The following is a 288,358-nucleotide window of genomic DNA, read 5'->3' as shown; positions in this document are numbered from 1 at the left end:
TGAGATTGTTAGTATATATATGCTTTTGGATGGTCGCGATGTGATTGTGTCTTTATCTGTTCATATCATATCATATATGCAATCATACATGATAATGTTTTATCTATATTCGGATTCGCATGGATTCAGAATCACGTGTGCCAAATAGATGATAAAGATTATTGCCCTTTACGGTCCATTAAAGTGAGGAAGAAGTGTGTGACCTAAAACCACATAAAAACTAGATTTACCAATTGACCTTTGGGTAAACTACTTTCCAACCGATTTATTCAAAATATCAGTTGCTGTGATTTATATTGTGAAAAAGAACTGAGTTTTCTCTTTCAGCGACGGTTCTGTGTCTGTCGGTGGGCATAATGTTTGAACATCATGCACTTATCCACCCTGGGTCAAACAATTTATGTTTTTCTACATTCTATGAATGGTTCGTTTTACTGAAATTGAAAGCGTAGTGAAGTGTAGCAGATGTTGGTACTTTTTATGGTTATTTGATCGGTTTTAAAAAAAATTGCACCTGACACAGTGTAATGTTATCAAGCAAGACACCTGCATTGAATATCTTTTTAACGGCACGTGCTTAATTATTTTGATTAAAACATGTAAAAACTGTAGTAGTTGTTGAGATATGGAATCCATAGGCTGTAACAATTTACACCCCGGACAATATTGCATAACAGATTTTGGAGTATTTATCGTCTACTAATCAAACACCACGTAAACTATTTGTATGGGAATATTGATCCATTTATATGATCTTAGCTTTTGTATGACGATACAATGTTATGACGTCATATATTTTTTACATCGCCATGAATCGTAGAAGGTTGGCTTTTTAAGAATTTCACAGAGATGATAATATTCTTATACCTACACGCACGAGTGAATATGATATTTCAAGAGTGGACCAAGGAGTGGAATGTGCGTCCTTACGGTAAGGCCTACCACTTAAATTCTGGCAAGCATACGACATTTTCCTTTCGCTTCGCTCTGAGAAAGTGATACCGGTAGAAATTCTAATTGCTGAAGTGGCGGGAACGGAGTAGAGTCAAATAAAAAATATTAACTTGGTCATATTGCCTTTTCGAAAACTTGCTAAATTAAAACATTTATCAAATGTTCATGCTAAAACTATACTTAAAGAAATACATCAGATTTTACCATTTGAGGAACACGCACTTGCCAATCATTTTCGTTCGGGGTGGGTATGGGGTGTTTACCCCATAATTCAGTTATATGTACTAGTAGACTCCAAGATTACAACCGTGAGGGCTAAGGTTTTGGCTGAAGTGATTTTATTTTTTTCTGAAATGATTATTTAGGATAATTTTGTTTTCGGTTAACAAGCTCAATAACACTTTCTCAAAATGAAAATTGATTATGTGCTCTTTTTTCAAATCATAAAATATGATAAAGTTACGTGCACAAATCCGTAATTATAAAATATTTACGAATATTATATCTTTCCATGCATATGACGTCAACGTTTGCTTAGTAGAACCGTATGTTCTAGTACTAATTTCTACTCTGACGTATTTACTGCTGTGATTTCATATGTAACTATTTTAGGAATAATTTTGCAAAATACACTCGGAATGGATAAAGAAAGCTTTGTAATAACAAATATGGCATAAAAGCTAGATCTTAATAGTGTATGTTAAAGGATCAATCCTTCAGTATTTTAGTTTTATTAATATAAATGCTACTGGAAAAGTAATTGTATAGGTACTAAAAACCATTAACCAAAAAGTATTGAACGTTTATAAAAATGCGACAAAATTCTCATTAAGTGCTCTAAACTATTTAGACATATATACCGCTGGATTCGCCTTTGAAAGAGGTATCTTTACATTTGTAATTCCAGTTGTTAACCCCTGCCCACTCCCCCTCCCCCGTATTGCTCTATAGCTAGAATTGCTTACTATTTAAGGGAGCTATATCCTCCTTAGTCAGTCATACTGCACAATTCAGCTATTGTGGCCCATTCTTTTTGCTACTTGATTTCCCGCAGCCAACGATATTCCAGTTTGAACGCAAGGTAAATTTCTATAATCCGAACAACGTTTGTAACCGTTAGAAGTCAATATGTTTATCCAAAGTTGACATGTGCTATAATGGTACTGATGATAAACCCGGACAGAAAATGAGATTCTTTACCTGTAACTTTTTTATTTCTGCAAATTGTAATCAATGGTCGGTATCAGAATATAGCTTAACATTTGCTGAAAACTTTACATAATTCTAATTTATATTTAGTAAGCGAATTCACACGAAGTGAGGCCCTCAAAGGGGTTTGTAAAATGGGAAATGTACGAACGTTGACTGATGATGAATTCGACCACTTTGTCATTTACAAAATTGTCTCTATAGTACTGTATTGAAACTATCCCCAAAAAGCTGTAACAGTCATTCCTGATCAAGTAGTGAAAAGTGACCCAATGCCTGGCCTTCATGTGTCGACAGTGAGCATGCGCAAAAAAACACCCTCTTCCCCAGATTTTGGATAAATATTTTTTATACAGATAAATGTAAGTCATTTATTTATACAGAATATTTAGAAATAATCAATTTTGTAAACAACCCATAAGCGAATTCACACGAAGTGAGGCCCTCAAAGGGGTTTGTAAAACGGGGAATGTACGAACGTTGACTGATGATAAATTCGACCATTTTGTGATTTCATATGTAACTATTTTATTAATATTAATCTCAAACCCCATTGAGGGCCTCACTTCGTGTGAATTCGCTTACTAAATATAAATTAGAATTATGTAAAGTTTTCAGCAAATGTTAAGCTATATTCTGATACTAAATATAAATTAGAATTATGTAAAGTTTTCAGCAAATGTTAAGCTATATTCTGATACCGACCATTGATTACAATTTGCAGAAATAAAAAAGTTACAGGTAAAGAATCTCATTTTCTGTCCGGGTTTATCATCAGTACCAGTTTAGTACATGTCAACTTTGGATAAACATATTGACTTCTAACGGTTACAAACGTTGTTCGGATTATTTCTAAATATTCTGTATAAATAAATGACGGAATATTTACCAGTTTTGTTTTTGTTTACACCAGTTGTTGTTGTAAGTGGAAACTATTAGATGGTGTGTTTAATTTTATAAATAACGGATTGCAATAAAATATTTCCAAGGTGGACGACTTTATAATCTGTCCCGGTTTATCATCAATATTTGTATTTTTTACTTCCGTTGTTATGAAACAGCTAAAAAGTATGGGTTGTTTACAAAATTGTTTGTTTGCAGAAACCAAACCAAGAAGTTTAGCACTTGGTAGGTAGGTAGACTGACCTTTGTCGGAGTTTCCGTCAGACGATATCTTTTAAGTCACAACATACAAGTCGTATTGCATAGATGTTCCGCCTATGGCTTTTTAACTGAAGCTGTAACTCGATATTTACCCTGACTCCTTGATGTTCAGCGTTTTAATGCTGTCATATATAACTGTACTCCTCGACAACAAAGTGGTAAGGGGGTATACTGGTTTCAGGTTGTCTGTCTGTCTGTCTGTCCGTCTGTCCGTAGACACAATCTTGTGCGCACCATCTCTCCTCATCCCCTTGACACAATTTAATGAAACTTCACACAAGTGATCAGTAACAACAGTAGTTGTGCATGGGGCATGTTAGGTTCTTTCAGAAAAGTTTTTTGCAGAGTTGCGGGACTTTGTTTTTTGTTACTATACTATGTACATAGACACAGTCTTTTGCGCATCATCTCTCCTCATCCTCTTGACATAATTTAATGAAACTTCACACAAGTGATCAGTAAAAACAGTAGTTGTGCATGGGGCATGTTAGGTTCTTTCAGCAACAAAAATTGCAGAGTTATGGGACTTTGTTTCTTGTAAACATACTATGTACATACAGTCTGCATATGCAATCTTGTGCGAGCCTTAACTTCCGAACCCTTGCACACCATTTAATGAAACTTCACACAAGTGCTCAGTACCAACCCTAGTTGTGCATGGTGCATGTTACGTTCTCTTAGATAAATATTCTGCATAGTTATGGGACTTTGTTTTTTGTTACTATACTGTATACATACAGTCTATATACATACAGTCCATATAATTATGTAATCTTGTGTGCGACAAATTGCAATGTACTGTGTCAGTGCTTGCGGGGGGTACATTCATCACCTTTAGTGATAGCTCTAGTTTTCAGCTACCATATAGATATAGGTATAACCACGATACCTTGGCTGTTCTCCACCAGTAATGCTGAACTTTGTCTGTTAGCTGAAACACTTCTTAGACTTTGTCTCTTTTTATCAGCCTATATATACTATCGTATTGTCTATAGCATTCGACAACCATAAAGGTATAACGTCTATACGTTGGCCGTGAAGCTCAGAACCTAGTTACATTACTGAAACTCGTCATTAGTCCATGAAAGTTCTTCGTGTACATTTATTTTTGTAACTATAATTATGAATGGGATTTACTGGTACACTGGTAACGAGTAAAGATGTAAACTATGGACGTTATGTCTAGGAATCAATGGAATGAGTTAATGACGATCTTAGTCATGATACTGGTTGACTACGAATACTAATGAGAGGTATTAAGTTTGTAATTGTAATTTCCTACTGACTGAAATCCTCTCCAAACTTGTAAAAGTATTGCTAAAATTTGGACAAAGTTTGTCGTTTGCCTGCTGTTGAAAGAGAGAATAAAATATTCAGTGTAAGTTGTACTTCTCTGGTACTGCCAGTAAGTAAGCTTATACTCTAAAACACGTCAGAGAAATTTGGGCAGTCTTGAACGATTTGAAAACATTATTTTTTCTTTTCACGAAAATTTACTTTGGCTAATAAAGTCAATACAAAAACCCTGTATTCCGAATATTGTTACAAAATTATTCCAATTCGCGTAGTATTGTTGAGTAAAGAATAAGGTTGCACTTACACTGCCTAACTATAGATCCTGCTGTCCTAGCGTGGACGTGTGACAGGTCCTGGGTTTAGTCCCGATCAGAGGTTAAATTCTGCATTCTGTTGCAGCATATATTTTAAAATGATCGGACTGTTTTATGTTGTTGTTGCTGTTGCTTCTGCTACTGCTGCTGCTGCTGTCATAGCGTGGACGTGTGAGAGGTCCTGGGTTGAGTCCCGATCAGAGGTTAAATAGTTGCATCCTGTTACATATATTTTTAAAAATGATCGGACTGTTCTATTTTTAGCGAGAAGTATAATGGATCATAATGTAGCAATCAATATCACCGTTGATTTAAATGAAAAACACCCAAATAGAAAATATTCAATATTGTATGCCCGTTTGGTGTTAGAGCTATACAGGCCTTAGCTTGATCACAAAGTTTTCTTTCATGTAAAATGCTCACAACTATGCACTTTTGGTTATAATATTATAAATATATGAGCCGTGTCATGAGAAAACCAACATAGTGGCTTTGCGACCAGCATGGATCCAGACCAGCCTGCGCATCCGCGCAGTCTGGTCAGGATCCATGCTGTTCGCTAACAGTTTCTCCAATTCCAATAGGCTTTAAAAGCGGACAGCATGGAGCCTGACCAGACTGCGCGGATGCGCAGGCTGGTCTGGATCCATGCTGGTCGCAAACCCACTATGTTGGTTTTCTCATGGCACGGCTCATATCTATTTTTGAGAGATATATGGACATTTGGAGCTATTTCGAAGTTTTTTAACTTCACACCAATGTTTTGAAAAACGTTAGGTACTAATTACATGTGAATACTTAAAAAAAGGCTGTGCAATGTTTTAAAAGCTTAAAGGCAGCAAGCATTTGGTAAATAATGTTTCACCAGGAAACGGTAAAGTGTATTTTGTGTATTTTAATGATAAAAAACGTTTTTCATAGAATGTATTACTTCGGACCATCCTCACCCATCAGTATAAAACTCATGTGCTCGAATTAGGGAAAACACCATTAAAGATCCGATGAAACAGGACAGATGAAAATATCAAGTCGGCGTTTATGAACTGCCTATCATGGATTCGTAAGATATAATCAAGAAGGAAGGGGTATTATCAAATTGTTAAAACAGAAAACTTGTGGTGTATCTTAAAACAATCAAATACTATTAACTTCTTTAAAAAAAAAAACAAAAAAAAAACAAATACAACTGGAACATTGCAAAGACCCAAAACCTCTCGAAGTTTGTAAAAAAAAACATCCCAGAAGAAATCAGGTTTTGATATACCTTATCACAGCAGAATTTGTTTCGTAAAAGTAAAGTAGTGTCAACAGAAACTTTATCAAACCGCTGTTTCCAAGATTGAATTTCAAAATACGTACTGCGGAGTGGAATAAAGTCTAAGCAGTCAGTTAAAATATGCTTGATATAATCCACTGTCCATCCCGCCCCCTACTCCCAGAAGATTCGGCTCTATAGAGTAAGTCTTGAGTAATAATGAAAAGTACAACACCCCTCTCAAATCCCTTTCAACCAGCTTAATTAAGCAGAGACTCACGATCCAAAATGACTAGAAATAACAAGAACAATACGTTTACAAATATAAATGTAATGAAAGACAATCCCAGGTATATAAAAGAGTCATGCTTCAAGAGGTGGCTGTAAGTTTTCTATTAGTGTGTATTTGACATGTGTTTCAAAAGCTTTGCGTGTTTTAGACAAGTTTGTCAACAAACGGGAATGTAAACATATCTTAACAGACTGCTTAAGAAACTGTTTTAGTATGGCAAAAATAGCTATACTGTGAATAGTAACAGAATTCAACCATCCTATCATATACTTTTCATTTACCATTTTCATCACTACAACAATCCCCAGTCTCCTCGGCTTTTACTGATATAATCTTTGACTTTTAAATTAAGCATATTCTGTTTCCATCTGTATATTACTGATATAAAAATGTCCACGAAAAACTGATATAAAAATGTCCACGAATCTTTCGAGTACCACCGTATATACTACCACAATAAGAAACATGACCGTTACAAGAATTTGAACTTGTCGAACCCTTATTTACTTCACTTATTCATTCTCTTTTGGAAATACGAAAGCAGTAGATTTCAGCTTTATACTGTATTCCATTAGTTTTTAAGTAAATGCAAAATTATTGCAGTAGGTACTTGTAGTTTATTTCATCATTATATGATGCTAATGAATGCAGCAGTTGTGCAGTGTATACTGCAATTGAAGCAGGATTATTCATGACGCTGGAACTACTGCAATAGTGTTCTATACAAAGAATCTGGCAGTTTACAATGCAATGGCTCGTGCAATCATTTTACTGTTAACTGATGTATGTTCGCGATAACCATAAACAGACATTCAACAAAAAATAACTAACGCCCATTGAGCTACACAAGTTCTTATGTGATTTACAGACATCGGCTGCAGTTTCCATGTGTATGTATGCTTGATCTTTGAATATCTAATCCAATGGAAAGTACATGTATGTTAATGAGTGCGTCAGTTTTACCTGCAATGTCATTTTGCTGAACTGTAATAAATTAACTAAAGAAATCTACTGCTGCCATTTCGTCATCCGTGCTTAATTTATAATGTCCTTTGTACCAAACATATTGTCCAGAAGACTCATGGCTTGTTAATGGCGTTACCAAACATATGTTAAACGTAGAATTACTATAAAAAGGATTTGGCCGACTGTAAAACATTCTTCGTCTACATTGGAATAGTTAAAAACTGATAGTGAAAAGGTTTCCTATTCTATATGTGGGATCTATATTCTAAAGACAGAAGTTAGACGCAAACCTCGGTTTTCATGTGGTACAGTATCAGTTCTGTTGTATGAAACTATATAGGTGTGGTTCACAGCCTATCATAGCTCTAAAAAGAAATATGAGCCGTGCCATGTGAAAACCAACATAGTGGGTATGCGACCAGCAAGGATCCAGACCAGCCTGCGCATCCGCGCAGTCTGGTCAGGATCCATGCTGTTCGCTTTTAAAGCCTACTGTAATTAGAGAAACCATTAGCGAACAGCATGGATCCTGACCAGACTGCGCGGATGCGCAGGCTGGTCTGGATCCATGCTGGTCGCAAACCCACTATGTTGATTTTCTCATGACACGGCTCATATGTAATTGAATGGACTGACAGCTTTAATGATATATATATAGGCATGTGTCACGCACAGGGTACACAGTTTCTTCGTCGGCAGTGAAAACAACTCATTCTACAAACGGGATTGTTATTGTTCATGCTATTTTTGACTTCGTATTTTAGAGAATCGCAGCCTTTGAGACATCTTGTGAGTGCAGGTTTTTGTAGACATATTATGTTTTAAGGCAATGACTGTGTGTCTCAATGCTACGCTTGAAAAGCTGGAGCGAAGTACAGATTACCTGAATTTATATATTATACGTGTAAACAGTACAAAATACAATTTTGTAAAAAACATATTAGAGGACAAATTCTATCTCAAGAACAAAACAAAATAGCTTCACGGTGAAATATCAACTTTAAGATTATGAATATCACACTTACAAATTGTGCTAGAAATAATTTTCTTCAATCTATTCTTTTTTAAGAGTGTATCTGCAATCAAACACCAATCGATTAAAATGTTAGAATAACCTGCTTCTAATAAAAGGGAAAATGTACCTTGAATCTAAAATGAACTGTGTGACCTCACATGGATCAAAAATTTACGTTATATAAAGGGCAAACTGGAATGCAGTTATGTAACCATGGGCTGGGATAGAATTTACATAAAGTATATCTACAACTCTGGTAGCGGGTGATCCCACCCGCGATCCCCAAAATTAAAATTAAAAAGAAAGAAGATAGCCTTTATGGCCCAATATCGCTCACAAAGGTCTTTCAGCTCAAAAAGATATTTCAAGAAAGATTTCAGAGGAGATAGATTCTCAAGGTTATCTATTGAGTCATACTGGGAAAACTAGACCCAAACCCTGCATCCATGTTTTGTCTGTGACTAATTATTATAGGTCACCTTTTGCTAGTTTAAGGAACATTTCTGTGAAACTATTTCAAAATTAGACTTTCACCTGGCGGGGATAACTTTCATTTACACTGTCCTGTGACTTTGGAACATGGTGGGGGTAAGAATGAGGTTAGATGCACCATAAACAGTGGTGGTTTTGCCACTGACCGTTCCAAGGCAGTGCCCCACCGTGTTCCTTTATTTGTTTGTTTTGTCCTTGTGTGTTTACTTTGTGTGTGTGTGGTGTACGTGTGCGTTGGTCGTGTGCGCGTCCGCGTCCTGGGTTTGCGCTTGGGGAGGCTACGTTTTTAGAACGGGGCTTTCCCTTTTGGATATTCATCCTTGTTTTTGTCGTGTCCTCGTGTTGTGACGTGCCGCTTCTGTCAGCACGTTGGCACAACAAAATAGGACGTAAACAAAGCAAAATAGGACAACTAGATAGAAGAATCTATTGTTCAGTTGCCTTTCTGTCGTGTTGTCAGCCTACTTTTGTCAGTCTATTGTCACCCTACTTGTGTCGTTATGTCGCTCTGGTGGTTCGCCACCAACACAGCTCGGCAAAAGTATTTATCGTACTGGCGGGAGCGCCAACATGACCGAACGACATTGCAAAAAAGAGCCGTCAAACATGAAAAGTATACGCACTAAAATAGACTAGTATGTTCCTTGTTGAATCCTATTTGTGAGAACACATAACCAAAAACCTTCTTACCGAATGTCAATAGATATAACCTCATCTATTCTTTTCATAGTTAGTTTCATGCTTGTAGGCAGTGTTCCTTGGTAACTAATTTGCAGAAAAAACTGTTGGTGCAGAAAAAAGAGCTTATGAAAACCAAAACAGCATCAAATGACCAGATAATTTTATATATGACGTCAGTGATTATCACAAATAAGAACCATGTGTTTTATTGTTGTTTTTGTTTTGCTATGACGTACGTATGCAAGTCTTTGTTGAACTTTTTCAGAACTACCTTTTACAGACTGTTTCAAACTGTTTTATTTCAAGATGATCTGTTAAATGTAAACTACGCCATACTGTATTTATCAAATTTTTTGAAGGGTTCATATAGTTAAAAAGATGTTGTCATCCAACCTCAGTTTCTTTAATTTAAGTTCTAACTATATATACCAAATTATTCAAAGCAAGAAGGGGACCATTTTAAATGGCAGCTGTGTTCTTTGAATGTGGCTGGCTCCATAACCTCAGATCCCCTTTCGAAAGTTCTGCCCATTGATTTTTTTCGTTTAGGGCAAACCCATTATTTTAACTGGGAACCATACGCCGTTTTCATGGAATTACACGCTAGTGTATCACTGAAGGTTCCATGTGCACCGCTACGGAAGTCTCAGTTGTTTTTTTTTGTACTTGTAGCATGTGTAAATGTTGAGTTCTGCTCAACCCGGGGCTCGAGAGCGTGGACGGTAACATCCATTTTCACTACCGTCCATGAACAGGCTCAATCAAACCGAGCCTGCAACATTTTTGTTTTTGTCGTGTTGAGCGACCTGTGCAGTTTCCACTTTTTCTATTCTCCTGTTGGACTTTTTTCCTTGTTTTTAAGATCTGTCTTTGTAAGATAAATACAAATCTTGCCGTCTATAACTGATTATGAAACATGACTTTGACTGCCCGCAGATACAGAACGCTTATTTGTAGATATTTTTCACGGAGTTGGCTATACTAGTTTTTCTAACATACTTATAAACGAAAGGCCAGCTCAGAAAAATAGTAACGTTTATCTTGATTACACATAGGTTTTATATATGTTACAGGTATTTTACTACTTTCACTTTTGCACTGGTTTTATCTTAAACTGTGCAAGTCTTAGAAACGTACATATTTATTATTATTTTAATTTCATATCATTAAAGAAATATATTACAGGATGAAACAAAACACGTATTTGGCAACACAAAAATCTTTGCAGAAGTTATCGTCTACGTGTTATGAACATTTACATATAAACTGTAATCTTTGAAGTTGAAAATGTATTGAAGTGGGTGGGGGGAGGGGGTAAATACTTTCCTTGTAGTTGAATGAGTGTATTTTCCAAGTTATAATGGCAACGAGTTATAATGACTTATAATGACAATGAGGAATTTCATTCTACGAGTTTCTTCTGTTACAGGTAAAATAAAAGCGTTAAGTAAGAGAAGAATTTGACAATTTGTACCAGTGTAGATAACTATTACATTTCTAACATGTTTTCTCTTAATTCCCTTCCCTTATTTCTAGATCATTAAACAAATGAATAAAAATGAATAAGCCTTAACTAATTAGAATAGGAAAATGAAATTATTAACCATTGACTGTTATTTCTCTATTTCTGTAACCAAATATTCAGTTTCAGACATCGCGAAACATTCCATTAAGTCTTGCCCTAGCATGTTTTGACAAAAAGTTGTATTGCAGACATTGTGACAAAACAAATGTGCTTGGAAAGGAATGGAAAAATTCTGTCTCTCTCTCTGGAAATGGTTATCTCACTTTTTCCTTGTATGCATTGTATTGTATTCATTGAATCACCATAATATGCCTGTATACATTTCTTCCAATACATCACTGTTAAAGGGCCATAATGCCTTGATTAAAATGTGGATTCCACATTTTTTGTTATGAACATAAAATATATGAATTTCTTGTTAAATCAAATGTTTGATAATTGTTTTCTCATGTATTTGTCATAGATTTGATTAACATGATAGAATGCGCTGTTTTGATTATCTCCCTTTATGGCCTTGACTTCTAATTTCATGTGCAATATTGAAAGTAGCATTTTTCTAACTATTCGCTTATGTGTAGTATCTATTTGAACAGCAGCATTATGTGTTTTTAACATAAAATTAAGAGCCTTATGGGACTTTAACGATACTGTATTGCGAACATCAGTTGGTCATTTCCATATTTTAACTTTGACCGCAACTTTTAATTGTTCGCGGGCAACTTGGTTTTTACTCTTTTTTTCAACTAAAGTTTGTTTCTTGTGAAACTCCATTTCCTTCTTGAGTTATTTCATGTAGTTTCCATCAAACACATCGTATATATTAAGCTCAACAAAGTTTTAAAAAGAAAGATCTACAGATATCCATTTTTGGTATACAAGACAAACTAAGCAAGATATTTTAATTTTCTATAATTTTCCCTTGCAATAATATTTTAAACCAAACATATCTATATTGGCATTTACTGTTACTCGGTTGATACATGTATTGGCGTTTTACTGTGGTCTGTGTATGTTTATATATATAATGTTCTGCTTTACCGCCCTTTATATCCGTGCCGACTTTGACTGGTAGGTACTTTTTTATTTGAAACTACATTTATTGCCAAAAACAGTCAACGTTCAAACAATAGTGTTCAGCTAAACATTCTAATATGCAAAGTGTACACAATATGAAAATGATTGTGACCTTAAAAATGGCAACAAGTTTATATTTTCAGTACTTAACTTCTGTTTCTGTAAGTCAATCAGTATGATGTACTGTTTAGCTCACCAGAGTTCAAGGTACTCAAGGTGAGCTTCTGTGATCACACACGGTCAGTTCGTCCATCCGTCCGTTCACACATTTTTTTACAACATCTCTTAAACCATTTGGTGGAAGTTGTTAATAAAACTTGACCCGGATGTTTCTTGGATGATCATCTACAAAAGTGTTTAAAACGGTTATGCATGGTTGCACATGTGGACCGCCAGAGTTAAGTATGTAAATAGTGGACCCTTAAATGGTCTTTTTTTTAAATACGTTTTCACCAATGATCCCTGAAGGATTTTCTTCTAAGATTTATCAAATTATTTTGATTTGTTAACAGAATGGCATACTGAGAGCTTTTTCACTTATCCCAATATGTATGTGTACCAGAGGAGTTGTCCTCTCTTTCCTTATGTTAATAATATATCTTCTAAAGATCTCGCCAGACACCGTTGGTACACGTTTGTGATAATTTCACATAAAATTAATGTTTCTTGGGTGACCCTTTACCTAGACTGTCCATGGTTTTCATATTTGCCAAGGCCATAGAAAATCGTCAATCAACATCTCCGACTAAACTTTCGATCAGATTATGATTTGATTGTTACAGATATGATCTCGCAACGTTGTTTTGTAACAAGCCATTGCCGCTCGCTAGGTTGCATGGTATATTTTCCTTTTATGTATATATTGAGACATTTACAAATCTTGTCGTCTGAATCTGTTTGACGAGTTTCTTGGTAATCTCACTTTTCAGAGACCCTCTTAATAGATTATTGAACTTGTTCTGAGTTTAAAACTGTTAAAAGAACATTGCCTTTAGTTGCTCTTTTTAGTTGGAACTTATTGTAATCATCTCCTACATGGGATCTGAGATTAGACGACAATGGTTCAATTCGGAAACCTTTTCCCTAGCAAATCAGAGTTTTGAAAGTGACTATAGAAGTCTACATTTAGCCTTAAAATCTATATTTAGCTGGAATACCAGGAATGCATTTTTATTTTTTGTAAAAATTAAGGATGAAAATAAAACATTCAAAGAACAGAATCACCCGTGAATTAGATATAATGGATATTTATACACACACACATTTAGTAGTTTTTAGTAGATAATTATGAATGAAATATTAAAAGACTATGATGTTATAAACAGAAACAAACGCACTTGAAGAAGTGAGTTTTCAAGATCCAATAGTTTCTTTAGCAGTTGTAAACAGTTATTACAGCTACTGAAAGGACTCAGTTTCTTTCAAGTACTGTCATGTTAACGAAGGCGCTGAGACCTGGCTGTAAGAGTGTGGTTTGAAATTAAAAAAAAGCGATATTGGAAACTCGTTTTTTCAAGAAAGAGAACTTGAAGTTTTGCTCAATACTTCAGTCAGACATCAATAGTTCAATTGATTTTGAAATAACTTCACAGACATCGCAAGCCTTCAGATGTAAATTCGTATGAATGTATTATTGTTCTTATTACTATATATGGTTCAAGTATTTGGGGAAATGATTTAGCAAAAAGCCGATAGAGATTTTTTATACACAAAGACAAATAAATACCAAATGTTGTTGCTTAGCGACCTGTGTGGTACATTTATGGTCAAGGTTGGTAAATAAGGCAAACGATATTCTGAATAACGGGATTTTATTTTGGGAAAGAAGTTGAAAAAAGAATCTTATAGAGTTTAAGTTAATATGCATACATTATATTTTAGTAAACATGCTATATGACAAACACTTATGCAAAAACGTTTTGGTCAGCTTGTAACCTCTTAGAGAATTAATAGGAAAAATGTACGTTCCGTTAGTAGTAGAATTAATTTTTAAAACACATGATATTTAAAACAATACTGTAAAACTTCTAATAAATTACGAAGAGCGTGTAGCTGCTAAGTCCCGCAGCGGCACATCATCAAATAGTGCTCGGAAAAATAATGGTTCAATCGAAGAAAAAAGGTTTATGTTATAATAATATTGAAATTAATGTGACTGGAGAGGAATTTCTACAAGACTCTTTGGTTTACTTTTTTAAATGTAAGAAACACACTTAATTATAAAAGTTACAGAACTAAATTCCTAAAACATATCTGTTTTAGAGAAATGTGGTATAAATGTCACGGTATAGGACTTATAAGAAAAGGGGAGAAAATGTGTAGCTCGGCAGAAAACGGTATTCCGTGGCCCCGGGTTCGAGTCCCTGTCTGACTGCATATTTTTTTCACCCTGGCGCCCAACTTGAGACCGTGACGGCATTACACTGGTTCATCTCCGGCGCCTTTAATTGTTTATATATAAAGTACCCGCTGAAATTCGAGGACGAATTAAATGATGGGGAAATATGTCACGGTATAGGGCCTATGATAAAAAGGCGGTCGGATAGGCCAGTCGGTAGAGCATCGGAACGGTATTCCGTGGCCCTGGGTTCGAGTACCGGTCTGGCTGCACATTTTTCTCACCCTGTGACATAAAGAATCCATTCTACCAAATAGTTCTAAGCTTATGTTTTCACATTCAGGTTTCGTCAATATTCACATTCCTTTCGCACTTAGCTTTTCGGTTTAGACACAAGTCATGTGCAAAACTGACAGGTTATTTTCTTTCCCTCGGGTTATTCATTCTTCTGCTATGTATATATAAATCAGTATGTTTCAATCAGTAATCGTTTTGATAAGCCAGGCACGTAGTGTTGTTTACTAAAATTAAATTGATCACATGATAATTAAAACCACACAGTATTTTGATCAGGCCGCGTAAACAATACGTCAATGCTAAAAAAATATCTCCTAAAATGCCTGATATTTTTATGTACTTGAGTATCACTTTGGGGTATCGTTAGTATCGCACTTACACTCACAGAAGGTGTTAGGATACTCGCATAATTATATTATTAATTTATGACATGGGCAATTTGTGTTAAAGAATAGAGAATGTGTTAGAGAATTGTAAATACAGACACTGAAACTAAATATAATATTGTAGAACCTAGTAACAATATCAAACAGTAGTTTATTGAAGAGAGCTGTTGTTGTTGCTGTAGTTACGTTACGTGAAAACCTCGTTACACCACATTAGCTAAAACTCCTTACAGAGAAGAACATTGTATAGGTAATAATTATATTCTCACCAATCCGTTTTAACTTATTGCTATATATCTTCGAGTTAAAATAAATACGAAAATAACAAAAACTTTCTCCCTGAGATTCTCAGACGACACCTGTACGCATAGGCATTATTCATTATATATTTAATAACTTTACAGAAATAAAGTACAATATAGTTCTTATTAGGCCAATAAATTTCACGAATAAGTATGAGCGTCGGGATTTAACATGTCCTCTCAAAAGTAATTGAAAATTTGTAATGTTTTATTTGAACACTATGGATATAGTTTATGACAGAGTAGGTCAATTTTGAGAGGTTTTGTACAACTGTTGTTCTCGAATAACGGTCATGTTTTATTCAGAATAGTTTTCGCCGCAGTGAAAAGGCATATAAAAATGTACATGTGCAATTTACGTAATTCCTACTTAGACATGTATAGGTAGTGTATTTATAGTTAACAGAAGCTTGTGGAAACTACCTTGCACAAAAATTAATAATGGCTATTATTATTATTGCAAATCAGACTGCTTGATAATGCATTATAGATAATTTATCAAAATGAAAGATCTATGCTGCAACACTCTGCCTGATTGGACGACGGTGTCTTCTTTTCCCACTCTGCTGATTGTGCAACGTTGACTGACGAAGCGTTTGTCCATAATGACGCTGTTTATAGTTTATAAAGCTACGTTTCGCTCAGTATATTTAGAAGAATATTGATATATCTAAAAAATGATAAGTGAGTTTAATAAATATAATTGAAAAAACCCTGTTCAAATACCAACACATATCAATTTACAGAAAAGGCTGAATACGGTCTGCGTATCACATTGATAAGGGTGTGATTAGCAGATCGATTAAGGTCTTCTAAGTAGAGAAAGGCCTTCCAGACCACTGGTGTAATTATTCGTCGTGTGATAAACGAAACAAAATTGTACCCCTACGTAACCATTGTGTACACTACGGTAGCGCTTTCATGCTGTCGCACTGTCAGACGGAATGAGTGACGTCACGCTCTATGTATAGAATGCTACGTAACCTTTGTGAAAAATTAAAAGAGAACCATTTAAATTTTTAAGTATGGAGTTTAGTTTTGCTATTTGAAAATTAAAATGTTAGATAGATGGTAGAATAACACAAATGATATGAAAACTTCATAACCTTGTCTCATTACAATTCCCCGACCATCTTTTTTAAAGATTTTTCCCCATGTCTATAACACTCGAAAGAGGAGTTGACATTATTAGATAGATAGATAGATAGATAGATATTTCTTGTTTGGTCTATGCTGACATCTGTATTTAATAAAAAATACCTTGTGGATTTAAGTAGAACACATTCAATACATTGATTTCACAATAAATGTGTTCTATCACTAAAACTAGAAGTTTTTAACAGGCTATTGTTTCTGTATTGCATTTATTCACATAAATATAACTCTGCATACATAATTAATATTTACGTTTAGTTAATTTGAAACTACATTTGACGAGGAATTTCTATATTGGAAGTCAATATCTAAAGATGAAATATATAAATGAATTCAATACATTCTATATCTTTTAAATCATACACGTAATAGTATTCACGTATACCTTTAATTCAACGGATGTCAATAGTTTAAGTTATAATATTTTTTGGCATAATTCGTTTGCCTGTTTTTATTTAAATGTTACGTGTGCGTGCATGTGTATATGCAACAAATATAATTTCATTCAATGGACACTACTTCCGATACCATGTTATTTAGGATGCTTGACGTCATCATTTTTATTTTCAATCTTTATCAGTGAATTAGAAGAATTAATTCAGTCAAGAGGGATCAGAGGAGTTCAAATATTTTCTGATGTCACTGAAATACTCGTTTCAATGTTTTCAGACGGGGTAGCACAGATCTAAGGTACTGTTAAATATCTACTGCCAGAAATAGGAAAACTCTGCCAGGGTTGTGGTTTATCGGGGAACAGTCAGAAAACTTAAGTCACTTTTTTAAGCGAGGAGGTAGATTATCAAAGCACGGAAAATGGCATTTTATGAAATTGTTTGAATGTGTATCAAATATACTTACGATGCTGTGTAAAGTTAGTACCTAAATTAATAGATTTAAGGTGTGTAAAGTGTTTGTTTATTATCGTGTCACCCCTACTGAAAGGGCCAGCCAAGCTGGCTTATGAGACACCAGCATATATTGAACAGCATTACTTCCCGATTCTTATTTTAGGCACCAGGCAGGTAGGCAATCGGAAACCATTATTTAACGGTCTCTCTTCAGTAACAAGTAACACCCGCCTCTGACAGGGCTCGAACCTTGTGGATGGCTATTGCTACATATACAAATAGCTCACGAGTGATAATTTATTGCTTGATACCTTTACATGTGCTATTTAATGCAGAAAATCTCAGAAAAGAAATGAACGGGTTTGGCTACATGTAGGAACTCCAGATTGTTCTGAACGAAATGCTATCTCTTAAGTTCAAGTTCTTTGTATAAGATTAATTAACCTTAAGCCTACTGTCGGCAAGTGATTCTGCCTTTGCGACCAGCGCAGATCAAGATCAGCCTGCACGGATCATGATCAGGACTGTTGGCTATTCAGACAGAAAATTCTCATAAAACACAACTACGAATAATAATGATGAACCAGTCCATTTTAGATATTTTGCAGGGTAAAGGTTAAAATATGAATTCTTGGAAGGAGAAGGAGACAAACGTACACCGACGTACGAAAGATCAGTGGCGACTTCACTTGTAGTAATTCATAAATTCAATATCTTTACGGCAACCCAAAACGAGTCGCTCAATAGAATTATATTTATCTTGCAGTTAAAATTATTGACTGAAATCCACTGGACATGTATTCTTCTGAATTAAGTCATACTGATTTACAATGTACAGCTAAGACAAATAGAACTAAGATGGAAACTATACAACGTTTTATTTGCACTGACCACAATAAAATCTGTAAAAAGATCCTTTTTGTTTGTCAAGTTTTGTTTGTTTGTTTTTCGGTATAACGCCATTTTTCAACAGTATTTCAGTCATGTAACGGCGGGCAGTTAACCTAACCAGTGTTTCTGGATTCTGTACCAGTACAGATCTGGTCTCCGCAAGTAACTGCCAACTTCCCCACATGAATCAAAGGTTGAGGACGAATGATTTCAGACACAAAGTGTTTTATCAAATCGTCACGGAGAACATACGCCCCGCCCGGGGATCGAACTCACAACCCCGAAATCTGTAGACCAACGCTGTCCCTGCTGAGTTAAGCGGGCGGGCTTCTGATCACAAGTAGTGAATAATAACCGTAATAAAGTATTTGCCTTTATCGTCACAATCTAATTTCACACGCTACTAACTGAGACATGCTTTTATTACATGTTGACATGCTTTAAGAACTCGATACATTCTGTAATCTGATATCACGGAAATGTCTTGAAGATGTTTAACTAAGCAAATCTTTATTATCACGTTATCATTATTATATGTGTAAAATACGTATATCTTCATATGAACTGTTGTGATAAGTAGTAGCAAGGTAAAGTAAAGAACAGTATTAAGTAAAATAAAATAGCCTGACTGAATTAAAAATAATTTCTCCTGGCGGAGATAACGTTTATTTACACTGTCCTGTGACTTTGGTGTGGGTAAGAGTAAGGTTAGGCCCACCATAAACTGGTTAAAGCTCCCCAGTGGTGGTTTTGCCACTGACCGTTCCAAAGCGGTGCCCCACTGTGATCCTTAATTTGTTCGTTTTGTCCTTGTCTGTTTTCTTCCTATGGGTGTGTGTTGGTCGTGTGCGCGTCCGCGTGCTGGGTTAACGTTTTGAGAGGCTGCGTTTTTGGAGCGTGGCTTTCCCTGTTGATATTCATCCTTGTTTTAATGTTTGATAACCACACGTCTAAATGGATTTGTAATTTACATTAATTTCATTTTATAAGGAATATGTGAAGTCTAATGTTTGGGTAAAAAACTATTAAACATTGTGGCAGATATTTATATTTTTTTCAAACAACGGTTGCTGTAAAGGTTTTCATATGCAAATAAATATTACGCACCATAATCAATAAAATAAATGTTTTACTGCAAGCAGTTTCTTGCAGGTTATGAGTAAGCTATATATGCGGGTACTAGTCCACAGCGAAAACGTACGACTTCCTTGCTATTGTTTCCTTGTCATTCGTCTAAGTTATGCTATATGGCATTCAATTTGTTATACGAAGTTTTATTCTGGGGTAACTGCCATTGAGATGCTTTAAAACGCAATACGGAAGTGATAACCACTGTAACCCTGTTTGACATTGAATGCAATACGAGGTAAAATGCAATACTGTGGGAGACAAAGCGTCATGAATAAGACACACATCAAAAAAAGAATTGTAAATCAGTCTATCGGGAAGAGAACCAAAAGAAATTATTTTACTGGTCAAGAACGTAAGCACACTTCAAAGCTAAGAATGTCTACAGAAAAAAAGCGAGTGTGTGTGTGTGTGTGTGTGTGTTCCGGTTTAACGTCTTTTTCAACAATTTTTCAGTCATATAAACGACGGTGTCTACTTGTAGTAGTGAGCACAATGCCCAACTTTATAGTGCTGCCATACTGGAATATCACGCCGTAGACACGTGACATGATACCCCACTTAGCCACATTATACTACCCTCTTAATGCTGAACGCCAAGTGAGGAAGCTACTAATACCATTTATACGTATTTGGTATGACGCGGCCAGGGATCGAACCCACGACCTCCCGCACTCGAAGCGGACGCTGTACCACTAGGCTACCGAGGCGGTGACTAAAATAGTCACTTATAACAGTAAAAGTTGGAAAACTCACTTTACTATTTACAGTGAGATTGAACATAATATAAACTATAAATATGCATTTTTCTCCATTAATTTCAAACCACTTCGAAGGAAAATACGACTTACATAACTAATGTATATATTTGCCTATGACAAAGACTGAAACATTTTTCACCTGTAAAATATTTAAATGTTAACACTTTCTTAAATTAATTGGGAAGATTATTCTGCAAAATAATTATTTAACAGTGTAGTCCATGTTAAGACAGTACATTTGTACATGGTTTGTTTTGAGATTATAGTAATTCAAAATGACAAGAATTGAAGCATATATTGAAATGTCTAATTGAATTCTCACAAGTACAAAAAGATCAGAGAAACCAGATTTATACATTACTTTGATCATTTCAAAGAGATATAATGAGTGTTTTAATCAATGGTAGTACCTGTTACATTTTTATAAGGTTAAGTTTTGTTCAATTACTTTAGATTACGTTTATAAACCCCAAGTCCTACCTATACAGCATATCACAATCACAATCCCTGTGGTGAATTGAAGTGACACATGCTTTGTTGCCCGCATACTATTTGTCGTTACATTTCTACATTTCACATGAAATGTTTACTCCACCAAGAAGTAAGTGTACATTGGTAATACGATAAGGATTATCAGCTAGACATCAGACATATATTTTCCTTGACATATCTTTTGAACGGCAATGCAGAGAAAGAACAAATTATCTCAGTTTTTATGGACGTTGATTTTGAATCTGAGCAATATACAGGATTTATATTAATATCAGTATAAACGAATGGTTATCAAATTGGTATTCTGTGCATAAAATGTCTGTAATGAAAAAAAACACAATGCTATTTATATAGAAAAATAACATCAAACATTACAAAATTAATAAATAATATAAATCTATTCCTATGTTTTGCCTAGTAATGAAGTGCTTTGTCTTTTAATTAAATTTTCAAAATACGGAATAAAGTTTTTCTGAAATATTGTAAAACGTAATTCATAAAGTACATCTATATATCATGTGGTATATGATAGTACCGTTATCATGATGCAGTTTATTTTCCAAGCAGGTGGATATATAGTGAATTCATTTGAAACTTGCACTTTGATCACGACCGTAAATGTTAACAAATGCAGTGAGAAATATAAAGTCTTTTAACATTTACATTCCCTTTCTATAACAATGCAAATATAATGCATGATTTTTATATTATTACATCAACAGAATTGTTGGTGGCCTAGCACGCTAGTGCAATGGCACAAACGTATGCCGATGGAATCTGTAACTGGAAACAAATTTACGCGTTAACGCTATTCTAGTATAAAATGTGTTAAAAGCTAAAATAAACGAATATAATGTCAATAAGTTTTTTTTCTCTAAACCTTGTTCCATTTATGCGTTAAGACCGCAAAACGTTTGTTTTTATCTCGCTAGGAACGTAAATAGGAAAAAACGTACCATCACGTGGTCTCCTGCTCCGCAAATATTCACTCTTTCATTATATGCACATAGATACCGGCAAAACAACACCTTTTAGCTAGAATAAAAGCAAGTTTACAAACAGGCCATGTTCTTCCAGACGGCATTAAGCCGTAGGATCTATAACCAGTAGGCTCATATATACTACAATGGAAATGCAAGACACACAAAAATCGTTTGTCTCACGAGATATGCTGTTTTAGTAAACTTAATGGCGTTATAACGTGACACGCTCATACCGAACCTGAAAAAAAACTATTACAGAAATAGAATACACAGCTTGTTGCCTAAGTCAAATATTAGTAGTAGAATACATGTTATGTTATTTCTTTGAGATAAAGGCAGTTGCTTTATTGTATCAGGCATGACCGTCGATATATTTCAAAGTAGTTTCACTACAAAAGTAATAGGTCAATATCGTACACATGACTAACAAATTTAGCTATTTAACTAAATATTTTTGTGAAACTATCGGAAATATAGGAGCACAAAAATCACGATTGTGCCAACTCCTGCATCCGATAATAAATAAATGAATAAGATATATTTTGCAAAACCATATTTGTTTCCGTGAAAAATGAATTATCTTGAAAAAGATGTTGCTTTTTCTGCATACGATAATCTTGAAAATATCATGAAAATCTTAGAAACTTTCAAGAAAAAAAGAATATCGCTTAAATTTTAAAAGCTTTCATGAAAGATTGACTATTTTCACCAATACTGTAAGACTTTACGCGAAAATTATTCATCTGCTTAAGTGTACGCAAAATATGGCAACAAAACGTTTGTTTTCACGAAAATAAAAGGTTTTCGCGAAACTTTCTTTTTTCATGAAAACAGGAGTTGTCTTTATAGAGTTATCTTTATGCAGTACTGGGCACTATTTTGACATATACATGTAGTCTCGATAACCAGATAACATTTTCACGAAAACGTTCTCCTGAATTCATGAAAGTTTATTCAATTTTTCGCGAAAAATGTTTTTTTCTCGGACGTTCATAAATTTTTCATGAAAATGTTATGATAATCGTATGCAGAAATGTGGCATCATATCGGTGACATTTGGTCACCTCTTATATATATAGTGTTGCGCGCAGCGCTCTGATTTCGTTAAAAAGTAAATAAAATATGATTTTGACCAGGAGATTGTTTGTCATGATTTTTATGTTAAACCTTCGGTATATACTTATTAATGGAAAAGGAAGTAAGTGAAATAATGTCCCTCCTTTGTTGGCCGCCATTTTGAACATTAATCGAGTTCTGGTTATGACGTCCTTGCAAATCAAAACAAAAACAAACGCCGATATACTACAAATGTCAAATGCCTTTCAATTTAAGAAATCATTTTTTCTATAATAAGTAACATAATTTCTTTGATCAATTGCTCATTTTCAATTGGTTTACATCTGGGGATGCCTCTAATTATGTTATGGTATTTTAAACATGTGTAAATGCTGAGTTCTGCTCACCCTGGGGCTAGAGGGTGTGACGGTAGCTTGCATTTCCACTACCGTGCATGAACATGCACAATCAAACCGAACCTGCAACATTTTCGTTTATGTCGTATTGGGCGACCTGTAGTTTTCCACTTCTTCTATTTCCATTTGGGATTAACTACGAGTATGCACAGCATATATGGAGTTCAGCTGGAAAATATAACACATTATTTTATCTAAAAAAAGCAACAAATTGCTTTATGTAGTTTTGTGAAGTCAGGCTTACTTACAATGTGTGAACTAAAGTATTCGCAAAGCATGTACCTGTATCTTATGTATAAACTGAAACTGAAACTGATTAATTTAATCAAAGCCTATTTCTATACAATGACATATTCAATGGTGTTGGGCATAATAATAATGATGATGATAATAATAATAATAATAATATTATTATTATTATTATTAATATTATTATTATCATCATTAATGATGACGATGATAATATTTTTTTTTAAAACAAAGAGCCATGGGCTGGCTGCATGTAGAGGTTCAAACCCCCTAGTTAATGGTGCCATCACGTATTATTTAAAAAAAGAAACACTACACACTACCCTACCCATAGAGCCTGTACCAGCAAGTACATTCAATTTAACAAACCTTGAAAATATAAATGTTGAAATGTAAAAACTTTTACAAAAATTTAAAAACTATCACCTGCTGTAATCGCATATAAAACAATTATCAAAATATATATAACAATACCATAAAGTCTCTGAAATACAGTGTCTTAAGATTTTTTAATGTATAGAATGATCTATTTTTGCGTAGTTCTAACGACAGTTTCTTCCAAAGTTTTGGACCATAGTACAGAAACTTCTATCAAAAATGTTTTGCACTTGTTGTATGGAACAACACTACGACATTCAGATTTTTTGACGAACTCAAACCTTGTCTACTAGGAACATACTCTGTGAGCAATTCTGTTAAATACATAGGTGCTCTGTCAATGTGACAGCTATGCATGCAAGAAAGTATCTTAAACTCCTTGCTTTCACTGGCAACCAATGTATAAAGCATATATAAGGTTTTCAGCATTACTACATATCTAGACATAATACATTTACACAGATGTTCAAAACAAACTCATTTTGATGCATCGGCTACAAAATCAACATCACATTTCGAGCTATTTTGTGGGTTTCTGTTGAATAAAATCTAGAATTATCATACTTGGTACATTTTTCTATCATGTTTCATACATAAAACATGTAAATTTGGAACTCACTTTTGATAAAGGGCCTTCATAACAAGAAAAAATGCATTAATCAAACACTTTCCATTCTTGTATGTCAGATAGTAGTAAGTTTATATGTTACATAATACCTAAAAGCAAAGACTGCTTGAAGCCCTAACAATTAATTGGTTTTATTTCTACATCAGATTGAATTCCAGACGATCAGAAATACAATATATACATTTGTATTTTAAAACAATTGTTTGTCCTAGGAGATATGCCGTTTTAATTAATTTAATGACGTTATAACGTGATACGAAAAAAAACATTACAGAAACAGAATACATAGTTTGTTCCCTGTGAAGCACGGTATTCAAGCAATAGCTTTTGAATCTACGGTAGAGCTATTGCTGTGAGATTACTTCAATTCAAAATATTGCTTCATTGAATCGTATATGGCAGCTGGTATAGTTAAGGCAATTGCATCAATTATATTAATTGATCTGACTGGCAATTATATTTGATACCCTATTATTGTAGAATGTTGTTTATCCAGTGGAGGAAATCACAATGATATAAAACAACATACACGGTCAATGTCGATGACGTGACATTGTAAGGTCAATTCTAAATTTGTCTTCTAACAATAACATGAATGATATTTATATAAAGTCCCATTAGAAGTTAAAAGAACGCGAGCATATATGAGCCGTGCCATGGGAAAACCAACATAGTGGGTATGCGACCAGCATGGATCCAGACCAGCCTGCGCATCCGCGCAGTCTGGTCAGGATCCATGCTGTTCGCTAATAGTTTCTCCAATTCCAATAGGCTTTAAAAGCGAACAGCATGGATCCTGACCAGACTGCGCGGATGCGCAGGCTGGTCTGGATCCATGCTGGTCGCATACCCACTATGTTGGTTTTCTCATGGCACGGCTCATATAGTTACAGAACGGTTTGGTCGGTTCTTATAATACGTAATGAATTGTTCAATAGCTCTCACGCCTTCTTATATTCACTTAAAAGGAAACGTGATATAAATATACGTTGACTGGACTCTACGACCACAAAGGACCAGCAAATATATCATCACTGAACGCTTCTAAATGCAAATCAAGCACTCCTTAACCAGATCAAGTATAATATATTGAAATAAACTTGACATTTTACAGCAGGAAATGGTTTTCCGTATCTACGCATACGTCTGCGATGAGAATAAAATTTACTGAATTACTGGAAGAAATTGAAAGGCTTTATGTGTTAAAAAGATGGTCCTACCTCAACTTAGAGACCTGTATAATAACATAACAACATGAAAATATCTGAGTCTTTATTCATTTATACAATCGGTTATGTATGAGGGGTGTTCTAAATGTTATGATACTAACATCATAATTCTACTAGCAAAATAATAGTAGAACCGGTTCGATTAAGTCTGTTCTTCAGATATAATGAAATAAGTAACACAACTTAGAATGTTTTAGGATTTGATTGCTTTAAGCAAGAGATGGATGCATTACATGGAATATTTCTCAAATAAATGACTTACGAAAACTAAATGTACAGCTTACAAAAATATTGTCCTTTTTTACAGATACAATAGGCCTGTCATACAGATGTTTTTGCTCGAGCTAGAATTAGCTCTAAATTTTACTTAAATGTTTGCTTGAAACGTTGCGCTAATACTGAAATAAAAGGAATTAACATTTTGTTCAACAATTGTCAGCTTACAAAACAATTTGAGTGATATGGGAATGCCAAAGGTTCTACTCAACCACAATTAACTAAATTAGATTCTTAAATACACAATCGTTCTAAAATAGATTTGGTTGTTACAATTCTACAGTTTAGAATATTAACTGCAATCATTTTTACTTATGAATACATATCATGGAAGTTTTAACATAGCGACCTCAAATCCTATTCATTTTTCTTTAAATGTAAACTTAACATATAATATATAATATAATTCATACATCCATGTTCTTTATACATAAAAAGATTTTAGTAACTTACTTAAGTAATGAAAATTACATTATTATTAAAATCATAAATATAATAGAATTCATATAAGGCAAATGATATTCAATAAGTAAGGAATAGCTATTAACCGAATGTTCTCATTCATCAAAAATGCTGTTAAAATTCATTGACAAGCATTTGCCTTGAACGTTTAAAAAAGTTTTATTATATTAACTTGAGTAAGATAAGTCACATAGCTGACCCATTCTAAGGCATTTAGTTGAAAATATGTTACATGGTGCTAAATTTCATTAACAGTGATTAATAACAATCGTTCAGATAATATTGAAATGAAACATCAGGGTGTTATTATTTTGAAATTTAAATTTCGTAACGTAGTAGTGTAAATTAATTACATAAACATATAAATTTAAACCCTAGTATGAACTATTGTGTATTTGGATTACTTGTGATATACTAGATTTAAGCAAATTTATATAACAATTATTCAGTATTAGGATTTTTACTAAGGTAACGTATGTACAATAAGTGTTGTCAGATATGGCAGACTAAAGGACTATCACATGGAAGTGAATGATATCTCATTTAGTTAGTTTTCAATGAGATATTATTATCTAATTACTTTGTTTGTTTGTTTGTTTGGCATACATAATGAATTGTTGACGCAAACTGATATCAGTTTAGTATCGGCATTTTAGGGGTTACGTAATTTGTAACGTTATATTCTAGGAAATACATAGAAATTTAATGAAAATAGCATTATCATTGCTGATAGGTCAGACAATTCAGATATGACAAAATGTGTTATTTATGGCGTATTGCTATAAGAGAATAGAAAGATTCAAAATGGATCCTAACTTGTTTTAAAGATAATGGTCAGTTCATTAACTTGTTTAAGTGTATATCGGTATTATTACTTTAAACACCGTGCTTTTGAGGAGTGGCACGCTTATTTCCTGTTAGAATGATATATCTGACCTTCTCAAATATGAAGTTAATACAGATTCTCCTTGCAACTGTAATCAAATCAGTTGTCTGAGAAACAATATTCTATTGAAGGATAAATTATCCTGACGTCTCTAAGACTAAAGCGAATTATTTAAGGAAACAGGTATATTAATCAAATTTGTCACCCCAAATCAGAATGAATGAACTGTAGAATTATTTATGGACAAACCAATTACGCTTTCGTCTTTTTGTTCAGTGGGCGTTTATCTCTGACATTCTGGGAAATATGAAAAAGTTTACGATCGAGTTATAAGGATTCTTGATTCATGGTAATGAAAAAACATCAGTTTTTTCTACTTTATCGTCACACTGATAATTTCATACGCGGGGTCTATATTTGATATCACAGTTACTTCAAATCATCTTCCGAAACCCTCATTGTTGTTATTATGCTCACAATGTTACATTCTTTTCTGCCGACTGTTACTGTTTCGCCTGAGCATTTTAATTATTCTTTGGCGAATTTTCCGAAAATATAACTTTGTGATTTTTGCTATATACGAAATTGTATATTCTGAAAGTTTAAATACCAACTTTCTGAAAATACATTGGTAAGATTTTTATCATCATTATTTTGGCGCCTCAGAATATGTTACTTTTCATGTTCTTAATGATTTTTTTCTAAAACGTTCTCTGTGCATTTTGTAGTTTATATTAATGCTAGTCTGTTAAAGGTACTGACCTCCAGATTTTCTTTAAAACTGAAATTTGGTCGTATTATGAACATTAGAACATGAGCTTTTGTTTTTAAACTAACATAAAAATGCTTAATCAAGAAAACAAAAACATGCCCGAGTTGGGATCAAAGTCGAGCTACCGCGGCAATGAAAACTTCCAAGCGTTCTTGGCCAATACACCACGAATAAATACATATTAATGTTCGTTAAATATAAGGAAATTTGCCTCCAAACGCTTTTCAGTTTTTAATGGAAAATTAAGTAAAAGCAACTAATTATGTGTTTCCATAACATTTACTCTGTCAGTAACTAAGTTTCAAAGCCTTCTTAAGAAATATTGCAATAATTTTCTGATACTTTAAAAATATTCTTTTTTATTGTTGCCGTACGCTCTTGAGGTCAGTGCCTTTTAAAAAAGTTAAGTGGAACATTTAGTTATATTTTGTGTTTTAAGAGGGAATTATTTGTGCTTAAAAGGAGATAAACCTCTTGTAATTTTACAGATTAAGTACAATTTTCTACTTCTTCAAAACACTGATATGGCATGTAGAAAATAATTCTTTTAAACAAAATATATCCTTTTCTTTTATAAGGCAATATTTACTATTCATTCTATATCTATTTTATCTATCCAATCGTGAACGTTCATTTGCAACACGTGACTGTCCAATATATTGCCTTATTGGACGCACATGCATACAAAAATCCTGTATTTTTCTGTATTTGAATGGTTCAAAAAGTCCCATGTTAAACATACGATAAAGCCCGAAACGCGCGAAAATGTTCCGAATGTAAATCGGGTGAAGTAGGCGCTCTATGTAAAGAGTTAGATTATGCGTCTTGAAATGAGGAAGGTCAGTTAATCATTTTAGTTTAGTTTAGTTAAATAGACATAGAATAAAAAGGTTATTTAACATTGAAATGTACAATACGAAATATATTTGGACTCGTACCCAGCTGTGAAAACCATATTGGACTCGCATAGCGGCTCGTCCAATATGGTTTTATCAGCTGGGTACTCATCCAAATATATCTCCGTATTGTACAGAACAATGTTAAATAACCTAATAGTAAAGCATATAGACAAAGTAAGAAGGGACTAAAATAAGCTTTTGCTTCTTGGCATCAGACCTTGAAAAATATTTAAATATCAGTCATTTTATTGCATGTATGACGTAAAGTAAGTCAATACTTTTAGAAAAGCTGCACTTGTTTAGATTATCTTTAGATAAGTGATGATGATTATAATTCGTTATCATCTCTGATTTATTCTCCATATTCGTGTTTCCTTTCATTGTAACAGGTGTTTCATTGCAACAGGGAATGTTGCTATACCCTGTCAATCATAATTTATAAACTCATCGTCTCTAAATAATTAATACTATGTTTAAGATGATTATCTTAAGCATGTATTTGAATAAACATACTATTTCTTAAAAGTATGATTGCATTTTATCAGAAGAAGTACAACGTAACGCGTGTTGTTCATAGACACACACCATCGTCAATACACATCACCTGCGTAAACCAATGCGCAAATCAAAATTCCGGTTTTCCTTATTTGGTAACCAAAACTGCAATGTACTAATCCGTATACGTGGAACGTAAATGGTTGATGCTAGCTGATGTTAATCGCGGCTATCCTTATTTGGCATTGATTACTACAATGAAATTCTGCTACGAATTTTGAAACTAGCCACAGTTGTTATGAATGGCAAAGTTACACGTTTGTTAAACGTTAATATTGTACTGGTTAATTATAGGATGACTGGCCAAATTTCTGGGCATATTTATTGCAAACATTGATATTATACAGATCAGTGTATTTAACCTGAGCATATGAGCATATACTTCTGCATGTAGAATGGATAGCTGGACTACATGTATAAATCATGTATTACAAGACCATCCTCATCTCTATATATAACAGTCAAACATTATTATGCAGATATGCTTTGATCTTTCAATGTTTAAAATATTATTTATTGTTTGTATATTTCATGTACGGCGAGAAACTGTGTACAGTTTAAGTCAAATAAAACATTCTTCTTCTTCTTCTCTATAAATTATGTATTTCGCGTAAAAATCAATACTAAATATTCACATTATTCATACGAGCTTTTATCATTTAAAAATATGAATTTGTGTGTCTTGGTAAGAAAAACAGGTTTATTTGAAGGTTATATTGAATATATAATGGTATACTTATTGAAAAATGACTTAATGACGATTTAAATTTAAGATGCCCACCATTCTGATAGCCGAAAAAAAATGTTACCAATGTAACTTTTCACAATATAAACACACTCCACATGATTACAGTTTTGCTTAAACTCCGGGGTACAACGGCGTTATAAAAATTCATTTATAAATCTGTAAAAAGATCCTTTTGAAGCAAAGAATGCAACTAAGAAGAAGAATTATAGCAGACTCGGTTTGAATAAGCCTGTTCATGAGAGGTAATAAAATGTACAACACCTCTCATGCCCCCTAGAACCGGCTTAAGCGGAACTCTATTATACATGTTGAGTAGACTCCATGATCGCAAAGGACCAGAAAATATAACAACACTGAATCCAAGTACGGGGATACTTTTACAGCCGCCACACGGCACTTAAAGATTGCTGTTGTGATAGTTAATAAAATCTGTAAAAAGATCCTTTGAAAGCAAAGAATGCAACCAAGAAGAATAATAGCAGACTTGGTTTGATGGAGTCTGTTCATGAGAGGTAATAAAATGTGCAACACCTCTCACGCCCCCTAGCACCGGCTTACGCGGAACTCTATTACACATATTTTGAATACAAATTCAAGCAATATATAAGTCATTAAGGTAAATTGTTCAATTCTATTATTATAATGGTAGAAAATTGCTTAAAGTGTAGACATGTTTTCAGCTGAATTATCAAGCTTTCAACACTTGTAAAAATGTTGCTGTAACAAAGCTGCCACCAGAACAGTCTCTTTGACGATACGACTGACATTTTTCTGTTGGTTTTGCGAGTGAAAAGCATGTATTTCCGCCTTTTCAGCTGCTAAGACTTTCACACATGGGTACTTATTGATGCTATGATTAAAATATATTGTTTCACATAGTCAGTGTTGATGTTTGTATCATTTTTTGCACAGGCTGAATAGCGGACTTTAGAACGTTTATGTGTGTCAAACAATAAAATTCTCATGCAGTCAATGCATTTACCCCTTAATGTGAAAAAAGCAATGAATAATAACTTCAGTCAGGTTTCGGTGTCTTTAAATTTTCCTAATATAATATAGACATAATTCTTGTCCTTTGCCAACCTGCAACATGATACAACATGTAAGACGATCCTTATATTCTTGCTATCATGCAAAGTTCTGTATAATGGAGCATGCAAACGTTTCATGCAAATATTTCATTGTGTTTTCCTTATGCAAAAACATGTCTGCTGGCTCCTGTAAATGGAAACCTAATACTCAGTGCTGAGAGGCCAAAACGCAAATAGCACCGTTACGGCATTAAGATGTAATTATTCATGAAAAAAAGCTAAAAACAAGCAATGTTATTATTTGCTGTTGAACACAGTAACAATAGTGTATATATTACTACCTTTTATGGATCTAACTCGAGAAGTAATTAATGAAGTCGGTGACCATAACAACTGATGCTCGAAATGCTTAAACTATTTTGCCAAAACTATTTTTATTGAAGTGAACACCGGAAGATATATTTTGTCAAGCAACATAACAGAAAAGAGAGAAAATGTATATGAAATCTTGTATCTTTGCATCAGAAAAAAAATCTTTGCAAGTAAAGTTTTAACTTTTACTCGCGCAAAACCATGGTGAAATACTAAGTCCATTTTCACGGTGAGGATGCGTACACCGGATATTGCCATTTACTGATAAGGTATTTTCCGAAAACGTGATAATTTTTCATCAACAAGGTAAGTAAAACCCCGATTTACTACTGTATTATACTACTATAGAGAGAAAAGAGATACTGTTTTCTCTTAATAATTATATTAATTTAAACAACGAAAAGACTTCATCTCAATTGCGTAAATTGAAGTCTAATTCTACTGTAGGAAAGTAGAAACGCTAAAATTTTGTGATAAAGAATTTGGGCAACTCTTTAAATCAACATTTGATAAATGCATGCCGTGAACACATTTCTCCCGATACCATCACCTTTTTGCATTGTGGGGCAAATTCTGAATCGTACGATTTATTTCGTTACATACAAAGAAAATATGTGCAAAACTTCAGCTTTGTAAATGTTCAAATGACGGAGAAATCGGTCATAAATGAGCGTCGATAGTGTACTGTGATTTGAGTTTTCAAAGTAATGTTTGCACTGTGTATTGCAGTTTCGTGTACTGAGTACTGATATTGAAAATCGTGCATATTTTCAGTATTGATGGTCATTAAATAAACAAGGCATGTAATGGCACTGGCCTAAATGATGGGATGTCTTTTTCTGTTTGCAGATGGCATTAGACTTCACAGCGAAAATAACAAGCACCAGTTTGAACACTGAAATTACAACTTACAATTACAGCGACATGCCGTTATTTACTCCGAGAAACTATCTTAAGACTAGCCATTGCCGAGCGCAGGCCCGGTCACAAGTACACCTGTGAAGTTTTATAATAATGTAACACAGGATATGATGACGATAAGTGTGGAAAAGGTTTCCCCTTTTAAAAAGAGCAAAGATAACATAAAAATATGTAATCCTGTTGCCTTTGAACTTCAGAGAGACATAAACCTTGGTCAATATATGACCCCTATTAATTTGATGTCAATAGTTCAAAGGCCAAGGTCGTAGTGGGATTGAACTTTTAATAGTGGTTTCTAATCTCAATTAACTTAGCATTCTAAATTTGACTTGCTAACCTTCGAATTTTCTGCTTTCACTTCCAAAAAAGGCTCAATCAAATAAGTGCAATTTACTATTATTAGACTTGTAAATCATTTTTTGTTTCTGATACAGTTAATCATGCTCACCAACCCTTTTTTGAAGGAATTTGTTTTAATATGGAAACAGGTCTTTGTGTATTTCTTGAAAATCATTAATTTGCAAAGTTATTTTCATGCTTTCTTTCTCTGGAAATCGGTTTCGTATTACTTTTTGGGTTTTCCGTCGTTGGTCATATAGTATTTTTCTTGGTGGTGTTCAACTTTAAACAATTTTAATCAAATTTAAATCTAAAACGATCAAACCTTTATTTATCATTTAGTGTAACTGTTATATGAAATTTATGATAACATTTGTTATTTGTAGTGATTTGGCTGTTTAACGTATTCAAAAACTTTTTCTTTCATGTACTATTCCTTGAAATGACTAAAAAGTACTTTATTACATAGAATCGAAGGGTCATCTACTTTTGACAGGATTTATTTTTAAAAAAAAAGTTATACATTGAATAATTGTTAAACCTCGTAATTTATTGATCTTCAAAAAACTTGTTTAACAATACCAGGGATAATGAACCGTGGATAAAACATCAGCAGCAAGATACAAGAATCATTAATTTAAGAAAACGATTAAGGATTTTTTTCATCCGTCTATTTGTCACATCTATGATCTGTATAAAACTTGTTTATTCCTTTTCAAAACGTTCGTCTGTACATGAATTCACTCTTTTAATCAATGAATATTCTCATGTATTCAGCTATAAATACATCATAGTTACAAATAATATATGCTGGAATGGTTTTACAACTTGAAGATGTTGAGTTCTGCAACCACGTGGATGTTTGCATCATTTCCACTGCCATCCATGAACAGGCTCAATCAAATCAAGCCTGCATCATTTTCATTTATATTGAACGACCTTTGGTATTCATTTTTTTCTGTTTCATCCTCCAGATCTAACAATTTGCCCAAATCAAATTTGTCTTCACAATCTTTTTGAAGGATTTTTTTCTATTGGAAATGGTCCTTTTTGTAAGTGGACTCCTTTTTGAAACATTTATTTTGATATTTTTCTGAGTCAACAGTATTTTTTTTCTGCTTTTTTCTCTGGATATTTCTGGTGTTATCTTGTAATTAACGTTTTTGCGGTTTTGGTCGTTGGCGTACTATATTTATTTTTGGCATTTGGGTGGTGTTCAACAAAATATAGGGAATAGAAGGCTGACATGTTGTAATCAAATCTATAACTATGAAATATGCTAATCACACCTTGTAAATTATAATATCATTTCAGGTGTATACGTTATACCGACGACATTTTGAGAATGACTACAGACATTTATTATTTGTCAGGTTGTATTTTGGCATGTTTATAAAGTAGTTTCAAAAACACATTATTTTCTTTCAGTGGTACGCTATCTCCTTGAAATGACTCCAACAAAAGTAGCTTTATTACATAGAATCTGACAGCCAATTATCTTTTAGAGAAGGATCTATTATTCTTTTTTTGAAAAGAAAACAGTTAACAATTCAAACATATATCCAGTTAAATGTATTGATCCTTCAAAAAAGCAATGTTTAACAAGACCAGTGGAGAACATGAACGTGATACAAAACAGCAGCAAGAACAAGAACATTAATTTAAGAAATACCGTCATTAAGGATTGTTTGTTGCTATTCTTTGCGTCTAAATGTTGTACTACATCTATGTATTTCTGGTTAAAAGATATTTGTCCTTGTTTTTGTCTTTTCAAGATCAGTTCCAGACTTATCTAACTATAACATGAAGTCTCAGCTTTTAAATGCGAATAGAATATTCTCTGACCTGATTCAGCATAAAATATTCAAATATATAGTTACTAGGAAATAAATCACATTATGCAACAGGAATAGGTTTCTCTACAACTACGAAGATGTCTGTCACAGTTTCAATTAGAGATATCTTGCAGAGCGTAGAATCGTTTATACACTAATTTAAAAGTATAGGCATCTTTTGTGCTTTACTTACTCGTGACATGACTCGGCTCGTGTGTTCCATAAGACAGTAAATTAAAACAATGAGCCTTTACAAAATCAGGTGGATTTGATCAAAATGGTCACATATCATTTGACTGAGAAGCCACTACCATAAACAACATTTTTAAAGACATGTTACACACTACTCTTGGCTGAAAAAGTTATTACAATTTTTTCCTCAATGTTTGTTAAGCTACTATCTTTTAACAAAAGCATTCAGTTCTATATACATTTTACCGGGCTGGCTGATAAGTCCAAAAATTAAAGCAAATATTAAGTTAAGATGTCATGCAATAAAACTCTTGAATTTCTTGCCAGTCAATAGTAAAATATATTGACTCTCCTTCCTTTGAACGTCGTACAATAGTTTTGATTTTTTGACTAGCAAATCATTCGACATAATTGTTGAGGTCTGAAAGACCAGGATGTTTTGGCTATTGGCGGGCAGGTCGCTAAGTGACTGCTAAATGACTGTGTATTTTATATACTTTTACCTAATATGAAGTTTCGTTGTGATTAATTAAGAAATGCAAGCTAGTGATATTAGGTGACAATTGGGATGTTAAACTACAGCCATTTTTGTACCGATATCTTTGTTCTGTGGCGGAAAGTAAAAATTATCTGGTCAAGTGCGAGGTAAGACTGGATATAAAAGTTCCGAGGCGTGTACATAAAGTTTAAAATAAAAGATAAGTGGCAAATACGACCAACATTTTGCTTACGGTTTTGTCAATGAAAAGTATTTCCATTTAATTCACACTAAGTTAATAGAGGTTATGGTTTTGACATTATTGTAAAGTATCCATATGCTGGTTTTTGCTAGTTACCTGGCATATGTAAATACATGCTTGCTGCTTTCTATAAATGGAAACCTATCAGTCAGTGATATGGAAACAGAAGAAAAAAATGCAAACAGTGAAATAAACTCTTGAATATTCATAGAAAAAGAACTAAAACACGTTGTGTTGTCTTAATATATTTTACGGAAATGGTAATAAACAATTTTATAAATTAGATCGTCAAACATTATTATATTCCGATTGCCTTTTAAAAAGAAAAATGCATTTTAACAATATGGAAGTTTCATTTCAGTGGTTAAGAAGGTTTCAGTGAATTTGCTGTAACAATCTTACTTTTATTGAATTCTAAAAAAACATATTTAGAGAAGTTAAACATAAATATACAAGATGAACGCACTCATGTTGATGTTCAAAATATAGATAATGTATGTTGAATCATTGTTATTGTGGTATTTTTGGGTTTAAAAGTATGTTTATCCTTAACTATTAAAGTGGTCGATGCCTACGCTTTATTTGCTTGGCATTTTATAAATGTCAAATAGTGCTATGTTTCAGTATACGTCAACCTTAATACAATTTAGAACACCGGATACGTGCAGAATAACAAGTATACGAGGAGTGATCCTGGATCTGCAACTTAATAACATGTTTATCTTTGTTCAATCTGTATTGAAAAGAACAACCAATTTTAACGTTTTAGTACGGTAGAACACGATCTTATCCTGACGTAGGATACTAATCTGCAAGTGTGCATTAATATATTATTAGATTTGTATTGAGAAATATGCAGTTGAAATTTTGTGCTACATCAACCCGCGAAAACTTAAGTGCATATTTCTCGATGCAAAGTTTATCATTATTTTGATCCATATTCATTTTCACTTATAAAACCATACATATTTGGCTTGTTTGTATGGGAAAATTTGAAAATTATTGAGGTAATTTTATTTCTTGATTCCACGCCATCCATTGTTTTGCCATTAGTGACGTCACAAACCTCATATGAAATCAACATGTTGATATTAAAAATATTGACGGATGTTCAATTTCAACTAAACACAGCTGAACCTTCAGTATATACTAATTTGAATTTCATCAAATTCATAGGTTCAAAGTGTACTGGTGTGATTTTGAATTTGATAATTATGTAACTTTTGATCTAACGGTTACCTTATTGTGTTACCCTTACGGTTACATGAGTTTACTTCAGACCCATATCGTTGTTCTGTTCTGTTTTATTATAATAAAATAATCATTAAACATGGTGTATAATTCGATTCAATTCGGTCAAAATTTGGCAGGTGTGAAGTTAAAAAAGTCGTTGAGTATATAGACATAGTGAAATAGTACTCTTTGATCAGAAACGGGGCGGCTATAAAGCACTTGTGAAAAAAACTGAACCCATCTGGACAAATGATCAATAAAATAACAAGAGCTGTCGGATGACAGCTCGCTCGACTATTCGAAGAATTGATTGAAGAATAGGGTCAAAATATTTCTACAGATATTCAGACAAAAGAAAAAAATACATTACTATTAGACAAACAGTGTTCCTGTATTTGTGGATTTCGATAAGTCTTGCACTAAATGGCAATGTGTGAACCAATTTCAAAGTCCAAAAAGGGCCATTATTCAGCCTAAATAGTTGTCAGAGTTATGTTCTCTTGCCTACAGATGCAAATTATGTTGATAAACAAGTGTTTAAAGTTTAAAAGCCATATGTCAAATAGTTTTGACAAAACGTGGACTTGTATGAAATCAGAACCAATTTCCAAGTCCAAAAAGGGCAATAATACAGCCAAAATATAAGACAGAGTTATGTACTCTTTCCTACAGATTGAGACTATTATACTGAACAAGTGATAAAAGTTTCAAAGCCATATGTCAAACACTTTACACAAAATATAAACTGGTACGAAAACCTTAACCAAGATTTCTAAGTCAAAAGGGGCCATAATTCAGCCAACATCCTTGATGAAGTTATGTACTCTTGCCTATAACTAGACATGGTGATGGTAAACAGGTGCTGAAAGGTTCAAAGCTTTATCTTCAAAGACTTTGTCAAAATATGAAATGGTACGAAAAAATTAACCCTGATTTCTAAGTCAAAAGGGGCCATAATTCAGCCAAAATCCTTGATGAAGTTATGTACTCTTGCCTATAACTAGACATGGTGATGGTAAACAGGTGTTGAAAGTTTCAAAGCTTTATCTTCAAAGACTTTGTCAAAATATGAAATGGTACGAAAAAATTAACCCTGATTTCTAAGTCAAAAGGGGCCATAATTCAGCCAAAATCGTTGATGGAGTTATGTACTCTTGCCTATAACTGAACATGGTGATGATAAATAAGTGTTGAAAGTTTCAAAGCTTTAACTCAAAAGACTTTGTCAAAATATGAACTGGTACGAAAAAATAAACCATGATTTCTAAGTTAAAAGGGGCCATAATTCAGCCAAAATCCCCGATGGAGTTATGTGCTCTTGCCTATAACTGGCCATGGTGATGGTAAACAAGTGTTGAAGGTTTCAAAGCTTTATCTCAAAAGACTTTGTCAAGATGTGGACTGGTACGAAAAACTTAACCAAGGTGTGACGCCGACGCCGACGCCGACGCCGACGCCGTGGTGAGTAGGATAGCTCTATTTATTCTTCGAATAGTCGAGCTAAAAACTGTACCCGTTTAAATCTAACTAATCAACTGAGGAAACATTCATCTTCTCCTATTTTCATATCTTAAAGACTTGATTAAAATGGTGAATTGATTAAGAAAGATGAGTTAAAGAGAATTCCTATAGTTTTTTCCTTTCATAGATTTTTTTTAAATTCACATATATGATAGGAAAATTTGTGCTGAAAACAATGAACAAATACAAACAAGGGGTTACCAAGCTTGTTTTTAAGAAAAATTGTTTTGAACACACCCACTGTAGCTGAAACTAGCAAGAGATTTTTCAAAATTTTCATAATTTTCTGCTTTTTTTATAAATACCACTAAAATATACATCAAGACAGCACAATAAAGTTTACTCTTTTTACAGAGTTTATTTATATATACTTATTTGATATCATAGTCATATTTGTAATACTATATCCTTACAAAAATGGGTACAAATGAAAAAAAAAATCTTGTTTCCTATTCATTTTTGTGAACTTTTTTCCGATGAAAAATACCCACAGTGAAGAATATTTTTTTAAATTTTGAAAAAACTGTTTCATAGAATTTTTTCCTGTTTTTCTTGTGTATGAATAATTTTATTGTAAGCATAAAAATGGTTAAAAATGTATGGGTCACCAGGCTAAATTTTATGTTAAGACCGCTTGAATACAACACCTGTTCGGACGAAAAATAGCACAAACCTGACCAAATTGATTACATGTATATCTGCTAGAAGTTAAAAAATGTTAATTCTTTCCATAATTGGATACTAAATAATCTGAAAGGTGATATTGTCTTATCAGTACTAAGTCAATTGTCTTACATTATATGAACGACACTGTCTTTGTACTAAAATGCGATGTGAAAACACAACCACAAAAATGGCAAGATACCTGTCAGGCAGGGTTCTTGTCAATACAACATAAATCAGTATCAACATTTGATTACTGATAAAACTTATCAAAATGTTATTTCATTCAAGATTCCTCATATTTAAGATTGTCTGTCACATGTTTCAACAAATGTTGACTTCACTTCAGTTTTCTATAGAAAGTGTCGGCTGCGCAGAAAGATGCGCATAAAAACTATAGGAATTCCCTTTAATTATTACTTCTAGTGTCATTGGTATAAATGTGAATCAATCTAATTATGACTGATAACGTTATGAACAATTACACTTTTATGTACAACCGCTTATATTTTGACAGAGAAATTAGTTAAGGGCAAACTTTTCTCTCTTGTACTGTTTTGCTATAGGTTAAAAATCGAAACACGTATGATAAATCGTAATGATATCCTGCGAATCATTTAACCCTTAGCCTGCTGGCGGCAATTGATTCTGCCTTTGCGACCAGTGCAGACAAAGATCAGCCTGCACATCCGTGCAGTCTGATCATGGTCTGCACTGTTCGCTATTCATTCAGTAATTTTTCAGTTAACACCCCTTTGAATAATAAGTGGTACTGCCCAAATTGAATGATGGACCAGTCCATTATAGAAATTTAGCATGCTAAAGGTTAAAAGAACATACACTGTCGTTTTGCACTGATGCCAAGTTGTGATGATAGCTACAGTTTTACAGTTTCTGTATTGATGGATAATGCACTATCATACCACCAAGATCATCAGCAGGTTTATGCTTAAGGACGCTCGCTACAGTTTCGTATTTTTTTTCTAAATAATAGATTTTGATGAAATGTTTTGTACTAATAGATCATGTTATGATGTATTGAAAAATGAAATAAAAATACTACGTCACCAGCTTTGTTTCAATTTAATTTGCCCCTAGATATGGTGCTATTTTTAACATTTTTCAAAATTTCTATAATCCTAAAATATATTTCAGTAAAGTACATTAATCAGCATAAATTTGATATCTAAGCATTTTTATAACGGAAAACAATATATCTATTTGAAACATGCTCAGAGAAATCAAAAGAAAATGATTTTGTGAAGAAAGAAATACTTGTTCAGCAGACCCAGGTGCTATTTTTACATATTTTTGTCAATTTTAAGTTGGTACTTCTGCTATTTTATGGAGTTCCACATAATAGAATTTAATCAAACTCTGCACATACCTTTGGTTATGTCTACCTAATCTAAAACCAAAAGAAAATTGATAGGTCACCATATTAGATTTCGCTTAAATCAAATTACAACGAGGTGGGGTGTGGCGGGCATTTATACAACGCAGGTTGGTACGAAATACTCTTTCAGTGTTTGAGCAAATGACTTAGAGATATATCAAATTAAGTTTCCGCCTTTCTCCAAACAAAAACTATAGTTTACGAATACGAATGTACGGTATGGGTACGGTACGGGATTAGAAACAGCTGTGACTCAATGAGGAGTTGGAGCGCCGGTATAAATTACAAACTCCAGTACATGTCGGATTGAAGCAATTTGAACTAAAAGTACTTCAAATGTATATGTTTTGTAACCATGGTGATACTTACCCTAACCTCTAGTCAGTATATTATACATATTGTACATTAAATGCATGCGAACATACAATAATTTGCGAATTTTTGCCGTATGCAACATTGGATAATCACTTCCGGGCATGTGCAGAGGACCGCTCCAACTCTGCAATGAGCTACATCGATTAGAAACACAACCAAATTGGCACGGTGTTGGGGTAAATATCGACCCGTCCGGAAAAAACTGTAGCAAGCGCCTTTAATATGTATTTACTACATGTAAACAACCTAAATGTAAATAGACGAGGCTAAAAAATTTTCAGTTACTGACCAAAAACTTTATTTCAGGCCAAATTTGGATACCTCCTTTCAACGGATACTAACCAATTATGCCTACATCAGCATTTGGAATATCTAAACATTTGAAAAGCTACTATGTGTGAACAAAATGGTGCATACGTTTTATATTCTTTTGCTTGATATTAATATCTTCAAAGTCACATAATTCTTTTACGGGTAACAAACCAGTTCGTTTTAACATGTTTCTATAGTTTGCATTTGATAAACGAATCCTCATGGGATGTGGGTGATGTCTTTGGTTCTCATAATTACATTGCCTTGTACGGAAACGTGTGATACAGACGACATAATAATAGAAAAGTATTGACATATATTTTCTAATTCATCGTGTGTGGAATGCAATTTCTTCATCCTTTGACATTTAAGTAGAGTTCTAGCTACTTTATTGCATGTGTTGAGGCACCAGAAATAGAATCTGTCAGCATATGATGTCTTCCACAAGGGTGTGTTTGACATATCTGACAAAAGCTGAATGCATTCGAGACATGAAGTCCATTGCACTTTCATATTATATTAGAAAAGTATATTTAGAATGAATATGAACAAATAAAAGAAACATTAAATAGAAAAAGGTTACTAAGTCTCCCTGACTTGTACGAATTTCGAAACTCATTTACATTTCATCCATTTTTGTTACCAACTGTTTACATGTTCTCATGGTTGACCACAATCCTTGTTCTGCAAAACATTTCCCAAATGAAATGCTTTATGGTATGACAGATACTTTGAAGCCATGTAGCAAGTCGCTGTCATTTTATTCATAAAGAACACTTATATTATAACTAAATAAATATTAAAATACTCATTGTCTGACCTTAGTCAATTACGCAGACTATATCATTCTTCTTTTTGAGATCTTATTAACATTTGTTTATTTAAACTTTGTTCCAGCCATGAAATTGATGACCATGTACTGAAAATTTACCGTTCAACTTATAATTTTACTTTAAATAACATTCATTTAGACTTTTTTCTGCTTTTAATTCTTTATAAAACTTTTACAACATCCCATTTGCATTATACAGTGAGCATTGTGAACACTGAATAAAATGATAGGAAAATCCTTGATATGAGAAGTATTTTCCAGTGAAATCTTAGCAGCTCTTTTACAGAAATAATGTATTCATTAAACCTTTACCATATTCGTTCGCGGCAGGTTGTGTATAAAAGCATAATTTCTACAAACAGTACCTTGTAACAACCTGCTTAAAGCCTTAGGAACTAACCAATGCTATTTTTGCTTCACTCATTATTTTAAAGGATAGACTGTAAATTATTTGCTAATCCCATGAGATATGTCATGTTCTAATTAACTTATTGGTGTTACAACATGGTACACAAGGATAAAAAAGAACATATAACAGAATACTGTTTGTTGCCAATGATTTTAATAATTCCAATATCAGCCATTGTTTCTATAGTAAATCTTTTTTCTTTTATATTTCACAAACTTAAACGAGTTGTTTTCTTGTATCGGGTTCAGAGAAAGCATCCCTCTCCTCTGTAAAACCATAACCAGTCCAGACATCTGTGCATTTGTATTTATTTGATCTAACTGACAGTCGAGTTCATATCTTATTTAGAATGCGGTAAGAACCAGCTGAGAAAATTAAAATGATACTAAAACAAGAAATGTGCGACTTTGCAAATATCAATTTTCAAATTGTCATATATCATTAACCAGAAATCTCGACATTTCTAAAGGCAAGTAAAATATCCGTTGACTAGTTCTGATGTAATATATTGAAATATATTCACCAGGAAATGAAGACATTGTATAACAGGAAATAGTTTTCTGGAACTTCATAGCTGCCGGTTTATGGGAATGCAATTTACTGTCTTCCCGGGAGATAATAAAATGTTCTATATGCAAAAAGTTGAGATTATGTTAAGTACAGCGTGTGGCTAAATAAAAAACCTTCCATTTATGATATTAATTCTAATGCGATATATTCATTGAATAACAAAAGCCTACCACTACAACAAATAAACAATCAGTGCTGGTATATCATTTCCCAGTGAAATAACCCATGTTACGGAAGACTGTTAATTTGAATAATTACACTGTGCTATCGTATACAGTAACGACAGTGGTGGTGTGAGCCACGTCCGGCGTGCCCCACGCTTTTTATGCTAATCTTTCGTGCAATATTCCCTTAAAGTGTAGTGCAATGGAGTGCTAACCTCAAACGAACAATAAATCTCAGTGAAAGCTTTTAGAGAACTGATGGGGCGGAGAAATTGTTTATGCTATGGTTATGCAGGGAAAATTGTATTAAATTTTACAAAACATTCAACGCGAGTTCTGTGTAAAATTGAATTATGGCGATATTACATGATTTGTGAACAATACTAGTTTTCTAATTGTTTCTTTTTTTTTCTAAAATTAAATTTATTTTGCAGACTTAACGTTGTTCATGACAAACAGCATTTTAAAAGACTGAAATTGCCAGGTTAAACATAGACATACGTTTTAATGGTTTACCAAGAGCATATGATAAGATTTAATTATTTACTCAGAATTGCCAACCATGCATTTGCTGAATTACTCTTGCATGACCACAAAGCTTGCGCTGCTCATGTGAATGAGATAGACACCCTCAGTTTGCTTAACTGAATCCGTAGCTAATGTAATATAGTTTACAGAATTAAATGCAGCAGTGTTCCTTTCTTACCTTTCCGTTTTTTTTACCATCACCATAAACACGATTCGTGCGGGTAACCGAATCGTCAGTTTCCGTTATGGTTATTTTCAGCCCAACAAGTTTAGTATCGCACACGAAGCTATTATTACTGTGCACTTACATGTGTCATCCCGGTATTGAATTACGTCTTGGTCGTTGTATCCTAGGAAGAAGTTCTTTGAAATTTTGAAGTCATCCCTACTTTGACTTGTTAAATTCCAAATGTAATTATTGATATTGTGTACATTTTGTGTCATTTCTGATGTCTTTAACAGTTGTTTTGTCTGTATTTTTCAGGACTACATTTCTGTGCGGAAGGATTAAAAACTACTTCAGATTGGCTGCCATGACCGTTTGAAAATTGGCTGAATACTTTGATGTGTTGTTGATAGTGTTTTTCTATGCTATACTGAGTGGGACAGTGTTAATTATCAGAAATACAGAGCTGTCAATGCTGTAATTTGGTTGTGAAATTCACAATCCATGTCCAAAAGTGCTGGTTTTACTATACAGCAAAGAAGAAGAAATCATATCAGGCCGACACATATTATTAATGAATGCCAATAGTACATTTATCGAATTTATATGTTGCACACTTTGTTAAAAGAGTCTGCTAGATTAACTATGACTGCGTGATAAAGCAAAATAGAATGGTGAAAGAGGCAGAACTACTTTTAGGAACCATATTGTTAAGCTTTTTTACAGTTAAGAACGAAAAATTTTTGGAAGCCGGTAGATTATGTTAGCTATGAGGGAGATACTCCGAGCCAAAGATGTTTCATAAGCGCGACATACCTTCTCAATATGGCTAACATTTGTGTCAAATTATTTTCAAACTCGTTGATAAATGGCAGAGTTATGGACCAGACAAGAAACAGACCATGTTAACCTTTGACTTTCAAGTGTGACCTTGACATTAGAACTAGAAGTCTGGGTCTTGCGCATGACACATCATCTCAATATAGAAAACATTTATGCCAAGCAATTTTTAAATCTCTTAATGGATGGAGTTATGGACCGGACAAGAAACAGGCCATGTTAACTTTTAACCTCTACGTGTGACCTTGGCCCTAGAGCTAGTGGTCTGAATCTTGCGCATGACATGTCTCAATTTGGGGAACATTTATGCCAAGTAATTTCAAAATCCTTTGATGAATGGCAGAGTTACGAACCGTACACGAAACAGACCCTGTTAATCTTTGAGTCTAAGTGTGACCTTGACCTTGGAGCATGACACATCGTCTTATTATGGTAAACATTTATGCCAAGTTATTTCAAAAACGCTCAATGGATGGCAGAGGTACAGCCCGGATTTTACACGGACGCACGGACGGACTGTGCGATTTTAATATGCCCACCTTCGGGGGCGTAAATAAATGTTTTAGTTGATCATATGCTTGCTAATAGAATGGCTTCGCATGATTCTATTTAAGTTATGACTTATAGTCACAAAAGAACAGACAGATGTCTAGACTCCATTATATTTTACTTACTTAACATCGGATAAGGTAGTATTTGAATTTTTATGCATCTTTACATGTGATTTATGACATATTACTCTAACAGTGGATCTTAACTTATTTCAAGATAATTGCCAGAGACAAAGTGCTGCATAGAAAATGTGTTTAAATGTATATGGTTTCTTTTCTATTCAGCAAAATTTGAACATCTTGCTTGTAAGCAGTAATGGATATGTTGTTTCCAGTTTTAGATGGAGATGATTATTTCCAGTTTTTGTTTAAGGAAATTATTTCGGATTCTTCTTTTAGCTATTTATGATTCAAAAATCAATAATGTGAGAAACAATATTCTCTAGAACATAATTACCCCCGCACTTTTTATCTCTAACATTGGATATTTTAGTGATTTATTCAATGAAACTGGTCCATCAATCAATTTAAAGTGAATTCACTACGGATATTATTACAGACAACCCAATTTCGTCTTCTTGCTGAGTAGGCGTGTATCTCATTCTTAGGAAAATATTCAATTGTTTACGCCCGAGTTTATAATGATACAGCATTTTCCTGAAATTATGAAAATGAAAGCCGTCAGTGTCTCTCTGTATATTATATTTAAAGTTTGGTTTAAGACCAATTATAATTGACTAAACAGTATCAAAACTCTGTATCACTAAAGCCCAAGTTTTAATATCTTCATCTGATAACCTCAACTCCCTGACCAATGCAGATTCATCTTATGTCGTTATCGCAGAAACGTTATGGGGCATTATTCTAACAACATTCTCGTCATGTCATTTTTTCTGCGTTTCGACAATTTTGTGACAATGCCAAAGTACTGTAATGTCAGTTATTCACATTTAACATATCTGAAGCGTCGCCCTGCAATAGCTTATTTGTACACGGTAAGAGTATCTTGATGTGTTGGATTGTCTTAGCAAAACATTCTATGACAGCTAGTTTTTATAACCTAGGCATTTATTTACCCTTACACGAGACATACCATTATCATAATGCTAGGACAAAATTTTATGTGTAGTCTTTCTCAGTCCCTTGGCAGTCATAATCCAGATTACGAAGCATGTTAACCAACATCCAAATACTAAAACTAAATTCAGAAAAGTATCTGTTTATTAACTCTATTTCTTTTGTTTTTCTTATCATTCGTATATATCGTTATTAAGTGCTGTGGAAAAAGCGCAAGTACTTTTGGGATAAATATTTGCATTATGCGACCTTGATGATTTGTTTGAAAAATGAATTTACCCCGAATAAACAGATCTGATATTTTATAGCTGTTCTGAACAACAAATGCTCCTGTGAAATTTCTCTGCATATAACACACTGTATATAAAAAAATACCCGACCTGTTTGAATATTGAAACTGATTTGGGTCTGAACTGAGACTATTTCTGTTCCAGTAGTAAGCATATTTCCATGATGAACATTTATTACCTAGGCGCCATCTCAAATATGCCACTAACAGAGTTATAAAATGAGCACACTGAAAAGAAGGTTACGCCTATTTCTAGTTCATGTTTGTTATAAATGGTGCAAAGACGACTGCTCTTTTCAAAGTTAATATGACGACCACTTTCAATGTTTGAATACTGAAACTGATTTTGGTCTGAACTGAGACTATTTCTGTTCCAGTAGTAAGCATATTTCCATGATGAACATTTATTATATATGCAAACTCCTCGACAACTTCCAGATATCACGCATTGCTAAAAGCTTCCTGGATCTATTATGGTAACATAGTCAATTAAATCGTTTTGAAATATATGGTCAAACGCTTTTCATTTCAACGTAATGGTTATGGTCTCCATAAACAAAAGCATTAAACATTCAGCTTATCTGAATTAAAACTGCAGAAAATGTGATTAAATGTTCTGTGATATGAAATGGAGGGAAATTACACTTCTGAAAAAGCTATTGATTCTGGATAGAATTGAGCTGGATTCTAAGCTGGAATCTAGCATTCTAAATGAAAAAAGTAGAACTTTAATGAAATGTGAGAATGTGGGGGAGCTACATAGTTTTATAAAAAGTACGTAAAGAGGAAAATTTAGAAGATAGTGTTTTATTATTTTATTATTACTTTATATATTATATTGTAAAGATGGAGACGATTTAAACTTTATGAAATGTTTAAGTCGTAACTTGTTCATACAGGTTTTAAAGCAGAATCTGTTGGAACTTCTTAATGTGGATTTCACAGTTTCTTGCTAGTAGTGCATTCCATTTACACATTTTGCTGTGGCACCTACTAGTTTGATGATTTACTGCAGTAGACATACACTTGTTAGATGAAAAGTTGTCTCAGATTGTACCCGTCCTTTACAGGACATAACATAACAACAGCTTTTTTTCATTTGATTCCAGGATTCAGCTCATCGTTATAATGACAGTCACAATTTTATAAAACATAATGTATCATATCATACACATTTAAGTCACAATTTCATTTAGACTCCTGGAAAGTATTTAGCACAGCAAACACAGTCAAGGCTGCACATCACAAAATACGAACATCGGACAAGACGAACATCACAAATACATACACAAAATACGACAGAATGGTTAAGTAGACTGCAATGCTTTTTTACCTAGGCGCAATCTCAAATATGCCACTAACAGATTTATAAAATGAGCACACTGAAAAGAAGGTTACGCCTATTTTTAGTTCATGTTTGTTATAAATGGTGCAAAGACGACTGCTCTTTTCAAAGTTAATATGACGACCACTTTCAATGTTCGAAGTGTGCAAGTTCAACCTTAATTTAGGAATAACATTTCTATACTTTTGGGATTTCAAAAATAGTAAATTGTTTAAAACGGTTATAAACTAGTTTTGATGTGTTTGTACAGGACCAAAGGGGTACGTTATTAAATACCTGACGCCATTATATAGATTATTTCTATAAAATATTAAACAATCAACATACACAATGTTTAGTGATTCGGGAGCATCCCACACTTCTGCAAAAACCTTTATTCCGCGATATTTCTCGAACATTTGACGATATACTAAAATTCCTATCATTGTGCAACTGTAATAACTTTCAGACTTAAAGAGAAAGGCAATGTTGTTTTGATGTTATTCCATCTGCTGGGATCTCTTTAAACATTTAAAAAGTGAAAGAATTTTCAAAATCGACTTTAAAATGAGAAAGTTATGAGCATTTAAATATTTGATTAAAAATGGCTGCCATTATGTTTCCATGGTCGCAGAAAACAAAATGGCGGATTTGTTAAATTTCTAGACACATATTTGAATTGTATTAACTAGTTTCTGTAAAACAATTTCTCTACATTTTTTCAGCTATAATGAAAGAAATTACCATGTTTTACATATTACACTCAGGAAACCAACAAAATCAATCTATTTAAAAAGTTATTTGCTAAATTAACAATTCAGCAGAGTGTAAATGAAGTCATAAACACACAAAATGGCTGCCTACATGATCAGCAATTTTCTTCATATCAAACTGCCATATCTTTTTAATAGTAGTCCGATTTTAAAACTTCTTTCCGTGTTATGAAAGACTTGAGGATGACTTTCATATGAAATCAACTTATTGTCAGGCTTTCCTTGTTCTTTAACACCACGTGATTTTTATCTTACATTAACTAAAGTATGTACACGGTCTGCCTTCTCTGCTTAAGAAAACACTGACTTCACAGTCATAATTTTACAAATGACAAAAACATATGCGTCGCATAATAAGTTGTAACTTTATATTACTGGGATATTCGAATATTACGTGATGAGTGTTTTTTGAAAGATATATTCAAAAATACTTTTACTTTATGCAAAGATAACAATGTATAAAACTAAAATCTTATTCAAATGCAGTTTAACAGAATCGAGTCTGTGTGATTTTTGAAATATGGAAATTGGAGTGGGAACGCTTGTTCTGGAACTGTACAAAGACTCGGATGTTTTGGAATCAAACTTTCAAATGGCTGAACGATTGTGATATCCAGATACAACAAAATAAGTTCCCAACATTTTTCACTCAGAAAACAAGGTTACCTGATATATACTCATGCTCTCAAAACACTTTATCTACAAATCTAAAATTAAGAAAATAACTAAAATAACTGACCATTTTCAAACAAAAGATGATAAACAGATTAAAACTAGAAAGATATACAGCGTTCCGTAACGATCGTCTTGACATTTTCAATAACGATTAGAAATGTTTCCTTCCCTTACTTTAAAGGGAAATGCAACGTTGTTCTCAACGTTAATTTCGTCAACTGGGCTTTCTTGAATCATTTAAAGAAGTGAAAGAATTTTCAAATTCAGAGTAAAAATGAGAAAGTTATGAGAATTTAATACTTGATCAATTTGGCGGTCATTTTGTTTCCATGGCAACAAAAAACAAAAAAAAAATGGCGGTTTTATTAATTTTTTATATACACATTTGAACTGTATTTACTTATTTCTGTGAAATAATTTCTCTAATTATCATGTTTTACACCTTACACTTAAGAAACATATGAAAATTAATCTATTTAAAGGTTATTTGCTAAATAAAGAATTCAGTAAATGACGTCATAAACACATTGAAATGGCTGCCTCCACGATCAGCAATTTTCTTAAATTTCAAACTGCCATATCGTTTCAATAGTGGTCCGTTTTTAAAAATTCTTTCAACGTTTTGAAAGGCTTGAGAATGGCTTTTATATAGAAATAACTTATTGTCAGGCTTTTCTTACCATTTAATCAACACATTTTACATACCACGGTAGTCTTCTTACTTCCTATTTCTTTTCCTTCCTTTTAAGTTTTTTTTTTCAGTTTACTAACCTACTGACATATCGTTATTATTTTTTCCTATTCTAATAACTACGTTTTCTCTAAATGGCCAAAACAGCTATATTTGTACATGTTAAAAACAGTAAAACATGTTTGTTGTATATTGAAATGTAATGTAAAAATGTTGTGATAAATAAACGGGCCTTCATCGTGGTTAAAAAGGGCGGCAACTTTCTTTGCTCCAAAATGTAACTGAATAAAAGTTGAATAAGTCCCATTGCTGCATTAGTACTTTTTTTAGAATATTCATATAAAATATGCTTTTTTAAAGTCAGTTCAGACAACATTTCAGTATTACCATTAGAAAGATGTAACACAAACTCTTTGCAACCTTCATTTTCATTGATACAGATGTACGTGCTGTATTTTTAAAGTGATTGTAGTCAGCCTTTCTCAGAGGGATAACTATTTTTCTTTTTCAACATTTTCCAAAAGTATTTATGTGGACTTATACCCCTTTCATTTATTTTCTTGCTCAAAGTTATATTTTATTCATCCTTAAATGCATTTTATCAACTTTCATTGCCCTTTCCTCTGGAACAAATATAAACTTGTTTGAACAGCTCTTTAGCATCGTAATCAAAAATTGCCTCTTTTATATACTTTGCACTTACTCTTTATTTCATCTATTTTTTTCTTCCCTAGGGAAGCATGTCAAAACGTTTCCAATGGGAATGACATATATTTATATTAGTAGTTCACATTTACATTTTACATATGCAGAACTCGCAATAGACACTCAGTTCTGTCTTAAGGGGTATAAATGACTTCATCTAAAAACAGGTGTTAAAGAATTGTATGTCTGTAAGTGTAAATGGTTTTTGGTTTAACATGTACTTTAAGGTCATGTATGTCTATCCCTAGACTGGCTACCGACTAGATAATCTTTTTATTTTCTTTCATGATATCCTATGTTTTGAGAAGAAAAGGGACAGAATTAAACACAGTTTTAACAGTCTCAGGAGGTTTCTCCTGTGAACAAAACATAGTCTAAACACAGACTAGTCTATCACAAATTCAAAGACCGTTGCAAACTTTAAAACGCATTTTTATCTTATTGTGAAAACGACCGCTTGTTTTCTGGTGTGCTTTTGATTATCATTTACATCTGTTTAGTTCTTGTCCAAAATGAGAATGGTACATGATTCGTCAAAGATAAGGTCGGAAAACCATACGTCCTCAAGTAAGTCAATACTCATGTGTGTATATAACATATAAACAGGAGTGCAGATGCTTAGGTTTGCAGCGACCTTTAGTTATGGACCTGAGAAAAATCACTTTGAGGCCCAGTGTACAAGACATTTATCTGTTGAACAACCAGCCTATAGAACATTGGTGATTTTAATGGTGCCTATATTTTCTTCTGAATAACTACAGACAGAGAAAGATTCAATGCATTGACGAAACTATTCATACATTTTCTAAACGTTTCCTTGTAATCTTTATTGTTAAAGGGCAAGGAAAGCCTGACAATAAGTAATTTTATATGAAAGCCATCCTCAAGCATTTCATAACGCTGAAAGAATTTTAAAAATCGGATAACTATTGAAAAAGATATGGCAGTTTGAAATTTAAGAAAATGGCTGTTCATAGAGGCAGCCATTTTAGTGTGTTAATGACGTCATTTAAACACTGCTGAATTCTTTATTAAACAAAATAACCTAATTTCATATGTTTCTTGAGTGTAAAATGTCAAGCATGGTAATTTCTTTCATTAAAGCTTGAAAAGGTAGAAAAAAACATTTTACAGAAATAAGTGTTACGCACTCATGATTTAATTAATACGCATCCAAACTCCTGTCCATATTTTATTAACTGATAAAATATAGGAACAGATTTATTATTTCTTAGCTATTGCAGCAGCCGTCGTAAGTCAAAACGTTTTGTCGTACTATTAAATGTATGCAGAGTTGGATAAAAAAATTAATGTGAAAGAAAAAAAAAACTTATACATTATGTATAAATTATGGTGATTCATACCGAGTTTGTTTGAGCCGAGAACGCAGATTCATGTGCAAAGTAGTCATTAAAAGAACAAATAGAATTTCCTGATTAGTACTTTTTTCAGATGTGTTGTCATTTTTTGAAATTGTAAATAAAAAATATGAAGAGAAATTTAATTATCAAGAAAAAGATTTTAATTCCCAGTGTTCATTGTTTTATATCTGAAATCAGACGTATTGATAAATATTTAATGATGCAACAATGATTTAGAACAATAATGCATGGATTATATTTAAGTACACTGACGCTGATTTGCAAAGAAAACGCCTTTTTTCTCCTATTTCTTTTCTCCTTAAGAATCCCCAAATGAACATTTCACATTTTCTTGCTAATTCAGAAAAAAATTTGATACTGTGCGTGTGATTTGGAAAATAACTTTTGGTGGACATCTTCAGACGTTTTCATTTTATGGCAAGAAAGATGTTTTCACAGGAACATCCCTGTTTAAGGTGGCTTAAACATTAACGCTAGAATTTTTGGTTCGTTGTGTGAAAACTTGACAGTATAGGTGATTTTAGAAACCATACATTTAAATGGCATTATGAATATTTAAAGGAAAAAGAAATCCACACAAGAACTTATGTGTTTACTAAACGTGCTGTTTCTTGGTCGAACTCTTAAGTCATTTTCGTTTCGAAATGTTGAGAGGTCAGAATCCGCTGAGAAAGATTTTAAAAGTGATTTTTCTTGCTTGGTTTGATAACTCTAAATAGTTCATTTTCTCAACCCGTTATCTGGAAATCAATTAAGATATTACACTGCTTTATTAAATATTCTATAATTCTGGAAAAACCGTTTCGATCCTGTTCTGTAATGGGTATTGCTATTTCAATACAAAAAGTTGTTATTTATGTAACAATAACTGGCGTTGACGTATTATTCAAATATAACATATAACGGTCATCCCTATGTATTTATGTCCTCTAAAGATAATGAAAACATAATTCTCTAGGTTACCAATATGGTGAGATGTTGTGCTCATTTGGAAACATTTAGAATTATAGGTTTCATTCACATCTATTCGAAATGTAGTACCGTTATTCGGTTTGTAACGACTATACTCCTGTTTTATATAGGCATAATATATGATCAGTTTTATGCTGCAACACAAGCAAAGTTTATTTACAATAGAAAAAGTGGAAACTCCAAAGGTCGCTCAACACGACAAAACGAAAATGTTGCTGGCTCGGTTCATGGACGGTTACATAGTGGAAATGCATGCTACCGTCCACTCCCTCTAGCCCCGGGTTGAGCAGAACTCAACATTTACACATGCTACAAGTATAAAAATAATTTAGAGATATGGAACCTTCAATGATATACTTGCATGTAATTCCATGAAAAGCAGCGTATGTCCCCTGTTAAAATAATGGATTTGCCCTAAACGAGAAAACAATGAGCATAATTAAACAAACTGGGATTTAGAAAGGGAATCTGAGGTTAAACGCTTGCTATGCGTGACATGCATGGACCTAAGTCTTTTCTAAAAGTTTTTTTTTAATTATTTTAGATGTTTAATATATATCGTCTGTAAAAAGTCATACAAAAAGTCATCAAACCCTCATGTTACAGATGTTTCCATTTTGCGTGTAAGCTAATGGCAGGTTTACATAAAATAATTTCTACAAACAAAATATCGGTGTTTTCCACAAGATTGCATAAAGCCGAGCAACTAATCAGTAGTATTTTTACTTCATTCGAAATATCAAAGGATCAAATATACGATATGAAAATCATATTTTCACTCACAGGATAAACTGTTACAACTAACTTATTTGTATTATAACGTGATAGAATCCTGCCGAACGTTTACAGAAATAGAAAACACTGTTTGTTCCGACCGTTAGCTCCTTCTTCTATGATAAAACTATTTCTTTTGTTATTTATATGTCATTCCCCCTTACGCTTTACTTTATTCATAACTCATTGTATGACCTAGTTTTGAGGCATTATGTCAATGCAAATCAGATATTCTGTGACCAGATCTTTTATAATATATTGAAATACATTCACAGCGAAATAAATGACATTATACAACAGGAAATGATTGCCTGGAACTACACAGATGTCTATGATGGGAATGTAATTTGTTGAATTTCTGGAAAAATGAAAGGTTCTACAAACAGAAACATGTGCCAAAATAAAAAAAGACACAGAGTTAATTCCGCCGTATTTCAGTTATGTAACGGCGGACAGTTAACCTAACCAGTGTTCATGGATTCTGTACCAGTACAACCTGTTCTCTACAAGTAACTGTCAACTCCCCCACATGAATCAGAGTTGGAGGAAGAATAATTTCAGACGCAATGTCTTTCATCAAATCGTCATGGAGAACGTACCAAGGATCGAAATCTCCGTAGATCTGCGCTATCCCCCTTGAGCTAAGTGGGCGGGCTCCTAAAATTAGTAACAGTATTTTCTGTTTGTTTGCTGTTATATAACCTGTATATATACTTATTTTTTCGTATTGTACTCGCACTGAATGTCTAAAGAGTAACATATATTTTTTCATAAAATTTCCGAAATAGGCCGGGCCACGAGGAAATCTACATTCTGTGTTTTTAAGGTCACTCAATTTTTAACTATACAATAACATCTCTGAAAGACGGGGGATAGGAGACTAGTACTGGTCTTTCCCATGTATGATGTTTCGGAAAACTGTCTTTCTGTGAAAATAGCCGAAATATTGTTGAAATCTAAAAGTAATCCAAAAGAACATAATAAAACTAGAAAATTTGTTGCAGCCTATCGTTGATTAATCTGGTGAACATGATAGATTCATCATCGATCTCGTGTAAAATTCCAAATGTAATAGTATTTTAGTGCCTTGTTAAGTTTAATACAGTTAAAATGTAGCTGTAGCTCGGACCAAAAACATAGTCTCACATGTGGTGCGCACTATTCAAGACGACGTATTTTTGTGTAAATTTGCTGTTATATAACCTGTATATTGTGTACATTTTTGTTTTATACTTGCACTGAATAGGGGTGGTCATATTGGCTAAATTTCCGGTCAAACCAACGGGTGGGGTATGTATGTTAATCGATTGAGTGTATTGTTTCTTAATGAGGGCTGTGTTCATAAACCATCTTAAAATATTTTGGTCACTTTTTTCCATAATATTCAAAACTTGTCCCTTTAGTAATTTCAATGAAACATTTCACAGACATTAAAATGATTTGCATTCACTGAAATCTAGAAAATAAAATATTAAGTATTTGTGATTACAGTCTCTCTCAATTGAAAGAAAACAAAGTTTGGAAAACAATTAATTAAAAAACACAAAGATGCTTGACGAGTCTAAACCCAGCAGTGTAGTGCATAAAACTATTTTTTTTAAATGCCTGCATGCTGTAAATCCTATTTTATTTTAGAACACTTAAAACTAGTCTAACATTGTTTTATTACTAAATTAAAGTTTATAGAATGTACAATGTCCTTTCTTTTCTCTTATAACCACGTTTGAAATGAGTTTGCTATAGAAGTGGTTAAGTCAACCTATATAAAGAATAAATATACAAGCCTGCTAGTGAAACCTTTATTACAGAGTACAACTGTACAGTCTTTCCCTTAACCTTCTTTGTGACAATGGTGTCTAGTAATGAAGCCTGTATCTGTCACTTGTGCACCACCTGGAACAATACAAACGTAGGCCTCCTACTGTTCTTTATCTAATTGTTAAATTGAGCTCTAGTGTGACTTTTGGTAAGCATTTAGTACTTGGTTAACGCAAATGTTCATTTTTGCTATGTTTTGTTTGCCACTTTCCAGGACAACCGTCCTTCAGTGATTTCAACGCTTTGATTATACTATGTTTTCGTAACGATTTCTATATCAAATCAATTATCTGAGAAACAATACTCTCTAAGACAAACTTATCCTGACACAATTTCGCTCTAGATAAGATTCGATTACTTCAGTGATTTATGTTAGTAAACTGTTCCATTAATTCGTCACAAATGTCTCCTAAGTAAAAATGAATTCACTTCGGAATAGTTAACAGACAACCAAATCGCATTTTTTCCTTCCGTGGGCGTTTATCTCTGACGTTCTGGGGAAAATGTTGAATACTTTACGACGGCGTTAATTAAACTACAACACTTTCCCGGAATCATTATGACGAAAGTTGCTGGTTTTCTTTTTATGTTTATACACTATTTGGTAAATCTTTAGACAGACTTAACTACAAAACAACAGAATTTGAAATTAGGCATCATTCCAGCAAACTTGTAAAACAATATATAATGGTGTCTCGTTTATATCTCTCATCTCATCATACATAGAAGTAGAGGTGAGAACTTAAAAAAGAAAGTGTTGTGAAACTCAAACAAAATTTCTCATCGTTACTTCTTTGCTTATAAAACCATTTTGTCGGTGTTCGCAGTTATTCTGAAGCTTTCATGCTTACGTCTTTGCTTACATCACTTTCTATTTATCGGTTATACTACTTCGCTCATTAAATAAATTTTCTTCTTCGTCTGGTCTCTCCTACTGTTACTGTTTTGCTTGCAACATTATCATTCTGAAGTCTTACACTTACATACCCTTGCTTATAGCTGTATCACTTTTTCCCATTTGCAGTGACTGTTTCACTCGCAGCACAAAATTCAAAACTTTCAAAAATGTGAAAAATGAGATTATGTAGTATGGCAGTCAATATTCAAAAGAGTTTGCGCATACAGATTTTTGATCTCGGGAAAATAAGTTTAAGTACTGACCGGTAATGCATTTCAGCGTGTAATGTTTTCATCCAGACATTATCTATCTGAATATCCAATCTGTGTACATACAGTTTATAATAAATACAAGATGGCATACAAGCATAAGTAATACCAAAATACTAGCATCTGTCGTGTAAGCGTATTTAGCGTCCGCCTTAATAAGAGGAAGACTTTCACGCAAGCTTCTTAACTGGCAGCATGCCAACTTTATTGTTTGATTCGAATGCATCTTTCGACATGTTTTTGTTTCGAGTGAAATTGATGGCACACCTCCCGTGCAAATAGTACATAATAGAATACTTCTGTGAACCTGCATTAATGACATAGTGTTTATTCAAACAACAATCTGACTGAAGTACATCTCCTATTACGCTACGCATAGGATCTGAGAACGACCTATTCATAGCCTCGTTCTGACGACCCTTTCGCTAGCCAATCAGAGCCTAACTTACAACATCTTGCAAATCTACCTGTAGCCTTGACTTTTGATATTTACAATTCTTATGTCGTAATGTATTAGATAGCCGGCTAGCTCAGTCGGTAGGCCACTTGCTTTGTAAGCGAGTGGTCCCGGGTTCGAGCCCTAGAATAACTGCACATTTTTCTTACTCTTTGACATTCGAACAAGTCGTCTGATTGGATAAAATAAAAATAGCAATACTGGAAATCCAAAATATACAGAAGACGAATGTGAATTGGACGTTCTCAGATCTTCGTTTAGAAGATCAAGTACTTTAGTCAGATTGTTCAAACAATACACATGTGTACATATAGACTGAAAACTTGTCATATACCCGCATTATTACTTTTCAAATTTGGCACACTTTAATCGAGCATGCACGTCTTGCTTTAAATTTCCCAACGGCGATATTTGCAAGTTATTTCCTTATAAAATTGTTTCATTAAATGGACAATTTACTTTAAGCGTTATATGTTCTCGACTATATCAAAAATAACATACCGTGTATCGTAGATGGTTTAAAAAATACTCGTAATACATTGATCATTTTATATTTTAGAACGTGTTTATATTTGGCTGTTTTGTCCTGGTTATTTTCACCTATGGTAATACCACGGAAGTTTGTCAATATAAAAGTTACTTTTCATTTTAAAACCTTGCATTAAATTTTCTATAACATTCTCCTTTGTACGATAAAAACCAGAAATGCTTTTAAATATTCAGAGGAAGTGAAACACTAAATTACCGTACGAAATAAACCCATGGTGAAACATTTCGGAAATTTAAAGGATTTTTTTACCTTATTTTATTTGGCTCAACAACACAACGACTTAATATACTTGGCAGTAAATATAGCCCATTGCTTAATGTCAGTGCACAATAAAATAAGAGATACGTGCAAAGTATCTCGTATTTGGGAGCTGTCTGCACTTGAAGCTTAAAATATCGATACTCTGGTGGCATCCTCTTGAAGATATTGATCTCAAACAAGCAAATTTGTCAAATGTTTACAGCAGCATTAAACACGACTTATCTCTTAATTTAAACTCTGTTTGTACTTGTAATTGTTAAGTCATCCTATTTTTACTTGCATTGGTCCATTTTCAATCAATATTCTTCAGCAGTCCGATATCAACGTAAAAAAATGTGAAGACTTTTGCCCATCGCTGATTGTGTCATTCCTATTTATCTTCTGTTGGAATAATATATTAAACTTACAAAACCAAATGTAAACTGGACCATAATTTTGATAAGCATAAGTTAATTGTCTTCCAAAGAAAACAGATATGTATCACGTCTGGTGCCTTCTGCAGACAGCTTAAAGTTTAAAAAAAAAATACCTGCAACAAACAATGATTAAGATTATTGCGATCTTCATTTAGAAAAATAATGTATGTATTAAACGTTTGCCATTTTTAGCTCACCTGAGCCGAAAGATCATAGTGAGTTATTAGGATCGATGAATGTCCGTCGTCCGTCCATCCGTTTACATTTAGTTTGTTTTCACTCTAGCATCCACAATTTTGAAACAATCTTAATCAAACTTGGTCACAATGTTTTTGGTCACAAGACATCAAATGAGTTTGATTATGGGTTGGTCGGATCAGTCTGTCCAGCGTTGTGTGCCTTTGATTGACAAAATTTGCTACATTTCACATTGTCTACACTATAGCATCTTCATTTCTTCACCAATCCTTATCATATTATTCATATAGAATGTGTATAACTTCAAGATCTCTGAAGAGTTAGATTATTAGTGAAATCGAGCTGGTAGGTCAAGAGTTATGTGCCCTTGATTGACAAAATTTGCTATATTTCACCTTGTTTACCCTTTAGCATCTTCATTTCTTCACTTATCCTTATCATATTTACATAAGATGTGTATGACCTCAAGATCTTGAACGAATTCGATTATGAGCAAAACCGTGCTGGTAGGACCAGAGTTATATGCCCTTGATTTACAATAATTAATATATTTTACGTTGTTTACACTCCAGCACCTTCATTTCTTCACCAATCTAAAACATATTTACATAGTATATGTATTGCCGTAAGGTCGTGGATGAGTTCAATTTTGAAAAAAAAATCATACCAGTAGGACTGGAGTTATGGGCCCTTGATTTTGCAAAAAAGATATTTTACCTTGTTTACACTATAACACCTTCATTCCTTCAGCAATCCAAATCATATCTATATCGAATGTGTATGAGCGTAAGATCTCAAATGAATTTGATTATGAGTGAAATCTGACCATTAGAACTAGAGTTACTCGCCCTTGATTTTACAGAAATTGCTATATTTTCCCCTGTTTACACCCAAGCAACTTCGTTTCTTCACCATTCCAAATAATATTTACACAGAATGTGTATGGATGATTTCCAAGAGCTAAATCAGTTTAGTAGGACCAGAGTTATGTGCCCTTGATTTACAAATCTTGCTTTATTTCACATTGTTTTGCATTTTTCTTTCTTCACCAGTCCTAATTATGTGTATGTGATTGATTTAAAAGTTCAAGTATATGTCTTCAGGTGGTCTCAGATTATTAGTGTTGATAACTCTGGACTGATTATATCAAGTTACCCCCCTTTGTCTTTAATTTAAAAGGAACATACTTTGGTAACTACTTGCATGATTGGTTCCAAATTTAATTTTGTGATCAAGTGGACCCAGACAATCAGGGTAGACAACTCCGGAGTGAATGTTTGACAAATAACCTCCCTTTATTTTAGTTTGAATGGATATTTCTTAGTAACTTCTGACAAGACTGATTTGAAATTTCATCAGTGTCATCAGGGTACTCAGATGATCAAGTTAGAAACGTCTGGACGGATTTATGTCAGATTACCTACCTTTGTTTTTAGCTCACGATGGTTATTGTAAAACCTTGATAACACTATACTCACCATAGTTCACATTTTTTACCTTAAAAATGTTGGTTGAAATTTTGTTTAAAGTCCAATTTTTTGGATACTATCAAAGGTATTGACTTGAAACTTGGAATACTTCGAGATCTTTGACATTGGCACTGAATGCTTCTCTCTTTATTGTGACTGTGCGGTACAGCCCAGAAAAAGACTTAAAATTAACTGTGACACATACTTTTCATCTTGCCAAAATTTATCACACAGTTCTTATGAACAACATAGACACCAAGGGTGGAAAGTAAAAGATAATTTTAACTCGACACCATTGCCACCATATATAATGAGTACAGGGATTTCCCCCACTCTGCAAATGGTAAAAAATGCAGTACAAAGGCATTTTGGCGTAGAAGCAAATGTACACTGACGCCTGTACAACTGGGACATTCTCACAGGGAGGCAGGGTTGAAAACTCTTTGAATGTGCTTAAAATGGGGACAGAGACAGAAAATGGTATGAATGTGGGTACAGTAATTGCAGTAAGAATTGTATGAAGGCAGTCGGGAGAGTTCTGCAGAAAATAGAAAATCAAAGTCAGAAAAAGACAAAGGTGAGAATACGGACTAAGTACGGGGGTAAGCCAAGCACAAATATTACAAAATAGAGGGCAATATTTCAGCAGAGCTATAACAGCTAGATAGCCGATATACAATGTAAGAGATTCATAATCAGACATTAAACCTACACATGATGCAAAAGATCCACATGTCCGGTTCCTTTGGTAAAACTGCTTAAGCAGCTTTGCATGAACTAGGATTTCATCCGCACATTTTTATGTTGTTATTAAGTTCATTATCCCTGGACCTTGACATCACTTTCAATTGTACGCAGAAAGGCATTCTGAAAAGATTTCCATAAGCATTTTCGACATAATTTACAATCATTCTTCATTTTCATTTGTCCTTTCATTACAAATATCCTAAATGCTCCTCTAAGAAATTACATGATACTGTTAATAATCCATTTTATGTGCTCTTCTTCTGTTACGCAAATAAAATCCGATCTGTAATAAGCAGCGTTTTATATTTCATACTGACAGATTATGCGTATAATTTGTAAATACTGTAAATCTGGTAAATTATAATAATTTTGGTGGCGCTTTTATGCACTTATTTTTATATGCGCTTATACTTTAAGCCAAATGTGTGAGCCTATATTTGATATGCGCTTATAGACAAGCCGTGTGCGCCTATTTTTGATATATTTGGAAAATTGACAGTGCTTATACTATATTCTCATTAAAGTTTTTAAGTTATTCAAGAATCAAATTCTGCTATGCAAACGTCGAATTTACATGAAACCCCGTTCTAAACTATTTGTGTTCTCATTTCTGTTTATACATCATTTCTTTATGCTCTAGAAATCAATTGTTTTTTCTATATAGTAATTTTATGCCCCCGAAGTTGGGCATATTAAAATCGCACGTTCCGTCCGTGCGTGCGTCCGTGAAAATTCTTGTCCGGGCTGTAATTCTGCCATCCATGAAGGTTTTTTTAAATAACTTGGCATAAATGTTCACCATAATAAAACGATGTGTCGTGCGCAAAACCCTGACCCCATAGCTCCAAGGTCAAGGTCACACTTAGAGGTCAATGGTTAACAGGGTCTGTTTCGTTCCCTGTCCATAACTCTGCCATCCATGAAGGGATTTTTGAATTACTTAGAATAAATGTTAACCATAATAAGACAATGTGTCATGCGCAAGACTCAGACCACTAGCTCCAAGGTCAAGGTCACACTTAGAAGTCAAATATTTACATGTGTCCGGTTCATAATTCTGCCATTCATCAATGAATTTTAAAATTACTTGACAGAAATGATCCCCATAATAAGACGACGTGTCATTTGCAAGATCCAGACCCCTAGCTCTAAGGTCAATGTCACACTTAGAGGTTAAAATTTAACCTGGTCTGTTTCTTGTGCGGTCCATAACTTTGCCATCGATGAATGGATTTTAAAATTACTTAGCATAAATGTTCCATATAATGAGATGATATTTCATGTGCAAGACCAAGACCCATAGCTCCAAGGTCAAGATCACACTTAGAAGTCAAAGGTTAACATGGTCTTTTTCTTGTCTGATCCATAACACTGCCATTTATCAAAGGATTTGAAAATAATTCAACACAAATGTTAATCATATTGAAAAGGTGTGTCGCACTTATGACCTGGGTCTCTCGGGTCAAGGTCAAGGTCACAAAATACTTCATACCTCTAAACTATTCTGACATATTTTGCGCAGACAACTGTAGCATTCTTGGGCACGCTTTGGGGGCATTTGTCACAAATTGTGGCAGCTCTTGTTAAGTTAAAGATTTCTTTGCTCAATCCATTCGTCACAGACAAAAGTTGGCAGACAGAGCAAATACTGTGTGTGTATCTTTATAAGAAGTAACAATTTACATACCTTTGCTGCATATAAAATCTATATGGCTCTTATTTTTCTTTTGAAATTAGACTTCAACATAAACTTGCCAGATATTCACCTTGCTGTAATCCAATTATAATGCATCAAAAGTAATGCTTGTTGAGACGATTTTCAACATTTAAAAACCTAAAATGCTAATCCTTATATTAAACTTGACAAACTTGATGCATACCAATTTTCGTTAATCTTTTGGCCCTAAAGAAGAACCGTTCGATAGACTGGCTGCTTTACATACCTTACGTTATCATATTCCCATGAAAAACATGCGTTGTAGTGCGTGGGTAGAACGTTTGAATGAAAAAACAAAATCAATACTTTTATAGAGATGGTACCTAAAAAATTCAAATTCATCTTTACAGATTTTTTTCAGAGTGAAATGATAGCTAAGTGCATCAATTTATTAAATATTTTTATGGTTTTCCTCCTCTCCATGTAAAAATAGAAATATTTGATATTTAAAAACTTTCTTTTTCAAAATATCTGGGGCAAAAATGGACAACTCTTGTATTGACCGTTTTTCAATGATTTTAGGATTTCCCCAATTATAGTCTATATCAAAAGTTTCCACAGCTAAATAAATTCAATAGAGTATAGTGTAAGTTTAGTCTACTTTCAACACTTTGAAAGAGCCTATACTGAACTTCTTTTTGTCTTTTAAATAAAGTCCAATTCCAAGACAATCCAAAAGTCTAAAACTCATGAAAAAAATCTGAGTGAAAGAGAATGACATGCTCTTTATTATAAGCTTACAAAAACATACCAAAAATTTACCCGAAAGAAATTATTAAAGATTTTATAATGTAAACAAACACCTACACCATTTTACCATCAGTATTTTCCACTCATGAATGCATTCAATTCAGGTGATAATTGTTGATATAATTGTAAATGAGAGGCCCCAACAATTTTTTTTCAAGTTTTGTAAACAGTTTAAGTTGTAAATTAATGTTGATATCTGAAGTAACCCGCTTACTTTGTTTACAATAATAAATAAAACACCTTATAGTTTGTTTAAGGTAGTTCACCTGTAACGGAAATCATGAAATAAAGTAATCTCCACATGTTTTTCAGCATTTATTCGTTTTCGTGGAAAGCAATGATCGTGATAGTTCCATCCAGAGAATATTGCATTGCTTAAAATACATTGTATAGAGTCATTACCTATCAGCTACCTTAAAATGTTGTAATTACAACCACTACCATTAAACATTGTAATTTTATTTGATGACAAGATCTTTTTGTGTTACATTATTTGCAGCAAAGTACTCTTGAACAGATGCTAAAGCATAAGAAACACTTTCAAAATGATTCATTGAAGTGATGAGTATAAGCAGTCTAGTTACTTTGTTAAACAAACATGATATCAATTTAACTTTTTTTGTTATTTCTCATTGTTGGATATATACATTTTACATTTTAATATATTAATTTTGTGTAAAACAATGTATCATCATTGAGAACAATAAATAACTTTAGCTAAAAGATAAAAACTTAATAACGTTTCTTAATGTCGTAAAATTTCTTTAAAAGAATTTATGCATTATTTCACTTTATCTTCATGCACTACTAAACTTTCTATCAGGGCCTCACTAAAACTTATAAAATAACTGTCAGTGTAAGCCATGAGAAAAGTGTGCATTTTGTATATTGAATACAAAGAGATTTTAACAAATATAGGTCATATTTTGTCTGCCTGATCAGTTGTTGGAAAAAGGACCTATCTGATTTTTCTTTCACTTTTGACAATGTTTTATGTTGGCTTCAGTTTATTGGTCAATTCAGAGTTGTTCCCCTTAGATTTTCTTGGGTAGGTACCATCTCTAACTTATATATTAGTTATAAATTATAGTGATTCATACTGAGTTTGTTCGAGCCGAGAATGCAACATCAAAGTAGTCATTAAAATTAGAAAACAGAATTTCGTATTTAGTTTCTTTTTCCAGATGCGTTGTCATAATTCGAAATTATAAAACGAATATTGAAGAGACATTTGATTTGAATCCCAGTGTTCCTGTACTGAATACCACCCGGGCGTATTGATATAACCATTTAATGAAGCAACAGGGATTTACGACAGTAATGCATGAATTATACTTAAGAACACTGACGCTGATTTGCAAAGAAAACGCATTTTTTCTTGTTTCAGAATCTCCTAATGAACGTTTGTTTTATTTTATTTTGATAAAGCTTTCTTTACTAGCTGCATTATTATGGACCTGTGACGAAGTTTGTATTGAACAACATTTACGTCAGAATTGGAAATGCAGTTTTCAGACAAGTAATTGGTATTCTACCCAGAGAGTTAAATGTTTCAAATGACTTAATTGCATTATAACGTGATAGGCTCCCGCCAAACGTTTACAGAAATAGAACACACTGTATTTCCGATCGTCAGCTCCTGTTTCTATGGTAAAGCTATTTCTTTGAAAAAAAGCGATTTCATGGTGTTGTGTATGACGGGCAATATATTTTAGAGGACAAATCATCGTTTATGCAAAACGATAAACTGTAATGGCGTATGCGCTATAACGTTTACTCATCATATTGACAATTGATTTGATATTGAATTGTTATGCAATCTTGCTTAACCTAGCTGTGATGGCAAAATAGTTAAAGACTGGCGTTCTAAATGCGGAGCGATCTTGAAAATACTCATTTAGCAATTACATGAAGTCTCAACACTTCTAAATGCAAGTCAGATATTCTGTGACCAGATTCTATATATAATATGTTGAAATATATACGCAGCGAAATAAATGACATGATACAACAGGAAATGATTGTCTGGAACTATACAGATGTCTATGATGGAAATACAATGTGTTGAATTTCTGAAAAAATGAAAGATTCTACAAACAGAAATGTTCCGATTCCAGCATGTTCCTTAGTAAAAAGTAAAAACATAACCTTCGTATTCGAGATAATTCCAGTAAGAGATGTTTAGTGAACTTATACAACACACTATCTGCAACAGTCCCATACAAATGCTTACTTGTATTTTCTTAAAGAATGTGTCAATTTACACAATAAAAATGCATTCTGGTTTGACTGAGACACGTTCACAGACGTTGTTATGTAATATAATGAAATGAAATTAGGAGAAATCTATTTGACGTTTCTGCATACTTGTAGAAATACAGACACCGTACATGTATTTATCGAAATTAATGTTTTAAACCATATATAAGAAGATCACGCCTGTGAGTATCGATGGGCTACTTAGTTTCAGTAAGCATTATGAAATCTAAGGTTAATAGAACTTACTATTCTACAATTTTTTCGGAACTATTTATTTGTCAGATCAATTATCTGAGAAACAATACTCTCGGAGACAAACTTATCCTGACACATTTTCGCTCTAAGACTCGATTACTACAGTGAATTATGTTAGGAAACTGTTTCATTAAGTCGTCACAAATGTCTCTTAAGTAAGAAAGAATTCACTCCGGAATAGCTTACAGACAACCCAATCGCATTGTTTCGTTCAGTGGGCGTTTATCTCTGGCATTCTGGGAAAATATTGAATACTTTACGACGGCGTTAATTAAAGTTTAGCACTCTCCTGGAATCATTATAATGAAAGCCTCTGGTTTTCCTCTTAAGTTTATACACTGTTTAGTTACTTCTAAGACAGACTTAACTACAGAACAACAGGTTTTAAAATTAGGCATTATTCCGGCCAACCTTTATAACATTCGCTATTATATAATGGTGTCACGTGTATTACTCTCACCCGCTAGGGTGAATGACGGTCAAGGATGATATCCGTAATGCCTTACTTCGTTTTCACCCAAAATTTTTCACTGTTACCGTTAGTATTGTACCCACAACACTTTCTTTAGTTCCTATCGTTTCTTCTTTGCATATAGCATATTCAGTAATAACCGTTTTTCTCTGAGAGAAACATAAACATTAAAAACAATCAAATATAATTGTTTTAAGTAAAGAAGTAGCAGTGAGAACTATAGATAGAATGTACTTTTAGCAAACTTTCTCTCCGCTACTTCTATGTTTATAACACCTTCATTTTGTTGATATTACAGTAAGTGTTTCGATCGCAGTTATATCATTCTGCAGTTTTCATCTTTAATTCTTTGCATTTATCGTCTATGCTATTTTGCTTCGGAAGCTTCATTGTTACTTAGTTTAAACATACTTTCTCGGTAATTTCATTACAATTATTTTTCATAAATAGAAGAACATATTACAAGTACGAAAAGGATTAAAACGAAAACTTTTAAAATTCTTCTCCCTGTTTAAAAACGGTATATTAATATATATATGGCGGAAGGTTAATACAAGTAGTTTAATATAATTAAAATTGATTTCAGATGCAAAGGAATGATAACATGAGAGTCTAGCTTCTGAACGAGAAACAATGATTTATTCAACAACAAATAACAAAACATATCTGTGATGTATTATTTCTTAAGTCAATTATCAATATTCAAAAGACATCGGGCAAATATTTTGTCGGTCTCAAGAACTGACCGGTAATGTATTCCGGAGAGTAATGTATCCGTCGGTAAGACTGGACATCTAAACTTCTAATTTTTGTGCATAAAGTTTATAATGATTACAAGAAGGTAAAAAGGAATAAGTACCTCCAACATTTGTCGTATGAGCATTTTTAGCGTTCACCTCTTTAAAAAGGAAGACTTTTGCACAAGTTTCGTAACTGAGAGCGTGCAACTTAATTGTTTGAACACAACCAGAGATTCGAATGGCATAGGGATTGTTTATACAATATACATGAACACTGAAGAATTGTCATGTACTCGCGTTGACTACACTCTATAATGGAGTATGCAAACTTCGCTTCAAAATTTCATATGACGATATTTGCAAGTTATTTCCTTATATAAATCTTCCATAAATGGACACTACTCTAAACGCTATCAAAATACAAGGTATCAAATGCAAATAGCGCTGTTGTTTGGTGTATTCATATGAATACTTTATAAAGCAACGAGTAATGAAAGTATTTGTTATCGACCATATAAACAATCAAAACTGCACATTGACCGTTTATCGGAGATAAGTGAAAACAAATACTTATCACACTTTGATCATTCTATATTTTACACCGTCTAAAGTTATTATATTTGCTGGTTTGTCCTGATTATGTTTTAGAAATAGCAATACCGTTGAATTTTATCAATATGGAGGTTACATTTCATTTTAAAACATTTCATTAAACTTGCTATAACATTCTTACTTTATAAATATTTTGAATATTCAGAGGAAGTGAAACACGAATTTACTATACTAAATGTATCTATATTGATGTTCGGAAGATGAAAATCAATCGTTGAAATATTTGGGAAATTTAAAGTTTTACTGGGCTTAACAACACAACATAGAACATAAAGACAAGATATGCTTCGCATTAAATATAACCTAGTGCTTAATGTCAGCACACAATACTATCGAGAGATACATGCGAAATATGACGTTTCTGGAAGCTTTCTGCAGTGGAAACTTAAAATATCGATACTTTGGTGGCATCCGCTTGAAGATATTGATCTCGAAAGAGTAAATTTGTCAAAGGTTTACAACAGAATTAAGCACACAGATCTCTTACTTTATAACACTGTTTGTACTTCTAATCGTTAAGTCATTCTATTGCTTCCTCGTATTGGTCCATGTCCAATCAATATTCTTCAGTTTATTCTCAAGTCGTATAGCGTTTTCTGTTAAATGGTAAGTGTTTTGTTTCTTTGGCAATCCGATGATGAAACAGTTGCAGTATGTAGAGACAAACGAAGAAATCTTAAGATCTTTGCCAACTTATAAATCATCGCAGATTGTGTCATTCACATTTATTTTGTATTAGGTGAAATATATTAAAATCCCAAAACCAAATGCAAACCGGATTGTTTTAATGATAGGCATATGTTAAAGATATCAAATTGATATATATCACACCTGCTACCTCCTAAAACCGTGTAAAGTTTACAAAAACAATACCTGCGACAAATTATCTTTGTGACCTCCATTTTGATAAATAATGTAGTCACCAAAAGTTTTCCTTTTTGTATATCAGCTTATGGTATTAGGTATATATATAGATATATGGTTTCTGCGACCAGAATTTTTTGTGTTAGACTTCTTTATGCCCTGGAAACAGATCAGTTTTGCTTAAGGTAGTTCTGCACGTTTGGATCGAAATTTTTTCTACAATGTAGAATTTGATTAAACCCTGATTTTTCAAAACTTTGGACTTTACTAAGAAAATACAGCAAATAAAAAAGATAGGACCGTGTGCTTGATTTTTTGCTGGACTGATTTGAAAAAAATTGACCTCACGCAGTATTTCATAATCGGAGTCTACCGGAAAATCGCAACTTTTATCACATTTTCGCGAATAGGATTTTTTCTACAATGTAGATTTTGATGAAACTTCTCATAGTCGTAAATAAACATATGGCCTATGATATGGTGAAATAAAATGTATAGGTCCGTGTGCTTATTTTTGAGATATTTGGCCATGGCATGATTAAAGTGTACCGCCTATTTCAAGCTAATGTTAAGACATTATTTTGAATTATTTAACGTGCCAGATGTTTTAATATCATATTTTAACTTTAGAAAGATAGTAACAGTGCTATTTTAATAGATTTACTCACGGGTTGCCATTAATTCATAAACTGATTTTCATTTCCGTACGCCAAATCCAGGCTTTATTCAACGTTTTCCGGATAAATGACGTAACGCCATCACTTCCGGTTATAAAAGGTGCAGAACTACCTTAAGAAATAATAAATATGTTTCCATATTGTATGAGTTAATATAGGCAGGAGTTTGAATGCGTTATAATTAAAGCACGAATCACTAATTATATAACATTATTTTGCACTACATTTTAGCTCAAAACGTCATTCGGGCGATATAAGCTGTTGCAATTTACCTCCCATGATAAGAAAGCGTTGCATTGATAACGGAATTTTCCGATACTTACTCTTTTTGATTAACGTATAAAGCAGCGAATTTCTACTTTGCATTACTCAGCTTATTTTTTCACCATAATGGGGCTTTATGTAGATGTCAAAATTTGCACATTTCTGTACCAAGTAACAGTTATTGCTAAATTTGAGAACCCTTTACGACACAAATGTATTGAAACAAATGCTCTCGAGAATGCAATGACTGGTGTACCCTTTTTACCGGTTTTCTGCTTCAGACAGCTTTGCCGTACTGCTATTTATTGCGTTAATTCCTAAGGGAGAGTTATGCAAACCCGATGCAGGTTTTGGACCCTAAATTGCTTGCTGCTGCCATTGAAATAACCTTTTACACTATGGGTACAACTTTCAAATATACTTCTCGGCGCTTTTAAGTGAGCAGAATTCATCCCCTGTTTAATACGTCTTAGGTTCCATAGCCTTCTCTTGACTGCCCAGTCCGTGGTTTGATTTATCTGCCTCATCGGTAACGCTTTTCTTTTACATCATGATGCTTTTTTAATGTTTACAAACCTTCCCTGTCACGACGTCTGAATTGAGCTATTATTTCATACCTCATGTTGTTCTGCAATGTAGCAGCTTATATACTGAAAACATTCCACTTTCATAAAATTTCATGTGGTCTATCTAAAAAAAAATACGCTCTTTTTGAAATATCGTTACCTTCTCTTTTCATACCCTTGGTCAGTCTTGAGAGAACTTGATTAGATGCCATGAATCCACGATATAAACGTCGAGAATGGTGGTGTTGTGAGGTGGCGGTTGATACCTGCTCCGATACCAGCTAATGCAGATTTGGAGTATTTCCCATCTTTCAAACATAGAATTGTTAAAGAGCAGTGTCCAGTCTTGATGGTTCCGGGTCTTCAAATTGTTCATTCAGAAGTTCATATTTAGACACATAGGCTGAAAACTCAACAAAAACCAGTTATTATTCAGGAAACAATACATATATATGAACATTGTGTTTTTTTTTATTTTGATGGAAATGTGATGGATTAAAAACAGTATTTCATTGAGTGTTACGAACAAATTGATAAATTATTGGCACACCCTGGATTATGCATCCATTGGAATGCCTTACTAGAGGCCGTTCTACGGTAACGCCTACCTTTCGCAACCTTTTAAATGATACTTGTTGAATGTTTAATTTACTTTGTGTAACATAGGTGGGCATTACTTTAAACTTTCGATGTTTTGAAATGGATTCTATGTGTGTTACACATGAGCATTTTAGTTTATTGATATTTAAACCACATTATATCAAAACTTCACCCTTTTATGTATTCCAAGCGTTTTCAAACTTTAAAACAGGTGACACGTGGTTTTTATAGAATTAATATGTTTTGAGAACTTTTTGTGTCCAATTATTAAAAAGCTGAGCTTCAAATATGCGTGTGTGTCTCAAAATAAGCTGGATATAATTTCTCTTAGATACAGATGCTGTTGTAGTAACTACTTACAATATGCATGTTTATATCGGTATCGCTTCTTGAAACATAATGTGAGTAGTTCTTTGATTCTTGTTTCTAATTATACAACTGGACATCATAAGACCTGGCGTTACGACGAATTTCATTTCCTCCCCAGCTTTCTAGTACATATCTGAATTAATTCATTTTTCTGAAAAACAATATTCTCTAGAAGAGCAATATTATTCTGACACTGTTCTTAAATTGCATATCTTCTGTGAATTATCTATAGAAACTATGCCATAAATCTATCACACTTGTCACCTAAGTTAGAATGAATTCACTGGAATTATTTACAGACAAACCGATTACATTTTTTCTTTCAGTGGGCGTTTATCTCTGGTGTTTTGTAGAACTACTGAGCAGTTTTTGGTTGTATGAATAAAACTCCAGCAATTTTTCAAGCTTATTACAAAGCTATGACGAACTGTGGAAGCTGACTTTTTTAAATTAATGCTAAATACAGTTAGCACATTGCCATCTTGTTTAATCATCACTGATGTACACTCTTGTTCTTGAAGGGCCATTTATGCCAACAATAAAATCCTATATCTCCCTCAGCGTTACAGTTCTGGACATTTTATTTCATCATTACAGACATGCACTCACTTTCTTTATGAGAACAACTTCAGTTCCCTTATGTTTACAGTTTCACTGTAATGTCCTGGCGCTCTTAACGTAATAGTTTTTCCCGTAACACCATCATTCTGTAGATAGCCAAACCAATATTCAATGTGTATTTCCATATATGTAAATAGATGTCTGTTGAATTTAAGAGTAAAAGCTTTCAAATGAACGAGATCAAACTGCAAATGGTCCCGTTACGGCGTAAACACATGAACATTTACATAAAAAGCAAGTTTTGAAATTGTTTGTTTTGGAGCATAATAACGAGAACATATAGTGTTTCTGGGACAGAGTTTGAGAATAATTTATGAAATTATTGACCACAGTCCTTTATGTTATAAAATAATTTCACTATCATATTGTGATATAAAGGATGTGTTTTTGAGTTAGTGTAGTATACCAAGAGAACACCACACTATGCAATACTCGGGACTACTAATGGATCGTAGTTCTAAGAGCAGGTAGATATGCCTACAAAGTTCATCCGATATATCCTTACCCATCGATAAATATTGCCATTCATGAAGGCAAGTTTAAGATATTTGTATAAACAAAATGTAAATAGCCGCCTCAATGTTGGGAACTTCCAGTGTATTTTCAAACTACATTAAATAAATAAAATCTGTTAAAAAGATCATTTGGAAGCAAAGACTGCAACCAAGAAGAATAACAGCAGACTCGGTTTGATTGAGTCTGTTCATGAGAGCTAATGAAATGTGCATCACCTCTCACGCCCCTAGCACCGGCTTAAGCGGAACTCTTGTACACGTCTGTTGAATGGACTCCAATATCCCAAAACTTCCAACCGACTTGTGAGTTTAAAGTTAAAAGTGTTTATTTAACAGGATGTACTTTTGAATAAATCATTAGTGATTTTATTCGTTGATGGAGATTGTAAGAAGCGATAAGATAAAAGAACACTATTTTTCTGTTGTTGTTGTTGTTGTTGTTTTTTGTTGTTGTTTTTTTTTCGATAAATGTTCTTAACTATAACCTTCAATCATTATCCTTGCAGGGTGGTTTCTCGGACTGTAAGAAACAAACTCTGCGATACAGCATGCGTATGGTTCCATCCTATCTGATTGTGGTAGTTCATTGTCTTCCGGTGCGCTGTTGGTATGTGACTGCTCCAGTGGCAGATCTAGTCATACGACTGTAGAATGGTGTAGTGGAACCTTCCTACCACGGCTGCACGACCCCATTCCATCCAGTTGCCTCGGATCGGATATTGCCAGGCAAGCGCGACAATTCAGTACTTCTTAAAGTTGTCTTGATTAGATCCAATATAAGTTTCCAATATGCTAACTGACTAACTACAATTTACATCAAACATTTTCCGTTATCTGATTTCCCAAGTGCAAATTATGACTATACTGCTCGATTTGTCATATAGAAGATACGTGAGGAACCACGAGTAACTTTGTATTCGTGAAAAATATTACTTTTCTCGAAATCGCAGTTACGAGTGGGTACTCTGATTTAAACCATTCATGCAATTCTTTTATGTTTCATAAACCAAAACGAGCATAAATAAAACAAAGAAAAATACAGAATTTTAAGACTGAACCGCAAAATCCCGCTCATTTTATATAACACAGTCTATCGAGTTTGGCCATCAGAAAATCCACATGGTATCATTTGATTCGCTGGCAAAACAATCTCAGTTTTCAAGTGTAAAAAGTGAGATATCTATAATTATAGCACGAAGATAAATATTGAACACAGTTTATCATGATAAGACGTAGTTGGTAGTGTCAGAGTCTCAGAGAAGCTACGACAACATGACTGTTGGTTCAAACCTTAAATTGAGCATTTCTTAATTTTACTGATTTTCTTTTTTTTTTCGAAACATTCATTGTTCATCATTGTTTTCTTGTAAAAAATTAGAAAAAAACTCCACAGGCCGCTAAACTCGACAAAATTGAAAATGTTACAAGAAACTTCTTATTTCTAAACAAACAACATTCTTACCAACCCGTGCAGTACTTACCGTGCCATGGATACGTATAATAAAACGTTATCAAAAAGTTTTCTCTTTTGAAAAAATAAAGCCATTTGAAAATAAAACAATTTTAAAATTTCAGATCTGGGACATTATTGCAAATGCATCAAGACGGAGATAGGTAACAGTTCCTTCAAAGTTGTGACTTTTAACGGCTTTAAACTGTCCTGAAGTGTGACCCCGTCATGTAAACCAGAAATTAAGGCATTAATAAGTAAATTGACAATATATACATGTTTTATATGCTGTTTGAATAACTGTTATGTGGCAATTTAAAAACAAAAATCATAAGCAGGTTTCAACAGTGGTTTTGTGAAAATCAACGATGGCTACAACAGAATGACCCATGTGAAATGGTTAAACTTGAGGTGAAGGTTCAATAAACACCTTGAAAGTGTTCTCATTTCTTTATTTCTGGTCCCTTCTTGCTAAATTTTGAAAATATGACGAATAACAGAATACTGAATGCGAATATTTAAATTACAGATTTCAGACCATGCACAGTATTTATTTGTCGTATCCAAGGCAACGTCACTACCTCAAAAGCGGCCCAACGTCATTATGACGCTACAACTCGTCATTGCCTTATATCGCCATTAAATGAATTTTCCCCATTCCAACGAATAGATACTGGGTATATGATATTCCTGTCGAACTGAAGAAATGGGACACTCAACTGTGATGCCGTATCTAGGCGCTCTTTAATTTATAAAACGTGACTGAAAGTTATTTTTCACGTCTGTACCACAACTTGTCAGCAATATTCTCCTGACCACCTTGAAACGTCCTGTCCCACTAATAAGATTTTGTTTTCTTTTTCTTCAGGGCATTTTCGCTCAATCTTTTTCAGCATAGCATTTGTCTCTTTCTTTGACTTTTGATTCAAAACACAAAATGTTATCTCATGTCTCCGTTCAACACTGATTTTCAAGCGATGACCAACACAATATTCCTGACAAATTTTTTATAGATGTATCATTATAATGTGACGTTTTTGGCGTAATGCTCACTTTTTACACCAATATTCACCCTATCTACGCACAGGGAGCTTGAAAAATATGTAAGTGACAAGTATTGTTTTAGCGCATGTAAAATAGAAAAAGACAAAATTGGACAGGATGACGTCACATGACGTTGTCATGGGGACTCGCATCTACTTATTATTTATCCAAATATAATAGAATTTTGACATATCAACTTTTTCGTTTATGTCTTTGTTGGGCGACCTGTGGGTTTCCACGTTATTATTTTGGTATTCCCTGGTCTACATTGCATAGCAATTTCATTTATTTTTATGATGCATGCAAAAAGATTCCAAGCTATCTATTGAACACCCCTCGTATAAGGCTGGGATTGTATACATGTTTGAAGAAAGAATCAATCATGCGTTTACGGAGAAATGTGCCACACTGAAAGTACGTTCGTGTTAACGGTTCTTACACACATAATCAAATGTTTATAATGCATCAGATGTTCGTGTTTTGCAATGACATTTGTACAATTGCTATGAGGCGTTTGTGGATGTGTATAAAAGTTCGATACATTTGTTACCATTGTCAATCTTACCTTTATATAACTTGTCCCTTTTGATGAAATTACCACATGCAAAGGGTTTTTAGGCTACTTAATGTTATAGGAACTCATCACTGTTATTTCAGCTTCATGGATGTAGTATGTCATTTACAAAAGTATCGATTGTTTCAGGAGCTATGATATTTTGATTAACTTAATGGAGTTATAACGTGACACACACAGATCGAAATCGAAAACCAAGCAAATTTACAAAAATAGAATACAGACTTCTTTTTATGGGAAGCAGGTGTTTTAGCTGTTGTATCCATGGTTAGCTACTTATTTTAGCCTACTCTTACTAAAAACAACTGATATGTATAAACGAGTAAATTCTGTTGATGATCCGGCTTCTGCAAAGTTATTGCGTACATAACTTTACAACTCAATGGGTTTTACTTCGTACATCTTTGCATGAGCATAGAATTTATTCATGAGGTCTCTGTTTCGTGTGTGAGGGATTCATCTTGTGATGAAAAGTTTTACATATATTCTGTCTTGTATGTATAAACATGGCAGGGATTAAAGACTAAAGTTTGGCTTAAACAAACTAGGTTTTATCTTTCCAATGCTAGTTTTCCTTTTAACCTGCCCACGGCGGTACCCTGTTATGTTTCTTCTTTATATATGTGTTTGTATGTTTGTTGCGTCTGTGTTTTTATTATTGCATTCATTTCTGTTCATATATACACTGGCTCAGCCACATCCGTATTTACATGATGTTGAGTGCTGTTGGACTTTAGTTATTTTTTCGCTGTAAAGGTATCAGTTGAGACATGTTTACATAATATCATTCAATTAATATAGCTACTGATCACGCAATCCAGATCTAATTAAAACTGTCAATTAACATTGACATTGAGTCTCAAATGTTCTAAATATAAATCATACATTCCATTTTCAGACTAACTAGGTCGAAATTTATTTTATATACAGTATCTCATTAGTCCAGAGCACAATCAGCAAAGCAAAATATCTTTCATAGGTGATGAGTTTTCGGCATTCCTCCATAATATTTTATCGTCTAAACATAGAACCTCACACTCACTAGCACCAAGCTTTGTCATCACAACACTACTTGTACTCGAATCTATACATGAATCATTCTTTGTTATCATTCTTCATCGGCATTATTCCACGTTGGTTGCCATTCTTTGTTATTATGCATTGTCGGTATTTTTCATCGTCTTCGACAGTCTTCGTGTTCGGCATTCTTCGTCGGCATTCATAATTGCCGTCGGCATACTTCATCGGTTTTCTTCATCGTTGTTGGTTATCATTATCGTCGTCGGACTTCTTTGTTATCATTCTTCGTCGTTGGCATTTTTCACCGTCATCATTTCCTTCGTCATAAGCATTCATAGTGGTTGGTATTTTTGGTCGTATTCTTCAGTATCGTCGACATATTTCGTCATCGTCGGGTCGATATTCTTCGTCAGCATACTTTATCACATTTTTCGTCGAGAACTTGTCCTTACTCGTCTCTGGTGGCGTTCTTCGTTGGCATTTTAATCATATTCTTCGATGTCGGTATCTTCGTCGGCTTTCTGTGTCGTCGTCGGCATTCTTTATCATTTTTCGTCATCATCGGCATTTTTTTGTTGTCTTCGTCGGCATTCTTTATCGTCGTTGAGGCACTTTTTCATAGTCCTTATTAATATTACATTTCTTGTCTTTCATATGAAACCTACGAAGAATCATATAATACAGACAGAGATTATAAAATGTCAACGATCAAAACCACAGTACATTGAAACAAGAGCTTTGTCTATTTACATAAGTATGGCTATCTAAAAATATTGACAGATGGTGCAACTAGTGCTTTGGGCACGTGTTAATTGCCTTCCAAAAATAACAAACACGCTTATAAAAACGCTTTTAGAATATTTTATAAAGAGCCAAATATAGTAGAAATTAAAATTACTTTCTATAGGAGAGATCGTGTTTGTATACAAATCCGTTGTATTTTCTATTTGTGGAACTGATAAGACCATGATCGGGTGAGCAGACGCTGAACGTCCATGTTTTTTGTAAACAGTGATCTTTTTCTAACGGCCTAAACTTTCTTAAAACAAAAATTATATCAATAATTTTTATCAATGGAAATGTTATAAAACAAGCAATTTATTAATTGCTTTTAATTATTGTTTCGAAATAAAATGAATTAATAATGAACGCTTTACTTACAGTGTTTGACGGTTATTCATTTAAAAAAGATATTTGAATATGAAAATATGAAAATTGTAAGTCTTTCAAAGCTTTTTGAATTTTGAAAATCCATAAAATGAGCGGAAAAGTTATTAAAAATTAAAAATTCCGATCCCATACACAAACGAAGTAAAACATTTGTTTTGCCCACCACCGGATAAACAGATGTTAATGCGTGTTGTCACGGCGATCTCTCCTATAAAGAAAGTCATTTGAAGTTTAATACGTCATAAGCAAGCCATTGGTCTTTGGAAAATCATAGAAATCCAGAAGAAAAAAAAACATTCATTTTTAAACTGTTTAGCTTAGAGAAATGTTTAAGGCTGTAGCGTGACGGTCGGTTATTACCGAATTCGCCAGATTTTCAGTCTTTCAGGTCTTTAGATTTTCTTAATGGCATGTTCTTTGAAGGCAGAGAACACAGCAAAGCAAACACAGAACAGGTTCAGATTGATTAGTTATTTAATTGGATGATTCAGTTTGATTGTGTATGTACATGAGAAGATGATTCTGTTTGATTGGGTTTGTACATTAGAGGATAATTCAGTTTGATTGGGTATGTACAGAAGACGAGGATTCAGTTTGATTTTGTATGTACAGAAGAGGAGGATTCAGTTTTACTGGGTTTATACATGTGAGGTAGAATTCAGTTTGCATGGGTTTGTACAGGAGAGGAGGATTCAGTTTTATTGGGTTTGTACATGGCAGGATTATTCAGTTGATGAGAGGAGGATTCAGTTTGATTTAGCATGTACTGGAGAGGAGAACTCAGTTTGAATGGGTTTGTACAGGAGAGGAGAATTCAGCTTCATTTGATCTGTACATGAGAGAATGATACAGTTTTATTTGGTATGTACAAGAGAAGAGGTTTCAGTTTGATTGGAGCCCGCGCGCTTAGAGACAGCGCAGATATATGGATCGTGGGGTCGTGAGTTTGATCTCTGGGCAAGGCGTGTGTTCTCCGTGACGATTTGATTACAGAAATTTTGTCAGAAATCATTCGTCTTCACGGTCTTGCACCTCTGGTTTGCAGTTACATGTGGAGAACACGTTTGTACTGGTACATAATCCAGGAACACTAGTTAGGTTAACTGCCCGCCGTTACATAACTGAAATACTGTTGCAAAACGGCTTAAAACCCAAGACAAACAAACAAATCAGTATGATTGGTATGCACAGGAGAGGAGGATTCAGTTTGATTTGGTATGTACAGGAGAGGAGGATTCAGTTTGATTTGGTATGTACAGGAGACGAGGATTCAGTTTGAATAGGTTTGCACAGGAGAGAGAGATTCAGTTCTATTGGGTTTGTACACAAGGGGAGGACTCATTTTGATTGGGTTTGTACATTAGAGGAGGATTCAGATTAAATGGGTTTGTGCATGAGAGGAGGGTTCAGTTTGATTTGGTATAGCTATATTCTACGTTGTGTCAAATTCACTACAAAGTCACTATGTTATATCGTTCAACGAAATCAATTTGAATAGAAATTGTGTTTTATAGTCTCAGTGCCGAGGAGGTCGGATAAATTTAGCAAACATCATTAGCATGTTCAAGGTCAAACGTATATAGTTTATGTAAACAAGATTGAATGCTCGATGATAAAACAGCCTTCAATTATTAACCAGAAACTATTTTTGAGACCAAATTTGATAATCCTATTTACAAGAAAGCTTTGTGGCTAGAATGATGCCCATATCAGTTTTGGAGCATCTAAACATTTAGAAATATTTGATACATAAACAAAATGATACATACGTTAAATGATACATACGTTTTGTTTTCGTTCTCTTGTAATCAATATCATGAGAAACGTCCTTGTGTTCTGAGAAACAAACAAATTTGTTTACATTAAGCATCCATTCGGAACGTTTCAGTTGTTTTCAATTGACAAATGTAGCCTCTAGGCGATGTCTCTGGTTCTCATAAATGCATCTTAAACTTGAATATTATATACGCAGTACTGTAATACTTTGTGATGAAACGCAGTTTTTTCATCCATGCAGAAACCAGTCGACATGCTTTGGACATCATGTTTTGAGTTCAGCCTATTTTAAGCAGCCACCTAAATTAAGCAACAAGATTTTGTTGTTGGACATGTATTGAATATGCAAATGAACAGCAATCTGTCAGTAACAGATGTTTAGAGAGGTTGCCTTCGTGTCTTCTACGAGCCTGTATCTGACATGTCTTTCAAGAACAGTGTGGGATTGGAAAACGCTTTTAGATCTGATTTTGAAAGAAAGTAACATTTTTTAACCCTCAGTGGGAGAGTCGGATAGTCATCCACTTTGCCATGTACACTTTTCATTTCAGTTACATTATACATTTTGTTGTTAACTTTTTGTCGACGTTAGCGTTTGTGTCGCATTCTTTAAATATAAGAAGATTTAATAAAAAAAAACTGGGCGGAATGCTGTCATGCTCCTCAAACGTGTAAGATATCATGCAATAGCCAGACATAGTTTAATTTTAAAGCTTTATCATAGTTATCTCTCATTTTAGCTTAGAAATGTTTAGTACGAAAGATGAATCCTCAGACACGCAGGCCGTTATGTTTCCAAACTCAATACACGTCTTCGGCATTAGACTTATATATAAATTTCATTTCATAGCCGAGTAGTATAATTGATCTATAGACCAACGTCCTGTCCATATTTTGAAGATACTAATAAAGGCTTTATTCAATATTTACCACGCCCTTTCACGTTTAGACAAATTATACAGCATTCATTTTCAAGTATTGAAAATAAGAACAGTTATGTTATTACAGTGACAACGACTGGGTCACATCATCTGTGACAATAAATAAATAACCAATTATTAAACAAACATTTAAATAATGGTTCCAAATTCTCCTCAGCTGAAATGACATCTTGTGACAATAACTACGAGACAAGTTATTGGCACATTTTAACTTAAAATTAATAAGAATAATGGGTCTCAAAATGGCAGCAACGCATTTTGGTAGTCACTACCAAAATTCGGCCGAGTTTTGGTAGCGGCAAAATGTCTTGCAAGGGTACATATGATGTGTTAAGGATCATGGAATGGAACGCATTTTGGTAGTATTTTCTATATCAGGGGTGTGCTCATTTTTACATTACGCACAAAAGGAGAGAGATAAAAGGCGAGATTTACTCCTATAAAAATGGAGTTCCCCTCCAGAGATATAATTTTCGTATAAAACAACAAAAATGTAGATTCCTGAGTGTGAAAGGGGCCTCAAAAGACGCTTCCTGTGTGCAATAACATTGTATTCTTTTGTTGTTTTAATGTGCTAGTGTTGTCGGAAGGATAGTCTTCCGAGGTTTTTAAAGCAAGAAAACGAAGTATAAATGTGAGGATGGCACTTCATCTAGATATTTTTAAAACATCCCACATAAACATAAATGGTGAATTCTGTGCGTGTTATTTGGTCGAGTAATGGACAGACACTTAACAAAATATGCCGCTGAACCTCAGCTTTAAAACAAATGTAACAATTTAGGAGCGTACATTTGTGCATTCAGCCCAACGGCAATCCTTCATCCCGGGGTGAAAATACGAAAAAGTTATGTCCGGTATACAAAAAAAAACGAGTGCCTGATATTTACTCGACCAACCTAGGTAACTCTCAGTGAATAAATTAAGCGGTAACCCTCAGAATTAAATTCACTACCGGATTGGATTATTTGATTTTATTCTATATCTATCTTATTTATCCAGTTGTGAACGTTTATTTGCAACACGTGACCGTACAATATATTACCGTATTTCACCTTATTAAACAACATTGAACTATTCTAAAGATTTTTGGTGGATAAAAGGTTGCATATACCGTTTTGTCGTGAATCTCCTGAATTTTAATCTACCTGTCCCAAGGTCATGTCAACGACGCATCAAATAGTTATGGTGAACAGTTGTGCAAAGTTCCTTAAATATCTCTAGATGTATGTCAAAGTTAGAGTTGCATTGACCTCTTTCACGTGTGTTCCAATGGTCCTGTTTGGCTGAATCTAGGGCCGTTATATTTTCAAGGTCAAAAGGTCAAGGTCGGATGAGCGGCTAAGTTCCATCATGACTTTCTTTGAAAAAATATTGTCCATTCGTCACAAAATATTCTTTTTGTAAATCATGAGATTATCATAAATACCGTTTTGCGTTGGATGTGTACATATCCAATGCATTTTGGTACTACATTTTCATAAACTACCGAATTGTGTTGAGTGTAACGCATTTTGTGACTATCAGTGACTATCAGTGCTGGCAGATGCAACACTGTTTAAAAACAAAGACAAATATCAAACAGGGAATGCCACGTACCAAAATCGCAGCCTCCCCAAAACTAAACCTACAGCACGCAGACGTGCACACCACAAACACACACACACACATACACATACACGCGCACACACACAAAGCCAACACATGAGGACAAAACGAACAAACATAGGAACACAGTGGGGCACCGCCTTGGAACGGTCAGTGGCAAAAACACCACTGGGGAGCTTAAACCGGCTTATGGTGCGCACCCAACCTCACTCTTACCCCCACCATGTTCCAAAGACACGGGACAGTGTAAATAAAAGTAACAGGCCAGAAGACAGATATCAAAACAGTTCAGCCCTGGTAGGATTTAAAAACTGCTTATCATAGAGTCCTCCCCCTCTTCCGTCAGACACAATCAAAGAGGGAAGCGTAGTGTCCAACTGTAAACGGGTTGAACACTAAACATGCGGTATGTCTCAAAACAGTTGGGTCGTAACCTCTTTTAATAAAACGTTTTATAATTTTACCAAATACATTTGGAAAATTACCATGACCCAAGATCTTACGAAGTTTGTAAACCACATCCCCATAAAAAACGGGTTTAGAAATACCTTCTCGCAGAAGTGTCTTTAAATTACTATTGAATTTTAAAACTAAATCAGAATTACGATAGTAAAATTTAGCAAAATATTTACGCAATTTGTAATAACGGTAGCCTTGCTGAAGAAGTTTACTTGTAATATATAGATTACGTTCATCGAAATGCTTGACATGACTACACGCTCTGGCAAACCGAATTAATTGAGAAATATATACCCCATAAGATGTACCCTGAGGTACATCCCCATCCAAATGGGGAAAATTTACAATACTAAAGTTAAAATCATCCCTCTTGTCATAAAATTTGGTATGTATAATATTAAGTCTGTCATTAAAATGTAGAGTAAAACCTGATTCAGGCTAAATACCTTTTATTGTTAATATATTTTTTGTGTTGTATTGTGTGTCCATATCAGTCTGTGATATGTAGTTTGTACAGCGCTTTTGAACGTTTATTTTATAGATGAAAAGAGCGCTATAAAAATCTGGTAAATAATAATAATAATAATTTAGAGTTTAATTTACGTGACATTTTGTTACATTAAGTAGCGGACATCGTCCGACATTCTGTGACAATAAATAAGCAATGAACATTTATGACAAGGAATAAATTAAGAATATGATTAATAGTTGAACTGATTATTGTTACAATAAAAAACTTTTGGACATATACACGTCTAAGACTTAAACACTGCGAACAAGTCCATACAGTAAACAACACTATTCATACTTCTATTTTTTGCAGACTAAGTATTGAATGCGTGCGAAAATACCTTTAATTAGTTATTACGTTGTTAATAGATATCTCTTGTTTTTGTCTCACCCTTCCACATACAAAGCAGTGTATATATATTTTTAGCTCACCTGAGCAATGCAGGTGAGTTTTTGTGATCGCCCGATGTCTGTGGTCTGTCTGTCGTCTGTCAACATTTAGCTTGTGTATGCAATAAAGGCTGTATTTTTCAATTGATCTTCATGAAATTTTGTCAGAATGATTACCTTGATGAAATCTAGGCCAGGTTTGAAAATGGGTCATCTGAGATCAAAACCTAGGTCACTAGGTCAAATCAAAGAAAAACCTTGTGTATGCGATAGAGGCTGTATTTTTCAATTGATCTTCACTTTTATTTTTTGCAGACTAATTATTGAATGCGTGCGAAAATACCTTTAATTAGTTATCACGTTGTTAATAGATATCTCTTGTTTTTTGTCTCACCCTTCCACATACAAAGCAGTGTATATACATCAGGTGAGTTTTTGTGATCGCTCGATGTCCGGCGTCTGTCTGTCGTCTGTCGTCTGTCTGTCGTCTGTCAACATTTAGCTTGTGTATGCGATAGAGGCTGTATTTTTTCAACTGATCTTCATGAAATTTTGTCAGAATGATTACCTTAATGAAATCTAGGCCAAATTTGAAAATGGGTCATCTTGGATCAAAAACTAGGTCACTAGGTCAAATCAAAGAAAAACCTTGTGTATGCAATAGAGGCTGTATTTTTCAATTGATCTTCATGAATTTTGGTCAGAATGATAACCTTGATGAAATCTAGACCAAGTTTAAAAATGGATCATCTGGGTTTAAAAACTAGGTCACTAGGTTAAATTAAAGAAAACCTCGTATATGCGATGGAGGCTGTATTTTTCAATTGATCTTCATGAATTTTGGTCAAAAAGATTGCCTTGATAAAATCTAGGTCAAGTTTGAATATGGGTTATCTTGGATTAAAAACTAGGTCACTAGGTCATATCAAAGAAAAAGCTTGTGTATGCAGTAGGGACTGCATTTTACACCAAATTTTCATGAAATTTGATCAGTATGTTTGTCTGGATGAAATCTAGGTCAAGTTTGAATATGGGTCATCTGGGATCTAAAACTAGGTCACCCGGTCAAATAAAAGAAAAACCTTGTGTAGGCAATAGGGGCTGCATATTACACTGGATATTCATAAAATTTAGGCAGAATGATTGCTTTGGTGAAATCCATGAGGATTTTGAATATGGGTCATCTGGGATCAAAAGCTAGGTCACTAGGTCAAATCAAAGAAAAACTTTGTGTATGCAGTAGGGGCTGTATTTTACACTGGATATTCATAAAATTTAATCAGAATGATTGCCTTGATGAAATCTAGGCCAAGTTTAAATATGGGTCATCTGGAAAACATGTTTACACTGTTATGTTGTGTTTCTCAGGTGAGCGACCTAGGGCCATCTTGGCCCTTTTGTTATATTCCTTATCTGCTTTCTTCTCGTTTAACATTATACGCATAGACTTTTATAATCGGTCACTGTTTTAACTGCGATAACTTGGATAATATTTAAATTACACGACTGAAATTTTCTCGATCACTTTTGTTCCCATATGCTATTTATGCCTGAGGGTGATTTTCCATTAAAATGGCATAAATCAACCATGCGTGGTATACTTAATTGTTTAATTTTCAGCGAAATATATGAAAATCAAAGGTGACGATTATAAATGTCTATGAGTGCATTCCACACTGTATCCTTCTGTCACTTAATGCTAAAATACATGAGCGATTACGTGTAATATTGCTTGCAACGTAGGGGTTCTTAATCGCATACGATCCCTTACTTCGAAAGCTTTTATATGTAACGTATTTCTTCTGTTGTTCTTATTGGTAAAGAGTATTTCTATTAGTTTCTACACGGTATTGTTTGCAACACCTTCCTTTTATGTTTCCCCTCGTAAGGCATTTCTGCTTTTGCGTAAAATGATCCATTTGAAACTAAGAAACTGTTTGAAAGAAATACACTTTTCTCCACACTACTTAATTAAAATGTCTGTCGAGTGTGACACAAAACAAATACGAACTTCTGCATATTTTCTCTTTAAAAGTGATTTTCTAAAAAAGACTAATGAATTCTTGCATCCAAATTTCCGATGTTTTAATCAATATTCACTAGTACCCGTAACCCACGCAGACTCTCGTGTTATATATTACTGCAGTAGATTTGTGTACTAATTGTTTATCTGAATGTAAAAATAGTATAACTTTGATAATAATACATGATATAGTATATTTTTCAATTAGACTTTTTCTTATAAAAAAACACATACTGTTACGCTTCAAATAATACAGTTAGCTCGAACTCAATATTGTTGCTCCCCTTTGAAAAGTCATGACGTCATTTCCGTTTACGTACTCTAATTTTCCACGTTCCCATTCCTTTGTCTATTTATTAATTAGATTTCTGTGTTTATTTCAATCACGGAGAGTTATGGGGTTGAAGAGGATGCCTACTTGGAACGGGACATTTCCTATTGGATATTTATCCTTATTTTCATTGAAGAGGATGCCTACTTGGAACGGGACATTTCCTATTGGATATTTATCCTTATTTTCATTGAAGAGGATGCCTACTTGGAACGGGACATTTCCTATTGGATATTTATCCTTATTTTCATGGACAAAAATGTATTATGTGATGGTGCTAGTCATCCATTCGTCCATCCGTCCGTCTGTTAACCATTTGATTTTAGCTCAATAGCTTAAAAATGTTTTGACCTATGCTCCTCAAACTTGCTATGTACATTTCTCATGCGCAATGAATGACCCTGTTGGTATTAAGCTGAGCTTGTCAATGTCGAGGTCACGGTGACTGTAAGTACAAAATCCGTTTCTGCTCAATATCTTGGGAATGCATTGACCTATGGTTCTTATCTTCATAACTTGTATTGATTATGAGAAATAACAACTAAGGTCACAGTAAATATTAAAACAAAAACAGACTCCGTTCAATATCTTGCAAATGCCTTGACAAACGGTCCTCAAGCTTTACAGGTACATTGATTATACTGTTTATGTGTAGTGGATGACCCTTATTGATTTTAACTTTAGAAGGTCATAAATAATCTTAAGAATCCCTAAATCTACGCTCCTCTTACTTGGCGAGCACATTGCCAATAGGTAGTGCATAACCCTATTGATCTTTAGGGGGTCAAATGTCAACAGTCACAAGGACACATGACAGTTAAAACAAATATCGTTTCCGCTCAGTATCTTCTGAATGCATTGACATACTCACCTCAAACTCAGCGAGCACATTGCCAATGGCCAGTTCATGACCCCTGTTAGTGATGAGATTATGAGATCAGTAGGCCTGAGGTAAAGATCATAGCGGCTTTTAGTACATATATGCTCAATATACTGAAAATCTCTTGAGCTGCGATCCCCTAACTTGTCAAACACAGTAACCGTGGAGAGAGAGAGAGAGAGAGAGAGAGAGAGAGAGAGAGAGACCTAATATTTATTATATAAATGGGCTAATCATCGTCAACAGATACTGTTTATACAAAATTATTCCAATAAATATCTTGAGAACGCCTTCCTCATACTTGGGGAACACATTGCCAGTGGATACTGAATAGCCCTGTTGACCTTTAGGGGTCAAATGTCAAGGTCACAGTGACTGTTAGGACAAAAACCGTTTTCTCTCAATATTTTCTTAATGCATTGACATACTAAACTCAAACTTGGCAAGCACATCGCCAATGGGCAGTACATCACTCCTATTAATTGAAGAGATGATGAGAATAATAAGTCTGAGATAAACAGTGAATGTTTGTACAAATACGCTCAATATACTGAAAATCCTTTGATCTACGATCCTCAAACTTGTCGAGCATTGTCCATGGATAGACAGTGACCTCTTTTGTTTATGAAATAAATGGGCTAATTGTCGTCACAGTGACTGCTTGTTCAAAACAAGTCAGAAAGTCTTCCAAAAACTTGGAAATCATATTGATCATTTGCAAGAAATAAGCCTACTGATTTTGAAGTCAGTTGATAAAAGGTCACAGGCACATTGATTGTTAGTGCAAAACATTTTCCGCTCAATATTTTGAGAATAACGGCTTTGAAGTAATTGGTCAAATGTTAACTTTTCAGCGACCGTTTCTCTAAAAAGAACAGTCACGATTAATCTCTCTTGATTCTGAAGTTTTCCTTGGCCATTGTCATTGTCATGTGCTAAGTGTCCAGGTGGTATGTGATTGTACTTGTTGTCCGTCCATTTTTCTGCAACTTAGTTTCCGCTCATTAACTTCTGAAAAATATGGCCTATGATACTCAAACTTGAGGCAGATTGATTTTGGGTGTGTATTTCGATTTGCACAGCGGTGCTCTTGTTTAGATATAAATAACATAATTTACACAAACAAAATGCCTGATGCCAGACTCCTTGCTGCTCTGGGATCTGTATTATTCAAACTTCACTCGGATGCCATATACAAACTCATTAATTGTTTATCCCAAGGGATTCTATATTTTAATTAACTTAATGGAGTTATAACGAGGAACGCTCCGGTCGCAAGAAATGTATTACAGAAATAGAATACATTGTTTGTTCCCTATGAAGCAGGTAATTCTAGGATAAGCTCCTGTTTCTTTAGTTTTTTCTTTGAGATTACTTCATTTAAAGATTATTTTTGTATCCAGTTGTGTATTGGTCTGCTTGTGATCGATACATAATCGTGTTATTTTTAGAAGTAAGCAAATTTGTTTACATTAAGCATCCATTCAGAACGTTTCCATTGTTTTCAGTTGCTAATGATAATTTACAAAAGGTTAATTTATGACGATATCGCTATATGTGGTCAATGAAAAGGGTAATCTTACGGCGGTACCACTAGCCCTGCTCTGATAATTAAATGAGGTATCGCTGGCTCTGAATATTGCACTGCTTTACACGGAAACAAAGGATACACAACTTAACGTATTCTGCTTGAAGGAGTAGTTTCCCTTGATTTAGAATGGATCATTGTGCTAAACAATAGTACTATACTATGATATAATGCTTTTTATAATGTACTAGCGACAAGTAGTCCAAACAAAGGTTGTATTATGCTAATTGTACAATATAACCTATTTAGTAACCACCTGCTTACAGACTATTTCATATATTCTATGCTATATGCTGTAATCCATTCTTTAGAAATAAAAAAATAATAAAAAGGATACAGAATAACAGCTGAACATAAATAATAGACAAAACAAAAAGAAATCATATTTGTAATACGTCAGTACATGTCATGTTTAAGTCAATTAATTATTACAACGATTGGAAAATTGGTCAAACATTACCGTATGTTCCAAAGATATACGCTCATTTACATTTATAGATCCCATCAACAAATAATGAAAACTTGCGAGTCTACGTTACGAACATGAAGAAATAGATATTGTTCTCAGAATCGTAGAGCTCTACTCGTATATTACAACGGTGCTGCTTCTCATTAAATTTTAATTTTGAAATAAATACGTGCCACTAATACTTGAAATATGAGTTTTATTTCTACAACATTCGACAGCGTGAAACTCTAACACTAATTAGTTTTATTTCACTCCGCTCATAATTACAATGTTCTCATTAGTGTGAGACAAATGAACAATACTTCCAAAGAAATGTTATGGAATGCTCCTAATTGAATAATATTCTTTTACTTGTTGAAATACAGGAGTTGCTTACACATGTATACATCGGTATTCATATTGATGAATTATACCTGTGTGTACATGTTGGCTTTTTATTTTCAGTACGAGACGTCATCAAATAAGTTTAGATTTATAACATATTCCTTTTTGTCTACTTTTAGCTCACGGTACAGCCATTGTGATCACTAACCGTTCCTCGTCCGCCCGTCTGTTCGTCGTCCGTACGTCCACACTTCACGAATTTCCTCTGAAACAATTTGGTGGAAATTGATGAAACGTAGCCTGGATGTTCCTTGGACATCCTAAAGTGTGTTCAAACCATGTCTTTGGAGATAAAACTGACCTAGCGTCACTTTAAGTAAGAAAAAGAAAAACTTTAAAATATTTGGCATGTAGCATTACGGGTAGTTGTCCTCTACCATGTTTGTTCAAATGATTCCGCTTGGGTCAAAAATGTCCCACTCTGGTGACGACTAATATAAGGACTAATATATATGAAAAAAATGTATAAAACCATAAGCCCTGAAACTTAAATATTTGGCTTGTGGCATTTTGTAGCGGTCCTCTGCCAAGATTGCTATCATGTCTCTGGGGTTAAAACTGATCCCGTGCGGGGGTCACTTGTTTATATAGAAAAAACTTTTATAAACTGCTTGTCTGCAAGATCAAGAGCTTGGTATGTGATATGTAGCATCTGATGGTCCTCTACCAGGTCTGTTCACATTATGCCTTTTGGGTCAAGATTGGCTCCGCCCATCATCTGTAAAATGATCCTTTGGAAGCAAAGAATGCAACCAAGCAGAATAAACCAAAATAGATTCTCTTAACGAAAGTTGTTTCCTTTTTGCGCAATTGATCTGTCGTTTACTGGTGGTATTCCAGTATATGTATCTGTATACTTCAGTCGCAGTTATGGTTTTGGCCCATTTAGAAAAAATAAAATCATTTTATTCTGTTCTATTCTACTAGCATATTAATTAACGGGTCGCTGCATAGCATTTACACAAAGCTAACCTTGTAATGAATTTCAAGTATCAAACCGAGATCAAAATAGCAGTTCGTTCGCCAGGCAATACCCAGTATTGCCCAGTGTTTATTGTCAGGACTGATAAGAAAGTACAGACCGGATTCCGGCCCGTCTTTACGAGACCCCATCTTTACGAGACAGTGTTACGATGTGTTTTTGTTGTTGCTTTTTTTGTTTGAACCGATTGTTAAAACATTTTGAAATGTTATGTATTTGCAGTAGCTAAGTACAATGCTTTACATAACAAAATGTCACTTTTAAGTGTTAAGCTACATTAAAACGTCACCTCAATAAAAATTGTATCATGAGATACGACGTGTTTGTTTAGATGCTTTTAACAAAGGAAGCCTATAAATCGATACACCGATAGCTTCTTCTCGAAGAAATTAATCTGAAAGATGTTGATATGTCTAAGTTTAAAAAAGCATTAATCTGTTTGTACTTTCGCAGTTTTATCTGTATGTAGGTTACTGTTAAGCCGTACTGCGTCTATCTGTTACTTAGTAAATATTTATGGTTTCAGTGCGATTATGCAGAGACAACAAATAGCACAAATATTTTTACCAATTTACTAAATCATTATTGGTTTCGTATGATAATCTTTTTCACTACCTTAGTGTATGTATCCTTTAGTTCTTACCATATATGGACCTTTATAGGCCTCGCTTCCAAGTCGCGTCATTCCAAAGATGTGAAAAATGGTACTAGTAGCTTCCTCTCTTGGAGCTCGGTCAGCATTAAGAGGACAGTACAAGGACTGTTCAGCCCTGTGTCAGTATAATGTGACTATGTGGTTATCATGTCTCGTGTCTATAGAGCGATACCCCATAAAGTTGGACATTGTGCTATCTAAGACTGAAACAAATATTGAAAAAGACGCTTAACCCAAACACCCACACTTGATTTATATGGTAGTGGCATGCTGAATATAATATATCAACCATTTAATTTTGGATTGAAAACAAAGAAGATGATAATAACGAAACTGGTACTGAAAATAATATTACTTTCCATGTTTAAGTATTAAACAAACATCCTTAAATAGAATCAAAGAGAAATACAAACACGTCAAGAATCCAGCCATTATCTTGAGAAATTATTAAATGCAAATGTGTTTATTAATTTATTTCTCTCAACAATATTTTGCATCGGGAAACTTTCGTGGCTGCAGCTACACAGTTAAGATGGAATGCTCCTAATTTGCATATATTTTAGATTTATGAGAATATCCTTTGAAAGGATACCAAACAAAGTAGTAGCAAAATCACTCCGATTATATCAGTCCGTGGGCGGTGCTAAAACGTGCAAGTCCCTCGATGCTCTTACACCGCCTTAGAGGGATTTCGCTTTCAAATAACATCGACTGGGCTCCTTGATCCCAAACACGAGAACATTACTGTGACACTTGTGACTGTTTCCTTTCCCAAACACGAGAACATTACTGTGACACTTGTGACTGTTTCCTTTTAGAAAATGAATATTTTTGTTGGGAAATACTTGCATACGAAAAATAGTCATTGAGTTGGAAGTTATGAAGATAAGTAAGTAAGTTATTAAATAAGTAAAGGGCACAACGCATTCAGGTAATCCCAATCTTCCGAGTGAGCCTCTCAAAGCCTGATTCGAATATAGGAAATATTATTTTGTAAAAAATGCAGTAACTTTTCGTTTATACAAAATAACATTGACTATAAATGAGACCATTTTTTCCCCTTAAAACATTTCGTTAATAATATTTTGTTTCCACGAAATAAAAATGTATGTAATATCCAAAAATAATTGTAGAGATTATTTTGAACATATAAAATGTTTATTTGTTTTTTTAAAAAGTACCATCTCGCGAAAAAGAAATAGTATTGCGTGACAATGAAAACATTGTTCGTAAAAAACGAAATGCATTTCGAGAAACTACGATTTCGTTTTTTCGAAATAATTTTTTGATTTAACGAAATGCGAGGATTCTATATTTGCTATGTTGACAATTGATCACACTACAAATTGAATTTCTGTTTTTAGTTTAAAGTTCCTTTTAAGATTTGAGGCGTTTCTATAGTACACTGCTGGAATGCAAATATGATCAGGAACAACGATCATATTTCATTGACGTCATACTTGTGTACACATACGTGAAAAGCAATTACGGTTCGAAGACATGTGGTTGTTACTTTTTGCAAATTGATGACGTCAAAGCAAACGCTGACAATTCCAGAAGGAAAATCCAAAATAATTACCTCAAATAACATTAACTTTTAGTGGGCAACTGCTTTAGCTCACCCGAATACAAAGTGCTGAAAGTGAGCTATTGTGGTCACTATGCCTTGTGCATCTGTTAATGTTTGTGTCCAGTCTTAATGAAACTTTATAAGAATGTTTCCCTCAGTAAACTCTCTGGCCGAAACTGCTTTATTCTGGGTCAAACCCTATATCATCAGGTGCAATGATAGAAAATCTCTCTTAACACTTTAGCAGCCAAATTTTCTACCAGATCTTCATAAAACGTTGTCAAAATATTTGTCTCTATGAAATGTAGATCAAGTTTGAAACTGGGTTACTAGATGTCACTAGAGGTTTTTCGTAAAATCTTTTAAACACTCTAGAGGCCACAATTTCTGCTTGAATTTCATGTGGGTTTTTTTCAGAATGTTTGTCTTTTTGAAGTCTTGGTCAATACGGAGGTCTCTCATTGGCGTTCAGATTTTCAGACTGATGCAGATAAATAATATATGTACTACAATCTGAATATTTTCATTTACCAGACTGCTTAAAGCCCTAGGAAATAATCAGTATTATTTTAACCTCTAATATGTCGTTTGCAAAAATTATAATTGTTTATTCAAGGAGACGTACATATGTATTGTTTTGCAAAATGCTATATTACTTACTCTATTGTATATGACATATATGATCACGAACAAAAAAGGTCATGATTATATCTTTATCATTTGAACACAGTCATGCATGAATGGTTCTATGGCAATTTGTATTATTGTATAAAATATCTTAAAGGTTATAAACTATGTATGCAGGTAGAAAATTGACATTTGACAGTAAGATAAGCAGCTGCAACAGTAAGATTTTATTAGGCCTAATTTAATTGCTTTGTACTTATCCAATATAGGCACGAAACATGCACTCACTCTGTTCTACATTTAAGATAGACATCATTCAAAGGTCTATGTAAAGAAACATGCAAATCATTCTACCAATATCCATATCAATATTCTCTGTTATTTCCATATGTAAATACATGACTTTTCTGTTCTATAAATGGAAACCTAACAGTCAGTATTTTGACAACTAAAGAGACCAACATGCATATATCGCCGTTTCTTCGTAAACATGTCAATTATTTCGATATAAGCTAAAAACAAGTTAAGATAATATTTGTTCTCTGCCATAATAACGATATGATATGTTTCTCGACTATTTATGAGACCTAGATTTAGAGATAATTAATGAAGTTATTGACTAAACAGAGTTCTTGACTTCTATTTGATACTCCGAATTCTTTAACCATTTCGCCAGTGCCATGTAAAACAAATAAATCCTCTTTTATGTCTTTTCTGTTTTTCGATGGTTTAGGTCACAATTCACATTAACTGCGCAACTCCATGTTGCTACCCTACACCTTTTGACTATATAATGTATAACTGCTTGTTAAACGCGTCATATTTTCTACATGGATTCTAATCAAAGAAATTTACCTTATTGTAAAAACGAACTCAAAGAACAGTTCATTCGCTATTGTTCTGTGTTCATTGTGGGGACTGCTATCAGTAGGACTGCTAACAGAGTACAGTCCTGTGATAATGTGTATAAAGTCGAATAATGTTCCGGCATAGGCAAACCTGAAGTTGTTTGAATTGCTCATCATTAGCATGCGCCCAACATGTTATAAGGAGTATGCAATCCTAAAAGCATAAAAAATCGGTGAGCGTAGATATGCAACTACATGAAATTCTACATAAACAAAATGCAAACGAAGGACACAGCGGTAAAAATGTATAAGTACCCTAATTGTTTCAGTCTTAAATGAAATTTTAATATGGTAATTACTGTACCGGGATTCATTGTTTGCATGTCTATGCATTGAATCCTGAATTTTAGTGAAGTTTAAGATGTTTTGTAAGAAAGGTAATAAAGGTATTATAATTATGACAGTAGTACGTTAATAATTATACATTCAGTTAGTAACACTTGCTACGTGCGGGACGTCAAGCATTCGGATGCCATGGAAGCCCTGGAGGAACAATTGATTTCCTTACTTCCCACTTTTGACTTCATACTTCCTAATTCTAACTACCGCACTTCCGACTTCTAACTTTGCACTTCTGACTTCCAACTTCCTGATTTTCGACTTCGAATTTCCAATTTCCACACTTCCAAAGAGGGAAAGTTGGAAGTCAGATGTTTCGATGTTGGAAGTCAGGAAGTCAGGAAGTTAAAAGTCAGAAGTGTAGAAGTTGGAAGCCAGAAGTTTGGAGGTCGAAAGTCAGAGGTTGGAAGTTGGAAGTCAGAAATAAGAAGTCTGAAAGTTAGAAGTTAGAAGTCAGAAATCAGGAAGTTAGAACTTAGAAGTTTGAAGTTGGAAGTTAAAAGAGTGGAAGTTAGAAGTCAGAAGTGGGGAAGTTGGAAGTAAGAAGTGCGGAAGTTGGAAATCAGATGTCAGAAGCCAATAAGTTAGAAGTTAGAAGTGTGGAAACTGTAAGTAAGAAATGAGACGTTCGCAAGTTTTAGTTAGAAGTGAAGAAGTTGGAAGTCTGTAAGTCAGAAGGAAGGAAGCTGGAAGTTAGAAGTGATGAAGTTGGAAGTCACAAGTGCGAACGTTCGAAGCTGGAAGTGAGAAGTCGAGAACTTGCAAGTGGGAAGTTCAGAAGTCAGAAATTAAAAGTAGGAAGTACGGAAGTCAAATGTCCCTCCAGGGCTTAAGTGCTTTGTGGCGGCCGTGAAAAGTCGCCCCGACTTCATCTCAGTGTTGTTATATTTTCTGGCCATTCGGGATCATTGATTTCAACACATTTAGGTTTGAAGATTGAATACTGCTTAAGCCGGTGCTAGGGGACGTGGGCAGTGTAGCATTTTCCATTACTGCTCATGAACAGACTCAATCAAACCGAGTCTGCAATTTGCACTGTTTGCCTTGTTCTCGGTGCTTCCGAGGAATCTACTTTTCAGATTTTATTCCATACTTTTAGCAGCTTTAAACTAGAAATATCATGTTTTAGGATTAGAGGCGTAGAAAGTGACTTTTCTTTAATACAGACAAATATCAAACACATTCAGAATTGATTCCCAGGATATAACAGTTTTGTTTTGTTAAACTGTTTCGGGTCTTAAAACGAAATCCGCTTGTTTGTTAACTAAAGATGACTTAAATTTGTGACTTTGTGGCTTTTTAAAATTTGATATAATAGACAAAACCATAACATGACATTACTCAATTTTGTTATGTTATCACATTTTCGTATGTTTGTAAATGTATGAGAATAATTAATATGGGAGATATTGACAAAGATATCAAAGGAGGCATTAGAAGTTTCGTTAAGTATATCATTATTATTATAGACAACAAACAACATTTAGATCTTTGCCGGTTTACTAAATCAACACTGTTATTACATGCTACTTTAAATACAGCAGGCAACTGGCTATGAATTTTAAAGTAATACGCAAAACAGATAAAATATCAATAGAGCCATATTGATGTCAGACTTTATGACATTCTTCAGTTGAAGGCCCCTACTATTTATTGTAACCCTAAACTACATAAAACGATTCATTGCTAATTCAACGTTATGGACTACAAAAATATTTCTCTTATTTTGATTTCTTGTCTAACTGCAATAAAAGACCACGTGCAGAAATATTGTTCTAATAAAATCTGTAAGAAGATCGTTTGGGAAAGTGCAACACTCCTCACGACCCCTAACACCAAACTGCGCGTTTTAGGTGAGAAATGCGCGATTGAAATGAGGAGTATTTTTCCCGTTCATGACCATAGTTCTTATTGTACACCTAGGGGTAGGATATAGCATGTATAGTGGCTTTTTCTTTCTGGTCTGGTGCCGATGACCTGGATTGGGATGTCCCTCGAGCGACACCATACGCAAGAGCTTGATTGTAGTCATACAAATCGCCACATTATCAAAATATTGTTACAACAAGGTTACCGGTTATAAACCGCAGCGAGTTTTTTCTTAATTTTACTACAGATCGTCCTACCATGTCCTGGCCATCTGCCGTCTCTGGGCGATGCCCCATTGTGTTGTTTTTCTTTCACCTTGTCTGTTTGCTCTGTGTGCGTGCGTGCGTACGTGCGTGCGTGTGTTTGTTTCATGCATCCGTGTTTGCGCTGCTGGGGTTTGCGATGTAAAAAGCGTTTTTGTTTCCTACTTCCCCAAACACACCCAACTCTTTCTCTACCATTTACCCATTTTTGAAGCAAACAGTCTGATATATCTTTTTATTACAGTTTCTTTTTGTTGCGGGCCTACTTTGCGATACATGGCTCTCTGGCTATGTTTGGGGAGCCGTGTACCTCCGGGAAATCTATCCTAACATTTAATAAACTTGTCATTGTCACTGGGGTTTTTTCAGGTGTCTTACAAACGCTTTTTGTGAAAGTTACTGAAATATGTGTGTCTTTATTTTTGTGTATTTGTTTTGAGGTAATGATAGAAATAACTGTGGTAATGTTTGAAAACATTTGCAAAAATCTGAAAATAACACTAAATATGACTTTTTAACCTAATATCTCAAAGAATGAAGAACAACAAAATAGTTGAATAGAATATGAATGTAGGGATAATGCATGATTTTTTCGGGATTGGTTGGTGCCCGAGCCCGAAGGATTCTGAAGATGGTATATCATGAAAGAAACATGCGTCATAAAACGCATAAAAACATTTATATATTTTTTCTCACTTATCGGACAGAAAAATCTTTATTTTTAGAAATGCTGGAAAATCTTATCTCACATGGGTTATCCCACACTCCTGTGACGGACTTCTTCGTGCACTGAATATACATATTATTTATGTAAAATAGTTAAAAATCAGGTACCTTTATCTTTTCTCTCCATTCCTTATATATATTTCTCGATTCAAAATTCATTACTTTATGATAAGAACGTACCGTTACGCTACAAACGATAAAACTAAAGCGGAACTTTGTTATTGTGCGTCACTGAAATGTCACAACGTCACTTCTGCTTATGGACGTCCATTTCCCGCGTTTTAAATAGTTTCATATTTTCATGCTTGTTTTTGTTGTTTCTGTTATGGTAAGTGAGAAATAGAATCCATCATTGGTGTTCGGTGAAAGATCGGAAATCCCAACCCTCGGACGCACCGCTAAAGTCTTAAACTCGTCACAGCCTCGTTTAAGACATGAGCGATGCGCCCTCGGGTTGGGATTTTCTGATCTTAACCGAAGACCAATGACAGATTCTCTATATCCCGCAACGACATTACATTTCTCACTTATCGGACAGAAAAATCTCTATTTTTAGAAGTGCTGGAAAATCTTATCTCACATGGGTTATCCCACACTCCTGTGACGGACTACTTCATGCACTGAATATACATACTATTTATGTGAAATAATTAAAAATCAGGTACCTTTATCTTTTCTCTCCATTCCTTATAGTGTATTTCTCGATTCAAAATTCATTACTTTATGATAAGAACATACCGTTACGTTACAAACGATAAAACTAAAGCGGAACTTTGTTATTGTGCGTCACTGAAATGTCACGACGTCACTTCTGCTTACCGACGTCAATTTCCCGCGTTTAAAATAGTTTCATATCATTTTAATGCTTGTTTTTATTGTTTCTGTTGTGGTAAGTGAGAAATATAATCCATCATTGGTGTTCGGTGAAGATCGAATATCCCAACCCGAGGGCGCACCGCTCAAGTCTTAAACGAGGCTGTGCCTCGTTTAAGACTTGAGCGGTGCGCCCTCGGGTTGGGATTTTCTGATCTTAACCGAACACCAATGACAGATTCTCTATTTCCGTGAAATGCGCGGGAATTTCTGTGTTTTTTTTCACGTTGACGTCATGTCCTTTGAATTATCCGTTTTTGGACCGTAATGAGTTTACGCTTTGCCACGGAACGCGCATTTTAAAAGCACGTGAGCGCGAGAAATTCTGTTAACATACGTTTTAAAACTACCCGAAAAATGGCAAGAACTTAACGTTATTAATACACGGTAAGAGGTAATACGTCCGCGGAATAATTTCACGAGGGTGTAGCCCGAGTGAAGTTTCTGGCGACGTATAACCGATTTTCTTGGTCGCAACTAAAACATTGACGTCATTAGCGTAAGCGTGTTTTAACAGAAACTTACGGTAATAACATAACTTTACGCTACAAACGATACATCCGAAGTGGAACTTTGTTATTGTGCGGCAGTGAAACGTCAATTCTGCATACGGACGTTAATGTCCCGTGCTTTGTGCACAGACTCTACTATAATAAAAGAGTGCTATAAACAAAGTATTTCTATATGCTTTATTTATTCCATTATTTGTAAAACACGGTATGCAAGAAAAATAATCTGTCACTTGTAGATGGGAATATTCGGATCTCTGGTAACAGTTACCCACGAACCGGATATTTCCATCTGGATTTAAAACCAGTGACAGGTTATTATAGTCTAAATAGATCTGCTTAAATATACAAATTAGATATAAAAAACAAACATATATTACATTTGTGAAATAAGTAGGTGCAAAATTTTATACATGTAAAATTGCAAAACAATATTTAATATTTTAAAGCTTGTCCGACGAAGAAATTTCTCTGCTGTCTTTACACCTAACCAGGGAGTTAAGCAAATCCTAAATGTTCGTAAGATCGAGTATAGAAACTGGATTTGTTATGTACCACCATTTTACTTGCAATTCTATTCAATTCAATAGTTTATTTACGTCTCATCATATGTATGTCACAATAAAACAATATAAAATCTTATTAAAATACATATGCCATTCTTAACAGAATTACAAGAGACGGGTAAGCATAGCTTACTTTAATTAATAAATATAGCTGTTATTTACATTATACAGGTAATTTTATTTCTAAAGAAAAAAAAAGAAAAAAGATGTTGTGAACCGATAATTATCTTGACAACTTGAAAAAGGTATTTATAAACTGAGATTCGAGAGGCGTTACCTTGGCTTTGCTTCTATAAGACTGTTAACACACACACAACAACAAAGAAAAAAAACAATTGCTCCTATGGTATTCAAGAAGATATATGTATGTGACGTTAACAGCACTTTGACCAAGAAATTCAAGTATTTTCTAAGTATACATAAAGGGTCATAATTCTGTCGAAATGTATGGGGGAATTATGGTTCTTGGTCTGCTTATTCATTTTGTGATGGTACACTAGCACAAAGTTCCAAAGGCTTATTTTTCAAAATTGATATAAACAAAATTCAGAACAAACGTCAACCGTCTCTCGTAGATTTTCATTTTATTTCCTCCAAAGACCAGACAAGCTAAAACAATTAAAATCATACTTCTAAAATGATTTAAAACAAACTCATCCTTTCCAATCATATTTGATATAAGATGTCAGATTCACAACATCCTTTTATTACAATGTACATATAAAATATGATAGTCCTACTATAAAATATACTTATCATCTACAGTAGACTAAACTTCTTTATGTTTTAAAATGTTAAAGCAGGCTTTGGCTGTAAACTTAGCAATACGATGGTTTGCAGAGTGTATATAGTTTCTCATCATCAGATAAATTATCAAAATTACTAACAATAGTTCTGATAGATGAATACAACTCTTCCCTAGATTGCATATAGAGTGGACAGTGTAACAAGACATATGTTAAAACAGGTTCTTTCTTGTGTAGGTATGTTTTCATACCTCCCAGTTTCTAGTCGAATTGGTACTACACCATACCTAAATAAAGCCATTGCTCTACGATAATGAAATGGTAAACGCTGTTTTACACAATTGTCAGTCTCAAAGACGGACTTAAAGTTTCTATAAGTTCTTAACTTATTTCTACCCTTTCCTGTATCTGAAGATACTCTGTCTAAAGATTGTTTCCATTTCACTTGTGAAGCATCATTACGCTGAAATCAGTTTATATATTGTTTTATTGGTTATCGGAAAAGAAATTTTAACAATTCTCTGTTACTTTGGTTAATTCCCGTCAAGTGTATTTTCATTTCGTTTCATTTTGTCGAGTTTTTTTGTCACACCGACACAATTTTAGGCAACACATTTAAGGTGATTATGTACAACGCCGGATACAGTGCTGTACAAGTTAAATCATTGACCTTGGCAAGTTCTAGTTGGATAGGCATATCAGAATAAAATCTGTCAATATAAGATGTCTCGAGGTGTAATCTATTTGTCTTTTAGGAGTGTGTATTTGACGTATCCTTCTAGAACATAGTGTCTGTTCTAGACACGAATTGTCACTTAAATGTCAAAATGTATGAGTTTATGGTAGAAATAATGTGTCTGTAGGACACAGGTGTGCCTCCGCTGGTACATTTGTCACAAATAAGGGGCAATAATTTAAATGTTTGCAGTCTTAAGGGGGTATAGCCTCCACAAACATTTTATATATAGGATTCACCATTCTAGGCCATATACTTTTTGAGCTATGAGCATCAAACACTAAAATTCCAATATTTTGGCTAATTCAAGAGCTGTAACACTGTAATTACGCTAAAATCTAAAGAATAATGCAAAGTGTGAAATGTTACATCATGATTAAGACTCATGCAAGGTTTCATGAATTTATATCAAATACTTTTTGAGCTAGGCACGTCATTATGTAAAAATCTGCATTTTTGACTATTTCAGGGGTCATAACTTTGGAAATAGGGGGTAAAGCCAGACAAAAAAATAGGAGATGCAGAAGTTTATGTCATGATAAAGACTCGTGCAAGTTTTCATCAATTTATATCAAATTACGTTTTGAGCTAGGCGCGTCGCAAGGTGAAAATGTGCATTTTTGACTATTTCAGGGGCCATAACTCATGAAATAGGGGCGGAGCCAGACGGAAAAATAGGAGGTGCGAAAGTTGATATCATGATAACTACTCATGCAAGGTTTCATCAATTTATATCAAATACTTTTTAGCTAGGCGCGTCACAAGTTGAAAATGTGCATTTAGACTTTTTCAGGGGCCGTAACTCTGGAAATTGGGGGCGGAACCATACAAAAAATAGGAGGTGCGCAAGAGACGTTCCTACATATGGGTATTTATGTGGCTATTCTTTTGTTCTTTCTATTGTTCATTTAGCCGCGTAAAAGAAAAATAGCCACATAAAGGCTGACGGAATGAATGACATCGAAGAAAAATTACAGTTACCTATTGCTCCTATAGCCACCTAAGGTTGCAAATGTAAGCACAGACGGACGGACACACGGACAAGACCAAATCTATATGCCACCACCATTCATAGTTGGGTCACAAAAATGCCTGTCTACTCTCACCCGAAAACCACTCTAAGATGAATACATTTCCAAAGTACCATACTTTTTGTAAGTTATGCTCCCAATCGTACTGCTCAGCATTTACTTGACAGAATGCAATTATCTGCTTTTGTTGATGCCAAGGACCATTCCCAGGCGGTGCCCTACTGTGTTTCTTAACTGTTTTTGTTTTTTCCTTGTATATCTGTTTATTGTGCATATGCCAATCATTTAGATATATATATAGTGTTCTAGGCACGCGGCCTTTCTTCTTGGATCAGTGTTCTTGTTTTGTTTTGATTTTTCTTTGACAACATACTGTGACCTCAAAAACGCTAATCTATATTCACCAAAACAGTGCCCAGAAACCGGGTTAGATGACCTGTTTATCTCTTCTGTTTAAATGTTAAAGGCAGTTAAATATTGGTATTTGGTTTACCTGGCAAAGATTGTTGTTTTGTCAGTTACGTTGCGGTGTCAGTAGTCTATATATATATATATATATATATATATATATATATATATATATATATATATATATATATATATCCACATTTTTCCTTATCTTTCCTTCTGTATTATCTGGAACAACTGATACGTATTAGACCTTCCTGGTAGAATGAGACTATGAAATCTGCATTTTCTGTCTTCAAGTAATTCGTCGCTTTATTGAATGGTGTGTCGAATTTAATCCACCGCCAAAGCCAGTAACAATGCGCTGTAACGAGCAATATGACCCTATCTGTAATTATCAAGGGTTTATATTTCAAAAGATAAATTAGGCAAATGATGATTATAATCTAAGGAAACAAGCCTCTCACAATAATTCAAGAATCAATTCCAATGTATGAACGTCATTGCTGCTTGAACACCTACGTACTGAAACCTCATTCTAGCATTGTTGTGCTGCTCAACACTGGGTTTTTATAATCATCAAAATTACTTGATGCATGCTCTACAAACGATCGAGTTTCTTTTTGTGTAGTAATGTTAACGTAAGAAAGGTTGCGTTACGTTTGATTTAGGTTACCATCCACTCGTGTTTGTCGAAGAAATTAATGTTTCTGGCGTGATTCTTGTATAAAATGTTAAATATCAAATCGAACTGTAGACGTTATGCTGTATATAGTGAAATCATTCAGATTGATTGGCTGCTCAAACAGGTTTTAAAATCATCAAATTTTCCCTTGTATGTCATCTCAAAAATAACGAGTTTATTATTTTATTTAAGTATTATTAGTTACATATTATGGCGGAGTTATTGCCCCTTTTCGAGTTTAGTTTGTCTTGAACGGGTGAATGGATTGAATTCAAGTACACAGTCATGCAATCATAAAACAAAGGCCATTTTTATTTTTAATTTTTGGCAGAATTGTGGCCCTATTCATACTTACAGGATTGCAAAATGTCACTGCCCGATAACTTTTGAATGGATAAATGGATTGTTTTCCGTTTTGGTACGTATGTATATGCCATAACTTAAGACGCAGGCAACGTTCGCTTTCGGTTACAGTCCAGCAATATTTGGCGATTATTCATTTCAAGTATGCAGATACATAAATCATATAAAACAGGCCATGCTCAACTTTGTAAATAGGCCAACTTTATTTACAATCCCTAATATCTTTTGCAGAATTATGATCCACCAATTATGGGCCGAACTGCATAACTCTTTCTGAATTCATTATGATCCCATAAACTCCGTACACAGACAGGTACAAATATTTTATAATTGTATCATGTCTGTTATCTCGCACATGAAGGGGAATTACGGGGGGTAGTATTTAGTCAGGCGGAATGCCGACAGTGCTCCTTTCTAAGGAAGTCACGAAGCTATCTAGATGCCATGCAAGAATTCAGTACACATAATTCAACCAATGTACCCGTCATCCGGTCTCCAGAATTTCGCAGCATTGCCTTAACTGTAGTGTGGCTGAAACCCAAAAAATAAAAGTACATACAAACGAATGTCCAAATAACGTAATGCCGACTGTAATGTACTTTCCCTTTATATTGGAATATGAATTGCAACCATTCCCTTGTGGAATAGTAGTCTAGCAAACCCATTCTCTCCGACAATGTCTCCTATCTGGAAAGTTGAAACCCATAGGAGATGTGAATTTGGTTGATAAAATACTCTTTGATCTAAAATGAAGCATGTATCAATCATTCCTCTTATTCAGGCTGCATATCTCTGTAGCATCTACTTTGATGCTTTTACGCATGTAAAGTAGTTGTTGAAGTTATATGAATATCCAGGAGGGACACAAACTTACATGGATGAAACATATGGTAGAAAAGTCACCATGAAACTGAAATTATAATATTTAATTCTAAACAGAATTATATAGAGGATAATTGTTGGTTTCGGTGTAATATCACGTTATAATTTCACCGAGTGGGCACCAAAAGTGATATTTTCACGAGTGGCGCAGCCACGAGTGAAAATAACAACTTTTGGTGTTCACGAGTGAAATTACCGTGATATTACATCGATACCAACAATTTTTCTGTTTATTTTATGTCTAAAACTCTACTTTTGTTGTGTTTATTTCAATAAAATGTCGAAATTTGCGGGAAATTTTATCAGGAAGCATCGCAAAGATGACGTCATTTTAACGACGTCATCGTCATATTGTTTCCGGCTTTCAGTACGCTCGGTAAACTTTTTGACGTTAATCCGGGTATCAGATTTGATAATTTTCACTGAGTGGCCAGTGAGTTTATCAGGATATAATTCACCGTTATATTTCGATAAACCACAGAAAAACATAAAATAAATATTGTTAAATATCATGAAGTGCCTATTATCACCAGAAGAATTCTTTAGAATAGTCTGCAATACATAAAACATTTAGATGGAGTGTCTGGGTAATAAATCAAATATTTTGGCAAGAGCCCAAGTCTTAATGGACACTAAAGTCGCTAAAAGTACACACGCACTAAGGCGGTATACTTATTTGCTGTTATACATAAAACACAATAACTTGAGTAGATTCCATTCTGTTATATTTCCAGTAACAGGGGGTTGTACCTTTATGATAAAATCAATTTACATTTTTTTAAAAATATTTCACTTAAGGTTAAAGGTAAGACCTCTTTCATTTGTTTGACCTTTGACATTATTTAGATATTGGCGCGCTTATTGTTTTTCAACAAAATCGAACTATCGAGTTTTCACTATAGGGCTTTTGTGTTCAATACAAACAATGAAAGCATCCACACGACATTCATTTATAAAATGAAAAATAATGGAGTTTAAATCAAACGTTGTTTATCAAGACCATCTAGTTTGGATGAGGATTTCATAACGAACTAATAAAGATGCGAAACTAATTTATAAAGCGACATTCTGTGATATAAAATGCCACTTTCAGATCATAATTCATATTCGTTCTATAACAAAATGTTGATCCCGAAATGACTTGTCAATCTGGACGAAGTATCTGTCAAGATTTCAATCGCGTTCATTTCAGTCTACGCGAAGATTTCAATCGCGTTCATTTCAGTCTACGCGTACAAATTTCGGTCCACCCAACATTTCACTCGCGTTCATTTCAATCTACGCCTACGCCTTTCACTCGCGTTGGTTAAATTTTAGTGAAGAAAGTTTGAGATACAAATGAAACTAAAGCAGTTCGTTTGGTTCTTTCACGTGCCCAATGTAAAGCATTGATACACGGGATGAATTTTAAAAAAACAGGCGGTTTGAGGACCAAAAAAGTAGGAAAAGCAGGTTATCAACATAAAATTTGCAATGCTCACCTTAATAGCTGTTAATACATATTACTATACCTACAACAGGCCTGGATCATGAATATTTTGACTTTGGTGTGTGTGGGGGGGGGGGGGGGGGGGGGGGCAACAGTCTAGAATGAACAGCAAGCGCTGGGAGTGGATAGATATTGGAGGGATGCCTTTGACCATGTTGTTAGGAGGGTCAGGGGGTTCTCCCCCTGGAATTTTTTTGAAATACAGGTATGAAATGGTGGCTTCTGGTGCATTTACTGGTGGCTGTACACTCCTCATTTTAGTGGGGTCAGGGGGTCCTCCATCTGGCAATTTTTGAAATACAGACATTAAATGGTGGCCTCTGGTGCATTTTTAGGCCTAAATTTTGAGGTAATGGAGGGGTTACTCGCCTCTTGATGGGGAGGGGTGTCATGGATTTACTGGTGGCTGTACACCTCTCATTCTTGTGGTGTCAGAGGGGCTCTCCTCCTGGTAAATTTTGAAATACAGGTATGAAATGGTGGCCTCTGGTGCGTTTCTGGGTCTAAATATTAGGGTGCATCTTTGATGAGTATAGGTCAGCCAACTGGGCCGGGCCTGTACACTGGCAACCGAATGACGACCCCAGATGTCTAGACTGGCAGTTTCTGTGCTTGAGTCAGTGTGCCCGTATGGTTTGGTAGGATTATAGGTACCTTGATATGAGGCAATGTATTGCAGGAGGCACCAAATGGCTCCAGAAACTGCCAGCAACACATCAAGAGTCCATCATCTGCAAATATAACTACCTTGATATGAGGCAATGTATTGCAGGAGGCACCAAATGGCTCCAGAAACTGCCAGCAACACATCAAGAGTCCATCATCTGCAAATATAACTACTGAAAAGGCTGTTTATTTTTTTCCTTTCTATGTCAATCAAAAAAGTAGGAGAAGTAGGAGGTTTTCATCAAAAAGTAGGAAAAAGTAGGAAAATGTAGGAAAAAGTAGGAATGCCGGAAGGCCTGTATGTAATTAGAACATTGCATTTCTCTGGGATTTTAATTTCATGTAAAACCATGCGTATTGATATTTATTTAATGAAGCAACAATAATTTATGACAATAAGACACGAACTAAACGCATGTACACAGACAGTTATTACTTTAAAACAGTCTTCCTCGGTCTTTTAACTCTGAAAATTCCTTTCAAAATCCATAGGGTATCATCCGATTATATGATTTAGAAAATATTTTTTGTGTACTTGTCTTATGTTTATTTTACAGACATCTCTAGCGGTTTCCATTATATAGCTAAAATAAATATTCTCAGAAAAATCAATGTTTTTTTGTGATTTTCTTTTTCTTTCAAATACCACACATGCTAGAATTATCATGAAATTAATTTATGATTCGTCATGTAAAACAACGATACTGAAATTGATTTCTCAAAATTTCATTTTTACAGCTTCGCTCAATATGATATGTTTTAGAAATTGCACATCTAATGGACATAATTAAACAGACATTAAAATGAAAAGCTGTTGTTTGATAAAATAATGTTCATTTTGTTGAAACTGCTGTTATTTTCATTCCCAACGTAGTTATAGATTTAGAATTATATTTGGTCCAGTAAATCCGTTAAATATGCGGACTTTTGCAATGTCGAGTTTTATATCATTCTAAAGGTTCCCAAGTGCTATACATGGCTTATTAAGATATCATATATCTTTAACGGCAAAAATGTTATTTGTTTCAAATTTGTACATTTATCTTGCATCAGAAAGGTGCTTTAATGCTATCTTGAAGGTCAACATTCCTCAACATTTAAAATAAATGGTTGAAACTTAGAATCGAAAATACTTCAAAATGATCGCTATTTGGTTTTGATGATATATTCAAAATAATCGAGATACTTTTTTAAAAATCCTATGGCAATCCTTGTTGTTCGTTGGGATGAAAACAAATAGATATAATATTCTTTTTCTCATCTTAAACTATTGATTCTTTTATGGCTAAGCTTCTTTGAATCGATAAAGCATATGTGTAAGTGACAGACTGGGGAATGTGTACAAATGAATAATTACTTTAGTATACGATATGTAAAGTACTCCAATTCATTGTTAGGCGGTCCCGTCTGAACTAGCCCAGTCAAAAATTGCATATAAATGTGTCACTAAATGTGCACTATATATAGGTACCGCTTTTGCTCTCCGAGAGAACCGTATCATTTAAGAATATTAAAGATTCCTTATTGTGACATCTATATGAAATAAATATTTTGTAACCGAGCAAATTGTGAACTGTTACTAGTACCAACTGCTCCTATCTGTCTCTGTTACTGACAACTACCTTTACTTGTCTCTCTTCTGACAACTGCTCCTATATGTCTCTCTTGCACACAACAGTTTCAATCTGTCTTTCTTTCTGACAACTGTTTCCTATTGCTGACAACAGTTTCAGTCTATTTCTTATGCTGACAACTGCTCCTATATGTCTCTCTTGCACACAACAGTTTCAATCTGTCTTTCTTTCTGACAACTGTTTCCTATTGCTGTCTTCTGATCTTCAGTACCTGTAGATTTTTTGGGGAAATTGTATCAAGCCAATTTTATTGTTTAAAACGGCAAGCACTTAAGATCATCACCATCAGTTCAAATTGTCGATGATGGAATCTATTATAAAAACTCGTACCTGGTATTGAGATTAACTCGTACTAATATGCCAAATTTCATGTTATTAATTTTCTTATTTTCTATATAGTCTATTGGTGCGTCTCTCACACCAGTTTTCAACGTATTTAGTTTCTGCTGCGTCTTCCCGTTTATGTGCACAAGAGGGTTCAAATGTCAATTCAACGGTGGAGAACTGACCTAAAAGGAATCGTCTTGTAATTGCACACAACTAGTTTCATTCTGTCAATAATCAGTTTCTGCACAATCTTTCCTACTTGCATGAATAAGCACTAGTAATATTACGTAAGCACCGGATTTCTGTAGTTGCTGAAATGTTAATCTAGCAATGACTCGTTTGTGTATGACAATGGTTGCACTCTTCCAAGATTTTATTTGTACGTCATGTATTTTGAAAGTTGCTCTTCAAATTGTTCGGCCCTTAGGGGAGACTGACCTGAAAAATGTAATACATTTAACGACTTTTAATCATTTTCGCTTAATAGATTACTTTTAACTTTGCCTGTACATAATTTTAACATGTATTTCCAAGTTTATTCAATGAGGACACTTGGTCCCGCTAGACTAAATCTAATCATGCAACGCCTGAATGGATCTTAAATAAAATGATAATAAGTTACAATCAAAATCAACGTTTTCAACACAGCACTTAATATTTTTCAAAAAAGCATTATCCAAAACAAAAAGATCTAAAATACCAAAACTCACCAGTTTTTTACAGTTTTTTTTCTAAACATATCTCTTAGATGCATGGTGATCCCAACTATTTTCTTTCCATTTTGAAGCATGTGTGTCGTTAAAGCAGCAGAAATTTCTAAAATCTAAACTGTAGCTTTGTTGTAGATCGTTTATCCATTGAAAACAATTGGTTGATGTAAAACTGATGATTTGTACTAATTATAGTTTCATATTACCTTAGAGGATATATGTGTTTTAAATCTAGTGTGAAGACTAGCCCTTCTTTGTGCTCAACCCCGTCCTATTTATTTTTGGGGAAGAGTGGGATAAGCAATTGTTTGTCCGTACCGCCGACCGACCTTGTGTCGTGCTTATCTCTAAACATTTTTACCAAGTAACAGACTCGCGGTGTATTAGCATGTGAATATGTGCACCAGTATTCTAATTGAAGATCTCATACTGATGACAGGAATTATGGTCCTTGACTTAGTACAAAAATTGCTGAAAAGGGCCTAAAAGTTTGTGTCGTTATATCTCATATTGTACATGATTTAGTCATAAAACATTGAGAGTGTTTCTATAGCTTGTGATTGTAATATGGTGTATCTATTTTGGATTTAATCAGCTATATAAGTTATGGTCCTTGACTTAGTGAAAACAGTCTTATGTTGTATATCTCTTAAATATTCACCTAGAGACTGTTAGGGAAGTCTGCAATGTGAACTGTTACTGTAGAATCTCAACTCCTATAATGACACTACTTACTATGCTTCTTCTGTAACAGTTAATATATGTGCATTGCGACAACAGTTCATATCATGTCTTTATTTACGTGAAATAAAGCACTAGAAATATGACAAAGTCACATTCTTAGTAAACTGCTGGATGTCATAACCTCAACAATTCAACGTCTTGTTATGACATGTTCTATTGGTGTACTCTTCATAGTAGATTTGAATTTGTGATTAAGTCAAGTTTTATTTTAAAAGGATAGCAAAAAGATTAACAAACCATCAGTAAAAGGGCATATTCTGTCATAAAAACAGTTAGCTGGAAGGATCTGTTTACCAATCGTTATTGATAAGATTTCTATTTTTTCTTATCAATATTTTGGTGTATGCTAATCAGCGTATTTTGTACTGGGTCCTATACAAGAGCTAAATCAACAGCAGAGAACCTAACCGGCCAGTGTCAATAGCTCATACTTATATGCTTCTATGACAAGTAAACTTGATCTTAACATACTGCAAGGTAGCACAAATATTACAGTAAGCATTTCGATCCGTTCAGGGCTGGAGGTTAATAGAATACGTTATACATTTCATGATCTTCCAAGATCTAATAGTCTGATTTGAGGTTCTCTCAATTTGTTCGGCCCTTTTAGGGGAGATGAGCTGAAAAAAAGTAATACTTAACGGACTTTATCATTAATCGCTAAAATTTTACTAAACTTGCCTGTATCATAATATACTTGGTATTTCCAAAGTTTTTCAATGAGGACACTTGGCCGCTAGAGCTAAAATCTAATCATGAACGCTTGATGGATCTTAAATAATGATAATAAGCTACAATCAAAATCAACGTTTTCAACACAGCACTTAATATTTTTCAAAAAAGCATTATCCAAAACAAAAAGATCTAAAGTACCAAAACTCACTAGTTTTTTTACAGTTTTCTTTTTCTAAACATATCTCTTAGATGCATGGTGATCCAACTATTTGTCTTCCATATTGAAGCATGTGTTGTCGTTTAAAGCAGCAAAATTTCTAAATCTAACTGTAGCTTTGTTGTAGATCGTATCCAGAAACAATTTGTATAAACTAATAGATTCATAATAACTGTGGGTAATATGTTGGTTTTATAATTCTAGGTCAGAACCTAATGCCCTTTTTGTGCTCAACCCGGTCCCTATTTTTTTGTGAAGTTAGAATTGTTTTATGAGATCTACTCTCGCGGTGAGTTTATTCAGCTGTGATGTTGTGCACCAGGTATTCTAATTGAGATCTCATACAGACAGACCAGAGTTATGGTCCTTGACTTAGTCAAAAATATGCATGAAAAAGGGCCTAAACGTTTGTGTCGTATATATCTCATATTGTACATGACCTTTAGTCATAAAACATTAGAGGAGTGTTATATAGCTTGTGAAGTTGTTAATATGGTGATCTATTTTGGATTTCAATCAGCTATACTAGAGTTATGGTCCTTGACTTAGTGAAAATACACATCTTATGTTGTATAATCTCTTAAAAAATATATCACTAATATGAACTTGTTAGGGATCAGTCAATGGACACTCTTGCTGGTTTTGTCGTTTAATCAAATAACAATAACAATTTAATGTAAACAATGACTGTGTAAAGACAATTCATTGCTATCATTAAATATGATAAAAAAATATTTATGCTATTACAATTGATCTTAAACCAAGTTTGTTATACGTCATGTATGAACAATTACTGTAGAATTGAAAATAAATGTTACAAATTATGAAATAAAAATTATTGAAAAATTAAAAAAGGGAAAACTCGTACACTAATTCAAATCAATCGATTATGGGCAACTTGTAGATCTTTTGGTGTACGCATCTTTGATATATAAATAATATTTTGAGTTATAAGTCAAAAGTTTTAAATAGTAACAGAATATTTGCTATCAAAAATGTATAACAAAAAATTATATATATAAAAAGGGGTCATTAATATCTGTCTAACAAAATATCCAAATCAGAGTCCTGGTTGAATTGTTTTGCTCTGGTGTTAGACCTTTGTATTAGTAAATAACATATTTTAATGTTTCAAGTCATATAGCTTTGGATATAAACAGATGAGTATTTGACTTTTAATACAAAAACTATAAACAACAGGCGACGCCGACAACCGATACCGGGCCGAGTGGGAATTTGTCTTTCTCTTTTCTTCTAAAAGTCGAGCTAAAAAACTCAAGGGTAGAAAAATTCTATCAGACATCTTTTGTCGTTGCTAGGGGTGGGGGGGAGGGTGTTGATGGATGTTATACTTTTCATGATTTCAATCAAATCGAGTCTTCTATGCTTCCAAAGGGTCGTCTTATAGATATTATATGGTACATGTAGCAAAACCATTGATAAGAATAATCAGCCACATCTTGGAGTGCACCTAACATTATTAACAGTATACAATATTGCATTGGATATGCTTAGATAATTGAAGTGGTTTATAAATTATTGTCAGGGTTTCGTTTCAGATTTTCATAAACTTGGTACGTATGAAGTCTACTCAAATCAATAATTTTAATAAACACTAGATCCAAATACTTGTCAAATATGTTCCAGGGTCTGTATCGACAATGAATCTCACGGTCCAGTAACAACTGTCAATTGTCTCATTCCACTAGCTTCTTGAAAGAAGGATTTTCATATATATTCTGTGAAAAGTTTCAGTCAATTTTATTTCATATTAGATCTAGCTTCTTCGTCGTGAATGTTTTGTGAATGTCCGATGGCAAGTGGAGTATGACATATACCATTAAACTGACAGTCATGATGATATATTCAAAATATCACTAGACCTTTTAAAATCAAGCATTTCCTTTTATCAATAGCAGAATTCTTTATAGAATCTAAAAGTCAACAAGACTGCGAATGTTTTAGACAGATGGAGGAATAAAAGTTTCTGGAAAAGTGGATCCGTATGGACGCTTAAGCTGGCACGTACGCACAGATGCCACTCAGCACCTTTTAAAGGATAACTTTTGTTTCCAGTAAAAACAATGAAAGTCTACTGGTAAAAAAATTGATTCTAAATGTGCATTGTTTATAATATAATTGAGACACTTGCTGGATGGCGAATCCAAATATAACATAAATTTTATGTAAACATGCACATAGACTAAAATATTCTATCATCTAAAATATAAAAAACGGTAATATTTATTCTTTATCACAATATTGATCTTGAAACGAATTGTTAGCCTGACGTGCTAAATTGCGTAGAAACGATGTAGTCGCTAAATGAAGAAAGATTGTTCATTAGTGTTATCACTCGCCATATATTGAAACTGAAATGAAGATATTTTTATATGGGAAAATATATGAGCCGTGCCATGAGAAAACCAACATAGTGGGTTTGCGACCAGCATGGATCCAGACCAGCCTGCGCATCCGCGCAGTCTGGTCAGGATCCATGCTGTTCGCTTTCAAAGCCTAATGGAATTAGAGAAACTAATAGCGAACAGCATGGATCCATGCTGGTCGCAAACCCACTATGTTAGTTTTCTCATGGCGCGGCTCATATATTCACGTAAGGAGAATGTGACATGCATTTCTTTGAATTAACACTTTTTATTGAGGCACAGTGATACCATTAAAATTAAAGTAAACAACGATTTTCGGCAATAAAACACTACGCAAAAACTAATGTTCCTTAAATGCAGAACATTGCGTAACTTAAACATGAAAATTCCTAATTTCCTCGTTATATATATTTATATATAGATTATCATGTAATTAGTATCCGGTTTGAAATGTTAAACAAGGACAGTGATGTTTATTTATTTATTTATTTTCTTGCTTTGTAGATTCACAACTATTAGTCTTTCTTGTTTTAGCAAATGTACATCTTCATGAAATTTAGACAAAGAAAGGGTTTACAAAACCAGTCATGCATTGGTACTAGCTTGTTTTTAAAGAAAGCGTTTTGCTGCAAAATGGTTTCGATTAACAGGACGGCTGAAATATTTCAGATTGAATTCCGCTACATCTGGAAATCAAGTAAGATGCGAAATAGTTGAATAAAACATTCAATCGGATATTACACAATTTCTCATCTGTATCAGTCTATTGATCATTCAATGGTTGGCGGTAAGCGTAGGCGCTTATAAGCTGGTGTCTTACAAATGAATAGATATAACTGTCTTGGGAATGTGATACGTAAAGTACTCCATTCAGGATAATTTGTTTCATCGTTAACTAGCCTAACGTGTATTAAATACGTCAAAAGATTAATCCACTACAAAATAAGGCATCTCACAAGCATGTTAAGTTTTTGCTTTTGCCTATTGAGGGATTTCTTCTAATACCATTGATTTATATGAAGTCATTTGTAATGGAGCACATTACCTAAGGGTAAAATTCTCTCTAATGTATTCCGAATAGGTCAGTAACCGCAAATTTCTTGCGCAATCTTCCTCTATAATTCTGTTGACAGGGTAACTTTTAACTTCAGATAGCGAGTTACCAGGACGGTGAAAGAGGAATAACTCCTACGTGTAAATTCATCTTATTGTAGGATATAACAAATTTTCTTAGGACTTAGCTGTATCTTTCGACGTAGTGCAAGATTCTCTCAAGTGACGCCCTCAAATCACATGCATATATTCACCTGCACAAGACTGCCAGTCTTGCTTCATTCTACATGTCATGTAATTGTTTAGGACCTTGTCTCTACAAAGCAGAGAATAATACAGGAGTGTCTTTTAATATTGAATTTATTATACCAGTTGAATAAAATAATAAATTGCAACGCCCCGACTAATGTGAAAATGCCTTGTTTCCTCGTAATATTTAGTAGTTGAAATATTCAAAATTGGAGGCAATAAAGTGCAAAAAATAAGTGTTATATCCACTTCATGTTGATTCTATGTACCAAGTTTCATTCGATTGGATGGAAACTGTGAGAAGCATTCCGAGTACACAAGAAAGTGTGACAGACTGATTGATGAAATGATGAGCGGCCAGTTCAAACACCAATCGTGCAACATCGGGCATTTCCGTATTCTCCGGTAAATACGTCTACTGCGTAGCATAAAGGCCGAGGTGATCAGATTGTTCAAACACTACATGCCTCCCAGGTCTTCAACATCCGAGACGTAATTAAAAAAATGTTAATAATAAGCTTTCATAAATTTATTAATATTTAAATTATTACAGAAATTTCCTAGCACTTTTTATATCCACAGCTATTACATTAAGCATCTGATAATACATATCTAACATGTCTGTGTGACACTGAAATTAACTTAAACACTAACAGAAGCTTTTTACACCCAAAATTTATTTCCGTCATCTGCTACTCTTCATCGGATTGTAAAATTTCATCCTAAAATTAACAACAGACGACTAATAAACACTAAGCCAAGCACTTCACACAGTCAAAATGTCTAGCCTATTTTGAAAATCAAAACTTACAATGTTACAGATTTAAATTCAGAGATCACTGTCTTGTATTTTCCAATATATTCAACATTTCGAAGAGGTACTTTATTATATAAACACAGAACAGGACTGTACAATTATATTTATGGGTCTCTATAATGAAAAAGTCCCTGAAAGCTTCTTGGGAGAGCATTTTTTCTGCATCATTGTTTTATTGGTTATGTTAACACCCAGAAATGCTTATTCAAAGATACTAGCATGTTTAGTAAACAGATCACATGAGCAGTAATTACCTAAAACAAAGGGAACACCTTTATGGGCTTGGAACTTGAAAATTTAACTTACAGCTTTATATTTACAATACTATTAAAGGAAACAAAAATAGAAACAAAATCTGACAGGCCATGAAAAACCTATAACAAAATCAATTCGCAACATTTTTTCGTATATAGAAATTGCTTTTCAAGTGGATACTGTCCTGCATTGTAGACTACAGCTCAGACAATAAAACAAACAAAAAATATTAATGGGAAATACCTTCCTTTTTCCTATCAAACCCATGGGATATTTTTAATGTTTTATTTGCTTTCATTTGTGTGTTTGTGTGTGTGTCTACTCTTAATAGACTGAAGTAATAATTAAACCCTCACAATTATCATATGTCTTTCTTTAAATATTATTTAAGCTGATTTTATTTGATGGACGTATGAAGTGAGACAAGTATGTGCATAAAATAATACTAAAGTTTAGAAAAATGGGAAGATAGAACTGGATAGGAAGCTAAAAATGCCCTTGTACATGTTTAAATTTGAGGAAAATGACCTGTGATGTAATATGACTAATTATTCAGAATGATATGGTCAGTGGCAGCTTATCTGTAGAGGTTATAGAGCAATGATTGACATTCTAATGAAATTTAGTTTACTGGAAGAGATTAGTGAGTAGAGGCAAAACTTAAATTCATTAGCTTGTCAATAAATGATCTCTTAACTCATTTGTAGTAAAAAATACTCTACTCCATTTTACTGACAGGTCAAAGCGACAAAATCTTTGAAGTAAAACAAATCCTGCCCTGCTTACCTTCACATGCATTGGGCTTACTATCTGCACTTGTGCCAAACCAATGTCTACATACAGGACTGTGCTACCAAAGCTGCAAGGTCATTACTAAGGCAAATTGCAAAACTGAAACCAATTAATTATTAGTTGATGAAACTAATGAATGATCATTAACCCACTTACCTAGCAGTTAGAAATACCAAACTGAATGAACAGGATAAAAAAAGAAGCTGGATAAGATTAAACGAGATTAGAAATATAATTTCGAATTGTTGTTCTAATAATATCTAAATCATCGAAACAATTAAAGACTCAAAACAGGTAAATTTTGAATTTGTATAAAAAAGCAAAGGAACATGAAGTTTCATTCATATCTTCTTTTACTAAACTTGTTCCATACATTACATCGAAGCCTTGTTTATTTTCTCAATTGAGTTACCCCTGTATTTTGGCAGTTGTTCCATCTTCTCAACTGTAAATAATGTGTAGAAGATGGAACTACCATTTTCAATTCGTTTTGTACCACTTCATGATATAGCTGATCAATTTTCTCTGTTACCGCAAATTATGAAAATAAGTTGGGCTTTTTTTATTGGAAATCCTTTGCATGTCATTGGAAAGAAGGAATGTTTGAACTAAAAAGGTTAACATACTATCAGTGTAATTATTACTTGCATTTTGCTTTGTTGACAAATTCTATGTTACACTTATGTTATACTGATGCTTTGCCAATGACCTTCTTGACGGTTTTAGTCCTGGACAAAATAAAAATTCTTCTTCTTCTATATTTTACTGAAGAGTAACTATTAAAATTTGCTTTACTTAAATAACACTTAATCTACTGGGTAAATCCAAAGTTTGACAATGCCCCGTAGTGTGGACCTCTTGAGAAAATGCACTACCATACTCAATAACCCAATAATTTGTATAGTTCGGTGAGATTTGTAAATCTCATCTATCTCTTAAATTGGTGGGAATATAGTCTTTGAAGCATCTACATATTTATTTAAGTTTATTGTTGATAAGAACTTTCAATTTTATTTCATACATATTCTTCTGAAATCAAGTGTTGTTCTGTAACAGTTGAACTGTATAAGTAAAGCCTGCTTGTTTGAAGCGGTGAAATCTTCCAAATATTAATGCAAGGTGATGCTTCAATAAATGAGCCACGCTATGAGAAAACCAACATAGTGCATTTGTGACCAGCATGGATCCTGACCAGCCTGCGCATCTGCAGTCTGGTCAGGATCCATGCTGTTCGCTAACAGGTTCTCTAATTGGAATAGGCTTGGATAGCAAACAGCATGGATCCAGACCAGACTGCACAGATGCACAGGCTGGTCTGGATCCATGCTGTTTGCAAATGCACTAGGTTGGTTTTCTCATGGCGCGGCTCAAATACAAATAGCACATTCATGTTCTATATAAGTTATTAAAAACTGTAAGTGAACTCAACATATCTAACACCTGCAACAATGTAAAAAAAATATGAAAACAATAATTCATTAAATTGCATTGAAAAGAATGAAACAGAAATGTAAAACAATTACATGAAAATTATGCTATTTTACACATCTTCATATCATTTATTTTAACTGTTGAAGAAGTATGCAGTGAGACTGAATCCCTGAAGCAATACAATACAAAACAGAATATATGAGCCATGCCATGGGAAAACCAACATAGTGGGTATGCGACCAGCATGGATCCAGACCAGCCTGTGCATCCGCGCAGTCTGGTCAGGATCCATGCTGTTCGCTAACAGTTTCTCTAATTCCAGTAGGCTTTGAAAGCGAACAGCATGGATCCTGACCAGACTGCGCAGATGCGCAGGCTGGTCTGGATCCTTGCTGGTCGCATACCCACTATGTTGGTTTTCTCATGGCACGGCTCATATCATGAAAGGTGCTGTATATCTTCAAAGAACTTCTGTCCACTTTCATTTTTCAAAGGCTGGCTAAATCAGGCTTAGACATGGCTACAAAATTATGTTTAAAATTCTCAAAATTACCAGTCACTTACATTTTTGTTGAATTTAATTTCCTGATAAATCAAATAAATAACATTCCTATCACATGATAATATTTTTGTTTACATATGCTGAATGTTAAAACACTAAACTGCATCTTTTACACTTCTATAGAAAGTACTGAGTTCAAGATAAGCCTGTATTCTGCATGAAAATGTACACAAGTCTTTGATATGTAAAAAAATAGAATAATGTTAAATACATGGTACTGTACAAAAATAGAAAGCAACTTCTAGATTCTGATAATTAACAAACATCTTACAGCCAATTTCTGGTTGAACACAGGAAATTTAATCAAACTGAATAAGACACATAATGTTGTCTTTACCCTCAACAAATCACATGAAATTACTTTTTTTTTTACTCAACAGATACACATGTAACAATAAAATACCTAAACACCATTATTATAACTGATAGGTTCATCCCTTAGCATACATTTTTATACAGTTGTTATTTAATGGTGTGTAAAATAGAGGCCATTTCATAAGCACAAGGACTTACCGGTACTATGTTCAAATTACATTTCATCTGATCCTAACAGTGTAGTTGTAAATGATAAAAAAAGTTCACTTTAGATCCAGTTCATTGGAGTTTCATTGATTGTGCAATTTAAACAGAACTAAGGACATTCAGCACAAAAGACTTTCAGCGAAGGTAAAATAAGCTGGAACATGGTTTATAACTATAAATATTCTGCATGAAACAATAGAGAACAGTCCATCTGTACAAATACATAACTGTTCCATAATTGCACAGGCACAATGACAGACTACATATTATGTATTTATTATGTATGTAGATATGAGGCGCACATATTTTCATGAGTAAAGAATCCACATCCAGTAAGTACAGTCATGCAGTCACTAGTAATGATTAAAATGACATCAAGATTTCTTGCTCGCTGCTTCTTTAGCTGAAATAATAAATATAGGAATGGTTGTTTATGCAAAGTATTGGCTATAATGTTCAAATATACTTGTAAAGCCAAAATTAGAAATTTCAAACTTACTGATTTACCTGTGTGGAGCGAGTCAATTAAATCTATGCTTTTAGTTTTGTACAAAGATACACTTCATTGTTCACATAAACAAACATGTACAACAGTGAAATCTATAATTTTAAACAATATTTTCAACACTAACAGCATTTAGCCACAACTCTCTGTATGCACTGCTGACACAATTCAGATCCATTCCTTTTTATGCAATCTTTACAGATCATGAGATGCAGTATAATTCTTAAATGAACATTGTTAGTCTTGACTGGAATTCTGATAGTTGCATAACCAAACTAAACACGTTTCAAGAACACTTTATGAAATATGTGTAATGCTACAGACATTACTTGCCTTGCCATGCCATAAATAGCTTATTCTTAACCAGTGGATGGCTCATTTTTTCATTTCATATGCCCCTTTATTATGTATATTTTATTGCTACTAGCTTAAAAAAGCATCAATCTTATAGCATAATAACTTTAAATTTTTACCAGACTGGTAGATTTACATAATACTTTTTTTTAAATTTCATACATTTTTTGATAAAAATTACCTAGTCTTTCTTCCTCTCGTTTCTTTGCTGCCTCTTCTCTTTGCTTACGTATAATAGCTAGTCTCGCCATATCACTACGAGCCTCCTCAGTCTTCCCTTCCATGTGCATCTTTTGATACCGCTCCTTGGCCTGTTGTTTCTCCAGTTCCTCTCTGGTAATGATAACAGATATAAAAATTCTTGAAAAAACTTTAAACCCTGCAGAAAATTCATATGCTGCTAAAATTATATGACTTTTTTGAAAATCACCTCGTGACTTAGTAAGACTGCCATTTTTCAAAACTGAACTATTAATTAAGGTGATTTATTTATTCATTTCATTGGGTTTAGAATCACACTGACACAATTTAGGTCATTAGGCTATAGTCCAATTTTTCCATCCAGTTATGTTATTTAAGGAAAATGAAAATCCTAATGCCGCCCATCCATTCATTAATCTGTCCACTTGATGCCAACCTAATAACCAGGTTTTCAACATCGGAAAACCTGGTTAAAAACTAACATTTCTCTCCTACATGTAGGGAGTGGAGAATCAGCATTAGGTGCAATATCTAATATATCACAAGAAAATATACCTTTCTCTCCTACTGAGTTGAGGTCCAGCACTGGGTGCAGTATCTAGAGCATCTATTTTCTTATTTTTCTTCACAGCCCTATTTGGATTCTCTATTGCTATTAAATGTGATACACCTTTATGCCTATCCTAGATGAAATAAAGCAAAACAAAACAAATCAGCATATTGTATTATGTTGAGGGATGAGAGCGGTAGCAACCTTAATGTTATAAACAAATGAGCAATGCCGCTCCTTTTACTTCTCATCCTTCAGTATATTGTTTCATAATTATATATGTCTGCAAGGATATTTATAAATATTCCCAGATATTTCAATGAATATATTAATCTCTGAATCTGGTGCTCATAATTTAAATATACTTGTTAAATTCTTGTTGAACTGGAGGCCACCTGGTACCTGGTTGGCATTACACATAAATTAAATGAATCCAAATATTGGTTGGATTCAAAGTTTTAACTAGCGATTTTTTTTTCTGTCACTAAAGTCTGTTTAGCAGATTATCTCAAAGCAAGCGATTATTAAAGTCTGTGTCAACCCTCTTATTATAAGCATACAATTCATAAGAGATACAAAGAAATAAAGGACAAACCTCCCCACGGCAAAGAAGTGTGTGAAGTTTCATTTAGTTGTCATTTATAGTTCCTGGGATATAACTCAGTGACAATTGCTAATAGAATTTTGTGGGGAAAAAATAGGAGAGTATTAAAAGAGGCACAATTCAAACTAAAATGATAGAACATGTTAAGATACCTTTGTTACTCAATGGCATGTGTGGAATTTCTTTCAGATGTGATGAGAAATAAATGAAATATGAGTTTGCTGATAATCTTTAACAAGATGTCTACATAGACAGAGACGCGAAGGGTACAACAGAAGGGTACTCTTGTGACATTCAATATGGCAAGCTTAACAAGAGCTGTCCATAAGACAGCACATTCCACTATTCAGTGATTTGACAGTAAAATGAATTCATGTCTCAATTAAAAAAAAAAAATTAAGTATGAAAGGGGCATAATTTGGTCAAAATACAAATCAGAGTTATGGGGATTGTTACCACACATGCAGATGATGATAAAGATACATCTTAAGTTTCAAGTCATTATCTTATATAGTACTAAAGTTATATCCAGAAAGCGAAGATTGCCAAAACACTTTAAGTACGAAAGGGGCATAATTCTGTCAAAAATACAATTAGAGTTATGGGGATTGTAACCACACATGCAGATGATGATTATAAAGAATTTTCTTTTAATTTCAAGTCATTATCTTTTAAAGTACCAAAGATATGTCTATAAACGAAGCTTTCGAAAAAATTTAACATGAAAATAATTCCAAGTATAACACCTTGATGACCTTTACCTTGGGTATAATGGGCCCAGCCCCTGCACATACTTTGTTTGTATGCTGGACAATGTTTATGTGAAGTTACAGTAAGATATAAGCAATAGTAACAAAGATATGACAGAAAAACAAAGGTTGCCAAAAAACTTTAACCTTAAAAATAACCTAAGTATTACACCTTGGTGACCTTGACCTTGGGTATAATGGGCCCAGCCCCTGCACATACTTTGTTTGTATGCTGGACAATGTTTATGTGAAGTTACAGTAAGATATATGCAACAGTAACAAAGATATGACAGAACAAGAGCTGTCACTAATGGTGACAAATGCCCCCGCAGTGCCTTGACCTTTGACCTGGTGACCCCAAAGTCAGTAGGGGTTGTGTACTCAATAAGTACTATCAGCATGTGAAGTTTGAAGGTCCTGGATGCAGTGGTTCGCGAGTAAAGTGCCTTCATGCAAAAAGTTAACGTTGTGACAAACGAACTAACGGATGGACAGTTGAAAACTAATATGCCTCCCTTCGGGGGCATAAAAACATAGGTTGCCGTAAAACTTTAACCTTAAAAAATAACCTAAGTATAACACCTTGGTGACCTTGACCTTGGGTATAATGGGCACAGCCCCTGCACATACTTTGTTTGTACGCTGTACAATGTTTATGTGAAGTTACAGTAAGATATAAGCAATAGTAACAAAGATACGAAAGAAAAACAAAGGTTGCCAAAAAACTTTAACCAAGGAAGTGACACGCCGACGCCAGGGTGAGTAGAATAGCACCCCTATTCTCCAATTAGTGGAGCTAAAAAGGACTGTTACTTACAGAGTCAGAATCAGAGCCACTATCAGATTCTGATTCGCTCCCCTCAGCAATACCGCCTTCAGCACCTTCCTTCTTCTCCTCCTCATCATCATCATCACCTCGTTGTTTCTACAGTAAACACACAGAACAAATTAAATACCCTACAAATATTTCATAGGAAGCCTTTATTCTAATTTTTAAATAAAGCCACTAATTATCTCATGCTTGACATCTTTGGAATGAAATAAAGCCATGTCATCTTTCTGGTTTTACACTTGTGTAATAACATTATGCTGACACTGTCTTAAGTATAGAAGATGATGCTTGAATTGCCTTGATCTATGCATAGCCTCTCATTTTCTTCAACTATTTTAATAAAGCCAATATGAACAACATGAAGAGACACTCATGTAAGATCCCGTCTATATTGGTTAAAGCAAAGTGAAATTCTTTAACACTGTGATTTTTGGTCAATAGGAATGTCACTGACTGGAATGATGATAATTTACAGGGGATGGATGGTGGACACACAATCATACTTAACATTGATCTATAAAATATATATGCCTTTGTTTTTTTTTCTTGGATGCAAACTTGCTTGAAAATCTAAATATATCCTGCATGCAGGAAGTATGCCAATACTGGTATATAGGACATCGTATCATATGCCATAAATATGTTCTCTTCTTTTCCATTTATTCCAAGTATGTTTGCACTACTATGCGATAAATTAAGAATACTAATTTTGTACTGCCTGCTTCTGCTTATTTCTACATGTTCTATATGTCCTTGCTGACTGTACCACATATTACGCTGGTTGTTCCTACTGCTGTTTGCTTTTCTCAATTTACTGTGCTTAACTTCCTTGCTGAAAACTTATTTTATGATACATGTACGAGTTGACTGCTTTTATTTGTACTGTTGGATAGTTAACCTACCAACTATTTCTGGATTCTGTGCCAGTACAAACCTGTTCTCTGCTAGTAATTGCCACCTTCCTAACATGAATCAGAGGTGAAGGATGAAATTCAATGATTTCAAACACAATGTCTTTTATCAAAATTGTCATGGAGAACATAAAATAAGTGACATATGCCCCGCCCAAGGATAAAACTGCGCTCTCCCTACTGAGGTAACTTGGTAAGTGGGCAGACTTTTCAAACCAATTTGTAAGGAATAAAGGATGTTATATTTTTACATGTTCTCAAGCAAAATTTGTTACCTGCACCATGTGTGGAGTTACACTTCTTTAGATTTTTTAATATCCCTGTATAGATAATTTTCTCTTCTACTCTACATACCCTCCATTGTTTTTCCCTTCGTTCTTTATCAAGCTGCTCTTTCAAAGTCTCTTCATCTGTGAAATGACGACTTCTGCCTTTATAGTTTTTTTTAGGAGCTCTACCACCACCTAAAAAAGTACAATGTGAGACAAAAACAAACATGTAATGTATGTTAAAGATAATTAAGAAACAAGTCTGTTGCATGAGGCTTCATCAAAACCCTTTCATCATTCATGGGTGCAAAATAGTGTTATTGTCAGTAAATGGCCTATTTTTCATTGTCATCAAAATGTAACACTGTTTTTACATTATTTCCACTTCCTCATCTGTTATCTTTATCTCTTTAAAGAATGTCAGACCAAAGCAATTATCCCAGATGATTTTTCATATACAGAAGCTGACAGCAGCATTTAACAAGAGCACCGCCTTGCGGGTGCTGACGCTCATCTGATTTTTTTTTGTGTAATAGAAATATTGTCCTACCCATGATTTTCTAAGTCTAAAAAGGGCCATCATTCTTGCAAAAAGCAGGATGGAGTTATGTTTCTTGATGTTCAGTGTCCACTTATGATGGTGAAAAACTGTTGCAAGTTTTAAAGCAATAGCTTTGATAGTTTATGAGAAAAGTTGACTTAAACATAATACTCAACCAAGAAAATGATTTTCTAAGTCCAAAAGGGGCAATAATTATTGCAAAAAGCAGGATGGGTTATGTTGCTTGCTGTACAGGGTCAGCTTATGATGGTGAACAAGTGTTGCAAGTTTCAAGCAATAGCTTTGATAGTTTAAGAGAAAAAGTTGACCTAAACATAAAACTTAACCAAGAAATCTGATATTTTCTAAGTCCAAAAGGGCCATAAATCTTGCAAAAAGCAGGATGGAGTTATGTTTCTTGCTGTACAGGGTCAACTTATGATGGTGAACAAGTGTTGCAAGTTTTAAAGCAATAGCTTTGACAGTTTAGGAGAAAAGCTGACCTAAACATAAAACTTAACCAAGAAAACTGATTTTCTAAGTCCAAAAGGGGCAATAATTCTTGCAAAAAGCAAGATGGAGTTATGTTTCTTGATGTACAGGGTCTGCTTATGATGGTGAACAAGTATTCCAAGTTTCAAAGCAATAGCTTTGATAGTTTAGGAGAAAAGTTGACCTAAACATAAAACTTAACCAAGAAATCTGATATTTTCTAAGTACAAAAGGGGCCATAAATCTTGCAAAAATCAAGATGGAGTTATGTTTCTTGCTATACAGGGTCAGCTTATGATGGTGAACAAGTATTCCAAGTTTCAAAGCAATAGCTTTGATAGTTTAGGAGAAAAGCTGACCTAAACATAAAACTTAACCAGGCAACGCCGACGCAGACGCCGACGCCGACAACCGCTCAAGTGATGACAATAACTCATCATTTTTTTTCAAAAAATCAGATGAGCTAAAAAGACCTTAATTTCAAAACTGTTCTTTAGACGGAGGTCTTCCTAATACCCATATTATATGGAGGGATTTTCATCCTGAATCCCCTCCCTCACTGCTGGGGCTTGTTACTTTTCAAAGCCAGGGAATTCAAATACATCATTCAAGAAAATACATAAAATGTTGATGTTTTCATTAGTCTGCATTGGCAACAGCTATTTTTTTTCCTTTCGATTCCTTGTTTGTAAGTTTTGCCATTATATTTTGGAGGCCAATGTGAGCCTAGAAACTAATATTTTATGTATGTAACTGCTGCTCTTATCAAATAATCAATGGGCTGATTTGCCCATGCTATATGATAATCAATATTTTTTCGGAAGTGTCTGAGATGCCTTGACTGCCTTTTAGATGTCCAGTAACCTGACATCCAGCCTGTAGTATAGGGGTTTTCTAGGCATCTGGTAATCAGTTTAGTTCTTCTAATCATACTTCTGATAATAAATTGCTACATCCTACATCTGATCCATATCATGAAGTTATTGCTGTTTAGAAGTGTTCCAATGTTTTTGTTATAATGTGCCGAAAAAAACTTTTGTAGATTATAGCAGAGCTACCGGCGCCGCCTTGCGTCGCATTACGGGTTAGACATGTGAAAAAAAATGAATAAAACTGTGTATAGACATTACTATCGAGTTGAAAATTCGTGGTACGTTTTTGGAATCGGTGTTGTTCGGGTTTCTTCCAGTACGCAATGCTCATAGTAATTAATCAGTAAGACGTCAATAGACGCTTGCTGTTTACAGTTGACAAAAGAGTTTCGCTTACTGCTTTGAACGTTGAATAAAAATGTAAATGAGCGCCTGATAATAAGAATTTAGTGCTAAATACATTTTCTACGAAGAAAGAAAGGTAAAATACAATATTTTCAATGTGAAACGATTTTCGTCACGCTGCCGCAACTAAAATTTATTGTATATATTGTATTGTACATACTATATTGTCATACTTCCACACTGGTGCAGTGGTTAGCGAGGTCGCGTTGAAGGCCAAAGGTCGGGAGTTCGATCCTCACCAGAAGCGTCTTTTTTTTTTCAAATTTCTTTTTTTATTTCAGTTTTTTTATATTTTATTTATTATGGGTTTTGAAAGTATTGTAAAAAAAATAAAGTAATTCATGTGATATTTAATAAGTGTTTTGTTAGTGATGTCAGGTTCCAATGTAGTACTGTCTGCAGCCTAAAGTAGTCAGCAGATAAAACACTTTTTTTTAAAAAAGGTTTTTGGATCAAAATTTACAGGCATTGAACTGTGAAAAGCACAAAATGCTCTTCACCCTGTTAACATTTATTTCATCCACAAGCTTAAAAATCACTGACCAGAGTTTATTACTTGGAAAAAAACTATTGACTATGAATTATCAATAAACATCAAAAAGGCTCCTACTAGTAACCACCATTCCTATTCTGTATCAGTTGTGCTAAAAGATTAACCATAAAAATGTTAACTTCGCAGTTCAGTAAATAAAAAAGAAGTTTTCGAGAATTTCGGCAAAAAAGTGATTTCTCTGGGTAAAATTCTCATCATTTACATGTACAAAGCTAGTCTTTTGGTTTTTAAACAAGCTTTGTACATGTAAATGATTTTCATTCTCCCATACCAGAGGTCTATCACAGCAGTATTTTGCCTTAAAGCTGGACACATTCTTCTTTCTAAAAAGAACTGTAACTTTCTTTAGATTTAATCTTAATGCATTCTAAGACATTCATTCAGAAATCATGAATTATCATTAATTCATGAAAATTTTAACAGATCTTAAAGAACATAAACTTCCTAAAACGGATCCATAATTCCAGGTCATTCCAGCAGCACTCCTTTAATTTTCAAGGGGAACTGGTGATTTTTCAAGGGAGCTCTGCCTTCTAGGTAGCACCTAAGTTCATATTATGTTTCAGAGTAAAGTTTGAAGATTTGGTACACAGAAAATAATCGAGAAATGATAGGAATCCCCTTTAAGCATGTTTCACTTCATATTTTTATAGTATATATTAATTTTATTATTAAAAAATCATGTAATGTGTCTACAAATATTTAATTAACTAGTTACATGTACAAATGTAGTGTGGGCATGTTAAAATATATACATTATTGAACACATCAGAGGGCTTCAGATCTCACTTTTAGACCAGTGTTTTTTCCTTTTTCCTGTGATTTGGGAATGGGGCCTGGGCCTTTACTGTTGGTAAAAACATGCCGTAAAACACCAGAATTGGGAATTATTAAGATAGATTATTAGATTTTACATTTAAGAAACAAGAGCTGTCCGTAAGACAGTATGCTCGATTTTTCTCAGTGCTTGATTCTGAATTAGAGCTTTGCCAGTAAAAACTTTATAAAACTTTCACCAAAAAATTCTAAGTTAAAAAGTGGCATAACTCTGTCAAAATTCAAATCAGACTTATGGGCATTATTTCTCCTGGTGTAGCCTTTGATAGTAAAATAACTATTTTAAGTTTCAAGTCAATAGCTTTGATAGTAACAAAGAGATCTGACTTTATCAAAAACTTCAAACAAAAAAATCTACCGGTAAGTTAAAAAGGGGCATATGATAACTCTGTCAAAATTCAAATCAGAGTTATGGGGATTATTTCTCCTGGTGTAGAATTTGACAGTAAGTCACTATGTTATGTTTAAAGTCAATAGCTTTAATAGTAACAGAGATATTTGACTTTATCAAAAACTTTAACCAATGGCGATGTTGACACTGGGGCGAGAGCAATAGCTCTACTTTTTCTTCGAAAAGTCGAGCTAAAAATGGTCATCAAGGTGTCAATTGAGCATACTGCCTTGTGTTTCGAATGTTTAAAGTGTTTAGAATGTTTAAGGTTTTAAGGAAATGAATAAAATTCAGACTATATCAGCTGTCTAGGCTACTTACTGGCCTAGTCTAAATAATGAGACCTCGGGTAGACCGATTTTACATTTTGATATTTTATGTTGTCTACCTAGAGGTCTCAACCAGAAACAATCAAAACTGTGGTGGAAACTGTGGTCGATTGAAATTACGATTTATCAGTAGTCACGATTTTTTTTAGCCCTAACAGCTTACCTGTTGTTTTAAATCATAAATAGTAAATAAAAAACATAAGAACAGGACATATTTATCAAGAATTTCTGTTGTAAAAAATTTAAACCTCTAACGTTTCAATCATCTTCATGTAATGGCGGTCAGAGGCGTGACCAATGAAAACGCTTCGTGTAGTAATGTGTTTACCTGTATCGGCCATTTTCCAATATGTAGGAAACGCGATTTAAACCTCTGAATTTTTTTAACTGCCATAGTTTGAAAGATTTTTAAGGAATCTAGATAATATATACATCATTGGAAAGGAAACATTACAGGCTTTCTATGTATGTATTTCTTTTTTTGATCTGTCGCTTTATTATAACATATTTCCCGCCCAACAGATTCCGTTGGGTGTTATTTACACAAAGAAGGGGACAGTGCTATTACATTCTTTTCCTTTTCTGGTTTGTACTCGGAGGCGGATATCGACAAGTCAAAAAAATATTAACTATATTCAACTCTCGAGTACAATTATTTGGACTACTTACTGGCCATATGTCACCTGATTGATAACACTAACCGCACTGTCAGCTGTACTGAGTGTAATGGCAGACATGTAAATACAGCGAGGTAGCCAAAATGAAACATATATATAGTGTTTATGCTTTATTATTTAATTTATTATATTAATGTGTTTTATTGTTATGTTTAAACCATAAAGTGATTTCAGTTTTACTTTGTTTTACAATCTCATCGTTTAAGTATATTGTCTGATTGTGTTTTTACCTAAATCTATTTTCACCGCAGAAAAGTTCTTTACTGGTTTTGACGTAAGAGAGGGATTCTGCCCTATTGCTATTACAAAAAATATCTCAGAATCAGATCTGACACCAAATTATTTGGAATTATAGTTTGACCCAGGCAATCATGATAAAATGCCTTGCCCAAGAACACACCGCAATGGGAGTAGCCAGGAATCAAACCTGGGGCCTTAATTGCCATCTTCACCCTCCGTAGGAAAGCATTTTAGTCCTCTCGACCAAATTTATTATGCGTCCACACATCATATCTGACAATGGCTGATTAGTGTGGCTAAAGCAACCTACAAATTATGTTTTTTTTTGTCATGATGAATTTGAAATAAATTGAAGAAATCATCAGGATTTGTCCGACTACTGGTATACAGCATCACTGATGCGGTAAAGGCGTTTTTATTTGTAAACGACATTCTCCAACATTTTTTTCTGATAATTAAAAGTTCAATTAAACAGGTTAAATTTTAAATATAGAGAAGTAACTAACCTCTCGGCATTTTAAACGGTTTTTCTAACACAATATTTCACAAATTGCGTGACTAAGGGACGGTTTATTTATTAATTTTTTGTCCTTCGTAACGCGCATTTGGAAATTATATTATTGAGAGAAATACGGGCTGCTCCCTTTTCGGTGTCGTTAAAATTACTAAACGTGAAAATCACTTAAAAGAAAGAGACGTATATTTTATTTTTTCTGATATTTTTTAGAAAATCAACAAAATGCCCAAAGTTAAAAGAAGTAGAAAACCACCACCGGATGGATGGGAATTGATTGAACCAACCCTTGATGAGCTAGATGCGAAAATGAGGGAAGGTATGAAATGCTAACATAGTGAGCTCTACTGAGTATCTTGATCAAGTAGTCTAAATAATGTGACCTCGGGCAGACCGATTTTACATTTTGATATTTTACGTTGTCTACCTAGAGGTCTCAACCAGAAACAATCAAAACTGTGGTGGAAACTGTGGTCAATTGAAATTACGATTTATCAGTAGTCACGATTTTTCTTTAGCCCTAACTGCTTACCTGTTGTTTTAAATCATAAATAGTAAATAAAAAACATAAGAACAGGACATATTTATCAAGAATTTCTGTTCTACAAAATTTAAACCTCTAACGTTTCAATCGTCTTCATGTAAGGTCGGTCGGAGGCGTGACCAATGAAAACGCTTCGTGTAGTAATGTGTTTTACCGGCGATCGGCCATTTTCCAATATGTAGTACACTCGTGTTAAACCTTGGCAATTTTTTAACTGCCATAGTTTGAATTTTTCTCAAGAAATCTCGGTAATATATACATCATTGAAAAGGAAAAATTACAGGCTTTCTATGTATGTATTTCTTTTTTTTATCAGTTGCATTATTATAACATAATTCCCGCCCAACGGATTCCATTGGGTGTTACTTACGCAAAGAAGAGGACAGTGCTACCACATTCTTTACCTTTTCTGGTTTGTACTCGGATATTCAACTCTCGAGTACAATTATTTGGACTACTTGATCAAGTTGATGACTGTCCTTTGTTTTGAGAATTTTTTCAAGTATTTTGCTTCAACAAGAGTAAAACTTGAAATGCCACGCTGTAGAACAACATTTTACTTGAACCAGATTTCTTTTCGCGGGTTTAAATGAATACACGCTGATTCAGTCCGGCTGATCCGGCCCAGATTTATTTGACATATTTGCACCAAATTGTCTTAAGTAATAGGTTTTCCTGATAGTAATATCATGTGTAAAAATAACACTTGTGAATGTTAATTGTAATATTTGATGCAAAGACTGTGATATCAACCGAAATATAAAGTGTGTATTCAAATTAATCATGGAATGTTGCATAAGCTTGACAAAAACAAACTACTTACCTGTTTGTAAGGTGTATGAATGGTATCCTTACTTAAAGTTAAATCCTTATAATCAACATTTTTTCCCGAACATTAAAAAAATTATATCCATGTAATGCATTATTTCAATATGAAATGAATAATAATATCCACTTTAATTTGAAATTGTATGCTTGTAGTTGCATGAACATCCAAAGGTATACTCAGTGAATTACCACATTAATATTGTTGTTTGTCACACTCGAAATTGACCCTTAATTAATTAGATTTGTTTCTCGCAGCATGTAAAAACACAAGCCAATGATGAGAATGAGTGAAATTCACCAAAAGTGTGTTCCAAATCAGCTAAAATATATTGTCATTTATAATGTATCTATGTATGTGGTCTGATTCAGCTAGAATATATGGTCATTATCTACTCTTAAATCTAAGTTTTTGGTCTGAAATAGCTAAAATATTATGGTCATTAGCTAAAATATAATTATCAGAATATCTTTTCTGAATTCAGAGTATGTGGTCCGAAATAGCTAATTTAAATAGTCATCATTTACTCTTAATTCAGAGTATGTGGTCCGAATCAGCTGAAATAAATGGTCATTATCTACTCTTAATTCAAAGAATGTGGTACGAATTAGCTAGAATATCTGGTTCGAATCAGCCAAAAATTTGGGCCGAATCAGTCTGGTCCGATTCAGCCATGGTCCGAATCAGCCTGTTTCCGCTTAAACCATTATGAATGACCACAACATGTTGTAGATGCCAAAACTGTGATACAGGTATCTTGAAATTACATTATTTAAAAGTTTTGTCTACAATGCAGGGACAACCAGAACCATATTAGGGACAAAAAGAATAAAGGCATTTTTGTTCCATTTCCTCTGAAAGATAATCTGTAAACTACTTTTATCAATATGTCAATTAAATGGAAGCCAGCCTCTTAGGACTTTTGTCTGAAGAATACAATTAGGAAGTGGCTAGGGGTCCGTTAACTGGACCTCTAGACCTGGAGTCTAGAGGTCAGGTTACCGGACCTCTAGACAACCGGTACAGGACAGCAGGGATATAAACTAGCTATTTTTATTTAGGGGCCCAGCCTGTCAAAAATTAATGTTTAACATTAGGTATATGGGCATTTTCTCCAAAACTTTAGGGGCCCAGCCCAAAATCTAGGGGCCACTGGCTACTGGGCCCCTGCTAATTTATATCCTTGTGACAGGCTAGAGGTCCGGTAATCAATATGAAAACTGAGAACGGTATTTACAAAGAGCTTAAAGAGACTATCCTCGGAGTAACATGATTCACAGAGTTAATTTAAATTCTGCGCAAACTCAATAAATAACAGTTGTCTTATGAAAATGTTTACCTACCTGATTAAATACATCTATCTTCCAAGTAAAACAATAAAAGCTTCCAATTACGGTGTACACATTGCTATTAATTATGTCTCCCACCACACAGTGGTGTGGGAGACATATTGATTTACTCCAGTCTGTGTGTGTGTGTCTGTGTGTCTGTCACAAAGCTTGTCCGCACTCTAAGTCGAACATTTCTCATCCGATCTTCACCAAACTTCAACAAAATATGTCTGCCAATAAGTGCTCGGCCAAGTTCGATAACTAGCCAAATCGGCCTAGGCACTTTGGAATTATGGCCCTTGAATTACCGAAAAATGCTCAGATTTTAGGCACATTCCTGGAGCCAAAAGGACCCCTATACTACTCATCAGCAGTGGTGTGGGAGAGATATTGATTTACTCCAGTCTGTGTGTGAGTCTGTGTGTCTGTCACAAAGCTTGTCCGCACTCTAAGTCGAACATTTCTCATCAGATCTTCACCAAACTTCAACAAAATGTGTCTGCCAATAAGTGCTCGGCCAAGTTCGATGACTAGCCAAATCGGCCTAGGCACTTTGGAATTATGGCCCTTGAATTACCGAAAAATGCTCAGATTTTAGGTGCATTCCTGGAGCCAAAAGGACCTCTATACTACTCATGAGTAGTATAGGGGTCCTTTTGGCATGAGTAGTATAGGGGTCCTTTTGGCTGCAGGAATGCGCATGCAGTCTGAGTAGTATAGGAGTCCTTTTGACTTGATGAATGTGCATGCGCTCTAGTAGGGCAAGTTCGATAATGAGCCAAATCGGTCCAGGTACTTTGGAATTATGGCCCTTGAATTACCGAAAATCGGCCTTTTTATTCTCGTCTGCGCTATAAGTCGAACATTTCTCACCCGATCTTCACCAAACTTAAACCAAATGTTTTTTACCATAACTCCTCGACCAGGTTCATTAACTAGCCAAATCGCCCGAGGCACTCCAGAATTATGGCCCTTGAATTACCCAAAATCGGCCTTTTTACTCTTCAAAGGTTTATTTGTAGTGAGTAAACAGTATATAAAGACTGACTTGCTATTTAGATGATTAGGCATTTGTGGGAGACATGCGCTTTTCTCAAAAGCAACTCTAGTTATTTGTCAAATTCATAATTTTAACATGTCAGAAATATTGCGGAATGATACTAATTTCACTTGGGTAATGATTTCATTTCACTCGGACTTTATCATAGAGTCCTTGTGTAAAATCTCAAATTTTAAAGTAAAGTCAAAGTATTAAATCCATATAATATTTCAATAAATCTTTGAAGATTTGTAGTTTGTAGCATCATTTGGGGCATGTGCAGTCAAAAAGTCTATTTGATACCTGAAATATTGTGAAATTTATTTCTAAAGTCACTATATTTTCATTGTAAAAATACTTCATTTTACCCAAGTGGAAACTGGCAGGTATTTGAAAATGCAGCTTTCTGATTGGTCAGTTAGAACCCCTGATGTCTTGATAAAGTTATGAATTTGTGATCGTATTTTACCCGGGATTAAAGAATTATAAATACTTAGAACTGTTTCCTGTGATTTACCATGTATTTAAAACAATGATTAAAATACATGAACAAACTGTTGAAATCATCTCCCATTTTTTAAACATAAGATATAGTCTGTTCCTAAAGTACTCCTTGATGCTTCTCGCTAAGCCAATCTCTATGAGTTTATAAAGTTTATTTTGAAGTTGCTTTTGATTTCAGTTTGATCACTAGCAGACTTTTGAGCTAGTACCTTCAAAAATGTTTTAAATGATTCTGACTTGGACAGACTGTTATACTGCAGTAATTTTATAGCTGTGTAGGTATTGCAATCTGAGATAAGTGATGAAAAAGCTGAACATACATTGTATATCTGTTTCATTTAGTGCCTTTATGAACAATTGATGAGCAATAAGAAAATTGATTTCAAAAGATTTTGTACATGTTTGTTTTCTCAGAACTGAGTTGCATAGAGTTTGCAAGTGTTACTGAAAATTGTGCCGCTAATTATGCAACACCTTTATTATTACTGTTGTTACTTGGTCTTAGCTTTTAAAAGGGTTTAGGAAATTATCAGAAAAATGCTGATTTTTTTACAAACTATATTATGATTTATTGTTTTTTTTTGGGTATATTTATCATTGTTTAGGCTTTTGTTTGCAAACTGTTTGTAGTTTGCAACATATCAATCTCACCATTGTCACAATGTGAAAAAAATGTGCAGCCAGACCGGGACTCGAACCCGGGGCCTCAGAATACCATTCCGATGCTCTACCGACTGAGATAGCCTACACGTTTTCTCCCCATTTTAATATTCAAGTCCTATACCGTGACACCATTAATGTTTCAAATTGTGTTTTATTGTAGCTGAGACAGATCCACATGAAGGGAAAAGAAAGGTGGAGGCTCTCTGGCCAATCTTCAGGCTGCATCACCAAAGATCCAGATACATATATGATCTGTTTTATAGAAGAAAGGCTATCAGTAGAGGTAAGTCTACTCTGACCCTGCTGCTGCATTCTTCAACAGGGGCGTATGATACACGCCTTGGGACCTTGGCAGCCAGCAAGGTGGTCAAGTTTGCTGACTTTCTCATTTCTGATGGTTTGATTTTATACTTTGAAGCTTATTGGAAGTTAATTTATATCAAATTGCATAAAATAAATGTTTGAAATAAAAAATTACCATAACTGTGTGAATTTCTTTCATGCTGTACAAGTGATGGCTCCAGAAAATTTGACATGAAAATGTTAAATAAGTCAGAAATATATTATGTTTTCTTTAGGGCAGTCATTTTCATATGAACATCTGAAAATATAAGCAGACATGAAATAATGTAAGAAGACTTCGAAAAAACACTAACAAAGACTTTGGAATTATTGAAAGAAAAAAATAATAGTTATAATTGTAGACTGATCATGAGAAAAAAAAAACTATTTTTGCAGTTATTGACCTTACTTTTATAACTATATATATCTTATTTTACTATTTTCAAGAGAAATAAATGTCTTGCATTTGCATGCACGAGCTAGAATTTAATGTAGTTTTATATGAAAAGATGTTGATATCTCAATGAAAGTTGATATTATTTTAATTTTTTTTAGGTTGAAAAAATTATAATATCCAAACTACAAATACAATACTAAATAGCAGTTTCTGAGTTGTTACATTTGCAGCAGATACATTACTTTTCATAAAATGAATTCAATACCTCTTCTTTCATTACGGTACCTGTAATTTGTTGAGATATCAAGGCTTTTTTTCCCTATAAAGTTGCCTCCAGTAAAAGGAGGCATTCCCAAAGCAAAAAAGTATGTTTTTCCCCCAATTCTTATTAGTTTTTAGGGACTTTTGCTTTGTTTTGCTACTTTGTAAGCCTTATTGTGTATTGAGATTAAAAAAAACAACAGTTACTGTTGAACAATTATTAAAATGCAATTCCACAAATATCCAAAAATTACCTTTATAGATCTATATAGTTTCTATTTTCCCAATTTAATGACATTTTCCCAATTCAGCCGGAGCTGGTCACAGGCCTAGTGTAGAGATCTATGTATTATTTGAACTACTCTCTTTATGTCTAAATACTGTACAATTTTACATAGTATGTATAATGTAACCTTTCAGAGCTATATGAATACTGCCTAAAGGAGAATATTGCTGACAAAAACTTGATAGCCAAGTGGAAGAAACAGGGATATGAGAACCTATGTTGTTTGCGCTGTATTCAGGCTAGAGATACCAACTTTGGAACAAACTGTATCTGTCGTGTACCTAAAAGTAAACTTGAAGCTGTGAGTAAACTTTGCTGTTTTTATATTCTCCTGTATTGCCCTCACACACTTACTTGATGCGGCAATGAATTCAGTAGAGATAAATACCAAATATTATTTTATCGGACAAGTTCATATTTATTTCTGTAAAACGTATATATGGTACTTTACAATGATTTACAGAACTGAATCAAAAATAAAAATGTATGCATGATTTTATGTCAGACTGTCGAAAATGAATTCAATATAATAGCCGTGCCATGACAAAACCAACATAGTGGGTTTGCGACCAGCATGGATCCAGACCAGCCTGCGCATCCGCGCAGTCTGGTCAGGATCCATGCTGTTCGCTAACAGTTTCTCTAATTGCAATAGGCTTTGAAAGCGAACAGCATGGATCCTGACCAGACTGCACGGATGTGCAGGCTGGTCTGGATCCATGCTGGTCGCAAACCCACTATGTTGGTTTTCTCATGACACGGCTCATATTAATTTCCGTTTATATTGATAAGAGTGACTAGGTAACTGAAAGCAGGTGTAGCACAAGTGCAGCTTTCTACAAGGCATAGTAGTGATGATAAAATCTATAAGAAGATCCTAAGGAAAAATAGAATGTTTTGAAGCAAAATAGTAGAAATCTATGGTAGAGCATGATTTGTAGACCTGAATCCATTTCATTCTAAAACAGACAAAAATTATTGTTTGTTCTTTTTATTCTACTAGCTTGTGAGATGCAGTTTTTTGTCTGATGATATAAGCTCTAACTTTTTAGTAGAGAACATTTAAAACAATAACATTTAATTTGTTTAATAAAGGAAATGCTACTGTATATATTTCAGGGAAAGATTGTGGAATGTATACACTGTGGATGTAGAGGTTGTTCAGGATAGTTAACTGCCACTGACAAACATACATAACATACATTTTGTGATGATGTCCGAGTGAAAACTGCCAGATTTTTTACAATACCGGACATGTCGGGATATTTGATGAATTTATTTTCAACAGACTTTGCTTTATGTTGGAAAATTGATCTAAAAGAAAAATATTTCTTGACCTGTTGTATGGATGAGATGTATAATCCAGTCATTTTACAAGCCTCTTAAGGCAGATTTCCTCCTAACAATGCTTTTGCAGCATGCCTTCATTTTTAAAGATTGTTCATAGTGCAGAAATTCTTGTATTATTTCCTCAAAATATTTATGCTGTTATATAGTCGTATTTAACCAGTATGTCTCCAATTAAACAGCATAAATTATAACACTTTCTTGTAAGCAAGTTGAAAGTTTTATTGCAAATTACAATATACCTTCAAAAGTCTGAGGCACACACTGTAATGATTTTTATCTTGTACATGTAATTCAGGTCAAATCATTGTAACATTTTTCATTGATACATCGTTTCTTGTACAAATATTGTAAATGTGTCTTTCATTGTAATAAAAGATATACATAGTGTATTTTCTGAATGATCTTCTTTCCCCATCTCTTACAGCTAAAATTTCCAATACAGAAGTGGTAACATTTTTACTCCCGGACATTGAGTATGCATAATATAATTATCTGCTACACTTAAGAACTGAAAATACTTCTAAATAGAGATAAAATCAGATATCTTATGTGCAAGTGAGCTCCTAAACTTACGTTTTTGCATGTACTGACAAGGTGCTGCTAGTGTCTTGACGTTATTTTATACCAACACCATTTATACTATACATCTTACTCCAGTTTATGATACAAGAGAGATTAATATCTCGCTTGTTTTACATTACCTCCACAGTTCCAGTTCAAGATACATTTTAGGTTTTTAAGTACATGTAGCAAACATTTGTATCGGACCATGATGCATCATTTTAGAAGCTTTGACTATGTGCATTTAGCCTGCTGGTGGCAAGTGATTTTGCCTTTGTGAGCAGAGCAAAGATGTGCAGGCTGATCATGGTCTGCATTGTTTGCTATTCAGTCAGTAAATTTTCAGTGAACACCCCTTCAATTAAAAAATGTTACTACCCAGTTTGAATGAAGGCCCAGTCCATTTTAGAAATTTAGCAGGCTAAAGGTTAGCTAACACAAAGGTTACATTATCACATTCCTTGTAGCACCTAGAGTTTATATGCAAAATTCAAAGAGCTATAACTTGCAAACCAATGAATTTACCTTGGCATCTTTATAAAACTTTGTCAGAATGTTTGTCTTGATGATCGAAACTGGGTCAAAAACTAGGTCAGTAGGCCAGATCAAAGGAAAAGCTTGTGAACACCCTAGAGGCCACAGTTGTGACTCCATCTTTATGAAACTTGATCATAATGTTTATCTTGATGATCTCTAGGTTAAATTTGAAACTGGGTCATGTGAGGTCAAAAACCAGGTCAGTAGGCCAGATCAAAGGGAAATCTTGTTAACACTAGAGACCACAATTTAAGTTTGAAACTCATGAGAAGTGGTCAGAATGTTTGCCTTGATGACCTCTAAGTCAAGTTCGAATCTGGGTCATGTTGGGTCTTGATGACCTCTGATGATCTTGGTCATGTGGGGTCAAAAACTAGGTCACCCGGTCAAATCAAAGGAAAAGCTTGTGAACACTATAGGCCACAGTTGTGACTCAATCTTCATGAAACTTGGTCAGAATGTTTGCCTTGATGATCTCTAGGTTAAATTTGAAACTGGGTCATGTGAGGTCAAAAACCAGGTCAGTAGGCCAGATCAAAGGGAAATCTTGTTAACACTAGAGACCACAATTTAAGTTTGAAACTCATGAGAAGTGGTCAGAATGTTTGCCTTGATGACCTCTAAGTCAAGTTCGAATCTGGGTCATGTTGGGTCAAAAATTAGGTCACCCGGTCAAATTAAAGGAAAAGCTTCTGAGCACTGTAGAGGCCAAAGTTGTGATTCAATCTTTATGAAACTTGGTCAAAATGTTTGCTTTAATGATATCTAGGTCAGATTGGAAACTGGGTCATGTGGGGTCAAAAACTAGGTCACCAGGTCAAATCAAAGGTAAGTCTTGTTAACACTCTAGAGACCACAATTTAAGTTTGAAACTCGTGAAAACTGGTCAGAATGTTTGTCTTGATGACCTTTAGGTCAGGTTTGAATCTGGGTCATGTTGGGTCAAAAACTAGGTCATCTTGTAAAATCAAAGAAAAAGCTTGATAACACGTTTATGACCATATCTTCATGAAATTTGAGTCAAAAACTAGGTCACCTGTTAAGATAAAAGAAAAAACCTTGTGTATGCAATAGGGGCTGCATTTTTCATTTGAAGTGCATTAAACTTTGTCAGAATGTTTGTCTGCATGAAATCTCGGAGGAATTTTTTCACTATGTCAAATCAAAGGAAAAGCTTGTATACACTCTAAAAGCCACTTTTTTGGTCCAATCTTCCTGGAACTTTGTCAGAATGTCTGTTTTTATGGAATCTTGGACAAGCACGAATCTGGGTCATGTGGGATCAAAAACTAGGTCACTAGGTCAAATCAAAGAAATTACTTGTTTAAGAGGCCATATTTTTGGTCCAATCTTAATGAAAATTGGTCAGAATGTCTCCATGAAATCACTAGGTCAAACAAGTTTACCCTTTTATGGTGTGTTTCTCAGGTGAATCACCTAGGGCCATCTTGGCCCTCTTGTTTCAGGATCTATGTCTAATAAATCATATGTCATATATACAAAACCTCCAGATAATTAACTTGAATAGTAAAAGTTATGAAGTCTGTATCAAAACTTTTTGAACCTTGCTTATGCATAGTTTTGGCAACTCTCAAAACCTTTAGTCTTTACTTTCTTAGAAAGATTAACAATCTGAGCTGGTTCTGTATGCAAAAAAGTATTTTTTAACTAGTACATTGTGCCTACAAACAGTAAACTATAAAAGGTAGCAAGTTGCAACACACTTATTGTGTATGAACTACAACCTTTAAAATTGATTTTATGCAATTTGGTCGAGCGACTGCAGTAACTGACTCGTAATAGGCTCCTCATGGCCATTTTTAAATCTCTCTCGAGTACATTTGTTTCAGGCTGTTGTACCCTGGTGCCCATCAATATTTGGAGGGACATCTTCAGTCCTCTCCCACTAAATAAATTCTGTATGGTTTTCCCTTATGATGTGGCTAATAAATTACCAGAACTGACAAGATTTTTAGTGTAGAAGTAACAGAAGTTTGATTCAGCCATTCAATATATAGAATCTGAAGGTAAATGTTTGTTTAACACTATATTGTTGTAAATTTAGCAGCTAGTCTTATTAAAGTTGATTTATTAATTGATTCTACTGATGTGAAACTTTGGCCTCTGCTACTAGAGATGTCATTCACCAGTTACCCTCATAAATTGCTTGGGACTGGAGTGTGTATCATTTTATCAGGGTATGTTGTCATCATGTACCATCGTAAACATGTCTGATTTGTTAGAGTTAGAGGTTGCTCCATATTTGGGATGGTACCATCAGTCAACGGTTATCCTCATAAATATTAGGGGTAATCTTTGTCTTTCATCACTATGATACACTCCAAATATGGGAGGGTACCTGCTTTTGTATAAGAACTTGGAAGGGGAATTCTTTACTTTTGGCTCGGACTTTGAAAATGACAGATCATAGAAACAAGAAATGAAATACTTTACAGTTATAATCATAAGTGACTTTAGACCAGATGAATGAGAGAATTATAATTTTGACAACATTATTTCCATCATTTAGACTATTTATCCATCACATAATAAACTGATGTAGTAAACTGGATTTTAAGTGTATTTTATCTATGGAGTATAAACACCCTCACCCGAACCTACGTTTTTCAACACTGGTGGCAGCGACGGAAATGGACTTATACACGTGCTTATAAGAAATTTGGACATATATTTCTATTCAAATATTTGTGGTGACAATTAAGTGATAATTATGGGACCTAAAAAGCAACACGAAAAAGATTCTGTCACAACTGAAGACGATGATAGTCATGAACAATTATTAGCTGAAGTTGAACTTTTAAGACAAAAACTTAAATCGGCAGAAGTTGATAACTTGACCTTAAGTGAGAGACTACGCAAAAATGAACAGGAAAGTACTTTACAAAGAGATGAATTAGTACGCAGTTACCAACAACGAATCAATGACATTTCTATGGAAAAAGACAATCAGATAAGAAATTTAGTCAATGAAAGGGACACAGCTTCGAATGAAAACAGCAATACATCAAGGCAGCAAAATCAACAGAGAGGCCGTGATAAATACGAGGTTCCTCTACCAAGGCAAATTATCTTTGATGGCAAATCATCCTGGGAGAGTTTCATTCACCCATTTGAAGCTATGGTTGATGCGTGCAAGTGGGACAATAGTGAACGTTTGTTCCGCCTTAAGAACAGTTTACGCGGTGATGCTGCGGAATACGCTTTCAAGCAGCTGGGAGCTGACGAATTGTCATGTTATGCGAAGATAAAATCATCTATGGCGATGCGATTTCAGGAAAAGCGCTCCACTTCCTCCTATCTGGCTGAGTTAGAAAACCGGAAATACAATAGGGAAAAAGAATCGTTGGCTGAATATGTGGCAGAGGTTAAGAGGTTGGTAATAAAAGGTTACCCCACAGCAAACAACGAGACGAGGGAAACGATAAACCTTCGGCACTTTCTTAAGGGACTTCAGGATTCTCAGGCGGCTTTGTTCATTGGGATGCAGGACCCAAAAACTATCGATCAGGCAAGAGAATTGCTCGACAACTATTCCAGCATCAGAGATGACGTGAGAGGGGCGAGAATTAGGAACATTGACACGGACAGGGAACCTTATGTAACAGAAGCAAGACTGCAAGAATTTGGTAGGGATCTGAAATCCAACATAGGCAAAAAGATTGATCATCTCGCGAACCAGCTGAATGTTAAAAGTAGTAGATCAGCCTCGGATCGTAAAGTAAATCAGCGCCCAAGAAAAGATGTGCAGTGTTTTAGATGCCAGCAGTTTGGTCACTATGCGGACGAGTGTAAGGCAAACCTTCAGGAAGGTAACAAGTCGGAAAACTAGCTTCGACCAAGCCTAACGGCCCAGACTTGGTCAATAACAGTGAAGTTGAATTTAAGACTATTAGGTGTAGGAGTGCTAATACGGATGGTGTTTCCATTATATTGCCTGTAAATATTTTTCAAACTGTGCGCGCGAACTTAGTCATAGATACTGGTGCCTGTACTACAATTTTTTCTACTGCATTATATCATAGAATACCAGAGGATGTGCGACCTGAGTTGTGTAAAGTTGACCCTTAAATACGTCTTGAAGTTGCGGATGATGGTTTATTAGCCATAGATGGACAATGTGAATTTTCATTTAGTGCATCGGGTCAAACTTTTAATTACACTGTATTAATTGCACCTATTCATGAAGATGGACTAATTGGATTAGACTTCTTGTATGAAAATGATTACCAACTTAGTGCTAAAAAGGGATTAAAATTGAATGGGAAAATGTGTAGAACTCTAGTTGAAAAAGTTCCCTTGAGAGCAGTCAGAGTGACCACAAGGTCAAGAGTAACAATTCCAGCGAATTCAGAAACAGTAATACCTGGGGAGGCTATAAATTTCGGTGCAATTAATTCATCATTGGGCATCATTACCCTTCAGAGAATAAACAACCGGCTAACAATGTTTTGATGGGAAGTGTGCTCATTGCTCCAAAGAGAATTCAGGGTGATTCAATTCCCATTAGACTAGTTAACACCTCTAACAGAAAAGTGAAATTATCAAAAGGGTCATTATTGGGATATTTACATGAAACTAAACAAGAGGATTTATTGAGAGAAAATGTCGATTTAAATGACTGTGAAATATTGGACAATAATACCAAAACAAGTGAAAATGACATTAAATATGACATGACTAAATGGAGTAGTGGGTTAAAGGACTTGTACCATAGATCCTCTGAAAATCTCAATGAGTCACAAAAAGAAGCATTGAAGTGTCTATTGGAGAAACATAAAAATGCTTTTTCCAGTTCCTCCACAGATTTAGGGCGTACTTCATTAGTGCGACATACAATAGAGGTGGCAGAAAATGTTCGACCTGTAAAAATACCACCTAGACGGGTGCCAAAAGCGTTCGAAGGCCAAGAAGAAAAAATTATTCAACAACAACTTGAAATGGGAATAATTGAAGAAAGTAAGAGTCCATGGTCTGCACCTTTATGCTTCGTAAGGAAAAAGGACCCGCAGGCAGGAGTGCGTGTCGTTGTGGATTATAGGGGTTTAAATGATCTAAGTAAAAAATGTGCCTATCCATTGCCGAGAATTGACAGTTGTTTAGAAAGTTTGGGAGGAAATAATTATTACAGTTCATTAGATCTTTTGTCAGGATTTTACCAAATAGAACTGGATGAGAGAGATCGTGAAAAGACTGCATTTGGCACCAGCAGGGGCGGTCTGTATCAATACGTTACTATGCCGCAGGGCCTTATAGGGGCTCCACATACATTTCAGCGGTGTATGGAATTAGTGTTTAAGAACTTACAGTGGAGGACAATGATTATTTACATGGATGATATTTGTACTTTTGCTGAAACTTTTGATCAGGCATTGTTTAGGTTAGATGAAATTTTAACCAGATTGGAGAAAAATAACTTGAAATTAAAACCAAGCAAGTGCAATCTACTCCAAAGGCGCATAAATATATTAGGTCACACAATTGACAGTTCTGGAATACGTCCTTCAGAAGAGAAAGTTAAAGCTGTGAAAGAGTGGCCTGTGCCGCGGAATTTAACCGAACTCAGAAGTTTTTTAGGTTTTTGTAGTTATTACAGACGTTTTATCAAGGGATTTAGTGCTAGGGCGTCACCACTTAATCGCTTAACAGAGGCCGGTCGAGCGTTTATCTGGGGACCAGAACAGGATAGTGCTTTTATGGACTTAAAAACTGCATTGACAGGCGGAGAAGTGTTAGCATATCCAAAAGAGGAAGGCTTATTCATAGTGGATACTGATAGTAGCAATTTCTCGTGCGGGGGTTGCTTGTCGCAAATGCAATGGTCAGATACAGCTCAGGATTATGTTGAAAAACCAATTATGTTTGCCAGTAAATCATTTGACAAAACACAACGACGTTATTGTGCCACAAGAAGAGAACTGTTGGGCGTAGTGACATTTATAACCCAGTTTAGACACTTTCTGTTGGGTAGAGAATTTTTATTAAGGACTGACTGTTCCAGTTTAAGGTGGTTAATGTCGTTTAAGTCACCTACTGATCAAATGGCGCGCTGGCTAGAGGTTTTGTCACAGTATAACTTTAAAATCGAACATCGTAGTGGGAAAAGCATATCAATGCTGATAGCCTGTCCAGAATTCCATGTGAACCAGAGGAGTGTCAGTGCTATGATGGGAATACAATACTTGAAAGTTTACCATGTAAGGGGTGTCAGACTTGTTTGAAGAAACACGATTCCTGGTCAGATTTTGCACAATTCAATGACGTTGTTCCATTATTCGATAAAAACTTGAATATTGGGAATCAGAGTAGGCCAGTCATATTACGAGTGAAGGCTCAAAATAGTGGATTTTGGAGCAGTATTTTTGTGTTCATGCAGCTGCAAATCATGAAGTTGATAGGTTGTTTCAATACACTTTTCCATGGATTAAAACAGACTGGGAAGTACTTCCGAAATCGCGTTCAACGACTTCGATTCCATAATAGTCTGGATTTAAATGGTGTACAAAGTGGAAATAGCTTCAACTTTGGTGACGATAACGAGGAGGTGTTGAACGAGGACGTAAATGCTATACTGGATGAACATGTTGCATTATCCGAGGATGCAGCACAAACATCTAACTTAGGTTGTCTCAAACAGTTTAACACAGTTAATTGTTCACCTGTCAAAATGGCCAAATTACAGAGAGCAGACCCAGATTTAGGAATTGTGATACAGTGGCTTGAAGAAAACAGACGACCCCTGAGAGATAAGGTAGCAGGGAATTCACCAAGTGTGCGGAATTATTGGCTAAATTATGACCTGTTAACTCTGATTGATGGAGTGTTATTTAAAAAGTACATTGTCAGTGCAAAGGACCATCGGCTTTTGTTGATAGTGCCTAGAGTACTATATAAGGAACTTTTGATATCTTGTCATGATTCAATTACTGGAGCACATTTAGGAATTTCAAAGACATATTCAAAATTTTATCTCAAATATCACTGGTATAAAATGAAGGAATACGCCCAGTTGCACATCAAAAGTTGTGAAAAGTGTGCATTCCGAAAAAGGCCGAAAAACATACCGAGGGCACCACTAACGGAGTACACAGTTGGCCATCCTATGGATCGTATACAAACGGACATAATGGGGCCACTTAATGAGACAGAATCCGGAAATCGGTATATTATCGTGGTCATTGATGGATTTACCAAGTGGGCTGAGTGTTACGCAACCAGAGATCAGCTAGCAAGTACCGTTGCTCATAAGATTGTATATGAATTTTTGTCCAGATATGGTATGTGTTTGGACATACATTCTGATCAAGGGACAAATTACCAATCCAAGTTGTTCAGTGAAGTCTGTCGGATTTTGGAAATTAATCAAACTAGGACTAGTGGATATAGGCCAATGGCAAATGGTGGACCAGAGAGATTCAATCAAGTTTTGCAAAATATGATATCTACTTATGTAAACTCCAATCAAACAAACTGGGATGAAAATCTTAATTTAATCACCTCCGCATACAGAGGATGTGTCCACCAGGCGACCGGATTCACGCCAAATTATTTAATGATGGGACGTGAAGCTATTATCCCGGTTGACATTTCACTTGGCTGCATTTTAGAGAACAAGATAAGTTCAGTGGACTATGCCATTCAGCTACAAGAAGTTGACAGAGGCGCATCAGATAGCACGAACTAATTTGCAAAAGAATGCTGTCAGACAGAAGCGTGATTATGACACCCGGATTTCAAAAACACATTTTAGTAAAGGACAGTTAGTTTTGTGCTTAGAGAAGTCTAGACATAAAGGAATCAGCAAGAAAATTGACCCTAATATTTGGAAGGGGCCTTATGTTATTACAAGGAAGATCACAGACCTTTTGTATGAGATAAGACTTTCCCCAAATGGCAAATCAAGAATAGTGCATCATGACAGATTGAAACCGTTTCATGGAAATAAAACGACCCATTGGCAATCAAACATGGTGAAGTCTAAGGAAAATAACCATAAATCAAAAATGAAAGGGTTCCAGCAAACTTCCAAACCCTGCCTGGACAGTACCAGTCAACAAGTGAGGAGAAGTTCTAGGAACAGGACCCAATACAGACCATACCAACATGGTGCACAATAGTTATAAATATTAAAAGTGTTAATTGTTTTGGATTAAGTTCATATTCCTTCTGGATTTTAAGTGCTAACTAATATTCATCCTGGATTATACGTGTGTAATTATTAATTTCATTCTTTGTATGGATTTAATTAGTGGCTGCATTGGTAATAATAATCCCATTCAGCCTAAGTGTATACAAATGGATTTATTATTCTTTATATGGATTTAATTAGTGGCTGCATTGGTAATAATAATCCCATTCAGCCTTGGTGTATCGAAATGGATTTATTTGTGGGTTTCATTTTCAGATATGAAAATTTGTGCCATTTATTAAAATCATATGTTGTATAATTAGATGCTCTTGGCACACAGGACTTAAAACTTTGGTAGAGACGACTACCACAGCCATATAAAATCAAACATTGTGCCTATTCCCTTTTTTTTCTAATTAATTTAAATAAATTAAAGGCACCAGGACTTACATTAGTAAATGGTAAAGACGACTACCATATCAATGAAATTAATCAAAATTGTGCCTATTTCTATCATCATACTGTGTTAATATTAAAATAAATAAAGGCACCAGGACTTAGTGTGAGTGAAATAAACATTGTGTGAATGTACTTACAAATATATATTCACCTTATTAGATGAACCGAATTCAACACTGGATTTTATTTTACATGTGTTTTACTAGGACAGTTGGCGATTTTTTTACACTTTTAATGTTTCATACATACATTAGTATAATAGTCATTTTACATGTATACTACTTCGAGAAGTATTTAGTCACATAGTTCTTCCGAACTATAATCATGAGTTTTATTAAAACATAGAGTATATAGCATGTTTGCTACTATACATGACACTTAATCATTTATATTGAGGAGCAATTTCAGTGATATAATAGTTTAGGTATTCATATTCTTATGTATCTTCACATAGTATTTGAGAGTAAGAGTCTGGCTCAGTAGTCACTTATATTTTAATGTTAAAACTTAATTGGGGACAATTAAGAAGCTAAGGGTGGGGGAGTGTTGTAAATTTAGCAGCTAGTCTTATTAAAGTTGATTTATTAATTGATTCTACTGATGTGAAACTTTGGCCTCTGCTACTAGAGATGTCATTCACCAGTTACCCTCATAAATTGCTTGGGACTGGAGTGTGTATCATTTTATCAGGGTATGTTGTCATCATGTACCATCGTAAACATGTCTGATTTGTTAGAGTTAGAGGTTGCTCCATATTTGGGATGGTACCATCAGTCAACGGTTATCCTCATAAATATTAGGGTAATCTTTGTCTTTCATCACTATGATACACTCCAAATATGGGAGGGTACCTGCTTTTGTATATAAGCCTAGGTCAGAACTTGGAAGGGGAATTCTTTACTTTTGGCTCGGACTTTGAAAATGACAGATCATAGAAACAAGAAATGAAATACTTTACAGTTATAATCATAAGTGACTTTAGACCAGATGAATGAGAGAATTATAATTTTGACAACATTATTTCCATCATTTAGACTATTTATCCATCACATAATAAACTGATGTAGTAAACTGGATTTTAAGTGTATTTTATCTATGGAGTATAAACACCCTCACCCGAACCTACGTTTTTCAACAATATTCAACTCCCAAGAGATATGGAAAACTATCCAATGTTGGGACTACTGGTTAAGTTGTGACATTCCATACCTCGGAAGGTTCACTGTTGCAAACAAGTTTCCAACCTTATTTGTCTAAAACTGTAGTCAATTCTGACTAACACTAGATATACTTAAAGTGTCATTAAAGGAATACCTTGATCTGAAATGATGCATATCACACTCTGTGCAAATGTTTTGTGGGAATCTGGACTAGCAAAATCCACTCTAGTTGTATACAACATTGTAGACCAGGGTACTGTTATAATATCCCTATTATATTTTCATTTCAGTCAATTTTCATTCTGTAAACTGTTGAATGTCCGGCTGTATTATCGGACTAGTATAAAAATTTCTCTCTCAGCTTTGACATTCATTGAGCTGTTAAACTGATGGAATGACCTGATAACACTGCTGGTCAGTGATTCATCTACATAAGGGCTGAATCACAAACCAGAATAAATTGATGTTTGAAGAGTTTTATTGAAAGATTTCCTTGAATTCTAAAACTTAGCGCTTGTATTAGATTTCTGTCATTTTATAACCGCTTTCTGAAACTTCTGGGTTTAATATTCAGTTTACACCTAAAACTACACAAGAGCTGTCACAGTGTTGTGATGCAGAGCTCATCACAAGAAGATGAGGCTAGTGCTGGAATGACTCCAATTTAAACGACGATATTGGAGATTACTTTTAAGTCTTGAATCAAATATGTTAAGTAACAACAGAGTGAAAATGTTTCAAAAACATTTACTAAGTATGAAAGGGATACAACTCCTAGAATATTTCTGCAAGGGTAATGTACCATTTGTCTTAACATGTGGGTAATAATATGGAACAATGTTTGAATAAAATCCATTAACCAAGATAGTTTAACACAAGTATAAGTAGAAAGTGTGTGTGTGTGGGGGGGGGGGGGGGGCGGTATATTCGTGAAATAATGGTGAGAGTAACAGACTTGATGAAGGATTCCTGGTTTGCACAAAATAAATTTAATACTTAATAGGAGGATTAAAGCCTTCTCCCAGACCACAGTGTAAATTGTTTTATCGTGAACGATTATTAATACCACAATACAGCTGGATCACCCCTAATGACTGGAGAGACCTAACCCACATGGTAAGTAATAAAATATTTCAGCCTTTAAATAGTCTGGCCAAGGAGCAGATTCACAATTTTCCTTTCCAAGAAAAATTTTGTCTCCTTTATACCCTTTAAAAGACTACTAGTATAACACAGATCTATGGCACCAAACTTTCAGTATAAAGAAACAACAAAGACAATATTCACATTTTACTTCATTTTTTTTCCAATTTTTTTTTATAATCGACAATAAGCAAACTAACATGGATTAAACATGAAGGTAATCACAGCTATACCTGCTTTGAATTTGCTCTACAGTGCAGCATTCAATAAATACAACATTCATTTTCAACAAATATACCACATATCTACTTTTAAGGGCTAATGTACCAGTACTGGAAAACCAATGTGCGGGGCAGATCACCATACTTTTTCCCCGAGGGTATAGACAAGCTTTACATGTGCATCATGACAATGTGAATTTATAAATAAACTACATGTGTGATTTTATGATCCAGAGTATCTTTGAAAATACTGCAATAATCTTACATGTCTGACTATGTCACAGGTGTTTTCCCAATTTGGCAATGTTGATACCTTGCAAATGTCTAAGTCTCTCACTCTAAACTGTCCCAAATATTAGGAAAACCATGTCCTTTACAGACAGGCCTGTTAAATCCTGATATTGTATTCCCATTTTGTTTTACATTTACTCTTAAACAAGGTTGCATTTAGCACCTACTCAGAGGTACTGGTTTGAAATACTTTCTAATAGTTAAAGATATTTAAAAATGCTACACAGATAAAGGAATTCTTACAGAAACTCATTCGTGTTTTTTAGAGAAAAATATTTTTCTCTCAAAAAATCGATAAAATGTTGGTGCAGTGAAAGTGACCAGTGGTACAAACTTACTGACATAGGAATGTTGATGGATACCCTGATAAAATTACCAAATACATTGTGCAGAAGAAGTAAACAACTTAAATGCTTTTGAAATAATGGGTAAAAAATATTCTACTTGATTTTTTACCAATATCTAACACTTTATTTCCACTCACTTTATCCTTTTTCATTCTGTACATGTATATACATTATACGCAAAACTGGGTGGAAATAAACGGGTTGAAAAATTTCACACCAACTGTGAGCCAATAGCTTTAAGTTTTTGTTGGTACATTATAGCACATTCTGTATCAAACCTTAAGGTGTATTACATTTATCTTTTAGATTCTTTAGCATTCCTGTCTTCATTCTGTTCTGCAAAGAAACATGATTTAGCATCACCTGTTCTACGCAAAAAAAACAACCCAAACTGTTTTAGCATCATTCGTCCTGCTCAGTAAGACCAGATTTAGCATAGGAAAACCTGTTTTAGCATCATTCATTCAGCACAGAAACACATGCTTTAGCAACAGCCGTTCTCCTTTAGCAGACACAGTTTTCTGCCTGGAAAGAAACTTTAAACCCTCTAAAGTGAAGCCCTAAATAGTAAATATATGGAACATTAATTTATTTCATTATAAATGAAATCATTTTTTTATGTAGATCAGAGTAGTTTCTAAAGTTGCAACTACTTCATGGATTTGGCTTGCCAAAATCCATCTTTAAAATGTCAGTGGATTATCATGTCAGTGGATGTGACATTATATTATGTCTAAAACTAATACACTGGTACTATTCAATACAGATCATTTCTGTTGTGACATTGCTGCCACATACACAGACTAATTTACTTTCCATCATACATGCATAGATATTCTTAAATCAGCAGAGAAATAATATAATAAGTGTACAGGGACAATCTTCAAGTAAAAAAATGTTTTCTAACCCAGATTACATTAAACTGCCAAGTAAAAAAACAATACAAGAACTGCTTCTAATTTCATACTGTACTGATCATAACAAGTTTGCATGTGAGGATAATAACTACATGTAAATGATATGCTGACTTGTCAAATTTCAAAATCTTTTCTGCCAACATGTACATATATTTCAACAACAACTAAAGTACCAGTGAATTCTGTATAAGGAATGTTTTGTAGAAAGATAAACCAAATATCTAAATTCATATTAAAAACCATATTTTATATCACTATCATACACTCTCAGATTTAACATACATATTTGTTCAAAATGTTGCACAATTAGGAAGGTGCATGTATAAATAGGACACTCAATTTCTATTTCATTCTGAAAACTTTTTCCCCATACCATGCTATAAGAAATTATACACAGTAAATTGTTGTTAAGATTAAAATTCTTTCTGTAAAAAAAAATTTTTTATTCCTCATAACCGAAATTGCCCATACATTTGATATTTTTTAGAAAATGTGACATCTTCTAATAAACCCATTTGGTTCCTTTATGTAATTTTCATTATTCTTTTTAACACTTAACACCACAAAATACTCCTGGAAATGTCATAAAAATGACCAAAAACTATCAGCACATAAAAGGTTCAATTGAAAACCAAATGCAAGTTATTCCTATAATTCCGCAGTAACTGTTATGAAACTTTTCTGTTCTGCCCTATTATGTATACCAATGTCAGTTGTATCTCTTATGTCATCATCTGTCATCTGTTTCACATTCACACCCCTCCCTAAGTCATTCAAATTTACTACTTAAATGCTAATATTTTAAAAACAAAGTTTTGCATTTAGAATCACCTACAATCAAAGCCACTTCGACCTCAAATAACAATGCCCGATCCACAACAATAATTTATAGTTAATATTTCACTGGCTCTTTCAAAAAGTAACTAAGATGTTCATCACAATATTGTTTATAAAATAAAGTACACACTAACAGCATTACAAAAATATAAAAAAAAAAGATTTTAATTTGTGTGAATATACCTTGCAACAAGTGACAATTACAACTTTATTACATTATTTAAATATTGCACAACAGATTATATTGGCAGGCTAGAAATGATATTTACATAATTGGTATATACATGTATAATTAACATGGGTAAAGAAATTTAGGAAGGAAATTTTTAACTACAGGGAACGTGCGTGTAGAAAACTGCTTTAATGTAAAAACAAGATAGATGTCAAAATTGCCTGACACATTACCCTTGAAAATGTATTATAGCAAAAATACTTATAAACAAATTTATCTGTTTTTCTGTAAATTGTTTGGAAACTGTAGGAGTTAAGTACCGTATACAGATGTAGTTGTTAAGCTCTAAGAAGGTTCATAACTCTAACAGAAACAATTACTGACATGAAGATCCCGGCAATATGCGCATGTACACTTCATGTTGACGATGTATACCAAGTTTCATTTGAACTGGACTGTAATTGTAGGGCGAGGTCAGGCCCCATGATCACAAAATATGTTTTGGTCTCAGCTTGAGATTAATAGCAATTTTACTAGAACTACAAAATTAAATTACAACTGAGACTGATCATCAGTACTGAACAGTAACTTGGAAATAGTCACTTACATAACGATTAAACGTGCAATTCAGATTTAAGGGACAAATGAAGTTTCATTATCAAACTCAGTTGTGACTGAAATGTAATTCTAATATTGTGAAGTACAAAATGGACCATAACTGTTAGAGTTGAGTACACAAGTTAGTGGGACTGATGGACAGACAACTCAAACAATACCTGCCCAATCTTCAACACAGCTAACAGGCATTTTACTCACAGTAAATTCTTGGACAAATTGGGCATTATATAGAAAAAACATAGCAGGGTTTTTAACATCCGTAAATTTTGAAGATCACAACTGTAGTTATTAATTTTTACACTAAATCGACATAACTTTTAGATACTTAACTTTGAGCAATATCTAATACAATTAATTCAGACACTGACTTACCCATTTGTGACTAGATTTAATCGAGGATGAATAAATTAACATTTTAAATTACAATTTTTTTTGTTTTAAATTGATCACTGAACATTACACAACAGAGAATTTTTCAAATATTGTACATGTATATACAGAAAAAACATTCATATTGAATGAACACAAATATTTATACTACTGGAATGTTTAGGATTTCAGAGTATAACATATATTTCAGTTTAAATGATCTTGAAGAATGATACAGCATGGACAGTCTTCCATAAATAACACCTACAAAACAATAATACATACTCTTGTCAAACAAAAGGCATTTTTATATAATTTAATATTTAGTTTCCTTGCCGATATTCAACAATTTTTTGACAAGGGTAACAGGAACACAATACCTTTTACAAACATAAATTTTACCTAAACTATGGATTGAAAAGCAAATAAACTTTAACAAGATTGAACAAAAGCAATTGCTCTTAAATAATGACAATATTTGCAAACATATAATAATATAAATTTGACTGGTTTTGCATCATATCCAGTGCAAATTTCACTTCAGAAAACATTTTATTTAACATGTATAAAGCAACATACCAAAAAATAATAAACAAGAGGACCTGTATTGCTCACCTGACACGTGTTGCTCACCTGACCTAGTTCTTACCCCAGCTAACCTAGTATCCAACCTGACCTAGATTTCATTGCAACAAACATTCTGACCAGATTTTATGTAAATCATGTCAAACATTAACCAGTTTTTTATTCTAGCTGACACAGCTTCATACGTAAACTAAATTTCATAAAGACAAACATTCTGATAAAATTTCATAAAGATCTGGTAAGTGGTCTATAGTAAGTAAACAAGCTTTTTAATGAACTGACCTAGTGACCTAGTTTCTTATCTAACCTAGTGACCTGTTCTCTTTTTAACGAAGATACACCAGTTTCAAACTTTACCTAGATTTCATACAGAGACAAATATTCTGACACAACTTTATGAAATCAAGTTGAAAATGTGCCTCTATAGTGCTCTAGTGCAGACAATGTTTTTTTTTTTAACATTTGACCGGGTGACCGAGTTTTGATCTTAGATATCGGTAAGTTGAACTTTACTTATATTTGAGAGAGGCAAATATTCTGACAAAGTTTAATAAATATCAAGTAGAAAATATGACCTTTAGAGTGTAAACAAGGTTTTTCAATGACCTGACCTAGTGACCTCATTTCTGACCCTAAACGACCCAGTTTTGAACTCATCTGAGACGTTTGGAGGTAAACATTCTGACAGATATTCATTGTGACCTCTAGACTGTTAAAAGTACAACTGTTGACAATTACACACAACACACAAGGACGAACAACATACACAAGGTGATGCCAATAGCTAACCATGACCACTTTGTGCTCAGGTTAACTAAACAACAGAGTATCAATTCAAAAGCAGTGCACTGTAGATTATGCATCTGAGTATAACAAGCAGAGGACAGGTTACTTGAAGATATATAAACAACAACCAAAACTCAATAAAGTACCAGTATGTAGTTCTTGAACTACACATGACATGCTTAAAGCTGAACACTCTTAGGCCATTATAAATTTATTTTTACATGTACCTATCAACCAAATGGCGAAAAACGACTTGTTCACTAATCTAGCAGATAAAAAATTCTATACCAGACTTACAATGCAATGGTTTTTAAATACTGTTGTCACTAACTTCTATTTTGTATACATTGGTTACAAACAAACCATCTTAAGAATCAACAGTTTTTCAATAAAATTTGATAAATCTTCCACAAAAGTCATGCATTAATTACCACAAGATCAAAATTTTAGAACAATAATGACTTCTAATACAGTATCATTACAGTAACACCTTAAAACTTTCTTCTTAAAGACCTTTAGCTTTCAACAAGTCTGCGAAATCCATTTGGGAATGTATAAACAATAATGATGCATCTGTTACTTCCTGGATTCTTTGGCAAACGCGTGTTGAGCTTTGAGTATGTTATAGCAGGACTGACAAACTCTCACAGGTTTTCTGATCCGTAACCGTCTAATTTCTGTTTCATATCTACTGCACCTGTTAATGAAAAGAAATCAAAATGTTAAGGATAATTTTGAGATAAGCACACGCAAAAATGATATCAGCACCCTTTCTTCATCATAATTTACCATCCTACCAATAATTCATGAGAAAATAAAAATTGTAAAGGCTAGGCTTTGCATATAAAAATAAACCCACAAAAAATGTCCTTACGTATCTGTTTGACTTCTTGACAGCAGTACTGTTATGAATGCAATTCATAACTTCTATACTATTTGTAAACTGCTATATATACAAGTAAACTGAATGCACAAGTCTTTCCTTCAGTTGCAATGTTCTGTAATAACACAACAAATGACTATGCCTACTTTGAACAGAACACCTGTCCACAGTTTCTACAGTGATGACGTCTCTCTGAGAATGAAAACCTGACACCACACTGCAGACACGTCTCTGCTCCATCGTCTTTCATCCAGTGGTCAGCTACAACACGTCCTGGTTGGTCAGTCACTGTCCAGCTAAAGATACGACCCTTGGCATCACCAACATATACCGTCTTGTGGTCCCTATGTAGAAAGAGAACAGCACACGGAGACATAACAATTTTCTACCCTGCTTATGAAGTTTTATTACATTTTTCTCTAAAATAGTAGAATATTAGAGAAATATATTTGGTATTTTCGTTGAAGAATGTCCAGTTTATTTTTCACTTGTAAGAAACTATAAAATCAGTAAAAAGGCTTGGTACCCTATTTTATACGAAATTGTCTAAAAAAATAAATAAATAAAATTCAAAATTTTGATAAAATACGTAACGTCTGTTTGTTTGTTTTGTGTTCAATGCCACTTTTCAACAATATTTCAATTATTTAACTGTGGCCAATACAAACCTATGCTCCGCAATTAACTTACAACTCTGTCAAAATTCAAATCAGAGTTATGGGGATTGTTTCTCCTGGTGTAATCTTTGATAGTAAATAACTATTCTAAGTTTCAAGTCGAAACTTTCAAAATAACAGATTTTTGCCTTTTTCAAAAATCTTAACCAAAACATTCTAAGTTAAAAAGGGGCATAACTCTGTCAAAATTCAAATCTGGGTTGGGGTTGTTTCTCCTGGTGTAGACTTTGATAGTAAATAACCACTTTAAGTTTCAAGTCAAAAGCTCTGATAGTAACAGAGATATTTAACTTTATCAAAAGCTTTAACCAAAAAATTCTAAGTTAAAAAGGGGCATAACTCTGTCAAAATTCAATCAAAGTTAAGGGGACTTTTTCTCCTTGTGTAGACTTTGATAGTAAATAAATATTATAAGTTTCATGTCAATAGCTTTGATAGTAACAGAGATATTTGACTTTTTCATAAACTTTAACCAACGGCGACGCCGACGAGTGCAATAGCTTTACTTTTCTTTAAAAAGTCGAGCTAAAAAGGGCTACAAGGGTCAAGGGTCTTAGTTATTTTTGAAGAGTTACATTTAATTCAACATACAGAACATAATTTTGTGAAAACTAAAATACACCTTATAATTTTATGTGCTGCATTTCCATTGTGCTGTTTTCACAACAACATTATGTGTGGTGCTCTGCAGTCCACTAAATACAGAAATTAAACCACACAAAACATTTTTGTGCATACGCTTATATTCACTTCGAATCTTTATGAAAAGGACATTCTCAAAGTATTGAAACACTTCTTCATATACCATTAATAGCTAACTTGTAGTTTTATAAAGTATCAAAAATTTAAAATGAATTGTTCTGAAATGTTATCAGCATATCCATTTTTTTCATCAACTTTTTATTCTATTGATCACTGATAAAAATTAAGGCCTGTTAACTTACAGAAAACAAAAGAAACTAGAATTGTGTCTATTGGACATGAATGCCCCTACATACTGAGCCTCTAAACATAAGATTTTTCTCTATATTCTACAAAATGTATAAAGCAAAACTATTAAAGGGCCACAACTGCGGTGAAAATAATCCCAGAAAAAAATCCTTCTTTTAAGGTCATCTACACACCAAGCTTGTTCATCCGTGAAAGTCTGAAGCATATCAGGCTAAAAGTGTGGGAAGTGGTGGACACAAAAGATTTCTGGACGTACATACGGTTATACAGACAGCAACAATGCTATATGCTCCTTATATAATATAAATGTGTGGGGGCATAACAAGCATATGACACAATACTGAAGATCACAGACATACATCACAGATTACAGTCTAACAGTAACTCTGTACTTTCTAAGCTTAGGCAAAAAAGACATCTTAATATTAGATGTTAAAGACATCCTAACAGATGTAACCAAACTCTCCTCTAAATACTTAAGGAAATGAAAGCTGTATTAACCTTGATAAAGCGACTGCAGTAACAGCAGCAGGATCCTTGTTATCTTTCCTCTCAAATGCTGTGTGCATTGTTAACTTGCTGCGGAACACCAACTGTCTCTGCCACCGAAACCCTGATATACACAAGCAATGCTTACTAATTATTAATCTAATTTATACCGATTCATTTTTAATAAACAAACTCTTAAAATATATATCAATTTACTGAAAAAAATTTAATTTCATTGTTAAAGATTAAAAACAATGCTCCCTCAGGAACTGCAGACTCTTTTAATTCTAATATTGAGTAGATGGGAATGTTTGTATAAACAAAATTAATGCATAGAACTATTTTCTACATTCCTTATGAACATCATTGCTTTCCTCTTTGCTTATTGTGTCACTGAGTAGAAGATTTCTTCTGAAAGGATGGAAAAGAAATGCCATGCTAAAGTACCTTCTCGGAGAGTATTTTTAGTTCTCTTTCTGTACTTTCTGACAATATCCTCTGCAGAACTGACAGTTTTAACTTCTGCTTCTGAGATAACTTCAAAGTCTGAAGACAATGACCTTTTACTCTCAGTGTCCAGGGACAATGACCTCTTAGTTTCTGTTTCTACCTCGTCCTTTATATCTGGATGACTAGCACTATGTCCTATATGCCCAGGCTGAATCTAGAATCAACAGATCATGCATTTTTTATTTCAAAGATACACAGGTAAATTACAAAACTGATGCAGTCAGTTTACTTGATTTAACTTTTGTAAGTAGGCAATAAGTTCATCTCAATCTTCATTGTGGACAGCTTTTTCAAAGTTGACTCTGGCTGTCACTAGATCTCTAAATCCTGACTATCTATAACTGACAAAAGATGTATAAATGCTGTATAACAAAATGTACAATTCATTACAATATGTCTTACCTAATGCATAAAATGATGGCTCTTAAATTTTGCAACACAGATAATTGATGATTAATACAAACCTTATCATCACTGTTTGTTCTAAGTACATTCTCCAAGCTTTCTGTAGCCTCCATAGCTGATGAGACAGATACACTTCCAGCTGACTTGACACTCTGAACCTCACCATCTCTGTTCAGTTCTACATCACCCCCAACAACTTCCTCACCAGCATACAGATCACTTATACTACTAGATGTGCTTATATTTCTGTCTATTGCACCTTGAGATTCCCGGCCTGGCTTGGCTGTACCTTCAAGTTTTTCTAACACTTTAGACATAAAATGACTATTACTGTCTACTGATGAACTTAATTCAACAAGTTTAGAAGTCAAATTATCTGGGTCCTTAAAGTCCTGTAATCTCTCTGCTGCACTTTGGGTATCTTCATCATAACTATCACATGATACACTGCGTTTCCGGCGATATGGAATATCTTCCGGTTGACTAGTTTCAGGGGAGGTAATTCTTGCTTCATCTACAGTATCAGCAGAGTTACCTTCCATTGCAGTTGATTTTTCTGGTATGACTAGTTTGGTTTCGTCCGGTACCTGAACATACTCCACACTCCACATCTAAATCAAATACATGAGGTAATTACCTTAAAGCAAGTCTAGTCCTAAACGGTTTAGAGTTGTGAAAAGCAAGTGCCTCATGAAGACACTTCTAATTGGTTTGAATACTCTAATCCATATAACAGTAAATATTATTAATTAATGTGTGTTATTTTATTTTACATATACAACTTGTAATAATACAATCATGACGTATGTACTTGAAGCTGGATTTAGAATATATTTTTGGTATGGGATTGCTTTTGTTGAAAACATTTTCGGGGATGAAATGGTAAAAAAGTCATGCTGGCTCTTGGAGTATTGCAGAAACCTCTTATATGCAAAGAAGAGGTCCATAAGTTATGAGAATCATACATCTGCTTTACCCTGAACATCAGCCTTAAACCGTATCCTTTTTTACCACAGTATGAAAAGTGCTTATCACTGACCTCCTCAATTCAAGTAACTATACTACAAAAAATTAAGATAAAAACAAGTTTGCTACACTTCAAAAGACTGAAAGATAAATTCAAAAATACCAGACAAACAAAATACACTTACTCTTACAACACCATCACTACTGCCAGTCAGAATCACGTTTCTACTGTCCCATTCCATCAACTGAAATAATTACAATCCTTTCATAAACCATTAAATCAGTATATCAGATACTGATATATTTAAGTTTATTTATCTTATAACAATATCACTGTAAACCAGAATATGTAGTAACTAACATTTTAGTTTTAAAGTATTCCCCACTCCTCTTAAAAGACAAACAAATTTACATTTTAATTTACAAAGCACTCTTTCACATACGGAATTATGAAACTATTTGAAGTAAACAATTTACCTGTGACATGGCAACACAGAGGATCTGGTGGTTTCTAACAGATGCTGTATTTACACAGGCTACCTCTTCACCGTTAATATTCCATACATGTAGATAGGTACCACCACATGATGCTATATCACCCTGGAAAATACATAATATTATAATGTTTAGAAGAGTAGTTTTGTAGTCACTGTAATCTTACTAACATATCAAACTGACTCATTACTATAACCTTGGTTACTGCTTATATAATTCTGATATACAATGTATTTCAACTTTTCAGTTAATGGAACATTTAAACTTTCAGTTTTCATTTAAGAATCAAACAAATTTTATGTACGAGAATGGTTTAAGATAGTTACAGTAAGTTCATTAATGCAGACAGCTGCCACAGGTGCTGTATGTCCTCGTAACTGTCTAACATACACCAGTCTACACAGGTCCCAAATGATACATGTCCTGTCTCGAGAACCGCTCACAATAAAGTTATACCAAGCAGAAGCAGCTACACAAGTTACAGGTTCGATATGACCATATAATGGCTGCTTCAGATCAACTCGTTTGTCCTTCATATTCTGTTCCCAAACATTTACAACCTACAAAACATAGTATTACATGTTTACCAGAGCTTGACAAATACAGCAGAACACTACAATGGAATTGCTAGAACATATTTGCAGGGATGGAAACTAAAGCATTTCCTTAACTCATTCCAAATTTTTGGCTGTTAAAGAAGTCTGGGCAATTATACTATATGTTTATTACTTATATATACATTCAAAGTACTAGGTGACTATAGTTACACTAAATGTACAATCTGCTGTTTAAGCATCATCTTAAGCACACTCTCAACATTCATAAAATCATGATTTAATATGTCCTTTCTGTTTGATCTCACTGACATTTTGTACACAACTGTCAGATGGTCAGCCAAGATAACAAGAGCTGTCCATTAGACATTGGGCTCCGCTATTCGGCGATTTGACAGGAAAATGAATTTATGTCTCAATTAAACAATGATGGCCCTTTATCGCTCACCAGAGTTGATCTGGCATACTGACCTAGTTTTTGACCCAAATAACCCAGATTCGAACTTGACCTAGAGGTCATCAAGACAAACATTCTGACCAATTCTCATGAATTTCAAACTTTAACTGTGGACTCTAGAGTGTTAACAAGATTTTTCTTTGATTTGCCCTAGTGACCTAATTTTTGACCACACATGACCCAGTTTCAAACCTGACCTAGAGATCATCAAGACAAACATTCTGACCAAGTTTCATTAAGATTGGGTCAAAAATGTGGCCTCTAGAGTGTTAACAAGCTTTTCCTTTGATCTGACTGGGTGACCTAGTTTTTGAAGCCATATGACCAAGATTCTAACTTGACCTAGAGATCATCAAGACAAACATTCTGACCACTTTTCATTAAGATTGGGTCACAAATGTGGCCTCTAGAGTGTTAACAAGCTTTTCCTTTGATTTGATCGAGTGACCTAATTTTTGACCCACATGACCTAGATTTGAACATGACCTAGAGGTCATCAAGGCAAACATTCTGACCAATTCTCATCAGTTTCAAACTTAAACTGTGGACTCTGGAGTGTTAACAAGATTTTCCTTTGATCTGGCTAGTGACCTAATTTTTAACCCCACATGACCCAGTTTCAAACTTGACCTAGTGATCATCAAGACAAACATTCTGACCAAGTTTCATAAAGATCGGGTCACAAATGTGGCCTCTAGAGTGTTAACAAGCTTTTCCTTTTATTTGACTGGCTGACCTAGTTTTTGACCCCACATGACCAAGATTCGAACTTGACCTAGTGATCATGAAGACAAACATTCTGACCAAGTTTCATAAAGATTGGGTCGCAAATGTGGCCTCTAGTGTTAACAAGCTTTTCCTTTGATTTGACCGGGTGACCTTGTTTTTGACCCTACATGACCCAGATTCGAACTTGACCTAGAGATCATCAAGACAAACATTCTGACCAATTCTCATCAGTTTCAAACTTAAACTGTGGAATCTAAGAGTGTTAACAAGATTTTCTTTTGATCTGGCCTAGTGACCTAATTTTTGACCCCACATGACCCAGTTTCGAACTTGACCTAGAATTCATCAAGACAAACATCTGACCAAGTTTCATAAAGATTGGGTCACAAATGTGGCTTCTAGAGTCTTAACAAAGCAACTGACCCACAACGCACGACGCACACCGCACGCCGACAGACGCCGGACAATGACCGGTAACAATAGCTCACCTTGAGCACTTTGTGCTCTGGTGAGCTAAAAAAAAAATTTAAGTATGAAAGGGGCATAATTTGGTCAAAAGTACAAATCAAGAGTTATGGGGATTGTTACCACACATAAAGATGATGATGATAAAGATACATTTTACAGTTTATGTTAAGTTACAGTAAGATATCAACAACAGTAACAAAGATATGACAGAACAAGAGGACCATGATGGTCCTGAATTGCTCACCTCTTCCCACATGACCCAGTTTTGAGTATGACGTCGTTTTTTTCTATTATTTGACATAGTGACCTAGTTTTTGAGCTCATGTGACCCAGTTTTGAACTTGGCCTAGATATTATCAAGATAAAAATTCTGACCAATTTTCATGAAGATCAATTGAAAAATATGGTCTCTAGAGAGGTCACAAGGTTTTTCTATTATTTGACCTATTGACCTAGTTTTCAAAGGTACGTGACCCTGTTTTGAATTATACCTAGATATCAAGGTGAACATTCTCACTAATTTTCATGAAGATTTCATGAAAAATATGGCCTCTAGAGAGGTCACAAGGCTTTTCTATTTTTATACCTACTGGCCTAGTTTTTGATCGCACGTGACCCAGTTTCGAAACTGACCTAGATATCATCAAGGTGAACATTCAGATCAATTTTCATGAAGATCCATTGAAAAATATGCCCTCTAAAGAGGTCAAAAGATTTTAGTAATTTTAGACCTACTGACCTAGTTTTTGACCGCAGTTGACCCAGTTTTAAACTTGACATAGATATCATCAAGATGAACATTCAGACCAACTTTCATACAGATCCCATGAAAAGTATGGCCTCTAGAGAGGTCACAAGGTTTTTTTTATTATTTGACCGACTGACCTAGTTTTTTATGGCACGTGACCCAGTTTCAAATTTGACCTACATATCATCAAGGTGAACATTCTGACCAATTTTCATGAAGATTTCATGAAATATATGGTCTCTAGAGAGGTCACAAGGTTTTTCTATTTTTAGACCTACTGACCTAGTTTTTGACCGCACGTGACCCAGTTTCGAACTTGACCTAGATATACATAAAAACACCGTCAGAGGAATAAGGTATAAAGAATGAGTAAGATGTACGTCTGAGTGAATGTGAATCAATTGTCAGGTAGTGGACGAAATACTAAGCATGAACCACTTGTGCACTGCATTATTTGTCCGAACCTTGTGTAATACAGATATTTGCAAGAAAACGTTTTGACTGACATTGGCAGATTGATAGTACTTTGGAAAGTGCCTGGCATAAGAACTGAAAGCTATGGTACACTTTTTTTATTTAACTTTAATGGGGGCCAATGGCGAGTGTTTCAAGGAACTCAAGTGTCACTCGTCTGCACCATCACTCGCAAGACAAGGGCGACTTCTAAAAATAAGTTGCAGACATTCAGACCAACTTTCATACAGATCCCATGAAAAATATGGCCTTTAGAGAGGTCACAAGGTTTTTCTATTATTTGACCTACTGACTTAGTTTTTTATGGCACGTGACCTAGTTTCGAACTTGACCTAGATATCATCAAGGTGAACGTTCTGACCAATTTTCATGAAGATCTTGTTAAATATATGGCCTCTAGAAAGGCCACAAGGTTTTTCTATTTTTTGACCTACTGACCTAGTTTTTGACCGCACGTGACCCAGTTTCGAACTTGACCTAGATATCATCAAGGTGAACACTCTGACCAATTTTCATAAAGATCTTGTGAAATATATGGCCTCTAGAGAGGTCACAAGGTTTTTCTATTTTTAGACCTCCTGACCTAGTTTTTGAAGGCACATGACCCAGTTTCAAACTTTACCTAGATATCATCAAGGTGAACATTCAGATCAATTTTCATGAAGATTTTGTGAAATATATGGCCTCTAGAAAGGTCACAAGGTTTTTCTATTTTTAGACCTACTGACCTAGTTTTTAACCGCACATGACCCAGTTTCGAACTTGACCTAGATATCATCAAGGTGAACATTCTGACCAATTTTCATGAAGATCCATTGAAAATTATGGCCTCTAGAGAGGTCACAAGGTTTTTCTATTTTTAGACCTACTGACCTAGTTTTTGACGGCACTTGACCCAGTTTCGAACCTGACCTAGATATCATCAAGATGAACCTTCTGACCAACTTTCATAAAGATCCCACGAAAAATGTAACTTTAACCCTTAAAAATAACCCAAGTATAACACCTTGGTGACCTTGACCTTGGGTATAATTGGCCCAGCCTCTGCAAATACTTTGTTTGTATGCTGGGCAATGTTAATGTGAAGTTACAGTAAGATATAAACAATAGTAACAAAGATATGACAGAAAAACAAAGGTTGCCAAAAACTTTAACCAAGAAAGTGACACGCCAACGCTGGGGCAAGTAGAATACTGGAGTTAAAAAACTTGTCAATTAGTTTGTACTTAATGTTCTTTTTTCTGACATGTAAAATCCAACCAGAATCCAAGAGATAATTTCAAAGCTACTTGGAATCAGTAATGATTGTGCTTTTTAAAACAATTTTCAGATTAAGGAAAACTTTTCTGTCAGAAGGATATTTGCTATAAACAGACATCATCAGATCAACTTACACAGCTTGTTCCTCCAGTTATAAACACCTTGGAGTTTGGACAAGCTGCACACAGTATTTCACCATTATCTAATCCCTCAAATATAGATGTTGCCTGAAAAAGTTAACACAAATTTATATACACATATCTCCAGGCAAAGGTAAGAATGATAGACTCATTAATATACCACATAAAAACAATGCCTTCTTTGAGAAATTCAATCTGTGAAGAGTTATGCAATACAGAAAACATAATTATGCAAAATACAGATACAATCAAATACATTGCACACTGAAAAAACCAAATTCCGTCAAAACCCCGCCTACCGGTACTTAAGTCAATTGGGAAAGCGCAGATCTATGGATCGCAGGGATGTTTGATCCCCGGGCAGGCCTCTCTGTGATGATTTGATAAAAGACATTGTGTCTGAAATCATTCATCCTCCACCTCTGATTCATGTGGGGAAGTTGGCAGTTACTTGTGGAGGTTTGTACTGGTACAGAATTCAGGAACACTGGTTAGGTTAACTGCCTGCCGTTACGTAACTAAATACTGTTAAAAAATGGCGTTAAACCCAAAACAAACAAAGTCTGTCAAAAATCTAATCAATGAATCGTCCTGAAATTTGCCACTATTGGTAGGTGATTTGGGATGCTTCTTAAACAGAAAAAGAGCACCAATACATGCTGTTTTTTTTTTTAAATTTACTTTTAGCATTTTATATAGAAGTATGAAAGATGTTGGTATAATAAATGTAAATAGTAATGAATTTTTGTTGTGTTTGTATCTGCTATGCTGATAAATATGGTTTAATGATGTCGATGGAGATCCTGTCCTAACACGATTCTCAGAGAGCTCTGTAAATCTCTAGTAAAAGCAGGGGCAGTTCTAGCGGATGTGTTTAACAGTGCGTTCTTTATAGTGCGATAATACACAGACCAGCTTTTCTACTTGCATCAATAAATCAGTATAAACTAAACTAAATTAAAGATATTTTTATTTCCAATCATTTTCTATTTTATACTATAACAGTGTTATATTACCTTTTCTGATTCATAGTTTCCTATTCTGACACTGAGATCAGAGAAACCCCAGGCGAGATATTTGTTGTAGTTTGTAGGTATAAGCACCTTGTTCTGCTCCACAGCCAGGACATAGCGCTCAGTGTGCATAATCTGACCTACAGCACTCTTCAACTCTACAACACACACCATAAATCAGCATACTGCTCACTATTATAAACTCATCAAAATAATATCTACTTAATTTTTCAATCCAGTTTGGAAGAATAAAAACAGTAATTATCAATATTTCATGTTACTTATTACAGCTTATATACCGGTAACTATTGAAATGTGATTCATTTATTAACATTTTCATAAAATCAGTTTGCTGTTTATGCCACTAAATTAGCATCACCAAATAATAAACATTGAAATTATCTCATCCCAATACAATTCATTAGTTTCCTATCTTAGGAACTATTTTCCACCTAAATGGGATGTTAGTAGATATAAGACATTTACCTTTCACAGGTTGCATACATGGTTTGAGATTATCAACATTATGGAAGAACAATCTGTCAGCCAAGTTTGATGAAAGTTCTACACCTCGCAAACTTAACTTCTTTTGTGGGTGTGACTTACGGAATATCTGAAAATGAAATCTTTCAAATGAGCAAAAGACTAGAAATCTATCCAGTGGAAAATTTTATCCCACTAGTATATAGTATACACTGAACAATAACGAAGGACTATAAGTATGAAAATTTAGACCTGTTAGAAAATTTCTTTCTTCACACACATACACTTCAAGGATAACCACCTTCAAAACTCAAGATAGCAAGACATACATACACCAGGAAATCTATATATTATCCCAATTCTATTTTCAGGTAACCTTAAATTAATTACAATACTTCCATACCTCCAAGGACGCAATAACAGCTAAATTTATTTACTTATTCAATAAATGAAATAGGTCATATTTGAGAGAGAGTGTCATAATCAAGATTTTACTAGTCAAGATAAAACATTTTCTTACTCTGCACCCGATTGCCTGACTGGCAGTGTGAAAGAACAATAATCAGTTAAAACTGAATTATGCTAAAACTGAATTTGGACAAACTATTACCTGTTTAGGAATCTGACCAAAGTTATTGATGAACCCAATGGTGGCATTTTTCTTGAGTGGGTCATCAATGCTGTCAATGTCTACATTTCCCTCATAGAACAGATGATGGAATACATTGACAGCGTCGACAGCTGTCTGGCCTTGCTGCTTGCACCCAAATATCAGATCTATCCATTCATGTAGTCGTGAACTAACATAGTCAGACTCCAATGCCTGATGAATGTAAAAATATTTATTCAATTTTTTTTTTTCAAACTCATTTAATCCTACATTAAAATTGTGCAGATATTAAAAGTATGGAATATCACATACAGTGTCATACATTAGTAATACATGTACTAAAACAGCCAAAATGTTTAAAACGCAACTCATCAACCTCCTCTTGGTCCTCTGTGAACCAAATTTAAAACATATCAAACAGAAATATTTAAGAACAAGAATGTCACTATAAGTGCCCCGAAAGCAATTTCAAAGCCCTTTGATGAATAACAAGATATCTTATCTGCAGATGAAACAGGATCTATGATGCCTTTGAAGGGACAAGGTATGGTCTGGCCAATAAACTGGATCCATGTTACCTAACACGACCATGTTAGACAATTAGTGTTGTGACAGGAGACCAGGGTCTTCTATAAGACATGTCATTATGCTATGATTCGTTTCAGTGCTAAGTATTTACACAAGAGCACCACCTTGCGGGTGCTGATGCTCATCTGATTTTTTTTGTGTAATAGAAATATTGTCCTACCCATGATTTTCTAAGTCTAAAAAGGGCCATCATTCTTGCAAAAAGCAGGATAGAGTTATGTTTCTTGATGTTCAGTGTCCACTTATGATGGTGAAAAACTGTTGCAAGTTTTAAAGCAATAGCTTTGATAGTTTATGAGAAAAGTTGACTTAAACATAATACTCAACCAAGAAAATGATTTTCTAAGTCCAAAAGGGGCAATAATTATTGCAAAAAGCAGGATGGAGTTATGTTGCTTGCTGTACAGGGTCAGCTTATGATGGTGAACAAGTGTTGCAAGTTTCAAAGCAATAGCTTTGATAGTTTAAGAGAAAAAGTTGACCTAAACATAAAACTTAACCACGAAATCTGATATTTTCTAAGTCCAAAAGGGGCCATAAATCTTGCAAAAAGCAGGACGGAGTTATGTTTCTTGCTGTACAGGGTCAACTTATGATGGTGAACAAGTATTCCAAGTTTCAAAGCAATAGCTTTGATAGTTTAGGAGAAAAGCTGACCTAAACATAAAACTTAACCAAGAAAACTGATTTTCTAAGTCCAAAAGGGGCAATAAATCTTGCAAAAAGCAAGATGGAGTTATGTTTCTTGATGTACAGGGTCTGCTTATGATGTTGAACAAGTATTCCAAGTTTCAAAGCAATAGCTTTGATAGTTTAGGAGAAAAGTTGACCTAAACATAAAACTTAACCAAGAAATCTGATATTTTCTAAGTACAAAAGGGGCCATAAATCTTGCAAAAAGCAAGATGGAGTTATGTTTCTTGCTATACAGGGTCAGCTTATGATGGTGAACAAGTATTCCAAGTTTCAAAGCAATAGCTTTGATAGTTTAGGAGAAAAGCTGACCTAAACATAAAGCTTAACCAGGCAACGCCGACACAGACGCCGACAACTGCTCAAGTAATGACAATAACTCATCATTTTTTTTCAAAAAATCAGATGAGCTAAAAATGCCTTGATAAATGGCTCAGTTATGGTTCTTGTGCAGACAAGTGTGTAGACAGATGGAGCCCAAAATGCGAGATGGTGTAATTATACACCCCTGCAGAGGAATAAAGAACAGGAGTATGTGGTTACCTCTCTGTGTGCCCTGATAAATTCTCTGGGATCACCTTTAGCCCATGGTGGTAAGACAGCATCATTCAACTGAACACCACTCTGCTTGTAACCTGCTCATAAACAATTATACATTAAAACTGAGTAAACAAATTTATTGTTTGTCCTGTAATGAGGTTGTCTCTTCCTATATACTAACTTTAAGTTAGTCTTTAACAATTTAGTGTTTCTTTTGCAAGTCATTTCACTTTTAATCTTGAAAAAAATTGGTTAAATGTGTTCAACATGTACTTTCAAAGTACAACAAAGCCAAACTTAACTTTTCAAATAACTAACATTATCTTGTAAATTTCAATCTACTGACAGAAAAAAGTCATACCGAGATCAAAGTTATTATCATTAACAAGGAATTCAGGCAGATAAAAGAATTCTGGTATAAGTTCCTTCACATCAGCCATGTTGTTTTTGGAGGCTGACAGCCAATTCTCTTTCACACTGTGGAACATTCGATCAGCCAGGTCAAAATGACCACCCTTTATAAATAGAAAAAATAGATAAATATAACATACAATTGTGTCTCTGTAATTGTCAGATAAACTGGACAAAAATATTTGTCTGAAACTTTAGTTTCTTCAATGATTTTCTTATTTTATCAGTTAGTTGTTTTGGTCACATCAACATAATTTAGGTCCTTACAACTTCCAGATTAAATGATGGTGGAAGATCCCTAGATGGCCCTCAAAGCATCATTTTATACATGGGCCAGTCCCTAGATAGAACCATGACCTTTCACAGTTAAGCTGAATAGGTTCCTTACATACAAAATTTCTACACCCCGAATAAGGTATCAAATCCACAACAGTGAAGGGCAAGTGACCATAACCACTTAGATACTAAAGACGCTTTCTAATACAACCTTAAATTTCCACCCAATAAACTTCTAAAACAGAAAATGATCTGCAAATAAGAAGTATGTTTTTTGATGGAAAAAAAAAACAACTGTTAGATACCTTATGTTGAATTCAAACCCTACCTGTAAGTTGAGGAATGTTTGAGTAAATGGTTCCAGTCTGACCAGGTATGAGGCCACAATCATAGCAGAGGAGTAGTGTGTACCATAGTGGTATGGTGGTGTCTCACCTACAAAAACATCAAGCAAATTCTGGTTATAACTCACTTAAAACAGATCATATTCTTAAATGTTGAAGGTACCTTTATTATAGACAAGTGAATGCTCTGCTCTTGAAATATTCAGAGGTCAGCCAATAGATAATATTCTTAAAATGAGCCGTGCCATGAGAAAACCAACATAGTGGGTTTGCGACCAGCATGGATCCAGATCCGCGCAGACTGGTCAGGCTCCATGCTGTTCGCTTTTAAAGCCTATTGGAATTGGAGAAACTGTTAGCGAACAGCATGGATCCTGACCAGACTGCACGGATGCGCAGGCTGGTCTGGATCCATGCTGGTCGCAAACCCACTATGTTGGTTTTCTCACGGCACGGCTCAAATAACTAAGACAGGCTATTTTAATCGATGACAGTTCAAAAGACAGCAGAAACATACATTACAGCAAACATACCGATATATGGTTACTTCAACACAATTCATGACAAGTTTCTCTTAGAAAATGGAAGAAAAAGACATCGAAGCAATACCTTGCGGATCATCCCAGTCGTGGTATCTTTTCTTGAAATGTTTCAGTCTGTCTGGGGTCTGAGCTCCCATTGGTTTTGACAGGTCACGGAATGTTTCGGCTTTACACAAATCCAACTCCTATGTGTAATATAAATTTAGCTTATACTTTACTGGACTGTAAACCATCTTTGTTTGCAATTACAATTCCAATTCATCTAAGGCAAAACAAAGTCAGGTCAGCATGACAAATTATAGTGGCCTACTTGAAGGAAGTATACATAAGAAAATTACATACAATCTTATAGTGATGTCCAATATACTGGTAACTGTATTTCAAAAAAACTTGTCTATAGACCACTCTTGGAAAATAAACATGTATTTTCACAGAAGAAAGTGCTCGTCTTTCAGATGCTTGAAAGTGAAACAGGGCATATTTCAAGAAATAGAGCTATCACTGGAGTGGGTGAGTATATAGGACAATGGTTTTAGTCGAATACATTTAGTGATAACTGACTGAAATAGACAAAGTGCAATGAAACAGTAACCTGAATTTCTAGGTATAAAAGGGACATAATTCATGGAATCAAAGTAGCCCACCATGTGTCATATGAAGTTCGTTGTGATGTAGAACAAATATTTCCAGTCTGAATCAAATGGTAACAAGAGAAATAAAGTGAAAGTGCATCAAAACTTTAACCTGAAATTCTTAGTAAAAAAGGGATAATAAAATATTGGTGGGTGAGTTGTTGCCCTTGTGTCATGTGATGAAGGTAATAATGAAGAACAACTCTTTTTTAAGTTGGAGCAAATGAATCTAGTAATACCAGAGATAAAGTGAAAGTACTTTAACCAAGGTGTGAACACAGATGTAGACGATACTAGTGACAAAAGGATTAGGATAGCTCACAATAAACTCTGTACAGACAAGCTCAAAAGTGACCTTTGTTGACAGGTGGTCTCTCCACACAAGTAAGTATTTGGAGTCAGAATGGAAAAAGTAACCTTCATAAGCAGGTTTCATAACAATGGCATAAATAGGGAGGTGGTCTTTTACACAGTTTTTGACTGTATATGTAACATCTTTAGAAAAAGAGCATAATTTTACTTATCTAATTCATGAACTTTTATATGGCAGACTTTTTTAGATACAATGTCAATACCATTAGAACAGATAAAGTATTTACCTCAGAATCATAGTCTGCAACAATCCATGGAAAGACAGGATACTGCATTAGGTCATTATACGACCTTCCAGCCAGCGTGTTCAGATGCATCAAATACTGGAAGTTGTTGATCTCTCCTCTCTAGAAACATAGACAGACACATAGATCACAACATTCTAATACAAAATAAGAAACACAATGGGTACAGATAAAAAACTGCACTTTCAAAACTTAATGATTTATATCACTTATTTACAAATGGAGTGTATGTGAATAGAATCATTAGTATGGCCACCACTTTAATATGTCTTACTTATTAATATTGATGGCATGTATTTTGGCTAACCATTTGTTCTAAATCAAGGTGCACTAAAAGCACTTAATGATCAAAATTGACTAATATCTAAATTGATATTTTATCAGTTAAATGAAATTACCTCCCATCTCTGTGTCACAGACTTTTCACCCATTAAACTGCTGATCAGACCAGTTCTATAATAGCAATGAAGTCATTTGATAATGGGAATCACAAATCTTGTCTAAACACTGTTACATGTTCAACTGTATAATTATAGCATAACAGATCACAACTGATAATCTAAAATAATCAAAGGTTTGAATCTATATCTATACTTTATAATGAATCTTTTTTTTTCCAATTCAAAACATTTTTTATGATAATTACAAATAACATTATGATTAATTCTATCTGAAACAGCATTGTCTCTAAGCCGTACACTGACTTAATTTGCTAAAGTAAAATTCTGCATGTCAAAACGTACCCAGCTTCTATCCTAGCATTCTGTTTCTGTCCAGACACAGAGAGATGAGCACTGTCTGTAATCGCTGTGGCAACTGTCATAAACCTGTAGAGACAATATGAACAGTAACTTGACTTGGGCTTTAAGGTTTATCAACACATTACATTGTGTTACAGTGCCAAACAGGACTAAAAATTTTGGTTTCACATTTACATCAAAATAAAAACACAAGTTATGGAATCCAAACTATTAATCACAGAGATACAGTAAAATTAAGTTTTCAAGCTCTATTTAGTGCCTCTCACATCAAGCAAGGGTATGGCAGTCATTTTCCAATTCAGAAATAAACATACCAGAACCACGAGACATAAATGTTAACTATCATATACGAAAGTCTGTCGTGAAGACATATTTGCAGTATTAAATTCAACACACTTATGTGAAGATCAGATACAACCTGTCAGGCAAACAAAAACCTATGCGTGCTATCTGTACATTTTTCATTTATGCTACACACAGAAAGATGGACAGACTTACTTTGAATAGACTTTATTGCGGACTTTCTTTGGGAAAGCTAGAAGGTAGTTTCTGCCATCTGATGAGAATACCTCTATAGCTATAGGCTGTAACAAATACCGTCGTTTGTGCACTTCACGAATGTCCTCATAGGCAAATTTGTTGTACCTGAAATACATGTACATAAACTAGGGCTTAAAATTTTCTGGAGATTTATTTTGGAAAAACAGTAATGAAAAACTTCAATAGTACACTATATGCAGTTGAGGGTAGTGAACCTACTATTTTAAGAAAATGAACAACGAGTTTAATACGCAATGTTTACATATAATATGCCTGTATTTATGACTGCTTCAAGTTGCATTTTGCATGCTGTCTCATGTTAAACATTTGTGGTGAGTTATTTAAGAAATAAAACCCTTTCATGGAGAAAAATATACAGACTGGACACAAGATAGTATCTATCTGACATCTGACCTCACCGTATGACCTTGCCTTTTAACCAGTTCAATGTTGCATCATGGTTCACATTTGTTGTGCTTAAGCCAAGTAATATGAAAATCCTTCCATGGGATAAAAAGACTGGGCACAAATATTCCTTTTTTGACCATTTATATGATAACTGTGCAACCTTGTACATATATTACCAAAAGTTGCTTTCTGGACCTTATCTCGTTATAGTTAACATTTGAAGCTTGTAATTTGAAAACCCTTCCTGAGAAAGAGATACAGAGAAAACATTAGGTAATTCCTGTTTGATTTTATCACACTGGCCTTGACCTTGAACCGACTAAAAGTTGCATTCTGCACATTGTCTTATTATAGTATCATTTGTCGTAATTATTTGGAAAATACTTTTGCAGGGTAAAATGGTTCAGCAGACAAAACTTTGTGATGAATGACTGGACAACTGAATCAAATATTATATATACCCCTGTCCTATAGATTTAGGGACAGATAACTGTACTTACATTTTTTTCTGGCCTTTTGGTGTCTTTGGAATAATTGGCTCATGCAAACTGAAACAAAAAGAATCATTGGGTGTACAGTATTTCTGAAAAAAAAACCTAGCAAGAAGCATTTAGAATGTTGTATACATAAAAATGCTTACAATTACCTTTCTCCTGTGTATTTCATACTATAACTTACAATATTACTAAAATTTTATTACAGAATATCAATGCTTCTGTGAAATACTACGCTCTTACTGATGTACACATGGACAAAACATGTGAAAGTTAACATACTCTTCAGGAAGTGTGTCTATATCTTTGATCTCTTTAGTTGCCAGGAGAGTGAAGCCATCTATGATATGGAAATGTTCTTTGCCAAACATCAACAGACCCTCTGCTGTCTCTAGACCCTGTATCCTCGCACAGCGGAACATATGGGATATCTACAAAATATGTGAAATTTGCAGTAAACAATTTTCCTCAACTGTTACAAATTCAGAGATGCAAATGAATCTGGAATAAAAACCTGGACATTTCTAGTACTGGAAAGTCCAACAGAGGAAGTCCAATCAAGTCGACACTAAATATAAAATTCTTACAATGACACAACTATTAAAATCTTAAATGTGCTTTGTTTTGGTAACATTTGCTTCAACAAATCCAATCTGTTGCACAATTTTTTGTCATTCCTTATTAGGCCTCAAGTTATGTTTTTAAATGTCAATGCTTCCATACTTTACATATTTCAGGTTAGAAAGGGACACATTATAATTTGCTTTATAAACACAAGACTGCTTTTCTAGGTTTCTTAGTTGTCAGTCTCATTTAATCATATCACCTTTTCCCCGTCTCCGAGGAGCCTCAGTATAGCCTGGTTATCTCCCTTTTTCTGTCCTGTCTCCTGTACAGTTTCTGACTGGTTCTCCAAGCTCTCCTGACCATCTGTCTGGTCTACTTTCTCTACATCAGCATCATCATCATCATCATTACTTTCTGGCATAGGCTTTTTGATCTTCTTTGGCAACAACTTTGGTATCTTCATAATGTCTACAAATAGCATAGTCATAGAACTTACTTTTCAAGTAACTAACAAGAGAGATCACAAATCAAATCATATGACTTATATTCATAACTTCACTTCATCATCTTTTTCATCCATTGACTAGTGAGAGATTTTTAAAAACAAGAGGGTCATGATGGCCCTAGATCACTTGCCCAAGTTTCACTGCTAAAATAGGTCAACATTTTGTATATATATATCTAATAAAGACAGTTTTTACTGTGCCAGACTTTCTTCCCATAAAACTTAACTTCATTTCAAAGTCAACAAGAGCACCGCCTTGCGGGTGCTGACGCTCATCTGATTTTTTTTGTATAATAGAAATATTGTCCTACCCATGATTTTCTAAGTCTAAAAAGGGCCATCTTTCTTGCAAAAAGCAGGATAGAGTTATGTTTCTTGATGTACAGTGTCCACTTATGATGGTGAAAAACTGTTGCAAGTTTTAAAGCAATAGCTTTGATAGTTTATGAGAAAAGTTGCCTTAAACATAATACTCAACCAAGAAAATGATTTTCTAAGTCCAAAAGGGGCAATAATTATTGCAAAAAGCAGGATGGAGTTATGTTGCTTGCTGTACAGGGTCAGCTTATGATGGTGAACAAGTGTTGCAAGTTTCAAAGCAATAGCTTTGATAGTTTAAGAGAAAAAGTTGACCTAAACATAAAACTTAACCAAAATATCTGATATTTTCTAAGTCCAAAAGGGGCCATAAATCTTGCAAAAAGCAGGATGGAGTTATGTTTCTTGCTGTACAGGGTCAGCTTATGATGGTGAACAAGTGTTGCAAGGTTTAAAGCAATAGCTTTGATAGTTTAGGATAAAAGCTGACCTAAACATAAAACTTAACCAAGAAAACTGATTTTCTAAGTCCAAAAGGGGCAATAATTCTTGCAAAAAGCAAGATGGAGTTATGTTTCTTGATGTACAGGGTCTGCTTATGATGGTGAACAAGTATTCCAAGTTTCAAAGCAATAGCTTTGATAGTTTAGGAGAAAAGTTGACCTAAACATAAAACTTAACCAAGAAATCTGATATTTTCTAAGTACAAAAGGGGCCATAAATCTTGCAAAAAGCAAGATGGAGTTATGTTTCTTGCTATACAGGGTCAGCTTATGATGGTGAACAAGTATTCCAAGTTTCAAAGCAATAGCTTTGATAGTTTAGGAGAAAAGCTGACCTAAATATAAAACTTAACCAGGCAACGCCGACGCCGACAACCGCTCAAGTGATGACAATAACTCATCATTTTTTTTCAAAAAATCAGATGAGCTAATAAATGATCTATAACCTACACTATTTAGACATTCATATTTATTAGATACAATAAAGTTGTATATATTTTCCTACCTTCAGGTGACCTTTCCTCCACCTCGGATTCTATAGAGGGGAGTTCCTCCGTGCCTAGTTTGATAGGTAACACTTCATCCCCAAACAGACTCTGTGGACGGTACTGTAGGTAGTACGCTTTACTGTCATAACTGATTGGTATCTTGTACTTCAATGGCTGTAAATATTGTAAAAATTTTTAAAAGGCTTTCTATCTCAAAGAACACATTTACTTAATGTCTTTAAAAGGAATGCAAAATGTTAATTACAGTTACAATTCTTCTAAACAGCTGCATTTACAATAGGTAAATTTAGGATGACAAATAATATGCTAATTGTTGATACACCATGCACACAGTACTATAAATATTGTTTAATGATTGTTTCAAGATAGTTGGAAGTTGTGTGTTTGCTAGACTAGCTATATATGTGCAAACGTATCCACTAATTAGATGGGTGCTATAATGACAATGTTGCCTGTATATTATATCTACCACTTACACTATTGTCCATGTCAGGTCTGTACGGATAGTGTACATAGAACATGTTATTCTTTACCATCTTCTTGCGCATACGGAATGGACCTACAAAAAGTTACATAAAAACTGCATGTATTTTTTCCAAGAGTCTTATGGCAACATTTAATAAAGTCATAAATTATCATGATTTAATGTTAAAAATAAAAGAATTAGAAGGCAAAGAAAGAAAAGAAATTCCAGCCTCCTTAATACTATAACAGTCTTTTTTTAATAAAGCAAAGAGAAAATATTACAGTTTTACATTTTTTTCTTAAGTAATTAATACCTGTCCCTGCAAGCATATTTACATTCAACTTCTGCCTTTACCATACCTTCAGTCATATCAAGCATCCATTTATCAAGTCTAGATCCTACAATTGGTCCCCATAATCCCCGTTCCCTTAACAACTCTTGCTCCATTTGTGTCCACTCCTCTGTCAGGTACCTGTAGTTAATACAACAATATCTGAGTAAAAAAAACACGCCTGTTATGAAAAAACAACATCTGTCTTTAGAATTGACACCATCCTTCTGGTCTTGTGTCGGCCATCATTTTTATTCATAACATGAATTGCTTAATATGAAGATGATGTTCAAGAGATAGTGAAATACAATGTAAAATACTGCAGGTAATGTCATTAAAAGGATTACTTGCTCTACTTCTTAAAATCAAGACAACAGGTGTTTGTGACACTTACCATGAAAATTTGACAGAAAACAGTACGTCAAATTATCAATTACTTTGAGAAAGTGTCTATGTCTTCAGCATTTCAACAAATTCTGATACAAAATGCTACAAACCAATTATCTTAACAAGGCAGATTAGATACAACTACAATTATTTACTTACCTGTCCATGTAATCCTGGTCTGTAAGTACTGTCCTGTGCTGTAGTTCTACAGATCCTTCACCAACAAGTGGTCCAGGTCACTTATGTAGTCCTGTTATATCAAATGATTGTTCTCCTTACACAAAATGCCGATCACCAACATTACAATTTAAATGGCTACTTCTATCATACAAAATATAACTGAATCAAAAATTTATTGAAATACGAATTTCTATAAAGCTCATAGCAAGTTTTAGGTTCAATAATTTTAATTTATAAAGCAACTTACTGTGGATGAGATGTGGTGGTAGGCAGATGACTTCAGTGGAAGTTCTCCTTGTGCTTTCCTTGTTGCAAAACTAAACTCTTACTGCTCACCATCTGTATAGTCTGAAAGTTAAAATCTCTCCATCAGTACCTTACATTTTACAGAATCGACTATAAACATTTATTTTTATATAGTGTATAGTGTATGCAGTAATTTTAAACACAGTATAAGATCACTGTTTTCAAAAAATTGTACAAAAAGCAGTATGAGTACTATTCAACTATTATTTTAACACTTTTGCTTTTTAAAATTGCCAGGGCCAAACACTTTCTTTTACCATTGTTTTTCTCTAAAGGGAATATACTCTCAAATAAACTTTAAATTCTGCTTATAGGTTTGTATATAACATATTTTCACCATTCAATAATTTGAAAAATTTCCTTATTTGTGAGGTATTTTCTCAATCATTGAGTAGCTCCTTGCGTTCATTCTCAGCATAGGACCACCCAATACGTCGAGGCTTGCTCTTGTTTACTGGCCTGTTATTCAGAAACAGTTAAACTTGTGTCAGTGTTTCAAGAATAGAGCATACCTGCTAAAGCTGCCATAACTGTCATAAAAGATACTTGCTTCTACTTTTATTGGCAGTGGTTGATTAAGAAGTTCAACTGAATACAGTTCATACACCATTTCTTACTTCTATTCAAATCCTTCAGACAAACTGTAAAAGTAAGTTTATTCGCACTATTTATGTAAATTGCGAGATGGCAATTAAATTGAAAAATAAATTCTATCATGTATGACAAAATTTTGAAATCCGTAGTATTACAGTCCTATACATAGCACTTTGGGTATCGAATCATATCACAATGATTATATAATTTGGTTTTCAGTACAACATTATACTGTATAAAAATATTGGGTGGTTTTCATAATAACTGGAGTAATTAACAGAAGGCAAAACTTTCTACCAATATAATTTACTTTAGAAAGTCTACAAATCTAATTTTCAAGGATAAGCTAATCTCAAAATGTAGAATTTCACAATGTTCAAATTTCATTGATTGGATTTCTAAAGATTGAATCGACATTGAACAAAATAAATCCAAAACAGTAATGTTACAGAAGCATAAAATTTCATTTTATAGTTAAATGAGAATGTCTAGATTCTTGTCAGCAAAGTAATACAGGTACATGTTATTTAAATTGACAGAAAAGTATGAGTACTATCAATATTAATTTTGACACATTTGTGTAATTGAGGTCAAACATACTTTCTATACATTGTTATGCTAAATGATGAAGGAACTTTAAATAACTTTACAATTGGTATGGTTTTGTAATTGCATTTTTCACCAATTTCAATAATTTGAAAAATTAACCTTGATTTGTGGAGGTATTTTCTCAATCATTGAGTAAGCTCCCTTGCGTTCATTCTCAGCATAGGCCACCCAGATACGTGAGGCTTGCTCTTGTATTACTGGCCTGTAATTACAGTACAGTTAAACTTGTGTCAGCTGTCACCTTCACTAAGCAGCTACCTGCCTTAAGCAGCCATACTTAAAAAATCACTACTTTATTTTTTGGGTGGTTGATTAAGAGAGGTTCAACTGAATACAAGTTCCATACACCAGTCTTACTTCCTATTCAAATCCTACAGACTAACTGTAAAAGTAAGTTTATTTGCGCACTATTTTATGAGAATTTTGCGGATGCAATTAAATTGAAAAAATAAAATTCCTATCAATTGTATGACAAAATTTTGAAATCCGAGTATACATGTCCCTATGAAATAGCACTTTTGGGGATATCATGAAATCATATCACAATGAATTGATATAATTTTGGTTTTACAGTACATACTTTATTACTGTGATAAAATATGATTGGGTGGTTTTCATAATAACTGGAGTATTTACCAGAAGGCAAACTTTCTACCAATATAATTACTTGAGAAAGTCATACAAATCTAATTTTCCATAGAGATGAAGCTATTCTCAAAATGTAGAATTTCATAATTTCACTTTCATAAGAGGATTTTTTCTAAAGTTTTGAATCACATTGCACTAATGCCAAACGTATGTTAGAGATTCATTTTACTAAAATGAGCAAGTCTAATCTGCAAGCAAAGTAATACCACAGGTAAGCAATAAAGTAGCACAGTGCAAGTTCAGTGGCTCTCATGCATATATAATTTTTGCACAGCATTTTTATTGTGAATCTAAATCATACATTTCACTCAATCTAAATAGACGTAAATATTGGAAGAGACTTTAACATAACTATTACCTAACAGAGTGAAGATCTGGAGCTGTGAAGTCTGCAGTTTTTGCCAGATCTTTGTTGTTCATCTGTGTCCTAAATATCTCTTCCAGCACCTGAATCATAGCAGAAATATCACCAATATAAATATCTTGCAAGAATTCAATCTGACATAATGAATCACCAATGTAGTCTATGTTGTTTTCATTTTTAGACACACTTTTTGCTGAATCTATAACATACTTAAATGCATGTGGCGATTGTTTGATATACAGTCTAACCTGTACTAACGGTCACCTCCAATCAGCGGTCACCTCTGCTCAGCGACCATTTTATGACGCCCCCGACGGATTTTCCTCTATTTTATCACTTTATTCAGCGGCCACCTGCCGTCCGCGGCCAGCGGCCACCGAAACTGCCTCCCGACTGCCGTATTTGACCCCTTTCAGCGGCCATTTTTCTTTCAAAACCAATTATTTTTAGGCAATAATCGCCGAAAATACCCGATTTTTTGAGAAGCCTGTGATTGCTAAGTTTCGCGTGTCTTCACCACAAGAACGACAAAATGACATGAGCTCCTCAATTAAAACTGATAACCAAAGGTGTAATCCCCTTTTTATTATGATCAAATGGCCAGTAATTATCGGCAATTAGCGTGTCACCTCGTGTCAATTTTGTTGTTCACAGTTTAACCTCGGTTAAGGATAATACTCGATAACTAATTAGTAGCATAATATTTGTGATTTTTTATACTTCTGTCATCAAAATACTATTAAATTTATACGAAATTAATTGTTTTTGAAAATAATATAAACCACTCTATCTTTTACGGAACGTAATGGCAATCTTTGATTTAGCGTAGACAGTAAGCGCGGAGAGTAACTTCCCTTACCAAAATGGCGAAAATTGTAAACAAACTTGTTTGGAAGTTGTATAATTGTCTGTAACAATTTTTGTAGTAACAAAAAACACACCGGAGTTTTAGATTGCTAAGAAGACCATTCCTTTTGCAGAGGCAAATGCATGTCATTGTATCCGGTAAAATTATAATGGAAAACCCAAAAAGAAATGGGCCTAAAGGCTAAACTGGTCATAAGTCTGAATACATATACTGGCTGCACCTCCGATCAGCTCACCTGGCTTAAGCAGCCAAATTGTCTGCTTCCCTTGGCTGGCTGCTTAAGACAGGTTAGACTGTATATATGTTAATTCTCTGTTGTAGAATAATAATTATGTCTCTTGTCTCACTACCCTTTTAATTATGTTCCGTACTAAAACTTGTATATCAGCCATGACCGTCTTACTACAGTGGAACAACACTTGCACTAGTACTGATGGCTTGATCACCATGCTAGACTCTAGTAGTTCATGTGGTCCCTGGTTGTCTTCTTTTAGCTTGAGCATTTTGCTCATCCCCTTGTGACTTAGACTAATGGGTGTACCACTATACAAATAAAGATATATCTGACTTTTCTAAGTGGACACAGGATCCCTTCTGTTTCTAAATTGCAACGTACCGGCTTCTTGTGAACATAAAGCTCTTCCCACACACGTTTAGCTGCCTTTGATACTAAGAACAATCCCTCTGTAGATGCCCTGCCCCGGCGGGGTGAGTCGAGGCTCGTACTGTCTGCTTCTGTATCCAGGCTCAAGTGCCATGTAGTCTTTATTGGATGCTCCTCTTGCAAGTTGGTGTAGCTAATATTGAAACATTTTATAAGTAAAAGATTGTCATCAAGTGCTATGAGATCATAAGCATTCCACTGGACAAATTTTCCTCGATTTTGTAATTGTATTAATCCATAGAATAAAACCCAATGTATTTATAAAATTTGAATTCAATAATAAACAATTTGGATAAATCCACCATATCAAATGACAATTATTTTAAATGATTTCACAAATACACAATGTATTAACATTAATAAATACACAGTTTAACAAATGAAATGCTACTTTCAATTTCAATACAAGTCTGTGTTCTGACATTCCAACATTTTACTGATATTAAGTAAATTCCTAATTTAATATGGGCTCAGTATTCTATCAACTATCATCCTGTATCAGAGCCATACCTGCCTTCTACGGCTGTGTTTTACTTAAACTGTTCAAACAGTACAATTTAACTGTGTTCAGTATTTGTGACTGTATTTTAACAGTATTTGCCTGTGTCAGCAAATGTAGTTACAAGACCATGCAGAAGTTTTTCGTCCATGTAACAGCATGTTCTGCTACCCTGTGTAAAACGTACACAGTAAAACATACACTGACAACAGGTATGGTGTGTCTGCTAACAGTTGGTGTACTTGACTAGTATTCAGCAAATTTCTAAGTCTGACATTTAGACTATGAATTCAAAATGATAAAATCTATTTTCTTCTAATATCTGTATTTCATGAAATCTGGCATGAATATAGAACCTAGCAAAACAAGTGAATGAAGTATTGCCATGCAATACAAAGTCCCCTACTGGAAAGCACCTAATTTTCTCTATTGTTATTTATAGTAACAACAAAGGGAAGTTAATCCTCAAAAAAAAAAAATCTATATAATATAAGTCCACACAAAACTCTTAACCAGGTAGAAATAAAACAAAATACACCTAAAAATTGGATGTAACATGCATGTTGTACCACAGAAAAGTGGTCTCGGTGTTTTTTTTCCTACAGCCAGGAATAAAAAAGTTAAAATATAAGCTATTTATAGTAAAACAAAGGGAAGTGATTCTAAAAACAAGGGTGCCTCATGGTGGTGAACATATGTGCGAAGTTACATCAAAATCCCTCAAGGCATGAAGAAGAAATGCTCCGGACAAAGTCATTCTTGAATTTGACCTCCAAGTGTGATCTTGACCTTAGACTTAGGGACCTGGTTCTTGTGCATGACAATCCGTCTCATGGTAGTGAACATTTGTGCAAAGTTACATCAAAATCCCTTCATGCAAGAAGAAGAAATGCTCCGGACAAAGTCATTCTTGTATCTGACCTTTAGCCTCTAAGTGTGACCTTGACCTTACACCTAGGGACCTGGTTCTTGTGCATGACACTCTGTCTCATGGTGGTGAACATTTGTGCCAAGTAATATTAAAATCCCTTTAAGAATTGTTGAGTTACAGACTGGACAGGAAAAAAGCCCTTCTGGCCTTCAACTTCCAAGTGTGATCTTGACCTTTCAACTTAGGGCCCGGGTTTTACGCACAACATATTGTCTCATCTAGGGTAATATTTGTGTCAACTGATATTTAAATCCTGTTTTGCATGACAAAGTTATAGACCGGACAGGAAAAAAATCTATTGACCTTTAATTTCCAAGTGTGACCTTGACTTTTAAGCTAGGGTTCTGGATGTTGCGCATGACACGTCATCTCACTGTGGGAAACATTTATGCCAAGTAAAATTGTAATCCTTTGATGGATGACAGAGTTATGGACTGGACAGAAAAAAAACCTGCTGACCTTTGACCTCCAATTGTGACCTTGACCTTTGAGGTAGGGTCCGGGTTTTGCACATGACTCTTCGTCTCATCATGAGGAATATTAGTGCCAAGTAATATTAAAATCCCTTAATGAATGACAGAGTTATGGACCGGACACGAAACAGACCCTGTTCATGCCATGTAAACATTTGACTGCCAAGTGTGACCTCGACCTTTGAGCTAGGGGTCTGAAAACTGTGCACGACACATTGTCTTATTGTGAGGTATATTTGTGCCAAGTAATATTAAAATCCCTTCATGGATAGCAGAGTTATGGACCGGACAGGAAAAAAGCCCTGTTGACATTTGGCCTCCAATTTTGACCTTGACCTTTGAGTCAGGGGTCCAGCTTTTGCGCAAGACATGTCGTCTCATCATGGGGAACAAGTGTGCCAAGTAATATTAAAATCCCTTCATGGATAACAGAGTTATGGACTGAACACAAAATTGCGGACAGACAGAAGGACAGATGGAAAAGTGCATTCCTATAGTCCCCGAAACTGGTTTTCAACCAGTAGGGGACTAATAAAAAGCTTACTACAAATGCATATGAACAAAGTTATAGCCAGCTGAACATTTTATGTTAACAAGTCTAAATATTGGGCTCGGGATCTAGATGAATACGGCCCTGTATAAAGCATACCTGTTGGCAGTATCATCAGTGAGGTTGAGTAAACAGTAACATAAACAGCCTAGGAACTCTTGGTCATAGTTGTTAGGTCCAAATACGAGACTTCTGTTGTTGGTCAGCTTATGTAGAGCATCCATTACCTGTGTCTGACCAGCTACATTATCTACTGGTCTAGACAACTGGAACAGGATCGTACGATTCAAAGACTTGTACACCGAATCTAGTGAAAGGCCTGATGCTGAAAATAGTAATCAAATATGCCTCATGAATTATCAATACAAAGCCTATCAAATACAGTGGCAATACAGAAGTCCCCTACCGGTGAAAAACTTTGTTAGTGTTCTTCCCTTGTGGTTGCTGGCAAGTGTTAGGATTAAAAATTGCTTCAAGGCATTTAGGAGCGAAGAAACAAAAACTATTTTACTTAAATTTCCATTGTGAGTTGTGACCTTGACCTACAAGCATAGATCATGTACGCGACACACTGACTCATCATGGAGAACATTTGTGTACAGTACTAAGTTAATCTATCAATGTACATTAAAGTTATGGAGCTGAAACAATTCTACTTGATCTTCAATAGTGACCTTGACCTTTGACCAATAACCTTGGGTTATGTGTGAAACACATAGTCTAATCATGGGGATCATTTCTGGGTAGAAATAAAAAAATCCTTCAATGCAATAAAAAGTTACGGAGCAGAAAGCTTTATACTTGACCTTCAATGGTAACTTTGACCTCTGGTTTATAGGCATGGGTCATGCAAGCAACACAAGCAACACATCATCTGATTATGGGGAATGGAAGTGTGAGCGTATATAAAAATACTTCAAGGCATTTAGAAGCTAAGGAACAAAAACTATTTTTACTTTAATTTTAAATGTGATCTTGACCTCCGACCACCAAGCATGGGTCATGTATGTGTCATAAATTATTGTCTAATCACAAGGAACATTTGCTTGTAGTGGTAAGAACATCCTTCAATGCATACAAAAGTTATGGAGTAGAAACAAATGTTTACTTGACCTTAAACAGTGACCTTGACCTTTAACAGACAAACATAGGTCATGTGTTGACCCATTACCTCATCACGGGGAACGATTGTGTGTAGCACTAAGATAATCCATCAATGCATATAAAAGTTATGGATAGGAAACAATTTTTACTTGACCTTCAATAGTGGCCTTGACCTTTGACCTACAAGCATAAGTCAAGTACATGCATAATCTACATTTTGCCCTCTACTAGCATACTAAGTTTTATGAACCTAGCTTGAATACTTTTTGAGTATTTACAGGATCCAGATTTGTGGATGGACGGATGGATGAAGGGCATTTCTATGGTCCCCTCCTGTGTTCCACCAGCAGGGGACATATAACAGACCTGAAATTCTTATAAGAACAGTGTGAAATCTCCTTAAGTCTCTTGACAATCAAATGAGATCTTGTTTCTCAACAAAGGCTCTTTCTTTGCATTTTACTTAACCCTTACCCTGCTACATTTCTATAATGAACTTGTCCCTCTTTCAATTTGGACAGTACCATTAACTGTTAAAAGGGGTGCTTACCAAAAAGATACTGACTGAATGGTGAACAGTGCATATCATGATCAGACTGCACGCATGTGCAGGCTGATTATGATCTACACTGGTTGCAAAGGCAGAATCGATCGTGTCCAGCATAATAAGGGTTAAAATAGTAAATGTCTATTCATCCGGTGACATGTAATTTCATGAGAAAATGTCCAGTATGTGATTGTATTTATCTATTTCTGTTTAACATATAAGATCAAAAAATCATAAGATCCACCCACAGTAAATATATTTCTATTATCATGAGACAGTAGGCAACTCTTAAAACTAAGACTTTAGCAAAACAATCAAACATCATACTTACATTTTCTTTTAGCCTGGGAAATGAGTTTAGCGATAAAATCAAACACTTCCTTGGTCTCTCTCGTAAAAACACCTAGAAAAAAAAAAACACCTGTGTTTCAACACATTCTATTTTATCTGTTTTTATATCTATTATAAACAAACAGACAACTCTGGACTACTTGCAACTCTGTTCTGGCCAAGATTCAATACTCGGTTAAAGAACAAAAATAATGTGCAAAGTAAAGAATATGAACTTCTTTAGTAGAATACATAATCTAACTATATCAAGAAAACAAAGAAGTTAAGAAAAGATGCTTGGAATGGAAAATTCAAAACCCTGCCCCTATCCCTCATTGGAAACAAGAGGACCATGATGGTCCTGAATCGCTCACCTATCCCCACATGACCCAGTGTTGAACTGAGTATGACATCGTTTTTTCTATTAATTTATGACTAACTTAGATAATAGGAACAAGCAAAAGCATTTTAGATTTGTATGCTATTTATATTGACTAGAATCATGATCATTCAGACAAAAATATTATGCTATAAATTTTACTATATACACACAACTGAATAAAGGACAAAAAGATAGTGGAAGTATACGGCCGCAAAAATCTCCCTTGGTAATCACTTATATATACGTGCCAAGTAGAGACATTGGGGAAACACTAGCCAGCCAAAAGTCGGATATGGATATTAAATTTTATAATATTGCTAGCTTCAGAATACACTGCTCTTCTGCACAAAGCCCTATGTATTAAATCTTTTTCCACCGCACTACAGCACTTTATACCGCTCTACATTTTATCGCACTTCAGCACTTTTTAACCGCTCTACATGTCATGGCACTACAGCACTTTTACCGCTCTACATTTCATCGCACTACAGCACTTTTTACCGCTCTACATTTCACCGCACTAAATTTCACCGCACTACTATGAAAGCCAAAATTTAGAAGGTAAGTGGGCCTGCCAAGCATAATCGCTGTAAGAGCTGAACCCCGACCTCTAATTGTATATGATAATTTTGTAAATGCCAGATTATGTTACCTTCTGAGCTTGGTTTTTTCATAGATATGAACCATAGTTGGAGGAGGCAAAAAATCCAGCCCTTAAATGCAAAAGTTAAAACTGAGTTGTCTCCCTTGGTTTTTCATTAGCAGAATGACCATAATAGAGACACTTAAACTGAAACCGACGATTGGCTGGCCAGAATTTCCGCCGTTTGCGACAATTTTAAATTATAATCATATTATACAGGCATACATAATAAAATTTTCCTTGAATCATAACTTTTCCATTATAAAATAACATTCCTTTGACTATGAATCAAGTCTCTAACTGTCATTCCATTACAATCACATAAGATTTATTTCAAATGTCAGCCCCAGGAGCCAGCTAATTGTCTATTTCCAGCGTGATAAGTTGATGATATTCATTCTGGATCCGATTCCATTGTTCTATGGCTGTCTATGCCATCATGCTCCTATGTCACTCTTTACATTCTTGAAACACATGCTCCTGAAATTGTAAAAAGCTAACGCAGAATTCAGCATAGATTAAGCCATTGTACTTCATTTAACATAGTCTTGACATAGACAATAACTTGATAACAGAAACTATAGAATTATTTGTGTCATGCATAACAATGTAATTACAATAATTTACTATCTTTGGCAGTATGTAGTCAAATGAACATTTATGAAAACATGTTATCAATACAATATACAATGTATATACAATATCTGATATTCAAAATATAACATTTGAGAAAGAAATGGGTGAGGTGGGTGGGTTGAAGTGTGCTTTTTCCCAGAAATCCCAGACAGGAAGAGGAAGTAGATTATGATTAAGGGAGGTAACCTGAGTACTACCAGGAAGTGGATAATGTAAAGGGAGATAACACAATTTACAACCTTGATATAGTTACCACCCTAATTATCTCCCTTGACATATTAAACCATAGAACAGTGCACAAGTTTAGCAAAATTAAATTTGGCATTATTGTGATGGCAATAAGCCTTATTAATTTATGACTAACTTAGATAATAGGAACAAGCAAAAGCATTTTAGATTTGTATGCTATTTATATTGACTAGAATCATGATCATTCAGACAAAAATATTATGCTATAAATTTTACTATATACACACAACTGAATAAAGGACAAAAAGATAGTGGAAGTATACGGCCGCAAAAATCTCCCTTGGTAATCACTTATATATACGTGCCAAGTAGAGACATTGGGGAAACACTAGCCAGCCAAAAGTCGGATATGGATATTAAATTTTATAATATTGCTAGCTTCAGAATACACTGCTCTTCTGCACAAAGCCCTATGTATTAAATCTTTTTCCACCGCACTACAGCACTTTATACCGCTCTACATTTTATCGCACTTCAGCACTTTTTACCGCTCTACATGTCATGGCACTACAGCACTTTTACCGCTCTACATTTCATCGCACTACAGCACTTTTTACCGCTCTACATTTCACCGCACTAAATTTCACCGCACTACTATGAAAGCCAAAATTTAGAAGGTAAGTGGGCCTGCCAAGCATAATCGCTGTAAGAGCTGAACCCCGACCTCTAATTGTATATGATAATTTTGTAAATGCCAGATTATGTTACCTTCTGAGCTTGGTTTTTTCATAGATATGAACCATAGTTGGAGGAGGCAAAAAATCCAGCCCTTAAATGCAAAAGTTAAAACTGAGTTGTCTCCCTTGGTTTTTCATTAGCAGAATGACCATAATAGAGACACTTAAACTGAAACCGACGATTGGCTGGCCAGAATTTCCGCCACAGCAAATTTTTAAATTTGTCCCCCAAATTCTGACTCTATATAGTTTAGATATTTACTTAAATTTGTTATTTTTATCAACCAAGATGAAGTTCTTTACAATCTTTTTCTCTTTTGAAAGTATTGATAGCTTCTGAAAGTGTAAGAATATACATGTCATTGCCAACGTCACTCAGGTGAATACCATCTCTGCGAAAAAAGCCAGGTGTTTCCCTATTCAGTGATTTGTGGTTCAGACAGCGACCATTGCTGTGCTGAAGTATATAGTTTCTAATTTTTCTATTTACATTTTTGCGTTTCAGATCCATTATCTTTGCAGAGGCAAGGGTGTTAGGGGTGTTTCTCCAATTTAGCCTAGGGAGAATGTATGTCCACACTACGATCGATTCCGGGAAGTTAAGAAAAAGATAGTCAATAGCTTTTTTTATTATAGAAATTATCTGGCAGGTATTGGAGGAAGATATGTTGTTTCCACCTACATGTAAAACTATGATGGTTGGCGTTTTTCCCTGTAAAATGCTGTATTGTATGGCAGAGTGGAGTTCTTGCACTGTCATGCCAGATTTGCCGTCCCAGTCCATATTGTTTTCTTTGAATGCATTTCTTGCCACTGCCCTTTCACCAGCCCAGTGTACAATGGAGTCCCCCAACACCCATACCTCTGCAAATAGAATTTATACTATGTACTTTCGCGACATTAAATATGTTACAGTCGAAGATATGTTTTATAAGCTGATGATGTCCAACGTCCCATTTTTTTAATTTTTTCGTCTGTAAAGCCTTGTGCAGCCAGTTCACTGGCTCTCCCAATTCGGAAGCTATGGGAACGATATCTGCCCGTCCTAACACTACCTGTGCTTAAGGCTTTTGAGAGGACTGATGAAAATTGTGATCTAGTAAGTGGTGAGCCATTTTCATGACAAAACAATATTTCCTGGTTGCTATTTCGTACTTTCATATATTCAATCATATTTTTAACGCAACATGTACTTTCTACCGCAGACGGTATTCTAATTGTGACAGGTTTCCCATATTGGTTTGATTTTGAGATCCGAATAGTTAGCCTAAGTGCTGATTGGTCTTTTTCTACAATTAGATCATCTTTTCTTAGTGCCCTATACTGCTGAGATAATTTTGTGACCACAATTTCACTGACCCTAAGAAGGCCATAATATGCTAGTGTATATGCCGCAATAAAGAGTTTTGTTTCGTAAGGAGTGTAGCATATTCTTGGTAACTGATTGCATATCTTGATAAGTATGTCAATTGTAATTGGAGCTCGATTATCTTGACTTGTCTTTAAGCGCTTGCATCCTTCAAGAACTTTTTTAACTAGAAAGGATTGTGTGGGATCATTAAAATCCAGTATTTTATGCTTAAAACTGATTCCTGCTACATACAACTGTATAGTAGCGGGCGCATAACCAACTTCAACGCAGAAGGAAATAAATGATACGATATGGGACACTGGAACTGGCCAAATGCAGTTCAATCTATACTCTGTTCGAAATGAATTAAATCTTGCTAATGCTGTAACATAGGCACTGTGTGTGTTTTCTGCCATAGAACCTTTTAGTAAAGAACTTGCTCTGTCTCGAATATTTTCCACAGATGGTCTGGTACTGGCTGTGGTTCGGGCTCTGCTTTTGGAGCTAACTGTCTGAAGCGCTGAAATTGAAGTCTAGATAAAGCATCGCAAATGGAATTATCCGCGCCACTAACATGTTTCGACTTTATAGCAATATTACGTTTCAGACACTGCATTGTTAGATTTCTGACTAGTGTCATGACTCGCTCAGATTTTGAGGTCATTGTGTTGATAATATGTACAACTGCCATGTTATCTGAGCGGAAACATATCTTTTTATTAGCGAGCTGTTCCCCCCAAATAATTATTGACACTAGGATAGGAAATAATTCCAGGACAGTGATATCTTTTGTTATATCATGTTCATGCCATGATGTAGGCCATGCAGCATATGCCCATTTCCCAGCAAAATAAAGACCATAACCTAAGCCAATACCAGCTGCACTGTCAGAGAAGAGCTCTATTTCATCATTATTCAGCCAAAACCTATCATGGAAAACTGTGACCCCATTGAATTCTTGGAAGAATTTTTTCCACATCCTTAAATCCTGTTTCATTCCTTTCTTCAATCTAATTCGATGGTGTGGTTTTGTAAGGCCACATATCGCATTTATTAACCTTCTACAAAATGGACGGCCCGGAATGATAGCTCTGCATGCAAAATTTAAGGTTCCTATCAGACTCTGTACCTCCTTTAAAGTTGCCTTTTCTTTCAGAAGTATAGCTTCAATTTGACTGAGGATTTCTTTTACTTTTTCGACAGGTAGCCTTACCTCCATTTTATGGGAATCAAGCTCTAAGCCCAAAAATACAATGACCGTGACAGGACCTTCAGTTTTTTCCTCAGCCAATGGCACTCCTAAGATTTGCATGCAAGATTTGAAGGTTGACATTAAACTGTAACAGTCATCACTTTTAGCTTTGCCTCCCCCTAGAAAGTCATCCAAATAGTGCAAGAGATTTTTGTTTTTTGCTTTTCTTCGTACACAAAATTCCAAGAAAGTGGCAAATTTTTCGAAAGTGCTACAGCTAATTGAACAGCCAAATGGCATGCATTTATCGAAAAAATATTTGTTGTCAAATTTAAAGCCCAGTTGATCAAAATCTGATGGCCTAACTGGTAAAAGTCTGAAAGCTGATTGCACATCCATTTTAAATAGTAAACACCCTTTACCCAGATCTTGCACTAAATGGACTGCTTCATCAAAACGAGTGTACTGAACAGAACAATGACGCTGATCAATGAAGTCATTGACAGATTTTCCTTCTGGGTAAGATAGATGATGTATAAGCCGATATGTGTTTGGGGTTTTCTTGGGCACTAATCCTATTGGAGATACCCTTAGAGTTTCGATTGGACAGAGTTTAAAGGGTCCAGCGACTCGACCAGCCTCAATTTCCTTATTTATTTTTTGTCTGACTATGTCTGGGTTTAAGTTTGCGGATCTTAAATTTTTTGCTTCTGACCTTATTCTTGGGCCTTCATAATGTAATTGGAAACCTTTTGAAAATCCTTCCTCTAAATAATCAGCATCAGTATGGTTATAAAATGCCAGCTCTTTTTTCAATGCAGCCAGATTTACTGGTGAAAAAGCCTTACTGTTTATTGTAAGAGCCAGTTCTTGAGCCACGAAAAAAGGGTCTTGCTCTGTTGGGTCGTCTAGGGTATGGACGAAAATTAGAAGTGACAGTACTTGTTTGCGCTAAGAAGTTATTTGCTTTTGGGCATGCCCATCTGCCATGTAAATTCGATGAGCAAGAGGAACATGTGTGTGTATAGCGGCAGTTGTTCCATTTACAGCTGCCTTTGTTGAAGTCTATGCAATTTGGGGGTAAGTTTGCAGAAAAAGTAGCAGTTGTTCGGCTTTGGGGTGGGCATATAAAACAACGCAGCCATAAATCTGAATTTAGTGTGTTCCATGGACTCACAGCAATAGCCTGTCTCAATCTAAATTGTTCATCGTACAGTCTCCAATTGAATCCAGGCTTTCTGGCAGCCTCCCTGATTGTTGACATGTACTGCAATAATTCAAGTGTGCGGGCTGGGTGGTGTTTCAGATAAATACCGGCAAACACTAGGAAAGCGTCAGTCCATTTCTCGATTGTCTCTATTTTATCGGAGACTGCTTTTGGTCTGGATTCTAATTGCCCAGACTCATTGATCCCAAGAACACTGCCAGAGAACATGTCAGACAGTTCAACTGCACCCTTCAGCAGGACAGATATATTTATGTATTTATGCTGTGCGATTTTTTGTTTGATTTGCTCGGGCACATGCAATATCAGGTCATCACCCCCACACCTCACCATTTCTGGGGTTTCCTCAGAATTTGATAAAAAGTTTAGAAAAGGATTTGTTTCATTAGCCAAAGGGTTTGGGATTACATCTTTATCACAAACATTCTGATCCAGCAACTGCTGTTCTCTCATTAATTGTTCAAAATCAACTATTGGCTGTTTACCTTTTGCTGGCTGTGCCTCCATTTCTGGTGCCAGGATTTCAACCACTTCTTCCTGCTCTCTCCTATTTCTCTTTGCCCCTGCTTGTGTATTAGGGCCTCTAGAGGCTTTCCTTTTTCCAGGCATGTTGTTTTTAAGTTTAATTTATTAAGATTAAATAGATTTAATTTTTTTGTTATTTCTTGGCTTTTGAAGTGTGCTTTTTCCCAGAAATCCCAGACAGGAAGAGGAAGTAGATTATGATTAAGGGAGGTAACCTGAGTACTACCAGGAAGTGGATAATGTAAAGGGAGATAACACAATTTACAACCTTGATATAGTTACCACCCTAATTATCTCCCTTGACATATTAAACCATAGAACAGTGCACAAGTTTAGCAAAATTAAATTTGGCATTATTGTGATGGCAATAAGCCTTATTATTTGACAAAGTGACCTAGTTTTTGAGCATATGTGACCTAGATATCATCAAGATAAAAAATTCTGACCAATTTTCATGAAGATCCATTGAAAAATATGACCTCTAGAGAGGTCACAAGGTTTTTCTATTATTTGACCTAATGACCTAGTTTTTGAAGGCACGTGACCCACTTTTAAACTTGACCTAGATATCATCAAGGTGAACATTCTCACCAGTTTTCATGAAGATCTCAAGAAAAATATGGCCTCTAGAGAGGTCACAAGGTTTTTCTATTTTTCAACCTACTGACCTAGTTTTTGACCGCACATGACCCAGTTACGAACTTGATCTAGATATCATCAAGCTGAACATTCTCATTAATTTTCATGAAGATCCATTGAAAAATATGGCCTCTAAAGAGGTCACAAGGTTTTTCTATTTTTAGATCTACTGACCTAGTTACTGACCGCACATGACCCAGTTTCCAACTTGACCTAGATATCATCAAGGATAACATTCTGACCAATTTTCATAAAGATCCCGTGAAAAATATGGCCTCTAGAGAGGTCACAATTTTTTTTCTGTTTTCAGACCTACTGACCTAATTTTTGACCCCACGTGACCCAGTTTCAAACTTGATCTAGAAATCATCAAGGTGAACATTCTGACCAATTTCTATGAAGATCCATTGAGAAATATGGCCTCTAGAGAGGTCACAAGATTTTTCTATTTTTAGACCTACTGACCTAGTTTTTGACCCCACGTGACCCAGTTTCGAACTTGACCTAGATATCGTCAAGGTAAACATTCTGACCAATATTCATGAAGATCTCTTGAAAAATATGGCCTCTAGAGAGGTCACAAGGTTTTTCTATTTTTAGATCTACTGACCTAGTTTTTGACCCCACGTGACCCAGTTTCAAACCTGATCTAGATATCATCAAGATGAACATTCTGACCAATTTTCATGAAGATCCTTTGAGAAATATGGCCTCTAGAGAGGTCACAAGGTTTTTCTATTTTTGAACCTACTGACCTAGTTTTTGACCCTACGTGACCCAGTTTCGAACTTGACCTAGATATCATCAAGGTGAACATTCTGACCAATATTCATGAAGATCTCTTGAAAAAAATAGCCTCTAGAGAGGTCACAAGGTTTTTCTATTTTTAGATCTACTGACCTAGTTTTTGACCCCATGTGACCCAGTTTCGAACTTGACCTAGATATCATCAAGATGAACATTCTGACTAATTTTCATGAAGATCCCTTGAGAAATATGGCCTCTAGAGAGGTCACAAGGTTTTTCTATTTTTGACCTACTGACCTAGTTTTTGACCCCACGTGACCCAGTTTCGAACTTGACCTAGATATCATCAAGGTGAACATTCTGACCAATATTCATGAAGATCTCTTGAAAAAAATAGCCTCTAGAGAGGTCACAAGGTTTTTCTATTTTTAGATCTACTGACCTAGTTTTTGACCCCACGTGACCCAGTTTCAAACTTGACCTAGACATCATCAAGATGAACATTCTGACTAATTTTCATAAAGATCCATTGAGAAATATGGCCTCTAGAGAGGTCACAAGGTTTTTCTATTTTTAGACCTACTGACCTAGTTTTTGACCCCACGTGACCCAGTTTCGAACTTGACCTAGATATCATCAAGATGAACATTCTGACCAACTTTCATAAAGATCCCATGAAAAATGTGACCTCTAGAGTGGTCACAAGCAAAAGTTTACGGACGGACGGACGACGGACGCCACGCGATCACAAAAGCTCACCTTGTCACTTTGTGACAGGTGAGCTAAAAAAACAACTTTACATGTAACTCTTTAGTCTTCCTGTCCTACATTTTTACTGTATGAGTGTATACTGGAGTGTATACTATACCTTGCCAAAGTTTATCTACAACTCGACTGGTAAAATAGAACACATTAGAGGCCAGATTAGAGAAACTTCCTCCAGCCATTATTGGTACAGCTGCCTGGTCTCCTAGTAACACATCCACGGCAACCAGATGGTCCATGATTGTCTTCAACATCTGGGTCTGGTATTCCCGCTGCTGCGCACGTGTGGCATGCTCTGGTGTGGCCTATATGGAACAAAGTACTCATACATTATTAATTATGTAGATCTGGGGGGATATAATTCAGATTCATTACTTAATAATATATATTATTTATATATTATTTGCATATTTCCCTTTCGCTCATATGAATATGACATCATCAGGTCCATAGAAACAGTTTACTGACAGGCACGAAAGTGTTATTTATATGCACATATCTTATCATTTCTAGATGACTTTATTTATACTTATATATTTAATAGTATACTAATTTATTTTAGTTCAATTGTGAAAAAAGTCTACAACGTTTAGTAGCCACTGTTAACACCTTATTCTTGATAGTATTCATCGCCTCATGGGCATGTGAGAAGTTTGTTTCCCTTTTAATGCATACCACCAAGCCAGGTAGCTGCTTGGGAGGGGCATGAAACCAGATATGGACCTCAGCTCCATTCACTGACTTCCTAGTTTATAAAATTTGCACAATGCCCTGAATTACTCGTTAACTTTTATCAATAATATTTTGCTTTAATATATTTAGAAACTCAAATTTTACACATCTACTGTCACTTACCTCCAGCATGATGTCAATTACTGATGCTGACTTTGTGGACATTGGCTGTGACATACTGTCTATAACAACAGTACGTAGGAAATCTATGACAAACTTCCGAGCAGGATGTAATGTCAAGAAACCTGCAAACAACATAGCCTGCACTTTCAACTAATACATCAAAACAACTTTTTTGAAAGTGTAGATCTTAGGAGAAGTATAATGAAACAGCTTTCTCAATTATCAAATCTAAATGCAAGTGTCAGCTGCAATGAAGCAAATTCTTATTTTCTTGTTTACTTAAGGTCATGTACTGGAAAACAATCTTGAAATCACTAACTCAGAAAATCTGTCAATTTGTTACATATTTTATAATTGTTAATAAAAATATAAAGGTAAAGAAGATATACATTCAATTAATTCAAACTTTTTTGAAAGGAATTCAGAAAATGAATATGCAATCTCTTTTGAGTTAAACTACACAGTTTAGTACTAAGGTTACTTACAAGTTTTATTTTTGTCTGGAGATCTGACATAAACCATATCATCACTGTCTGGGAATGGCTGAAACATTTACATAAATATGTCATAATTCACATCATATATCATCACTGTTAAGGAAATGACTGACACATTTACATAAAATGCCACAATATAAACAGGATATTCAAGTTCTTAGGATGAATATGGTTTTTAATTTCGCTGAATGGAATGAAAATAAAATATTTTATGAGTGGTGTTGCCAGAAGTGAAATAAGATTTTGTTTTGTACAATAAGCTGAAAACAAGTGCTGTTACAGGAGACAGCGGGCTCGACTATTTCGATGCTGGATAGCGGAACTGGGCATAATTGATGAAGCTGGAGGTGTCACTGGAGTGTTTAATGACTCCAATGTGGATGAAGAGATTGGATAATAGCTCGAGTCTGTGTCAAAAGTATTAAGTAATAAGAGAGATAAGAATCAAGTGTATCAAAACATTAAATAAGTATAATTCTAAGAAAAAAGGGGGCATAATTCATCAAATATGGGTGCAAGAGTGATGCACCTTGTGTCATGTTGAATCAAATCCATTTTGTAATAACTGAGATATAGTGAAAATGCATCCAAGTTAACTTTTAATTCTAAGTAAAAGGGGGCATAATTCATGAAAAATTGATGCCAGATTTATGGACCTTGTGTCATATGATGTAGGTGATAAGGTGGAACAACTATTTTAAGTTTGAATCAAATCCAATCAGTAACAACTGTGATATAGTGAAAGTGCATCAAAACTTTAACCTGAAATTACAAGTAAAAAGGTGGATAATTCATGAAATACTGGCACAAGAGTTATGGCCCTTGTGTCAAATGATGAGAGTGATGATGTTGAACAACTATTTCAAGTTTGAATCAAATCCATTTAGAAATAACTGAGATAGAGTGGAAGTGCATAAAGACTTTAACTCGAAATTCCAAGTAAAAGGGGTGATAATTCATTAAATATTCGTACCAGAGTTATGGACCTTGTGTCATATGATGTGCGAGATGATGTGGAACAACTACTTTCAGTTTGAATCAAATCCATTAAGTAATAACTGAGATAAAGTGCAAGTGCACCAAAACTTTAACCTAAAATTCTAAGTAAAAAGGGGGGATAATTCATGAAATATTGGTGCCAGAGTTATGACCCTTGTGCCACATGATGTGGGTGATGATGAGGAACAACTATTTTAAGTTTGAAGTAAATCCATCAAGTAATAACAAAGATAAAGAGAAAGTGCATCAAAGCTTTAACCAAAGTGCTGACACAGAAGGACGCCAACGCCGGGTCGAGTAAGATAACTCTCCATACTTCGTATAGTCGAGCTAATAAAAACTTATTTATGATAAAAACTTTTCTTATTTCTTATGAGTTATAAGAATAAATAATTAATGGTAAAACAATTATGATGAATTCAACAGTAACATATTAAGATAATTAGCTTTTGTGATGACATTGCAATCCTTTTAACAAACTGATAAGGATAACTGTAGTTGTATTCTAAGTTGATATGGTAGTAAACTTAAACATATATTTTAACACTGTATCCTCCCTGCACAATGGTAGTTACCTTGAATTCATCTTCAGGAGTGGTGACACATTCATCAGAATCTGGTGAGAAGTATGGGAACAATGTAGCTGATAGGGCAGCTATAAAGTCTGGTTGTGTGGACAGCTGTATAAAGTCCGAGTGATTGTGATACAGGAATAGCAGAAACTGTATCAGAGTGACAGGGTACTCTCTAGCCCAGTCCTCACTATCCTGATCCAACACCTGCAACAATAAGTGTAATACACATTTAGTTTTATGTCCACTAAACGTGACTTATAAATATCATAGAATTAAATGTTTTATCAATACAGGTAGGTTGGTTCGCACTAGTGCAGTTTAACATATTCATGCATGTTATTCATTAAAATGTAAGTTACAAATTTCAAAGATGTTGACATACAGCTTCATGTTAAAGTAACTGATGTATGACTGCTTTACTTATTGCACCAAGTTAAAGTAACACAAAACTAGAGATGCTTTTGAGAAAAGCGCATGTCTCCCACAACTGCCTAATCATCTAAATAATAAGTCAGTCTTTATATACTGTTTACTGAATCCACATGTGCATGCGCTTTCTTGACACCAAAAAGACCCCTATTCTACTAGTAGTATACGGGTCGGTTTGGAGGTAAAACTACGAATGAAATCTGAGCAATTCTGGTAATTCAAAGGCCATAATATCTAAGTGCCTAGGCCGATTTGGCTAGTTATCGAACTTGGCCGAGCACTTATTGGCAGACACATTTTGTTGAAGTTTGGTGAAGATCGGATGAGAAATGTTCGACTTAAAGTGCGGACAAGCTTTGTGACAGACAGACAGACAGACAGACACACAAACTGGAGTAAATCAATATGTCTCCCACACCACTGTGTGGTGGGAGACATAATTCATTGAACTGTAGATGCAAGGAACAAGTAAATTAAGCTCTATGCTTTTGACTTCAAAATGATACTGTCTTAGAGAAACCTTTCATGATTACATTGCACGCTGGTCAATTATATTTGAAGAAGAACCAGAAGTTAAAATTATTTTCATTTGTTCTCTTCTAAATGTGACTGCAGTTTTTCTTAAAGTAAATAGGTTCTTTAACATAAATCAGCAGGTGAATTCCCCAACACCCAAGTTTAAATGACCATCCCAGCAAGTTCTTGCAATTCGTAAAATCTACATTAGTCAAACTTTACAACATATCATTTTCCACAGGTGATAGAATCGTCATTATTTGCTGCAATATTATTGGCAATAATCATAAGTGAAATCTTATACCAATGTAATTTCTGTGTCTAGAGAGATTGCAAAGTCAGCGTCCTAGGAAACACTTATATTTCATAATATGTGTTAAATGGGGAGATACTTTTATGACCCTAGAAGTATCCCAACCTTGACCTCCATGGCAAGCAGCAGTCAACATATACACTATATCCCCACTCCCTACACAGTATTACTTACAGGGTTAAGCATACTCCTGATCATGGTCAGTAATATAATGGCAGCATCAGGACATAGCTGGATGTCCTTGTCTCTTGTTAGACTGGCTGTATGTTTACTTAGTGGTGCTCCAAATAGTATTGTCCACACTGAATCAAGGTTCAACTGAAATATATATATATATCTATAAACTTTAACATCAAAGTTACATATTTGTACTTCTGGCTACTTGGAAACTGTGCTTTAACACCGACTTCACATACAGACACAGGTACACATTACTATACTTACTTACTGTCCATTTTTTTTGAGACTGAACATTCAATAATTGGTTAGTGTAGATTTCATTTCTTGATTCCTAAAAAATGTTCAGATTATAAAGCTTTCATCTAAAACTACATTGTTAAATACCAAATTTCAATTACTATTTTTCATTTTTCCAAATAAACCATGTTCAATAGTCACCAATATCAGTTCCAATTCAAAATCAACTCAGCCTTAGATAATGTATAAAGAATATAAGGCATATCCAAAGATTCTTGAAGTGTATATCATTTTTTGGAAAAAATCATTTAACTGTATAAACTTTAATAGATAACCTTACATTACAACTAATAACTATTTTTGTTAAACCATACCTGTATATCTGTAGGTATGTTTTTAACTGGTTGACCAAGGAGCATTGCCATTAGTAGAAAGTAGACCTCCGGTACACTGTTATGTTTAGGAAGTAGCCACTGTAAGACAGTAAATCCTGGCACATGACAGATCTCCTGGTTCACTTCACGTGTCTCACTCTGATGACCCGAGTGCAGGTTAAACCCTAAAATATTAAGAAAACCATAAACAAACTAGAAATGCTTTTGAGAAAAGCACATGTCTCCCACAACTGCCCCTTAGATGATGAAAAATGTTAGTTTCTCTAGATGTTTTAGACAAGTGGATCCAATTAGATGGTCTAGATGAGTGGATCAAATCAGTAATTCAAGGGCCATAAATGAAAAGTGCCTTGGCAGATTTGGCTAGTTATCGAACTTGGGTAAGGTCTTATGGCCAAACACATTTTGTTCAAGTTTGGTGAAGATCGGATGAGAAATGTTCGACTTAGAGAGCGGACAAGAGTAAACAGACGGATTTTTTCGGTAATTCAAGGGCTGTAACTCTAAAATGCCTGGACCAATTTGGCTAGTTATTGAACTTGGCCGAGGTCTCATGGTCAAACACATTTTGTTCAAGTTTGGTGAAGATCAAATGAGAAATGTTCGACTTAGAGTGCGGACAAGAGTAAAAAGGCCGATTTGTTCGATAATTCAAGGGTCGTAACTCCAAAATGCCTGGACCGATTTGGCTACTTATCGAACTTGGCCTAGGTCTCATGGTCGAACACGTTTTGTTTAAGTTTGGTGAAAATTGGATGAGAAATATTCGAATTAGAGTGCGGACAAGAGTAAAAAGACCGATTTTTGGTAATTCAAGGGCCATAACGCCTGGACCGATTTGGCTAGTTATCGAATTTGGCCGAGGTCTTATGGTCAAACACATTTTGTTCAAGTTTGGTGAAAATCGGATGAGAAATGTTCGACTTAGAGTGCGGACAAGCTTTGTGACAGACAGACACACAGACACACTGGAGTAAATCAATATGTCTCCCACACCACTGTGTGGTGGGAGACATAATTATTCACAAATTTTTTAACGTTACAAATGCAGCTGCTTCTAACTGCCAAAATTGATATCAAGCAAACTTTTAATCAATATGACTGTAAGTCTGCAGATAAAACATTAAAGAGTATAAAATTTATGAGGAAAACAGCCTACAGTTGAACCTGTCTTAACAGTCACCTGTATAAAGCAGCCACTTGCAATCAGCAGCCAGTCATCTAACAGTAATTTCTGACTTTTTGTTCTGACTCCTCCTTTGCAGGCTGCAAGTTAAGGCTCTCAGTGAATGAGATTCAACAATGGTCTCATTAATCTTTTTTTTCTCAACTTTTGTCTGACTTATGACAAAGTTGTGAAAACTTTCTCCACAAATGATGTTTAATAAATGTATCTAAGCTTAACTATATGTTACATGTCAAAAAGCTCTCAGCCCTGTTAATATAAAACAGAATTTCAAATACTGCTGCAGTATTGTATAATACAACTAACCTAGCATGGTTGCCCCAGAATGCTGTTTTACAATCATTTCTGTATCCTTCAACCAACCTCCACCAAACTGACCATCCCTGAACCTAGCAACCACCATCGGGTTCCGGAACATAACTAGGAGTATCTGTAGAGCTCGGATTACAGTTGTGGAATGGATGTGACTTTGTAAGAACATCAGTATCCAATCAAATCCTAGAACTCTCTGCAACTCTTCACAGAAACTGTAACAAGTACAACATTCATCTGTAACATGTTTTTTTTATTTATTTGACTGTTGATCTAGGTATATATTCATTACCTTTATCATATTCCGTAATAATACAGAAGATATTTTAAGGATTTTTCATGTACTCATAATACTGTGAAATCATCACAAAATTGATCCAACTGAACAAGTAAAATTCCAATTTTTCGTTTTATATTTAATAGTTAAAATTCACAAATTCATATCCCCATGAAATAGCAGTTTTGACCCATAGCACAAAAATTTTGTATCCACAAAATTAAACTAGAAAATGCTTTTGTAAAAAAGCGCATGTCTCCCCCAATGCAAAGTCCTATAGGCAAGAAGTCAATAGGGGTCAGGAGCGAAAGTCAAAGAGACACTGATGGTTGGCTGCAATAGGGATCATCTACTTGGCATGTCCAGTCATCCCGCTAAATTTCAACACTCTTGGCCTAGTGGTTCTCAAGTCACTGTTCAGGCTCCTGTGACCTTGACCTTTGATCAAGTGACCTCAAAATAAATAGGGGTCATCTACTCTGCATGTCCAATCATCCTATTAAGTTTCAACATTGTAGGTCAAGTGGTTCTCAAGTTATTTCCAAAAAATAATTTTACATGAACAGGCCACTGTGACCTTGACCTTTAACAGACTGACCCCAAAATCAATAGGGGTCATCTACTCTGCATGTTCAATCATCCTATGAAGTTTCAACATTCTGGGTCAAGTGGTTCTCAAGTTATTGATCGGAACTGGTTATCAATGTTCAGGCCCCTGTGACCTTGACCTTTAACAGAGTGACCCCAAAAACAATAGGGGTCATTTACTCTGCATGAACAATCATCCTATGAAGTTTCAACATTTTGGGTTGAGAGGTTCTCAAGTTATTGATTGGAAATGGTTTTCCATGTTCAGGCCCCTGTGGCCTTGACCTTTAACAGAGTGACCCTAAAATCATTAGAGGTCATCTACTCTGCATGAACAATCATCCTATGAAGTTTCATCATTCTGGGTCAAGTGGTTCTCAAGTTACTGACCGGAAATGGTTTTCAATGTTCGGGCCCCTGTGACCTTGACCTTTGATGGAGTGACCCCAAAATCAATAGTGGTCAGTTACTCTTTATGACCAATCATCCTATGAAGTTTCAACATTCTGGGTCAAGTGGTTCTCTAGTTATTGATTGGAAATGGTTTTCAATGTTCAGGCCCCTGTGACTTTGACCTTTGATGGAGTGACCCCAAAATCAATAGGGGTCATCTACTCTTCATGACCAATCATCCTCTGAAGTTTCAATATTCGGGGTCAAGTGGTTCTCTAGTTATTGATCGGAAATGGTTTTCAATGTTCAGGCCCCTGTGACCTTGACCTTTGACGGAGTGACCCCAAAATCAATAGGGGTCATCTACTCTTCATGACCAATCATCCTATGAAGTTTCAACATTCTGGGTCAAGTGGTTCTCTAGTTATTGATCGGAAATGGTTTTCAATGTTCAGGCCCCTGTGACCTTGACCTTTGACGGAGTGACCCCAAAAACAATAGGGGTCTTCTACTCCAGCAGCCCTACAACCCTATGAACTTTGAAGGTTCTAGGTCAAATGGTTCTCCAGTTATTGCTCGGAAATGAAGTGTGACGTACGGACAGACGGACGGATGGACGGACAGGGCAAAAACAATATGTCTCCTGGGGGAGACATAATGATTTCACAGTATTTCTTGACAAAAAATTCTAGAAGAACACGCAATGGCATTCTGACTAACAGCTGTGTACTAGGAGTTACCTTGATTGAAGTCTCTATCTAATCTTATTTAAGAATCAGAAGTGCTTATTATTATAAAAATACAATTGCAACCAAAATAATTTTCAAAATTTCAGTAGCCTACAAAAACTGTCAAGTCAGTCAAAACATGATCTATTTCAAAGCTGTCAAGTATTGGTTTAATGTGGGCACTCTCAAAAAGTGTAGGTATTTTAGTTCAACTATCACTGAACAATCTACCTTGACAACATTGTATCTTACCTGTTGCCAGATGATACACTCTGACTAAGCAACCTCTGTACAACATCCAGCAGTGTGTTTCTCAGCCGCACCTTCTGAATGGATGGACCTCCTGGTTCATCAGCTGATCAGATACAATAAATCCTTCTTTCTATTATCTATCTCAATGAGGAAGATCCAAATAATATCTCTGATAAGAACTGATTTCTCAACAAGCAAATTCGATGAATTGGTATCCCCCGCCGAAAGGGTTTGTGGTCAGGAATGGCAAAAAAATATATCCGGCAAAAAGTTAAGGATGTTACTAAGAAGCAAAAGAAGCAAATAATTTCATTTGTCAAAATCAATTTAACAGAAAATGAATGCTATTTTTTGGTTGGGGGAGGAGGGGCAGCGGGGGTGACTGGGTGAGGGTACAAAACATCGATTATTGTCATTGATCATCGATGTTGATTATAAATATTGAAATATGGATGGAAAATTAAAAATGAAAAAAAAAAAAAAAAAAAAAAAAAAAAAAAAAAAAAAAGTGGGGGGGGGGGGGGGGGGGGGGGGGGGGGGGAAGGGGGATGACTGGGTGGAGGAGTGAGGTGGTGGAACAGTACAACTTTGTATGTTGATAAATATTCATGAAAGTCTGAAAAAAATAATAATAAAAAGGAAAGAATTTTTTTTTGGGGGGGGGGGGGGGGGGGGGGTGTGACGAAAGCAAGGTGGTGACCAGGTGTGGGTACACAACTTCACATATTTATAATAAATGTTCACGGAAAAGAATGAAAGAAGTTTTATGAAATTCTACCAATTGGTTGGTTTGTTATGTACAAATCTGTAGATTTTCAAATAATTAAAGGGCAATAACTCTTAGGAAAATTGACCAATTGAAAAAAAAAATGACATACATCATCAAAGTATGTTGATTCATATTTATTTTAAGTTTCATGAAATTCTACCAGCTTGTTACTGAGAAATGGCTGCAGACGTGGATTTTTCAGTAAATAAAGGGCAATAACTCTAAGGGAAATTGACCAATCCAAAAAAAACTTGATGGACATCACTGCAGTATGTTGGTTCATATTTATTTCAAGTTTCATGAAATTCCACCTGCTAGTTACTGAGAAATGGCTGCGGACGGACATTTTTGGGCATTTTTCATTAAATCAAGGGCAATAACTTTAAGGGAAATCGACCAATCCAACAAAAAACTTGACGGGCATCATCACAGTATGTTGGTTCATGTTTATTTCATGTTTCATGAAATTCTACCTGCTAGTTACTGAGAAATGGCTGCAGACGGACACACGCACGCACGGATGCACGGACGGACAACGCCATTTCCATACCCCCCTCCCGATTTCATCGGCGGGGGATAATTAACTCCGTACAAGTTTAGCATGAAGTCAATAGGCCTACTTTTCCACTCAATTCATTTTTATTTCTTCAAATTGATACAAGGCATATTGCAATATAAATAAACACTCACTCTCTATAATAATGTAATTTCCACTTGGAGATGATGGGTTTTCCACAACCATTAATTTTTCTGAATGAGACTCTGGTATAGTAAATATCAGGAACTGGCCAAGTCTGAAAAATGAATAGAAATACACACCATTAGGCTAAAATACAGGCATTTATATATCTATTCAGTATCCACAAGTAAGCTTGTGATTAAAATCCTAAAACATCACAAGTACCAAAAGTGTCTATCAACATTTCTGTTAGTGCTGAAAACCAAAATTGGACCAACAAATACTTGTAACTGGATGGCACATATCAAAATGAAGTAAAATATAGAAGTTGTCATACTTGAGCAAAGCCTGAGAATCAGGTGGACCTTCTAACAATTGCTCTACCACACTAGCCATTGTATCCAAGGTGGTCTGAGACAGGCGTGGATCTTTCATTACATGTAACAATCTTGGAACCAGTCCAATCTCTCGCATCAACTTCAGGTTATTGGACTGGTCACTGAAAAATATTCTTCTGCATAAATAATTTTCTATCAAATATATTACCGCTTCTCATTTTTGTCACAGAATAATAGCATTAACTCCTTAAATCTGGAAATAACTACACTGAAATAGGTAAGTCAAAATGCAAGTTTATAAGAATAAAGTTATATGAATAAAGGAAAAGGTACATCAGAATAAAGATTACAAGAATATAGGTAGTTCAAATAATCAATTTCAGTGTACTAGAGTTATATTTGAACTTCACTATTAAATTTCAAAAGAGAACTCATATTTTAAATTGTATATATATAGCAGAGTATTGTACCTGGAATCTGTAAGCAGCTCATAGAAATGTTCATACAAGGACCTTTGTAGATCAAATGGTGCATCATGCCACACCTGCAATCATGCACAAATATAGACATTTCTGCAACAATTATATACCAGTTCACTACGCATGGCTGCCTCTTAAATAAAGGGGTAGTTATAAATTAACAAATGGCTGTAACTCAATGAATCCTAGCACAACAAAAAATGGACTTTAAATTGACAATCACCTTTTGAATGTTAATGATCGGAGAGTTTAGCATACATGAATTTAGATACATAATGACAAATCAAAATATCACTCAGTTATGGACTGGAAATTACATACAGGATTCTGAAATGATTTACATTTACAAATGAAAGTGTAAATAATGAAGTATTCAAGTAATGATTTTTTTTCCAGTTTAACATCACAGAGATGCAATTTTATGTCATATGGCCAATTTTCAGCTTTTCATGGTGGTGAAGTCTGGGCATTATTTCATCTAAGGCGAGCACCTGGGTAGAACCACTCAGCTTCTGTAAGCCAGTTGGATGGCTTCCCCACATGAAAAATGCTCTGCCCCAAGCAAGGCTCAAACCCACATCTGTGATGGGCAAGTGATATGAACAACTTAGTCACAGAGGCCCCATACAAGTTAAGGAGAGTTTTAAGTTTACAGAGATGTATATTTACCTCCAGGTCACATAAAATGTCCTCGAAAGCTTTTTTGTTAGGTATGGTAGAGCTTTCCTTACCACTGTCTATGGTACCAACTAAGGAGAATGTTAGATGTAGTATGTGACTGTTAAGTAACGCCTGTTTCTTCTTGTATAACATTGCTAAAACCTAAAAGAGATCAATTAAACACCATGAGGGTGAATTACAGCAAAAACTTACCACAAAAACTTACATAAACTCATTTCACTTTTCACTACTTTTTTTTTTAATGATGGAATACTATTAGTCAAAGGTGTTTTCATACTATTACATAAAACTATTTCTGTGTGCTTGAAAACAAACAAAAATTTTACATAGGCTTTGACAGTATATACTGGTGATGTTATTAGATTTTTTAACAGCGTTTTGTACCAAAAAACTACAATACATATTCTACTAAGTTTATATGTCCTATAAAGCAAAGATTTTATACAGGGACAGATTGATAAAAGATTTTACCTATATGGAAGTGTTAAAGGTATGAACTGAATTCCAAAGATTTCTATCTTTTTTTCTTATGCTAAAAACAGTAATTTCTTGCATGCCAGACAGGACTTTCTCTACTTTTTACAGGTGTGGGAAAATTTCGTCATTCACACTTGGATGTAAGATGATTCTCACACTGTTACGAATGAATGTGTAATTTCATAACCTACTATAATTAAATAGTTCTTAAAAGAACAAGAGGGTCAAGATGGCCCTAGGTCGCTCACCTGAGAAATGGACCATAACAGTGTAAACATGTTTGACCTAGTGATTTCATGGAAACAAATATTCTGACCAATTTTCATTAAGATTGGACCAAAAATGTGGTCTCTTAAGTGTTTACAAGTATTTTCTTCAATTTGACCTAGTGACCTAGTTTTTGGGCCAAGATGACCTAAATTTCGAACTTGACCTAGATTTGATAAAGGCAATCATTCTGACCAAATTTCATGAACCTCAATTGAAAAATACAGCCTCTATCGCATACAAAACGTTTTTCTTTGATTTGTCCTAGCGACCTTTTTTTTTACCCAAGATGACCCATGTTCAAACTTGACCTTCATTTTATCAAGGCTATCATTCTGACCAAATTTCATGAAAATCAAGAAAATCAATTGAAAAATACAGTCTCTATTGCATACACAAGGTTTTTCTTTGATTTGACCTAGTGACCTAGTTTTTAACACAGATGACACATATTCTAACTTGTCCTAGATTTCATCAAGGCAATCATTCTGACTAAATCTAATGAATATCCAGTGTAAAATGCAGCCCTTATTGCGTACACAAGGTTTTTCTTTAATTTAACCGGGTGACCTAGTTTTTGACCCTAGATAACCCATATTCAAATTATATCTAGATTTCATACAGACAAATAATCTGATCAAATTTCATGAAGATCCAGTGTAAAATGCAGCCCCTATTGCATACACAAGGTTTTTCTTTGATTCGACCTAGTGACCTAGTTTTTGAATCCAGATAACCAATATTCAAATTTGACCTAGATTTCATCAAGGCAATCATTCTGACCAAAATTCATGAAGATCAATTGAAAAATACAGCCTCTATCACATGCACAACGTTTTTCTTTGATTTGACCAAGTGACCTAGTTTTTGATCCCAGATGACCCATTTCCAAACTTGGCCTAGAATTCATCAAGGTGATCATTCTGACAAAATTTCATGAAGATCAGTTGAAAAATACAGCCTCTATCGCATACACAAGGTTTTTCTTTGATTTGACCTAGTGACCTAGTTCTTGATCCCAGATGACCCATTTTTGAACTTGGCCTAGATTTTATCAAGGTAATAATTCTGACCAAAATTCATGAAGATCAATTGAAAAATACAGCCTCTATCGCATACTCAAGGTTTTTCTTTGATTTGACCTAGTGACCTAGTTTTTGACCCCAGATGACCCATTTTCGAACTTGGCCTATATTTCATTTAAGGTAATCATTCTGACAAAATTTTATGAAGATTAGTTGAAAAATACAGCCTCAATCACATACACAAGTTAAATGTTAACAGACAGACAGATGACAGACATCAAGCAATCACAATAACTCACCTGAGCATTGCTCAGGTGAGATAAAAACATCAGTTTTATTTCATTTCTTCTATCATTGTAAGAATATGGCATGAAAGAAAAGAATCTATCACTGGCAGGAGGTGCAGACTGAAATATCTCTCGGGTAACTGTTTATGCAGTAACTCGGCAGAGCCTCGTTACCACCTAAACAGTTACCCTTGAGCAAGATATTTCAATCCACAAATTCAACCAGTAAAATATCCTAACAACATTTACAGATTATTCTATATTATTACCTGATATCCACTTATTCTATCCAGATCATGTAGCGCCTGTTTGTTACTTTTAACTACACAAACTAGAGCCTTCACAGCAGCATACAGGCCTTCTACATCTGTTGTCATGGCAACCAGGCCAAGCAGGGTCTTTGTTCCACCAACATTCTGCAACATCTTTGCAACTGGCATAGGACAAAATGTGCATACTCCTGAAGATAAAAAAAACTATCAATATACTGTACAGTTGAAAAAGACTACACCTGTACAACATTCACATGTGCCAATTCGTACTCAATTTCTGTATCCTTCAATAAAGCAAAGTTGTTGTTTGGCTTGAAAATTATTTTATTTTCGCATAAACATAATAAACATCTGAAGACTGAATAGTTTTACAAGATATAAATAATGATGTATCATGTAGTATTTCTATAAATGAACTTAAACCAAGGCTGGTGTAGAAAGTGAACCAGAATGCCTCGTTCTTTATTGGAAGAAGAGACTTGTGATTAAAACCTGATGCCCATAGCCCAACACCACAAAAAGACTGGAGAGGCCGGCTCACCCTTAACAAGTACGCACTACTAAACATAGAGAAGTATATGGGACAGATGGTGGATAAGCACACAATTATTCCACAATGTTCATCCCAAATACAGACTAGAAAACAAATACCGGTTACTGCGTTTTGGCAGCTCAAAAATTAATCAGAACTTTCTAAAGAAAAAACTTGTCTTTCAGCTGCTGATTTAGATCACATGATACATTTATGATGAATGTGGCACATTTGTGTATTCTCCATATATTCTTGTTGATGTTTTTTAAAAATGTTTCTGATTTTGCCCTTAATGACCAATATTGGTGGACTTCAAATTTTAAAGAAAAAGGTGATAGATAATTTGTATGTTCACTAAGATTTAATTTTATATATCCTCAGAACCATGAAATTCATGATGTTCACACTATCTGGAATCTGTTAAATGTTCCTTTTCTTTAGTACCGTATAGCGAGTTAATTCTGCGGGTTTTTATTTCTGCTTATTCTGCGGGTCAAGGCTTTCACGCAGAAATAAATTCCGCACATTTAAACTATCACCAGAATTTTTTGACGCAGAAATAAACTGATATCTCGCTTAATATAATGACCCGTTACCTTTATCTCACGGGTTTTTCGTCTGCTGTCAAGTTATTCACATCGTATTGATTGTGGTTGATTGTTTTTGTTATTGTATCAATCTATTGCCAACGAATGAATGGGTACCGTTTCGGGCGTGTAATCTTTACAAGTGTATATCACAAAACATGTTAGGTTTATGAAAAGTTTGACAAACGTTACATAAATTTGGGAAAACAAAATAGACGGGAATTTACTTCCGTTTTATGCAAACCGCAAAATTAAATACTCCTTTTCCTGAAGGTCGCAGAAATAAAAAATGCAGAAATAAACTGGACCCATTTTAGGACAAAACCGCAGAATTTTTTGCTCGCAGAATTAACCCGCTAATAATACGGTATCTGAAAACATAGGACACTTCCTACAATTGTGTGTTACTTTCTCATCCTTCAATCAAAGACAATATATGACAAAAAAATTAGTATTCATCAAAAACAGAAATACATGAAGAGGAGAAAAAACTGTACAATTTACCTAAGTATCCCATGAGGATAGCTCCTAGACATCTAGCATAACCCCCAAGATGTCCTGCAGAGTTGTGTAAGATTCTGATTGGTGTAGCATTATCATGTGATGACATGGCCAGCTGCAAACATACACAACACAATTACAATACTATCATAATAATTATGCTAATGGACTGAAACAAGCTACAGGTTAAAGCCTACAGATTATAGCAGTGTCTAACCTATTGTTACTACTACCATCTTACCTATTTCTAAACTGGACAATGCAGAACAATGAATTCTATAAAAAAAAAACTGTGTTCAAAATTTTATATACTCCAGAAAATAAATAAAATTTTAGTTACTTCAATGTCAGCCAACCTTAAAGTTAGCAATACATTTGTACAAAGGTAATGTTAAACTATATCTAACCTGTTTAGCAATAGTCTTGCTGTCCACTTTATTGTAAATCTTTCTCATTTTAGCGACAGTCATCTGCGACATAGCATGTGCATGTACACCAAACACAAGCTTGTCCTCACTGATAAATGGACCTTGCATGTCTTTGTCTTCTGTAAATAAAACAAGATTACCACTATTATTAATGTAACAGCCATCGGCATTACTTGCCTGCTTGCATGATAATCCAGGTACTGATACATTTCCAGGTTTAGTATAAACCAATTTTCTAGATTTGTAAACAAATTGCAAGGTGATTTATTGGTTCTCCTACCTAATGTAACTATTTATGCAACTTCCTGTCACATTTATCATTTCTTACTTCCTAGTTTATCTGTGAACTTGACTGCAAGCAGAGCTGCATTATTCACAGTTGTCATAAGTTGCTGTTGCTGTTGTTTAGGTTTCTAAAATGTCTATACTATAAATGTAGGAACTTTTGGATCTAGTCTGTGCATTTTGCTTTACCTTCCCACTTTGTGTATATGAAGCTATGGTTATCTAAGAACTAACTGCTAGTAACTAGTTACACAGTGTAAGACATTTTATAATATTATAAATGCTTTTAAAGGACTATTTAACAGCAGACAAATGCATGTAATGCTGACAAATGCAGCATTTCCTTTTCTTGCAATTATTGTTTTGTTTCAGCATCTGGTTATATTTGGGAATTAACTCTGCCACAGATATGTTGTTCATGCAATTATACCATACTTGTTAAATCTTCATTTTCTGTCAATTTACTGATGTTTAATCCATCAAACTTGCCTGATCGTCTGCCAGCATTTTTGTCAGAATTAAATGGCATATACTGAACATCACTGCCTCAGTTTGGTGAACAGTTGAAGACAAGGCAAAGTACGAACTACTGGTGGCAAACTACAAGCCACCTCAGCTTATTGTAATGACTCAACAGAGTTGTCACAGACTGTGCACATGATTTATTTCGACACTTGATAGTAAAATACGGCATATCTGAGGAAACTACAGCTATCAATGGAGTGATTAATACCTGTGGATGATTATGTGGAACAACTACTTTAAGTTTAATCCTTAGCCTGCTGGCGGCAAGTGATTCTGCCTTTGCGACCAGTGCAGACCAAGATCAGCCTGCACATCCGTGCAGTCTGATCATGGTCTGCACTGTTCGCTATTCAGCCAGTAAATTTTCAGTGAATACCCCTTTGAATAATAAATGGTACTGCTCAAATTGAATGATGGACCAGTCCATTTCAGAAATTCAGCAGGGTAAAGGTTAAATTAAATCCATTTAGTAATAAGAGAGACAGAGTGAAAGGGTATCAAAAATTGAATCTGAAATTCAAAGTAAAAAGGAGACATAATTCATGAAATATCTTATTTTTTTTAACACACAGATAATGAATACCTACCTAGATATGGTGCCTGAAAACTTCCTATATAAGTTGGTCCTAGAGTGTATATATTTTTGACTGTAGCTGATGAAATCACATCTTCAAACAGATGACATGGTCCTTGTCTCCATGTGAGTCTGGATTGCCTTCGCAGCTGAGGTGGGGTACCAATATACCCAAACACAGAGGTAAATGCTGTTGGACTTGCCGAGCCTCCTACACCAAGGTTTGGGGAGATGTAATGCAACTGTAATATGTCAAAGAATAGAACAAACAAAATATTTCACTGGAATTTATTGAACGAAAGGACTAAGCTGTTCCTAAAAATACCTAGCACCAGCAGGTGAACACAAGCTGAGCAACCCCCATAAATCAAGGACCACATAATTTTTCTGAATCCATATCTCTAGGAGTCAAAAAAGAACACATCAGTTAGAGCAAGTTATAAAGAAAATACTATATTCACCAGTGTTTCTTGTACCGAAAATGTGTGAGATCAGAAAGATGAATAACAATAACATATTATTCCTATATTTGCTTTTGTTTCATTGCAAACTTTTTTCGTGCAGAGGAACTGAACACTCTCAGCAAGTATACTTCTGTTTTTCTGACCAAAAGATTCAATTACCATTGTGTGTCTTTGTTTAAGGTAAAATATTGACGACTGAAAGTGAAGTATCACATTATATTAAACTATGAAAATATTAATAATACTGACAACAAACATACCTTATGAGTGTTGACATGTTCTCCATCCAGGAAAAGACTCACGCTAGAGTTCTTCATTATGCCAGCCCGGTGAAAGATGAGAACTAAATGATGCCACTGACCTTCAAGGTCAATGTCCTGATGCCAAAACTTGACCAGGTTGTCTGTCAACTTCGGTTCCCCTAGATCATCTGGAGGGGCTGGAATGTGAATTAAACTGTATCTGTTAGATATCCATCAGACCTCTTCATATTCAAATGTTGTAAGTACTTATATCGACAAAACTGTTGTTACAATATATTAAGTGGTAAGAGGTAAGAATACAAACAGTATAACTGTTTAGATATAAAATTAATTACACAATAAAATCTTACCTGCAGATGGCATTAAGGTCTCTTGTGTACAAACATACAGTGATTTATCCCTCGGTGATATAGTTATACTGAGACAGATAAGATTTTCCTCCCGCCCCTGAAGGTTGCGTACAATTGTGAACAGTCTGACGGGGTGGGGATCTGTGCCCCATACACTGAACTTGTCCACACAGAACCATGATGAGAATGTCAGGCCTGACTGTGGGGGAAACACTCTCTCTCCTGTACATTTAAAGAAGAAAATCAAATAAAGATTCATCAAATTAAAAAAAAAATTACCAGGTTGATTAAAGCATTAAGTATCAACAGACGTGTAAAATTTTGCAGGGCTACTTAAGTATAATGTCTCGATGTTTTTATTTCAAAGCCTTAAACTTTTAGTAATACTTTTAAGCATACTGACAACCATGTTTTTGTGTCTATGCATGATTACTGAGAAGAATCCTAAGGTCTATACCTTTTCATTGCATCATATCTGTGATTGATAAATTTTAAAGATATTTATCCAACAATCGATGAAGGGATCTAGAACTGAACTCACTTTATCAGCTGTAACCCTGGTTAGACACTGCCACATACCTGATCCAATTCCTCCAATCACTGATGGGTCTGCTGCCCCAACAACCCCACTCACAACACTTGGTGTTGGAGGTCCCTGTGGGGCTATACTGGGTAAATACAGGCACCCAAACCCTTCAGCATTCATATTAAACTCCACAAACGCTGGAGTCACACTAGAACCATGCATTCTCGCATCTTTGGGGGTTGTCATTGACACTAAACATTTCACTCTTGTTAATGGCACTGGACACCCTGTAGTCTTCAATTTTCTTTCTACTTCAAAAGGTGTTCATTTCTCTTCAACACTAGCGTGTCTTGACAGTGGCCAACTTTTATTCAGTTTTTCAGAATGTTCAAGGTCCTCATCTGCTGGTCTACAGTTTAAAGGTGATCCTAATCTCAGAAAGTCTCTGTCAATAGCAAAAGAAATTGCAATTTGAATTAAAACAAAATCTGCATTATAACAAAGTCTGCATAATTAAAATTTGACTGATTACACAATGTGACGAAACGATTCATATTTTATATCAGTATCCAACTTAAATAAATTTGATCTGGTTTGCAAAAATTTCCGTTATAAATCATCATTTTTAAGCTCTACATACTTCAAACCTACATTAACTAGAACTGTCACAGGAGTGACTCATACCCCCACCATACGGTCTTGTCACAGAAGAATGGCAACCATAAGGAATCTTAAAAATACTTTGGAGTACTTCATCCTGGGCTTCCACATATAAGTAATACTAGTATAATACTATAGTATAGTAATACTAGTAAATATATTAAATCTCTAATATTAGAGATACACTAAAAGTGAATACAAAAAAGTGTCTTACCGACCCATGTTACCACAGAAAAATGTATTTACTTTTTACATAGGACTTATAATAAAAAAGTTAGAAAAATACCTAAAAAATTAAAAATCTAAAAATAGGATTTCTAAAAATAGACTAATTCCTGGAATTTAAGGGGAAGAAACTAAGTACAAAAGTTAAAAAAAAGGTTACTTCCCTTTGGCTCTAAGCCAATCAGAATGAGATATAGTGAAAATACATCAAAATTAACCTTCAATTCTAGGTAAAAGGGGACACAATTCATGAAAAATTAGTGTCAGAGTTATGCACCTTGTGTCACATGATGTGGGTAATGAGGTGGAACATCTATTTTAAGTCTGAATCAAATCCATTCAGTAGTAACTGAGATATAGTGAAAATACATCAAAATTAACCTTAAATTCTAAGTAAAAAGGGGCATAATTCATGAAAAATTGGTGTCAGAATTCTGCACCTTGTGTCACATGATGTGGGTGATGAGGTGGAACATATATTTTAAGTTTGAATCAAATCCATTTTGTAATAATTGAGATATAGTGAAAATACATCAAAATCAACCTTAAATTTAAAGTAAAAGGGGACATAATTCATAAAAAATTTATGTCAGAGTTCAGCACCTTATGTCACATCATCTGGGTAATGAGGTGGAACAACTATTTTAAGTTTGAATCAAATCCATTTAGTAATAACTGAGATATAGTGAAAATACAACAAAATTAACCTTAAATTCTAAGTAAAAGGGGACATAATTCATGAAAACTTGGTGTCAGAGTTATGCACCTTGTGTCACATGATGTGGGCACATGATGTGGGTGATGAGGTGGAACATCTATTTTAAGTTTGAATCAAATCCATTCAGTAGTAACTGAGATATAGTGAAAATACATCAAAATCAACCTTAAATTCTAAGTAAAAAGGGGCATAATTCATAAAAAAAATGGTGTCAGAGTTATGCACCTTGTGTCACATGATGTGGGTGATGAGGTGGAACATCTATTTTAAGTCTGAATCAAATCCATTTAGTAATAACTGAGATATAGTGAAAATACAACAAAATTAACCTTAAATTCTAAGGGGACATAATTCATGAAAACTTGGTGTCAAGAGTTATGCACCTTGTGTCACATGATGTGGGTGATAAGGTAGAACATATATTTTAAGTTTGAATCAAATCCATTTGGTAGTAACTGAGATAATAGATTTCAGGACGCGACGGGACGGGACGCGGGACGGGACGCGACAGGACGTGACAAAACTGACTCCTATATACCCCCCTCAAACATGTTTGGTGGGGGTATAACAAAGAAACGAATATATGACTGCAGATCAAAGCAGTTGTAACTTACCTTAAATCTCTAGGAGTTAGTGACTGTGATGCTAGACGTTCAAACATATACTGTAATGAGGGGTGAAGAGGATGTGATTCATCAGCCAGTGAAATATTTCCATGACTCAATAACTCATGAGGAAAACCTGCATCACACATCACTTGCTGGTTGTGTTCTTTTCTCAACAAGTTTTTCAACAGTCCTGCTACATACACTTTCAGGTCTTTGGTAAGTTTATCATTGTCACTAGCTACAGCAGGCAGTAGATGGAATATTGACAACACAGCGCCAGCGTGGATAATGTATTCGGGATGTGTAGTGTTGACAGGTAGAGACAGACTCCCCGTGCTTGCCCTTTTAAGTTTTGGAGATGACTGTGGTGAGGAGGAAGGGCTCTCCTGGAATACTGTGTGCCGTTTGATTAATGGAGAGTCACTCTTCTTGGAACCGGACACCATATATGGTCTAAAAACAGAATAGAAGAAATACGAGGCCTTGTTGACAGCAGAGAAAAACTATCCTTCATTAAGTATTTTTACAGTATTTTTCCCACTAAATTTAAGTGGAAAAATATTGTTACAAGCAATAGACACCAGTGATATTGTAATCAGAATAATCTTCAGTATGTTGAAAAGTAAAACAAAATTAGTTTCTTTCAAAGCTAATTTGGAAAAATTTGAACCTAACCTAAAATATGTATACAATACTAAAACTATTTCACCTATCAAAAGCATCCAGTGCCATATCATACAGGTATCTAATCATCTGACATGCTGACATCAACAGTACTGGTATATCTTCTCTTGTTCTGAATAGAATATAAGCAGCTGTTAATTTAAACTGACAAATATATCTGCTTCTCCAACACTTTAACTCAAGAGAAACTCATAAATACCTGAAACTTGACAAATAATATCTAAGTCTCTGGGAATATAAATGTGCAAGATTTCAACTGATAGTCTGAAATAAATCAAGAGAAGCAAGATGTCCTCTGCTTCCTGTCTCATGGCTTTAAACTATGTAATGCAATGGTATCTCAGAGGTTACAATTTCATGCCTGTGCGCATATATACTAAATCCCTATACATAACAAGGCTATCGCCTGACAGTGTCTCGCCCGCAGGAGCTTTGACTAATTAAATAGGTGCAAAATGAGTTTTAAAACCATCTTCCAAAGTTTCAAAGCTATATCTGTAATAGTTTTTTGAAAAATTGTCATTTTGTGAATTTTCAAAGACTGATTTCTTCAAAGTCAAGGTCTCTAGGGTTTAAAAGAAGTATATGTAACAGTTTTTGAGTTATTTCCAATTTCCGACGCTGTCACCGCTGCTGCCTCTGGAATTTGGATCGCTTAGTCTCACTTCAACTAAAAGTAGGTACACCTAGAGCACAAAATTGGCGCAATTTCGTGACATACGTTGCATTTGTTACAAGCATAACTTCAAATAACATAACGTAACATTAAGTAACATAAATAAAGATCATGTAATATCTTTTAATGCCCCACTTCTGACTGATTTAAGAAATGGACTACAAAAAGACGCTCCTTCTCAGACACACGTAATATAAGAAACACCCATGTAACATCCTTGTAACATCCTTGTTACATCTATATAATACTACTAAAGACGTATTTTGGCCGAATTAAAGAAAACAAAAAATTTTCTATTAATGTTGTCTGAAAAAATTGAAGGCAGTCAATCACATCTAATAATGATTTTGTGACATTTTTCATTATTTGTTTATTCTGTTAGAGGCTTGTTTAACAGGTAAAACAGCCCATTACATAGACATAGTTCCCTATTACATACATGTATGTATGTTTTATCGATTTCTATAAAATTTTGCAATTAACCCCCTTTATTGTGAAAACATTTTAGAAATTGGGTATTCTTTATATCTTAGTATAATACCTAGTTTTACATTTGCACTTGACAGATATTGGGTAGTTTTCAATGATCTAAAAGGCAACAATCTGCATTCAGTCACTTCCAAAGGGAACTTAACAAAATCTTCTAATGAATTTCAGTAAAATATTCAACTGTTAATACAACTATTCAACAAATATAAAACAAATTGTCTTATATGTATATCATTCCTTTAGAAAAGTATGTTCACAATTCACAAGAAATACCTCTATCTTGGTTGGGCAAGTTCCAGGATAGGAAAATACCTCCTGTGAAAATCTTACTTGTATTAAGTGGACACAAATAAGTTTAAATGATCAGATGTTAAAAATCAGAACAAATTCTGTTTAGCCACCTTGAATTGAACAGCTTGCTACACCTGTTTTAAACCTGCGTTTGCTTTTACAGGTAGAATTGAACATGCCAGGCTATATTTTGTGATTAGCTTGCCATTGTCTGGATTTTAACACCTCAGGATGCTTAATGAAATAAAGGAAATCACTGGCATACACATGAAATTGCAACCTCTCTATTTATAAATATTTAGAGATATATTACGGACAAAAAAACATTTAAAAAAAAAAATTCACATTTACAAATACAACATGAAATATTCACAAAAGATAAATTCATTAAACCTTGCTTCCTTGTTTTGGTGGAATAATTCCTCGAATGCCTGGTAGCCTTCAGTCAGTGAGGAGCAGTCTGTATCATCATCCAGGGCTGTTATATCTTGTGTGGAGGAGAAACACCCCAACAGTCTTACAGCTTCTGTCAAACTGTCATATCTCACCTGTAACATACAATGATCAGTTTTCTCTGTATTTAATGTTCCACTGGCAACTTTTATTTTTGTTTGTAAAAGTATCAAGTTATTTTGTAAGTAACAGTATCATGTATTTTTGTAAGTGAAAGTATATATTCATGAAAGATAACAGTGGGAGCTTAAAAAAATTGCAAAAAAAAAAATCATCCTAATTAAACTTACATCTGTAGAGAAGAATTTGGCATTAGCAGGCTCGTATCTCATAGCAACAGTCAGAGAGCTGAACACAGTCTTCAACATCATCAACACTTCGACACGGCTCACTGAAAACCATCAAGTGTAAAATTAATATTTTAAGCTAGTTCTGCATGTTCTGATAAAAAAATTTCTACCATGTAGAATTTGACTAAGCTCTTGATTTTTCAAAACTTCAGAATATACTTCATTTTTCAAAAATTCAGCAAATAAAAAAAGATAAGAGTCGTGTGCTTGTTTTTTTTTTTTGGCTAGACTGATTTGAACAAGAGGGCCATGAAGGCCCTGTATTGCTCACCTGACCTACTGACCTAATGATCCACAAGATTAACATTCTGACCAAGTTTCATTAAGATATGGTCATAAATGTGGCCTCTAAAGTGTTAAGTAGCTTTTCCTTCGACTTGACCCAGTGACCTAGTTTTTGACCAGATATGACTAAGATTCAAACTTGACCTAACGATCACCAAGATTAACATTCTGACTAAGTTTCGTGAAGATATAGTCATAAATGTGGCCTCTAGAGTGTTAACAAGCTTGTCCTTTGATTTGATCTAGTGACCTAGCTTTTGATCCCACCTGACCCAGATTTGAAACTGACTTATAGATCATCAAGATTAACATTCTGACCAAGTTTAATTAAGGTATGTCATAAATGTGGCCTCTACAGTGTAAACTAGCTTTTCCATTGATTTGACCTGGTGACCTAGTTATCATCAAGATTAACATTCTGATCAAGTTTCATGAAGACACAGTCATAAATCTGGCCTCTACAGTGTTAACAAGCTTTTCCTTTGATTTGACCTGGTGACCTAGTTTTTGATCCCAGATGACCCAATGTCGAACTCGTCCAAGATTTTATTAAGGGTTCTGACCAAGTTTCATTAAGATTGGGCCAAAAATGTGACCTCTAGAGTGTTAACAAGCTTTTCCTTTGATTTGACCTGGTGACCTAGTTTTTGACCCCATATGACCCAGTATCAAACTCATCCAAGATTTTATTGAGGGTAACATTCTGACCAAGTTTCATTAAGATTGGGCCAAAAATGTGACCTCTAGAGTGTTAACAATTTTTTCCTTCAATTTGACCTGGTGACCTAGTTTTTGACCCCAGATGACCCAATATCAAACTCGTCCAAGATTTTATTGAGGGTAACATTCTGACCAAGTTTCATTAAGTTTGGGCTAAAATTGTGACCTCTAGAGTGTTAACAGTCAAATTGTTGATGACGGACAACGGACGGACGACGGACACAGGGTGATCACTAAAGCTCACCTTTGAGCACTTCGTGCTCAGGTGAGCTAAAAATTTGGACCTTGCGCAATTTTTCACAAATAGAAATTATTTTTTGAGATATTTGACCTTGAATAATGTGAACCGCACATTTTAAGCTAATTTTAAGACATTATTTTGAATTATGTAACATGTCAGATGTTTTAACATCATATTCTAACTTTAGAAAGATATTAACACTGCTATTGTAATAAATTTACTCAGGGGTTGCCATTATCCAGGCTTTATTCTACGTTTTCCAGATAAATGACGTTACATCATCACTTCCAGTTTATCAAACATGCAGCACTACCTTAATAGGCAACACTGACATTTGTTTAAAAGAAGACATTCTGCAATTTTATATTATCACAGGAAAACCTAAATATATCATAATATAAAAATTCTGTCAGTCAGATCACTGTAAAATTACAGAAACAAGAGCTCGTTGAACACGAAATGTCCCCCTTGATGAATTCAGTAATTGCACAAGGAACAGAAATTATATGCTCACTCTAAACAAAAGTTCTACCATTCTGGTTTAATCTGACCTTGACATTAACCTATTAACCTAACAAGAGATTACAGAGTGATCTTGGCGCCATCCACTGAGCCATTTTTTAATGTTCCAAATTTCAAGACTAGCTCAAGGTCAAAATCAATGTCAAATTTCATTTCGGTACAAAACAATGTGTATGTGGTCCAAATTTAAAAGCTGTGACTTGAGAAATGTGAAAGCAGGTCACCAGATCAATTTCAAGTCAAAGTTCATTTCGGTAGACAGAACTATGCATGTGGTTCAAATTTGAAGGCTGTAGCTTGAGAAATGTGAAAGTAGGTCACTAGGTCAAAATCAAGGTCAAATTTTATTTCGGAACACAAAAATATGCATGCGGTCCAAATTTGAAGCCTGTACCTTCAGAAATGTGAAAGTAGGTCACTAGGTCAATCTCAAGATCAAAGTTCATTTCGGTACACAAAACTATGCATGTGGTTCAAATTTGAAGGCTGTAGCTTGAGAAATGTGAAAGTAGGTCACTAGATCAAAATCAAGGTCAAATTTTATTTTGGAACAAAAAACTATGCATGTGGTCCAAATTTGAAGCCTGTACCTTCAGAAATGTGAAAGTAGGTCACTAGGTCAATAACAAGGTCAAAGTTTTTCTCGGTACACAAACCTATGCATGTGGTCCAAATTTGAAGGCTGTAGCTACAGAAATGTGAAAGTAGGTCACTAGGTCAAGATCAAGGTCAACTCATGTCAAGGTTCATCTTGTCACTCAAAACTATACATGTGGTCCAAATTTGAATGATGTAGGTTATGGACATGAAGGTTCTAAGTTTTTCCCTATATAAGTCTATATGAACCATATGACCCCTGGGGCAGGGCCATATTTGACCCTACAGGGATAATTTGAACAAACTTGGTAGAGAACCACTAAATGATGCTACATTACAAAATATCAAAACCATAGTCTTTGTGGTTTGGACAAGAAAATTTTCAAAGTTTTTCCCTATATGTCTATGAAAACCATGTGACCCCCAGGGCGGAGCCATATTTGACCCTAGGGGAATAATTTGAATAATCTTAGTAGAGGACCACTAGATGATGTCATATACAAAATATCAAAGCCCTAGGCCCTGTGGGTTTGGCCAAGAGGTTTTTCAAAGTTTTTCCTATATAAGTCTATATAAACCATGTGACCCCCGGGGTGGGGCCATATTTGATCCCAGGGAAATAATATGAACAATCTTGGTAGAGGACCAATAGATCTTGCTACATAACAAATATCAAAGCCCTAGGCCCTATGGTTTTGGACAAGAATATCAGAAACCGTTTTAACTGTTCCTGGCCAATGTGACCTTGACCTTTGACCTAATGACCTCAAAATCAATAGGGGTCATCTGCTGGTCATGGCCAACCTAACTATCAATTTTCCTGACACTAGGCCCAAGCGTTCTACAGTTACTGCCTGAAAACCATTTTTCTGTTCCTGGTCACTGTGACCTTGACCTTTGACATACAGACCTCAAAATCAATAGGGGTCATCTGCTGGTCATGACCAACCTCCCTATCAACTTTCGTGACCCTAGGCCTAAGCGTTCTTGAGTTATCATCCGGAAACCATTTTACTGTTCAGGGTCACTGTGACCTTGACCTTTAACATACTGACCTCAAAATCAATAGGGGTCATCTGCTGGTCATTACCAACCTCCCTATCAACTTTCATGATCCTAGGCCCAAGTGTTCTTGAGTTATCATCCGGAAACCGTTTTACTATTCAGGGTCACTGTGACCTTGACCTTTGACATACAGACCTCAAAATCAATAGGGGTCATCTGCTGGTGATGACCAACCTCCCTATCAACTTTCATGATCCTAGGCCCAAGCGTTCTTGAGTTATCATCCAGAAACGGATTGGTCTACATTCCGACCGACCGACCGACCGACCTACCGACTGACATCTGCAAAACAATATACCCCTCCTTCTTCGAAGGGGGGCATAATAAAGTATAAAACTGTACCTTTGTCCCATGGTTGTTTCGGTGGATGAGCCAGACAGCCTTCCATTATAACCAGTACTGACATTACATAGACAAAACCTCCAACTTTCCTGAACACAGTACGAGTTCTATGACTCTCTCGTAATACATTCAATAACGACTGAAATGTGAAATAATATTTTTCTATTTATGTATGTCCCCAAAACATTTTACAACCAAATTAGCACATGTTCAACAAAATTACTTTTATATACAAATGACCACATCTTTATGAATATATTGTTTAAAAATAACACATTTACGATATATTTCAGTGCACTGTAACATAAAAAGACACAATTTACACCAGTATCAACACAACTTCAAGTTTTGAAAAACAGACAAACCACTTTATCTTGACAGCTAACAACATTTTACATGCATGGAAAATAAAACAAAGCATTTCATAATTCTGTAACAAACTGGTTGTCTGAACCAAGGATTTAACTTGGAAGAAAATAAATTGCAGGTATTAATTTATTGAATCTTAGTTCAACATTGGTATTTTCCATGCCACATCAGACCACAGACAGTGGTAATTCAACATCAGAATGGAACTACCAACAATTTAAACTGGAGATAGGATTTATCAAATAAACATTAAATAGTAATTCAGGAGTACTTACCTTGAGAATAGCAGTTTTAAGTTCAAGGTTTGTCACCTCTGCAGTGTTCATGAGGCCTAGCAATGTTCCCATATCATCATCACCTCCCGGTGACAGAACTAACTGCTGTACTATATTCAGTGCCTGATGCCGACACTCTATGAATGGCACCATGTTGTGGGCACATCTAGCACCACCACACTCCCTGAACACATCTAGTAATTATACAAAGTAATGCTCTTAAAGCTAGAATCACGCTGCCATGGATGGGCTTGCTGATGAGTTCCAGATACCATCCGTAGAACTCCCAACTCATTCGGAAGTCATCCGGTGTATCCGTTCAGATACTGGGGGCATCTGGGGGCAAGGGTTAAAAGTTTTGAACATGCTCAAAATTTTGCCACAGAGAATTTATCCGTAAGGAATCCGTAATAACAGTTCTGAAAAGATCGTAACAGACCTTAAAAGTAAGTCTGGAAGACAATCACTGTGGTAAAAGAATATGAGCTATTGCTGTTTTATTCCGGTTCTAATAAGGTTAATTAAGGTTCGGTTACGATTGCATTAGAGATTTATAATGTAACAAATTTGCAAAACCCATTTTTTTTACACATCCAGAGCAATCCGGGGATGGGAGTCTGGAACTCGGCCGCAAGTCCATCTGAGGGCAGTGTGATTCTAGCTTAAAGCTACATCATATAAAATGAGAGCTACCATGCACTGAATGAAAGGCTATAAAATTATGCAAGTTACCATCTACAGTCAAATCTTTGTATAAAATCTTTGCTTATGGATGTCAAAAAGATGGTCTAAACACAACTTTAAATGTATCTGAATTCAATTTCTGTAAATAATATTTTATAAAAAAAACATATTTCAGTTTTCCATAAGCTTTCACGTGTCACTTACTTGGCTGAGTCAGTTAACAACTCTACTAATACAGTCTTCAAGCAAATAATTGACAATGATGATAAGTTCCTTAAATGTGAACAATTATCACAGCTTACATAATACCAGCTGTAAAGTTGTAAACAAAAGCTGAAGGCACTAAATTCTGATTTTGTGCCTAATAGCTTTTAACAGAAGAAAAACTAGAAAATGCTTTTGTAAAAAAGCGCATGTCTCCCCAAATGCAAAGTCCTATAGGCAAGAAGTCAATAGGGGTCAGGAGCGAAAGTCAAAGAGACACTGATGGTTGGCTGCAATAGGGATCATCTACTTGGCATGTCCAGTCATCCCACTAAATTTCAACACTTTTGGCCTAGTGGTTCTCAAATCACTGTTCAGGCTCCTGTGACCTTGACCTTTGATCAAGTGACCTCAAAATAAATAGGGGTCATCTACTCTGCATGTCCAATCATCATATTAAGTTTCAACATTGTGGGTCAAGTGGTTCTCAAGTTATTTCCAAAAAATGATTTTACATGAACAGGCCACTGTGACCTTGACCTTTAATTGACTGAATCCAAAATCAATAGGGGTCATCTACTCTGCATGTTCAATCATCCTATGAAGTTTCAACATTCTGGGTCAAGTGGTTCTCAAGTTATTGATCGGAACTGGTTATCAATGTTCAGGCCCCTGTGACCTTGACCTTTAATGGAGTGACCCCAAAATCAATAGGGGTCATTTACTCTGTATGAACAACCATCCTACGAAGTTTCAACATTCTGGGTCAAGTGGTTCTCTAGTTATTGATCGGAAATGGTTTTCCATGTTCAGGCCCCTGTGGCCTTGACCTTAACAGAGTGACCCCAAAATCGTAAGGGGTCATCTACTCTGCATGACCAATCATCCTATGAAGTTTCATCATTCTGGGTCAAGTGGTTCTCAAGTTACTGACTGGAAATGGTTTTCAATGTTCAGGCCCCTGTGGCCTTGACCTTTCACAGAGTGACCCCAAAATCGTTAGGGGTCATCTACTCTGCATGACCAATCATCCTATTAAGTTTCAACATTCTGGGTCAAGTGGTTCTCAAGTTACTGACTGGAAATGGTTTTCAATGTTCAGGCCCCTGTGACCTTGACCTTTAATGGAGTGACCCTAAAATCGATAGGGGTCATCTACTTTGCATGTACAATCATCCTATGAAGTTTCAACATTCTGGGTGAAGTGGTTCTCCAGTTATTGATCGGAAATGGTTTTCCATGTTCAGACCCCTGTGACCTTGACCTTTGATGGAGTGACCCCAAAATCAATAGGGGTCATCTACTCTTCATGATCAATCATCCTATGAAGTTTCAACATTCTGGGTCAAGTGGTTCTCTAGTTATTGATCGGAAATGGTTTTCAATGTTCAGGCCCCTGTGACCTTGACCTTTAATGGAGTGACCCCAAAATCAATAGGGGTCATTTACTTTGTATGAACAACCATCCTACGAAGTTTCAACATTCTGGGTCAAGTGGTTCTCTAGTTATTGATCGGAAATGGTTTTCCATGTTCAGGCCCCTTTGGACTTGACCTTTAACAGAGTGACCCCAAAATCGTTAGGGGTCATCTACTCTGCATGACCAATCATCCTATGAAGTTTCATCATTCTGGGTCAAGTGGTTCTCAAGTTACTGACTGGAAATGGTTTTCAATGTTCAGGCCCCTGGGGCTTGACATTTCACAGAGTGACCCCAAAATCGTTAGAGGTCATCTACTCTGCATGACCAATCATCCTATCAAGTTTCAACATTCTGGGTCAAGTGGTTCTCAAGTTACTGACTGGAAATGGTTTTCAATGTTCAGGCCCCTGTGACCTTGACCTTTAATGGAGTGACCCCAAAATCGATAAGGGTCATCTACTTTGCATGTACAATCATCCTATGAAGTTTCAACATTCTGGGTGAAGTGGTTCTCCAGTTATTGATCGGAAATGGTTTTCCATGTTCAGGCCCCATGTGACCTTGACCTTTGATGGAGTGACCCCAAAATCAATAGGGGTCATCTACTCTTCGTGATCAATCATCCTATGAAGTTTCAACATTCTGGGTCAAGTGGTTCTCCAGTTATTGATCGGAAATGGTTTTCAATGTTCAGGCCCCTGTGACCTTGACCTTTGACGGAGTGACCCCAAAATCAATAGGGGTCATCTACTCTTCATGACCAATCATCGTATGAAGTTTCAACATTCTGGGTCAAGTGGTTCTCTAGTTATTGATCGGAAATGGTTTACAATGTTCAGGCCCCTGTGACCTTGACCTTTGACGGAGTGACCCCAAAATCAATAGGGGTCATCTACTCTTCATGACCAATCATCCTATGAAGTTTCAACATTCTGGGTCAAGTGGTTCTCTAGTTATTGATCGGAAATGGTTTTAATGTTCAGGCCCCTGTGACCTTGACCTTTGACAGTGACCCCAAAAACAATAGGGGTCGTCTACTCCAGCAGCCCTACAACCCTATAAAGTCTGAAGGTTCTAGGTCAAATGGTTCTCCAGTTATTGCTCGGAAATGAAGTGTGACGTACGGACGGATGGACGGGGCAAAAACAATATGTCTCCTGGGGGAGACATAATGACCTACTTGTATTTGGATTACTGTTGCTTAGCAACATAGCTAACACTTCCATCACTAGAAACCCTAGTTCCTTCTGGTCTGAGGTCATTCTGGTTGTATCTGAAACATTCACTATAATAATATTATGCCAATACATGCCAAAACCCTGAAACAATAGCAGTTTAAGTAATCAGTGTAGCTGAAACAGAACTAGAATTTTTTGTAGGAAAGTGTCAAACTGAAAAGAAGCAAATATATATATATATAAATATAATAGTTCACACTATTGTTCCACAATGCTTATTAAAATTGGGCCAAACTGTGACCTCTGGACTGTTAACAGTCTAATATAAACAATCACAAGCTTTTCACTAAAATATGATAATGCTAGCCCAATGTAATCTACAGAACAACAATGGGCCTCCATGGCTGACAGTTAAGGCCACTGACTTCAAATCACTTGCCCCTCAGTGCTTTGGGTTCAAAACCTTGTATACAGTGTAGAATTCATATGAGGAAGCCATTCAGCTGGCTTACAGAAGGTCAGTGGTTCTATCAGGTACCCGCCCATGCTGCAATAATGCAAAGAGGGGCACCTAGGATCTTCCTCCACCATCAAATGCTGGAAAGTCACCATATGACCTTATATAATTTCATCAACATGATGTTAAACTGATGGTAAACACCACAAAACAAAACATTATGACAATTCTAAAATTTATATATCTTTTTCTCAAAACTGATCAAGTTTAGAGAGGATTTGGCAAAGTACCTTCAATTAATGCATCATTTAGTTCATACTTTATTAAATCATCTTAAGACATAATTTAACCTAGAGTCAGTGTACCCGGTTTCGCACACATTTCCTAAGAATACCTTCCTATCTGGCTAAAAATGATTAAATTTGAATTTACCTCTATATGTTTTAATAAACACACTTATTTCGGTTTGAAACACGCTACTTTCACTTCCCACTACAATGACGTCATACCTCTTAGTGTACTTGATTCGGATAACATATTTTGACCAGTTGTTGCATTTAAGTGTACCCGGTTTCGCACACCCTGCTATTTATAGAACTCGGTGATAACAATCCATTTACTCAACAGAAAAATATTAATTAACTTTTTAACCATTTATATAATTCAATTTAAACATGTATTTTCCAATAAAACATCTGAAAGTGAAATTTAAAAGCAGTTATGAAAGTGAAAGCTAGGTACCAAACCCTGTTTTTACTTCTAAAAGCAGAAAAGGCTAAAACAACTGAATACATGAAACAAAAATAAAACAATAGAAGCTGTTGAATCACAAAAGACCCCCACAAGTCTAATTATTCGATTAAGTTCTCTGTTTTAATAAAAACGTAAAGCAAACAATCAAGTTGAAGGCATTTTGCAGGTTGGGAGAACTTCAATAACTGTTGAAATATTTTTCATTTAGGTAAAGTAGTAGGTAAATACTTACCTGTATGATAGAATAGTGATTTTTCAATTTATTTTGCACCTTGTTGTTGTTTGCATAGTCATTTTTTTCATGAAACTTAATATCTTTCAGCTGACCTACTGGTCTCCATTGATATTGTTATTGTTTTCGTCTGCACTTACCAGAACGAGGCTCCAGTGGGGAAAGACCCCGTGTGTCAGATTATGTAGGGAATAAGTCAGTTTCGTGAAACAGTAACAAAGAATTGTTAATTTTCTGTTTTATTCTCACAAAGTACATGAATTTACTGGGTGTGCGAAACCGCGTACAGTGCGAAACCGGGTACACTGACTCTAACTACCTCCATCTGCCTGTGGATCCTTCAACAAGGCAGCAAATCTGTGCAGACATGTAATGAGGACTTCTAACATACCAACCTCACGGTATACATCTTTAAACACGATATGGTATTGTAGAATCTTTTGTAAACATTTTAGACACAAAATGCTATTTGGCACCGAACTGAAATATGAAAGTTAGTATGTTCAAAACAGTAAAAGCCACTCATCCCAAATCTCAAAATTACTGTTGTCTGCCTGTCTGCTGATTACAAATATATGTTTTGTTGGTCTCAGGCAATGACCTGTATTTGAAAATGTTCATGGTTATCAAAATGATTTTTTTATATTTTTCAATATTTCAACAAGAAATTCTGAATAACACTGATCATTGGAAAGCACTCTGAAACACTTATAATTTTCATCTATATGCTCTGACAGCCTGGCCATCTTATTTTTAAAGAAAACTTTTAAAGACAAAGGAATGAAATTTGTACATTTAAAATTGGAGGTAAAAATCAAAAGTGCAACTTACTGTTGTATTTTTAGGATAAGACTAAGGCTGATCAATTCTTTACATGGTACAAAGTTTAGGTTGAAGACTATGAATTCTAACAACTCGAAGAATTTCTCCTGAAAATAAAAAAGGACAGAATTTGTTCACAACTTCTTTACATTATCTACAACATGGCCGTCCCCCCTACCACCTATATCCACATTCATTGTCATCAAGATAAATGCCACAACAACCACCAACACCATCATCATCATCATCATCATCATCATGTTGTGAAATCAGCAGTAGTAGCAGAAACTCATCCATTTCCATATACACTTCATACTGATTAATTAAACAAGAGCCCTGCCTAACGAAGCATAATACTTCCACTTGATCACAGAATGGGACAAGACAGCAAAACATGGGCATCAAAAACAAACGAAAACATTCCCTATAATACTTTATGACGTACAGTCTGCAAACCATTCTTTGTCTCCATATTACACTGACCTTTGACCTTCTGACCCTAAAACACCGGGATCCTCATTATGATAAGTCTGAATGAAGTAGCTATTATACTTTCTATGTTAAAAGCTCAGAAACAAAGAAAAAGAATACCAGAAATAAAGTCAGGTCCCTATGACATTGACCTTTGAGCCAGTGACTCCAAAGTCAATAGTGTATTTCTGCCAGTAATCATTGTGTTTCAAATTAATATATGTACTGGTTCCCTAGAAAGGACGGGACGAGACAGGGCAGGACAGGACAAAGTGATTACTATATAGCCAACCCCAAACAAAATTTGGTGGGGGTATAATTATGAACATTATAAAACTTATACCTGTACATCAGGTGATTTGTGATGTATTTTTTCAGCAAACTGTGACAGTGTATGTTGTGGTTCCAGTATAAAATAGTTGGCATTATCTTGGTGGTATATACTGCTCATTACATCAAGGATTGTATTACACAGTGCACTTGAGTGAGCCTAAAATACAGAACATGTGGGTAACACTATATATTAAGGTGTGTTATAAAACCAGAAGTAATCTAGTAAGACAATATAAAAGTTTTTCAGTGTTGTTGCAAGCCAATATGACTAGTTTTTTTAGCAAGCTTTCTGTCTCCTGACTTAAAAAAAATAATTTGGGCACTTAGGTCAATTTGAAAACTATGTCCAGATATGGGTACAATACAGCTGATCAGAAATGTTTTGAAGAACAAAGAAAATATAAGGTTATTCTTTCTTCAGCTAAATTTATTCTAAAGTTATCTAAATGACTCAGACAGACTGAAAAACGTAGTAGATGAGCTGATGAAATGTAACAAGAATCCACCTAAAGGAAAAATACATTTTGGTGACTATTTTCTATCCAACACAAACATTTCTCACTAACTCACCTTCAAGAAGACGTTTTGTAGCACTTGGAAAGCCTGGATATTTCTCACACTAACACCTGGAATAATATAAAGTTCCCTGACATTCAAATGATTACCACTTAAAAAACGGAAGTCTTTACAGCTCTTTAATCCATTTTCAAACTATTTAGAAACTAAAAATAGACTACATAAATATTCAGCCGTTTCAAAATTATGATTACCGTAATAGTAAGACTGCAAGAAACTCAACTACAACACTATGTGTAAACTTGCCATCAATACACCTTAAAGAATATTTCTATTCAGGGGAAAAAAGGTGATAAAATGGTTAGAGAACTGAAACAAATTATGTTCCTTTATTCTCAGATTTGATATTTATAAATAGAAAATTCTAACTATTGAGACCTCTAAGCTTGACACTTCTCTAGACAGTAAGAAAATATAAGCGATTTGACTAAAGCAGCCTTCTATTTTGCATCTTGTCATTAACTGATAACAACCAAGCCCACATTAGCCATTAGCCACGCATCTAGCATCTCTTAAAAGCAAGCAATGCAATGCCGAAACCATTAAATGAGACAAGATTCCTGGAAAAAAGAATTCTTCAGAATGATTTGTACATGTACTTTCTGTTTTGTAGCAAAGATGTTAGAAAACTCAATGGAAAATGCCTAATGTTGTTCACTTACATATACCATCACATAAACATGTTGTTCTTCAATACTTAAATATTAATCATGTTGATAGCATGTGTATTTCACAACCACCTCTAATAACAACACATTTATACAAGAGACATAACATTGAGACCACACACCCTTAAAGCATCATTACCATTTTTAACAAACAGGCTTCAAGTTCATCAAAATGAATATAAGACTTAGTGTAAGTTCCTTGATATCTTATAAAGTGGGTGTAAAAGAGATTTAAACATAGAGTAAAAAAGATTTTAGTTTTGTGAAAAGTGAAATAGCAGGATATAAATATGCTCCACACACCATATTCACTAATGCTACACGAACAGTTTTCTTTAACTTAATTATTTCACTTGTATCTTGTACCGAGCATTTGAAGTTAAAAAATGTGTCCGTACTGATTTTTCAACTAGCAAAGCTGAAGGAAATTTAAAACCCAATATTCATGATTTAACAATTTGGTAAAGTCAATTATGAATAAATATGCTTCTGTATAGATCCATACGAATACTGCTCCACAGGGAAACAGTGGTCCCGATCAGGTATAAAATATCAAATTGTTTAGAACTGTGGGATATAGTAACATCTTAAACCCACACAGAACTCAAATGTGAGAGAACTAGTGAATATAGGTGCAGGTTATTCTAAATGGTATCTACAAAGCCAAATATTAGCCCACACCAACATAGATAGAAATATTATTCAAAACTAGAAAATCACTCAACTGGAACTGGGACTAGCATTCACATGTACTATCTCTGTAAAAAGAAATTAATCATTTGATAAAACTGATGAAAAGGTTTCACAAATGTAAGCACATGCTGAAAAACAAGAGCTATCGGAGGACAGCAACGCTCGACTATTTAACAGCCTTGTCAATTGAATGAATACAAAAGTTGAAAAAGGGGCATAATTTTGTAAAATGCAAAGTAGAGGTATTGAACCTCTGTACTGCATGTCATATCATGACAGTGAACAAGTGTGTGAAGTTTCAATCCTTTCCAATTTGTGGATACTGAGATACCAGCTTACATACAAAAACTTAACCAAAAACTGCTAAGTCAAAGGGGCATAATTTTGTAAAAATGCCAAGTATAGTTATGGGACCTTCACAGTGCATGTCAGATCATGACAGTGAACAAGTGTGTGAAGTTTCAATCCATTCCAATTAGTGGATACTGAGATATCAGATTACATACAAAAATTTAACCAAAAACTGCTAAGTCGAAAAAGGGGCATAATTTTGAAAAAAAAAAAAAGAGTAGAGTTATGGGCCTTGCTAAGTGCATGTCAGATCATGACAGTGAACAAGTATGTGAAGTTTCAATCCATTCCCATTAGTAAGTACTGAGATACCAGATTACATACAAAACCTTAACCAACAATTTCTAAGTCGAAAAAGGGGAATAATTTTGTAAAAAAGCAAAATAGAGTTATGGAACCTGTGCAATGTAGGTCAGTTCATCACAGTGAATAAGTGTGTGAAGTTTCAATCCATTCCCACAAGTGGTTACTGAGTTACCAGCTTACATACAAAACCTTAACCAAAAATTTCTAAGTCAAAAAAGGGGCATAATTTTGTAAAAAAGCAAAATAGAGTTATGGAACCTCTGCAATGTAAGTCAGTTTGTCACAGTGAATAAGTGTGTGAAGTTTCAATCCATTCCCACAAGTGGTTACTGAGATACCAGCTTACATACAAAACCTTAACCAAAATCGGGAAGCGGACGCCGACGCATGGGCGAGTCCAATAGCTCTACTATTCTATGAATAGTCGAGCTAATAAAAATGTCTATACACAATTAAAACAGATCATGCTGAAACAAGCTTATTATTCCAGGAATTTTTCATTCTACACACTACAAGTCTTCTTAACACTGTATGAAGTAGTTTTCTTTATGCTGTCGACCTGAATATTTGCTACAGTATTACAAATGTAATATACAATTTTTATATAAATCAAGAGCACACAACTCTTCACCATTTGGTCCAATTTTGCCCATACACAAACTTGACTAAGATCTTCACTGTATAAACAGTGAAATGTGGCTTTTTAAATTCTTAACAAGGATCATAATTCTTGACCTCGTGGTCGTACTTAGTTAAAAATCAAACCTCACCAAGATCTCATGGCCATTGCATGGCTCCAAGATTGATTGACATTGCTTCGGAAATTTGGATGGCGCAGCATACACAAACAAGTTGTGGTTAAATGATGGACAGACAACCAATGACCCTTAAAGCTCACCACAAGTACTAAGTGTTCAGGTGGGCTAGAAATCTGTTTATACTTTGGTCTGTTGTTTTGTAACCCAAGGTAAGGTGTGAACTACAGTACAAGCAAAATCATACAATAAAATCATAGCAAAATCATATGGGATAATTTCAAAACAAAGAGAACCTTATGCCCCTCTTTTGAACCAAAAAATAACATTTCATTGAATAGAAGCATGGCAAAAGTAATGAAAGTTTACAATACCTTTAAAGACTATTCATAAGTAAAAAATATCAGAATACTATAAAATCATTTTAATCAACACCTCAAATTAAGTGTCACAGGCAACAGCAAACCTACTTTAACAGGCTACTGATGTTATTTTTGTAACAAATTGAGCTGAAATTAGTCACTTTGTTACCAAAATGGACAGAAAAAAATGTTATGAGCCTCGCCATGGGAAAACCAACATAGTGGGTATGCGACCAGCATGGATCCAGACCAGCCTGCGCATCCGCGCAGTCTGGTCAGGCTCCATGCTGTTCGCTAACAGTTTCTCCAATTCCAATAGGCTTTAAAAGCGAACAGCATGGAGCCTGACCAGACTGCGCGGATGCGCAGGCTGGTCTGGATCCATGCTGGTCGCATACCCACTATGTTGGTTTTCTCATGGCACGGCTCTTATATATTCTAGTAAATAAGACATGACGGAGCAAATATCAAAGACTACTTTCAGGGAATATCTAAAATGTACCTAAATCTATAAAGAAATAACTGAAAAAGATCTTTAAGAAAACAAGTTGTTAGATCTAACAGAACATATCTAAATTTTTGTTTTTCAATGAAATGACAAAAGTGTGCATGTTCCTAAACTTAAACTTCAAGGAGATAGAATTTACAACATCAAGCGTGCATACAATTCATCATAACACCCATTCATAAACATACCTTTGCCTGCTGGCTGCGGGAGTGAGAAGCCAGGTATCTGGTATATGGACCCTGTGCTGGCAGTGCTGGGTTTGATCTCGGTGTAGCCACAGGTAGTCAGGGATCCAACAAGGAGCAACAGATTACGCAAGGCTTGCACTGCTTCCTCACTGGTATCCAACTCCAACCTGACAACACCAAGTCAGTCAAATGATTTATATTCACTGATATTATTAATCAGCTTCCCCCACAAAACAAGCTCTTATTACCATTGAATAAAATATTCTTACAAACACCACTCCTGCTACGTTTGTATGTTTTGTAGAGTTTAAAACCAGTTTTCAACAGTATATCTGTTATATACAAACTGTATAATGGTCAGTTTACCAACTCCTGGATTTCATATCAGTGCTGTTTGTTTCACAAGTTATTGGCAACTTCCCTCCCTGCATGAATTAGAGGTGACAGACAAATGAATTTCAAGATTAATTTCTGTATCATCAGCTTGCCTTTTGTCATCATGTAGTCTTGTGCTCTTTTATTCGGGCACATTTGTGACAATTAGTTCTAAACTGTTTTGTATCTTGTAATATATAACATAAAATGAATTTCAATTTTGTAAAAATATGCACACAAACACAGAGAAAATTCCACACCAAGTATCTTATTATGAAAGCTTTTTAGAAAGTAGTGCCAAGCATCTAAAAAAAAGTTTTTACACACCCAGGGAAAATAAATGAATGTATGGATTAAGACTGTTTGTTTTCAAGCAAAAATTTCCCATGAAATTCTGGTACCATATAAATATATTGCATTATCATAAAACTCAATGCATCTTCCAGGCTTGTTATGTTCAATTTCATTATACTAACCAGAGCTGCTTTTGAGAAAAGTGCATGTTTCCCACAACTGCAATTCCCAATCAGACTTTCAGTGCTTTGATTATCAAAAACAATGTTTCAAGGGCCATAATTCCAAAGTGCCTGGGCCCATTTGGCTAGTTATCGAACTTGGCCGAGAACTTATGGTCAAACACATTTTGTTCAAGTTGATGAAGATGGGATGAGAACTGATCCACTTAGAGTGCAGACAAGATTTGTGACAGACAGGAGAAAATCAATATGTCTCCCACAGCACTGTGTGGTGGGAGACATAATAAAATTGATAAAAAGTATAATTATATACCTAAGGATGAACTCTGACAGGTATGTGTATCCCTGACAGGATTTGAAGTCATCTAGAAGTATATGAGAAACTTCACTGGAGTCTTTGAGAAAACAGAACACGGTGACAAACATCTCAACAAGGTCCAGCGGGGACAAATCCTGGGCCCTCTGCATGTTCTCAACACAATGTCGCACACACCCTTTATCTGTGGATATAGTTTGACAAACAAAATATTCAAAGTATATTCACAGTTTAATTTGCCTAATGAATGAGTGTTTGAATATACTAAGGCTTTTCAAATTTAGCAGAGCCATACCAAACAGAAATACAAGACAAACTAGCTAAAAAGCAAAATGCCACAGCTGTGTCTTACTTATTTTAATCCCCAACGATTACCATACTGCCTGCAAAAGGAAGAGACTCATTATAACTTAATTTTGATTCTCATTTATTTGTCAGAGTATCAGAGTCTTCAAAGCCTTATACAGTAGATAGTTACATGTATTTCTCTCAAAATATTTATGATACTGTGTTTTCTTTGCAGTTTGAATAATAAAAATTTCAAACATTAATTTACCATGTATGTATTTAGTTACTCCATTTGTGAGACCATGTCTTGACAGAGTAACCAGCACCTCTCCTGCACTTTTACGCCAGATGACATTGTGAGCTGGGCACCAGCTGGTTATTGCACTAAACAACAGACTGAGATCATCTTTCCTCGCCAATTCCTCCGCCGGTGATGTATGATTACATAACCGTACCAACACCTGAAAATGACAGGTATATTGTCAATTACAGTATAAAAACTGTCACATTCAGTCATGTATGATAATTTCTCATTAATACAGTTAGTAGGTGGCTCTGTGATGTAGCACACAAAATGCATTTATATATATACTTTTGTAGTCAGAGTATTGCTGGTCATGGCTTTTAACTGGTACATATTGTATATTTAAATGAGTTACTATATAAAAGTAAATACATTGCAAAAACTGACATAACATTACAATGATGTTTTGTATTGGCATAAATAATATTTTGCATAACTAAAGAATTTCAAACATGTTTTAAATTTACAAAAAGCATTACTATGCTCATGAAAATGTTTAAACATGCAGTTGGAAAGGAGACTAACCTGTACAAAAACTTTCTGCAGGAGTACCCGTCTTTCCCTGGGTGTAAACTCACAGCCCTGTTCTAACTCATCAGGTCCCTTTACTTCAGGCAAGTCAAAAAATAGGTATAAACATTTAACTAGTGTTGAGGGCAGGGATGCTGCAGTCATACAGTCAATAAGGGCCTGGTTACCCATAGACAATAGATTAATTGTGGTGAGCAACATCCAGCCAGCACTTGATTCTTCTGTTGATTCTATCTCAAGGAATTTTACTATTGCACAGCTGGCTTCCTCTGTAATACATAATATTTTATCAATGAATAACTGACAAAAACAAATTCCTACAACAACAGATCAATAACTGGTACAATCATACAGTTAGAAAGATAACTACAGAATTACAAATATATTCATGTTTTATGCAAAAGACATCCATATTATTACTCATCTTCATACAAGAATTGTTCTGTACATCTGCAGCAAAAATATAAAATCTAACAGGGTTTGTCCCTAAAAATAATAGTATGTCCATATATTTTCAGGACTTTTGTATAATATAACAGAGGGCTGTATCCTTTGAAGTTATGATATACAAGAATTAGTCAATATGCTTCCCCAATCCCCATCCTGAGCGGCTACGAAAATAAGACGATTTAAAATACTGTTTAAACCCTGTATGTATTACCTGTAGATTGGTTTGATGCTCTCCTCCTCACCTCTGTTACCATCAATTTGGACACATGAGAACAAAACTGTAAAATATCTCCAAACTTCTCCGTCATTGAACTGGCTGCCACATTCCCAAATATCTAACATATTTTATATACATATTAATAGTTTATTTCACATCAAAGTAATATTTCAGAAGCAATTACTTAAAAAATATTAATGACCATTTCTTGTAAATCTTAAATGATTCCAATCTACTTTATGACTAAATTAAAATTACCAACTTTCATCAGAATAATAATGGGATTAGATATTTGAAAGTACTAAATCACCAAGGGGTGGTGTTGCAGATGAGGTGACAGCCACAAAAACCAAATGTAAAAGGACTGAGCCTCACAAAGATCACAGCCTCCCATCAGTCTCACAAGCTGAACATCATTCTTATTTCCAAGATGTGTGCGACAAACTTTTAGGCTTTCAATAAGTCAAGGGCCAAAACTCAGATCTGGCCAAGTAAAACCACAAACAAAACCACACCTGCACAAATTCACATGCTGAATAACATTCAAATAATATTCTGTTATGGCAACAAAAATGCAGAAGCACAACTTCCTCAATCCTATGTTTGTCGACTTTAGATCAAAGATTTTTTTAGATATCACACAAACTGAGAAAAAGATGGACAGAAAGTCAATGGCAAATCAGAAATCTATGTGTAGTCCCCCCCCCACCCCTTCCCCTCCCCCACCCTTCAAAACAAATTTGGGACGGCATAGAAACTGACATCAATAATATAAATTAAACTGGAGCTAACCCTAAAAGCTATTAACACACTCAGATGCTGTTTTGTTGCAGGGAAAGTATGACCTTTGACCTTCAAGTGTAACCTTGACCTTGGACCTAGTAAACTGGGTTATGTTTTAACAACTTAACAACTGATGCTACTTTTATGAAAGTCCTTCCAGTAATTAAGAAGATATTCAAGATATGCAGCAGACACACATTTAAGCTGACCTTTTTTGTCTTCTGTAACCTTGACCTTGGACTTAATGACCTGGGTTGTGCACCCTGCTTATTGTCTGAACTACTGAAACCAAATTTGTGAAAATCTTTCAAGCGGTTTAGAAGACATTTAGTAGACACGAAGTTACGCTATTTGACCGTTGACCTTCAAGAGTGACCTTGACCTTGGTATTTGTGACCAAGGTTGTGTACTCTGCATGTTGTTTTGATGAGGTACTGAACTGACGCTAGTTCAAAGAAAATCTTCCCAGCAGTTTTAACAATATGGAGAGGACAGTCAAACTGACTCACTCAGACTAAGACCTTTGTACCTAGTGACCTTGGTTGTGCAGTTTACAGGTCCTCCTGATGTCATGACTTTAATAAAAGAAGATATGGAGTGGACCCAATGGACAACCAACAGAGATGAGTTACTCCGATACAGCCCACATATACATTGTATTTGGTTGGGGGAATGTAATAAATCATGCTTTTATTTAGTTACCTTACAGAATATAGGCAGCATTTTGTAGAGTTTATCCTCCTGGTCTTTCTGTGTAGACTCTGCGCTTGGATGCCGGAACTCTGTGAACAACTTACGTAGATGCATTAGTCCTAGCGCATTGTCCTGGGGCTTTGGTGAGGTGTCAGCCTGGGCCTGAGACCCACCGGACCTCACCAACCGGCTAAACAAACTGGACATCCTTTTTAACTAATCATTGATCCTGGAATTAGAAAAGTTAGTATCCATGTTGAGCAGTAGTTCAGAATTATCACTAAGTTATAGCATGTTTTAAGACAATTCAAGTCCATAACACTAGATTTAAATACGAAACCGCCTCTGTCAAATGTTTACAATGAATGATAAGACTGATCTCATCATATCAATTCAAACATATATTGATTCTGTGATAGTATATACTGTCTACCAAATTCCTACAGGAAATTAATTCTCAAGATGTCACATACAATGTATACACATGTATGTATCATTCTCCTCACAACTCATTCTTCATTGAATTCGTAAAATAAAAACCTGTGATTCATTGAACACTTAAACCTGTACTTTCTATCTCTATATTTAAAACATACTTCAGCCTGATCATGAATACAACATAGTTTCAAATTGACAAATTCAATCTCTTTCCCTTAAGGGACATAAAAAACAATCCTGGGAAATTTACTGTTTACTTTTAATCTTAAGTAAAAACCTTTATCTCCCACTCCAGCTCCATATTGCAACATATTTCTCATTGAAAGATATAAAACATCCATATGATAAAAATTTAAGAGCAAACATGATTTGCAGGTACATGTACAAAAAGGAAGTATAGCATGATCAAGAAGACTTAAGAGACAGTTCCTAGTTCCTTGCAAGGCAAGGGTAGCAAATAGTTTTGTCTTATTACATGACAGACACTTTTTTTCAAGTTTTAATTTTTGCCAAACAAACATGAATGTGATGTATCAAAAGCACATTATTGCCAAGTCCCTGTGGCACTGCTATTGGATCAAACTCAAGGAAGTCTTAACCAAGATCTTCTGTTCAAAATATTGTATGGCAGTTAACAAGTTTTAATGAAGTATTATTGATTTTGTATTGTTGCTCACAAAATTATTTGATAAATGTACCATTATTTAAGGGGGAATGGTACTTTGTCAAAATTTAAGATTTGCTGATTGTCTTATATACCAAAATAATCTTGAAGATATTTCCAATTGATATCATCATCTTTTAGAGCAATAAACATGCGTATGACGTTACCATGACGTCGCAAACATGACCCGTTTTCGCGCTTTTTACGTCCGTTAATGGTAGCACTAAAATAGTATAAAACTCGATACTACAAGCGTATTGTTGGCGTCAATGCATTAGATTATATATCAAACGACAGAATAAAGCAATTTCTTAGTGATTATTAACATGAACAGGTATTTTCTATCTGAATTTTCGAAAGAGGTGCGAAAACAGACATTTGGTTGTTTAAGAAAATTCAGGAAGAAAATCGCTTCTGATCCATTTTGCAAAACATTGGCCCGTGGAATTTTTGCCAAATTTTTGTATGTGAAAATTCATTATGTTGTTAATATCTATGCCAAAATAGAAAAAAGTTCACCGAAGCGTTTTTGTAGTAAAACCGTTTGAACTTGACTACTGCAGCGTCGTTAAAAGACATGTAATCGTTATGTAACGTTACATGTGTTTATTTTAAATGGCTTGTAATAATTCTACCTGGAAACCTATAAACAAGCAGTTATGAGACATGAATTAGATATTTCAATCTAATCGTAAAAATATTACACATTTTATAACATGCAGTATTTCAAAATATTTTCATTGAAAAGTGCGTATCTTTTAAGTTACTAGAAGTTCTTGATGTTCATTTCAATAGCCACTTCATGAACCTTTTTCAAACTCGGAGAAAAGCAAAAAAGAAGAATCGTCGATTATGCATATTTTGGTAATGTATTTGACAATGGTTGCAAAATATGCGGAAAAAGACTTTACTGAAGCCCGCCCGCTTAGCTCAATAGGTAAGAGCGTTGGTCTACGGATCTTGGGGTCGCTAGTTCGATCCTCGGACGGGGCGTATGTTCTCCGTGACTATTTGATGAACGACACTGTGTCTGATATCATTAGTCCTCCACCTCTGATTCATGTGGGGAAGTTGGCAGTTACTTGCGGAGAACAGGTTTGTACTGGTACAGAATCCAGGAAAACTGGTTAGGTTAACAGCCCGCCGTTATATGACTGAAAAATTGTTGAAAAAAAAAGCGTTAAACTCAAAACAAAGACTTTACTGGAAAAAACCTATTTTCCGAAACTAAGTATGGTCTATATAGTGTACTACATTTTAAAATGTAAAATCTAAAATGCTATGGCATTTTACGGAACCCCTATTTAATAAACGTTACAGCTGCATTAGGTAAGCATGGGATAATTAAAATACAAACATTTCCGCACAGTTTTATCCGAATGTGAATTTCGTTTAAATTGTATTAATTATACAATTAAAGGCAGATTTATAGAATTTAAGTAAGTACTACAGTAATAAGACTGTTAAAAAAGTTGATTAATTTTCTGAATCAAGTTTTTACGCTCGTTTCAACAGTATGGCGGGTAGTTTCCTTAAACATTGTTCCTGGGAACGACCAGTACTAAACCCCTAACCTATGACACAACCTACCAAGTGTTCTCACATAAAGAGCCATGTTCGGTAGCGGGGCTCGAACTTACAGTCCTCCATCAGTGAGATATCTCAGTGAATCAGACCACGTAGGCAGTCCTAAAAGTTGACAGTTTATATATATACGCTATTTTTCTTTTGCAAGCAGTACAACGGAATTTTAAAATTCGAATGTTACGTATGAATTTTAAGATTCCGCCGTGTACTGTTTGCAAAGATTACACGTCAAAACATTTACATAAATGGTTACCGTTCTACCCGTTTTAACATATGTTATTTGAGCCGCGCCATGAAGAAACCAACATAGTGGCTTTGCGACTAGCTTTGATCCAGACCAGCTTGCGCAGTCTTGTCAGGATCTATGTAGTTCGCTTTTAAAGCCTATTGCAATTTAAGAAACCGTTAGCGAACAGCATGGATCCTGACCAGACTGCAAAGCCACCGTATGTTTGTTTTCACAAGGCGCGGCTCATTTCATTTAAATATTTCTGTTATTTGTTATTTGTTGCACAGGACGGGGAAAAAGCCTGAATAGAAACGACTAAATTATGAATTTTAAACATGCCATCACGTACAGGTTCCCCTTCCGTTTACATGACGACATAACGATATAGAATGGTGAATGTTCGTCCAGATGCCGTTTGTTTCGCGGCTTGTTTCACAATATTGTCTTTCCTAAAATTCAATAAAAAATATATTAAAGTTTGCAATGTTGGTCCAAATAGAAACTAGCAGTATACACTAGAGAACGGTCACTCAAAAAGATGCTAAATCCGTTCCCGATCCTGGATTATGTACTGAGCTTTTATTTTACACGTATTATAGAAAGAATAAGTTTGAATAGAATGGCTGTATAATAAGTCTTAATAAATTAAGAATACTTATATTTTTAATAAAAAAATAGTCAATGAGCGGCAGTAAGCTTGTCTACCTGCCTGACATAACTGAAATACTGAAAGGGCCGTAAAACAGGATTCTATCAATCAAAACAAACAATAATATGAATTCATTTGGAATTTCCATATAAGCCGACAATCTCGCATGTTATGCGCCCTTTTCCGAGGTCACCGTACCGCGCTACTGATAATTTCCTGACAAGTCAACACGATGCTGGTACAAATCTATACTTTAGGTTGTGTTTCTGTAATAAGAATGTATATAACAGCCGTACTTAATCGGTATCTGTTTGTCTCCCTTGGCTATATTTTTGCATGAAAACAAAAATGGGATAATCTCGTAAATATTAGTACTAAAGAAATATTATCAATAAATCTATCTATAAATATAAATTTGCCATCAAAATATTATGTTTGTTTCAAAACAACTTATTACATAAAATAAATACACATACAAAAATAATATATATGCAAATTTAACACACCCGTGTGAGTGATAATTATCTATGACTGCTATATAAATATAATAATTTTCTAAAAGTTAGAGTGAAAAAGAGCAATATTTTTATTGAGTTTTCTGTCAATTATTTATGTTAATTTCGTTTTGAAAATTATATTATTATTGACCCTTGAGCCATTGGATATGCTATGGTATTCACTGGAAGAGGTCAATATTGTCCTCCTCCGTTGAATATCACATCATATCTGATGGCTTAACAGTCAATAACTGTTTTATTATTTGGGTTCAAGTTTATAAATAAGTAACAAATATTGTTGCAATATATGTAATGTTTGAAAGTAACAATAACTGTGTGAAAACTTATCAAAGTTTACACGAAAACAATTAAATATGGTCAACTTCACAGATGCCAAAAAATTGGAGCAATTCTGTAAAAGCTATGGAGCCCGATATTCGTGCTCAATTGCATAAAGAGGCATGCAATTCTGGACTGATGTACAAACATATTATAGAGGACGATGACTCTACAGCAACGAAATAAACATAGGAGAAAGTTAATTCTGACATTGTAAAATTTTCAGATCCAGCACATACAAAACGGATCGTAGGAAATAAACTTGAAAAGATTAGTCGAGCCTGTCCATCATTAACCGAAAAAGTGAAATCATCATTCATTAAACAATTCACATACGCTTCCAATCAAAACAAACAAAAAGGAGAAGCTGAATTAATACAGGCGCTAGAAAGCATCGTTCCACATATGTATGGAGAGCACCATCTTTGCAGCCACTGGTGTAAAAATAAGGCTAATAATGTAAATATTCACGTGCTTACGTCATGTCTTAAGCGACGTTGTTTATTGCGTCACAATACTCTAATTTAAACGGTTGTACTAGAAAAACGCTACGGTGAACTTTTTTCTATTTTGGCACAGCCATTAACAACATAATGAATTTTTACATACAAAAATTTGGCAAAAATTCCACGGGCCATTCTTTGACAAAATGGATCAGAAGCGATTTTTTTCCTGAATTTTCTTAAACAACCAAAAGTCTGTTTTCGCACCTCCTTCGAAAATTCGGATAGAAAATACCTTTTCATGTTAATGATCACTAAGAAATTGCTTTATTCTGTCGTTTGATATATAATCTAATGCATTGACGCCAACAATACGTTTGTAGTATCGAGTTTTATACCATTTTAGTGCTACCATTAACGGACGTAAAAAGCGCGAAAACGGGTGATGTTTGCGACGTCATGGTAACGTCATACGCATGTTTATCGCTCTAAAAGATGATGATACAAATTTGAAATATCTTCAAGTTTATTTTGATATATACGACTATTAGCAAATCTTAAATTTTGACAAAGTACCATTCCCCCTTAAATAAGAACTGTTTGAAAAAACAAGAGATGTTAATAATGAAATTCACCACAAAAGACGAAAAGTTTGACAAGATCACATTCTGAAAGGGTGATTATTTTTACAATGTAATGTTACATAATGGCGCGTGTGTGTGTGGAGGGGGGGGGAGTTGAGAAAGAAACTATACAGTGTGAGTTCTTATTCGGCATCAATTTCAGCAATTTTTCTGTCATATCAACGATAATGTAAACTTGTGGCACTGAGCACAAGGCCAAATTTTACACTGCCCCCACAGACATAAAACAAGATATAGATCAACTTTATGCATCGAGGCGTGTCTGCACTTTTAGCTCATAACAATACTGCGGTACATCTGGTTTTTAGTATGACACACCAGGAAGTGAACCCAAAAGCTCACACACACGAAGCTGGGGCTCCAACACAAGGGGTGAAACAGTAAAGAGAAACACAATAAACTGAAAATAAAACAAGAGCTGTCACCATTAGTGACAAATGTCCCCCCCCCCCCCCCCCAGAATGCTACAGTTGTTTGCGCAAAATATGCCAGAATAGTTAAGGTATGAATCACTTAGTGACCAGATGGAAAAAAAAAAAGATCTCAAAAGGTGACCTTGACCTTGGTGCTAAGGGTCTGCGTGACATGCGCATGGCACATCAACTCATTACAGGGAATATTTGTGCCAAGTAATTTTAAAATCCCTTGATGAATGGCAGAGTTACTGACCGGACAAGAAACAGACCCTGTTAACCTTTGACTTCTAAGTGTGACATTGACCTTGAAACTTAAGGGTCTGAGTCTTGCGCATGACATGTCATCTCAATACAGGAAATATTTATGCCAAATAATTTTAAAATCCCTTTATCTATGTCAGAGTTATGGACCGGACAAGAAAAAGACCCTGTTAACCTTTAACCTCTAAGTGTGACCTTGACCTTAGAGCTAGGGGTTTGAGTCTCTTGCATGACATGTCGTCTCATTATGATGAACATTTAAGCCAAGTAATTTCAAAATCCCTGGACGAATAGCAGAGTTATGAACCGGACAAGAAACAGACCCTGTTAACCTTTGACTTCTGTGACCTTGATCTTGGAGCTAGGGGTCTGGTTCTTGCGCATGACACATCCTCTCATTATGGTAAACATTTATGCCAAGTTATTTCAAAATCCCTTCATGGACGACAGAGTTATGGACCGGACATGAAACAGACCCTGTTAACCTTTGACCTCTGTGACCTTGACCTTGGAGCTAGGGTCTGAGTCTTGTGCATAACATGTCATATCATTATGGTGAATTTTTATGCCAAGGTATATCAAAATCCCTTTATGGATGGCAGAGTTACAGCCCAGACAAGAATTTACATGGATGCACGCACGGACGACAGTGCAATTTTAATATATATGCCCACATTCGAGGACATAAAATATATATCAAAGTAAGAAGTAACGGGCTGCAAATGTTAGAAGGTGGATAAAGGTATACTATGGAACAAAAAAGACTCGCAGTAAACAATGATGCACGCCACAGACAATGAAAATGTTTAGCAATAACATGATTCAGAATTATTAGTTAGTGTGGAATGTCTGGTGGGTGTGAGGTTGATTAAATTAGAAACAGTACTGAGAAACACTATAAAGTGAAGACAGCAAATATCGAGAAACATGGGATATTAAAAGTAAAAACTGAAACAAAAATGTATCATATTTTTTAAGGAGTTTGGGAGGGGCGTAGTGTGGTAATGTGACCTTGGGTGGGGGGACCTGCATATAACACATACACTGTAGTATAGCAAAAGTTCTTGCGACAACCATAAGGGCGAGCTAAAACTCACATTCTCATTAAAAAAATCACAAGTATTTTGGAACAATTGAGTCAAAACAAAGGAATGTGTAAATCTGAAAATTTGTATTATCTATTAAGTGTGGTTATCTAAGATATAAAAATGTAAAGTGGCAGTAATGTGAATCAATAGAGAGACAATGAAACAGGAGAATTTATGGGATCAATAGTCCCAGTAGAGTCTGTAAACAGAGAGGTGTAAAAGGCCAGTCCCAGAGTCATTCATTCTTGCATCTTTTTAGAAGACAGGAACCTATAGCAAGGAATACTGACTTCCTAACCTATTTTACTTGACATCTAATTTACCTAAGATGCAATACCATAGATCATGAGAAAAGTTTTCCTAATTTTAGCTGCTGTAGAAAGGTTCATATTATGCTTCGGATAAAGTTTGAACACCCAGAAAGCATTTCATGAAAAAAGTCATTTACAATGTTGCTATGACCACTAAGTGCAGTCAAGCTGATCCATTTGTCAACAAATTTGAGAGATGACACAAAGTATGAACATCCACTGAGCTGCTGTTAAAAAGATTTGTTGTCTATAAGTTTTTCTATTTCTAGCTCTTTTAGCCCTGTTAGACTTTGTGCAGTCAAACAAAATCATCTGAAAAAAACTTGAGACAGACCATCCGATGATGCTACAGACCGAATTTAGTGAAGATCCATCCAGCAGTTCAATCATGAGAAAAAGTAGTTTAAAAGCTTTCTTTTTTTAATTTCTTATGTTCTTGCAGTCATCATGTCATACCATTTGAACAATCTAGAGAAAGGTCAATGCAAGGATGCTTCTTGCCAAGCTTGGTGGCCATCCATCATGCAGTTCAAGAAAATTTGCAGAAAGGTTTCTCTATTTTTAGCTCTGACTGCCCCTTAGTGCAATCAAGTAGAGCCATTTGAATGAACAGCAGAAAGGTCCCAAATTTATGGGATTCTGCAGACCGGTCCCGTGTACAAGAAGTAGGTTTTGCTCTTTTTAGCTCTGGTGGTTCTTAAATGCTGACAAATGGTATCATTTAAACAAATTTGAAAGAGCTACATGCCAATCTAGACCAATCTAGACCAAGTTCAGTTTGATATATACCGTAAGTTTAGGAGAAGACAGTAAAGTATAGCACTGTGGATGAGAGTTGCTTGACCATCCATATCCCCTTCGGTTCAGGAGAGCTATTATCCAGCCTTATATGAAAGCATTACCAGGAATGCCTGATGTCCCTCCAAGATAATTCAATACAATGTATATTGATTAGAAAGTCTTTATATATACAACCTCTAAAAATCTTTCCAAATTCACCATATACTGTGAATAAACCATTTAATTCTATGGACACAAAATGTCTTGGTTGTGACCAAAACTTTGTGGGGATATGAATTTTTGAATTTCAAATGTTGAATATATAATAAATTATATTAAATTTGAATTTTACTTGTTTGTTGGGGTGGTTTCTGTGGACTGAGTCAACCAAACAATTAGTCTCCCACAAATATCACTGATTTCTCTGTACTATAAGTTTGATTAAGACTTCACAAAAATTCTAAAATGTTGCCTTAACCCATATCATGCTGGACACGATTGATTCTGCCTTTGCGACCAGTGCAGATCATGATCAGCCTGCACATCCATGCAGTCAACAGTTAATGGTACTGTCCAATTTGAAAAATGGACAAGCTTATAATAGAAATTTAGCAGGGTAAGGGTTTTCTGTCATACATTCAAGCTGGCTCAGACTACCTTGAGTGCGAGTACTGCTGATATACAATACATGTACCATACAGTAAATCATTTTCAATGACATACTAAAAATTATAACCAAAGTACAAAACTGGAAGAATGTAGAGACAGGTAATACAATCTTTTTTGTGATAAAACCCAATAAATTTATCGAAACTGACCTGCTCAGTCGCCACTCCAATAAAGCACAAGGTCTGATATCCTGATAATAATATAAGTTCTAACATTATTAACTAACAGAAGTTCAAACTTTACTCCAATATTGTTGTTTAAATGAAAAAATAATGGAAAATAAAAAAGCACAATAGCTTCCTGTTGAAAATATATTATATTACAATACAATGCGTGGAAACTAAAAAAACATATTTTGTAACTCAGCCAATTCCTACAAATTATTAATGCTCAAATCAATATGTTATTTTTGTAATTGTATATAACACAGTCAAGTCTGTTATATAAAATATCCTGCCTTAAAATGTAACCTTGAGGACAAAACTTCCCTGGAAATGTCACAATCTATATTCCTAAAGTTAAGAACAGAGATTTTCAAGCAATCAGTTTCCCTATCATAATACAGCCGACAGTGAGATCAATACAAACAGAGACAGAGGGTTGATTTTCACAGAGCTGATTCAAACGGCATCTCTCCTTCATTAGGTAAGTATTGGTAAAATGTTTGTGATGTAAGCAATGGAGATGAGCCATAAAATACTCCGGAATAGTTCCGGATCTGAAATATATTGCTTTGTTTTGTTCGAGAATGGCCTTTTTATTCATTAATTCCGTTATGTGACAAAGGTATAACACTGACATCCTGCTTTAATGATAGAAATCAAATTATGTAGCTGTTAATTTGCCCAACTGCTTCACTGGCTACTCTTTCTCTGGCTTTTCTTTGACTAACCCTTACTGTGCTGAATTTCTATAATGAACTTGTCCATCTTTAAATTTGTATAGTACCATTCACTGTTAAAAGGGGTGCTTACCAAAAGATACTGAGTGAATGGCGAACAGTGCAGACCATGATCAGACTGCATGGATTGTGCAGGCTGATCTTGGTCTGCACTGGCCGCAAAGGCAAAATCCATTGCCACCAGCAGGCTAAAGGCTAATGGAATGACACACTTCAATAATTATACAAAAGGTATGCAAGGTAATGTAATAATCTGGTTGGACTGTTAGCTGAACCACTGCAAAGATTGATCAGTATCTTTCTGCTTGCAAGAAGACATAATTTATATATCCATTTTAAATGAAGTAATTATCTCCTTGTAAATTAATTTCAATTCTTTATATCCTTGACTTCATTTCATGGAAATGGTTTGTTTCAAATTTAGAAATTTTTTGTTGAATTACTGGAAACCATTTCCCTATTTTGTCCTATTCATTCAGAAGGTGCATCTACATCTATCGTGGATCTATTCCAATACACATTAAAAATGTCTTATCTATCTATCTCACACTGTTTCTTCACATTTCTATAGGATGACTGAGCAGAACAACAATATTGTTTAAAACAGAACTGCAGGAAGACAGCACAAACTCATTGAGTATCATGCCAGAACAATATTGTCACTACCTCTTAGAACTTAAGACTTTCCAGACTTTCTACACTGGCAGGAACAACTTCAAATATAATAATTATTCCACACAGCTTGTGCTCTAGTAAACTTATCATAATTTTCCTAATGTCTGGGAAATATTCCATCTATTCAAACATAACAATAATATAATTATACTCTTTAATGCTAAATTGCCAATATTATATTTGAACTATATAATTCGCACTGCATAACTACAAGACCAGAAATATTTTGTTCTGTTACCAGTAGCCCCCGTTAAATTCTGCAAAGTAAGAGCATGTTGGTTTACGGACCGCGGAGGTCGACAAGTTCATCCTCGGATGCGATGCTTTAATGTCTATTTGAATACATTTGATAATAAATCGGACTATTGTGTCTGAAAATCATTAGTCCTCACCTAGTTAATCATGTGGGGAAGTTGGGCAGTTACTTGCGGTGAATAGGTTTTGTATGGTGAAGAATCAGGACATATGTATAGGTTTAACTGCCTACCGTTAATGACTGAAATACTGTTGAAAAACGGCTTTTAAACCCAAAAAAAAAATCTGTTACCAGTGTTCATTTGATACAATTCTGCAAAAATGAAGCAAATGTCACTGAGTCTTTACAGCTTTCTATATGCTGTAGAATCTATGATCACAAAGGTTTTACTTGAATTTGACGTAACTGCTTTAATATACTATTTTGATAATTCACAAAATTTTAACTATACATAAATTCAGGGCCTAAGCTAGGCTTATATTTTAGGAAGAAGTCATTTCTCCCTCAGCCAAGTTTAATAGGGAGAAGTGTGAGGCAATTTTAGGGTGAAGTTGAAAGATTTTTTTGTGCTGAAGAATGCAGGACATATTTATAACTGGTTTTACACAATTCCTATCTTTAAGTCGGCAAATTTGAAATTAGTATTTTTTTACAGATCTACTGATTAAAATGTAAGTTATCCTTTTGAATCTGATGTGATTGTATAATTCCAAGACCTCCTCTGCCATTCACCAATGTAGCCAAATGCTACAAATTCAAAGAACTGGCTACAGATTTTTGAAAGTGGCTACAAGAATTTTATTAAAATGTGGCCAAATTTCAGCAATTCAGCTTCAGTTTGGCAGTTTCTCTCAATAAGTGGCTACATTTTTCTGAGGACCAGTGGAGGCCTTGAATTCACAATAATTTTTTTTCTATCTCACCTAGTATCTGAGTACCCTAACCAAAATAACCCCATTATTAGGAACACAACAAACTAACAAGAGCTCCAGAGAAAGAAGTGCTGCAGCTGTGATGAAATACTAAGGCAAAAGAAACTAAAAATGATTTTTTTTCGTTAAGTATGGGGAGGGGTATTCAGAAGGGGTTAATTTAATGTGTGTGTGTGGCAAGTGGAGCCCTGGGAGAGTCATGTGGATTTTGCACTCCTCTAATCCTCTCATCAACGCCACAAAATACAAAGGACTGATTTGACATTTGAACTCTATATGGAACCGTGACCTTTGACCTACTAACCCCAGTTCATGTGCTCAAATACTAAGACACAAGAGAATAAAAATTATTTTTTCTGAAGGGGTGTTGGGGGAGAATAATGTGGATTGTTGCTCTCTTCAAATCATCTCATCACCATCCACCTGTATTCCAAGTTGTATTCCAAGTTTAAAATCAATACCTTCAATAGTTTTGATCTTGTGCTTCGCACACAAAAAACAAAGGACAACTCAATGTGTGACCTTGACCTTTGACCTACCAACCAAGTTCAAGCACTATGCACAGAGATCACACAGTCTCATCACCACCTACCTATATGCCAAGTGTGAAGTCAAAGCTTTGAAAGGTTATAATGTTTCAGACACAAAATATGACAGACATATTTGACCTTGCTGTGACTTGACCTTTAACATACAGACTTGGTTCATGCACTTTTCACATCTACCTAATTCACCAAGATATAAGTCAATACCTTGAATGGTTAAAAAGTTATGCTCTGGACATGAAATATTAAGGACAAAATTTGATCTACCAACCTGGTTCATGGGCTCTGCACATTGTCTCATCACCATCTACTTGTATGCCAATTTTAAACTCAATACCTAGAATAGTTATTAAGTAATGCTCCAGACATGAAATATGACCAAAAAATGACCTTTGAGCTCCATTTGTGACCTTGACTTTTGACCTACAGTAGGCTACTGATCTGGTTTATGTACTCTGCACATTGTCTCATTGCCATCTACCTATATGTTTCAAGTTTAAGTCAATACCTTGAATGGTTTCTGAGTTATGCTCCGGACACATTTGTGGTGTTTGTGGCGGCTGCTTTGTGCTCTCGACCAATCAGAGATCATTGTTTTCTAATAACAGCATGGTCGATTAAGGTAGTTCTGTTTACGTAATAGATTTAATAACACAAGACAAACATGCCTTTGATTTATGTGATAAGTGTGTTGGCCAATTTATTTTCATAACACGTGGCTCACTTATGCTTTTTGCATTCGCCGCAAATTTAGGCAGTTGGATTAAATGATGATTAAATGATGACTGAAAGTAGCGTACTTTGCAGGACAGTGTAACTGAATTTAATTGTGATGTTATTCGCAGCCGTTCCCGAATTAATCTCGCTTTGTTTCCACGATGGATGCGGTACAAAATATATTTCAAAAGCCGATATTGCTGTTCGATCAATTAAAGTATGAAATTTTGGGAATAATATTCAAATCAGTACAAAGTTTGGACATTCTCTAATGTGATTATGTCGCCTCCACTGGTCCTCAGCAAAATGCAATCGTGTTGAATCTACATACTGAGTATATATATAGCTCTTTGGTATGGTGCTAAGAAAGTATGTTGCAAACATGCATATGTAGTTGATGTCATTGATGATTACGATAACTAGTGTTTTTTTCACTTGAACAAAATACTTTGTTTTGAAATGTTATTCCTTCATCTTTTACCATGAATACAGATACATAAATGGAATTGTGTCTTGGAAGCAATAAAACTGATAAACTGAAATTAAAAAGTGAAAATAAGTAGGCCTACATGTATTATGACATTTAGATTTACAGCAGGCTGAAAAAATCTCTGTAAAGAAATTTAAGATGAGCACCCACCCAACCCAAGGTCTCGTCCACCCAAGATCTTCAGATTATAAAACTTTTCTGAGACCCGAGTCTGAAATGTGCAGCTACTGATTCATCACTTTGGAATCTGGCTTTAATCAATCATATATGCATCACATTTAAGACCATACTCAGATGTAAGTTTTATAAAGGCAGTGGCTAGGATTACAGTACCGTAATCCTAGCCCCCGATTCTAGGATTACGGATGTTCCGTATTTCAACCCTATGAGGACAGGCTAGGATTACGGAAGTATTTAAGAGGCATCAAATATATGTTAGGACATGCATAAATGATGTTGTAAACTTACATTTTTTCACTTAAAATAGCGATTTTTCCATGCCTGTCGTATCGTGTTAATGATCCGCCATTTAGGGTTAACGATATATTAATGGCGGCACTCGCTACCGGGTGTATAAACAGAGTAACAGCTGTTAAAAATCTTTAGTCAAATGTTAAAAAAAAGAGAAACCCCAAAAAAGAAGGAAAAAATCAATAAAAAGGAAGAAAAGAAAGAAAAATAAATAAAAATGAGAAAAGAAAAAATAGAAAAGAAACAATGAAAATGAAAGAAAAATATGCAAAATAATTAATATGGAATAATAACATACTCTTAGCAAAAATTACAACACTATTTTTTTTAAAAATCGCTATTTTAAGTGAAAAACGTATGTTACAACATAATTTATACATGTCCTAAAATATATTTGATGCTTCTTAACTACTTCCGTAATCCTAGCCTATCCTCGTAGGGTTGTCTAGAAATACGGAACTTCCGTAATCCTAGACTCGGAGGCTAGGATTACGGTACCGTAATCCTAGCCACTGCCTTTTATAAACTACAGCCTTGGCAAAAGGAAGCACTTCAGAAGGCTACGACTTAATCTAGCGACCAGCAAAAATCATATTTAAATGTAGTACTCCAATTTTCCATATTGGGACTTCAACTTCTTCCCGGAAGGGAGTCCAGGACTCCTACTCTGAAAATCCTAGCGAGAACCCTGAGTGACTGGGGCAATTTGGCTGGTTATCGAACTCGGCCGAAATATTGTCAGCAAGTTTGGTGAAGATCGGATGAAAACTGTTCAACTTATGAGAGCAGACAAGGCTAAATTCGCAGTTTTTCGAGTAATTTAAGGGCCATAATCCAAAAGTGCCCGAGGCAATTTGGCTGGTTATCAAACTTGGCCGAGATATTATGCCCACAAATATTGTCAGCAAGTTCGGTGAAGATTGGATGAAAACTGTTGGACTTGGACAGCGGACATGCTTTGGACGCCGCCCACCTGCCCACCACGTGTGTTCACATATTACAGCCCGCTCTTTGAGAGACGGGCGTTTAAAAATTCAATATGTGGATCTAATCTAATTATTTGAGATAACTTACTTTTTAAAAGGTCAAAAGAGAATGTATATATAAGTTAATGAAATACTGATCTTAATACAGTATACTGCTTAGTTTATGAACAATTTGCTGGCATGCTACAAATTGTCAAAATAATCAATAATCTGGAGATCTGATAAACAAGAAAAAACTAGAAAATGCTTTTGTAAAAAAGCGCATGTCTCCCCCAATGCAAAGTCCTATAGGCAAGAAGTCAATAGGGGTCAGGAGCAAAAATCAAAGAGACACTGATGGTTGGCTGCAATAGGGATCATCTACTTGGCATGTCCAGTCATCCCGCTAAATTTCAACACTCGTGGCCTAGTGGTTCTCAAGTCACTGTTCAGGCTCCTGTGACCTTGACATTTGATCAAGTGACCTCAAAATAAATAGGGGTCATCTACTCTGCATGTCCAATCAACCTATTAAGTTTCAACATTGTAGGTCAAGTGGTTCTCAAGTTATTTCCAAAAAATGATTTTACATGAACAGGCCACTGTGACCTTGACCTTTAACAGACTGACCCCAAAATCAATAGGGGTCATCTACTCTGCATGTTCAATCATCCTATGAAGTTTCAACATTCTGGGTCAAGTGTTTCTCAAGTTATTGATTGGAAATGGTTTTCCATGTTCAGGCCCCGGTGGCCTTGACCTTTAACAGACTGACCCTAAAATCGTTAGGGGTCATCTACTCTGCATGACCAATCATCCTATGAAGTTTCATCATTCTGGGTCAAGTGGTTCTCAAGTTACTGACCGGAAATGGTTTTCAATGTTCGGGCCCCTGTGACCTTGACCTTTCACAGAGTGACCCCATAATCGTTAGGGGTCATCTACTCTGCATGACCAATCATCCTATTAAGTTTCAACATTCTTGGTCAAGTGGTTCTCAAGTTATTGACCGGAAATGGTTTTCAATGTTCAGGCCCCTGTGACCTTGACCTTTAATGGAGTGACCCCAAAATCGATAGGGGTCATCTACTCTGCATGTACAATCATCCTATGAAGTTTCAACATTCTGGGTCAAGTGGTTCTCTAGTTATTGATCGGAAATGGTTTTCCATGTTCAGGCCCCTGTGACCTTGACCTTTGACGGAGTGACCCCAAAATCAATAGGGGTCATCTACTCTTCATGACCAATCATCCTATGAAGTTTCAACATTCTGGGTCAAGTGGTTCTCTAGTTATTGATCGGAAATGGTTTTCAATGTTCAGACCCCTGTGACCTTGACCTTTGAAGGAATGACCCCAAAATCAATAGGGGTCATCTACTCTTCATGACCAATCATCCTATGAAGTTTCAACATTCTGGGTCAGGTGGTTCTCTAGTTATTGATCGGAAATGGTTTTCAATGTTCAGGCCCCTGTGACCTTGACCTTTGACGGAGTGACCCCAAAATCAATAGGGGTCATCTACTCTTCATGACCAATCATCCTATGAAGTTTCAACATTCTGGGTCAAGTGGTTCTCTAGTTATTGATCGGAAATGGTTTTCAATGTTCAGGCCCCTGTGACCTTGACCTTTGACGGAGTGACCCCAAAAACAATAGGGATCGTCTACTCCAGCAGCCCTACAACCCTATGAAGTTTGAAGGTTCTAGGTCAAATGGTTCTCCAGTTATTGCTCGGAAATGAAGTGTGACGTACGTACGGACGGACGGATGGACGGACAGGGCAAAAACAATATGTCTCCTGGGGGAGACATAATAAGAAAAACTTACTTGCATGACTAAAGTTTACATATGTATACAGTATGTTTAGTTGCATGGATAAAACAACTTTCCAGGCATGAACATTTTGCAAAAAAACTAAAAACAAGAGCTGTCTCCATAGGATGACACATGCCCCTGATGGCACTTTGAATGAATAGTTATGGCCGATGTTAGAGTTTAGGACATTTGACCTACGGACCTGGATCTTGCGCGCGACACGTGGTCTTACTGTGCCACACATTCATGCGTAGTTATTTTAAAATCCATGCATGAATGACAAAGATATGGACCGGACACGCCCATCAATGCACTATCACGAAATATGACCTTTAACGTCTAAGTGTGACCTTGACCTTTGAGCTACAGACCTGGGTCTTGCACGCGACACGTCGTCTTAATGTGCCACACATTCATGCATAGTTACTTGAAAATCCATCCATGGATGACAAAGATATGGACCGGACACGCCCAACTATCATGAAAAATGACCTTTAACGTCTAAGTGTGACCTTGACCTTTAAGCTACGGACCTGGGTCTTGCGCGCGACACGTCGTCTTACTGTGGTACACATTCATGCCAAGTTATTTGAAAATCCATCCATGGATGACAAAGATATGGACCGGACACGCCCAACTATCATGAAAAATGACCTTTTACGTCTAAGTGTGACCTTGACCTTTGAGCTACGGACCTGGGTTTTGCGCGCGACATGTCGTCTTCCTGTGGTACACATTAATGCCAAGTTATTTGAAAATCCATCCATCGATGACAAAGATATGGACCGGACACGCCCAACTATCATGAAAAATGACCTTTAACGTCTAAGTGTGACCTTGACCTTTGAGCTACGGACCTGGGTCTTGCGCGCGACACGTTGTCTTACTGTGGTACACATTCATGCCAAGTTATTTGAAAATCCATCCATGGATGACAAAGATATGGACCGGACACGAAAATTGTGGACAGACTGACAGACCGACAGACAGACGGTTCAAAAACTATATGCCTCCCTTCGGGGTCATAAAAATTGTACGATGGGGCATGCAGATAAAGAAATTTATCTGCATGCCAGTCATGTTGTTAACAAAAATTATTGGCATGACCATTTTATAGACAGCCTCGGCTAAAAAATATGTGTATTTGATTTTTGAAACCATTTTGTTTTCTAACAGCTATAATTTATTTTACTTTTTGCAAATATCATTTTCAGTATTCATACATGTCATATTGGTTACCTGACCTCTGGTCAGCCATATATGGGTTATCTAGAGATAATGAACCTTGAATCTAGAGGTCGGTTACCTGACCCCTTGCCACTGCCTACATTTTTGACCATAAAGTTCACTCATATGAGATATTCTTAAAAATCAAAAAGATCTGATATCTTTAGAATGATTTCCAGTTTGTTTCTAAATCCAGCAAAGCCAGAATCCAACAAAAAAAATTGTCTTTTGGTTCCTACTTTCATTTTCTATGTAAACAACATGGTAATTACCCCAAAACAGTTGAGTGTAGACAAAAAAGAAGCCACTGTTTCACTCTTCTACTATGGTATTCATCAAGCTGATATATCCCGTAGATCAAATTGACATTCTCAGAACTACAGTGACAAGTATTCTAAACAGATTTCGGAAGCAAAGAACTGTACCCTTACAGAAGCAAGCCTCTGTGGCGTACATGCTGCATATTTGCTGTGTATATGCCGCGAACACAGTAGTACGCCAGAGGAGTACATTTTACATACACCGCATGCCACGTACATGCCGTGTACTATTTCGACGAGTACACAGCATGTACGCAGGAGGTCACTAGTACACTTCAAGTACGCAGCACAGACTCTGAAAATTTAAGGAGTACACTGCATGTACACAGGAGGGACTTGTACAAGAAAAAAGTACACTGCATGTACACCGCAGATACTTTGAAATTTGTGCAGTACACTTCATATACGCGGGAAAGACTTGTACAATTTCTTTTGGCATTTATACTTAGTTTTTTTTTTATAAGTTAAAGTCTGAGGTAAACTTCATATACGCGGGAGGGACTTCATGCAGGAAGGATTTGTACATTTTTTTTTTTTTTGGAAGCAAGAACTTGATTTCCGAGTAACTTTTATCTTAATAGCATAGAATAGTTCAGATTACCGGTATTCTGAACAATAAAAATTTGCCAAACTATTTGCAATGTTCATTTGTGAAGCTTACATCTTAGTGATTTCTGAGCTGCACCTTGCATGCAGTGTAAAAATATATTCTTTTTCATTTTGAATTAATCCTGGAGCTTTCTAACTTGGATAATTGAAAAGCCTTATTTGAACTTCGTTGCATTACATTTTGTAATACATGAAATAATTACCAAGATAATGCCTCAACAGCGCCCGAATGAGAAGAATTAATAGCTCTCACTGTTATTTGAATACTCTTAAGCAAAACACCACTCTATCATGTTTTATAAAGGCTTTAATGCTCATTATGTTAACTCATTAAGGCCTCACCAAATTAAAAAGTTGTTCATCGGATTTGCCGCTCAGATATTTTCAGAACGTTTTTGGCTAATTGCGCTTGCCCCATTGGAAAAAATCAATCCAAAATTTATTGGTGCGCTACTTTTTACGGACGTAAAAGTGTATAAATGCTTATATAATTCCAGTCCTAGATTGTTCTCAGATGGATTTTAATCAAAATAAATACATACTATGCACACATCGTCTATAATAAATCATAACACTTATATTTAGTTGCATTAAAGTTGTTTCCCCTTGATGCAGTTACGCCATTTTCTTCAAATGTTTACCAAATTACATGCTACAAAAATTGATTTATTTCATTGATAAGTGGATGGAGAAAAGCATACTAATTTATTTGATAACATCAATCTACATTATTTTGGTAAGGGTAAATACTTATTGATGCATGTCACTTATCTTTGTTCTGTTTATTTCTGTTCAAATGATCAGCATTTGCATACGAAAGTTGGTGGGGTAAGGAATTTACATTATCACAGCAGTTTCGCCACAAGAGTACACAGCATGTATGCAGCAGGAGTACACAGCATGTACGCCGCAGGACTCGGGCCAGGAGTACACAGCATGTACGCCGCAGGAGTACACAGCATGTACGCCTCAGGAGTACACAGCATGTACGCCGCAGGGGTAGTACACCGCAGGCTCATTTGCATGTGAAAAGTGTATGTGCCGCGTACATGCTGCGTACTATTTCTCGCATACTAAATTCCTCCAGCGTACATCCTGTGTACTATGTAGTCCACAGCATGTACGCAGCAAGTAGTACGCGGCAGAGCTCATTTGCATGTCAAAAGTGTACTACAAATGTACTATCGGTGTATGTGCGGTGTATATCCTGCGTACTATTGATTTCAGTACACATCATGTACGCATCATATACGCTGTATGTACACAGCAAGAGTACGCAGCAGGCCTTTTTCTTCTGTAAGGGTAGTAAACAAAGTTAGATCGGGTGCACCAAGAAAGTTGAGTGAGCGGGATAGTCACATACTTCTTCATGTTGTTAAACAGAACAGAAAAGGAACTTCGTTGGACATTACCAACAATTTTAATCAGTCGAGGGACACTGCAGTTTCTAAGCAAACAATTCAAAGAAAATTATACAAAGAGGAATATCACAGACAGGTTGTAAGGAAGCACACCTAGATCAGAGAGGTGAACAGGAAAAACTGGCTCAACTGGTGTAGAGCAAATAGACGCAAAACTGTTGACAAGTACTGGAAGAGAGTGATATTCAGTGACGAGTGTAAAGCTGAAATTTGAAATAACAAGGTATTTGTCTGGAGAAAGGTAGGCGAAGACTGGATTCAATGTTGTCTTGCAACTCCCTCAATCCCCAAGCTTAGTCTTATGATATGGGGATGTATCACAATTTTTTAATAACATTTGATGGTGTTGGAACAATAACTGCTGTAAATGGAAATATTAATGCCCAGCAATGCATTGACATACTTCACAATCACCTCTGGCCTGTTGTTGTCCACCATTTTCCAAGCAAAAACTACATATTTCAAGATGAAATGCCCCTGTCCATAAAGTGGTCGACTATAAAGTTAGAAATCACATTCATTCTTTCTTATGGCCAGCCCAAAGCCCTGACGTAAATATTATCGAAAATGTTTGGTACAGACTTAAATGAGAAGTTACTGAACTGAAAAATTATGAGCACAGGGTTAGGTCAGCTGAACATTTGGAGCAAGCAATCAGGACAGCCCGGAGTAACATCTCTGTGAATTACATCAAAAATTTATATTTGTCTATTCCAAAGAGGATCCATAATGTTCTTTTGTCACACTGAAACAGTGCTTTTTTCTGGCCAATTTGGGGCCAAAATTGGGCCCCAATGGCAAACAGAAAAATTAGTATGTTTTTTCCCAATTTCAAAAGCTAGAATTCCCAAAGTTAAATTTATTGTCTTTTTTTCCAACTTTTCAAACAAGACTGAAACTTTAAACATTTGAAACACAAGACAGTTTGCTAACTTAATGCATAATGACAAATTATGACAATCTTTTTCTTAAATGTGACATTTCATGAAAAATATGACTTTCAACAATTCCCAATTTAGGCATTTTACGACGCATTTTTTCCAATTGTAAAGGCCCCAGCCCCATTCCCAAATTAGTGGGGGAACACTGTGTCAAGAGGTCACATCATGAAGTATTAAGGTATGTCATTTTGTTATACTGTCTTCTGAAACAGTTTATTTTACACAGCTCAGCGTGTATGACGTCAGCCATTTAAAATTTTGGACGTTCATTTATGGCACAAAGCTGTAACTCTGAGAAAAGAAATTTTAACGGATTTCCTTCTTGCATATTTTTTTCCTTAAGTTTAAATGGACGTCCACAAGTGGTGTTGTCATTCAATTAAAAAAATCTTGTACAATTAATATCTTATCCGTGATTCAAACGCTTATAATTTAGGAAGTGGCTAGGGGTCCAGTAACTGGACCTCTAAGACCAGGAGTCATATACATGTGTATTACCTGTGTATTATTAAGGTAACTGCTGGTAAAAGTTATGATTAACTGTCATAAAGTTGCCGTTTTCACATTTTTTTTTGTTAATATTTCATTTATAATTAGCTCTCACACGGGTGCGAGCCATACTGAATAAGAAATTTTGACAGTGATTTTCGGCAATCACCATTATTTATTTACTTAAGGAGTAAAATGAATTCAACAACTTATGAGCATGTTATTCATGTCTTAAAGACTAAAGAAAACAACAGGTTTATTATATTATTTCATCAGTCCTGAGAAAAACAAGAACTAAAAAGCTTCCGATTACGGGGTACAAATTGCTATTTATTATTTATCAAACTTGCGTTCATGTTTTTCCTGGAATTTTAAATACTTTTGTTTCCTGTCACTTACAATATAAAACAAGAAAAAATACGAGAGCAAACTTTTGAAATCATCTCCCATTTTTAAAGACAAAATAGATTTCTATGGTCTCCTCTTTGTAAATTCTGTTTTCAGTATTCATATTGATTACCGGACCTCTAGATAGCCCTGTACAGGTTGTCTAGAGGTCCGGCAACTGGATCCCTAGCCACTGCCTAAAATTTAACCTGTATGGATTGGATATCATACCTCAGACTTCTGGAAAGATGTCGGTCTGAAGGACATGACCGGAAAATTTTGACGCGGTCCACCGTTTCTTAATCCGGATGACTGACAGGCATTTATTGAATCAGGAGAACCGCAACTTCTCGGACTTCACATCAAAATGGCATCACTAACATATTATGCAGCCCTGGGCAGAACCGGGAATGAAACGTAAATTAACGCCCGACAATCATAGTGAAAAGAAAAAATGTACGAGGGCTGACCGAACACAACGAGAAATGGACTTAAAATTGTGCCCGTCTCTTATATGATGAAGAAAAGCAACATATGCAGTGCATAGACATTTTTTCCATCCTACAGATTTTCAGCATTGCTGCACCGAATGTTCAGCCATTTCTTCCAACTTTCCTGAAGTCTGATACCATGGAAGCTAGTCCAACTAAATGTACGCGAGTCACGATATTCTGATAATTTTTGCAAAGGCCAGTATCTCTTCTCCACGTACAACATAGGAAGAACCTTTTCTGTGTTGAACCGTCCGCGATGATTCTGCGTGGCTATTAAAATGCAAAAATATTAGTGAAACTTTAAGACAACTGGATATCAATTTTATCCTTCCCTTTAATTGATGCTTATGTGAATAAATGCAAAACACAAGTTTGTCACAGTTTTAAACAATGCACCATCAAATTTACACAAATTTTACATGGCTCTGATTCGTGTCACGTGATCGATAATGACCAACCACACTACGGGTGTAATGGCAGACATGTAAAAACGGCAAGGTAGCCAAAATGAAATACCTGTATTTAATCCATGTAGTCCATGTAGATATAGTGTTTACTCTTTATTAATGTGTTTTACTGCTGAATTTAAACCATAAAATGATTCAGTTTTATTTTGTTGAATTACGATTTCATTGTTTAAGTATATTGTCTGATCGTGTTTTTACCTAAAACTATATTCACCACAGAAAAGGTCTTTACTAGTTTTGACGTAAAGAGAGGGATTCTGCCCCAACACAAAAATATCTCAGAATCAGTTCTGACATCAAATTATTTGGACTACAATGGAAGCATGATATTGGGATTTTCAGTACTTAAAGTCTTTCCATATATGGAATATGTCTAACATAATACATCAACTTAGTAGCGCTTTTTCGAACCCTCTCTACTGCTTCCATGTCCTTTTTGAATCATGCCATTCATGGACACTGTTGGACACTAAAATGGCTCAATGTGCAAATGATTCCCTCAGATTAATGCTGCAATTGTTTGTTCTTGATCTACATTTACCGCTAAATAGTTTTTAATTACTTGGCATAAAAATGTTAAATCTAATTGTTTACCTTTGAAAAAGATTAAATAGGAGACTGGAAAATTATGCAGAATTATTTCTGATATCCACTTCCTACTTAGCGCCCTCTATGAAGTTTCGTTCCGTAAAATATTCGTACCAAGCTATTAATCTTAAAATCTAACCACAAATACAAAAAGAGTAAATTAAGAAACGAGACTGAGACTCATATTAGCAAATAATGAAACTTTATGGTGCGTCAAGTGTTTGGCAGACAGAAAATAACGAGATTTAAAAAAAAGAATGACTGTAAACGGGAAATGTCGGCATTAAAACCCGTTTCCAGATCTACCGGAAGTACCGGAAAAAATGTTAGGTAGCAGATGCCAGTTTTGGAGCTTTTCGCAAGCCAGTCGGAGACCGTCTTCCTTAGATTCAGTAAAAATCAACTAAACAAAGAGACCCGAAAGAAACCCGACATAACATTGCTAACCCCGCGAAATATCTTATTCCCGCCATTCTAACATCTCTTGGGCATTCTTCTCCAGCTGTTCTAAGTGAACGGACTGATTTTGTAATCAGGTCCGAGTAAAATAAAAACTTTATTTTATACATCTACATCTACATCTACATCGTTACAACCAACAATCGATTTTCGATTATGACTGGTCGGCGCTGTCAGAGAAACAGTTGTTAAAGAAATTTAGTATATTACAGTATTAAAAGTAAAAGATAAAAGGACAGTATGCTACAGTTAAAATAGGACAAAATGGAAGAATTACATAGTGACCGCCGCCAGCCTCTCTGTAAAGATACTGAGGCTGGGGCTAGCTTTGACTGATGTGGGGAGGAAGTTCCAGAGACGGATGGTTCTAGGGAAATAAGAGTTAGCAAAGTATTGAGTGCTGGAATAAGGGATCAAGTAGTTCAGGTTTCTAATGGGGGACAAGTAACCTTGGTCAATAGCAACGGTCTGGGTCCTTACTTTGTAAAACAAAAGTAATGAACAGTTTAACCTACGGTACTGGAGAGTTTTCCATTCTAAGGATTTCAACATTTCAGTTACACTGCTTGTATAGTTGTAATCATTCATAACATACCTAGCTGCTGACCTTTGGACTCGTTCAAGTTTATGGGTGAGGGTTTTCTGCCAGGGATGCCACACAGTTGAACAGTATTCTAGCTGGGGGCGGACATAGGTGGTGTATGCAGCTTCTTTGACCTTTTTGTTATCTGTCTTGACATTTCTCTGAATAAATCGAAGGGAAGAGGTTGCCTTAGAAGTTATGTTTTCTATGTGTTGTGACCAGTTCAAATCATTGGAGATAGTTATTCCTAGGTATTTAGCTGATGAGGTGGACTTTAACTCTGTATTGTGTAACCTGTAGGGATATATAAAGGGATTTCTCTTCCTACTTACTCTAAGGACTTCACATTTGTCGGGGTTAATTTCCATTTGCCAGACTCTTTCCCATGTTTCTAATTTATGGAGATCTTCTTGAAGAGCTATGCTATCATTATTTGATTTGACAGTGAGGTAAACGATGGTGTCATCTGCAAACATACGGGTTTTACATTTGACTGAGTCAGGCAGGTCGTTAATGTATACAAGGAAAAGGCAAGGCCCAAGGACAGACCCCTGTGGAACTCCAGACAGGACCGGAAGTTCGCTGGACAGGTGACCTTCAACTGCGACCTTCTGGGTACGATTAGAGAGGAAGGATTTGACCCAATTAGTTATTTGGGGACTAACACCTAGGGATTGTAACTTGTAAATTAGCCTCAAATGGTCAACTTTGTCAAATGCCTTAGAAAAATCCATTACGATGACGTCAGTTTGTTGGCCTTGTTCTAAATTACTATAAAGTTCCTGGGTAAAATTAATTAGCTGAGTTTCGCAACTATGACCCGACCTGAAACCATGCTGGAACTGGCTGATAATATTGTGTTTGTCAAAGAAGGACATAAGATTTGAAACCACGATGTGCTCAAGGAGTTTGGACGCAATACAGGTCAGAGAGATTGGTCGATAGTTGCTGGGTTTTGATTTGAGACCTTTTTTAAAGACTGGTGCAACTGTTGCCTTTTTCCAGTCTTGAGGGACAATACCTGTATTTAGGGATAAATTGAAGATGTGGCAAAGGACGGGGGCGATTTCTTGGTGAAGTTCCTTGAGAACACGGGGGGATAATTCATCTGGCCCCGACGCTTTATGTGGGGATAGGCCAAGAAGGAGTTTGTCAACACCCTCTGGAGTCACATTTATTTGGTCCATTAGGGAGGAAGGGGATGTTAACAGTTTGGAGCACAAATGTTTAAGGCTTAGGGGCTTAGGTGGGGAGAAAACTGATTCAAATTGCTTATTAAGGATGTTTGCTTTATAAGTTTTACAACTTATTATATTTACATAAAGTGTATACTTGGATACAGGATTCTGGTAATCATTATATTCTCATATCAGTTGTAGTAATTTTGTATTCCTGTAATGATAATCGATTGAATGCATTTTGTATTTTTTATGAGTATTGTGTGCATATTTTTATTAGTTTTTTATTATTGTAACTTTACTGTAAACCACCTTAATAAAGTACAATATTGAAAACCCTGAGGATGTATTTCGTTATACATGACCCCGGCTACTTTATTAAGGCAGTGCAGGACTGGAATAGACTGGAAGACAATATCGCATGCGCAGAGACAGTGCATGGAGAGCTTTAAGTCGGCTCTCACACATCGTTACTGAACGACATCACTCACCCCGACGCCTTATACCAGAAGTGGTCCTACGTCGTATTCATACAGATACAGGTGCAGATACAGAATATCTGCCATTTATAAGATTCTGTAATCTATAAACCTAGGTCCTCGAAAATATGGACCAATTTTCCAACATTTTACCATATTTGGCATGGAAGCTAAAAGTGAGGGGAAAATCAGGAGTCCCATCAATGCATAGCGCCTTGCATAGAAACATCTACCCTACCTAGTCTGCATAACGATAGTACCTGTTAACCGATTAAGTACTAAGTTAGCCGGATGTGCCCGTATCTGACAGATTTTCTCGTTCTCTGTGCGTTCTGGTAGCATTCTCTCGCTCTATCCCTTATCAGATCACTCTGTGTCTGTACTGGTAGAAGATGAATTTGGTGCCCTGTGTGCCTGCCTTTATATGTACACGTTTATCATGAATAAAATCTGTAAAAGGATCCTTTGGAAGCAAAGAATGCAACTAATAAGAATAATAGCAGACTCGATTTGAATGCGTCTGTTCATGAGAGGTAATGGAGTGTGCAACACCCCTCACGCCCCACTAGCACCGGCTTAAGCGGAACTCTATTACACATATGTTGAATGAACTCCATGATCCCAAATGACCAGAAAATATAACAACACTCAACAACGATGCTATATAAATCTCATATACGGGATCTAATATATAAGTTCCTTGTACTTTTTCGATCGGTGGCCTCTGGCTGTATTTGTATTGTATATATTTATGGGCTGGAAGCCTATAACGCAATAGTTTGAGTTTGAGTTGACCCACAATGCGTATTCGCATACACTTGCGCCATGAGTACCCTGGTCAATATATTGTACTAAAAAGCGTAGACAACTGAATGCAGGTCAGCGGCTCTAGAGACCATGTATTTCGCAGCATATTAACGAGTAAATTTACCTTTCTTACATAACGATGGCATATTTAGTTTATTTGTTTATTTTATTTGCTCTCAATATTTTAAATCTTTTGATAAGCTTTAACAAACAACATGCTTATCTTTCCCTGATCTAAATTATAGTTTTTTAAGTTAAATAGATTTTTTTTTGTATCTTGTATCCTTTCGCACAATCATCTCTATTATGCAGGGTATTCATGTTAAAAAAATTAAAGCGACGTTCACATGTTCATGCTCACGGTCTATTTAACCCCCAAAGTTCAGTGGTAGGTATTGCTTGTAGGAAAAAAATACATTAAGAAATGATGGTATAGCGACGGGCAGTTTGTAACACGTAGTAAGTGTAGCGTCATTTCTTTTGTCTTATAGCGTCTGCCAACCACGTGCATGTTGGATGGAAATGATACTACTGTATGGAGAGAAATTATGCTTTCTAAACGCACCGCTCTACGTTGAACCATTTGTGACGTGTATAATTCTGTGGAGGATAACTTTTAAAAGCAGTGCTTATCAAATGTTCACCAGATTTAGTCGAAATGTTTCTTTGGCATATTCTCTTGGCCAGCTTCAATAACCAGCCACATAGTCTTGTCACACTTGAGCTAATGTCCTTGAATTTGTTGAAATTGAGACATTGACAACTTGTCATACTTTTAAAAGTAAAAAGTAATTTGCTTTGCCACGCCACTCTTGTCTAGGATACTAGTGTCATTTTGTAACCTTTTGCAATCTTAGTGGGAAGTTTCAATGAGGTAGTTGGCCGTGTCATCTGCAAATAGACGCACCTTGGTCCGAGTCAGCAAAGTCATTTATACAAAGTAGGCTGGGAGTGAGGGAGTAGAGGAGGGGGGGGGGGGGGAGGCAAGATCCCCCGGAAACACCAGGTGTTACAGGAAATTGACATGTAGCAACATCAACTACTATCGACTGGAATCTGCCTATTAGGAAAGACACAGTTTATATTATATTTTCAAGCGGTTCGGGGCTTGTCAGGACTTTACTGAAATCAAGAAGAATAGGGGGCCTTCGTTGCCGACAGTTTAAGGTCGCTGAATTCGACTCTAACCGCTGTGGTTTCGGGTCCCCGTTTGGAGCGTAGAATTTTTTCATATGAGAATGTCATCCGGCTGGCTTACAGTAGATTGGGGGTCTTCACAAGTACCTTCTCGTGCTTACATAATGCTCGGAGAGGGATCTGGGGTCTTCTTTCACAATATGAAAGCTGAAAACTCGACATGTTGCCGGTGTGAGATTAAATCCAACAAAGAGCAAGAAGGATAATGTCGACCTGTTTACCTGCTGCGAGATTTTCTTATAGTTTGCCTACTCATTTATTGAGCTGGGTCTAACAGGACTGTTTTTCGCGAACTCGTGCTGGGGTTCATAATGTTTGAGAAATGTGCTTATAAACTAGATGCGATAACATGCTCTAACAAAACTTCATTTACCGGGCCACTTGCGTCACGTTTCTTAAGTAAGGGGAAACGTTTGCCTTCGTCCAGTCGGATGGGAACTTCGGGAATAGTGATACTAGACCAAGAATCTCATGCCACATCGTCTTTTACGACAATGTGCTTTATCTTATCTGTACTTGCAGCTTGATCCACTGTGAGCTTTTGCAGTTATTTCAGGATAACTTCGGGGTCTGTATCGTATTGTAATTACTGGGTATCTTAGGTTCCTTAAGGTAGTTCTGAACTTTCGGACCAATTTAAGTTCGACTATTTGAGAAATAGTTATTGCACTCACCAGCCATTCGTCGGCGTCCCGATTTGATTAAGTTTTGTATGTAAGTTGGAATCCATATAACCACTTGTGAGAAATGATTAAAATTTCACACACTTGTCCGCTGTAATAATTTTACATGCAGTGTGTAGGTTCCATAACTATATTTTACATTTGTACTGAGCCCCATTTTCGATTTACTAATTTTTGTTCACTGACGGAAATGGTTTGAACCTTCTCACATATGTTCCTGATGATTTAGTGACAGGGCTTTTGAATAGCGGATCCGTCGGTATCCTCCGACAACTCGTAATTTTCTACAATGTAGAATTTAATTAAACCCCGATTTTTCAAAGCTTTAGAATATACTCATATTTAAATAACACAGGTCAGCATGAGTGATAGGATTTTGTAACTAGCCGAGGGTGCTATCATTTTTCAAATGTTAACAATATCCCATATCACCCAAGCTGGCCTTTGTTATCTGTTCTATTTTACCGAATGTCACATCCAAAACGAAAATGTTAGCATTGGAATCTTCAGTAGCAACGACGTTTGTTTTCTTCGACTTTTTTCCAAACAAGTTATAATCCTTCAATAAGGTGGACGCATCAAATTTTGGTGGGACTAATTGGAACACTTGTCAATACATGGCTTTGGAAGCGAATAACATCCAGATATTTATTCAGAAAAGCGCCCTCTCAGTCGCTGGACCATTGAAACAAGGCCAGGTAATATTCAGAACAAGACGATGATTTTTCTTTCCATGCACGGGATCCAGCTTTATTCTATGTTATCCGCATAACTAATACTAATTATACTAGCATAAGTAGGCCGCATAACTGAACCAAATATTTCTTCTATATATGATAATACTTACAAGAAAGTGAAATGTCCTTGCCATATTGCTAGATCGGTGCACATAATTGTAATACTGTACTGAGTAGTGACATGCATATGCACATTCTACTTAATTAAAATGCAATCTGACGTAATTCCGCCAACTTCAAACTTATGAAATATTGAACAATATTAAAATAAACGATCCACAAGTGCTCATTTTGTTTAAAACTTAGCTTAACTATCAGGTTTTTTTTTCTGCAGCTCGTAGACGGATTTAATTTGTAAATTAGTGAAATGATGGCGTTTATGGGACACACACAATCAGCTTTATTGTGATCTCCAGTTAAATAAAACTAACATTTAGGATACTGCTGCTTTATTTTTAGATCTAAATCTCTCTATTTATGACAATATTAACAATAAAACATGCGTATAATGAACAAAAACTATACATGTATACAATATAGATAACAAATCATATTTACGAAGGTTTTAAGAAGTTTTGTTAAAAGCGTTGTTGCGTACATAAATACTGGATAGTCAGTATTTCAAAACTTTCGCTGACACTTGTTGTATTTCAAGACTTGAACAAATATTTGGTTTTGCGAAAACAGTTAGAGATTAAGCCAAGAAATACACTCTTTATGTACAATCTGAACTGGGGATTAAATACACAGTAAACCACTGGGTTAAACACACTGTTCATATACGGAAGTCGCAATGAAATCTGAGCCCATATATTTAGTTCATACTCTTCTCCCGATTTCAAAACCTCTCGCATGAGAATTTTTATAACGAAATACGGCGTGAAACAAGCTATGAATACTATAGATACCGCGAGCATCTTAAACGTTAAGTTTCTTTCTACAGCGCATTTAGCGCTGTTGTATTTTTTGGGTGTTTTACGTCGCCGAAATCGTTTATGCAGAGTGGACTTAGGACAACTGTCCGATTGCATAGCCCTTTCATCTTGTAAATGCTTAATATCATGAGAAGATGAATTTTCATTGGTTTGTTCTTCGATTGGTCGTGGATTTGTGATGCTAGAACTTGCTGGCGTAACCGAATCACCTGATAAAACACTCTGTCGACTGTCTTCTGTAGAAATATCTAGTTCTAGTATTTGTTTACCATCTCCATTAGAACACGAACTAGGTGTGTTACCCAGAATGCTAGATCTATCTGAGTTCTCGTGTTCTGAAAAAGGTCGCTTTATAGAATTTTGTTCTTCATTTTTCATTGTATCGGATGTTGACGGAAAGGAACTTTGACTTTGCTGCGGCTGTGTGCCAGAATTATCTTGTCCTTCAGCTTCATATGATGGATTGTGTATTTCCAGTCTTTCCTTTTGATGCAAACGTTTCCTTTTCTTCTTTAACTTAAAAATAGTGTAAATGATGTGAGAGTAGGCCACGGCTAATGTAAGCCAAACCATTAGCATAAGAAGAAAGTCAATGACAGTGAAGACGGTAACACTGACTGTATAACTTGCATCATCTCTTGTCGTACAATACCGGCCGTGTATAGTCTCGTTTCTTTCATGATCTTTTACATCAACCTCAACACTATCAAAATTTGCAAAATTTCTCACAGACATAGTACATCCAAAAACAACAATAGCAATGACAGCATATTTTGTTGTAATTAATGTCATTTGCTTTCCAAACGGACTGCATATTTTTCTGTGTCGGTCGATAGCTACAACCCAAAGTATCAAACCAGAACAAGCTACTGTCCAAAGCCCAACGAAATGTGTCAACTTGCAAATGAAACTTGCAGTATATTTCACATTCACCCACATCTCTACAATGTTAGGAATGAATAAGACACATACTATAAGGTCTACAATTGCCAAACAAGCAATCAGCAGGACTGTAGTGGACCGCTTGGACTTGTACGTGTAGAATATAAAGGTGAGGATATTCCCGACAACACCGGCGGCACCAAACAGTATCATGCATACAATCAATGGAAGTAAATGCCGGAATATTTCATATCTAGTCCGTTCAAGGATGGAGTTTCCGTCAATTGTATAATTGTTCATGCTTGTTTCATATCTGCAATGAAAAAAATAACACAAAATGTTTTTAGTCTAACTGAAATAATAACTGAAGATGTCATATTTTTCCCATTAAATTAAACATGTAGAAAACTTTAAGGTGAAAACTTTTACAATTCTATCAAAAATGCTCCTAGAGTATTAAAAGGCAAACTATCGGATCTTTATGCCAGATTATGAACTTGTTATTACTGCCTCTAGACAAGCGAAACGTTTGCATGTTTAAAATATTTAAATATTTAAATATTTAAATCAAATGTGTTTAAGAATAATGACTTGAAAATTTTTCGCTTCGACAGCCTTTAGAAGTCTAAAATACATTAACAGTAAAAGAAATCAAAATTTAAGTACTAGTATGTTAGCGTTACCAAAGACAAGCGGAGATAATATATATACTTTTTTTACCTTTAACTGAATAAACTCCAAATCATTTACAAAGAAATGTACATTTTCTCAATTTACATATTATGAAAAATAAGTGTTTTATATAGTTTATTAGTTTATTTTAGCCATATAAATATACAATTCAAACGAGCGGTCGACAACTTCCTTCTATGTCAAATTTTTGCTTATGTGTTAACTTTGCGGGCTTTTGTCTTGACATAAATATTATTTAAATGCATCACTGATTCTTCTTTCTTTCAAAATAAGCGAGTAAAATATCGGTCGTATGTTTTACTTACTCTTATCATTAACTTCCGTATTTTGGTATCATCATTACAATTTTATCAACAAAAGAGACGTGTAAAATGTTTTTAAGCAAGGGAATGCTCATACATGTATATCATAATATTTTCAATTTTACGGATGCTAAATTCCATGCTGTACCCGTGTTTAAATAATTACGATGTAATAAATAATTACCATGAATTTATGTTACAGGTTATATAAATGCGGCTAATTTACATCTTCCGATTACATCTCACATGATATCAATGTTGTTTTAAATAAGTGGAAACACGATTTCAGTAAATTATTTTTAGATTGAAAATACTGTTGAGTTAAATGAAAATATTAAACCCAGTGTAACAACGATTACTGTGATAACTGTGATTCTTTCTATGTATGAGGTTGAAAGCCAAGATTCGTAAAGCCAGTGATATACATGTAGATCATTTGCCAACTGAAAAATTTTAAAAAATAATTGTAGCATTTCAGTTTTACATATTCTTTACAATGTGTGGTTTAAAGAAAGAATAATTCCATCTGAGTGGAATAGGATTATTATTAATCCGATTCCTAAATCTGGTAATTCAGAGTCCCGTGGCCCTTTGTCATACCATGGAATTGCTTTATCATTTGCTATGTATAAAATTTATTGTTTTATTCTTAATGATCGTTTTTTAAACTGGGTAGGAAGTAAAACTGTTATTGTAGAGGAGCAAAATGGTTTTCGAAAGCAGAGAAGTACTGTTAATCAAATTCATTCTTTCACGAGCAATATTGATTGTAGAAAGAAATTAAAGCAGTCAAATGTTTGTTCTTTTATATATTTCAACAAAAAACATGATTTCACAAATAGAAGTAGTACTTACCAACTGTAACTTACCTGGAATTGCTGTTGGATGAGTTTCTTAATTATAACAACACAGCAAAATGTGTTGCCCAGAGTGCGGGTCGTGCCATTGGCTTATTATAATATAATGCCCTATTCAGTGTTTAAGAAATCGTATGAGTCGACAGTTGCTTCGTCTGTTCGTCTGTTTTGGGTACAAAATCCTATTCATGCTTCCAGTGCTATTAAACATAGGGCTATCCATTTCTTTTTGAAGACTGGTTAATACACACCAAACAGTGCTCTCTATGGTGAGTGTGGATGGACTCCGCCTCATATGAAGCAATTGAGGAGGTCTATTGCACTGTATTGGCATAGAGTTTTAAGAATGAAACATAGTAGTATAAATTATAGTGTTTGATTTTTGTAACAAGAAAAGTAATAGAAATTGTAGAAACTGGAACAACACGGAACAACACTTTAACGATATTGATTTTGTAAACTATGTCATCAAGAAAATATTGTGGTAGGGTTGGGAAGTGAAGTTAACTATGGATAAATATATTATATCCTGAAAGAAATTGTTCAAAACCCAGTTGGACCATCAGGTCAAGGTAGAAATAAATTGAGAACATACGCAATGTTTATAACAGATTATGGTGTTGAAAAATATTTAACCATGCCGATTTCTTTTAAACTTAGATGTTAACTTGCTAAGTTTAGATGTGGGGTAACTCCAATTAGACTAGAAACAAACATTACAGAAGTGCGATATGTAGATTATATATTGAAAATGAAAAACATGTATTGTTACATTGTCGAAGCAATAAGAAATAAACTGTTTGTTAAAGCTACAACTATTAATCCTCTCAGACGATGTTAAATTGATATTTCTGTTATCCAATTACGACTGTCAAAACCTGCTACAATATATTGAAGACTAGGAACAACATAATAACATAATGTACGTATAAGCTTTTTAATGCTATTTCAATTTTTAAGTAAATTATTTTGTATTGTTTTAAAACAGTAATATTTTATGTTAGTATAAGTTTTCATTGCTAATCAGTTCTGCTCTTAGACTAATCTGATTAGAGGTGATAAATGATCTTTTAAGATATATTTTTAGTATGCGCATCATTGCTGTGAAATGTTTCTCTCGTATTTTAATAAGATACTTATTTATTGCAGACTTTTAATATTTAGATTAGCAGTGGTAACTTGTTTCATTGTAAGTATTCTGTGTACTTATGGTACAATAAGATTAGAAATCTATGCAGATCGTGCAGTCTGATTGATTGCAAGTGCTAAACATATGACAAGTACTTTTCTATTGAATAAGTAACCATGGTTTATGGCGTTTGAATTTTCTCTAGGATCTGGACTGAATCATGATTTAAGTTATACCTTGGGTATTCTCATTCTTGGTATGATTCGGACAGTTGTAACAGTATTACAGTTTAAGGCTGTAACGAAGGTTACATCCCTTGCTTGCACCATTACGTTTATGGGGAGCTGTAATATTTGACATTCCTGTAGGATCCGTATGGAGTTTTGAGTGTATTACTTTAGTGTGGTTTCATCTAGTCAGAATTACCGAGCATAAATACCATCTCCTATAGCTCACATTACGTTGAGTGGCAACATTGTATATATTCTTATGTTTTTATGTCAAGAAAAAAATAAAAAGACAAAAATCTTCTTGACTTATGTTATAGGAAGTCTCAAAATGAACGCTGTTTTTACAATGCAGATCTATACGTGCAAGGTTGTTGTTTTCAATATTAAAAGTAAAATATCACGTGTTCGAAACTTGGAGACAGGGAAATCAACGAAGCTGATAATTATTTACACCTGGGAGTGACAGGTAATAAGTCGCTTTCTCTAAACGAAAATGTAGACGAAATTTGCACAAAACTTCAGAAGACTTTGTATAGCACTGCAGATTGTGGGAAACAAAAGCACTAACATCTAAGAGAAAACATAAAGCGGTAGTATCACCGCGGGCATTGTACGGGGGCGAATTATGGAGTGACATTACAGATACGCAGCTAGCACTCCTGGAACGGGCCCACCACCAATGCATTAAACATATCCAGTTAAAGAAACGATATTGTATTAAGTTGTCTCGGCATATACCCGATAAGCATCATTGTTGATAAGAGAATACTTCTTTTCTTTACAAAATACAAAAGTTAAGATCAAACAAGTGTTTGCCCTAAAACTGACGTGGTAGATATTAGAACCAAGAAAAGTGTCGAGATTTGTTTCCAACATATATAAAAGAATAGGGCGCTACGGACTAAGTAGGGTTATCCAATCATCGCACGCATGGAAAAAGGTTGTCAAATCAGCCATTCATAAAACCGTGGAATTCAATTGACAAAATAGAATTTAATGCGGTGCCATTCCGTCTAGTTCTTTTCCAAGTACATTCGAAATACGAGTCATGCATACTATGGAGCTTAAGTCGTCAGTTTAAAACGTACCAGAAACAAAGTGCCTCTGCATTTGCACTGCTTTGTAAATTATTATTACAGAGTAAAGTGCGCAAATTGTGACTGACTCACAAACACCATTGCTCAGCACATTGCATTATTCTGTAAGAAAAAAAAAGACATTTCAAGAGCAGCATTATGGGTAAACCTGTCAAAGCTGTTAGGGGTAAAACAATTTGAAGTATTGTGTAGCCTTTATCCGGAATTACAATTGCTAGAAATGTTCAGCGGCTTTGCTTCTTTTGATTTGGACGATAAAGTAAGAGTTTAGTGCTTTAAAGTCTTCCTGACTAGTTTTACGTGACTTCGAATTGGGTGTTATATATGAGTATTAAACTGTCGCATAATTACGCTAACCACAGATTCTTTAGTAGTTACGTATTAAATGTTTAGTAACTTGAAAATTATATATATTCATGAGAAGTTATACATCCTAATTGACTGGCATGTAAATACTATTGTTTATACTTGCATATAGGTAAAGTGACTATATATGAGCCGTGCCATGAGAAAATCAACATAGTGGGTTTGCGACCAGCATGGATCCAGACCAGCCTGCGCATCCGCGCAGTCTGGTCAGGCTCCATGCTGTTCGCTTTTAAAGCCTATTGGAATTGAAGAAACTGTTAGCGAACAGCATGGATCCTGACCAGACTGCGCGGATGCGCAGGCTGGTCTGGATCCATGCTGGTCGCACACCCACTATGTTGGTTTTCTCATGGCACGGCTCATATAGCGTTTATTCTTAAGCTTATGTCTTCTATGCTGTTCTGGTTATACATTAATAAAGTATTTTGTCTGCGAGACGTATCACTGTATCACAGATTTAGGTTTGGATTTCAGATTCAATTCAGAATCATCATGCTTGCTTAAAAAATAAGATATTTTCCTTCTAATCTGTTCCGTCGTGTAATCTTTATAGATAAATATTTGTTATAGATTATTGTAAAGCTCTTCGTACTACAGTCTGACTTTGATTTGTCTTTTATTTAACATATATTACATATCTGCCATATAATTGCTTTGCTGTTTATTGTTGTAATTTAATATGTCACTATTGCATACAATTTTTCTTATCTTACTTGTTGCATAAAACATGAACCATTAGCGATCTTACATTCGTTTAAACGATTTTTCGCACCATGGAGGAAATAATGATAACAATAATAATAATAGTTTACTAGCGTCTCAGTCTTGGAACGCTTTCCGGCAGAGGCTTTTGGGTAGTTTTTAAACAAATCTAGAATGTGGCTCGCTTAGCTGTCTAGTTATGAGAGGGCAGGGATGGAGCCCTAAGTGATATGCCATTGAAAAAGGGTCTATAAACGTTTATAGTATTGAAGTGTCCACATAATCCCGATTTTGTCATTACTCATTATTACCACCAAAGAAGCAATCGGAATCATTCTGCCTAAAATATAATATAAACACATATTCAGTCTCTGAAATATTTCCAGTGTTAAGCTATCCTAATGATATTCGTTTCAAATACGCAAGCTTCTGAGTGCTCAACTGGCTCAGTTACCCAACGTTTCCATAACTGTTAAGCACGTTTCTGCAATAAGGAAGAAGCGATAGATTGGTACTTGGCACATCGGAGAAGGGGACAATTTAAGCTTTGTGCACATGTGGGCATTTAACCTGTTATGTCCTGTGCGAACTCAAAAGATGATGAGTTGTTCCCATCTGTCTAGTAGGTGGTAGTCATCCTTGGCTGGCCTTGGTTTTGTCAGTGCTTTGATCATTGTCACCTGCTCCTCGTGAGTAATGGCATTTTGTGGCTGGTTATCTGTAGCTCCAAGCTTGGCTAATCTGTCTGCATTCTTATTTCCAGGTACACCACAATGCGCAGGTATCCATTGTAAGGACAAAACTCTTGTTTTGCATAGGCTGAACAGTGCCCTGGAGATAGATGTTTGGAATTTTCCAGTGCTTGGAGAACTGACAGAACATCCGTGAAGATAACCACCACGTTGGGGCAGCTCTCTGGAAACTCCTCAATGAGTTTTATAGCTTGTTTGATGGCCTCTGCTCTACAGTTGGTACAGTGCCTTCCGGTTGGAATACTATTTGTCTCTGATCTTCCCGAGGTATGCAGTATGAAGATGCCAGCTCCTCCGTCTTTTATTGCAGCTGAGGCTGAGCCGTCTGTGTACACCTGTGTCCATGTCTCTGACGGGTATGTCTTGGATCATGGCCTGTGTAAAGGATAGCTTGGCCATTTCATCTGAAGTACCAGGGGGAAGACCAGGAACATTGGTATGTATAGTCAGATTGGATTGGTCATGTTTCCACGGTTCTGGTAGATCTTGAATAGTGAAAGGAGTAGTGGGTTGTCCAAGATGCGCTGCAAAGGTTTTGTTGAGCTTCCTGGCTTCATGTACAAAGCTGCCTCTTTTTAAACGATTTTTTTGTAAGCCCTTCAAGTTTGGCTTTCATGGGATGATCTGGCAGGTATTGGTATTTGCTGGTTTGTACCAGGGTTTTGGACTCTCTTCTCTTGGCAAGTGGAGGGATGGCAGTAGCGTCTTCCATGGCCTAAATGGGTGTTGATTTCAGTGCTCCGGTGATGATTCTGAGAGCCTGATTTTGTACCTTGCCTAACCTGTGCTGATTTGTCTTGGCCGCTGTTATCCAAGCTGAGGAGCCATACTCTAGGATGGGTCTGATGGTCCCAAGATATACTTTCTTGAGTTTGTTTTCGTGTGCTCCCAAGTTTGTACCAGCAAGTTTCCGTAGAATTGGAAGCTTTTTTCGTGCCTTGCTTTCTGCATTGGTTAGATGTGCCTTCCATGTTAGGCGCCTGTCGAACGTTACTCCTAGATATGTTGCCTCCTCCACTTCTGCAAGTGGGTGTCACAAATCCTTATATAGCCAGCATCTGTCTGCTTTGTAGACAGTGAAACTGGGTTGTGCAGGACGTCCCCGTGTTGACCTGAACACACCATTCTTCTACCCAGGCTGTAAGCCTGTCTGTGGCTTCTTGCATCCCGTACTTGGCAGTTGTTGCATATTCCTCTGAGCACCAAATCATCCGCGTAGAGAGCAGCTTTGACTCCTCTTGGAAGTTCAGCCACCAGATCGTTGATGAAGAGAAGAAAGAGAGTAGGAGAGATTATTCCTCCTTGGGGAACTCCATGTCTCTGCAGAAACTTATGACTAGAGGTTCCATCAAGGTTCACTCTAGCCCTTCGGTTGAAGATATAGGACTTTATCCATCTGTACATGGTGCCTGCAACACCATTCCTCTGTAGTTTTACCAGGAGACCATCCACCCATACCTTGTCAAATGCTCTCTGAAGGTCTACCCATGTCACTAGGGTAACCTTTTTTGCCTGAAAGGCATTTTCGATTTCTTGTGCAAGGTATGTTGTTTGATCCTCTGTTGACCGGAATGACCTGAAGCCAGCCTGTTGGTGGGCCAAGATATTGTTAGCTTCCAAGTACCACTTTATGCGTTGGCTTATGATGCTTTCCATGGTCTTTCCCACTGTGCTGGTGAGACTTATAGGGCGATAGCTGGCTACTTTCTTCTTGTCCTTTCCACGTTCTAGGATAGGTGCCATGATCGCCCCCCTCCAGACCTGTGGAAGTTTTCCCTCCTTCCAGCTCAGGTTGAATACATCTAGAAGGGTGATGTGGTCTGGTCCTGGTGATTTCTTGGCCTTGAGCTTCTTCAGTGCTGTAAGTAGCTCATCTAGTGTGAAGCTTGCTTCCATCACTTCTTCCTAGGACTTTTTGGATCTTCTCTCTCTTTCCTCCCTTTTAACTTCTCTTTGCCGTCCTCTGTTGACTGTGATGTTGCTTACTTTCTCGTAGTTTTCAGCAAACTTATTTGCAGCCTATTTTCCAGTCAGCAGAGAACCATTTTCTTCTACAGATGTAGTGACTCTTTCGCATCCGCATTCGTCATTCAATTGCCGTGTAAGTTTCCAGAGCTTTGTTCTGTCTCTTTCTAAATTGAGTGAGGCAATTATTTCTTTCCAGCTCTCTCTTCTGGCCTGGATCTTTGCTCTCAGAAACTCGGCCTTTGCCTTTTGGAGTTTTATGTTGTTGGTTTGGGACGGTTGTGTTCAGCCTCTCGCCTGGCTTCTGACAACTCCTCCTGAAGGTCCTCTAGATCCTTGTTCCAGTATGGCTTGTAATCTCTCCTGAAACCTCTAGGAATACATTTTTGGCTACCTGGAGTAGGGTTGCATTGAAGTCCTTTGTGACTTTGTTGATGTCCCTGCCTTCAGTGCGAATCTGTCTGCAGGTTTCATCTGTAAGCTCTCTGTACCTTTTCCAATCATACTTTTTGTAGTTCCAATGAGGTAAGCTTGGTTCCTGTATAGTCCTATAGTGCAAGGTAATCGCTACCGCCTAATTGCTGGCCTACTTCTCTTGCAATATTCTTGTAGATGTCTTTAGTGCAGAAACCAAGATCAGGAGTGGAAGTGGTGTGCCAACGTCTGGTATAGAAAGTGTCCTGGTCGTCGGGGTTGTTGATCAGCAACAAGTTGTGATCAACTTGCCAGGACTCTACCTCTTCCCAACGCCTCTCTATGTTGTCATATCCCCAGCTCTGTGAGTGGCTGTTGAAGTCGCCAATGACTAGGAAGTTTGAGTCCTGCACTGGGATCGTGTCAATGGATAGAGGTTTGTCATTTGGGGAGTTGAGGTTGACAACATTTAACTCCACATCTCTAAGGTTTAGGCGTAACATTTGATACTCGGAGTCATCCATGTGCACGGTGATCTGCGTTGTTGCTATGTTGTTTCTCACCAGTGTTAGGATTCCTCCCTTGCTTCTACCAAACCTGTCACAACGGAAGCACTGGTTGCCTCTAACCTTGAAGGATTTGTCCTCGCTAAGGTGAGTCTCTTGGATGCAGCAGACCTGAATGTCCTTATCAAACAAAATGTTCTCTAAGTCCATTTTCTTATTGAGGAGCTCTTCTGCATTCCAATGCATAACCTTGTTGCACTGGCTTCTTTTTTGTTCCCGTGCGGCCAGTAGATTTCCTCCTTCGTCTCCTAGCTCTAAAGCGATGGGAGTTACCTCCAGTAGTATGAGGTGTACTCTGTCGAGGCTCAGAGCCCGGCACTGATTCTGCCTGGAAGGATCTCAAAGAACCAGCGCCATCACAACTAAATCTAGATGATTGTGTAGTCATGGTGTAGTAAATGCATTGTACCATGGTTTGTTAGAGAGCGCCAACTGGCCTGGTACATCTGTCTTCAGCTCTCTAAGTTTTATGTTACCTCTCCCTTAGATTCCAGCCAAAAGACCTACCCTGGAATCACAGGGGATCTGACCACCGGTGGGCCTTGCATGCCGCATGGCTGGGCGCAGACCTCCTCCGAGTCCTATACAGTTCTACCATGTGTCGCCACGAGAAGGCACTGCATAGGGCTTGTCTACAGAGAGTGTATGCACTGCAGGGAAGACTTACGCACTCGGCTTTCTTTTTGCCCAAAGGGCTAGCCAGCGGCAGAGGCTGAAAGCGGAAGTTGACAAGCACACAACACACAGCACACCACACTAGACGCACCGGTAGACCATTTGACACATTTTAAAAAGATATGAGCCGCACCATAAGAAAACAAACATAGTGCATTTGCGACCAGCATGGATCCAGACCAGCCTGCGCATCCGCGCAGACTGGTCAGTATCCATGCTGTTCGCTAACAGTCTCTCTAATTGTAATAGGCTTTGAAAGCGAACAGTACGGATCCTGACCAGGCTGCGCAGTCTGGTCTGGATCCATGCTGGTCGCAAACGCACTATGTTGGTTTTCTCATGGCGCGGCTCAATTATGTTATTACGCGCAGTTAAATTTGGAGACGATTTGACAAATATTTACAAATATATAATTCACAGGAAGATCAAGTTACTTGTGGAGAGGTTGGCTGACTACCTCTGGTGAATAACAGATACCTTCAAGTAAACCCTTTAACATGCCTAAAACTGAGTTTAAACTAGGTTTTCTTTCATCTGAGATACAGTTTTGACATAAGCTAGGCATTTTAACAAGAATGTGGACTAAATCTATATCAAATACCTTCAAAGATGTGTGTAGTATTACAGAAAAAAATCATGTACAAATTGATTTCTTGTTTATGAACCCTTCAATTTTCAAAGTATAAAATCGAAAACAGCTGAATGAATGTACAGGTAGTTTATAATAAAACAAAACAAAACACAGTATTTGTAATCACGTTTGAGTTTTTTTTTTAATTTTAAGCAATGATAAACAAGCTGAACATTTTTAGAATATTTAGGATTGTACAAACCACTTTCATATGATACAGAACTGCACAAAAATACCCTACTGAACAGTATCCACATGGTAAATACATGTTTTAGCAATAACTTGCATTATAATTTCAAGAATTCAGTTGTTATAGTTTAACATGTAACTTATGTATTTCAAACTTTTTGTGTATAGTATATTAAATAAGAATAGTATTTAAATACATTTGACGTAAAATATAAATGATACTGTCTAATTTGATATTTTCTTGAAGTTTTGTAAATGATTGCGCTAGAGGTACATTTATATACATGGACTTTTAGTCAGTAACCTACATTTACCACTTTGTATCCCGCTGTATTATCAAAGCCTGGGAGCACTCGTAGTGCCGGATTTTGTCACATTTTTGTTCTGTTTTATATCAATGACTGTGTGTCTAAATGCTACTCATTGACAGTATACATGACGAAGAGAACAACTGTATTCAAAGTTTGGCTGTTACTTAATATCATACCAGGTGTATAAAGTATAATTTCATAAAATCTTTCAAATGATAATTTTACCTCAAGAACATTACAGAAAAATGAAATAAAAAACCAGCCTCATAATGATATATCTACATCCCCTGCATGAATATCTCACTTACATACTGCGCTATTTATAAATCAAACATATTTGTTATACACTAAATTTTGCATCATATTGCCAAAAGCTGCAATAGCGAAGACATGAGTAATAAACCGGAAGCAATTATTCCTTAGATCTAAGATCTGGAACTGCTTAACAAAAACACAAACTGGCCAGCAGTGGAGGGAAGTGTGGTAGGTGTCCACCGCTGAAGCCGGGGGTGGCAGGTTCCGCAATGGAGATAAAATAATTATTGTAAACTAAATAACTTGTCAAGAGTGAATGATGTCAGGTTGGACTACTTTGATAATCAGTCCGCGATATTCGTATGCAATAAAGTATTTTGTGAAGCGCATGAACTTCTTTTGCGTGGTAAGGATTCAGCGATTTTCTGTATCTAAGTATCATAACCCCTACCCACTTCCCTCAAAAAGTAAAAATATACACACACGCATACACAACAATTTAAGCATGAAAATCTTTCATGGAATATTAAATTCTTATCACTTAAAATTATGTTCATGACACTATTTGATGAGCATGTTTAAACAAAACAGTTTAAGCTTGTATGAAAATCATAATACAGCACCATACTGATTGGCTAACATGCATATTTACATAATGTATTGTTTATTCTAGATGCTGAAGTTCTTCAACTGGTTTCAGATAGTTGCTTTGCAATCTTGACATGTAAAGCACGACTCTCCGTATTTCCTACATATACATTCTTAAGCATCATAGGTAGCATTTAAAACATTTAATGGATTAATAGTCTGTCAGGAGCAACTGGCAATAATGTTTCGAAAGTAAAATACCTATGAGTTCAGACATACATGAATGACATTACCCAACCGATATGAAATTTGAACATTCAGTTATTGACGGTCTTTGTAAATGAGTATACAATCAAAATATTATACATATTCATTTACATTTAAATTGTAACATCCATATACATATCAACTGTACATATTTACATACTTAGTACATATAATATAGTATATATTCTTTAATTATACGTCTCTAATACCGTATTAAACTATACAGGTGTTAAAAAGCACAATACAAGTACACATTATTTGTTTATATATTCCATGATTGTTCTGTACAGTTTGTACCATATAAAACAAGTGTACTTGGTACATTTCTGAATGTTCCTGGATGGATTCTGTCATTTAGATGTACACTATAATTATATGAGCCGTGCCATGAGAAAATCAACATAATGGGTTTGCGACCAGCATGGATCCAGACCAGCCTGCGCATCCGCGCAGTCTGGTCAGGATCCATGCTGTTCGCTAATGGTTTCTCTAATTGCAGTAGGCTTTAAAAGCGAACAGCATGGATCCTGACCAGACTGCGCGGATGCGCAGGCTGGTCTGGATCCATGCTGGTCGCACACCCACTATGTTGGTTTTCTCATGGCACGGCTCATATCTCATTTTCATGTTAAGGTCATACACACATGTATTTTAAAGGATATCCAGATAGTTTTGTGTAAATAAAGTTTAACAATAAACTGTGCATACAATGAATGAAACTACATACAATAAAGACCGCAAATCCTATTTATACAAAGGACTTCAAAGAAATGAGTAACGTTGAATCATTGCGTTCAACTGATATAGGTCTTTCTTCACGATTTGAACAAATATTTTGTTTTGCGGAAACAGCCGAAAACTAAGCCAAGAAATACACCCTTTATGTATAGTCTGAACTTGGGATTAAATGCACAGTATACTATCGGGTTAAACACACTGTTCATATATGGTAGTCGCAAGGAAATCTGAGCCCATAAATTTAGTTCATACTCTTCTCCCGTTTTCAGCACCTCTCGCATGAGGATTTTTATAATAAAATACGGCGTGAAACAAACTATGAACACTATCGATACCGCGAGCATCTTGAAAGTTAAGTTTCTTTCTACAGCGCATTTAGCGCTGTTGTATCTTTTGGGCTTTTTATGTCTATGGAACTTTTTTTGCATTGTAGACTTAGAATGATTGCCTGGTGACAAAGTTCCCGCATCAGGTAAATGCTCAATGTCGCAAGAAGATGAATATTCAGTGGTATTTTCATCGCTTGGTCGTGACTCTTGAATGCTAGAACATGTCGGTGTAACTGAAACACGCGGTTGGACGCTCTGTCTACTTTCTGTAGAAATATCTAAATCTATAGCATACTTATCATCTCCATACGAACTCGAACCGAGTTCGTTACTTAGAATGCTAGCTCTTTCTGAATTCTCATGTTGCTTTACCGGATCTACTTTTCTGTGTTCTTCAGTTTCCTCCGTGTGTACTGCTGATGAAAACGAACCGTGACCTTGCTGCGAATTGGTGTTTATTTCATCTTGCCTTTCGATTTCATATGATGGATTATTTATGTCCAATGTTTTAACTTTCGGATTTTGATGTAAACGTTTCCGTTTCTTTTGTAGCTTAAATATGGTGTAAATAATGTGAGAATAAGCCACGGCTAATGTTAGCCAAACCATTAGCATAAGAAGAAAGTCAATGACAGTGAAGATTGTTACACTAACTATATAACTGTCATCATCCCGTGTCGTACAATATCTTCCTTGTACAGTCATATTTACGTCATGGTCTACCACGTTAACCTCAACACTGTCAAAGTTTGCAAAGTTTCTCACAGACAACACCAGTCCAAAGGAAACAATAGCAATGACAGCATATTTTGCTGTAACTAATGTCATCTGCTTTCCAAACGGTCTACATATTTTTCTGTGTCGGTCAATAGCCACGACCCAAAGTATCAAACCAGAACAAGCAACTGCCCAAAGGCCAACGAAATGTGCCAACTTACATATGAAACTTGCAGTATATTTCACATTCACCCACATCTCTATAATGTTAGGAATAAATAGGACGCAAACTATTAGGTCTACCATAGCCAAGCACGCAATCAGCATGACTGTAGTGGACCGCTTGGACTTGAATGTGTAGAATATAAAGGTGAGGATATTCCCAACAATTCCTGCAGCACCAAACAGGATCATGTATACGATCACCGGGAGCAAATGCCGGAATATGTCATACCTGGTCTTTTCTAGGATGACGTCTTCGTCGCTTGTGTAGTTTTTCATGTTTGATATCTGCAATTACAAAGGTAACAACAAAGCATGACTTTCTATCTTATAAAAGACGTTATATATTTCTTCTCGAAAAACCAAGGACATTACCCCGAAAGTCCGAAGGGAAAAGCTATGTTCAAGGAGCGGAGCTGCCTAAACAGCACTCGCAATCGAAATTAATGTGAACTCTATCTATCAACTCGACAGGCAAAAAACACGAAATCAATGGGCATGTAAGAAGTGATTCTATTTAGGAATATTTCAAATCTATGGATACAAGCTAATTAAAAAGCAGCCCGGTCTGTTGCGTCATGTGAGCGTGTTACAATCCTTCATACAGATAATTACTTTCGTCAAAATAATATTTCAGTCTATCAATTTGAAAATTGCATAGGATGTGGCGTAAGTACAAATAACCATTTATCTTAAAGTTAAACGCGCCTAACCCTCACATCTGAACTTTCCGTTTTGAAAAGTCTCGCAATAACAATTTTGTAAACGATAGATATTATCAGAAAAACTTCATAATGGGACAATTGCAATACGCAGTTATGCAGCCCGAGTTGTATTTTATGATGTTTACCTACCAACAGCGATGGTAATCTGCATTCATGTTTTAAGTGTAACGTTTGTGTGTAACAGATTTATTGTCTTACACATTAAATCAAAATTTAGATTTGTTCAAAATCGCCATTTAGAAACTTTAAGGCCATTTGCTGATTAACATATTCCTAATGTTATGCCAGAGCTCAAGAGTAAGAAAATGATTTAGACAAAAATGAAAATTTTACAAATCTGAGTTTCTCTTGGAAGTTGTATGATGAATACTGCTTTATCTTTTATTGATATCAGATAGTAAAATTCTGATGTAATTAGTAAACATTATCTCTAGACATGCAAAGAGCATGTATAATTACGATTAAATATAATTGAAAATGATATCTTGAAACAAACTTATAAAAGCCTTAAATACGTTTACAGTGAAAAAGCAAGTCAAAGATTATTTCAAGTCGAAGAAAAGCGCCGATAAAGTATATTTCGTTACCTTTTAATTAAATGTATTCCAAAAGAATAAAGAAATGAACACTGTGTCGTTCTCCAGAATATGTAAAATCGAGTTTTTACATAGTTTTGAACGATAAAATCCAAACAAGTAATTGTTTACAACTTCCTTCTAGATTACATTTACTTCATACAGGTTTATTTTTCATAATTTTGCCTTTATATAAAAGTAAATATAAGGTGCATGCATCACTGCTTCTCTTTCTATTTAGAATGTTGTAAATTGAAAATATCGATCATATATTGTAACTGATCTACTTCCATTTTTGGCATGATCATTTCAAATGAAATACGGCTTTCCATTCCGATTTTTAATAGATTGTTTTTATTACATTTACTGTGTATTCGCCTGCTTTTATATTTGATATTTTGATAGATTGTGTTTTACAGTATTCCTTCAGCCTACATTTATTTGAAGATAACGGAAGTATAATCGGTACAAACAATTAATAGTATAAACAGAGAATCTACTTTTTCCGAATCATGATGAAAAATGTCGAATGAATTGATGAATATGATATGGAAAGTATAGCATTCTGCCAAATACGAACCCATGAGTACCTACTTGAGAAGCTATTCCATTAAGCACTGATCTGTAAGGTCTCAGAGGTACAGATAACTCATTTTCAATTGACTGAAAATTTCATTCAAATTCATGTACAGTCAATACTTCAATCGTGATATCAAATGCATTTGAATAGCTTCTGATCGTTTGTCAACTGTCATGTGGTATTAATTAAGTACATGTAAAATTACCTGGTGACGTTATGTGTTGCTCAGAGCTAATCAAAAGAGCAACATCTTTTTTTTAATCCAGGAAATTAAAATATTTTACCGGATAGTAACTTGCATACACACGTTCTACTTAATTGATATGCAGTTTGAAATAATTTCACCAACTTCAAATTCGTGAAGAGCTGAACAATCGTATAATAAATGAATATTTGCAGTTATTCATTCTTGTTTAAACTGGGCTGAAATATTGCACAAATACTTAATAGTACTCTAGCACTCTGATTCTTAAACAGGTTGCTAAAATCAATTTTATTGTTATATTGTACCGGATAGTCACATGTATATGCACGTTCTACGTATAAAAATACAATCAGAGATAATTTCGACAACTTCGACGTTATAAACCAATCTGCTGGATTCATAAATTATTATAACAATACTTATCAGTCTTGTCTTGATATAGTTCGGATCAAACAACATACATCGGACAAAATTTTAGTCGTCGTAATCAGTGGATATCATCACAACAAGACAACCCTTATGGATTATGAGGTGACAACAACCAGTGCAACAACAAGAATGAACATGATGAAAGTTCTAGCCATCTCACAGGTTGCTCAACCTGTTAGATATAATTTCACGTCCATTAATGAAACGCGCCAAAACTTTTATAGGTATTTAACAGATATTTTTGATAGGTTGCCAAACAACATCGATAGCCATTTATCTCGTCTCCTTCTACTTGGAAATACTATACTCCAATATTCCGCATGATTTTGGCTTCAGAAGTATCATCCCAGAGAAATTCAATTCATAATTTATTACAGAATCAATAACTTTAATTCTTCAAAATAAATACATCGGAGATTTCTATAGGCAACGCAAATGAATGGCTATGGGAACAAAATCTGCGCCGGTATATGGTACTTTAGGTATACAGACAGTAAATAGGTAAACTGCATGGGAAAGTGGTAGTCACATAATGGCGGATTCAAATAGTTTTCAGATATTTTTTCACTTTGTAGAGCTATTTTTCTTGTCTTTTCTTTGCATTCTTTTCAACGCTTGACATTCAGACAGCATTTTCATATTGAAATAATATCATTAAAGAATTTATCAAGGAACCTCACCACTACTACAATTTTTTCAGTGTGTTTGTTAGACAGAATACATAACGCCTATTGTTCATTTTAAAAGCGAAGCATGTTTTAATAATAAATGAAAAAGGTAAAATCGAAGCTGACAGTTTCCATAAGCCTGCTGATAGCAAGCAGTATCTGTTACTCAAAGCACTTATCGGTAAAAAAACCATTTTGTTTAGCCCGTCGCTTATGCAGCATATCGTATCGAATTCTGAACTAAAGCCACTATGACAGAACGAATAGAAAGTTATACTGAAAAAAAACAACAGTTCTTCGTAATCAGTATCAGGTGTCAGCTGTTCGTTTATTATGCTAATGTTTAACATAACTGAGACTGAAAGATTTGTGAAGTACATATACTGGTTATACCATCAACCGTTTACGCACACAGAAACAACTTTAATTTAAAAAGAGTTTCTTTGAGTTTATATATTGTAATGACACTGGTTCTCAGCTTGACAATGCATTTGAAATTCTCATTGAAAAGGCATCCATGGGATTTGAAAGCTTTGGTGTTTGTAACTGCTTTTAAACAAAAATCCTACCGTAACTACCGATCTGTCAAAAATGAAGATAAGAGTAGACAATCCGGAATAAGCAATATTCTTCGTAATTTCATTTGAAATTTATATAAACTGTTGCCAGTAACTGATTTTCGTGTATTTCAACCTTTAGCCTGCTGGCGGCTTGCGATCAGACTTGTCTGCGCTGTTTGCTATTCAGTCCGTTAATTTTCAGTGAAAACCCCTTCGAATAATAAATGATACTGCCCAAATTGAATGATAGATCAGTCCAAGAAGGGCAGAAAATAGACAGTTACTTGATATTTACACGAGAGGTTTTTTAGCTTACATTTTAACGCTATGCAAACATAATATATGTTCATTGATCTGTATTTGATTATAACGAATGTTTGATTTGATATTTGTTACGGAAGTATAAATCATTCTGCAGCATTAAATCAATACGTTAAAGCTATATTAATAGTTAATCGGTCATATTTATTCAGTTGGTCTTTAAGAGAAAGTTAAAATGTTTTTTGGCGAAATTTGTAGAGCGCTTAAGCTTTCAGGTCTTCAGGATTCCCTATATACCATAGGCCATCGCGGCTAAGTAAAGACACTTCGGAATCCCTTCCTTTGGTGTTAGGATATTGACTGTTTTAGTTTTACAATTTAAGATAGTTCAATGTCCCTTTACATGTATAGCTATATGCTCTTTCTTGACGGAATACCAAATATTACA

The 288,358-nt window shown here is 35.2% G+C and overlaps 6 protein-coding genes across 7 annotated transcripts; 1 reads left to right on the top strand and 5 right to left on the bottom strand.

Moving 5' to 3' along the window:
* Window positions 1-116,728: 116,728 nt before the first annotated feature.
* LOC123564360 (28 kDa heat- and acid-stable phosphoprotein-like) lies at window positions 116,729-129,229 on the bottom strand. Its single transcript, XM_045357882.2, has 6 exons — window positions 129,092-129,229; window positions 123,334-123,443; window positions 122,054-122,161; window positions 119,889-120,016; window positions 119,314-119,465; window positions 116,729-118,676 (listed from the first exon to the last, which is right to left on the bottom strand). The coding sequence occupies exons 1-6, from the start codon at window positions 129,099-129,101 to the stop codon at window positions 118,648-118,650; spliced, it is 537 nt and encodes a 178-aa protein (XP_045213817.2). The 5' UTR covers window positions 129,102-129,229; the 3' UTR covers window positions 116,729-118,647.
* Window positions 129,230-129,241: 12 nt separating this feature from the next.
* On the top strand, window positions 129,242-137,029 carry LOC123564361 (protein BUD31 homolog). The gene is made up of 4 exons (XM_045357883.2): window positions 129,242-129,418; window positions 134,167-134,289; window positions 135,427-135,593; window positions 136,412-137,029. The coding sequence occupies exons 1-4, from the start codon at window positions 129,325-129,327 to the stop codon at window positions 136,460-136,462; spliced, it is 435 nt and encodes a 144-aa protein (XP_045213818.1). The 5' UTR covers window positions 129,242-129,324; the 3' UTR covers window positions 136,463-137,029.
* An 11,758-nt stretch (window positions 137,030-148,787) lies between these two features.
* On the bottom strand, window positions 148,788-262,062 carry LOC123562298 (WD repeat and FYVE domain-containing protein 3-like). Its single transcript, XM_053537018.1, is given in 72 exon segments — window positions 148,788-154,488; window positions 154,821-155,018; window positions 156,804-156,915; window positions 157,239-157,455; window positions 157,766-158,317; window positions 158,858-158,917; window positions 159,150-159,272; window positions 159,494-159,727; window positions 163,992-164,084; window positions 165,014-165,168; window positions 165,497-165,623; window positions 166,104-166,316; window positions 167,928-168,019; window positions 168,286-168,439; window positions 168,940-169,046; window positions 169,565-169,682; window positions 170,729-170,848; window positions 171,145-171,199; window positions 171,490-171,573; window positions 172,006-172,152; window positions 172,956-173,003; window positions 173,232-173,380; window positions 173,776-173,984; window positions 175,348-175,504; window positions 175,828-175,910; window positions 176,177-176,289; window positions 176,695-176,743; window positions 176,746-176,785; window positions 176,963-177,037; window positions 177,438-177,467; window positions 178,324-178,426; window positions 179,231-179,319; window positions 180,721-180,901; window positions 183,321-183,546; window positions 185,204-185,275; window positions 194,337-194,538; window positions 195,089-195,210; window positions 195,574-195,631; window positions 197,160-197,363; window positions 198,592-198,735; window positions 199,209-199,393; window positions 200,722-200,942; window positions 202,966-203,068; window positions 204,425-204,528; window positions 204,751-204,912; window positions 205,222-205,295; window positions 205,900-206,052; window positions 208,237-208,427; window positions 209,863-209,974; window positions 210,267-210,406; window positions 211,685-211,913; window positions 212,396-212,574; window positions 212,749-212,970; window positions 213,328-213,719; window positions 215,492-215,938; window positions 216,195-216,281; window positions 218,019-218,173; window positions 218,369-218,469; window positions 222,201-222,339; window positions 222,845-223,038; window positions 226,336-226,428; window positions 228,095-228,255; window positions 228,607-228,704; window positions 229,412-229,558; window positions 229,972-230,027; window positions 233,809-233,975; window positions 234,973-235,159; window positions 235,532-235,724; window positions 236,093-236,367; window positions 236,760-236,883; window positions 238,251-238,470; window positions 261,976-262,062. Coding segments are annotated over 71 exon segments (10,725 nt in total). The 5' UTR covers window positions 238,449-238,470; window positions 261,976-262,062; the 3' UTR covers window positions 148,788-154,367.
* On the bottom strand, window positions 187,254-192,460 carry LOC128555234 (uncharacterized). Its single transcript, XM_053537017.1, has 2 exons — window positions 192,043-192,460; window positions 187,254-188,653 (listed from the first exon to the last, which is right to left on the bottom strand). The coding sequence occupies exons 1-2, from the start codon at window positions 192,164-192,166 to the stop codon at window positions 188,070-188,072; spliced, it is 708 nt and encodes a 235-aa protein (XP_053392992.1). The 5' UTR covers window positions 192,167-192,460; the 3' UTR covers window positions 187,254-188,069.
* Window positions 262,063-268,530: 6,468 nt separating the features above from the next.
* On the bottom strand, window positions 268,531-270,785 carry LOC123562845 (tyramine receptor tyra-2-like). Its single transcript, XM_045355442.2, has 2 exons — window positions 270,630-270,785; window positions 268,531-270,222 (listed from the first exon to the last, which is right to left on the bottom strand). Exon 2 carries the CDS (start codon window positions 270,207-270,209, stop codon window positions 268,743-268,745), a length of 1,467 nt encoding a protein of 488 aa, XP_045211377.2. The 5' UTR covers window positions 270,210-270,222; window positions 270,630-270,785; the 3' UTR covers window positions 268,531-268,742.
* Window positions 270,786-280,407: 9,622 nt separating this feature from the next.
* On the bottom strand, window positions 280,408-285,937 carry LOC128545906 (D(2) dopamine receptor A-like). Of its 2 annotated transcripts, none has more exons than XM_045357877.2 (2): window positions 285,802-285,937; window positions 280,408-284,195 (listed from the first exon to the last, which is right to left on the bottom strand). In XM_045357877.2, the coding sequence occupies exon 2, from the start codon at window positions 284,184-284,186 to the stop codon at window positions 282,717-282,719; it is 1,470 nt and encodes a 489-aa protein (XP_045213812.2). In that variant the 5' UTR covers window positions 284,187-284,195; window positions 285,802-285,937; the 3' UTR covers window positions 280,408-282,716. The 2 variants fall into 2 exon arrangements, with proteins under 2 accessions (XP_045213812.2, XP_045213809.2); XM_045357874.2 differs by lacking the exon at window positions 285,802-285,937 and adding an exon at window positions 285,220-285,731.
* Window positions 285,938-288,358: the final 2,421 nt, after the last annotated feature.

This window comes from Mercenaria mercenaria, chromosome 2, assembly GCF_021730395.1.
Source record: "Mercenaria mercenaria strain notata chromosome 2, MADL_Memer_1, whole genome shotgun sequence".
Lineage (NCBI taxonomy): Eukaryota > Metazoa > Mollusca > Bivalvia > Venerida > Veneridae > Mercenaria > Mercenaria mercenaria.
This window is presented reverse-complemented; position numbering and strand designations above follow the sequence as displayed.

Bases quoted from the DNA above. Each gene is read 5' to 3' on its own strand.
- LOC123562845 (XM_045355442.2), bottom strand. From the start codon at position 270,209: ATGAACAATTATACAATTGACGGAAACTCCATCCTTGAACGGACTAGA.
- LOC123564361 (XM_045357883.2), top strand. From the start codon at position 129,325: ATGCCCAAAGTTAAAAGAAGTAGAAAACCACCACCGGATGGATGGGAA. The intron at 129,419-134,166 runs GTATGAAATGCT...GTTTTATTGTAG, and splicing joins AGATGCGAAAATGAGGGAAG to CTGAGACAGATCCACATGAA. The intron at 134,290-135,426 runs GTAAGTCTACTC...GTAACCTTTCAG, and splicing joins AAGAAAGGCTATCAGTAGAG to AGCTATATGAATACTGCCTA.
- LOC128555234 (XM_053537017.1), bottom strand. From the start codon at position 192,166: ATGCCTGGAAAAAGGAAAGCCTCTAGAGGCCCTAATACACAAGCAGGG. The intron at 188,654-192,042 runs GTAAACAGCCAA...TTCTATTTGCAG, and splicing joins GGAGGCACAGCCAGCAAAAG to AGGTATGGGTGTTGGGGGAC.
- LOC123564360 (XM_045357882.2), bottom strand. The intron at 120,017-122,053 runs GTAAGTAACAGT...TATTTCATCTAG, and splicing joins GTGGCTCTGATTCTGACTCT to GATAGGCATAAAGGTGTATC. The intron at 118,677-119,313 runs GTAATTTTTATC...TTATTATTTCAG, and splicing joins ACGAGAGGAAGAAAGACTAG to CTAAAGAAGCAGCGAGCAAG.
- LOC128545906 (XM_045357877.2), bottom strand. From the start codon at position 284,186: ATGAAAAACTACACAAGCGACGAAGACGTCATCCTAGAAAAGACCAGG.